The sequence below is a fragment of the Netta rufina genome (assembly GCF_964035555.1).
Source record: "Netta rufina genome assembly, chromosome: 26".
Lineage (NCBI taxonomy): Eukaryota > Metazoa > Chordata > Aves > Anseriformes > Anatidae > Netta > Netta rufina.
In genome coordinates, this window is record NC_140150.1 from 1,522,992 (window position 1) to 1,806,839 (window position 283,848).

Below are 283,848 nucleotides of genomic sequence, written 5' to 3' on the forward strand. Positions count from 1 at the left end.
GTGTGCAGCTTCCCTTTACAGTGCTGTGTTAAAAACCAGAGCGGCTGTGCCAGAGCATCCACAGCCTGGTGCTGTTTGCCCTGGTGGCTTCTTGTGGCCGGCTTCTTGTACCTGGTCATTTTCTCACCACACCAGTGCTGAGCTCTGGCTGTATGGAAGAATTGCTCACTTCTCTGCTTCCTTTTCAAACCAAAGCGCACCTCAGAAGTTTGGAGTTTCAAACGCATTACCCTTAAAGGCTTCATACCTAAGGTAATCTAATGGTATTCTGGGATGCGATGTGTGCCATGGGAATGTTGGGGCTGTGTTGTAGGGCACACAGGAGGTACTGGATCAATGGGGGCACTGCAGGGATGGTGTGGTGCCAGTGCAGGGGCTCAGCGGCCTACCCACCGCCAGGGCTCCACAGGGCTGAGCCTTCTGCAGCCTTTGCCAAGTAGACATCTAAACACCACGGAGATAACTGCGTGGTGCCACCAAAAATCGCTCGCTGAGTATCTCTGGTGTAGCAGTGATTCCTAACAGCCGAGCTCCCAGTGCAGTCCCTGTAAATTGGGGGCAGAGCTGGGCCTTGGCCTCAGACCTGTGCAGCCTCCCGGGCATCGCCCATTGCCCCTCAACACCCGCTCCCCAAAATCGCCGCTCCCGCGCTCACCAGTGGCAGTCACCGAGTGAGCAATACTCCTGTGGCAGCTGTTCAGCTGCCAGCCACCATTTTGAAATAAATTCATTAGGCATGATTAGGGCAGAGAGAGTCACAATATTACTTTTTAATTATTTTTAATTTGCTTTCTTTGAGGCTGAAAAAAAAACATCCTTTTGAGAGAGACGCTGAGGTCTGCAAGGTGTCTGGCCAGTCGGCTATTCTGAGGCAACCTTTTTAGAATAACTTTGTCTCTAGGAGTTTCCCATTAAATAGAAATTGGGCTTGTTGGGGCCTCTTACAGCTTCTTGGGAATGCAGAGGAGAGGGAGGCTGAAGGAGGAGCTGCTGGCGGGGCTCTCTTTCCCTCTGGGCAGAGGACAAGGGCAGGACGGAGCTGTCTTGCAAAAGAGCTGTGTAAATGAAGCCAAAACAAAGGTCTCTGCCCTTGCATCAGAGAGTTAATCTGTTCTGCTGGAAGCAGAATGGTTGATTGACAGAAAAAAAAAAAGCACAACCTGAAATAAACTTGTAAAATATCTTTATTAGGTCACTATAAGATCGGAAGTACAAAAGCTTTCAGGTAAACTGCTGTCAAATGAAAAAGACGCACAGGAAAAATGGTCAGAAGGTTGCTTACAAACTGCAAGCATCCATTGATAAGTCACATGTCATTCAGCTGGGCAAGAGCTCCTTCCTGGTGCCCCGTGTTGCCTCACCACACCTGAAACCAGCTCCCACCAGATGAGGAAACTCCTCTCCAGCAGCCTGGCCCTGGGCGCAACCCCAAAGGTGGCACGGGGCAATCTCGACCAGCACCATCTGAACTGCTCGGAGACGACTAGGTAAAAACACAGAATTCTTGAGGGTGCCACAGAACATAACCTGCACGGGAGTTGGTTTGTCGTACAAGTAATAAAATGCAGGAATATTCCTACAAACGCATGTGAAACCAGTCCCTCCCAGGTCACTGCCACTGCAGCCCTTCCAGGTATTTCAGGGAATAGCAAACCCTTAAAGTTGTTTAAAAAAAAAAAAAAAAAAAAAAAAAAAAAAAAAAAAGAAAGGCACCATTCTCTGTTTTTAATGCTTTAAAACAAAGGAAAGCTGCTGCATTCACTACTCTTCTTTTTCTAGCGATAGATGTTTTTATCTTATAATATCACTAATAATTACTAATATGATAACAAATCACAGAATGAGTGACCAAAACCACTGGTCTCACTTGCTCTGGGGGAAAGCATTGAGGATGCTCTGGAAATGTGTATGGAAAGGGAAGGTTCAGATCTGCTTTCTAGGCCTCGTACATTCAAATGCTGCCCTGCTCTTAGAGGGGATGCTCACCTCTGCAGAGCTCAGGGCTCTGCAGGGAGATGCTCCCTGTTGTACCGCACCATGTCTGCGCCCTGGAGAGGTCCCTATGCAGGAGCAGACCCCTCGTGCCAGCTGAGCTCTGCGTGTCCAGACGCACACGTTATGTGGATGTTGGTGTTGGCCACTAGCTCGGTGTAAGTTTTGTCTGCTCTCTTGTTAGTTTAATGCACTGCATGCTCTGGCTCTCCCTCCCCAGGGAGGGGAGGCTCTGCACGACTACGCAGCAGCAACATTCAGAGGCACCTGAACAGCGGCGGGTGCTGGTGGCCCCACAGTGGCTGTGTGTTTCCAGCAACCAGCCCGTCCTGCTGCGGGGTGAGCACGGCTGTGCTCAGGAAGGGATGGCCCAGTCGGTGCCCGGCGTGCCCTGTGTCCTGCCCAGCCCTCTGCCACAGGAGCGATGCCTTCGAGGGGACGCCGGTCCTGTGCTAGCGGGATGCTCTAACGCCTCGTCACGCTGGTGCTGGGCCGCTCCCCACAGTCACAACCTGTTTTGTTTCAATAATGTGAGAAGGGGGGAGAAAAGATGGAGGGAAGGTGTCCTGGAGCCTACTGGGCATCCTCCTCTGCCTCCTCCGAGGCGTGTGGGTTCTTCCCATCGTTCTGGATCAACTTGACGATGTGCGTCAGGTCCAGGCTGCGGGTGAGGATGTCTAGCAGCACTTCGTCCTTCTGTACACCCTCCATGAACTCCTCCAGCGAGAGCTCACCTGCAAAAACACGGTCAGAAAAGGCTCATCAGGCCCTGCAGCCTCTAAGCCAGTCCAGAGGAGCTACAGGCACAGGACGAAAAATGAGGCCCTCCCTGGGTACCATATGGCCCAAACCCCCCGCAACTAAACCCTGCCCAGCACAGATGGTGACGTGGAAGGGGAGTGGGAGCTAAACCTTGGCAGAGAGCCCAATGTCCTGCTATTTGGGGACATCCAGCTTCTAGAACTTGCGGGGAAGGAGGAAGGTGAGGGCAGTACTTGGCGTTGCATAAGGAAGTTCCTCACCATCTCCATTTATATCGATTTTATCGAACACCATGTTTGTGAATTCCTCAGCTGTCATCGTATCGTTGCAGCGGTTGATAGCTCGGATGGCCTGCAGGGAGAGGAGGACACACGGAACAAGTAATGAACATTATGCATATTTATATATCTATCAGTAAAAGTGGCTAAGTGGTCTGACAGGAGAGACCAAACTTTTTTCAGTCTTTTATGTTCTGAAAGGAATAAATCAGTCCTTTCTAAAAAAGCTGGAGATTAAAATCACTTTAAAATGCAATCAATGCATTAAAAGATTAAGTGGGCACACTGGGATAAGCTAGGAGCTGTTCACCTCTGAAAAGCCTTAGATTAAATTTAGATGCTTATCTCAGCCTGGGTTTCAGTGGATGTGGTGGAACAACAACCTGCCACCAGAAGGCAAGGGCTCGCTGCGTGCCGGGGCGTGCAGGTGCCGCGGGGAGGTGCGGGGCAGTGAGGCCAAGACAGGTCCAGCGAGGGCGGCCGGTCTGCTGGGGAACCGGCAGAGGACAAGCAGGGGTTTGGCCAGTGCCTACTAATTTACCAGGGAGGTGTCTTTTGGGTTGGAATATTCCTTTTACAGCCTTTCTGTCTACCAGTGTCTAATAACCATCGTCTGGGGAAGAAAGGGAAAAGCTGAGCCCACTCACTTTGATGATGTTCAGCAATTCTCCTCGGTCAATGCAGCCATTCCCATCTACATCGTAGAGCTTGAAATACCATCGCAGCTTCTGATCCACCTTCCCTTTCAGGACCAAGCTCAGGGCTGCCACATACTCCATAAAGTCTATGTAGCCGTCCTGAAAGCAGAAGGTGAGAAGCTGGGTGAGATTCAGAGCTGGGCAGGGATGTTGCCGGTCACTTCTGGCAGACCCCACTGACAATGCCACTTCCCCATATTGGGAGGGCTCTGTTTTAACCCACAAACAGCCATTCGTTGTGTGCTAATAATGAACGAACACAACAAACTCCACTCAATGTGTGCTCCTGGGTTGGGGACTAACAACCTGGAAAGCCACCCTGTGCTAAAGGAGTCTCCTTGTGCAAAGCAGCGGTAATTCAGAGGTCAAAGAAGAACATGTCTATGCAGATGAGCCCTGATGGATTACCTAATGTTTCACACTTCAGTTCTTTTTTGCTGTAAAGGGGCTTGCAAACCTCTGTGAGAAAAGTGAACCCGGGAAGCAACTGACACCCTGCTGACGTCTTGGCACAGGAAGGCCCTGCTCCTTCCCTGGGCCATTTGTGCATCTGGTTCACTCTTGATCATGTCAAAAGCACGAAGTTTTATCTCTGACTTTCTCTGAGGAGAGTTTGCCCACCAGCAGCTCACTCCGTGGTGATGGGAATGTCCAGGAGGGTCTCTAGCCCAGGTTGCAGTACCAGTGCAAGGCTGGCCTGGGGCGAGCTCCTGTGCCACCAGCCTGCTTCCACGTGCTGCCCAGTGACATTCACCACTTCTAGGAAGTTTGCTGAAATGCCTGGTGCTGGCACTGCAGAGCGATTCGGTAGCACGTACTGTTGATTTTGGTACCACACACTTTGCACTGAAAGCACTTCAGTGGAAAACGGTACCTGCCACAAAACCATGGGAAGACTTCTGGAGAGGATAAGGCAGCGTCTTGTCAATGAACAAAGCCACGGACTGCCCCCTGGGGCCAATTCCAGAGGAAATCTGCTCTGCTCCACTGCTGCAAGATCGGGATTAGGAGCAAATCACTGCTGAGCCCCTTCCCAGCCAGGATTTCCTGAGCATCAATTCCTTTTCCAGGCACACATTCAAACACCAGGCAGCGAGCAAGGCAAAGCCCTAGGCACAAGTAAAATCACCTGAAGGATTTACAGCCTAAATTGTATTATTTTCAGTGGGATTAAGTCCATGAAGCCATCAGACATACTCCTCATCTCACAGGAGATCCCGCACCGCTTGGGCACTCTGGCAGCCCTGCATGCAAACCTCTGCTGGGAATGGCAGCACACAAAGTCAATGAAACTGCAATCCATTTGTAATTTAAAACAATAGGAAAACAAATCCAGTCTGTTCTGCACACCATAGCCCATGCCGTGCTGGGTGGCTCAGGAGCTGGTTGTTTCTGCAGGAGGACAGCCCATGTTCTCATATGCCTCTCACTTTTTGGTTCCTCTCTGCCACAACATTAGGTATTTAGGGATTTATTTATTTATATATTTAAGGGCACTTCATTTTAAAGGGATCACAGCCTGCCAGGTAAAACCCCACAATTCTGATCAATTAAAATTAAAAAGGAAATAATCTGTGGAGAGTCTCTTCTTCCAGAACAGTCAGCAGGTGAGGAATTTCTGTTAACGGGTATCTTATACCCATTTTTTCACATTACTGAGCTTATTTTACAATTTATGAGGCAGCAGAGAATCAGACCACACACTTTTAGAGGCACATTTATACCTGCTAACACCCAAATACTACACATGCGATCTCACACACAGAGCAGAGCACAGCCAATCTGCAGCAGGTCGAGTGGGAAGGACAATATTTACCTTATTAAAGTCAAACGTCTCAAACATTTGCTCAACGTATTTGTTCGCTGATGGACTCAGGTTTTTCAAGCCAAAAAACTGCTTGAACTCGTAGAGGGTGAGCTGGCCCGAAGGACACTCCGTCATGAACTTCTTGTACCACTGGTGGCACTCGGTAGCGCTCAGCTCCTCCACGGCTTTCCCGTCCATGTTCCCCATCTCCACACCAAGCGCCAGTCACTTTGCAGCCCAAATGGAAAATCTGTGGATGTTTGCTGAAGTTCTGGAGGCTTTCCTTTAAATTTTGCTTCTTGCCTTTAAAGTCCAAGTGTCCCCAGCGTTGCAGGGATCACAGTGTCGGAAAAAAGAATTGCCTTGTGCACTGACTGCTGCGATTCAGTGCTGGCGGTGATGCACACAGGGGTCCTCTCTCTGCCCAAGCAAATTTAAAAGCACAAAAAGAGCACAGAAAAGCAGACCGGGGGGTGACATTTAAGTACCCAGCAAATCCTTCCTTGGCCAATGGGGAGCAGGGTGGGGATGGGCACCTACTGGGAGCATTAGGCGTTCGAGGTTAAAATAGAAAGGAGGTAAAATGGGAAAGTCTTGCAGATTACAGGCCCAGCAGAAGATTAGGAGGGCGGAATTTGCTCCTTGAGAGTGTAATCTGCTAATCTACTTCATTTACAATTTTGTGTGAGCTCACGTGAGCAACAACTTTTGCACCAAAATCAATGTAAGAAGAAACTCAGAGGTCCCTGTGCTGTTACTGTCTTCTTGGTCTCCCTTAGTCCTACTCTGCTGGAGGATTTCCAGGTGAGAAATCAATGTGAAATTCAGGGAGGGGAGAAGTGTCACTTCACTAAAGCACATCAGTCAGGGGAGGACTGGGAGATAAAAAAGCGTATCCTAACAAAGTAACAGGGGCCAGACCCTCCACGAGTACAGAAATCAGTGTAACTAATGAATTTCTACCTGCAGAGAGCCCATCCTGTAGCACTTTTATTTTAGACCTGACATGCTTCAGACAAAAGCCCAACTTGCATGTGTTGCAGAGCATGGTATCGCTTCTGCTCTGAAGTAAATTAGGAATAACTCTGCTAAAGTAGGTGGCATTACATAAGCATAAAAGAGTTATGAAAAAGGAATTAGATGAGGAGCGCTAATTGGATGTACTAATCCTGCAGTCGACGGTGGCGGCCGGCTCAGCTCCCCGCTGCACACAGAGGCTGCGAGCAGTGGGAGGCCCCGGCAGCGCCCCGGGCCGATCCGGAAACACGGGGAGCTCCTAATGTTTGGGTGCTCGTTAATAGCAGAAAGAGGGCGTGTGAAGGGTGGATATGAGCTCGCCAAGTGTTCCCAGTGCACCCAGTTCTTCCATTTGGGAGCGGGGACGCCTCACGCTGCCTCCTGCAGAGAGCTGCAGCGGTGCCCGGCTGGATTTCTGCTCCTGGGGCATCTCCTGTCTGAGCAGCACAAATGAAGTGTGCCTTCCCCGTCACTAAGAGCAATGCTTTGCCTGTGTCCAGGAAGCCTCACAACGAAGGCATCCTGTCAGAGGAGGAGCAGAATTGAGGCTCGATCAGAGAAGCGGTGAAACTACCCCAGGTTTCGCAGCCTGTGCTAAGGCCAGGACGGAGGCAGATGAGCCTGGCTGGGTGGTGACTCCTGCAGAGCCATGCACTGTTGACACCCCGTGCCTCTGTTTAAATAGTTGGCAATAAATGACAAGACAAGTTGGACCGGGTGTTAGGACAAAATCTGTGCTGTGTGGGGAGCGAAGCCGTGACCTCGCCGCCTGGCCCCTGACTCAGTGGTCACTGCGGGGCGGGCTCAGGTGGGAAGCTGGAGCCACACCGATTTCTGCTTTCATTGCGTGGCTTTATTGCTTTGGACTATGGCTTTGTGTTGAGGACAGGTCTCCATTTCACAATGTTGGCACTCGAGACGTCTGTCACCTTCTTGGTGTGATCGGTGTCGTGGCGATAGTGGTACCCGCAGGTCGGCCGCTGTGCGGTGTAGAAGGGGCTGTACGAGTTGGAGCAGTTTGGTGTGTAGAAGAGAAACTTGAAGGAGTCAGGCTCACGGCCCCCAAAATGGGCAACAAAGGGAACAAAGCGAGAGGCCAGCGGCTGGTCCTTGTGGTGACCTGCTGGGGACAGCTGCCTCTTTGGGGTGGGAGGGGTACCACGGGCATCCTGCGCCACTTTGGTCGTCTCCATCTCCTCTGGTCTCTTGTGGTCTTTGCCAGGGGCTGCTTGTTTTTCAGTCATCTGTGGAGAAGAAATGTCAGACAAACACACTGTCTGCCCCTGCACTGCCTTCCTCCTGCAGTGCTTAGCACCCCAACACGAGAGCTGTGCCCCAGTGGCCAAAAGTCTTACTGAAAATAAACCAAAGCCTGCTGAGCGGCTTGGGCTCATCCTCCCAGTGCTTTGGGGGGATGCTGTTTTTTCCTTCAATGTTTGGCACAGCAGAGCTCTGGTCCCAGATCGGGGTCTCATTTATAAATAATGGTAATACATGCTTCTTCTATAGCCACGTACAATGTTCCCCAAACAGCAGCCGTGGCAAACCAGCCATGAAATGGTTTCACCAGCCTGCAGCAGGAGATGCACTGGGGCGTGTGAGCGATGGCAGCCGGCAGCGCCATCCTTTGTGGGGCAGCCCCTAAATGCCTCCCTGCCTCCTGCTTCTGTGCTGACTGCTCTGGGCATACCTCTAAGTGTCGTTTTTCACCACAAAAGTGAAGGGAAAAACATGATTTTTGAAGCTAGTGAGGCAAGCTTGTCCTTGCAGTCAGCTGGGCCACATTTCTGAAGCCCTGGAGCAAGATGAGCATCAACACGGGTGTGCACAGTGTGGGGGGGCAAGAGCTGCAGAAACAGCCTGGTTTGGTTTTGTGCTTGCAAGAACCCTTTGCTAGAGGACGTGGTGTGGTCATGTGCCCAAAAACATGCAGCCCTGCCTTGTGCCCCTTGGCTACTCCCAGGCTGTGCTCGGCTGCAGGAGTATTTTTGCTCTGGTTATTTAACCGTGACTCAGTTATCTTGTTTCCATTGATGACACCTCTGTGCCAATGGAAACTGGCTCTTCCCCCAGCAATTATCCTATTTACTCCTGGGTGTCCTAAATAAACCCTTTGCTGACTGGCTTTATTTTTAACCGTGTAAAGAGGTTTCCTATTTTCCGTGATGCCATGGCTTACTCGGTGCTCTATTTTGGTTCTGGGTAGCTGGCTCTGAACAGCAGCTGCTAAACCTATTACGAGGGGGACACCAGTGAATCATTTATAGAAATCTCCTTAACAGCCTCGGAGGGAAATGATGAGATCCCCCAGGTTTATCACCTCTTTTTGTCTCTCATTTCCCAGAGGCAGCCACCTGCACAGTGCTGCAAGGAAAGGCCGGGGCTCCCAGCACTGCCCACGGAGGGCAAAATGCTGGGGGCCGAGTCCCGAGGGCAGACCTCGCACCACTACCTCCATGTCAGCATGGTTTGTGAATCCCTGCTCTCAGCACACGTTGGTTTGCTTCAGAGCCGATTCTACCTGCATGATTACAGGCTGTTGCTTCGCCCGCTTTGACAGATAAGAGGCAAGTACGCACACGACCGTGCTGCTGCAACTGCATCCGCCCAGCAGGGAGGCATTCACGTTATTAAGGTAGTGCATCTGGGGTGTGTAGGTGAGGCCCTGCTTGCTTTGCAAACCTAACTGCTAAGTCACGTAGATGCCTTCGGACGTGTGAGCCTTGCCCGTGCTCTGTGGGGCAGAGGCAGGAGGAGCGAAGTGCTGGGTGGGACGAGCTTTGGGCTTTGCTCTTGCCCCGGGGTTCTCCTGCCCGGGGCTTCCCACTCACCCCGTGGGGCACCGAAGTTGGCAGGATCCCTGCGTGAGGGCACCTGCTTACGTGGTCCTTGTTGAGGGGAAACACCAGCTCGACGTCCACATCCCTATTTATGGCACTGGGAGCTGGGATTAAGAGTCCCGTGTAATCCTATTGAATTCAGCCATGCCTTTAGGTCTCTAATCCCTCCCAAATTGCCCGCCGTCTCCCAGAGAAGATCCGCACAGGTGGGGTCACAGGGGCCAGGCTGACTTCAGTCGCCAGGGGAGCGGGGAGGGCTCAGACCCAGCTGAGCCAGGGTTCCCCTGGGGGCTGCCCCATTGCTCCCCCTCCCTGCTCTCCCCACCCTTTAGCCCCATCTCCAGCAGCTCGACACCATCCCACACAGGGACTGCAGCGAGCTCGTTCCTGGTGCCTCCCTGCGAGCCCTCAGTGCCTGCAGGATGAAACCGTCCAAGCACGGTGCAGCACCCGGGCACCACCAGCTCCTGCCAGCAAAACCCTCCCAGGGCTGTGCTCTGGGGTGACACCGTGCCTGCTGCCCAGGCCATGCTCCCACTGGCACCGCTCCCTCCTCGACATGCAGGGACAAATCCCACCCCACCAGGGCAGTCTCCTGTCACCCCAGCCCCTGGGCATTGCCACAATGGGGCCACCAACCCAGCCATCCCCCCTCAGCACCCCTTTTGCCCCAGCCACCCTCAGGACGAGGGCTTCCCACCCCCGTGTCCCATAGGAAGGGGACACCGTGCATCCCTCCTGCAAACCACGAGCTGGAGCTGCCACCTGCGAGGACGTCTTCCCAGGGGGGACCCCGGTGTGCGGGGACATCTGGGACAGAGGCTGGAGGTGGTGGAGCTGCTGAGGACTGTGCCGGCCACAAGGGCCTCCGGGGCCACCGGGGCCATTGTGACCACTGTGGTGTCACCGGGGTGGTGGCTCCCGGGCGAGGGGTGCCCAGGCTGAGCAGGGTGCGGAGGAGCGGAGGATCACGGGGGCTCAGCCATGGGATTTGGGATGGTGCCTGCTGCAGCTGCTCCCATCCAGCCACAGGCTGCTCTGCTGGCCCTTAAACGTGCTCTGCTGCCACCGAAACGTGGCCCTGGTGGCACGGACCTGCTCTCCCTAGAGACACGAGCTGTTTCTCCGCGTGTGCTTCTCCTCCCACCTCCTCCCTCCCTCCTTCGGGGCCCAGCGGGGGAGCCTGGCTGCACCAGCACCTCGCGCCCCTGCGAAGGCGGCACGGGGAGATCTGCATCTGCAGGGCGCAGCTCCGCACGCTGATGCCAAGGCAGATTGTTCTGGGCTGTTTGCCTGTGCGAGGATCAAAGACAGCCCCACGCTGCGGGGTGTTACGTCACAGCAGCGCTCACAAGGCTGTTTCTGTGCCACAAAATCAGCTGGAAAGGGCAAACGCCGTGGAAGTGGCTGAGCAGGAGCGCAGCTGTGTGCAGGGAGCGTGGAGTGAACGCTGAGGCGTTCTGCAGGAGGGTGAAGCACACAAAGGGGGCGGTCTGTGTTTATTAGCGGCAGGCCGAGGATAAAGAGCAAAATTTTCCACCTGGAACAAGTACAAGGGAGTGTGCATGAGCGCTCACAGACTTGTTCAGCTGCTTGTGTTCACTGGGATAATAAATGCACCTCAAAGCGCACATCCCTTCATGTTGCAAGGAACATGTTTTGTGATGGTCCCCACCCAGGTGAGGCACACGTAGGGTCACTGCCCCGACCTCACAGGTGCTGCTCTGGAGCCCCCTCCTCTGCTCTGCTCTGCAGCAATGAAGAAGTACCAGAGACCAGTGCCGGGCTCAAATGTTGCCGTTTGACTTCCTCAGCACTTGCACCTTTTGCTCTCCCGCTTTAGTATTCACGTGGCCCCCGTCTCTGGGGTGCAGGAATGCCCTGGTAGGGAGCTGAACCATCCTTTCCCACTGCCGCACAGCCCCTTTGAAGCCCCTGCAGTGCAGCAACATTTTGTGGAACAGCTTTGTGCAGAGGCCCAGGCTTTCTCATTCCACACAACTTTATTGGCTTCTCTTCTCAGAACAGTTCCTCTTCCCCTTCCCCTTTTCCTTGACTTTCTTTGTCTCTCTGTATACCCTGCGCAGTTTGTTCAGTCAAGCATTGTAAATATCAGCCAGCACGTGTGCCCTGCGTATCTTGCAGAGATATTGTGTCCTTCGCTCTTAACATACAAGCTTTTCTTTTTGCCCATCAGCAGGTGGAATGAAACTGCTCTTTCCGGTACTGCGTGGCTCCTTCGTCCCATCTGGTTTCTGCTTTCAAGAGGTGCCAGGGAATCTGCTTTAAATGTCTGGGGCTCATGTGACGGGGCTCCTGCGGAGAGCTGGCCGGGCTCTCTCCAGCACCGCGCTCCCAGGAGGAAAGTTTCGCAGTCTCCATCCCTCTACCGCCTGTACCTGCGGGCAGGGCTGTGCTTTTTGCTGGGATGCTGGCTAAAACACGACTGCAGGGCCCCCGGCCTCGCTGCGGTGCTCGGGGCGTGCAGGAGCTGCGCTCACATGGATGTTTGCAGGTTGTTTCCGTTCCCTGCCCCAGCCTAAGCAGCAGTTAGGCTAACTGTCAGCGAGGGCGCGAGCCCCACTAATTATAGGCGAGTCCCAGCCCGGAGCCGTCCCAGCAGCAGCACCAGCAGGGAGGGCGCAGACTGCCCCCAGCTCCCAGCATCGCCGGTCTGGCTGGGTCTCGGCAAGACCTTTGGGGAGGCATCACCCCGAGCTGCAGCCAAAGGGCCCACGAGGTTCCAGCTCCCTTTCCCTTCCCTGTTTGCCCATCAAGTTGATTTGCTTCACTCGGGTGCTGCCTGTCCATGGCAGTCGGGGTTGGTTCCCTTTTACAGCAGTACGTGCCTGTTGGCGTTCCCGGGCGCCTCGTGGCTGGAGAAGATTGTGAGAAGCGTGATTTCAAAATGTGATTAAATGAGAAATGCTTCTCACTGGAAAAGAAACTACAGCATTTTGACCCTCAAAATGCAGTGGAAGTAGAAATAAACGTAAGGCAGGAGGACCTTACCCTAAAGCCATGCTTCAGAGTTAACGTTTTGATGGCTGTTGGGGGTTTAAAGTTCCCGAAAATCCCAGCATTTGTTATTAACCGAGGTTACTCATTAACTCTCGGTTTTTATTTGTGTGACAGGAAATTGGTGACACTTCCTTTTGTACCTGACACAAAAAAAAAAAAAAAAAAAAAAAACTGGGGTCAAGTCCCCGTCTTTAGGCTTTGGTACCAGGAAAGGAGGCTCGCAGTGTGGAGGCCGGGGGCTTTACTGCCTGGCAGGGCACCTCCGAACAGCTCTGTGCCGTTTGCTTTCCAGCATGCAGCAGAGCAAAGGGATCGCACTGCTGCTGCCCCAACCCTGGCCATCATCTCCTTGTACCGCCTGCAGGGCCCAGACAGGGGTTTGTGGTCCCAATGCCACACAAAGGGGCAGGTGGAAAGGTTTGGGGCTGGAGAGCCCAGCCCTTGGGGCACGACTGCCGCAGCGGGCGGATGACCAAATCCAGGAGGCAGCAGGAGAAAGATGGGAAACCACCACCTGTAAAGGCTCAGTGCTCCACCAACTTGCAAAGTCCCGATTTTTTTTTGCCATCAGACTTTCATCACACCTTGTTGAGGCATCAGACTTTGGGCAGCCTCCCCCCGGGGAGGTGGAGGTCACCTCTCGGTGATGCTCCCCGGGAACCTCCGGACCCCTCGGCGCTCCCGAGAGGAAAGCTCCGGCCGGGCCCGGGCTGCCCGGGGGAGGCTGCTCGGGGGAGGCTGCTCGGGGGAGGCCACGGAGCCTCCGGCCGGGGTGCGCCCGGTGCTGCGGAGGCACCTGGGCAGAAGGAGGGGCCGGAGGTGGGGCCAGGTGGGCCCGGCCCGCTCCGCTCCGCTCCGCTCCTGCCGCCCCGCTGCCTCCCTCGCAGCGGCGCGGCCCCGGAGCCGCTCGGTGGCCGTCCCTTCGCCATGAAGAAGCACCACTCCGTGCAGGGCACCTTCAGCCGCCTCTTCGGCAAGAAGCACGGCGCCGCCGCCGCCACCACCACCTCGCTCTTCGCCACCAACCCGCCCTGGATCTTCACCCAGGAGGTCACCTCCGACAGCGCGGGCGGCACCGGTCAGTGCCCGTGGAGGGGAGAGCTGGGGAAGGGGGAAGATGCGGGGGGCACGGGGGGACGGCGGCGGCCCCGGCCCTTCGAGCTTCGTCCCTCGGGGAGGCTGCGGGAGGCGCCGGCACGGCCGCTGGGGGCCGCCCCCGCGCCCCGACGGTGCGGAGCGGGGAGGTGCGGAGCGGGGCAGGGGGTGCGGAGCGGGGTGCAGGGGGTGCGGAAAGGTGCGGAGCTCGTTGTTGGCTCCCGAGCTGCCCCTCGGAGGGCTCCAGGCGAGGCGAGCGGAGGCCGGCGTGCTGCCGGGGTTTATTTGCGCTCTCCGTGGGTTTGAGTGCAATGCCGTGCCCTGCAGGCTCGTGTAGGAGGGAGCCGAGTTAGCAGCCAGGTAGATAAGGGAGAGCCGTCTGTGGACCAAGCTGGGTGGCTGCGAGGTTCCAGCAGGAGCTGCCAAGGCTCCAAAGTGGGAGCGAGTGTGGGGCAAAGCGGCGTCCCGCTGCCATCGAGGGGTGGGGACACCCCAAAGGGCGGCTGGAGGAGCTGAGGTTCAGTGAGAACACGATGGGGGAGTCCCACACAACTCTTGCACACAGAAAAAAAACCTGCTGGTTTCTAACTGTCGTAAACCTGAGAAGAACTCCAGCTTCCCTCTGATGTGGTTTGGATTAGAAAAAAAAAAAAAAAAAAGGAAAGAAAAAGTCGCTGTGTCTGCTTATTACAAGATTGATTTCCGTGTCTGCAATTGCAGTACAAAGGCATTCCTTTCAGGTGTAGGGAGCTGCTGTGGGGATCAACTTGCAAAGTAAAAGCCAGGAGTCTTTGAAATCAAGTGTAAATAAGGGCCACTGAATCACTCCTTAACATCCTCTTGGCGTTTATGCCATTAATTTCATTTATATGGGGTAGTGTGACACACGCGGGCTGAGTGACCACGCTCAGCGCAGCGTGTGCTGAGGTGCGTGCTCATGGTGAGGAGTGGCGTGCCCACAGCCCGGCGGGCCCAGGGGCAGGTTTTAGGGCATCCTCAACTCTTCCGTCGTACCCACTGAAGTCCCATCCCAGGCCCTGTCTCTTGAATATTTGCCGCATAGTTTCATGCCATTGTTGCTGCCAAAAGGAGTCCACTGGCTGTGCTAATCCCCACCTTAGTTTTTCATACAGAGTAAACAGAAGTTAGGCAACGTGCGATGGGTGTAGGTTTGCATGTCACTGACTCAGAGATTCCTGAATATAGTGACTGATGCCGCCTCCTCGCTGCGAGCCGTGGATACCCCGGTGTCAGACGGGCTGCGCCTACTCCAGGTGATGCAACCCTGGAGCAGGAAGGAGTTCCACTGCATGTGCTGCAAATTGCTTATTTTATTTCCCATGACCGAGAGGACACAAATATCTTCAGAACAGGCTGAACACCAGAAAGCAGCCAAAGCACAGTCAGGGCCAGCCGCTTCCGACAGCCTGCGAAGGAAGGTGCGTTTGTTTCCTGAGCCTCCTTCCAGGAAAGGAAGCTGGCGGAGCAAGGTCTTGCTGGTGACAGGCTCTCAGCAGGCAAGTCCTGTTTATCTAGCAAAGAAAACACAACTACAAGCACTTCATTTTACTTTAATTAAATGCATTCAGGTTAGAGATGCTTAGTAATCTAGGATCAAAGACCTTGTGATCTTTAATCCAGTTTCTCACTGAGTTTACTTACTCAGTGACTTATTTAATAGAAAATTCTTGTTATTTCAAGTGTCTGAACTCTGCCTCTGCTCAACGAAGCTGTCTGAATCCAAATTCTCATGTTGCATTGGCCTTATTTCTTGCTGGCTACTTGCTGAATGTGGGGTCACCCAAGGGGTTATGCAAAACTAGCAATAATAATTATTTGCTGGCATCTCAGGGATCCGGGCAGCTTCTCCTCTGTCACTTGGGCCCCTTACAGGCCGGGAGGTTGTAAGCTGTTGGTAGGACTACTATCACCAAAGCACCACAGGTTAGTGTTTTTTCAGGTGAAGAAAATGCCCCTGTTGTAAAGATGCCCTTGTGAGAGAGGTTTTGGATCATGACTGACCGCAAGGACAGCGGCAGGATGATGGACGCTGCTGGAATTCTGCCAGGGTAACTTGTGGTGTACTGGATGGGAGAAAGGAAAAGCTCGCATGCTTGCTAGGCTAGGTGTTATGTCTCAAGGCTATTTTGGATTCATTCACCCCTCCGGAGCCTGGGGTAGCTCATGTCCAGCCCTAGCATGGTCAAGTTCCTCATTGCAGGTGTTTGTACAAGTGCTTTTCTTCTGCAGGGATGCACATAAACGTTTGCCCTTCCCTTTTGCCATTAAACTAAGGGCAAAGCTTCATTTCCTTGGAAGCTTCTTGCCTGATCTCTGCTGGTCCGCAGAGGGCAGAGACTTAGAGAGAGCTTCTTGTAGTCTGATGAGAGGAAGACCAAGGGGCTCTGTAACATCTGTTTGAGGCGTTTGAGTTTGTTTTAGCTGGAGAGGTGCTCGTGTAATGATCTCTGCATTGTCGTGTGAGACCACATGTCATCCATCCGAACCCCAGTTGGATCTGCTTTGATTAATTTATTATTATTTTAGAGAAAAGCTGCTGTGCCTTCTGGCCTCCTCTACCTGTCTGCAATGCCTGTTCTCTCCATCTTGCTTGCTTTAAGGTTATCACATCCGAGCAGGGGGTGGCAGCACGGGGGGGACTCAGGCTGGGCAGGGGGTTCAGGCGGCTGTTGGGACCATCTCGGTCACCGAGGCAGGCAGGGCAGGTGGCTCCTCTTGCGCGAGCACTGCCTGGAGATTTGGGAGGCTTGGGTGATGGTGATGAGCCTGTGCGGGGCTTATGCAACCCTCGCTCTTCTGCTCCTCAGCCTTCAACCTCCGTACAGGACTTGACAGAAACCATTTCTGCGCTTCACACCTTGGCACGGGAGTTTGAGCACTGCGCTTCCAAATTGCTTAAGGAGGGAAAAAAAATGTGTTTACTTCTCAGAGTCAGTGTCTTGGAGTGGAGGGGTTGGCTGTCTGCTGCCTCCTCTCTCTGAAACAGCTATTGAAATCTGCTAGGTGGGAACGCTGCGGCTGAGTTTTCTCCCTGCTCACAGCCGTTTTGCATGCTTTCCCCCTCCTTTCTCAAACCCTTGTGCTGTAATTTGGTCTCCTTAGCTGCGAATTATTTGTGTATCTCCTTCCAGCCAAGGTGGGGTTTACATGCTTCAGTGCTTCTGCTTGTTAATTCATGCTGTTAATCAGACACAAAGAACGTAATTAAAGTAATTTTATGAGCTTTATTCACCGTCAGAAATAAACCAGCCCAAAAGGCGTGGCTGAAGGTAAAAGCACAGGGCTGGGAACCTGGAGGACCTGATAGCTTCCCCTGCTCGTGACGCCAGGGCTCTGCGACAGCCTTTCTGCCGCAGTTTCTCCATTCGTGGTGGCATTTAATGGAAAGACGCTCCCAGCCTTTCTTTGTAGGGCAGGAGTCTGAAAGTGTTATGGCAAGCATGATCTGTCCTCCAGTGCCAGTCGCATCGGAGGCCAGACGAACTGCTCCAGCATGCAGAAGGATGCTGTGGGCGATGTGATGTCCCCCGCATCTCCCTGCCACTGCCCTCAGCACCCGTCCTGCTGGCAGAAAAACACACAAGGGGCAGAAAGAAAACTTTCTGGGGGAGCCCATGTCCATCTCTGTGTCCCAGAGATGTCCCAGCAAGACGTTGTCATCCACCTGAGTCCCAAGGGACTGTGCTGCTGCCAGCGGGCAGCCAGGCTCGGGCTCATGCCCGCTGTCCCTCCCTGCTGTGCAGGTGTCGGGGTCGTGCTGTCGTGATGGGGCCAAGAAAAGAACCCGTAATTAGCTCTGTGCTTTGATGCAGCTGCTCTGTCCACAGGCAGCAGCTCCTGGTTTGGTGTGGGCTCCTGGCTTCGGCCTCCCCCCAGTACCAGCTGCTGACAAATGAGACAAAATAAATTAAATAAAATCCTGCCCGTATTTAGAGGCTGTTGTGTCATCTCTGGACAGCCACGGTCCTGGGGGCTGGAGCCTCACCATCATGTAAAGAGCTGATCTGTTTGCTCCTAAAGTGTTTTCCTTCCCCAAACCTAACCTGGGTGGGGAGTGAATTGAATGCTTGTGCTGACTTCTGACTCTCCTGAGGTAAATTTAATTTAGTTGCTATTAGAAATAAGCCTTTCAGAGGGACTTGGCCTGCCCCGTGCTATTTCAAGCCCAGCATTGGGAGCTCCGGGAAGGTTCTTGCTGTTGCAGGGTGTCAGGGCTGCCCAGCTGGGTCCTGCTTCCTGAAACGAGTGTTGTCCAGCACTTTTCCCGATTGCCTTGAACACAGTGCTGCTGCTGACAGCCTTCTCTTCCCCTCAGGTGATGTGATCGAAGTGTATTATGGCGATAATCGCTTCGGGACGATGACCGACTCTGGAACAGCAACACTCAAGCCTCGTCCGAGAGTCCGGCCGCTGCTGACTTTCTTACCTCTGGTGAGTACCAGGCTCACTGCTGAGGTTGGCTACAGCAGAGCTCGTAGCTGGTGCCCAGAGCCTGCTGGTTTGGCTGCTTCTCTCACCCTCTACTTGGGGGAAGAAAACAAATGAAAAGCCAAACCACTCTATAATGATGGTGGATACAAGGGATTAACAGGTGATCCAAGTTCAGGATTTGTGTTGGATGTAGGTGAGGTACTTGGGTGAGAAACGTGTTATCAAACTTGTATTTTCAATTAAAAATATCGCTGAGCACGTAGGTGATAGAACTGGCTCACGCTGCATTTTTTGTAAGCACTATTGGCAGCCTTTCTCTGGATCAGGCATGCTGCTGGATGGAGCAGATAGCAGAGCTGTCACGTTTTTGGCATAGGAGCGAGGAGGCGATGCAGCAGGTGTCTGTGCAGAGGCTGATTGCCCGCACCAGCTCCAGATACACTTCATTCTGGTGGGAGACCAGGGAGCGTTAAATGTAAGCAACTCTCTGGCTCTGTTGCAATTCCTCTGAACAACAGGGAGACCAAAACCCCTGACACAATGACTCCTAACTGCCTGCTCCTTTCTAGGACCCTCAAAATGTAAGTTCTCCCTTAATAAACTTTACAGGAAATCTTGTCCAACACACGGAACACCCTCCTGTGAGTCTCCTCTGTCTCATAACAAACAGTAGGCATGAATGTCAAATATCACAAGCTCAGCAACCATGCGAACTGGGGAGTGGGTGAGGTTGCATTTTTTCCTTACTCTGTAAGAAGCTCAGCTTCTGCAGAGACCCTGTCGCTCCCTCTGTGACTCTCCAGAGGCCGACAGGGAGGAAAGATCTGCAAGTCCTTGCCAGATGGAGTTAACCCCAAGACAACATCTTCGTGTGTGGCTTGTTGAGCTTGCAGTGGTTGAGGTCGCGTACCTGATGAGCTCTGACGGCGAGCATCAAAGCACCACGAGCGTGCGCCAGGAGGCGAAGGCAGCCGCTGGCAGCGAGCAGGCGATGCGGAGCTCCACCGAGGGCGAGGCTGGGAGTGGGAGCAGGATGGGGGTTTGCTGCCGTGGTTTCTAGGTTTCGCTCTCTGCATCAGAGCAGCTGTGGGCGGCTGTCACACCTGTGTTATCAGGACATGCTGGTGAACCTTTACGTGGTTGTTGGACTGTTTTTCCCAGTCTCTGGGTGGGCGAAACAGCTCTGAGCAGAGCTACCAGTGCTCCAGCAGCAGCTGGACGTGGAGACCACAGCAGTGAGCACCAACACAGCTGGACCTGGAGCTGTCTTTAACCCAGCTGAGATCCCCCCCCGCTGTCTCCAAAAGCCACAGGTGCTTGCTGCTGGCTTCGATGCTCTGCTGCCAAGCTTTTCTCCAGTGGAACTCACCTTTCTGAAGGTTTTATCTCATGAAGACCACAGGGAAGTGCATGACTGCTCAGAGGTGTTCTGGAAAGGGCAACAGCTAAACCTGAAGTGATGCACGCAGGTCACTGAAGACAGTAAAACACTTAAAATCCCTTTGTCTTGACAAGTAAATCCTCTCTGAGCAGGGGATGTTTTCCTTGTACATCCTCATCCTTTTAGAGCCGTCATCACCTACAGCAGCACATGGGCTGGTCTGCTGTCAGCCAGCTACAATTAGCAGTTCGTGGGGTTGTGCAGGTGTCATTTGGAGGACAATTGTGGGGGTTATACATCAATTTGAGTGCATAATTAGCAAGTTACAAAGGTTATGGGCACAAAGGGGTTGTGCCTTCTGTGATGCCTTCCAAAAGACCACAGCAGGTGAAAGAAATCTTGTGTGAGCTGGGTTGAGTAGGAGTGGTGCTTGAGAAACTCCTGGTATTGCTGACTTCAGTGTGTGACCGTGCTGGGACTGGGTTTTTGCAGAGCACAGCTGGGCTCTGGCATCTTCTCAGAGCTTCCAAATGTTTTACTAGTGGAAATGAATGTGTTTCTGGACCTAACAGCACACATGGAGTAAGTACTCAGGGCCGTCACCCTGGCAGTGGTGTTTGCCTGCAGCCTTCAAAGGCACAGCTGGCGCTGGGGGGGTTCCCCACAATGGCCCTTCTGAGGGTCCCTCTCACCCTGCTCCTTTTCCAAGAGTACCATGTTTAACTGAGGAAATCAGTAGGTGTAAGCCACGTTTTTTAAGGACCAGTCCGTGTTGGACATTTGCATTATTTTGATTAGGTTTGATTCTGATTTGTCTTGGCACAGACGCTTCTGCTGCCACATCCGTCTTGGCGCTGGGCTGTAGTGCAGCCACCAGGCTGTTCTCCTGCCTTAACCCCTTCTTTCCATCCCACCTCTCCGTGTTCCCCAGCGAGGGGCAGCTGTGGCACATTCATGGGGGGTGCGAGCCAGGGCGATGCGGTGCCTCGGCCATGGGCACCTGGCAGCTCTTCTGCTGCCTGCCCCCAGCAGCGAGCTGCCCTGCGGGGCACTGGCTGTCCCTCAGGACAGTGTCCCCTTCCCCTGGGCACAGGACAGCGTCCCCTTTCCCTTTCCCCATTCCCTGTGGCTTCCTGGGAGCTGCAGGTGAGGGCAGAGCTTTAGCAGCCTGCGGGACTAAATTCCTTTGGTTAACCACCAGATGTCCCAGGCTCTGCTTCAAAACAAAGAGTTTGGAGGTAGCTGTCCACGTTTGGGGAAATGCTTGGCCTTTTTAAGATGCCCAAGATGTAAGGCAGTTATATTTTGGTGCCTTTTTAAGGAATGGCCTCAAACCCTAGCTCATGTAATATATGGGGAGCGTGGGCTTCCAGGGGAAGTCCATGGGAAGGACTGGGGACGGTAAGGACAGGCAATCTCTTTCACTGAGGGCAAGGGATATCTGTTTCAGGGATTCCTGGTCATCCCAGTGAAAGCTCACCCCAGCGGGATCCTCAGCACACCCAAATCCAATCTGAGCACCGCTGACTGGAAATGCAGGTTCCTGCTGCACCACCCACCAGAGGCAGCAGCCAGCTCTGAATCAGCTGGAGCTTTGCTGAGCTGGTCGCGCCCCTAGCAAACACAAGAGGAAAATAATCTTTCTGGTCATCTCTCAAGGCTGGCAGCGTACTGGAGATGCTTTCCATTTTAGAAGCCAGCTTATGACATGGAGATGGGTGGTTTTTTTTTTTTGAGATGCTGAGCTTTAGCAACTGCAACAGAAATTTTTAGTGTGAAACAGGCTCGCCCGGTTTGTAGGACCTGCTGAAATGACATGTCCAAAACTACTCATCTATGACGTGTGGACTTTGTTTCCTCCAATTTTGCATAGAACTCTTCCGTCTGCTGTTCCTTTTCTACTCCCATCCAAATGTATGATGCATACATTGATTTTAATTCAGGTCAAATGAGTGCTCAGACGTTTTTGTTTCTCTCTAAATGAGCAGGTATCCTCAGGGTGCTCCCAAGACTGGCAGCAATGAATTTTCACAGCAAATGGAAACTGCTGGGCTTTTTTTGTGTGGCTTTTGGTATCTCATTGCACTGGACAATTTCATCCTCAGATCTTGAAGTGCCTCTGTTGCCCTTTATCTTCCCTCCGGCTTTCAGATGAACCTAAGGATCTCTCCCCTGCGTCGTTCTGTGTGTTTAGGAACAGTAAGGAGGTCTTAGATGAGGTTGTAAGGCTCACCTCGTTTATTTTGCCACTAACTGATCAGTCTTTATGCTTTAGCAGACCTTGGCTTCTCCACCAACGTGAAGTTGCCTGATCAGTTGTGCAATCCCGTGAGCTGTGCATTCCCATTCACTCTCTCCAGGCTGATCTATAACTGGCTCACTCACTTGTGGTTATAGAGGATCTTTGGTAATCTGCAAGGTGCAAGGCTTTGCAAGCAAAGCATGTGTATTTTCTTCTTATTTTATGGTAGTGGGTAGGGGGGTCCCAGGGCCCTTCTGAAGGAACTCTGGCTGCTGCTGCTGCTAAAGTCAGCCCTGCCCCAGCAGCTCTCACGTTCCTGAACTCCTTACACCCAGTGCGGTGTGTAATGTTAACGTGCTGGTTACACTGAGCTTAACCTTTGATCAAGGAGACTTTGGAATCCTACAGCAATCTCCTGTAAAAATAGTGCTAATACCAGTGAAAGGCAAAGGGCACCGGCTTGATTATTATCTAGGCTTTTGTGTACAGAAAACCAGCGCACAGCCGTGGTGCAGACTGACTGTAGGATGTTTCCTTTGCACAACGGGCTGTTAACAGCTAATGCAAACAGCTGCCTGGGGTGAGGAGCAGTGTAACAGGGCTGGCCCTGCGAGGACGGAGCCAATGCTGAACGGTGTGTCCCTGACTGCTGCCCAGGGGCCTGGGAGCTCCTCATATTTCCTCACTCTGGTCTCTCCCATCGCTGGTATGTGAAAGCCCAGTCAACTGCTTCGGTCACTTACGTCTGCACTGACAGCCTGATTCAGCATCAGTTTGTGTTTTGGACGTGGGCGCGTTAGTGTACGTTTCGTGAGCAGCTCCAATCCCTCTGCGGAGCAGTCTCAGCAGTGAGTCACTGGAGGAAAGAGGAGAGGCTTTCTGCTTTTGGCAGGTGTATGAGGCAGGAGCCCTGGTCAGCACTCTAGGTGAGTCAACATGCCTTGAATATCTCACAGTGGGTGGTTATAATTATCTAAACTGCCCTAGCTGTAAGCATCCTCACAAATGTGTAGGCTGCTAAATTGCATGGTCCTCTACCAGCTAAATGCACTGCTGAATTTTCAGCCTGAATGCTAAGGGAGTAATTGAGAGTGAAACAAACCACACAAGTAGCAGTTTTCCCCAGACTGTTCAGATATGCTGGTGCCAGAGTTTCCCAAAAACCTGGAAGCCTTTCTGCAACTTCAGTGACTGTGGTGTGTACGTGACTGTGGCAGAGGCTGTCAGCGCTTGCTGGAGAGTAATACCCACAAAACCAGTGGGAGCTATTAAAATTGGCTTGGTCTGTGAATGGTGAGAAACTAATCCTGCTGATCCCACGCTGTGGAGCTCTAGGCTTGGATGTGAAACAGCCATCCTCCTGTACAGCCTGTCTGTACCTGACTAGCGTGGGGAATTGTGTCCCTGTGGTTTGTGTAACCTTTATTGCTTTCCTTGTCCCCTTGAACAGTGTCAACAGCAGCCATTGCAGTACCTCGTGTCCAGGAAATGGCACTGCATCCCGTCAGGCTCCTGTTTGCTGAGATGAATTACCAGCCACGCATCCTACTGCCCTTTGTTCTAATACCCTGGGCACCAAACTAACAGCTCTGTTTTCTCAACTATCGCAGAATGCCCAGGAATCCCACGGGGTGGCTGTGCCAACGCCGTCAGTGCCAGAAGACTTTGAAGAAAAAGCAGCTCTTGGTAAGGGATCTTCTCTGTTAAGAGAAGATATGTTCAGCAGTGCCCTGCCCTTGGGCTCAGGGGATCCTGTAAAGGAAGCGTGCATGTACCACTCTCTGGAGCAGACAGTCTGGTCATGAGATTTTTAATGCTAAAATCAAGCCTGCTATTAATAACTTTTTGAAGTTCTTGAAAATGAATTCATTTCTATGGGGTGAGGCATAGTGGCTGTTACAGTTGAGCAAGCTTCAGACAGCTGTTGAGAAAAATAAACCGGCTTCCTAGGAGGGTGGCTGGCCAGAGGCAATTCTGGGCTTCGTGGTGCTGATGGAGAAGGTGTTCATGCCACCGTGCTCTTGCTCTTCCTTGCAGGCCCTGGCTCCCAGATCAATGGGAACTACCGAATGTACAGCTCGGTGGGGGACCTGCGCCCACAGGCTCTTGACGGGGATGAGCTGGATGAAGACATCCCTCCACCACCATCAGTACCCCCTCCGCCTCCACCAACAGCACGGGCCCCCTCGCCACCGCTTCCAGCCTCACCAGCCCTACAGCCTCCTGAAATGCGGCCGCCTTCACCACCGCTGCCACCGCCTGAGACGGTGCCGCCACCTCCTGCCATGGCACCTCCACCACCCCCAGCCTCCACCCTGTCCTCCCCTGGCATGCTGTCCCCTCCAGACTTCATCCCACCGGCCCCACCACTCTCCAAGGCCCCCGTGCCCTTCACCAATGGCATCTCCAAGTGGAAGTCTGAGACTGTGCTGAACACGAGGCAGGCGGACGCCGAGGGACCACTCCACACCACTGAGGCCCAGGTGCCGGCTGCCCCCAGCCCGAAGGAGAGCCTGCAGCCCCCCAAGCAGTGCCCCGAGCCTCATCTCACCTTCCCCAGGTCCTTCAAGGTGCCTCCTCCAGCCCCGGCACGGTCCTCCTCCATCCCCGTGCAGGAGAACCGGCCCGCCCGTCAGGAGCCCTTCTCCAGGCAGCCCCATGCCCGGCCTCCCCTCCCGCCATGCTTCACCATAAGACCTGCAGCCAAGGCTCACGCAGGAGAAGCCAAGGAAAGAAATCCCCCTCTGAGACAGCCCCTCACCAAGATGGCTGTGCCGACCCCTCCACCGCTGAGCCCCAAGCCGGGTCCAGAGATCATCGGCCGGTCCCCGCTGCCCAGCTCAGAGTCAGAGAAGAGTCCCCAGCCAAAAACCGCCAACAAAGACTCTCCTCCGAAACCCGAAGTTCTGACTGCGAATGACCTGGAGCTGCCTCCTCCGGATTACCCGACCTCTGAGGACAGCTGGAAGGATGCCGGCAACCTGAGCAGGCTGCAGCACGAGCTCTCGGCCCTGCTGCGCTCCCCCAGGAGGGAGGAGAGGCAGACGGAGGTGCCAGCAGCTCCCCGGCCCGCAGGCGGCAGCACCAACCATGCTGGCAACCATGTGCCTGGCCCCAATGGGCCCCACCTCACTGAGCCTCCCAGGAAGATCTTGCCATTACCCACGGGAGGGGAGAAGGAGAGGAAGGAGGGGCCTGGCAGCCCCCCCAGTGCCATGGGCAGCCCCCCCAGTGAGGCACAACCAGCTCCCGAGAGCAACCCAGCCGTGCAGCCCCGCAGTGTGATGAAAATCAGGAACGAGCTGGAAGCCGTGTTCTCCCTGAAGAAAGAAAGAAAGCCTGCTCTGGGGCTTGCTGGTCAGAAGCAGGGCCCTGAGGATGGGGGCAGCACCCCGCATTTGCGGCTGAGCCCCCCTGACCCGGGTGATGCAGTGCTGCCAAAACCAGCCCCAAGCCTGCTCCCAGCACCGAGCCTGCTCCCAGCACCGGTGGTGGCTGCTGCCGAGGAGCTGACAAGGCAGGAGGAACATCCCGTTCCTGTCACCCCTGCTGCTGACAAGGCCACGGAGAGCTCGACCACTGCTCCCAAGTCCCCTGACAGCAGCGTGAGTGCCCCAGAGCCGCCTCAGAAGCCAGAGGAGGAGCCCCCCGCTCCCACTCCCCCATCGCCCCCCATCTCCCCAGCCCCGCAGCCTGGTGCTGCCATCTTCCAGTACAAAGTGCACCGGGCTGGGGCTGGCTCGGCCGAGCCTCCCTGCCCCAAAAACTCATCCAGCAGCCCCCCAGGAGCCTCGGGCCCGGGGGAGGAGGAGGTGCTGATCCACCCCGTGACGGGTGAGCGGGTGGAGCGGGGCTCCCCCATGGCGCTGCTGCTGGCAGCCCGGCAGCGTGCGCAGCGGGGGCGGCTGGGCAGCGAGGCGGGGGGCCCACCGCGGGCAAAGCCACCCCCCAAACTCGGCAGTGCCGCGTCAGACACCACCTCCACCACCAGCTTCTACCGCCATGAGTCCAGGCCCTACTCCTTCACTGTGGTGCCCCGGCCCCTGTCAGGGACAGGACAGAGCAAGCCGCCCTCCTTCTCCAGCTCCTCGGAGCAGGGACGGGTGGTGGGCGAGGGGCAGCCCCCCGGGCACCAGAGGGCCACTGCCTCCAGCCTGCTGCGGGGCCTCCTGGAGTCGGGTCAGCCGAAACGCCCCGAGCCTCCCCGCTCTGCCATGCCCAGGGACGACGAGGAGGAGGAGAAGAACGGGGAGATGACGCTGGACTACGCCATCATCCCGCCACCCCCTGAGTTCAGCAACGAGGCGGATGAGGCTGACGGGATCCCCCAGAGCCGGGAGGGGAACCGCAAGTGCCCCAGCTTCCCCGACTGCAGCCGGGGCTCAGAGGCACCACGGTACTTCAGGTGGCCCGGCTACGGCCGTGGCTACAACTACGGGAACAGACAGGAGCCTGTGGAGCAGAGCAGGAGGAACAGCGACCTGACGCCCCACTATCCAGATTACAGTGGCTCTGCTGGCTACTTTGGCCGTGGTCCAAACAGCCGCCCGCTCATCAAAAAGCGGCTCTACGTCTCGGAGCCTGAACGCTCCTACCCCAGGGCAGCTGCCCGGGGTGCGGGCGCACTCTCATCCTACGGCCCTGGGGCATACAGCTCCTCGGCTGGGGAGGGGCCTCGCCGCCTGGGCTCTGCCCACCGGAATGGCCCCACCAGCACGCAGGGCAGGCGGACATCCATCGATTCGGCTGGGAAAGCCGGGCCGTACGGCGGTGCTGACACCAAGTACAAGGCGCAGAATGGGGATTTCTCGGCAGCCGGCAGGTAGGTGCCTCCCTGAGCTGGCCTCCCATTGGTGCTTGGAGGGCTTGTGTGGTGTGGCTGGGCAGTGTGGGTTGTTCTAACAGCCCTGGACCAGGACCAAAGGATGGCTTTGGTCTTGCTCCATGGCTGTTATAAAGACCCTAGGGAAACTGGCATGAAAGCACCACTTTGGGTCACCCACCACAAGCAGTGGAGAAAAGAGCTTTGCAAGTGGCTTTTGCTCCACCAGCTCTGCGGTGGGGATGTAATGGCATCACGGTGGCCATGCTGATCACAAGCAAACACAGACGTGGGTGAGGGGCTATTGGGGGCCTGCTTGCAGAGGAGAATGAAAGTTTTCCTGCTCTGATACAAAAGCACAGTTATTTGGAATAAAGATGCGGGATTTCCTTGGCTTTCAGTGACTTTCCCTGTTGTCTTCCCTCCAGACCTGCCCACGGCAGCTCACAGTACAGCGGACCCACCAACACCTTCACGGTCAGACCCGGGACACGGCAGCCTATCTCCTACGCCTACCAGAGTGGTCACCGGTAGGCTTGTCCGTGGGGCTGCTCTGCCACCTTCATCCTTCAGCTGGCAAGAGCTGAAGAGGTGCCTCAGTGGCTCACCTCCCTGGGCACCAGGGACAGTCCCAACCCAGCCAGCAAATGAATGCACTGCTTGAAACTACAGAGGGTGAAGGCAGAGAGCAAATCTGGGACTTGAACTCTTCTCAAAAGACTGTCATGGAGAGTAGTTACTACAGAGGACCGGCTGCTGTTTGTGAGCAAACGTGTTTTTCCTTCTCTTCCTATTCTCCCGGTATTATTTTCAAAATTGCAGTTTGTTAGGTCTTCTAAGAAAGTGAAAGGGCCTAAAGAGTCTTAGTTCTCTTTAAAGAGCATCACCACTGGAGAGACTGTTTTCAGTTTTGTTTTTTTAATTGGTTTAAATGCAATGTGCTTGGGAGTGGGGAGAAAACAACTGGGAGATATACATAATGGAAGCAAGCTGCTGTATATCTAAATCTAGGGGAATTAAAATAAGAATGTGAGGTCAATTGGATAGAAATAGTTTAGGATGACTAGATCACCACCTCCCTCAATAGCCTTAAGCAAATCAGTTATACCGGTGCCTTAAAAACAGCTTGGTGCCTTAAAAACAGCTCGTGGCTCTCTGTGCCTATCCCCAGGAGCTGGGCTCAGCAGCTCCACAAAGGTCTGAGCCCCCTTCCCCTGGGTGTGACCACAGGGGTCAGCAGCTTTGGGAGCGTGGGGCCTTGCTTTCCTGTTCCTTTTGGTCACTGCAAATGCTTCTGTTGCTAATTAGTCATCGTGGAAGGCTGAGGCTGGACTGGATGGCTGTAAAGCACTCCGGCAATACAAGACATTCAGCAATTCTTTTCCTTTGTCAGAGGTGGTGGGTATTAGTGACTCAACAGAATGGTACCGATGGGGCTTTCTTCCAGGATTACTTTGCCGCGTAATACCCACATAAACCCCACCTCTACAAGCTAAGCCACTTAGTTCTTATAAACTTTTTGTTTTTGGCTTTGTTTGATTTCGGGGACTGATAAGCTAAATTTGGGTAGTTGTAAAGTATTTGACACTCCTGGGTGTGAAATGTCTCCAGTGACATACCTGAGGGACCTGTCTCCAGCTATTCCCATCAGCACATTGTGAACACTTGTCTGGGTGTTGAGTGTGCGTGCAAGCCTGTCTGCTTCTGCGGATCTGTCTGAAGGAGCTAGCGATGGCCATGCTGTGCCATGGGATAGAATAATCTGAAAAGGTATCTCATGCTTCAGAGAGCAATGTGCTCTCACTGTAACTGACCAGGTTTTGAATAGCTAACCTCCGGAACTTAGGAACAAATACAATCTTCCTCATAGGTAAACTTGCTGAAAATCACTGTAAGATAGGTGTAAAAAACTTGTAGAGAGTATTTTCTAATCACTGATAAACTAAAAGCACTTTGAGACATTAGTCTACTTTTATTGAAAGCACTTTCTATTCTCAACATTACACAGTATCATTAGTTCCACTCAAGCTTACCTTGCATTGTGTTGCAAGCAGATTTTGCTCTACAATTTGACTCAAAACTCAGTGATATATTTTTCCCTCAGTGCAATTTTCAAAACAGTTATCTTCATTAATGTCACTTTGTTGACATTTGTTTTATATTATTCCCAACTCTACCTAATAATTTAACAGCTGTTTCAAATATTGCAGAGGCTTCAAAGTATTCTGAACTTTACTTTGCTGTGAATAAAATGAGAACACAAATACCATAATCAGTCTAATAGCTAATTCATAGGATGTTGTTATGCCAGTAAGTCACAGTGACTAGGAGTATTTCCAGACGTGCTCACTCCAGCTGGTACTGAAATAACACGGTTTAAATAACTGGATGTTCACTTGTGAAGAAAAGGAACTATGAAGTAGCCACCTGGGTGTTTAAGTGTACCAGTGTCATGCAGAATAGCCATTTGCCCTCCTCCCCCCTTCCCGGTGAGGAAGTTTCCCATGTGAGGAGCATCTTGAGAATTCTTCTTTATCTATGGAAGTAGAGCTGTGATCATGTTTGCGTAGCTTCAGGGCTGTGTTTTACTATCGGATGGAATTTCACCACTTTCACCTAAAACAAAGCTTCGCTGATAATACTGCAACCTGATCTAGAGGTTTGCACAACGAGGAGTTACAACTGCAAAATTAATTCCTAAAATTAGTTTAAATGTAAACAGTTGTTGGGAGACTTTGGTCTATATTAAATTCACACAAACAGTCTCTGGACAATCTTCCCCCTCTTACAAACTTTCCTAAATCTGAACATAGCCCCAGCAAAAGTTTCTCTTTTTTTTTTTTTTTTTTTTCCAGAGCAAAATGTGAAACTCCAACGTTGGCACTTAACTTTGAATTTCATGTTTACTATTTCACCCACACATACAATTCCTATGTAGTTGTAATAGGCACGGTGTTACACAGTGTGGAATGTCTTGTTTCTGGTAGCTGTGTATTTGTTTATATTAAATAGTAGAAGCCTGAGAATGTAAGTCAGTTTTATGTACTAGCCATTATTCATTCAAAGAACACCCATTCTGGGAATGCATGGTAGGCTAAGCTGTAATGAAATCAGGCAGGACTGTTCACAGTTGTAAAACTGGTTAACCAGAATGTCTGAAGCAGTGAAACTATTCTATTCTTCAGACACTTTGGGCTATCCCTGCTGCTTTTGAGTGCATTAGGAAAATACTAGAGTTTCAGTAACAACTAGACAGGCCAAGGCCACTGGGAACTGTTCACGTTACAAAGAAATCACTGTCAGGGCTGTTGACAGCCAAAGAAGTGTAAGAGTTAAATCTGTAACTCTGCCAGAACGGGGAAGAGCTCCCTCTTGCTTGCCCAGGTGATCTATGTGCTGTACCAAGTACCATTCCTGTTTCTCCTCCTTCTCCCCCAGCTGTTTCACTATGAAAACTTAGCAATAGAGGAGGAGGGAACTGAGGGGTATTAACAGAGCAAAGCAACCTACCTTACAGACCAGCCGTAGCACTAGAAGTTATCTTGACACCTGACAATGGAGTTCTTAACACTTCAACTCTCTCCTGAATTTGGTCATTCAAGTCTTGATACCACATAAATCATCCCCTACAGCCGTCTTCTCCTCAAAGTACCTGCTAATGTAGCATAACTGATAGCTTTACTTGTAAAGCCTTTGAACAAAGTCTCTTATTTATGAGTGCCATTGAAAACTAACCTTCTTGCATTAAATATGTCTGGATGTATTGTTTTATTACATGCAGTCTGACTCTTTTTAGTATACTATTGTCCATCTACTATTGAGATTTTTGCGTGTAGACTTAACAGGACAGGAAGAAGTCTCAAATTGGCCTCGGTAACAGTCTGAATTTCACCTTACCTAGGGCTTTGTCCAATTCCTACTTAGCAGCTGATACAAGACACTGTGGCAATTTAAGTGTTTCCAGAAGCCAGATCGAGGAAGGAACAGGCAGCTAGCCCTAGCTGCCCCTTTGCTTTGGAAACACCCCTCGCATCCAGCTGGTTAGGCAGGCTGAGAGCTTTTACACTTCAACCTGTGCTTCTATAAATAGCATCCTTGGTTTTGAACTTTTCATTAGTAACGCAACTTGCATATTTATTTGCAAGTCCTAACTAGAACGTTGTACTTAAAATTGAAAATGCAGCGTGAGTAATGCAAGCAACAACATAAAAGGCAGGCTTGCCTTCATAGTGGCTGACTCTCTCCACTCCTCCAAATTGTTTATTTGCATTCTCATCTCTTTAATCCAGGCCTGGCTACAGAACAAGGTTCTTCATTAGGGAAGCGTGCGATGTATCTTGAAGCTTTTACTGTGGCCACGAAGTATTAGTGTCCCTAAACCTGAACAGCGTGTAAAGTGGCCTGGGCAGTGTTAGCATACCACAAAACCCACAGAATTCTCCAATTCCTTTGCAGATAGTTTACAAGTCAACAAGCATTGATGTGGTGGTGTCAGTGTTTCTGCTGTGCTGCCTGCATGCTGGTGGGACTATTTAACATGGCCTTGCTGGCTCCTCGTGATTATAGCCTTGCTAAGCTAACACAGCAGGTTAGTGACTGCTAGATAAACTGTTGCTCTTCCGTGCTTCTCTTAACGTGGTGAAAAAGACAAGTGGTAAAATGGGTAATGCTCTAAAGGAAGGTGCAAACTTTTGACTACTGTCACGCTGGCAGCTGCTGCCCTCCCGTGGCAGAACACAAAGCTTCACCCAGATTTGCAGGATGCTGAAGCATTTTGTGCTACCACTCTGACAAAGTCTTTAAGCAGTTGTACCAGAACAGGATTAAGCAATAACCTTTTGTCCGTATGGTTTTCACCTTGAACCACTATGCTTATTTTTGCCATGGACAGTAGTGGTGTACCCACTGCATGACAATTCGAGGAACTCATGTGGTTTAACACTTGATACTGGGAACTTGTTTCTTTTAGCCATGGTGTTTCCACCATGGAAACACTACTTGCATTAAATAGCAACGTGGTGCATGTTTATTTAAGAACCGTTGCAGCTTCAGGGCTGAAATCACTTCAGCTGTATCAGTGAGCTCAGCTAGCTCTTTAATATTATGGAAGTGGCCCAGTGAAACTTATAGCCAGTTATTAATGAACACTATGATTTATTTTAAAACTCTTCCATTGTTCTCAAAGACACCTTTTTCACAACCAGCACAAGACCTGTTTCAGTTTTTAATACACAATCAGAGATCTGTAACAGGTGTAACTTTTTCTTGTTAACTTTGCTTAGCTTGTTTAAGGGATAGTTTTGAGGGAACTTGTCAGTTTTCATAACCATTTATCTTTTCCTTACAATACACTGCTCTAGATCAGAAAGTTTGCTCTGTAACAGTTATGACAGTGGAACTCAATAAGGAGCAAAGTAAGCTTAAAAGAAGAAAAAGTACAGAGACTGAGAAAGCTTATTTGGCCTAAAAGTTAAGTTAGTTTGGCATGATTTGGATCAACAAAAGTAAAGGTTTATGGAGAGATGAGCCCATTTACAGTTTAGTGTCACTATCATTCTAAAGTAGCATTATTGTAACAGTATTTGTTATTTCATTAGCCAAGACCCACTTTTGTCTGCCTAGCAAGTATTAGTCTGGAGCAAGCCACAGCTAGAACAGTAGCAATGTGTGTAGAGCAAAGCGATTTATTTTCAGTTAAATATGTTCCAGGGAAACAGTTTAGTTTGGAAGATGAGTTATATTACCAAAAAAAAACAAAAAAAAAAAACACCTCTAAGGATTATGTGGAGTCCATCTCAGGGGATTACAGGAATGTTTCATCCTCTCAAGTCTCCAGCAAAAAAAAGTCACTAACTGCAAGTGCATGAGGAGTCTCGTTTATCACCAAATTTGATTACAGGAGCAAGCAAATGAAGACTGAACTCCTTAGTCCAGTTTTCCCCCTTAGGTAACTTTTTGTTCACAAGTCTTATCTTTGACTATGTTGCATTCAGCAGAGGAGCTGAAACATGGTGTCAAGCTACTAACTTCTCTTGGCTTTCAGCCCCTCTGGGCTGGCCTCAGCTTCAAGCCAATGGTTGAGCATTTACAGGTCCTGGTATTTCAGCATGTCATGCACCATCACAAAGCTGTTTAATTATAGGGCTGCAGCTGGGATCCTTGTCATACAGCGTACGCGACTCGTCACACCAAGCACTGGTATTCTGATACTAATGGAGAAGTACACAAATAGTGCTCACCATGGGATTATTCACAATAGTAGATAGCAAAAGCCAGCCTTCTGTGCTGCGTGCTGCACTAAGGACAACAGGGGAACCTTTCTGGCCTTAAATGCCAACACGTCTTCCTGCTCAGTTGGAAGGAAGTATTTACGCAGCAAACAGTTTGCTCAGGTAAGGCTTCTGCATCTACCTTAGTAAAGAGGTGTGGGTTTGTGTTTTGTTTTGTTTTGTTTTTTAAACCTCCCCAAATAATTTGTTTTTATTAGTCCAGTGGGTAGCTTGAAGAACCAAGGGAGGAATCAAGTCTTTTTGATTTAATTTTATTATACCTAATCCTATCTCCAAAACTCCTCTGTGCCTGAAGTCACTATTTTTTTCTGGGTAAAATACTGAAGTCTTATCACAGGTGAAGCCAACTCCTGAGGAGAGGGTAAAGGCTGGTTTGTAACTAAGTTATGCCTAATTCAAAATTACTACAAAAACCTTCTTAGTCACAAGCTTCAAGGCAGACACCAGTTCGTAACCAATCCAGTTCACAAACACCTTTGACTTCAGGGGAATCAAAGTAATGTCAGGAAGGAATTTAGACCGATGAGTTTATAAAACTATTCTTTTACACAGTTGACTCCAGAAGCTTCACCAGTTGGTATGGGGACAGTGTGATGTAAAACCTGATGATCCCATCCAACTGTAGTGAGCAAGGCATTATCTGAAGGAGACCACGATAAGCCTTTTACAAAGTCTCGATGAGAACGGTTTCTGAACCTGGAAAACACGAACACTCTATTAGCCATAAAGCACTGTCACTAAGAATTTATGGGCTTGTGCATTTCCTAACTGCTAGTTTGTTAGGATGATGCTCCCCAGTTTAAGGACTCTTTTCATCTTCCCTTCAGCATATAAACAATTAACTTAATGAGAAATCAGCATGACAAACAACCACGGTGAATACGCCCCTTTGGGTACTTACACCTCTGAAAGGTCTGAGTCCAGAACAGCTACTGAACAATCTTCACTAATTGAAGCCAGTAAGGGTGAACTAGAGGATAGAGATGAGACACAGTCAGAACAATCAAATACAAGAAACCTGTAAGGAAAGATGTGTCAGAAGTACATGTCTTAGCAAGCCAGACCCAGGTAAATTGAATTAAAAGACACCAAATCCTACGAATTTTTTTTTGTCAGGCTGTCAGTACACTATGCCAACAATGTGCTATTAGCATCAGAAAGCAAGCAAGCTCCTCAAGGTGAGGTGAGTGGAGGAAGAGAAATCCCTACGGTGAATTGGCCAATTCCAAATGCTACAAAAATGTTGTATGTTCACACATCTCCAAAACCAGACGTTATTCAGCTTACTCTGTTCTTCACTACTAATCCTCCTCTATAAAATGACCAAATCTAATAACCCCCTATGTTTTACTCTAAAAACCAATATGGCTTTCAAGGGTATGTAGTCACACGCTCTACACCAGTATCTCAGCCCGTACCTATGTGTAGAAAATGCAAACCCCGTGATACGTCGGGCATGCACAGTGGAGCTGAGGGCAGAATCAGGATTCTTTGTGTCTACTAGTGCAACTGTTCCATTTTCATCACCTTTAAAAGAGAAAGGGAGAATGAGGTTATTAGCAAAGCTGTCGTGAAAAAGAAGACCTTGATTTGTCTGGTGAAAGTTTAAGATCACTTCTTACCCAAAGCAAAGATGTCACTTTTCTGTGGATGCCACAGGACTGAGGTAGGGAGGTAATTACAGGCACTGCAAACTGTAAGTTAAGGAGGGTAAGTGTAAAGAGAGCAGTCAATACAAAGACATTCCTATCCTATCCCAGTTCGGGCTGCTACTGCACTAAGAAGTATTTAGAAGCTGATTTTACTCCTGTGATAGTGTCAGATTTCCTTAGGCCTTAATAGGCTTATGTGACCCAAGTAGTCAGGTCACTAGATTGAAGTTCGGCGGAGAACTTAGGCATAAAATAATTTATTTCTTCACAAAAAAACAAACAAACAAAACTAACAAACATACACAAGCAGTGACTGCATTCAGAAACATACCAATTCGAGTAGCTGGTTTGGGGCATCTGGTGTCCCAGAGTAACGTTCTGCCATCCTATAAATTCAAAGCAAGTAAGGTTTTTACAATGGTTTTGCAGCACGGGGTAGGCATAAACCCAGATTCATTGCAGTACTGCTACTGAGCCACACCCAAACCCACACTGTCTCTTCCCACGTTTAAAACGATGCTGACATTAACATCAAGTTAGCTCCTTCAGTCATCCCCAGGACAGAGCTAGGAACGCCCACATTTTAATACAAACCTGTACAGATCCGCTCGGTGCAACCACTGGAACATTTAAACAACACACGGAAATAGCTTAGAACACAACAGGTGGTTTTTCAATCAGTGCATTTGACTGCAAATAATTTAAAGTTAAATCTCATTTTTATCAGGTAGATTCATGCAGAGTTAGCTTTACCTCAGCACAGGACAGGAACACAGTGTCCTTACCAGGACAGGAAGCCACACATGTCACTGCATCGGAGTGAGCTACCAAAAGCACAGAAGGATAAAGAGCCTCAAAGACTGTACCCAGACTTCCCACACATTCCCAGCGCCCCATCACAGAACACAGACAAGGGAATGAGGCTCTCTGAAGGCACAGTGGTGTAATGGTTTATGCCCAGATCCAGGATAACTTCTAGTCAGTGATATCCTGAGTTACTGAGCATCCCAAGTTACTCCCTAGCAAACCGATGAGCTGCCAAACCCAACCACAGCCACCGCAGTTCCATCCCCGTGACAGGAACAAGTTTGAAGCCTCTCCAGACAAGAGGCCAGTTACAAATGGTTGGGGGGAGGAGGCCAAATGAACAAAACACAGCATCCACTGGCACCGGAGGTCACAGTATGACACCTCCAGAGATCTGTATTCTCTGGCGAGCTGGAGTTCAAAACAACACGGCTTTAATCACGCAAGCAGGTGCAAGAAGGAGATTTCAGTATAGAAGAGAGATTCTAGAACACACTTGGAGATGCAGACAAACGAGTCTCACAGCACAGCTTTGGCAGGGAGAAAAGAACAAGAGAAGGCAATATGCCCGTGCTGGGAACTCCACAGCCTGCTTCACCCGAGGTGACGGCACCAAGCGTGGCTTGGCCCCGGGGACGGGACCACGAGGAGCAGGCACTCACCTCTGTAGGAGTGCAGCACCGCCTGCTGCGGGAGGTCCCAGACTTTCACACTGCGGACGAGAGCAGCGGTCAGAGCCCAGCACCGCCGCCCGCTGAGGGGCAGGGAGGGGGCTGCGGGGGGGCACTCACCAGAAATCCTGCCCGCCGCTGACCGCCTGGGTGCTGCCGGCGAGCACGGCCACCGTCGTCACCATGTCGTCGTGCTCGTACTTGCAGAACTTGTTGACGATGAGGGTCTCGTTCTCGTCCAGCTCCCACAGCTCCACGGCACCTGGGGGGCACAGGGGGGACACAGGGGGGTACAAGGGGCAGCCCCCAACTCAATGGGGGACACCGGCGGGGTAAAGGGGAGGAAAAGGGGGGATGCCCCCAGGGTCTTACCGGAGTCGGAGGCCACCAGGATGCCCCTGTCGGCCACCCAGCACAGGTCGGCGACCCCCGCCTCAGTCTGGACGCCGGCGGTGCAGAAACCCTCGCTGGGGGCCCGCCGGGGGTCGGCGAACACCCAGAGGGAGCCGGCCCAGCAGCGGCCGCTCAGCCCCGAGGCTCCCAGCAGCAGGGCTCCGTCTGCGGGAGAAGCGGCTTCAGCACCCCCCGGCCCTATTCCCGATCCCATTCCCATCCCCGACCCCATTCCCGGTCCCGATCCCATTCCCGGTTTCCCCCCCACCCCCCCGCCGCCCACCTGCCCGGTAGTGCGCGCCGTCCAGGTGCCGCTCCATGCATGCGGGCGCGTTGGGCGGGATGTTCCACTCGGGGCCGGCCGCCTCCTGCTCCCCCTGCTGCTCCCCCTGCTGCTGCTCCCCGCCCGCGGGGGGCTCCGGGGGCGGCCCCTGCCCGGCCGGGCCCCGCTCCGGCCCCGGCCCCGGCTCCGCCATGGCCCCGCCGCCCCCACGTGTTCCCGCGCCCCGCGCGCGCGCCGCTGCTGCCGCCGCCGCCTCCTCCTCTCGCGAGAGGAACCCGCCTCGGTATCGCGAGAGCTCCGCGCCGCCATCTTGGGGGCTGAGGCGGCCGCCGGTCACCGGGACGGAGCGGTCGTCGGCCCGCCGCCATGTTGTCCCGCCTCGTCCTCAGCGCCGGTGAGTGAGGGGTAACGGGGGGTAACAGAGGGATAAAGTGGGTCCTGAGGGGTTCCCGTGTGCTGATGAACGCTCTCCTTTCTCCCCCTGCAGCCCCAGCCCTGCTGAGGAGCCTGCGGCCCGCCGCCTCCGTGGGGTGAGTACCGGGGGCTGGGGGCGGCCCGGCACGGGGCTGGGGGTCTGGGGTCGCCGCCCGGGTTGAGGCAGCGCAGCGCGGTTCTGTTCTTGTGTCTGTGAGCAAGGCCGCAAGGGTAGGGAAGGGCAAAGGCCGCGAGGAGCCGCAGGGGGTTGTCGCGATCCTGAGACCTTTCCTCAAAGCAAACGTAGCTCGGTTGTGTCTGGCTTTGTAACTGGAAATGCGTTTCGCGGTGGTTTTTGCGAAGTAAGAAGCTTAACAGGAGCTGTTGTTATTTATAGAGTGCTGCATGTTGCGAGGCCGATTCATACCAGTCAGCAGCGTTCGGCTCCGGTGCCTCCTTTGCCTGAGAAGGGAGGAGAAGTACGGCATGGCTTGATCCCTGAGGAGTTCTTCCAGTTCCTTTATCCTAAAACAGGAGTCACAGGTAAATACACACGTGTGTGTCTTATCAGTGTGCATTTGGTTACGCTTCTTTAGTTGTGTCCACAGTTGTGGCTGGTAAAAAGGTAAGATACCAAGGCAAACACGGGATTTTCATTGGTGAATATCCTGGATGTGTTCACAGCACAGTGTTTTACCCTGGGAGGAGAGGAACGATTTTTCTGTTCTGTTAAATATTGATTCTGCAATGTCAGTTCCTTAAGGGGATCGGAATCTTTGAATTTTGTTCTTTAGACATGAGACAGGGGTTATAATAACGTGAAAGCCTGTGTGGTAGTTCTCAGACTAAAGTGCCTTAGAAGAGCCCGGTCAACTCAATGGCCTGCACCAGACGCTTTTGTGTATGTAGAAAAGGATTGTGAAGAATGAGCCAGCACAGTGCTTCTTGACTTTAAACTTCAGCATCTGCACTCTAAAGAAGTGCTAAAATTATGTCATGAGCATGATCTTGCAGAAAGATTGAATGATGGCCGGCCCTCAAAGCCAGTAAACATTGATGTTTTTGAATGAGCAGAGGCTGCAGGTCCTGTAGAAGGTGCGACTTGCTTTGCACTTGTGGCGAGCACCTTCCTGCAACCTCCCTCTTGGTGGTGTTGGGTGTCTGTGGGAATGCTGTGTGTGGTTCTGGGTGCCACGATGTCAAAGAAACATAAAGCTATTAGAGAGCATCCAAAGGAAACCAACAAAGATGGTGCAAAGTCAGGAAGTGTTTGGACAGCTTTCTGTCAGACATGGTCTGATTTTCAGGTGGTCCTGTGCAGAGTCACAAGGTAGAACTGGTGATCCTTGTGGGTCCCTTCCAACGTGGGATATTCTGTGATTGTGTGTTTCTGTTCTTGGTCATGGTACAAGAGAACGTTTCCTGATCTTAAACTATTTACATTTTATGTGTTTGACTTCAGTAATCCACTTCATATTTTGTTCAAATAATGCTGCTTTATTTTTTCTTTAGGGCCTTACATGTTGGGAACTGGACTCCTGCTTTACTTTCTCTCTAAGGAAATCTATGTAGTTAACCATGAGACAGTTGCAGCTGCCTGCATATTGTCGGTCATCATTTACGGCATTAAAAAATATGGGGCTGATGTAGCAGCTTTTGCTGACAAACTTAATGAGGTAAAAAAAAAAGTCATAATCCAACTTTGCAGTATCTAAAAACTTCTAATTAACCTGCTTAAATATGTCCTGGCTGTAATAAAATCTGAGCCCAGTATCTTCGTATGTTTAAGTAAGGTATGTTTTAGATCTTCTGTCTGTGTTGTTACATGGGCCTTCCAAAAAAAGAGAAAGCATACCACCTTATTCAAGAACAAATATTTAATGTAATTATTTTTTTTAAGTATGGTTAATTATGAACACTAATTCTTCTGTCTTGCCATCCTTTAATCTCAAACCTGACACAGTCCATCCTGATGCAGACATTTCTCAATTTATAATGCAAAACATCAGAAGATAATTGCAAATCACTTGTTTTCTTTGCATCTTATTTTTATTCTGAAGCATATTTTTTTGTTTCTTCTTCCAGGAGAAAATTGCTAAAGTTACAGATATTAAAAATAATGCAATTAAAGATCTCGAGGCTGCTATTGAGCAGGAGAAAAAGGAGCAATGGAGAGTTGAAGGCCGCAGTTACCTCTTCGATGCTAAGCGGGTACGCAGTTTCAGCTCTACTGTTCACTTTTAACTGCTGCCTCCACGACAAAATCCAGGTGCCTCTTGGACTGCTAACAAGTAACAATAAGTCACTTACAATCTCTGTGTTGCAGACAGGGGCAGTTCCACCACCTGATCTGATGACTTTGTGAAACTGTGCTCTGCTTTTCTGTATTTTTGCCGAGTGTTAATCCGTTGATTTCATCTTCTGTGCCTAGAATAACATTGCGATGCTGCTGGAAGCCAATTACCGAGAGAGATTATTAACGGTGTACAATGAAGTAAAGAAAAGGCTGGACTATCAAGTGGCCATGCAGAATCTAAAGCATCAAAAAGAACAAGATCACATGATTCAGTGGGTGGAGAAGAACGTTGTGCAGAGCATCACACCCCAACAGGTACTTTTTTTGTTGTTTTTTTCATCTGTTTTATGTTCTAGACTATAAACATAGGTGCTGTACAGTGCTTCTGTCTTTAGTCAGAAAATGCTAGATCATCTCTGGGTGACTTCCAAGCATGGCTGCAGTGCGTTCCTACTGTTGCCTAGAAGGTAACAAGCCCAGACATCGGATAAAAGATGCTCACGTTGCTGGTGAATTGAGCTAGACATTTGTGGTATTTGTTCTTGCACCGTAGAGCTCAGCTTGTGATAAAACGTAGCTAACAGGTCAGGGAATTTAGTTCTAAAATTCTCCATGTAAGACCATGGAATCTTAAGATCTACAGATGGACTCTGGATGTCCTTTCTTCTAAGGAATGAACCCGTTAACAACAAATCATTCTCTTAGTTCTGCTTGTAGGTGCTCTAATGCACATCATTACTGGAATCTGAATGTGCTTTCATGAGCTGTAGCAATATCCCTTCTAATCTGAAACTCATTTTGTGTGTCTAAAGAGAAAATCTAAAAAGCATTAGAATACCTGTTTTGCTTGTTTAATTGTCCTTCAAAAAGTCGTTCTCCTGAAAGCTTTTTTCTTTTCTTTTTGCAGCAGAAGGAGAGTATTGCAAAGTGCATTTCGGACCTGAAAGCGTTATCAAAGAGTGCACAGGTGGCAGTGTAACCCTGTAGCAGCTGATTGCACTGACATGTCTTCTGACTTTTTGTTGGAAACTCTATGATTCTAAAATGTCATTAAAACAAACCCACAAAAAACTTTCCTGTCTGACTGCCAGTAGTAACAGTGATTTCCTTTTTTGTCTTTGTAGTAGCTTGATCAGTAACGTAAACAAACCACTGAAATGAGATTGTAGTGGCGGGTTACTTTCGACCACAATTTGTGCAGCTCGGCATGGTTCCTGTATGGTTCTGTATGGTCCTGATGGAGATGCAGAATTTGGCTGCTGTGGTGCTAATACACTCATCAGTTTTTGGTTTCGAATCATCTATGATAATGCCCTACAGTTAATTTTCCATAACTGTTAACAAGTTTTAAAATCAAAATGGCTGTTAGTGCTCCCATTCACCTTGTCTGAACTGTCCAAGGTTTGGAGATGGGTGGAATTGATGTTTTCATTTTGTAGACAAACCACAAAACATGTAACAAAGCATTAAATAATGACACAAGTACCTTCCTGTCCTGTGGAAAAGAGGATGTGGCTGGCAGGAAGCGTATCAGAAGCCACTCTAAAACTTAGCTTCCATTCCATTAGCCAGTATAAAGATTAAAACAGTGAATGGATGAGTTTTCTCTAGAAGATTTTATCCTGAAATTTCATAGGAAAAAAAGTTGCTCTCTTTATTATGTGTAACAACGAAAATACTTTGGTTATTATAATAATATATAGTGTAAGATTTTAATTTTCCAGGAAAGTTTTTTTTGCCCAGGGGTGGTGGTGTATGTCTAATCTGTGTCTCAGCAGAGCACGTACCTATGTATAATCTCATCCTTTTTACGTTGGAAAGTGATTTATTCAGAAATAAACTTAAGTAAACAGACTAGAATGTGCTGATGCACCTTTTTTAATATAAATTGTTACTACAATAAGGAAACGTTTTTAGTGGGGTTAGTAAAATTCCAGAACTTTCTTCGGTTTTTCCCTTTCAATACAACACATCAGCAAAAAAAAAACAAACCCACATGATATTATTTAGAGGTAGCGTACTCCTAACGGCAAAAGCAAGCTAATTTAAGCTAAAGGTGATTTTTTTCTTCAGTTCAACAGTTCTTTAAAATAAAGGTGTTTTTCATATTGTTTCCTGCTCAGGGAAAAAAAAAAAAAAAGTGAAGTTGCTCAACTTCCTCAATGGTGCAACCGTAAATTTGAATGACACTCAAGTTTTTGCTAGTTTGGCATAGATTCTTTTCACGAAGCAAGTACTGTGGTGCAAGTGGTGCTAATACTTCGGGATCTTTGTAAGGCGTGAGGTAAGGTGGAGCTGTATCATCATCAATGTTTCTATTGCTGCTAGCACAATGCGCTTCTAGACTTGGCAGAGGATACGTGGAGGTTTTATTTATGGAACGTGGGCATATGGTGGGTGTGTAATAGAAAAAGGTGACAGCAACAGAGAATGGGGTTTGCTTTCATGTTGCCAGCAATACATGGATGTTATTTGCAACGTGCAGTTTGCAAGCCACGCGATGAGAAATGGGGCAAGGTTTTCCTAGTAGAGACTGCTATTTCCGTCTTGAAGCTTGCAGCCCCCAAATTTTAGAAGAATATTTTAATTCTTATTTTGTTGAAAAAATCTCGAGAAAGGAAAAACTTAAAGGGATATTTTATCAATTTTGTCTGATTGTGGAAATTTTCATGGAGTTCACTGCATTCTAGCTGCTGCAAAAATAATGCTGTGGGAGCTTTTTTTAGTTTAACATGAAATATACTCCAGCCTTTTTAGAGAAGATGGCTTGTTCATCAAAGTGTAGTGAGCAAGTGTGAACTCCTGCATTGGAAGACGTTGGGAAGTAGGATTTGTGCCGAGTAATCTCTAGGTTGCTTGCTTGGCTTTGTGCCACTTTGTGCAAGATGCCTGAAACACTGATAAAGACTATTAATAAAGTCTGTGCAATAGATGAGGATGTCAGGTTTGTTTTGTGTGTGTGTGTGTGCATATGTATAAACAAAGTTTTTTCTCTTTAGCTTCTCTTGCTGTTCGTTAGTGTTTGGAGAGAATGGGAGGAGGTTATTCCTCAAAAGTAAAACCAGGTATTTTTCTTTATTAAAGGAGTTTTCTTAGATCCAGCATTCTGGACTAAATTGACATTTTATTGACTCAGAAAGGGCTGTTGTGGGGGCAGCCTTGCAGATGCATGCATTTGGGAAAGAACTGCATTACTCCCAAAGACTGCCATGGAACAGTAATAATGTGAATAGTTTATTTCTACATAGTAATTTTCAATTTCGGCCCTCTGATAAGTAAATGTTATACTTAGAATATTTATTTGCATTATATGTCAGTAATTCCTGAGTAGGCACACTCTTCTACATCGTACTTGTTGCTTGTAATTGTACAGGAAATATAAACACATTTTTAAAACTTTTTTTTTCGTACACAGTTCCAGTTACAGCAGCACCCATTTCCACTACTGTCACTGTACATACCACTGTATACACCTCCACTGCTGCCTTACAAGATTCAGAAGGCAAATCCTTCATTGATAAGTAAATACTTCACTTTTATTTCCTGACTTTAAGCTCCAAGTTCCCTGAAACTGCAAACCTCTCCTGCAAGGGGGGAGTTGGATGTAATGTAATTTATGTCTCAGGGTCTTACAAGTTTGCTTAGAATTTTTCTAGTCTGGGCTCTAGATATTTAATTCGTAGTGGTACTTACTGCAGATACGCACCTTTTAATCTCATGGGACTTGGCATAAATGAGATATAAGCTTTGCAGAATTTGAGAATGGTTCTTTAACAGTTCCTTAAAAACTGGTGATTCTGACACGGTTTTCTGTACATTGGCAGCCGCGACGTACTCTACTTAGCCTTAGCCTTTGTCTCTGGGATCCTGTCAACTGTTACAGTTTTCGCAGTCATCTACCTCCTGAGGAAAAGTAAGTGACACCGCAGAGGAAACGACAGCATCCTGATGATTCAGCCCTGGCAGCAGGGAAGTGGTTAACATGTCATGCTCTACATCTGAATATGGGTGGTGCTAGGTTTCCATGCTCTTCAGGCTGCCTCTTCAAGCAGGAGAGTTTTAAAGCAACTTCTGTAGCAGTGTCCTTTTAGAAACAGGCTCAGATTGTGTCCCCTTCTATAGTTCATTAAAGTTTTGATGAACAGGTCACTCCTGGCAGTAGCTATTAATCATCCCAAGAGCTCTTTCCACAGAAGAATTAACTTGAACACAGACAAGGGCTGTTTTATTTATTTATTTATTTTATTTATTTATTTATGTTGGTTTCTAGCCCTGGCTGCAGTGTCAGCTGTGTTCGTGCCCATCTAGCCACTTGCAGCAGTTGGGCTGGGGCTTGGGCTACCAAACTGCTCACTTTTCAGTGAAGATCTGCAACAGATTTCAGGACTTGTTGCCTTGCTGTGAGGAAGGAACTGTGGAGCTAACGGGCAGGGCATCACAGGTGATTCCTCTTTCTGTGCTGAAAAGGACAACCAGAGAAACCTCAGTGCCCCTGCACCAGAAGAGGAAGAGAGAAATGAACTGTCCTGTGCCCAGGACAGACTAACTCACTGGGTGCTAATTATTCCTCAGTCCTGTAATTAAAACATCCTAACTTCTGAGAAAGAGCAGGGATTCTGCTGTTTTGCCTTTAAAATGATTGTCACAGGGAGTGTGGACTAAGAATTTGCTATCTTTTAAATGAGTAACTAGAGAAAGGTGATGAGAATAAGTTGCCCTTCCACCCAGCTGATGCCAATTCACAGCATTCCTTCTTCCCCTCCCCTCCCTTCCCCACCTTACCAGCCACATTTGAGCTGTGCACCCTGGGGTCACTCTGATGCCTGGCTCATGCGCCTCGTGCTGTTCTCTCCAAGCATGGGACAGGCAGCAGAAACTTTTATTCTCCTTTCCAGAGTGTAAGAGATCCCAGGAAAACTTACAAGAGCAAGTTCCCTCCCAGGTACCACGTGAGGAATCTGCTAAAAATGTCCAGGTAAAGGTCAAAACTATTATTCCTATTATTTTATGCAGACTTTAAGTTCTTGATAGAGTTGTAAATGCTAATTTTGGGAGAGAGAAGAGGTTTGCTCTTGCAGACTCAAGTATTAGAGGACTAAGACTAAGGAAAAGGGATTCATCTTGTGCATCCGAGGCTGTTTGTAGTAGTTCTGGGAGCCACTTAGGTGCCTAGGCAGGAGGAGGAAAGCTAACCCTTCTCTGTTATCGTGGGGCTTGAGTGCTGCACTCCACGTGTATTCCAGGGACTCTGGGGTTCAACCAAAGCACTAATTAGGGAGCTTAGGAGAAAATCTTCTTAAGGGGCAAGCATTTCTGCAGTTCTCCTTCATGATGTCAATTCTCTGGAAGCCCCAAATGCTGAGACCTAATCCAGGATCCCGAGCTGGGCTCACCACCCTGATCCAGCACCACACTTGGTGGCTTTCCCACGTGCAGGGGCAGGCTGTGACTGACCACGGACCTTAGCATTGAGGACAAATTAAAAAAAAAAAAAAAAGAAGAAATCTGTGCTGAAATGTAACGCTTGCACTTTCTCCAATACCTGTAACTTCTTTCGCATCCCCAGGATGAGGTTTCCTACGCCACTGTGGTCATCCAGCCCAGGCCGAAAGTGAGGCCTGTGTGATGATGAAACTTCTGGTGAAACGAAGACCTCGGCTTTTCCCGCACATCAAACACTGCCTCCAGCATTGCATCAAGGCCCGTAGAGCTCTACGCAATGACAATACTGACATCTGTAATATCTGCTGATTTTATGGCTGTGAGGGGAAAATAATGTCTCCTGTTCCTGCCTCCTTGCCAACAGCTGTAGACAAATTGCTTTTTGCACTGAGCTTCCTCACCTGTAGACATCTCAGTGGCTCCTTGTAGAGTTGTAAAGTTTCTGTAGGGTTGTAAAGAAACTTGTGAAGTTTCCGTGTGTTTTGGCTGCTGCTTTGAATGGCGGAAGAGAACTAAAAAATGGGAATGTTTCTCTGCATCTGTTCACGTCCGAGCCCTTATTTCTTTGCTCAGTCACTGACCAGAGCATTTTTCTTGCCTTTTGCACTGCCAGCTGCTCTGATTAGCTAATAACCGGACTAAGGAGTGACAATGCAAATGCCTGCTTCCCCCTTGGTTCACTTCTGACATGCCCGTTCACCCTGACAGTCTAAAGCTATGGAAACAGAGGCAATAACAGCTCGGGTGCTGCTGCCCGGAGCATCCCTGCGGGGAGCGGGTCCCCGGGCTCGGGCAGCCTCCGTGCGGCGGGGCCGTGCCGCTTGGGGGCAGCAGGAGCCCGCGGCGGAGCTCGGGGCTCCCCGACCTGCAGGGATTTTTATTTTTTTTGTTTGCTTTCCCCTCTGCCAGCTGGGGTTCCCCGGGGATGCTCGCCTGCCTTCCTCGCAGCCTTCCTCCCGTGGGCTTCCCCCGCTCCCAGCCCTCTGGGCTTTCTCCTTCTCCACCTGCGGTGCCTGGGATGTTCCCTGGTTTTGCACTTTGTAAGAAATGCAGGAGCGAAGTTGGCCTTGCACTATTCGTAGCTTTCTGCTGCTCGTTTGGGGCCTCTCTTTCTGCTGAAAGCAATCGGTTCCATCTACCGATAAAGAGAGATTGTGTAGCAAAATTCTGATGTACTTATGTACTTCCTTCACTGGCTTGTTTATTAATAGAGTGAAACTGTGTAACAGGGCAGTTTTGGTCTGTGACAAGGATTACATCAGATATAAACCGAGATGTCTGATCTTAGCTAGAGGAACAGACACCAACGTTTTTCCTTTCAGCTTACTGAACCGAGTAACACAGAACGGTGCAATGCTTTTTTATTATTTTTTTTTTTAAATGACCACTTTTGGTATTTAAAGATAGATAAAAAATAGCCTTGCCTCCAAAGATCTATTTTCAGCCTGACCCATGTTCCCTAAAAGCAGGCTGTGCAAACTATGGTGTAATATTTACTGCAATTTCTGAGCTGTCCCAGGCAGGACTCGTACCAAAGCAGTGCAGGGATTTTGTGCAGGCTTTTTTTTTAGGTTGTCAGGGAGAAGAGCAGGTTGAGTTCATATTAAATCCATATAATATTTATTGTCCTTCGTGAAAATGTGGCACGGTGACAGCAGCACAAGTTGACCAGACTTGAATTTATCATCTAGTTGTACAGAAGACAAAGGGGGTAAGAGTCGTCAGTGACAACATGCCTGCATTGCGAGCTGCTGTGTTACCAACAACAAAAACCACATTTATCCTATTTTCAGGAGACCCAGCCAATCCTTGCGGGGAAAAAATGGACAAAATTTGTCTGAAGTCTTTTCTGTATTTTGAAATTATACAATAAATACATATATAGACATATTTACATACACCTTCAGATTCAGTTCAGAATAAGTCTTCAGATCTGTAACAGGCTGCAAAAAGCAACTGTTCAGAGCAACTGGTTTGCAAAGGAGATTTGCAACAAACTGCATTTATGTCAGGTGTTAAGAAAACAGTTTCTGGTGGTAGGGAGAACAGATCATGGGAATATGCTGTGCAGGAAAATCGCCAAAATGGATGCTTTTCAGTAACAAGAAAATGCAGACTTGATGGTATAGGAATAGTTGATTCTATCCTTGGTAAGGGAGCTGGGGGAGGAGGGAATAACCTAAAGATATCATTAGTTTATTTTTTTTTTTGTCAGCTACTTCCCCCTGGCATGCTCCCCTATCCACAGCACATCTCATAACTCAATAGCTTAAGTGTGCTCTTGCACCAGCTCCTGCCTGGTGCCCTGTGTCTGAGGTCCATTTTTCAGGTTTCTGGGATGAGCACTATCTTGATTTCCAAATAATGAAAGACTCCCATGACAGGATCTTCCCCCAAAGAAGAGTCACCAAAGGCAGTTCAGCTTCTGTCCTTTCAGCTGAGATGGTCAGCAGTGGGACCCATGGTGAGGATGGTTTCGTGATGCAGTCTTTCATCCACAGGTGGAGGTGTTGCACAAGGTGCTATAGCCTTATTGAACACATGCTGCTGGAACAAAACGTCGGGGGCAAGCGTGGTTGTGTGCAAGTAAAGGGCCTATAACTGGACAAAAAGATTTAAAACTATAAATTAACAAGAATTGTGTTTACCAGCTGGCCATAAATTTGACCTAGGGAACTAGGAGGAAAAAATCTGCCTTGTTAACAGTGCTTTGGGCCACTGGTCTGACAAATAATGCTCAAGCCAATAAGTAAAAACTAGAAGGTGCTCTTAAATGAAGATGCTTATCTGAAAGATCTGGGCTTGGTGTACAGCTACAGTCGAGCAGAATTTGCTGGGGTATAATAATGCAGAAGATTGTGGATGATCCTTTTAGTCTTAATGTCAAATGTACATCAGATAGAGTAGAAGGGGGTTGCCCTTATCATAAAACAGTTTGTGTAAGACTGTAGGTAAAATTCCCATGGGTTTTTTAAAGCATTTTATCAGTGGTCTGGTATACACTGATGAGCCAACATTCATTCTATATTTATGACTATTGAGGTGTTTGTTCTGTAAGGACTGGGTCTGGTGTTGTTGGGCTTTTTTTGCATAGGATATAGGTCCTTAAAATTAAAAGGTAAGTGGTTTTGAACTTTTTTATCCTGCAAGCGTAGACAATGGGGTTCATGGCAGAATTGGCATGGGACAGCAAGATTCCCAGGTAAATCCAGTGCTTGGGGATATTACATTCAGGGTAAAAATAGAAGATGCAGTTTATAATGCACAGAGGAAACCAGGATACTGCAAATAGGAAGAGAACAAGTGCTAGAGATTTGGCTGTCTTGAACTCCTGTCCATAAAATGTTCCTGCCCCTCTCACGCTGTTTACACCTTGGCTTAGCTTCATCCTGATGATGTAAAAGATTTCAACATACAGAGCACACATGATGGTCAGAGGGACAAGGGTCCATGTCACAAACCCAAAATATACCATATAATCCATCCTCATCACAGAGACAAATTCGCATGTTCGAGAGTCAGTGTTCCTTTCTTTTTGCCTGTTCCATCCAAACATTGGGATTAATCCTGCCAGCAGGGAGAGAGACCAGCACAAACCCAGTGCCCACCAAATTCTTCTTTCTGTAGTGATTATTTTATATCTGTTGAGGAAGAAAACCCAGCTCATGTTAAACAGAAGTGCTTAAAATAGTTAAGGATGGTTTCAAGAACTCGTGTTCAATTACTACAAGTTCATTATGACAAACTGCAGTACTGAGTTCCTTTTCTTTGGAGGGAAAACCTTATCTTGAGATAAGCTGTTGCTCTTCATTTGCAACAGTTACTTTGCAGCACTTGAACAAGACGCACTATGCTTAACTTCCCCTCTTTATAATTCTATCAGTTTTCAGGTATTTTATTTCTTGTTTCATTAAGATCTCAGGGTTCCTCTTACCTGGTTATTTCCCTACACATTGATTTTATATATATAGTATATAATATATATTTCCACTATTAGCAGTCCTATCTTTTCTCAACTTTCTTGGATGCCTCCTGGTCTCTGTATTTGGTTTATACTATTTGTAAGACCAAACTGCTTTTTCACTCTTGTAGGTCCTTTCCCCACAAAAATATGGCCTTTTTCATGCTTGAAATTATGATTTACATCTCTAGCTTACATGCTTTTTCCCTTCAAATATAGAAAGTGAAAGACTTTGTAAATCAGCCCTTCATAAGCCTTTGTTACTTCTTTTGTATATTCAGCCAACAGTACAAGAAACTGTATTTAGGAGACTATCCTCATAAACCCGAAGAAATTTACAGTACTTTCAGCATCCTGCACAATTACAAAACACCCGAAGAAGTGAACTGTTTGACCATAGACTCAGCCTGTGGCTGAATTCTGACCAGCAACAGCACCAAGCTACCCGTGTTGCATGGACCCCCTTGGGGTCTGCCTGTGCTGCATTAACTGCTGAGCGTGGGTCCTGCCCCAGACAGCTCGCCTCAGGCAGGCTGGTAGCAGCTGCTTTCTCTATCCACAAGCATGCATCTACAATAAAAACATGTTTGGAAAGGGGCAGGGGCTGAGTGTGGGATGGAGCGGGTGAGAGGAGGTGCCTGGGATGAGGCAGCACTCACCTGATGGGCAGCTTCACGCGCAGGTACCTGTCGACCGCGATGGCCAGGAGGGAGAGGATGGATGCGTTAGTGAAAATCACGATCAGGCAGCACATGAACAGGCAGGAGTAGAAGTCCATGCTGACCTTCAGGCTCACCACGATGGCCAGGGGGATGACGAGGACCCCCACGGCGATATCAGCCAGCGCCAGGGAGACGATGAAGTACATGGTGGTGTTCTGAAAGGCCGAGTTCAGTTTCACCACCCAGATGACCAGGATATTACCCAAAGCAGCGAGCAAAGCCACCAGGCACTCGGCCCCGATGTAAACGGCATCCGTGCTGTTCAGCACCTGGCTCAGCACCTGGCTGATGTTGGTCGGCACGTCGCCGGAGCTGCGGAGGGCGGACATGGGCACCAGCGGCCTCCTGCAGGGTCTGCCCGCGGTGCCTACCGCTCGCTTCTTCCAGTGACGTTCCGGCGGGCAAACCCCCAGAATTTCACATCCTCAGCACTCGGGCAGCAACTCAGCTCTTTCCATTCCACGAGGCTGCAGATATCTCAGCATCCAGGAAAGATTTTCCCCTTCGGACGTGTCTCCTGATGCTCACAGTACCCCTTCGGCAGCCTGCTAGCTGTAAAGTAATTTGGAAAGCTACTTTGAAAAGGCAAAAAATGAAAAGTTCTCTCAAGACTGCTTGCCAGCAACCTGCAAACAAATAATTGAACTGCTTCCTCTTCCTAGCCACGGGTTTAGAAGTGGGAGAGCTGTAACCAGAATTGACCGTGCAAAGCTGCCACTTATCAGCTTAGATAATCTCTCTGTAGTCACTGTAGGAAATGAGGCTGTTTGGGGGACGCTAGAAGGGCATTAAGCTAAATTCCAATACTTCATTCGGGGTGTATTAGATCAGTTAAGGCCCCAAGACGGCTGAGTTCCCTTACTCAGACCTTTCCCAGTGTGACAAGATCGTTGCCATAATGCCGGTGACGTTTTTTTCAGTGGAAGTGCCAGCACGCTGGCCACCCTTGCCACATTCAGAGGGGCATGCTTTCCCTTGCTCTGCCCTGTCTTTAGAGCAACAGGTATGGAGAGGCCTCCTCGCAATGAAAGAGTGAAAGAAAGGCCAGGGTTAGTTTATGGAGTGCAGAGAAACGAAGGCAAGGTGTGGGATGTGACGGGAAGCGGGGGGAACGTGGGAAAGCAGTGATTGCAGACGTGGTGGGAGCTGCAGATCCCTCGAGACAGAGCCAAGGAGGAGCAAACACGGGCTGGGGGCAGCCTGAGCCCCAGGGTAACCCATCTCGGGCAAGTGGCAGTGAGTGCACTCCAAGAACAAGCCAGCAGCGGGTGGGTGATGAGGCGGTGTGGCACCATGTTGGTGCAGCAGGGCCCCATATAAGAGCGGAAGATGGGGAAAACATGCTGTTTCCCAGACACAGCGTCCTCCCATCTCTGCCACCCAGCCTTCTGGCAGAACTGAGACTGGGGAAGTGAAATTAACCCTGGGAGAAGACAGAGACAGAAATAAACGACACTTCATTCTCTGCCCTGAAGAGGGTTGGCCAAATTCTGCTTCCCTGAAACCCACGTACAGCCTTGGTGCCCCCCCGACTGGGAGCCATTCTGGTGCAATTGCTGCTGGGGAAATGGTGAAGAAGAACCTGCCCATGGGCAGCCCAGGTCTGCAAGCAAACTGGGAGGTGTTGGTTTTCTAAGAAAAGTGGACACGGGGTAGCCCTGGGTGCAGGAGATGAATGCCAGCAGAGGTGTGTGCGAGGTCACAGCTGGGATGTGTGCTAGGTTTTGCAAGCCGAGTGAGCTGCTTCTCTGAGAAGTCCCTGAGCAGGGGCAGGCAGCTGATACTGCAGTTTTGAACAGGTGTGGAAAAAGTCTGTGTCCTCCTGGCTGCTGGGGGTGTCTGGGCAAAGTTCCCCACTTCCTGCACTTGTGCATTTCCCCTTCTAACTTCAGCTGCTAATTTTTTTTCTTTGTCACCTACCCCTTGTGACATTCGTTGTGGCTGGGTGCCTGTTGCGATGCTGATGTCAGAGCTATAGGGACCTTAACAAGGGCCACTCACCTCTGGTGCCTGCTATGAACAGCTGAGAAAAAACCAGCTCTGCATGGGACCTTAGGGGAGCAGCTTGTGTGACCAGGTCAGGTCAAAGAAAGGTATTTACCTTTCCATTTGCCTTCACTCATCCCAAATCCAGACTTCCTATTTGCCCTCTCAGTGCCTTCTTTGTGGCAGAGGAATGGTCTAGATCAGCCGAGATCCCTTGGCCCTATTTTCTCTGATGCTCCATCTACGCGGCAGGCAATAGAGAATGAGCAAACTTTAGAGAAACGTAGAGACAGGAGCACACTAACTGCAGCAGGGTGTAGCTGTGCTTTGGTTAATTCACCCATCGAGCCCAGGTGGGGAAGGGAGGTTCTGTTAGTGGTTAAAACAGATGAGCAGAATTATATGCAGAAGTAGCACCTGTGGTTTGTTAATATTGTGATGATGCCACTGTTTTACCTTGACCCTTCCAGAGGAGCACGCATAAATGTGCGAAAGCCTCAGGAAGACAGAAAGAAAGCTGCTAGAAATTGAGATGCAAGACATGATATATGCTTCTTTATGAACAGTTTGCTCTGCTCATCCTGAAACGGTGAGTTTTGTACACACATCAGACAGGGCAAAGTTCTGACCAGGGGACTTAATTCAGGGCAGATCAGAGAGGAGCTGGGTTTTGACCTAGCTGTGAGGAGTGGGTGAAAAAAAAAAAAAAAAAACAGCCAAAAAACAACAGTTGACCACATCATTTTCTTCAGTGTGGACGCAGTCTCAGATGTCTACAATGACATTAGACAGCCTGGATGTGATCTATATCATGGTGGAGGCTGTTACTGGGATATGTGCGGTGGTGGGCAATGCCTTGGTGATCTGGGCAGTGAAGCTGAACCCGGCTCTTCAGAAGACCACCTTCTTCTACATCATTTCCCTGGCACTCACTGACATTGCCATGGGGATCCTTGTCATACCGCTGGCCATCACGGTGATCCTAGGAGTTGTCATGCACTTCTACTCCTGCTTGTTCATATGCTGCCTGTTGATGATCTTCCCCCACGCCTCGATCCTGTCTCTCCTGGCCATCACCATCGACAGGTACCTGCGAGTGAAGCTGCCTACCAGGTGAGCCTCAGCAAAGGTCCCATCTCAGCATCTTTTCCCTTATTTCTGTCCTCCTGTGTGTTTTCCTTCTCCCTTGCTTGCAGCATTGCAGGGCTTTCCTCAGCACCTTCGTTTCTCCAGAGCTACTCGTGCAAGTGCAGATATTCCCACAGTGCAGGCAATGGAACACCAGCGGTCTGGGCACTCCTGGGAATTTGGCAGTGCCTGAAAATAAATCTTCAGCTATGGAGAGTTAGGAAAAGGTTTCTGAGAAATGTATATGTGCCTGAGATCTGGCTGAGGTGGTGGGTTTTAGGCTTTGCCCTGGGAGGCAGCCATGCAGCTCTGCTGAGATGAGTGAAAATGAAGTGGTGTAGGTGAGGAAGGGGCTTGGGGTTCTCATTTACAAAGGATCGCTGGTCGTGTGGATGTTTCTCTGTAGTTTCAAAATGCATTTTGAATATCAGAAGCTGCTAAGGACCGGCTGCACAGCACTGTGCTTAACCCTAATTAGGCCAACCAGAAAGGAGTGCTTAAAAGCACAAACTCATGAATGTTGTAGTTCCTTTTTTTCTGAAGAATCCCATGTAACTCCTGCTTCCTACTCACCCAGGTACAAGGCAACCATCACAAAGAAAAGAGTCCGTGTGATTCTGGGACTCTGCTGGCTTGTGTCTGTGCTGGTGGGGCTGGTTCCCCTGCTGGGGTGGAACCAGCACACGGATGGCTCCAGCTACACTGAGTGCCACTTTCTGGCTGTGATGAGAAAGGATTACGTGGTGTACTTCAGCTTCTTCACCTGGATCCTCCTCCCCTCGTTTATCATGTGTACCCTCTACGCCAAGATTTTCTATATCATGCGGACAAAATTAAGCCAAAACTCAGCAAGGCTTCCAGATGGAGGAACAGTTTATCCGAAGGCGTACAAAACAGCCAAATACATGGCCCTCCTTCTCTTCCTCTTCGCAGTGTCTTGGTTGCCTCTGGGCATCTTGAACTGCATTTTGTACTTCTGCCCCTCCTGCACCATCCCACGGATCCTGGTGTACCTGAGCATCCTGCTGTCTCACGCCAACTCCGCCATGAACCCCGCTGTCTATGCCTTCAAGATAAAGAAGTTCAAAGAAACATGCACTTTCATTCTGAGGACTTGCTTCCTGTTCCAGAAGTCAGAGTTGGTCATTTCTAGCGCGGAGCACACGACAGAGCAAACGGGAGTGAGCGTGATCTGAGCAAGTGCTGCGCCGGGGCTGTGTCCGGGCTGCGTGCGACCGAAACGGCCGGGGAGCAGCAAGCAAGGGGATGTGGCACAGGCACCGGGGCGTATTTATCAGCTTCTGCCTTCTGGAACTGTAATTGTGCTTGCATTTTGCTGTTAAGCTAACTGAGCAGTGAGGTGATTAGTTCAGAATCCTAATTAATAATAAAATAAAAATAAAAATAATTAAAAAAAAAAACAACAACCTTTGCATTTCTGAAGCAAAAGGGTTTTGAAGTTTGGAAAAGAGTGGTAGCTCAACAGGTGTGGATGAAGAATTGATCCTGTTCATGTTTATAGATGCTTTGCTCTGTTAATAAAAAGCATGGTGCCAGGTGAGTGGTTTCTGGGGGATCCTGCGAACCTTGCCAGGCGATGCCCAAGGCTCCCGGGCCTGAGCACGATGCTCCTGCCTTCCCGGGGCTCCCTGCACTCCATGACAGCAGTGCTGGGGCTGGGGGGGCTGCCTGCTGGGGCTGGGGTCCCTCCATCTCCGGGGTAAGACGTGTCCTGGGGCAGGAGACACCTCTGGGGACCTTCAGGCTGACCCTGAGATACAGCACAAGGCACTGACAGCCCCCAAACAGACACAATCAGCTACAGCCGGGGAGAGCAGGAACTGCTACTCCTGAACGGTCCCCAAAATACCCAAATCCACCCTTTTGTCTGCTGTAACCCTGTGTCAAGCTCCTGCAGCGTGCCGTGGTTGAATCCAGCAGGTTGGCAGGAGAGCTGACGTTAACCTTTTGCACTAATTTTGCCCCTGCTAACAGTTCTTCCTTTAAAAGTATTTGCTTCGTCTTTTGAGATCTATTTATGGAAAGTGTCTTTCAAACTGGTGAAGCTACAAAGAAATGCTCTGGCATGATGCCACAGAGCAAATGTCCCTGGAAATGCCGGGGTAGTGTAGGACGTAACAAGAAGCCAGCTCCTGGCTGCCAGATTTCTGGTTGCACAAAAAGCAGAACAACAAAATGAGGACCCAGCCTCAGGTAGGGGCTCAGCAGGGGTTGCACAGCCTGAAAATACCACGACCCAGCTCCACGGGGCAGCAGCCCCCGCTTGTGGAAAGCTGAGCAGGAAGGAAAATGAGCAGCCTTTACGAAGTTTTGCTTAGAGCAGCCCGTAAATGTTAACAGCAGTAGATCTTTTTACACCTTTTTCTTAGAAGGCATTTGCTTTCCAAAGGGAACACCATCCCTGCCTAAAACCAGGTAACCCTGTTCGTCCCAGCAGCATGCAGGCTGTTGTCTGTCCTTCTGTCTGTCCTTCCAGCAGCTGAGGACTGGAGACGTGCTGCAGAAAACGCCTGTAAACTGGTGTCCGTGCTGTCTGTGTGGCTGTGTCTGGCTGCACACCCAGCCCGTGAGACACACACAGCCCACATTTCCCAGGCCGTAGGCGGGGTGAGAAAAGCTTCATCATCTCAGGACCCTCAGGGCAGGCTGCACAAGAGGCTTCTGCAGGCGTTACTGTGAGATTAGCGAGCTGTCACGTTCCCTACAGGTACATAACTAACCTGGGCTTTCCTTGTGCTCAGAACTTTCTCCTTTTCCCTGCGACTTGTTTGTTCATAGCAGGGGCTGTGAGGGGATAGGGCAGCATGCTGGGCACGGCAGCAAACTGAGACTTTGCAGGGCTGTGCAGCTGTTTGAGGTGCACGCTGGGGAGCTGTGGGATGCTTTGTGCAGCGGGGAGATCGGCAGCGCCGCTGCCTGTTCAGTGATCATGCTGAATAACCGTGTCAAATTCCGAGCCCAAAAGCGAAAGGCCAGGAGTGTTCTGTGCCGCGCAGTCCCACGGCAGGAGGCAGAGCACAGATCTGCTCCTTCCCCCCCAGAACATCCCCCAGGGAGGCACAGCCGGGGGACCTTTGGTCAGCGGAGCGAGGCGAGAGCACGCGTGGTGAGCACCAGCCCCTGCGCTTCTAAGGGAACATAAACAAATCCAGAGGGAAAAATCCCTTTGGGATTTCCCATCCCAACTAATTCGGCCAAGGACGATGCCGTCAAATGCAGCTGAACTGCACCTGCCCCAACCGGGGCCGGACCGGGGCGTTTCCGCCCCGCGCACCCCCTGTTCCCACCGCGTCTCTGCCAGGGAGGCACAAGGCGTGCTTATTTTCTTCAGATGCTTCCTCCACCAGGCAGCATCTGTTTCCTGTCCTAAACACAAAGCAACCAGGTTGCCAGGCTGTTGCAACTCCTCTGTCACTAAGGGAGGACGAGTCCCTGCCGTGGCCCCGCGCGAGCACCGAGCGCCCTGCCCAGCCCCGGGTGCTGCGGCCCCGCAGGTTCTCGGCTCCTCTCCCGCTGCCCCCCTGCAGCCCCCGCACCAGGAAACGCGGGGCTGGAGGTTTGTACAGCTTGCAAAGTGATTAAACACTCCCCAAACAGAGGAGCCAAATGGGGCTGGCTCCAGTGCTGGGTTGGGGACTGCTGTGGCGTGGAAGCCACCTCTTCATCTCCATCTCACCATTTCCTTGCACGTGTCCGACCCCGGCCACCGACCCGCAGGCTCCCTCATTCACTTCTGCCCCAAATTGTGCTCCCGTGAGCACAAGCTGTGCTGCTGCCGAGGGGCTGGGCCATGCGAAGGACGGCAGCTCACTGCTGCTGGCTTGGAGAAGCGCACGGCTGAGCTCCGGCAGCAAAGCTCTGTACAGCAGGGCTGACAGCCCTCTGCTGATGTCTAGACTGTGTGTACATATAAATATATACTGCCGTGGGGTATAATCCTTCTGCTGATGTGCTTGGAGTATTTGGACCCCTTTGCTGCCAAACACGGCATATTGCGTTTCATAAAAATAGTTGTGATTTGAAGCAGGCCTTTTTGCATGCGATGATGAAGCTGGCGGCAGGAGGAGCTGTGTGTAAAAAATGTTTGGCCTGGCTGCACAGAGGTACAGGATTCATTCATTGCCCCCTCTTTGTTTCCCCATCACCTTGTAATCCCAATCCAGCCGGCCTTGCGGTGCAGGGTGCGGGTGCAGGATGCAGGGCGCAGGCTGAGCTCCCGCAGAGTTGGGGCGAGGAATTCAGCCGGGGATTTGCTGCCGCTCCAAATCACCCGCCTGTAAGCGGGCTGCAGCTGGAATAAGTTTGTGAGCCAGCAATTTAAGGCTTTGTTCGAGATTAGGATTCAAAGGTGTATTTTTAGATCCTGCTATTTAGCTGGCTCCCTGGTGCCTGCAGCGCTCCGAGAGCCGCACAGCGCACACGCTGGTGCCAGGGTGGGCACCGGGGAGCGATCCAGCGTGGCACAGTCCAGGGGTGTCGTAGTTCAGCGGGGTTAAACGCTTCGGGTCCTGGTCCCCAAGAGCTTGATGGATTTGCCATTTAAAGGCTGTAGTCAGCTTGCTGTTTCTTGGATGGCTCCAGCGAAAGGCTTCCAGCTATTCCCCCAGGATCCTCCTACATCCTGGTGAGATAAGGATCAGGAAGGGAATGGTCTATCTGCAATCTCAGCAGGGCTCTGAGCACAGATTCTCTTTTCACATTGGGGGTGGAGGAGAGAACAGATTTTATAGAAAAAAATACATATATTTCTAAGCGATACACGTGCAAAAAAAATATATATCCTGTAACAATGATCTTATCGTGTGACTCAACAGCAGCAACAGTCTGCCTTTGTTCTGGCAGGGATGTAGAACACTTGCAGGGACAGAAAGCAGCCTCCTGGCAGGCAGCACTGCCCGGGCACCCTGTGCTGGGCTCACTCCTGCCCAGTGCCCAGCGCCTGAGCTCGCGTGCGGAGTCATTGCCCTGTGTGTGCCTGGGCCTCGGGACATGAGGGACGCCCAGAGTTACCTGCCTGCCTCTCGCACCCTTCTGCCTCGCAGGAGGGGTGCAGCCATCCCTCTCCGTCCCTCTGCCAGGGGACACGTGCCCCCTGGTCCCCAAAGCCATGTCCGGCACTGGACACCCAGAGAGTGTTACCTGCTCCTCATCAGCCGGGGCTGTTGGCTGCAGACCTCAGCTCTGAAATGGGAAAGGTCCAGGGTTTCCTGGCATTACCCCGGCTGTCAGCGTGCTGTCCCCAGCATGTGTGACACTTGGGCTGGGCATGCAGGAGGGACCCCTGATACCAGCCCAGCCCCGAGCCCTGTGCCAGGGCCCAGCAGGGGTTTGGCTACGGCACGGCGACCTCTCACCCATGGCCACGCTCTGTGCGCACGCAGTGGGGACGTGGCCGCGTCCCTGAGCACAGCACCCACCCCTGGGCTGGGAAAGGTGGGGGGATTTTTTTCTGGGACTCTGAAATTTAATGTTTACCTGGAAAGAAAAAAAAAAAAAAAGAAAAAGGAAAAAAAATAAAGAAAAGATGATAAATTGAGACCCAGAGACTGGAGACGGATGCCCCTCCTGGCTGTTCCTTGCCTTTAAAGGAAGTGAAAGCAAAGCAGAGAGAGGATGTGAATGTGAAGCAGGGTCACATCTGGTTTAACAGAGAGTGATTGTGGCTGGGTGAATAATGAGCTGAAACGAGATTCCAGAGCCTGGCATTAGTGCCTGAGGACAAGTCACGTCACTGCTCCGTGCCTCAGTTTCCCTGTCCTTGAGGAGAGGATGGGGATCAGACCTTGCTGGGGCTCTGTGGGCTGCAGGGAGCTGGACAGGAGCAGCGACGTCTTGCTCCCCAGGCACTGCTGAAAATTCCCCCTGGGGCCTCGTTCCACCTGCCCCCTGGGTACAGAGCAGTTATGGTGGAGAAACGCAGTCAGTATCTCTCACAGATGGGAAAAGCTGGGGGAAATGCTTCCCCCGGTCTGTGCACAGCCTTACTGAAAGAAAATTCATTACTCCTAGAATCCAGATTTTGTTCCAAAAATGGTTTCAACCACTATCAAAAGAAAATTGTCAGTAGAGAATCAGATCTGGAAAACTCCTCACTGCAGACTGCTTTTTATGGAAAATACATGGGGTTTCTCTGTCTCTCTCTCCTTTTTTTTTTTTTTTTATTTTTTTATTTTTTTATTTTTTTTAAATAAATGCACTCTGTAGGAAATAGGTGCCAAAGAACAGCCAGAAAAGAGAATCAGAATTTGTCCATACTCATCTGAGGATGTCTGGCATGGTGACAGCCTGTTTATTTTGCAGAACAAACACAACCGAGGCGGCTTCTTCTGCTCTTTCAAGCTGTTTTGCAATCCTCAGGAAATAAATACAACTTTTTGAAATATTTCGTTCCCAGAGGTGATTTCTCCGACTTGTTGCGCAGCGATGCACAGACTTCACCCGTCGAGCAATAACAGTTTTGAGCAGTCGTCTCCTTTATACCATTAGAGGAAATTACTCTCAATTTCTCTGTAAAAGTGTCACTGTTATCATACACCTGACAGGTGGCAGCAAACACGCGATGCTGCCCGGGCTCAGCAGTCCCCGCGCTGTGCCGCACGCGTCCTCGCCAGACAGAACTTTCCGTTCGCTCTCTTCGTTAGAGATTGTTTGAAAATCCCATTAAAATAACGTAAAATAAATCACGGAGAGATGAAAGGGAGGTTCGAGCCGGCAGAAGACTCTTTAAAGAAGCACTATTTATACAAATCGCCCAGCTGACATGATAGGAACTGTTTTGACATTTTATAAACCGTTCTGCTGATAATTTTGCATCTAAGCCTGGCAAGACTGCAGGAAACAGAATGGGGGGGAAACACCGGGGCCAGGAGCCAAGGGCCTGAGCTCTGTCCCCAGCTCTTACTTCTGACCCTCAGGGAATTATTTTGCTGTGGCTGGCATCTGAGAGCATGCAGAAAGATGAAATTCAGCAGCTTCTCCTTACGGCTCAGCTCAGCAAGGGCTGAATGGACCCTGCCCAAAACGTGCGGCTCGAACACCAACCACAGTCAATAAATGCGCTGGTTATGGGGTCACCGAATGCTTCTTGGTTTTGACTGCATCTCAGCGTGAGTATTAAGGTGCACATCGAGACTGCAACCGCACTGTAAAAAGCCCTCCAGAAACAAGCTGTATGCATGGATTAAGCAGGGATTTACTGGCATTTGCTCGCTTTTGAACAGTACATGCTTGCCTCTTGTCTCCCAGAGCAAAAATCCAAAACTTAGACAAATTATTGAAGATATAGGCTCTTCGATCCAGCAAAGAAACCGAAGGCACGGCCATTTCTTGTCATTTAAAACCCCATTAACACTTTCCGAAGAGCAGCGCTGGCTCCATTGCCCTGGCTGCCGTTCAAGCCAGACAATTATTTTCAGCCTCTCCAAACTCTGCGCGTACTTGACCGGATTTCACCTTCCCATCCGGCCCCCGCCCGCAGCTGCCTCCCTCCCGGGCTCTGGGTTTGGTCCGGCCCCGCAGGGTGCCTGTGCCAGCGCTCCTCCTGCAGCTGCTGGGTGCTGCGGGTGCGTGCAGGGCCTATAGCAGAGGGGAGCAAGCCTGTGCCTGCTGCTGGGTGCCGGTGGGTCCGGCAGGTGACAGCACCGTGTCCCCAGCCCCCCTCTGCCCTGCCTCAGGTGCATTGTAAACCACACGGTGAGGAGACCGAGGAGGAACGGGCGGCCCCACAGCGATGGCACCCAGGGACTCGCCTGCCTCCTCCAGCAGGTTTCTGCTCTGCTTTTGCTTCCTACTCCAGCCTGTCTCCCACAGTTGCTTCCTCATTTTTTCCTTTCGTCTCCACCTCCGTCCTTTCTCCCCAGCTCCTGTTCGTGCTGCTGATGCTCGGCTCCCCCCTGCCCCCAGGGAGATGCTCGCTCTGACACCTTCTCAAGGGCTTTTGCCCCAGCGAGCAGATCTGCACCAGGCCACTCTGTTTCTGCCTCCCCTCTGCCCTCGTCCACTTTCCCAGCTTCTACACAGATATTTTGCTGTTCCTGGTGGCTACAGTCACAGCTTCCAGCCTGCCCAGCTGCTGCATCCACCCGCTCCACCTGGTGATCAGTGCACATGGGCGAAGTTTGTTGGTCACAGCACCAAAAGCCCCGGCTTGGCTTAAGCCAAAGCAGCTTTTTTTTTATTATTATTTTCTTGGGTTTGGGACTGGATGAAAAATCTGCAAAATTCTGTTTTGCTGGTGAGCTTGGCCCAGCGATTTTCTGCACATCTCTTGCTGTGTTTCCGCTGAGCACGCAGCGAGTCGCGGCCCCGTGCTGCAGCAGACCCGAGCGCAGCGGCAGCAGCACGAGAGGTGCAGAGCTCGGCTCCCCCTCGGCCGCCCCCGGCCGTGCCACATCCTGCCCTCCCCTTCCCCAGGACTGGCTTCTCACCTGCCCTAGTGCACAGGGTGAGTGCTCCGGGACAGGGAATACCTTTGTGAGGTTTATTTATGAAGCATGACTCGGTCACAGGCTGGCATTCAGGGACTCATTCAGCAGCAGCAGCAGCACAACTACTCACGGGTGGCGGGGAGGGGGGAGTTCATGTTTTCCTTGTATAGCTTGTAAGTGCTTTTTTCCTGCCTTAAGTTCTCTAATCGAGCCAAAGTTTTATTTATAGTATGGCCATTTATACCTGGTGAGCCCAGAGCGGCCCCAGTGGCTTGGAAGGATCGGCTCTGGACACCCATGGGTGCAGCAAGCAGCGGGACCTGGTCCTGCAGCCACAGCAGGCCTGTCGCAGGTGGAAGCACTGACCCCCTGCTGCTTTTGGACAGATTTTGGAGCCGATTGCTTCATGACACGGGCACAGTGGCCCTGGTGCCGGGGTGGCCATGAGGCCGGGCTGCCCAGGACCCCCGGGACCCCCACCACAAGGGGGTCTGCTCGGGGATCGAGGCCTTCGTGATGCGCCAAGGTGCGGCTCGCAGCAGGAAGGGGCTGTCGACTCACCGCAGCGAGTGAAGGACAGACACAAACGGAGGTGCCTGGGAGGAAGGAAAGGCTGCCGGCGTGTATTTGACCAGGGGAGCTGCCAAAACCAACGCCTTTCCCGGGGGCAGCTCCTGCGTGGGCACAAAGCCCCCGGCGCCTCGGTGGCTCCCGGCACCTCGGCGGCCGGGCGGCGGGGCTGGATGCAGCCCGGAGCTGGGCAGCGGCCAGCGGCCGCGGGGGGCTCTGCAGGAAGGAAGCACTGTTTGTATCTCTTTATTTTTAATTCATTTGTATTTGGATCCAGCCCTTTCCATGATGTATGGCAGCAGTCGAGGGCTCTTTTGTTCTGCGATTAACTCGGAGAGGCTGCTTGGGAAAAAAAACAGGATTCGTTTTTCCTTACTGCCTACTCGCAGCGAAATGCACACAGATCTCTCAATAAGGTGGAAAATTTGGCTTTCCTGATCACCCATTGCCACAATTGCTGCCCTGATTTTTAGGGAAATAAATAGTTTTTAAACACTAGCCTGAGCACACAGGCTCTGAGTCTCAGAACATCAGGAGTTTGCCTCTAAGTTGGGCTGGCGCTGGAGAAATTGTGATGTGCTTATTCTACAGTGAAAGGGAACTTAAACTGAGCGTGCTGCTGGCTAAATAATAATGAAACATTTGTTACTGGGCTGACAATGAGATTCAGGGCCTGTTTTGCGCAGCTTTACAGCACCTCAGAGCCCAGTAAGGAGCCGCAAGGTAGTGGGACGGCTGCGTTATGCGAGATTTGGTGGTGCAACCATCACATTTCTCGCTGAAGAAGAAAGATGGGACGTGTGCGCCTGGAAGCACGGTGAGATAAAGCAGCAGTGTTTCCATCTCCTCAGCCCCTCGCAGTTTCCGCTGCGCTTCGAAGGCACGGGGCGGGGGTGGGAGGGAGCTGCTGAGCTCAGCTTTGTTCACTTTTGAGGCAGGAAATGCAAATGGTGCTCGCTGGGCTTTCTGCGCCACCGGAGGGAGGGGGCCGGCAGCGCAGCCGCCCCTGCGCCCCGGACCTGGGGGGCACTGCCACCCCAGCCCCTCCGTGAAGCTGCTTGCTGCGCCCCAGCCAGTGTTTGGTTTCCTTATCTCGTGGAAGTTTAATTTGCAGAGGAAATCCTGCGGCTGGCATCGGCGCAGCCTCGTGCCACGCTCGCAGCCGTGCAGGCAGGAAGGGTCTCCAGGGCACCGCGTTACCGGCGCTCGCTGAGGCTCCACGCAGATAACACGGGCGAGGGTAAATCACAGCCTTTCAGGTTACTTGGCTACCCAAGGCAAACACTTTAATCGGCTCTCAAAATAGAACGGCTCTGACAAATGGGCCGTTTATTGCCACCCTGAGCGCTCTGCGGGAGCGGGGGGGCTGCAGGTGCCATCCGGTACCTCCGGTGAGGCACCTGCAGAGCCCAGCACCCGCACCCAGCCCCGTGGTGTGGTGGGGATAGAGGGGGTCAGTTGGATTTTGTGTTTTAAAGAGTGGAGAAACCATGGCTCACACAAGCAGCCACCCCAAGAGGTGCTTACCCTCACTGTCAAAGGGTTGCATCTTGCTTTTGGCTCTTGGGGCCGCTGGAAGACCGCTGGCCGGTTCCTCCTGTGTTTTCTCACCCCGTGTGAGGTGTGGACCAGAGCTGCCATGGCCAGGGCTGGGCTTGAGTGGCCTGTGCAGAGCCACAGCCAGCTCCCTGTTCCTCCGACCTCAAAGCAAATAACATAGAAATAGGAAGAGATGAGTCTGAGGGAGCGGCACTCACGTTGCTCCAGGGTCACAAAGTTGCTGCTGGCACCACTCACCCGCTCGCAGTCCAAGGAAAACATCCCTCCCAGCCCGCCTGGCAGAGCGGGGGTCCTCCAGCACAGCTCATCCCATCCCGGCCCCATCCATCCCCCTCTCCCTGCCTCGGGCTCACCAGTGCTGTCAGCTCCTGTCCCCATCGCCGCAGCAGGGGACACGGGGACAGGAGCATGGGCTGTGCCACGGTGCTGGGGGCAGAACTGGCCGGGGTGTGGAGGAGAGGCAGCTCCCAGCCAGGGGCTCCAGACCCCAAATCCATTGCCCCTTATAACTGCTACTGCACAGTGGGGAAGCATCACAGCATCAGCAGGGCGATGGCGGGCGACAGGGAGGCTCGTGCTGCGGGGACTTAGAGGTCACAGCACCAAGTCAGAGAGCAGACGTGGTGACACTGGAAGAACCACACGGAGGACATTTCTTAGCAATTGAAATAGCGATATTAGTCATTCTGTTTCTGCATCGAGCTTCAATGGAAAAAAACAGCATGCGAGCCAGGACACCTGCTAGTTGTGAAGGCTCCTGGTAAAGCAGCAGAAAGCGACCAAGCGCCAGCACAGCCGGCGTCCCAGAGCTGCTGCTCGCTGACCTGGGTCCCAGTAGTGACACTGGTGTGCATGGAAGTTCCCAGTGGGGGTGACAGAGGGACACGTCCCCACTTCCCACCCTTATGGCAGCCGGGTGGGATCTGGAGCAGGGGCAGCGTGCGGGGCCGGTGATGGAGCCGGGGCCGGGAGCCCTGCCTGTGCCCGCCGGTGGCAGCGGCTGTCAGCGAGAAGCAGCCCGCCTGGAACACAGCCCTGCACCACAAACAGATCACAGGCAGTGAAACAGCTGATGGGACAGGCTGATATCTTTGTGGTTTCTGTAACTTTAGAAATCCAGGTGGAGTTTTCTGGTTTTATGGGAGCACTGAGAACTGGCCCCAGTTACCCCATGAACTTGGCAAATATTACAGCACCTTCAGACGTGGGCATGTCCAATGGGACAGCAGCTCCTGGGAGACTTCCTGGCTGTTTTGAATAAATGTGAGATTTATGGGAAGATAAATACCCTCATCCATGGCAGGCTTGTTCCTTGAGAAAACAGCCTCGGGACTGCGGTTTCGTTCCCGTCCTCCCCACGATGCAGGCACAGCGATGCAGGCACAGCGTGACTCGCCGCACGCTGGTGCTGCCTGTGGCTCGCTCTGATGTCCAACCACCCACTGCAGTGTGGTGGGAAGCAGGAGACCAGGGGGGCCAAAACCCCAGTGTTTGCCCCAGCTGCTCACACTTAGGGTCCTTGCATTCCTGGCATCTGCAACCGAAGGCGAGGGCTGGCTCCAGCCGGCAGCTCTTCGGGGCTGTGGCTCTGAGGCAGAAAGAAAACATCCCTGTGGTCTGTGGGTGAGGCATGAGGGGAGGGAGCTGAATTTTAGCTCATGAGACCTTAACCTCCCCCCCCATCGGTCCTGCACTGGTACTGTCACTATGTCCACATACAAGAGTTTGTCATAACCAAGTGGGCACACCCTTGGAAAGCAAGAGGCATCAGTGATGGGTACAAAGAGGGAAACAAAGCACGGCGCAGGAGACCGAGCTGGCTGCATTTGCTTTGAAGGTTTGTGAGTTGAAGGGAAAGCTCTTGAAGCTTTTGCACGTGGATGCAGGGAGAGGAGCCAAAGTTGCTCATTATTGCCAAACCAAGCAGGCAAGCACCCGAAAAGCTGCTGACCCCTTTCTGTCCAAGGAAGCTGGAGCAGCCCTGTGCGCTGCAGGCACCGGCGGCACCGAGCGGCACCGGCAGCTTCTGCCGCCACGAGGCGCAGCCTGGCCTCCTTCTCCGTGCTCCCCATCTGCTGTGTTTCTCACATCATATGCAACTGTTTTATCTTTGCTCATTTCTATTGCTAAACACTGGCTGGGAGACGAGCTATTTTCAAATGCATCTGCTGTTATTTATACAAACACTTTCCTTTCAAAGGGCAAGCAGAGGGAAGTGCTGAGAGCCAAAGCACCCCCAAATGTTTCTGGGATGTAATTGGGCTTCTCTTCTGCTGGCGATGCAGACGCGCGTGCTGCTTGCTACTGACAGATCCGGCAGCTGAACTTTTGGTTATTTTGCCTCTTTCCACGCTGTTTAGGCAGGATGGGCAGCTCATCCCGCAGCGCAGCGCAGCGGTGCCCGGGCACGGGGGTGACCCCTCGGCACGGTGCCCAGCTCTTGCCAGCCACCAGAGCTGCCCCGCAGGGGCTCTGTGGGAGGGGAAACCCCCGGGGATGGAGAACCTCGCGCCAGACGTCCAGTCCTTGCTCAGGCAAAATTTCCAGTCAACTGAGTCATAAGTGCGGGGGAAATTACTCAGTAATCTGGTGAGGAGGCAACAGCTGATTTCAGTGAGGAGCCGTGTTTTCGCTGCTGGTTTGGTGGTGGCTGTGATGTGCTGCTCCTGTTCAAAAGGACCCCGGAGTCTTCCCTGTGGGGTGAAACATTTATTTCCTTGCCAGAATAGGCTGTGAGGAGGCACAGGTGCTCCGTGCTGCCTCTTATTCAATGTTTGCCATACTGTTAATGAAAAGTAATGGCCTTTCTGTAGGAAAACACCTACTCTTTCCTGAGCGAGGAGTATAAAGCTGGCATTATTAGCCTACGTTCAGGAAACAATCAGAAAATGGAGAATGCTATCATAAGACTAAGTGTTACTGCGATTGTAATCACAACAGAAGGGGCTGAGAAGCAGCCTCTCCTGCAGCAGCCATCCCACAACAAGCTCCTGCTGACACTGATGGCAGGAGCACTGGGACATTGCTGGGGCATGCCAGAGGGGCTCTGAGGCCCTGAGATGTCCTAGGACAGCACAGCAGCACTAGTTGGGAACACACCACTCTTACCAGGCACAGGTGAGCTTGTTATTAGCTCACTGATGCCCTTATAAACCCTGCCCTGAGCCCTGGGTCTGCTCTGGCTGCTGGGGGTGCTGCTGGCCTGGGGGCTCTGGGACAGCTGGAAGGGGTGAGGGCTGCCCAAGGGCTGTCTGAAGGCATCGGGGTTCCTGTACCTCTGACCCCTGAGTGCTGGCATCCCCTGGCACTGATCCTAGAAGGGACCAGCTCTCAGCTGGGAGGAATCAATGATTGGTAAGGAGGAAATAATCTCCTACATCTCTAGGGGGTTCCTGCAGCTTGCAGGCAGGTGGTTGGGTTGCTGCTTCTAGTGGCTTGCCTAAAGTTGCCCCCAGGCTATGCTGCAGTCATTATGCAATGCTGTTGGAGCAAAGAAGGTACTGAAAACCCATGAAGGAAGCATGGGAGAAAGTACTTGTTGAATTAGGCTTCCTACCATTTCAGGATACGCAATATTTAATCCCAGTGCACTGTGTGGGGGTGCCAATGCACCTGCAAAGTCATAGGAGAGTCCCTGGCTTTGTCTAGTACTTAAAACCTCAAAACTTAACTTTTCTTTTTACTTTTTGTTATTCTTCCTTTCCCCTCTCTGTGCTGCCTGATTCATTTTTCACTTTTACAAAATGGTGACAGAAAAATGGCAACTGCCCCGGGAGCAGGCAGCAGCTGTTGTGCAGGATGAGCCCTGGTACCTGGGTGGCACGTGGAGGCCCCACCTCGTTGTGTGGGGTGAGCGGGTGCTTGGAGCTCAAGGACTGTACAGGAAGAAGCAGGGGCGATAGCAGGGTAATAGCAGAAAACATGTGGTTGCAGCTGTATTCGAGCAGCGAGCGCAGTTTCAGCTGCAGGAGCGATGCTTGCTCGCTTTGAACTCTGCTGTCTCAGCCTCTGTGCTCGAGGTGTTTCCTCTCCTGGCCTCTCCTGCGAGGTCACTGAGAGCTTCAGTCTCCTCACCTGGCTCCTTGCGATGCAAATCCTGCGGGTCGGATCAGGCCACTCTCAGATTGTGCGTGGGATCGGTGAGGTCAGGCCTCTGGCTGACACACAAAGGTACGAGGAACACAAACCGTGGATTTCGGCATGGACACCGGCCCAAAGTGCCACGCACTTGTCAGAGTTTGTGGTGTCTCCTACAAATGCACGTGTTACACTCTCACCTTTGTGTGACTGCATCCCGGAGCACGCTGTGAACCCTGCCTGGGGTAAGCATCCTTCCCTTTCACGGGGGAGGGAAATGTTTTTGTTGTTTTCCCTTTCAGTGGCCGGCACAAGGAAGAGGCAGGGCTGGCTTTCTGCTTGGCAGCTTGGCGAGGCCGCTTGGGTGTTTCCCCTTTGCTGATACCCATGTTTACAGCTGGGCTGGGGGGAGGAATGAAACTTTAATAACTGCAGAAGAGTTCCCTGATAAAGCAGTTGCAGGCATTATCTCTTCAAGTTTGTGAAAGTGCCTGCCATTAGAAAGCAAGGAAGGGGTACACAGGCTGAGGTCTTATATTCAGCTCCTGTTTTAGCTCTCTCCAAGCCACTTCCTTGCTAGCAGCCTTCTTGCCTAGTAAATGCTAGGCTTCTATGATTTTGGACAAGTAAATTCTTGCTTGTAGAAAGCAAATAGTAAAATCAGCCCATTATGTTGTCATTAGACAGAAAACTGAGAAATGCTGTGTATGGTAATAAGCAGCTCCCTGCTGTACCTGAGCAGCAGGAAGTGTGATCTGTGCTTCCTTCCCCAGCGAGTTTCACAGCCTCCTATGGTATTTATTTATAAAAACCCCAAACCAGAAACCTGCACTGGTCTCTGCCTTTCTCCCTACTCTGCAGAACTGCAAAGAGCAAACACCAGGCTGACACCAGGCTCTTCTGGTGTGCTTGCAAGCTGAGATGATGCTCAGGAAGCTGCATGAAAAGTCTGCGTCCTATCTCTCTGTTCAGAGAGATCAGCAAGAGCCCTGGAGGAGGAAGCCCTGGGCTCCCTCGTCCTGTCGATGCAGGGAGCCTCATTCTTGCTGCAGTCCCTGTGGGGTTCAACCTTTGTTTTCAGGCAACCTCACTGATCCTGGTTGAGCCGGCAGAAGAGAAGGGCAGCAGCATCAGTTGTCCTAGGATGGAGCCCTTGGAAGAGCCAGGCTTTCCTTTTGGAAGCCCCCAGACCTCTCATGGAGCACCACGGTGGGACCAGCCCGGGGAGCAAGCAGCATTTTGTGTCAGGCTGGCACAGGGGGCTCTTTTCCAGGGCCTTGCTAAGCATGATGGTGTCATTTATTGCCATCCTCCGTGTCCCAAACGAGGCTGTGGCACCTGGTGAGCGCTGTGGGATGGTGTGGGATGGAGCATGGCTTGGGGACCCCTCTGGCCACACCGCCAGCCAAGGGAGCCGCTGGCAGCGCGGTGTCGGTGGCTGCTGGCATGCACTGCTTGGAGCATAATTGGCTCATTAGGGCTAATGATATGCTGCAGTCTCTACTGTAAAGAAAATATTATGTTTGCACTTCAAAAGCTCATGCTGAGCTCTTTGTAATGAGTATTTTTTTCTGAATCTTTCATGACTATTTTTTTAAATAAGTTTAGAGGGGACCAGTTCCTCTTTGTGCAGTTAGTAAATTCAAGTGTTCAGAACACAGCCATCAGAAAGTCAGGGTCTTTTAACAACAGGAGTGATGATAATGTACTAGTAGTCTGTGAAGTGACAGATGCACTTTCGTTTAAATGCACTGCTGATGTGTTTTACTGAGCTGACTTCTCTCTAGTTCTGTGATTCTATCAGCTAGGAATCCAGGCTCATTATGTGATTGCAAGTCGTTTCTGGATTTCATTAAATCAGCAAATGGGCATTAGTTAGATATTTACATCAGCTCAACTTGTGATAATTTATCCAATTGGACAATTGTTCTTTTACAAAAAAAAAAAAATGTCCTGAGGGATCATGATTCATTTTCATCTGCCTGGATAAGTGTCGGCACAACCCCTGCAGCTCAGCTGCATGACCGAGGAATTGCAGCCCTGCTGCAGGTGCTGGTGATCGCCCTGCTGTCCATTCAGGCTTTCACCCCTGCCACGTGGGAAAGGGGGAGTGAAATGCTGGTGCAGCTTAATATCAATGGATTTAGATTGGGGAATTAAAAATAATAATTTGTGACAACTCACCTTTTATTTAAATAGAATGGTCAAGTTTTTGAATAAAACTACAGTGTTAAGAACCACTGAACACCTTGGGCTGTGTCCAGGACACAACAGGTTGTATCCTGCATGTGGCAGGACATAGGTTTAATTCTCTTTCTGCTGTGACCTTGTGTTGTTGCTGAGGTGGTGTGCAGTAGGAATCTGCAGCTTTGGGATGTTGGCAGATTGCACCCCCTCCCAGCAGGTGCAGATGATGACTTCAGTCACCACGCAGCAACCTACAGAGAGGTCCCCGAAATAATAGGGTTTGCTATAAACTGGAAATGCTCTGAGGGAGAAACAAGGTGTGGAAGGTGCGGATGTGGGATTTAACACCACGTGTTGACAGCCTGAATTTGCTGACGAGCAAGCACCCGTTGCACAAGAGATAAGGTGCGGGAGCGCAGAGGTGAACCCGGCCTGGTGATGGTTCTGCCTGTGGGACCGTACCTGTTCTGCTCACAGAAAGGGCAGGCTGTGGGGCTGGGGGAAACGAGCACCTGGATTTATTCGCTGTTGAAGTCAGTAGGAAAAGTCCCTCTGAAGGCACCTGAGCTTGGACTGCTTTTTCCTTCTTTCCTAATCCTCTCATAACCAGTTTCATATTCATCCAGATTTAATTTCATGTACTTGCGGAGTCTGACTCAGCAAGAAATATTATCAGCTTCCATTCAAACCTGCAGAAAACTTTGGGGGGGGGGAAAAGTCAACCTTCCCAGAACAGACATTAAATAAGCCCTTCATTTTGCTGAATCAGGCCCTGAGTGTGCCTGGACCCTTATTGTTTTGAAACTTAAGCTGACCCACAACCTAAGAACTAGATAAAAGCACACGATTCATTGGATCTAACAAAATTCCTCAGGCAGTAGTGCTGAGTGGGAAAAGCTGCAGATGTATTGATATTTGGGGTAAAGTTTACTAAAAATTTAGCTTTAAAGGAAATCTAAGTAAAATATGTTCCTCTGGTAAAGCCTTGCAGAATGCTCTTAACACCTCCAAGTATACCAAGCCTCTAAAGGCTGTGAGCAGTGTCTCCTCCTACAGCATCTATCCCTGGGAATGATTTTTCTTTTTCCTGACTTTGCAGCTTTTAAAAAAAGCAGTTACTACGGATATTTTCTTCCTGCCTGTTTTCCAGATACAGCCTTGTATTTTTAACAACATGCAGCTAGTAACTTCCTAAGTTTACAGATTGCACGATGAAATACTTGAGTTCAGAGGAAGCTGCAAGTCGTACAGCCATCGGTGTCAAGCACTCTTAAAGGCGGGGATGATCCACCCACACCAGCGGCCCCACTGCAAGAGGAGGGACTGGTAGCGCTGCTGCTGAGGTTGGCAAGTCTGAGTCCTGCAGAGAAAGAGAATGTGGAAATCCCGCTGAGACTGCCCTGCCTCCAGCTATACAAATTGAGACAGCGATTCACCTGCTCGCTTCCAGCGCGGTGGTCCCTAGAGAAGGAGATACCTCTCTAGGACCTGAGCCATAAAGAAGAGGGATTTATAGATCAGTATCAGCAGACATGAGTAATACCTGGAAGCAAAATTCTCTGTGTTGTACTTCTATTGCAAGCACAGACTGCAAGCAGAGCTAAAGCACCTTCTTTTTTCTGCTTTGATTAGAGTGGAGGACGGGAGTGGGGACTCTGAGCTGCATTCATCTCCAGGCCACTGACTTGCTAGGGATTCTGGATAAGTCATTTAATCTCCGTCTTAGTTTCCTCATCTGTAAAGCCTGGGGAATAAAATTTTGCTTTTTGGCTGGAGCTCAGGCTGAAAGGAAGTGTAACTGCAAGAACACTGCTCCATGCTCAGACTTCAATAGCTTTGCTTGCGCCCTGAAGTTGTGCAAGTGAAGGGAGCGGGGGGCTCAGGGAGGGCACCGGTGCTGTGCCCCTGCTGCTGTAGCTCTCGTCCTTTGTGCCTCACCTTGAGCATCCCCAGGGACGGCTGCAGTCCTTGCTGTGTCCCCGCTTATGTAAGGAGGCGATGCTGTGCTTGCAGGCGTGCACCAGCTCTGCATTGTGGCTCTCACAGAGCTATACAGCCAAACCATGCCGTTACAGCTCTTCATAGGGCACTTAGACATCTCTACCAGCAGTAACATTTTTATTTCCAGTTTATTGAAATTAATTGTTGCCATTAGCTTTAAGTGTACATACACTATACATGTACAGCTGAATTACGGTTTGTGCTAGGAGCAGGAAAAGGCCCCAGTTGGTCGCAGAACACAGGGCCCTGTGCAGTGAATGTGGTGAACTTCTGACCCTTCAGGCATAGCCGCTGCCACTCACAGTCCCGGTGACAGATAAATGACCTCGCAGTGTGCATTCTGCATTTCACATTCTCCTTGAAATACAACTCTATAACATATCCAGGTCAGTATTACAGCTCTTCATCCTTTACGGCTGCATTAATAAAACAACTACATTGCTCAAGCAATGCTTCAGAAAGCATTTTTTTGGCTGAAAACCTGCCGGGATGACGGCAGCTCCGCTGGGGGAGCTCCCAGCCCCACACACCCCACAGGGGCAGCGCTCCCCACCCCACCCTGCGCTGCTGTCAGCACGCCTGCCCCCATAAAGCCTGCATTCAAAACCACTCTCGGCCTCATTATCCGCTCGCTCCCTGCCTGTTTTCACCATCGCTGTCCCCTCTGCCCACCCTGAGCCCCCTCCCCGCGCTGTGGCGGTGTCCGGGCGAGGCTCGGGGGGCTCCCCACAACCCTGAGGGGTCGCGGTGGGACCGGAGCAGGGGGTGCAGAGGCAGCAGCGGGGTGCGAGGCCCAGGCCCGGTGCTAGGGGAGGCTCCTCGGGGCCGCCTCCCGCAACTTTTCCGGGGCCTCCCCGCTGCCGGCCCCGGCCCGTTCCCTCCCCGCTGGCTCCTCCCCAGGCCGCGGCCGGTGAAGGGCGGAGCGGAGGCGCCGCCGCCGCCGCGCACAGCAGCCGAGCCCGGAGCCGAGCGGCGGCGGTGAGCGGCGGGGGAAGGGGACGGGAAGAAACCGGGAGGGTGTTGGGGGGGGTCTCGGGGTGTCCCCCCCGTGCTCAGCGCTGCGGCCGGGGGGGGGTTAGCGGAGGCTGCGCGGCCCCTGCCCCGCTTGGGGCGGGTGCCCGGGGGCTGCCCGGCCATCATCCATCTTGGGCCGGCCCCGGCGGTGCCACGGGGCGAGGGAGGCAGCGAGGGGAGCTCCAGGAGGACAACGGGGCCGAGAGGGGGAGAAGGGGCCCGGGAGGGGGTAGGGGGGGGGGGCTCGGTCAGGGCCCGGTGGCTCCGCTCCTCGCCCTGGCCGAGGCTCCCCCACCCCCGCCCGGCCCAGGCCGCTCCCTCCCGGCGGCGGCCTCCGGGCCTTGGGTGCGGGGCTCCCTTGGGTGCGGGGCTCCCTTGGGTGCCGTGTCCCAACCGGAGGACTTCGGCCTGGCCCCGAGGAGCTGAGGGCGGCTCTCGGGACTTTGCTTCGCTGGCAGCCCAGGAAGGGCACGCCACGGGAGCTGCTTCTGCTTCTGCCTTCCTTTGAGACTTGACAAGGGCGACGGCGCTGCTGAAAGCACTCGTTTTGGTTTGGAAGCACCCGGCCGCCTTCAGAGCGTCGTGTCGGCGCTTCTTGGCGTTGCTGGCGCTTCTGCGATGTAGTTGGAGCAGCAGGATTGTTCGAAATAGAAAGCTCGTTCCCTTATTGCGTGGAGGGAACCGGCTGCTTAACTGGGAGGCGCTGCCTGTGCTATGAAATGTTCCCCGGTTGGGTTTTGGTTGGTGTGTTTGTGCCTGAAACAATCTGTCAGGCGTTCTCACTGGTGCTAGCACGGCCCTCGGGGTCAGCCAGACATTTAATGCGGCTTCCTGAGGCTCTGGGACAGTTGCGGACGCAGCCAGGGAGAAACAGAAAGCAATGCGTTACCAGTCAGAGGCGTGTGCCTGCCTGAGGAGTTATCAGAAATGAGGCAATGCAGAGGGAAGTTTTAAATGCAACACCCATGCCTGTGTGGTATCCGCGACGTTATTATTTCACAGAAGCGGTGTGGGTCGCCATGCCCGAAGTATGAAATACTTTCTCATTTTTCTGACATCATTATCACGTTGCTATAGTGATTTCATTACGCTGGGAATGCCGTGCTCGCGTCGTGTTGCTATGGGAAAGATCAGCGTTATAAATAAAAATATTTAAGGTTCTGTTCATTGTCCAAAAAAAAAAAAGTCACCAGTCTGTTGACACGATTGCCCGAAGCCTGACCCCCTGAAGTTTTTAATGCGGGGCTGGAGATGGGGAATCGCCCGTCCTGGCCCAGCAGAGCGTCCCTTCAGTGTGGAGATGGGCCACGAGCACGCCCGTCGTTCGCCCAGGCAGAGTCGTCAGGAAGCGCTGTGCTCCCTTGGACGGCTCTAAAAATAATCTGTTTTCATGTGCAGGACTTGCACCCGATCACGCAGCGGGCAGAGAGGAGTAGTTGTGTTCTCTCAGGCCGAGATGTCGCAGGGAAGTGAGTTGTGCTTCTTACAAACAGATGTTGCCCACAGCCCCGCTCTCGCAGGGCAACGCGTCCAGCAGGGCGCAGTTGGCCGGGCTGGGGGCTGCACGTGGGGCACAAGACATTTTGGGAGGTGCTGGGAGGCCCAGGAGGGCTGGAGGAGCCGGGAGGTGCCGTCCGCAGCCTCAGCGAAGCGTGGAGCCGGGGCTGTCGTCATGCGTCTTGGCTCTGGGCTGGCGGTTTGTAGGGTAAGTAGCTTTGCTGAAGATTTTGAGGACCGCGTGCCAAACAGGGACTAAATTACTAGCGCAGTGTAATGCCAGTGACACGTTAATGCTTTTATTTAGAGACTAATGTTTACGCAATTTATCAACATAGTTTATATTTGAAACCATAAGCTGCAAGAATACAGACACAAACTATCTGTGATCCATTTCGCCTCTGCACATCCAGTCTGAGGGCACTGTCTGTTCTTAAGAGAAATTGAAATGTAATTAAATGACACCAGCGAAACATGTGGACCTACTCTAATGTCAAAGTTTTAATTTTATATTGAATCACAATCTCGAGGCATAAACAACTCTAAGCATTTGTTTGTACTACTACGTTGCAGTATTTTGTCTTGTGCCATGTGTGTGCACAGTGTACTTGGTGGCACATGAAAACTTTTCAGGATATTAATGCGGGAGACTTCCTATTTTGTTGCTTTTCGTTTCTGATGTGCCAGGGTAATGTTAAACATCAAGCACTTCTAGTAACTGGGTGTGTTTCGTTCTGCAGAAGCAGATTCGAGAGAGACCTGACTTCTAAAACCCAGCCAAATCCTGGGGTTGTGTTTGGATTTTTTTTTGCATTGACTTTTTTTTTTTTTCCCCGAGAGCAGTTAGTGGGTGTGGGGGTTAGAGTACAGCCTGAATTCACATTATGCTGAGCTCTGTAGTAGTTATTGATTTGCTTTTACTCAGATTAAAGGGCTTGTTGTTTATTCTGTAGCAGCAGAAGTTCACCTAACAATTCAGCTGCAGTTGTGCATGATCCTAATGTCCAGCAGTTATGCTCAGTTCGCTGATCTTTTTCGTACGTTAATTGAACGGTTTCTTATATTTAGTAGATGATAGGTTATTAAGCAGAACTGTAATGAAAACGTCCTGTTAAAAGGGTGCTCATAAACCCCAGGGTCCATTTTTTAATTGTGCATTTGTGTTTTGTTTGCACTTCGCAAAAGCTACTGATCCTGCAAAGGTGACTCCTAATGGCTGAGATAAGTAAGGATGTTAGGAAGTTGGAAAGGAAACTTCCTCTTGCTGAGCTCTCTTGTTTGATCCAGCCTGTCTTGCTGAGGTGCTGAAACCGATGTGAGGTGCTTGGTTTTATTTGTTAGTACCGAAGTGTGGTGACAGCAAGGATTTGAGATCATTCCAGTTCCTGGACTGCTTTCTGGGTGCAAGTTAATGTCACAAAAGTGCACCTCGCAACCAGTGTTTTCGGTGGGTTATATCCTGGCATCACGAGTGCAGAAGGAGTAAAGGAGGACCTGGCTTTTTGTTCATAAAGGCCCAGATTGGAACACGAGTACAGCTCTGAGCTCTCTGATGTTAGTAGAAAATACAGCATGCTCCAGTACGCTCTCCACTGCTGGTGTTGCAAATATAATCAGGTTCAGTCTATTTTATTTCATAAAAATGGCGAAATAGATTTATTTCAGTCCTAGGTATACAAGAGATAAATTTCATTAGGTAGCCCAGTAGGGGAGAGACGGTTTTCATGGGTAAAGCATTTCCCAGAATGCTTGACTTTTTTTTTTTTTTTCTAAGGCTGTACAGTTAGAAGCAGTAGTTGGTGTTTTCACCCTTTGCAGTTGGGTATGAGATTAGAGCTCTGAGGCAAGTCACAGATTTAACTCCTTTGCTTTCCCATCATCAGTTTTTTTTATCGTTGAGCTGCCAGGAGCACTTGGAAGCAGGAAGCAGTTAGGAGACCAACTGATCCATTTTAGTGTCCCCAACACTGACTAATACTAGTGACAAAAATCCATGTTGGAGCAATGTGAGCTGTCTGTGGGTAGACTTTTATATAAATATATTGACGTAGAAATAACTTTTGATTAGCCTGCATATTTACTTAAAACTCACATGCTGTAAAAGTAGAATCGAGCCACATATGACATTATTTCTGTGCATCAGTGCTTAGCTTTCTTCACTACAAGCCCCCTACCCCCTAGGAAAGTTAGTGCAAGGGTGATAACGTACTTGAGTATTCTTTGACAGCCCAGGCCTGATGCAGTTCAGATTTGTGTGTGTGACAGCTCTATGCTCTGACTTGACCTGAGGCTGTCGTGCCCCGCTCTCAGCCGTGTGGCTTGTGAGGTTTTGCTGTGTTTGTGTCCGGGTGCCCGGCAGGTCCCAGGTGGCAGCTTTGGGCCAGGTCACAGCACTGAGACCAGCAAAGGGACTGACTGTTTGTCCTTAAACAGGCTCTCCAGAATGAATGGCTTCCTTGGATTTATAAAACAGACAAAATTTTTACAGTACGTGCTGTTTTTTCTTGCTACATGGCTGAGGTTTTTTTAATAATACGCTTTTTAGGCTGCTATTTAGCTAGAAAACCTGGCATTTGACTTAGCATTTGTTAATGGGAGATTTTTAGGAGAAACCTGGTTATAGTGCATGAAACAGGATGTTACGTTTCATAAAGTATCACCAGGACTGAAAGCAACTGCGAGATCAAAAAGCATTCAAGCAGGCGTTGAGGCTCCAGCCTTCAGGGTTAATTTGCTTTTCCTCCTGTGTCAGAGCTGGCCATGGAAAAGCATCGTCCCGGGTCAGAGTGGATTTGCTGTGGGTGACAGCCCTGAGGGGCAGAGGAGGTAACTTGTATTTTGTAGGCAGCGTCTTCCACATGCAAAAAATGATTTTTCCAATGATGGTACACAAAGTGGAGGTTTTTAATGCCTGTGCTGCCCGGTTTACCCCGTAGTGTTAGCAACAAAGGAAAATGCGAATATTTGACAAACGCTGCTGTGCAGATGAGCAGGGTAGGTCCCGAGGTGCGCTGAACACATCTCTTGGCAGGAGCAGCCCAGGTTGCAGCGAGGGAGATGCCAGAGGAAGGCAAGGGCAGGCGGCTCCGTGGGAACAGGGGTCGGGGCAGGGGCCTTGGGAGAGATGCTGTGGTGCAGGGCTTCGGGCTGGGTTTTGTGGTCGCCGCATGCAGCTCGCATGTGTCGTGCACCCCGGCGTTTCCCATGCTCTGCCACTCGTGCTCTTCGCTGTTGGGGTAACTCAAGGAGCTGAGCTAGCTGAAAGCCGAGCCTGCCCAAGAAATATAGGGGTAGTTTTCAGCCAGATCGCTTCTTACTCTGACTCACTGAGTGGTTGTGCAAGCACCACTGCTGGTGGAGGGAAGGAGCTGCAGAGAGCACAGGAATACCCCTTTCGGCAGCAGCTGGCACTTAAATTGACTTAAAATGGTCAAAAGCTGCTTGTGACTACGTGTGACTTCGGCAGCATCTTTCTGTCAGTCCTGCAGTCCAGGTAACACGGTGACTGCTTTCCCTGCCATGTCTGGAAGCACACAACCTGCGGGTTACTGTGGCTGGTGGGTGAGGATTTGCTGCCGGCCCCCAGCAGTAACAGGCTGAGGTCTGCAAGGAGCAGCGTGTGTTTTGGGCGAGTTGGTACCATTCTGTGGGAACAACCTCAGGGGCCTTGCTGCTTGTGTTGGTGACCCTTCAGAGATCACCTGTGTATTGGTTTGACACGTCTGCTGGCTGCCTGACACCTCTCAGAGGGATAAATGGCTCATTATGAGAAATGTGCTTTCCTGTGGCAGAGATAATTCTGCTAATTACTGCCTGTGTTCTGAGCTCCCCTCTTCTGGAGAGAGGGGAGTGCGGGGAGGTTGTGGGGACCCGAGCAGCAGTGGGGCATCTACAGGGCACGGTGCCTGCCCGGTGTTTGTGCTGCACTTCCCTGCAGTGCTAGGCCTACTGATGCTATTTCACTTCCAGGCTTGGTGTGCAACGAGTTGTGATTTCTACAGCTCTGAACGGGGCAGAAACTGGTTACTGAGATCACTTCTCCCTTTGCAAATGCTGCAGTAATTAAGGTTGTCTCAGGCAGTCCACTTAATGGTATTGAAATTGGGGAGGCTGTGGGAAGATGGGTGGTGTTCAAGGAGGAGGCGCTGCCCGAGTGTTACATTCCTAATCAGAAACCGTGTGTTTAAACCTAGGCTGCATTCATCTCTTGTGGGAAGAGCCTTTGAGGTGTGTGTGGGAAGAAATGGGGCACTGGAAACATTCCTTCATTTTGATCGCCGATCGTTTGGGGTTTTACGACTTTTATATCTGCAGGTTACGCTCAGACCGCCGTAGCAGGCAGTACCTCTAATTAAAGGGGAGATTTGAAGCTGTTTGTGTTGTTTCTGCTTCTATTTGTGGCAGCAGCCCACTGGGCACGACGGCGTGCGCTTTTCTCACAGTGTCAAGTGATCGTAGCAGGGAGGAGAGATCTGCATGAATCTGGATGTGGCCACATGAAGACAATGTTTTGATCTTCGCTGCTGCTCCTGCTGCAAGTGGTCCAGCAGGTACTGGGTGCTGGGTGTTGGGAAATACCTGCTATACCTGAACAGGCGCCGCCTCGCTGCGTTTGTAGTGGCTTGACCTGAACCTGGGTGAAGGCGCATATTTAATTCCTCCGATTGAGAAATCCAGATGCTGACAAAAGCAGGCCTGGCTGTGTTTTGAAAACTCCTGTTTGTTTGTTTACCTTCACCGAACAAACCCCTTTGTTGGAGGGAAGCTCTGACCCTCCGCGGGTTTTTGTAAGGAGGGAGGGATGGGCAGCAGAGGGCAGGCAGCGGAGCTGGAAGGTGCAGGGCTGCTCGCAGTAACTTGGCTTTCCTCATCCCTTTGGTTGTGTTTGACTGAAAATATGGGGAGCTGGGCAATAGCAGGCCTGCTGAGCAGGTGGCCTGAGGCACGGTTTGTTATTTATTTTGAATATTGATAAGATTGAAAGGGTTTACATCCATCTGGGCACTGAAGCAGGAGGTCTGAGCGTGTCCCCAGCAGTGGCTGTGTTGTGACCGAAACATCTTTATTAACGCCCGCTGCCGTGGTGCTTCAGGCGCTCCTGTAAGGACCAGGACGAGCCTTTCTGCAGTGGGTAATCATCACCCTGCCCTGCCAGAAGACTGCTTTTTGCAGACACGCTGCACTGGCAGCACGTCGCTGGCAGGTTTGTCAATCGGTTGCGTTGTGTAACGCTGCTCCTGGAGCAGAGCCGGAGAGCAGGCCGCTTGTGTTTTGCTTTTGAGTGGCTAGAACTGCAAACTCAAGGCTTGCTGGGTCGTTTGGGAGTTCAGTTGGGTCCAAAGTTGTGTTCTGGAGTGCTCTAATACTGAGAAAAAGTTGTATTTGTCATATTTAGATGAGGGTATTGTGTGTGAACTTAGAGCTGCTCTTCGGAGGAGCTGCACATCCGCAGCTCTGGCCGGCTGCAGAGAAGGGAGCTGCTGAGCTTCCCGAAATAAGGCCGCTGCCAGCGTTGGTCCAAGCAAATGTGCCCTATGGAATTGGATCTCACAAAATTTTAACACGTTAGTTGCAAGTAGACCCTCACTCTGGAAAGCACTAAGTGTGTGGGAAGAGCAGCTGGGCTGGCTGTGTTGGTTGCCCTGCCTTTTATGTTGCTTCTCATGTAATATCCTTCTCTCTAATGCAAATAAACTTAAAGTCGTAGGGAGGGGCTGCTGAGAAGTGAAAAAAACTTTCATTACAGACCGCTGACATGCAGAATAACGCCTTTTATATGTCACCTATCACATGATGGTTGGAAGTAAACCATAGTTCATTGGGTAGGGTTATTTCTGGTGCAATTCTCCCTTCTGCAGAAGCAGTCCCATCACAGCACGTCATGCTGTGCCCTGGGATTTGATGTGTTCGTCCTGTTACCGGGCTGGAGAACAGAAATCCGATGGATTTATGGAACAAATGCAGGTGAAGATGGCACAGACATAGCCAATTGTTGCTTTCACATGCTCTGGATTATAACACTAATTGTAGATGAAAATAACATTAAGATTAAAGTTAGAGACTGAAACCGTTCCAAACAGCCTTTCTCATGAAATATTCATGCATTTAGGGCTTTTAACTCATCAGATTACTTACAATAATATTGTAATCAGTATGACTTTCTGCCTTTGTGTTTTTTTCATGAATACACTGCATTGGCATATTGATCACCAGAATGCACTCAAATTTAGAATAAAGCTTTTTCAGGAATCTCATTTAAAATGATCAAAGAGATGTTTTAATGCTCCAGGGCATTTTCCTCAATGGTGTGCGTTCTGAGAAAGCATCTCTTTCCCTTCATTCTGTGATTTCAGTGCTCTGCAGCCTTTCTCTGCTATGCGAACTGCTTGCTCGAAACCCTCACCGTGAGCACAGCGTTGAGCGCGAGGCGATTCAGCACTAAGGCAGGTCTGAGCAGCGCAGCGGGGTGACTGAGCATGCTGGTAGCAGGTGTCAGGGCCCCGGTGCTGTAAAACCAAGGAATCTCCATGGAACTGTGAGGCTGAAACTTTTTTTTTTTATCGGTACTTTGGTGCCAAGTTCATATGAACCGTATCTGTACAGCCAAAAGTTTGTTTAAATAATTATCTTCTGAAGTCAGCGGCTGTAGTGGCCCTGCGTTTGTATGGCTGATTTTGCATTTTTGAGTTGCTTGAGAAAAAAACAGGGAAATGGGGGGTTTGACTTTGATGAAAAGGTGTCCTAACCAAAACGGAAAGCGCAGGAATTGCAGATAACAGCAATTAACATTCAGCGTGAGTGCGGCGTGTTCTAAGGTCTCGATCAGAGTACAGAACTGACTGTCTCCCGGCCATATGTTTAACACATTTGCATACTAATATGGGAGAGAATTTTTTTTTTCCTATTGCCTTATGTCTTATCATTTCAAAGACTAAAAAGAGAGTGACTTTTGTTCCTGTTCGTGAGGTGGAGGGGAGGAACTGGCTGATGGCAGCGACGCTCCTCCTGCTCGCTGGTTAGCTGCTGTAGGATGTCTCCTCCCCTGCGAGTTAAACATAGCTTCTCTGCTTCTGGAGCAGGAGTCCAACTGCCCATGGCTTTTTTCTTTTTTTTTTAAGACAGCTGTATAATAATCTATTTTGGTTGTATTCAAGCTTGACCTATAAATACTAAAATGGCTCATATAAAAATGTTTAAATCACTTGGAGCTATTTCCTTCATGGGTTAGTGTCACCTCTTTCCTTCTATATGGGATGTTCCAGGAGGAATTGACAAAGCTGTTTTGCTCTTTCAAGCCTTGCAGGTTCAGAAGAATTAAGAAACATAAGAGTGCAGAGCCATGAGAGTCCCCATGCAGATCTGTCTGCAGGTTAGCTCTGGACCTTTCTGGCCAAAAAGTTCTCACTGATGCCCTTCAGGTGCCAGCCCTGAACCGTTCATAAAATTTTGAATCTTTCTTTGGTTAAAATCCTCACATAGTAGAGAATTTCACTTTTGCTGTAAAAGAAAATGTCTGTCCCCCTATGTCCTGAGGTTCCAGGAAGCAGCATTACAGGGCTGAGTTAAAAGCTAAGGGATTAGGAACACATTAAATAACTTCATTTTAGTGCAGAAAGTAAAGAAAGCTTGGTGGTGTGTGTGTTTGTTTGTTTGTATTTAAGTTAATTCTGTACACCAACTTGCTGCTATTCAGGTCCCCATTGAGCCTGAAAATTTGCCATCAAAACATCTCAAGAGTTACACTTCTCCTTGGTGGTGTTAAAATGCATCCATCGCTGACTCTGCTTAGGTACATTACAAGGGTGCTCATCGGTGCTTGGCAGTTCATACACACCTCCAGCGACAAGTGGTGAGTGGGCCCTTTCCTCCTGAAGTACCCGTGGCACAGCAGATGTTCAGGGGCTGCAGTTGTGCAGGAGAGGTGCACTGGTTGCTCGTGGCTGACGTACAAGACCGTATTTTTAGGCAGTGAAAATCTCTAGACTGCATATGCAAACCTGACCTTTAGATCAGTCTGGAAGCTTGGTGTGCACGCACATGCTGATTTCTCAAAGCTTTGCTGGTAAGGTCTGAAGGGCAGCAATGTTTTTGGGACCTGTAAGTCATCCTGCTCTGCTGAATGGCAGTGTCTGTGCAGGATGGGGAGAGCTGCTGCATGAAACCGAGTGGCTGGTGGCAATCCAGGCTGCTGGATCTGCTCGCTGCTGCTGCTGCTGCGAGTGAGTTCCCTGCCACAGCCACATCCTTGTCTGTTGGTGCAGCCTCAAGTTATTTTCCTGTTCTCATCAGTTCCAAGCACTTTCTACAGTGCAGGACTTCTAAGAATGCTCGGAAGGAATGTTAAAATATTCCTTCCTAAGTTGCATCTCAGTTTCAAGTTTAATCTCAGAAAGCATTTACCAAATCATGGTGTGGCCTTGCAAGCGAACGTTGGTTAAAGAAAGGAAGCGAGCTTTCGGTCTTGCTTGTGCTGGGCGCAGACACGTGGCCCACGGCAATGCTGCTCGGAGGATGTTCACCAAACAAGGCGCTCTGAAGTGCTTTGAGTCGTTTTCTTTGCTGGTTAAGAAAGTGTTTTCTTTGATAAAGAAAACTTCTAAATCCTTCTGAACGTGAAATAAATTTATTGGGCTTATCTGACAAAAATGGAGGTTAATAAAAAAATAAAATCAGCCCCCGAACTCCAACTCTATACAGTCGTTTGTATGAAAAATACCCCCTTGGGCCTGCTGGCGTTTTTTGAACAGAAAAAAAGGCAGGGATTTAGCGGTGTCTGGTCGTTATTACTGCTGAAATAAAATAATTACTTAAAGTGCAGGCTAAAATCTCCCTACCTCATGTCACTTATTTACCCTAATTATAAAAACCAGGAAGAACATGGTTAAGAATGTTGCCAAGCTACTATCAGCACAACAAATTCTTCTTACCAAGTACAATATAGTTCGTGTTTTGCTACGATCGAGCCTCCTAGATTCTGTCTGGAATTTAATCCTTATTCAGAAAGGTCAGAACATTTTTTCCAAGCGGGAGGGAAGGAAAATCAGTGGCAAGGGGTGGGCGTGGTAGACAACAGATGGGAGGAAGTCCCATAAACTGATTCCGTACCTGGTGTGCGTGCCCTTTAATGTTTGCATGTTTTGCTGATGGGGAAGAGGGCGAGGAAGGACTTTTCTTCCGGAGGAGGGCTGTGTCCAGGGCTGCCGTGTGCTGTGGCCGTGCCCTCTGCCGAGCTCGCTGGAGCAGCCTGGAGGAACGGCCGAGCGCAGCCGCGCTGTGCCGCGGGACCTCTGCCCCTGCACCCACTGCTTGGGTCTGATCTGGGCCCCAGCAGCTGGCAGCACAGCGCTTCTGAGCGCTTTATATGTATTTAATTGAGAAAAGTCAGTTTATTCCCTCAATCTGCCCGGTGTGCGTGGATGTCCTCCGTCCCGTTGCGGCTCAGTGCTGCTTGGTGGCAGCGCTGCAGCCCCTCGGGGGAGGCTGCCGGGGGTGACGTGGTGGCTTCTAACTCAGGGCTGCTGCGTGTGCTGCTCGTTGGGTTTTGCTTCTGGCTTCCCTTTCGCTGCTTTTGTCTGCCTGGCGCATGTCCCTAGTGACTTTCTGCAAATGCAGACCAACAGGACAAAAAATAAATTAGCCGTTCGAGCACGGCAGGCTTTAGCTGCCCAGAGTACTTGTTCCTTGCCTGAAGTGCTCCCATGGCAAAGCAATTTGAAGTGAGTAAGCAGGCAGCCGCTTCCATAGAAGTAAACATTTTGATATTTAAAACTGCAAGTTCAGCATGAAGCTGCCTGCAGAAAAGGTTACGGATCGAGGCAGATCGTTCTCAAGATGTTTGTGCCCAAAATCGCTTTTTCACACCGCAGCTCGACTGCTCACAAAGAAGGTCGTCTCTCTGACCTGGTTGTGTGCGCTGCAGTTAATTTGTCCAGAGCTCCGGTTCAGCAGAGCACTGAAGTCAGGAAGGATTGCTCTGCTGCGAGAGGACTTTACTCTCAGCTGAGGCTTTTATGGCTTTGGCCCTGAATCAGTAATCTTCACAGCACGCCGCAGAAGATGTGAAATTATGCAGAAACTGGCGATTTGGACGTGGTTCAGGAGGAGCAGACGGCCGGGACTTTAAATTTTAAGAATGGATGTGTGCAAGATTGGAAGGTCGGTCTCCTACCTTCTCCAGTTAAATACTGCACGTAGTATCTCGGAGCAGTGTAGGTTTCTCTTGCCTTCTTCAAATACCTGTTTGTTCGTTTGGCTCGTCGTTAGCTGAATTCTTGGCACGTGCTTCTGTCCGTGAGCTGTTGGTTGTTGTTTTTTTTTGTTTGTTTTACTGTCAAAACCAAAACAAAGCATGCCTTCTTAGTATTAAATTACTGAATCGTGAGTGCCTCTCAGTTGGGCAAGGTATGTAATTAAGGTGCTGCTGCCTTCTCTTGGGTAAATGTATGAATTCTTGGTGAAAGTTCTCTTTCAGAAATATGATAACATTGAAACACTTTTCACTATTAACAGTGAATTCAATTTATACTTTTATTTTATACTGGCTCATGGTCAGGTTCAATTCCCAATCCTTACTGTAGGGAATCCACCCAAGGGTACTGAGGGAACTGGCAGAGGAGCTGGCCAAGCCACTTTCCATCATTTATCAACAGTCCTGGCTATCAGGGGAGGTTCCAATCGACTGGCGGCTAGCAAACGTGACGCCCATCTACAAGAAGGGCCGGAGGGCAGACCCGGGAAACTACAGGCCTGTCAGTTTGACCTCAGTGCCAGGAAAGCTCATGGAGCAGATCCTCCTGAGAGTCATCATGCAGCAATTGCAGGGGAAGCAGGCGATCAGGCCCAGTCAGCATGGCTTTATGAAAGGCAGGTCATGCCTGACGAACCTGATCTCCTTCTATGACAGAGTGACGCGCTGGGTGGATGAGGGAAAGGCTGTGGATGTGGTCTACCTTGACTTCAGCAAGGCTTTTGACACCGTCTCCCACAGCATTCTCCTCAAGAAACTGGCTGCTCTTGGCTTGGACTGGCGCACGCTTCGCTGGGTTAGAAACTGGCTGGATAGCCGGGCCCAAAGAGTCGTGGTGAATGGAGTCAAGTCCAGTTGGAGGCCAGTCACTAGTGGCGTCCCCCAGGGCTCGGTGCTGGGGCCGGTCCTCTTTAATATCTTCATCGATGATCTGGACGAGGGCATCGAGTGCACCCTCAGTAAGTTCGCAGATGACACCAAGTTAGGTGCGTGTGTCGATCTGCTCGAGGGTAGGAAAGCTCTGCAGGAGGATCTGGATAGGCTGCACCGATGGGCTGAGGTCAACTGCATGAAGTTCAACAAAGCCAAGTGCCGGGTCCTGCACCTGGGGCGCAATAACCCCAAGCAGAGCTACAGACTGGGAGAGGAATGGTTGGAGAGCTGCCAGGCAGAGAAGGACCTGGGAGTGATGGTGGATAGTCAGCTGAATATGAGCCAGCAGTGTGCTCAGGTGGCCAAGAAGGCCAACGGCATCCTGGCTTGTATGAGGAACAGCGTGACCAGCAGGGCGAGGGAGGTGATCATCCCCCTGTACTCAGCTCTGGTGAGGCCGCACCTCGAGTACTGTGTTCAGTTTTGGGCCCCTCGCTACAAGAAGGACATGGAGGTGCTTGAGCGGGTGCAGAGAAGGGCGACGAAGCTGGTGAGGGGCCTGGAGAACAAGTCCTACGAGGAGCGGCTGAGGGAGCTGGGCTTGTTCAGTCTGGAGAAGAGGAGGCTCAGGGGTGACCTTATCGCTCTTTTTAGGTACCTCAAGGGAGGCTGTAGCGAGGTGGGGGTTGGCCTGTTCTCCCATGTGCCTGGTGACAGGACGAGGGGGAATGGGCTTAAGTTGAGCCAGGGGAGTTTTAGGTTAGATGTTAGGAAGAACTTCTTCACTGAAAGGGTTGTGAGGCACTGGAACAGGCTGCCCAGGGAAGTGGTGGAGTCACCATCCCTAGAAGTCTTCAAAAGACGTTTAGATGTAGAGCTTAGGGATATGGTTTAGTGGAGGGCTGTTAGCGTTAGGTTGGAGGTTGGACTCGATGACCTTGAGGTCTCTTCCAACCTAGAAATTCTGTGATTCTGTGATTCTGTGAATCACATCTCATTCGTGGCTTTTTCAGTTCCTGGGTGTGCTCGTACTTCCAAGGGGGGTCCGAGTGTCCGGAATGCCCTGTTCTCTAGTGGCAAAGTTACCGAAGCTAACAGCTTAATTTGGCAACGTAAGCTCTTCCCTGGAACTGAAACGTGGTCCTTGTTTTTAACAGAAATAATCTAGGCTTTGGCCTGAGTTAAATTTGGGAGAACAAAGCTTATAAAGCTGAAGGGGCTGGATGTGCACAGCCGTTGTGCGGTGACATGTACCGCTAGCTGTGTGCTTGGTACGCTGATTTATATTTGATTTGGTGCTGAACGCAGTCAGTGGAAATGGTAATAATTTCCTGTTAAATTCATAAAACTGAGAGTGCGATTTTTGTCGTAATGTATCAGATAATCCTCCCGTTGGATTATTTAGTGGTAGTGCATCTGTTTACCTGGGTGTTGGATGCTGCAGTAACGAGCAATGAAGTCAAGTCAGGCTCTGAAGATTGTGCGGATGGAAGTTTGTCAAACTGTGCATGAAAATCACATTGAAGCCCTGCTTTCTGCTTGGTCTTGTCTTTTTTCCCCCTCTCATTTTTCTGACGTTGACAGCGTCAGGACAGGCGGGGGAGGTTTTCAGCGCACCTTAAAGGCAGGGAGATTGACTGCCTTGGTGCAGTGACTTGGCAAGTGCGTCCATGGCAGCAATTTCTGATGTTGTAAGGAAATGCTGTGCTAAGGAGCAGGGTAAGTCCGTGGTAATGTTTTTCTGGGAGAGCCCTCTGCTAATTAATTGTGTGATTTGCAGGCACCCTTTCATTTGTGATCCTCCATCCCTCATCCCATCACGTTTCCATAGCTTACGTGCCACCGTTGCATAATTGTTGACAGCTTTGATTAATATTAGGGAAGTATTTAATGTACTTTCGGCTTGATTGAGTAATTTAATATCCAAGAACACGGTGTGTAACAGATTCCTGCTGCAAGGAGGTGGCGAGTGGAGCCGTCAGGCGGCCGGGGGCTGCCCTGGCTCTGATGCCGCAGGATTTTGGAGTGATGAGTAATGTTTAGGAGACATTTACCAAAAAAAAAAAATAAATAAAAGAAACTAAAAAACCTCAGTTTTTCATGGCCTAGTTGGTAGTATTTAAAAGAAACTGGCATGAGGAACACTTCCAAGCTCAAAATGAAACAGGTTTGTTTATAGTAGCCGTGATTCAGCGCTGAGCTGCCAGGGTAAAAATAACCACGGTGGCTGCAGCACCGGGAACCTGCCCCGCGCTGGCACGGTGGCGGCAGCGATCCTGGGGCCATCGATGTGCTTCTGTCCCCAGCCTGACCACTAAATAAGACGCTGACAGCACGCGTCCCCCTGAGGACGTCAGACGCCTTGGTTTCCGTGTGTGCAGGACGGAGGTGAGGACGCCGAGCGAGCCGGGTCAGAGGAGGAGGTCGATGTCCTTGAGTCCCCGTCTTGGCCACCCCACCGGGAATCTCTCCTGGGAACGGAGCAAAACACCGAACGGCCAGGGGTGCACGTTGCTGAGCTGCACGTGGAGAGGCCATTTCGTTGTGTCTCTAGGAACTGATGCCTCTGCCTGTGGTTTTGTCTGTGCTTGCTCAGTGCCTCGTTTTTCTCTGTTCCTTCTCTCCCTCCCCCCCTGCCTTTTTTTTTTAACCTAGGGCTGTGTGTTGCTGATCTCAAGTGCAAATGCAGCCGGCGTTCTTGGTTTGTCATCTGTCTTCAGTCCCGTAGCTGAGCCTGTGTCAACACTTTGAATGAAATTCCCTATTTTCAGGTGTCTGCAAATTGGATCCGAGTGGGTGCTTGCAGCAAGAGCTGCCTGAGCAAACTGCTTGGCTGCAGACTCGCTTCCTATTGTGTTTGGAAAAGTATTGAAGAAGGATTTTGAAAACTTTGTTTTGTGTTTCTAAAGCATTTTGATTTCTATGGTTTCAAGGGGGCACTTGCCCGTGGCTCTGCAGTTTTGGGTGCAGAGCTGCTAAAATATTTTGAAAAAACACGAATTACTAGGCTGTCGTTTAAGCTTCCTGTGATTTTTAGCACTGAAGGGGGGAACAAGCGGTTCTTTTCTCCCGTGGGAGCTTTCAGAAATGCTCTTAGGGAGAGCCAGCAGCCACGTGAGGCCAGGCCACCTCCTCTGGGGTTTAAGGACCGGGGGGACACATCTTGGTGGCCTGGCTCGCCGATGCTCCTCAGGAGGCATCCTGGGGTGCCACCAGCGCTGACCCCGCTGCATCCCACCACGGGCTGGGGCTGTGCAGGTGCTGGGGAGGAGGCAGAGGTGCAGGATCCGTTTTGGGGGCCCCCAATAGCATCAGTGCCTGTTGCCTGGCTTCCTGTGCCTGCCAGCAGCGCATGGCACCGCGCTGGGGGCAGAAGAGAGAAACGTGGCTCTGTAGAAGAGCTGTGCTTTGTAGGGGATGCAACACTCGTTGGATTTCACCCTGGCAGTGCGGTTAAGCGGCAGTTGCTCCCCTTCGAGGTTGCTCTGGGTAGCTGAGCTGCTAGAGGCTGCTTTTCCTGCGGTCTCGGTACAGGAAATTTTCATCTCCTAAAACGCATTGCAAAGTTGGTCCAGCCTCAGGCAGGTTTTGGCTGACTTGAGCTTGTCTTGTAAGTGAAGTTGTGCAGGTTTTGTGCAGTCTCGGGAAGAAAAAGCCCGTCAGAAAGCTGGGGATGAAACTGGAGCAGCACGCATCTCCTGCAGAACGAAGGTGTCTTTTTGTTTGGGATAAAACAAAGTGCAGGAGAGGAATACTGAGCTGCTGCTGGCTTTTAATGGGAATCAGTCACTGAACTGTTCTTTGAAATTCCCATCCCTTGGGCAGTTGAGCAATGAATGGGCAGAAGCAGAGGGAGGATGACACGGAAATATTTGGGGGTGAGATTATTTGGGGGTGAGATCCGTGGTATCGAGGTAGAAGGCAGTGCTAGGGAAACAGTAAAAAGCGTGAGATTGGAAACAGGAGTGAGCGTCCTGTAATTGTAGTTGTCAAATTACAGGTTCAGGGATTGTGGACAGAAGTGGCAACAGCACAAAGCCAATAAAAATTGATGTAAGGCAAGCTGACAAGCTTTTTAGACACTGATTTTAAAAAACAGTGCGTAGAGGAGAAGTACTTTTCCCTTTGGCAACGTTTTCCTACTGTGTCTTCAGACTGTATTTCACTGCTGTCAGATCTGGTAGCCAAAAACCAGGAGCTTGAAATTTTCGTTTAAAAAAAAACACAAAAATAAGCCATGATATTAAGCCATGCTCCTGAATGAAATCTGAGGCTAAAGAGGTGGCAGTGCGTGGAGCAGCTGGAGCTGCTGGCGTCTGTATTGAGCACAAGTGGCAGCTTTGCTTGATCTTTGCTTTCTAACCGAATAGGTTCAATTTTGGTTCCTTCCCACGGTTTACCTTAGCTGCAAGTCGAGTTTGTAAAGCATTTTTTAATGATGTTATCAAGCTGAAATTCTGTTTTGCCATTGGTTTTCTCCTGACCCTGCAACGTTTCACTTACCAGAAGCAGGGTTAAATTGCGCTGGAGGCTTTGTTTTTAAGAGAATTTGATTCTGGTGTTCAGAGATTGTGTAGAGCTCCCTTGATTAAAGCAAAGAGCAAATTTTATAACAGGCATATTTTACTTTCAAACTGTGAAGAGTAGATTTGATGCTTACATACACTATCATCTGAAAAATATGTTCTGAGGAATTAATTTTTCTTTTTCTTTTTTTTTTTTCAGTCCCTTGCAGGGAGCCTGGAAAAAACTTCAGTAGTGCTGTTAACACTGATGAGAGATCTTTTATGCCAAGGTACGAGTATTTAATGTTCTCATTTGAGAATTGATAAATGTATAAGGCAGCATTTGAGGTTAAGTTAAAAGCTGTCTGAACCTTGTTTCTTGTCGTGGAAAAACGCCACTCTGAAGCAGTGTGCTCTGTCTTTCCTGGTGTTATTTTGCTGTTGTACAAAATACAAACATATAATAATAGTTCACAGGTTTTCTTTCCGAGGCTGAGCCAAGAATGTGTCTACTTTAATTTCTTTTTTGTTGTTGTTCATTTAAGTCTTTTGTTATCGTCTTACTGGGGCTTATATCATCAGTTATGCCCAACGTTTCATGAAGTTATGCAAAACCATCAAGCCACGTGCCTTTACCACTGTCTTCCTCCCGCTGAGCGGTGCATCTACCTCACACCAGTGGCCCTATCAGTGTTCAGAGAAGGAAGGAGCAAGCAGCAATGCAAGCTGCCTTCTTTGGGTGTGTGAAATTGAACTCAGGCATCCGCATCGCATAAGGTGCACATCACGTTTCGGGTTAGCGCAAGGTTCTTGCACCCAGCCTTTTCCAGAGTTGCACTTGTGTTTATTCTTTGCTTGCATTTCTCTACCCAGCTACCCAATTTTATTTTTCAAGGTCCCTTCCAATCCCTAGCATTCTGTGAAATTACAGGCTTCTTGATGAGCTGGTGAGGCTTTTGTATGAGGAACAGCTAATTTGTCGTTTGGGTTGTGAATGAGACTGACCCTGGCCCATGTTCCCACACAGTTCTCTTGCAGTGGGATTGCTTCATCGGTGCCCAAAGCATCTGAGCAGCTGCAGATAAACAGCACTAGAGAGGTGTTTCTCTTGGATATGTAGACATTTAGAGATGCATATGGCTTGTTCTTCTCGTGGTGGACACCATGTGAAGGTTACCCAGGCCAGGTGTTTTGGGCAAGCTGCTGGAGATCTTTGCTCTTCCTTTGGGAGGGGGCTGATGCTGGCAGCCTGGGCACTGTCGTGACAGCACAAAGAGGTGCTCCTGTTAAACAAGGAAGAGATTAATCATGAGATGTCAGGTGCTTTGCAGTGTGGAAGCAAAGTTTGTTCATTATTGTAGCTGCAATCTGGACCCTACTGATTTATTACTGCTGTATTTTAAAGGGGCTGTGCAGGTGCTTGGTAGCCTGGTCTGACACTTAGGGTGGAGCAAGCCTGCTGCTCAGAGCAGTGCCAGGGCATTTAACATGAAATTTGTTCTTTGCCCCCTGCCTGTCCTGCTGTACCTCGCTAGCTGTGTGTGAAGGAGGAAGGGGAGCACGAGCAAGATGACACACTTGGTTTTTGCTTTCTTTTTGCACCTTGCCCTTCAGAGCTAATGAGACCAGTTTCGCAACATGTGAAACAACAAAAAGTTTTTTTTTTTACACTTCTTAGTGATCATAGGCTTTTCTCAAATCAAAAGAAACACTAAACATCCGTAATTTCATGCCATTTTGAAATGCTGCTGTTGCTTCACAGCATGCTCCTCTACTGCACAGAGCTCGGGGTGGAAATGAATGCTACTGTGTCTTGCTGTATTTAGGTGGGCATAAACAGTTTGCCAAACGAAAAGTTGGCTAGGATGCGGCATAGTAATTTCTGGAGCACTCCATTCATGTTGTATAAACAGATAACATTAACATACTTGTGAAAGAGCTACAAGATAATTAAGGCGTGTGGAGTTTACAGTAATAAGGCTCATGCGTTTCAGGATCTTGGTTTCCTGTTGCACCTGAAAAAAAAAATCAGCAAATATTGCAGAGAAGAAATGAGAAGTTAGTCTTGTGCTACTCCCAGCTGAAAGTTTCCCACAAGTATTTTTACTATAAATAAGAAGTGAAAGAGTTCACAGCTAAATTTAACCCTTAGATTGATTTACTTTCAGGGGCTTTCGTGGGTGGAGCAGTCTGTGGAACCATAGAAGATGCAGATAGACTAGATCAATAGATTGCATTTACACTTTATAAAAAAGTCATTCCCTTTTAATTTCTAAGGATTATCAAAGGAAAAAGCATTGCTAATTGGAATTCCCCTCTCTTTCCCAACCAAAATCATGATCTTAGAAAAAAAAGGAAGTGAATGTTACTTCTCAGGGAAACTTTCAAGCAGAAGAACTTGCAGCTGACAGTATCTTAACCAAGAACGTTGTCAGTGTACTGCAGTGCATAGACACGGCTTGCTCTGTTTTTAGACATTTGAATTTAGCATTCTGGAAAATCCCTTTCGGTTCAACTTAGTTTCACAATTTCTATGAAGTTAAGCAACCAAAGCTCATAGCGGCCTGCAGGGTTGAAGAAAAACAGCTCGAAGGTGCCTGAAAGTATGAGCTGCTGCTGCTGACTTCTGCTTTCTTCTCCCTCTAACGTCTGGGCGAGGGAAGAGCAGCTCGGCCACGTGAGAGCCTCAGCATAGGCAGGCGAGCCCCCAGTTCCTGTCCTTCGGATGTAAAAGTGAGCTTAAAGCTGCGTTAAACTGGCCACAGGATTTGGGTGCCTCTTCCTCTGCGACTGCACGTGGGCTTTATTTATTAATTTTTTAACCCGTGTGTGTCCCATTTAGACCACAGGACGCAGTGTGGGTGAGGGGTGAGGGTTGGAAGCAGGGTGCTGTGGACAGGCCGCGTGCAGGGCTGTGCCTGGGGAGCGTGTGGCAGGTGGCCCTTGGGAGTTCAAATGACAGGAAAAAAAAAGATAAAATTCCCAATTTCACGGTTATATAAACCACGACACAGGTTGTCAGGTAGCTGTCTGCCGTGGCAAAGAGGCAGCAGCAGGGCTAAAGATGCGATCCCCGTTCTTCGCGGATGGTTGTTCACAGCAGCAAGGTGATGCATCTCTGCAGGGAACTATGAGGAACACGTCTTTATTTCTAACCCAGTCCTCAGATGTAGCCAGCGAGCCCATAAATCCTGTGCAACGTTAGTTTGAAATGCCTGTGAGAAATGAAACTTCCCCAGCCTCATAGCGTTCGTGTTTCTGAATCCTTACTTGGGAAGAAAGCGCTATCTCGCCGGGAAGGAGCAGGGGATGGTTCGCGGCTGAGGTCATTGTTTGCCTCAGCGCCCTTGATAGGGACAGCCCAGCCTGGCCTGTAATGTAAACAGAGTGTAAAATGTTTATCGCCAGCTTTGTCACTTGCCTTATTTGTCAGGGAATCGCGATGAGAATGAGAGGTTTTGTGGTGCTGCGCAGCGCGTTCGGGGAGCTGGAAGATTTCCTTAAAAAGGCACAGGCCTTGCTGGGCGAGCAGCAAGGCTCTGCCTTGGCAGCCGCGAGCTCGGGCTGACCTTTCCAGAGAGAAAATACTGACCTAAATCCTGCCCTGCTGCGGGAGAAATAAACCTCCCTGCTTGCATCTTACTAACCTGATTTTCTTGTCTCGTACTCGCGGCTTTATGCTGTAAAACGTTGGGAATGCAGGGGCAAGGTGGCACTCGCGGGGTGTGTGGCGGGGAGGGGGCTGTGTGCCCGGGCACTGCTTGTGATCGTGTTTATCCTCGTCGTTTCCAAACAGCAGAAGGTTGGCAGGTCCGGGTCTGGGCATCCCGAAACCTGGGAGGCAGCGAGTTCCAGGGCAAAGTTTGAAATCATTAAAATGCTTTATGGCAAGGTCAAAGGAAGCATTGCGTTGGCTGGTTCACTGAAGAAGCATGGGGCTGCGTGCAGTTTGCACATTTGAATATTTGAATATATTGGAGGGGGAATCTATAGTTTGGTCATTATTCTGTTTGGTTTAAACTGGAGCTGTCAGCAATTCACACAGAAAACAACAGTCTTAGCTGTTCCTATAGAGATTTTTGTTCACAGCAGCATCTGGAGAACAGGAGCACAAGGCCACTTTCAGAAGACTGTGTTGTGAAGGTGTGTGTACAGGTACATTTGTAACCATTTGCTTTTTTTTTTTTTTTTTTTTCCTGCCTTCTAGATCGTCGGTATCTGAACAGACCACACCATGCGTGAGTACAAGCTAGTGGTCCTTGGTTCAGGAGGTGTGGGGAAGTCCGCCTTGGTGAGTCGCTGAGGAAGTGGTCCTGAAACCACTGCGTGAGCTTCCAGGCTGGCCTGTCTCACTGCAGGCATTGCTCATTGAACGAACTGGGATGTTTGTATTACTTCTAATATGGGCATTATTAAATTATCATTATTAAATTATGGGCATATTAATCCTTTTAATATGGGCAGTGACTTCCAGGTAGCCATTGTTAGGTGGCTGAAGGATCTGTGAGTTTGTGTCAGTTTTTGGAGACGAAACGGGTGATTCATCCCTGTTAGAACAGTTAGCATTTCGTGTTTGCTTTCTGCGGATGTGTAATACTGTCAATAACTGAATGTCCCTAAGTACGAAAAGTCTAGCCTAGGCTAGAAGAATGAATCAAGACTTGCCCTGCGTGGTGGCGAAGGCTGCAGGTGAGGAACACACCTGGAACGTGGTTCGTTTTCCATCACGGACAGAGCCTGAAGGAGCTGTCTGGCCTGAAACCCCAGGGCGGAATAGCAAGCTGCCTCCAGGCAGAGCAGAGGGACAAGCAGACTGATGACACTTTGCACTCCTTAAGTGCTTGTGTTGTTTCTAGTAAGAGGTTTACATAGCAGAGTTGATAGTAAAGCATTGTAAGAGAGGTTTCTGTCACCCATTTATCACAAATCAGTCAAGCAGCTCGCCCCAACAAGAAAGGCAAAGAACTGGTCAAGTGTAAAGTTATGTAAGACAAGGAAACACACCATGTTCCTTTCCACAGAGGGTGATAGCTGACCAGCCATTCATTTCGTAGATAGTTACTTCTTTCACTGTTTTTTATTCTGCTGATAGGGGCTGCTAATAGTCTTGTCAAATCACCTGCAGAATCTAGTTGAATGAGAGGAAAGATTGTTCAATTACATATCACGTTTGAGGTATTCTTTCAGGATCCCTTCCTAATATTTACAGGATGTAGGAGTACAAATTTTTGATGCGCTGTTCTTCCGCAGCAACTTAAGTGATCCGCATTGCTTTTTCCGTGAGCATTCTCCGTGATTATCTTGGCTTTATTATGTACTATTGAAGGATTCGCTAGGTAAAATTGGGCGCTTCTGAATACACCGTGCGTAAAAACTATTCAGCGTGTGAAGTACTTTGAATTCCCTCATTTCTGATGTAAAGTTCTGTGTCCCCATTCATCACTTTTTAAAAGTTGAAATGTGAATACTTAATTTTTCTAAATTCTTACTATAGTATATTTTTTTTTCCAAAATTTATTCTCAAAAAGTTCTGGAGATTGTATTTTCCTTTATTGTATATGATGAGCTTGTGTACTCCCACCTGTACAGATACAAATTGGGTTAAATCACTGAGGACCCTAACTTTTGTATGTATGTACTGCTGGTGGGTTGATTATGAAAAGTCTGGTAAACTAAAGTTAAGGTCTAGGTGCTAAGTAAGTACGCATGGTAATTCATATGCAGCGTTGGTCCATTATGGTTACGGCAGGACACAGTAAGTGCCAATTAGTAGCTGAGGGAGAATCATATTTATCTTACCAGATGACCAACTTACTGGTATTGGCAGGGTGGGACTTAAAATAATACAGAGGTCGCTTTAAAATTTCTTTCTTCAAACTGCGTAAGCTAAGTACCCAACAAAGAGCACGGTGTTTGTTTTCAATCCAGTGTTTTCACTGGGAGTGCAGATTACAAAATGCTCTTGTTTCACTACGAATCCTCCTGTTTTAACTCCTGTGGGTTAAGTTAGTTTTATTTCTGAGCAGTACTGTGTTTGTGGATATGAAATAAGACTGAGTTTTAGCAGAACGACAAAATGTCGTGAGTGGTTTGTCACATTCTCTTGCTGGAGGCTGCTTCACAAACAGGAAAAAAGTTCACAGGGTGCAGCTGTACAGCTCTGACCAGCTTCAGTGTCCAAATGTTAACCTCCTAGCAAACAGCAATCTTCTTTGGACTCTGTTCGGTTGGTAACTGTGCTGAACATCCTACAATACAGTCTGTAATCTGAAATTGTTAGTTGCCATTATTGGTATAACATTGTAAACCCCCTAATAATGGTTCAGGCTTATTAATACAGGATTATTTAGTGAAATAGGATGGCTTTTGAGTGAGGTAGTACTAGATTTTATTTATTTATTTATGTTAAAAGAAGGAGCGTAATAAGGAAATGCTCAGAAATGCTCAGTTTTCAGCACATAGAGAGGCTTTCTGCATGCATCTGGTATGTGCCACTCTTTGAAAGTCCTTGTGTGGCAAAAGTGAACCCCGTTGCAGAAAAATCTCAGCCTTTTGTCCAAACAAAACACAACTTCTTGAAACAGGTAGCAACTTGGCAGAATTTGTACTAGAGATTCATGGAAAGCTCTGTTGGCAAAGATGGTTGCTGTGTTTGTTGATATTTAAAGAGATAAAATTAAGTGCTGTGATCTTGGCACTTGGCTTTACCAACATCAGCCAAACCTCTGGACCCACCCGTGCTGCACCCGAGGTGAGAGCACGGCGCTGCGCCCGGCCAGAGATGGGGAGAGCCTGGGGCTCTGCAGCCATGGGTCACTGAGCTGGGGAGTGCTCGGAGCAGCAGTCACTGCATGGGAATAAATTGCAAAGAACTAACACTATCGCTAGTGTTACAAAGATAAACTATTCCAATTTACCAAACTGGTACCGGTACAGATCTGTCTGGTTGCACCTGGGAGTTGCTGATTCCCAGCACTGCGCCAGAGGAGGACAGACGACTGTTTAGATGCAGGGAATACATGCAGGGTTGCCAATAAGAGGAGACACCAAAGAGAAAAATGCTCTTCCTATTTATGAAGAGAAGGTACTGAAAGGAAAAACAAACTGTGTCTTCCAGAGGACAAGTGAAACCACAGACCAGCAGGAGCCAAAGTATGCCACGTACAGAGCTTGAGTGTCCAGAGATGGGGCGCATCCAAATGACAGCTTGATGGGAAATGTTTAGAGTAGATTCACTTGGAATAATTATATAGGAGAAGAAAGATTTCCTCTTTGAAATGAATGATGTCTCCTTCTTTAGTGATTTAATACAAACTGAGTATCTGGAGCCTCTCCAGATTCAGCTTGCTACTCTGAAATATGTCTGTGCTCTGCGTGTAATCCAGAGTAGTTCCACTGTAACTCTAACACAATTGAAATCTGCATTTTCCACAGCACACACATTGCCAGTTCCTCTGATCAAATTTCACATCTTCCATATTTGGTGCTTTTTTTATTCTTCTGAAGTCACAGACACTAAAATAAAGGCATTTTAGAGAATGCCTTTATTTTTGAGATGCCTTCATCTTTTATGAAGAAATGAGCAAACAGTTTGTCTCACATAGTTTTAAAATGTGCTTGAGTAGTGGCTCATAAAACAACAGAAACTATGCAGATTTCTTTTTAAATAATTGAAAATGTGTGTATTTTTCCCTTCTCCCCACTTGAAGTTTATCAGCAGTGTTGAGTGTTTTTTCTGTTATTACTTGTTCAGAAAGTGTTTCTTGGTTAAGTGTTACTGTCACAGTTACTTCACTTTTTTTTTTCCCTCTCTCCCCAGACTGTACAGTTCGTTCAGGGAATTTTTGTTGAAAAATATGACCCAACAATAGAAGATTCATACAGAAAGGTAAAATAACATCACTTCTATTCTTTTCAAGTCTCACGGAGCTTGCTTGTTTTTAATAATGCAACGAAAGCTTATCAAAATGAGCAAGGTTTTTTCATGAGAATGTTATGGATGCATAAAAGCATAGCAAGAAATGATGCATAAAAAAGCATCGGTCTAGGAAGTGCATTCATGTAGATGTTTGGCTGTTCTTATTTCTATTTAATAGAAGAATTAAAGCTCTGTTACTTTGTATAACTAGGAGCTTTCGCTTTAAATCTCTGATGACTTCAGTTGAGGCTTTAGCTTTCTGCTCTTGGACTGTTTCTTTGTAAGAGGTTAGAGCACCTGACCAGAGATCTCTCTCTGTGTTTTCCCAAACCATCGCTGACTTTTTAGCTCTTGTATGGGGGTACGAGCTGTGGCTCTTGGCAGCCTGGCATACTGCTCATCCCGGTGCCAGTGCTGTTGATGGGTGCCTGGGCAACGTATTAAAGCACCAAAGACTGTTACTCATATCTCTTTGCTGTAATTTGATGAATGATTATTATTTCAAAGCATAAATATATCAATATTTGTTGCTAACATACGATCTGAAAAGGTATATATCTACACACACCATTTATCTCAGTAGGTTTTGTTACTGTAGCACAGCGATTGCATTTTGTTGTTTTCTGCTAGGAATGATTGTTTTACTATTTAGTTTAAATACGTTCTGCTTGGTTTGAAGGCGCATAAAAAATTCTTCACAGCTGTTTTGGATGCAGGCTTGTAATTGCTGAGCAGAAATACTTGTCAGGATCCCTGACTCTGGTGTTACACAGCTCTATCAACAGAGCTGCTTTCTTCTGGGGATTGATGTCAAGTAACCCATTGTTTTGCAGACTAGCATAATTGTTGCCATAATTAAAGACACCAAACAGAAAACAAAAACTTGTAGCATTTGTGCCTGTGATAATTCAATGTAAATTCTGTTACGAGTTCTGCTGTTAAATTTATTCATTTTTCCTGGAATTGCCCTTAGTGGATCTGAGACGGTTCTTAGCTTCCAAAAGACTTGTTAAGCCTTAGTGTGACGTTTATTAAATATTGTGCTTTTTCTTTTCTTCCTCACTCCCTCCTCAACAGAAAAAAAAAAAAAAACAACTGAAGTTCAAGGTCCTTTTGATTTGTAGGAATGGATTTTATCTGACTTGAGAGGCTCATTGTAAATATCTCAACTTATTTAGGCCTTTATAATCAAAAGAGTCCTGGATCACTAGTGAGCTGCCCCAAATGCCAGCTTAAGGTGTAATTACTCTTCTAATAGCAGAGCCTCTCTTAGTGCTGGGAAAGTGCAGGTGGCTGGCTCACTTACAGAGGTCTTTGCTTCAGAAGTAAAGAAATGAAGGTGAGATTTCCCTCGCCTTAATTTCAGAGGTTTTAGTTTTAACTGTATTTCTCTCTTCCCTTTTTTATGCAGCAAGTGGAAGTAGACTGTCAACAGTGTATGCTTGAAATCCTCGATACAGCAGGGACAGTAAGTATGATTTCTTTTCCTAATCTGTACAGAGTTTCTTTATCAAGAACAAAACAAGATGATAAGCGTAGAACTTAATATAATAATCCTGCCCGAGGAAGAAGCAATAGATCAGGCACAACAATTAAAATAGAACAGTTCTGTTTAATAACCCAGAAGCAGATTGCCATATCAACATTCTGATACAGGGTAGGTTTGCATGTTAACTTTGCAAGTGGCCAGAAAACATAGCCCAAAAAGTTCTTAAGCAGCAGGCTCTGAAGGGCACTGCCCTCCCACGTGGCCGTGTTCGTGACAGTGCCACACTGTGCGTGAGACGTGGGCCTGTCTGCAGCTAGAGAACTTGAAGTGATAGCCCAGATCTGTCATCTGAGGAACTGGCCTGATAGCAGGCTCCTGCTCAACGCTCTATCAGGAAATAAATGGAAGATGAGTAAAGAACATGTCGACCAAATGCTAATGGCTTGTGTTACGCTTTGGGGCATACCCCGGTATACCTGTGGATGTGTTTTTATTGGTTCTATTGCACCTTTTCCTGGTTTTGGAAGGAGCCTTGCTCTTCTTAATAGAGGAAGGGAAAAAGCAAAGGAAAAGAGATGTGTTAATGCTTTTATTAGATTTTCATGCTGCAGTGGATCTCTGTGAGGGATAAATACGTAAATCTGACCCGTGCTGTACTACGTTCTTGTCTCCATTACAATAGAAGTATTCCTTTGTAAATGTTCTTTAGTGTCATTCACTACCTAACTACTTTTTGAAATATTTGTTTGCAGGAGCAATTCACAGCAATGAGGGATCTCTATATGAAGAATGGTCAAGGGTTTGCACTAGTATATTCAATAACAGCACAGTCCACGTTTAACGACTTACAGGACCTGCGGGAACAGATTTTACGGGTTAAGGACACTGAAGATGTAAGTCAAATTTTTTTTTTTTAATTTTGAAAATGATTAAAATGATTTTTGGAACTAAGCATACAGGAATTTATAATTTCTGTCTAGGAATATTCTTTGTTGTATAGCAAAGTTTTGTGTTGAAATGAATTTCCTTAGCATTATTTGTTATTTTCAGTGTTACGTTTCAAGTTTGCTGGAAAGCTGACAGTCTTCATGGGAAGTGATAGAAAGATGGTGGGAGTTTATTGAAGAAAACCTTTTTTTTTTCCCTTTCATTTTATTTATTTTCCAGTATTTGCGTTTTCCTCATACTGTGCTTCAGCAGTACTTTATTTTCCTCAAAATTATGGAAAAATTATATCTGAACGAGCCAGTAATGATATTCTTAATAGATCTCCAGCTGTCTTGCCATGGAGACTGATGTTGTTTTTCCCAAATTTGAGAGGCGGAAATTGAAGTACAGAGAGACGTGGCAAGTCCTGAGGGTCAGCTGCCAAACCTCAAGTCCCAGCCCACAGCGGGGCTGAGCTGTGCCCCCCGTGTCCCCCGTGCCTACCAGAGCAGTCCAAGTTGATGATTTTGAACTGTAAATAGAAAGGACGTGTTCAGCTCACTGACCGGACTCCTGCTCCGTAATTTAAGGGTCGCTAGTATTAATAGACTTTTTTATTTTTATTTTTCAATGTTCTTTTGACTTTGCTCTCGTGTCATGGTGTGAGCAGGCAGTGTGGGACAGGGCAGCAGGAGCTGGGGCTGCCCCAGCGAGCAGGGCAGTGCCCCTGCAGGGCTCCATCCTTGGTCGAGGGGCACAGAGCAGATTGCCTTGCTGTATCTGTGCCCATTTGGTTTGCCCGGTCTCTTGGTCATCTCTGTTTCATTCAAACCCATGCTCCATGAGGACCAGCGGTGCATTCAGGGTTTGAATGCTGATGTGATGGCTCTCGGTGGGCACAGATCACTTGTGTGGCTCTTGCAATGGGGGCTAAATCCAAGAGCAGCCTTGTGTCTGCCGTCCTTTGCGTGCAACTCGTGTGCAGTGGTCACACGCAGAGCCAGGACACATTTATCCATCTGCGTTGGGTTTACGTCGCCCTGCAGGGCAGTGAGGTTCAAACAAGGCGTCCCGCTCCTGTGCTCAGAGGGAGCAGGCAGTCCCCTCGCGTTTCTTCTTCCTCCCACCTCCTCCCTGATCCTTATCCTGACTACCTCGGAATGGCTTCGGAGCCCTCCTTGGCTTTACTGCAAGAGCATTTTTGAATTTTGTGCTGGGGGATGTTACTCCTTGAATCCAAGGCTGAGAACCTTTTGAATTGTTAAGATAAGTTTCTAAAAAAAAAAAAAAAAAAAAAAAAAAAAAAAAGGCACTCCTTCCTGTATTTAGTTTCAGAATGTCTTTTAAAATCCCAGTAGTTAAGCCATGAAGCTATCTCCAGCAAAGTTTAAATTCCAGCCTCCTACATGACATAGGAAACGGTCAAGCAAGTTCTTCTTCCAACTTCATTTTCTGCTCTGGGTTAAGAAATCGCAGCCTTTTGAAATAACCAAGCAGAGTTACACGTCTTTCAAATCTACGCTGTTCAACTGAGTATCGCTTTTTTCCTACTATGTTACATCCTAATTTTCCCATTTTTCCCCTCGTGTTCACCATGTTTCATCATGTTCACAACACATTTTAATGTTTCGGAGTTCTTTTAAATATCTAGAAAACTGCAAAGAATGGACTAGACTAATGTAGTTGTAAATATCCTGTTACTCTCTGGGAAATAAACTTGTTTGGGGGTTGCCTCATCTGTTCTGCGACTTCAGCTTTGTGATGTAACAAGTAAAACTTGCTTCTCAAAAATAAAAGTCATTTTTTTAATCAGTATGCCTGTGAGTTTTAAATACAAAAATTAATTTTGTCTAGGTGAATCTGGAAGAGACTACAAATATTAACGTTGGAGTAGATTAGAAAATGTGCAGTGCATTGTAAATCATCAAAGGAAGTGGATCGTGATTTATTTTCCAGCTGGAAAGTACTCATTTTCTGCTCAAAGAATTAAATGCTTCAGGAAATAGAACAGGGTACACACCCATTATCAGCAGTTCTTTTGGTTGTTGGTTCTTTTTTTTCTACTTTTACATAGCATGAGGGAAACAGGATGCTGTGGCTGCCGGGTGCTTGTGAAGCACCGCAGGAGGGACTGCAGATCTCGCTGCCATCTCAGCTTTCAGAGTCCTCAAAGCGCCTGGCACCTGAGCTCTGGCTGTATTGTCCCCCAAGGCCCACGTGAGATGCAGGTTTTTGGTGTTTGGGATGGTTTTGATGTTTGCTTGTTGAAGGTTGTTTCAGCTTGCCATTTGTAACATCTTTCGGTGGGCTGCAGCCACGGTAGAGGCTGTGACTGAGAAACAGGGAAAGCCTTCTGAAAGTGTGTATCTCAGGGCATTACTTCCAAGGTGCCTTAGTAGTGTTTTCTGTAGGGAATGCCACAAGGAATGCGGCTTCCCCAAGGCACCGTCCTTCTGAAGGAGTGGGACGCTGACTCACCCAGCCGCTTCAGAAAGCCAGCAGCTGCAGGAGAAGGGTCGATCCCCTTTCATCATTCATTTCATTCATCTCGAGCAGCTGATGTGCTCGTATTTGCGTCGTGGGCGTAGGAGGAATATTTTGAACATGTACCAAATGTTTATTCTGATACGGCATGAGGTTATTTATTGGAAGCGACGTCCTTTCAGGAGCTGAGCCGATGAGTGGCCGTTCGTTGGAAACTTCAATTACTCTGAACTAGTTAATATCAATCTCAGAGTTTGCGCCTTTTGTAGTGAACATCCTCGTCTCTGTACGTAAAGTTTGTCAGTAGTACGATATTGTGTTGTGATGAGAAAGGCAGATGGTGATGTGCACGGGGCTGGGGGAATGCTTAGCCACACAGAATCGCTCCTCCTTCCTCCGTGATCAGGGCAGCTCTCTTCTAAGGTGCTTCCACTTGTTGGCTTGACAGCAGATTGACAAGAGAGGTAAAAAGGTCAGAAACGTATAATGTATTTCTTAAAACATGTGCTGTATGTGCCATTGTCTAAAAGAGGTTAAGCTGATGGGCAGTTCAGCCTCATGTCACATAAACGTCCTGAAATGCATTTTAGTAAGCTGTGCGTTTGACTGTAGAATGGTGTTGGATGTAAATACTGAAAAACAAATCTTTACTGGAAAACTTACTAAAATCCAGCCTTAAAAGTGAGCTCTGCCAAACTTCTAACTTTTTTTTTTTTTTTTAATACATGGCTATGTTATTTTGTTTGTTTTATTTACTTCCCTCGTGTGCCTTTGCGAGCTATTGCATCACTTGGGCAGTGCGTGTTGTATGTTAATTTGCTGACATCTCTTGGTTTTGCTCCCTCTCTCTCCAGGTTCCAATGATTCTGGTTGGCAATAAATGTGACCTGGAGGAAGAACGCGTAGTCGGCAAAGAACAGGGTCAAAACTTAGCGAGACAGTGGTGTAACTGTGCCTTTCTAGAATCGTCTGCAAAGTCTAAAATCAATGTTAATGAGGTAAGTATCAGCTGTTCCTTGCCTGTGTTACATTAACAGGAATACTGCAGTAGACCAGCTTGCAGTCCTTCTTACACTCCTTCTTCAGTTAGATTCAGGGTGGTTCTGAAGTCTCAGTCTAAGAACGGCTTAGATGAATCTCTTTAATTACTGTTGTTTTTTTTTTGTTTAAAGAAATCTGCTCGTTTTTTAATTAAGGGGTGCGTGACATCCCCAGGCAAATGCTTTCTGTGGTCTGTGTTAGAGGGCATAGATGGCAGAGGGTCATCAGTAAGCCCAGTTAACTGGATGACTCTTACCTTAGGTAAAACTTTACCTGGAAAACAGACTTTATTAAGACAGCAACTGCTGCTATTCAGGACGTGAGTTACGCCCCATTGTATTACTTGTCGTGTTGCTTAGTGTTGGTTGTTGGTTTTGAAAGTATTTGCTTTTCACATTCCTGCTACATCTGGCTGCTCAAGCAGACACCCCATCACAGTCCTCCTCTGGTAAGCCGCTAATTTACTGAGACCATGTCCAAACATCTCTCTGTGTACCCCATTCCCGTGTTTAAACAAGAAACACCTTCGGAAGTCGGTGTGCATGTCGCTGCTACCTGAGGCCGTGTGGCACTGCTTGCCATCCGGCAGCAAGGTTTTGTTTTGTGCTGGGAGTTATCTGACAGTGGCAGGGGCCGGTTTTCCAGTCACAAACACTAAGGTGACCCCATTGAGCAGAGCTGGTTTGGTGCCAGGAGATAACTGGGACCATTTAGGAGACAGTGATAAGGAGAAGCAGGAGGATTTTGGACTAGACCCAGAGCGCTCTTGGCAGCCAGCGTGACATGCCCAGCACCACATCCGTCGGGTGGAGAGGGACGGGAGCTCCAGGCTGCTGTGCTTGGGATTAGCCTGGCTGCGGTGCTCGCTAATCCAGCCTGGTAAATATAGCTCGCTGCCAGACAGGGCTTTGTGTGTGTCTCTGAGCTGTAGTAAAGCTGGGACAGCTAACAAAGAAATGAGTGGCTCAGTCATCAAACAGGTACCGTGGAGTATACCAAGTCCTGCTTTATTTGTATTTCCACTGAGACTGACCTCTCAGTAGCCAGAGGTGATTTAAAGTTCTCCAAAGAACTGGGCTGGGACAAATACACACCTGCAGTCAGGCTTGATCATACCCAGGAAAATGAGTATCTGGAAGATTAGTTTCTGTTTTTATTGTGGTCTTACTTTTGTGTGTTTCTGCTAGTTCACATTGTCCTGTTATAAAAAGCATAAAAACTAAGGAAATCAAGAAGGAACACGATGAATCAAGCCACTCACTGTGCTTGGTTATTTGTTCTGCTGGCTCATGGAGTGGGGAGGAGTTTACATTACTCTTTGGTTTTGTTTTTGTAAAGCTACATTTGCAGTTCCTAACTTTGTTGAAGTCTAGGCTAAAGGCTGGTAAATTTCTGCTTGCATTTGCTGGAAGTTAAACCTTTCCTACAGATAGGATGTTTTTAATACAGGTATGAGTTGACCTCAGTAGGAGTGCTTCAGGTTTCTTCCTGGTGACCTGTGTGGTGGTCTTGCAGTGCACTGACATCTAGGGATAGTGGCGTTCCTGAAACCTTGCTGCAGACTTCACTTCCGTAGTCACTGTCAATACGAACACTTAAATGACAGAATTTCAGATTTTTCAATTTTTTTCCCCTACCCTAGCCCTGGGAAGTAGGGAGGAATGAGGGGTCTACCCAAAGCAGTCAAGAACCTCATCTGCCAGAGAGAGGTGGTTGGGGCCTTCACAGATTCAGGCTCCTTCAGCACATCTTAATCACTTTGGAATAACCTTGGCCCTTGTTTATAAAGGCTTAAATATTGAAAGGTGGTTTGCATCAGCAGAGAAGGAGAATTGGTTTCTCCTGCAGAAACCTTTTCTTTGTATGTCATCTGCACACTTTTTAAGATCTTGGTTGTGTCTGTTGAAGAGTCCAAACTGCTGCTTTTGCCCGGGGCTGACAGAAAGCTGCAGCAATAAGCTTAGGGGAGGAGATGTGTGAGCAACTATCAGATGCTGTTAAAATATTTTACATCAGAGCTTGATAAAAGGCACTGTATGTTCATTTTGTTTGGAGCTATTTAACAGGGCACGAGTGCTGTCACATATGTAATAGCCAGAAAATCTTAGATTTCCAGTAGCTGAAATTTGTTATAACCTATTTCTTTGTCTGCTGAATTTCCTTTGAATCAACAAGAGTTTGTGAGCAATCAGCCACTCTGGGAAGGAAAAAAGTAAACAAGGAGAAGGGTGGAGCTTTCTGGAGCTCTAAATATTTCTGCTCAGTACCATGACCCAGCTCCAAGCATTTTTGCAAAGCTCATTTTGCTATAAATGGGTTATTACTGGGAAAACAACTCACAGCAAAAGCGCTCACAAGAAATTTCTGAAGCTGAAAGAGGCCCCTGTAGTCATCCTCTTCTGGAAAAGTCTGAGTTCAGGGCAGACAATTTGTTTTTCCTCACTGATTGTATTAATAAATTCAAAAGATCAGATCAAGGACAAAGGCAAATTAGATCAGAAGTGAGCGAACAGCAGCTCTGACCTGTATGGCAAAGAGGAGAACTAGGAGGGTATGAACGCAGCAGGTGAGCAAAGACCACTTGTGAAAGTGAAAGCCAGGGAGAAGGGCTGCCTGGAAGGACACCGTGCTCTGCAGAGACACCAGGGAGCACTAGGGAGAAAGTGGTCCTTTAGGGTATTATGCCTGTCCTTTTACAAACAAAACCCAAAAGCTGTTGTCCTTTCCCAGTTTTCTTCTGGGTGCCCAAAGCAAGGGATTCTTTGCCGTTCCATTGCCTTACCCTTCTGAAGCCTTTGGTCATGTGTAACCTGAAGGGGGAAGCCTGTATGTGGCAGGGCAGGAGCTTACAGCTCCCCTATATTCCTCATGCTGATGTGAGCTCTGCTCTCTTGTTTCTTAAGCAGCTGCTCGAGAAACACATTCAGGTAAACACAAGCAGATTGATGGAATTTGTAAGACTGCAGCCACCAGGAAAGAGTATCTGTCATTTTGCCAACGTGTCTAATTATTGACACTTATAACACTTTATTGTTTTGATACTCAGTTTGTGTTCTTCATTTTCAGATCTTTTATGACCTGGTCAGACAGATAAATAGGAAAACACCAGTGGAAAAGAAGAAGCCTAAAAAGAAATCATGTCTGCTGCTTTAGGCTCCCATCGTGCAGCAGCTCTGAGCCAGGTAAGAGGTGTCTGAACTGCACCTGCAGCCCAGGTAATCTGACCCTGGGCTGTTCCAAAATATGTAATTCCTTCCCTGTCTGCTGCATTTGTGGGACTTTGAAAACCAGTTCCACTGACTGACTTAGCAGAGAAATACCTGCCTTGCTCCCTTTCTCCTTTTGCTTGCGTTGATGAATGCACCAGGTAGAGCAGGAACTGATGGAGATGGGTGAGGTGTTGCCTTCTTGCTCTTACAAGTTCTCCCTCTGTCTTGTGACACCATGGCTGGAGCCATCCTGGGTCAGTTTTGCTTCCTTTTTATTCTCTACTGAAGTTCAGTGGCATTCGGGTGACTTGCAGTGTATTTGCAGCTGCTGTCCAGCCCTAGCTGATAAAAGGACAATTGCAAGTTGGTTTGGGTGGGACGTGGATTTCAACGGCAGAAAAATGAAAAGCTGACCACCAGGGGGGAAAAAAACAACAAAAACCAAGGTTGGACATACGCTATAAATAACCTTCCTGTGTATCTTGGCAGGGCACTCTGTGTGCTTACAGCTGTTCTGTCGCACTCCTGGAAGCAAGCAGCGTTTCTGTAGCTTCAAGTTTCGGACAGAAACACCAGCATCTTAGCACACACGTGTGCTGCGTGGCGGTGCCGACACAGAGGTGTGCAGGGGAAGTGGCCCTGCTCAGCACTGGGAAGCAGGAAATGATCAGAGAGCAGACAAATCACCTCAGCTGGTGTCAGCTGTGCAAAGAGCATTGGCTGGAATTGCAGAGGGCAGATTTGCAGCCCAAGCAAGCCCTGCAGGCTGGGTTGAGACGGGTTAATTCGCTGTGTTGGCTGTCGATGTTCCATACGTGCCCATGCTGCCAGCCTCCGGTCATTGCTGTGACCCACCAGAAGCCGTTCTCTTAGGTACGGCAGCTGGCAAAGCAGCACAAGTGCCCTTATCCTGCAGCATTTAAAACAAACTTCTGGTTAGGTAGGAAGAATTTCAAGGATGAATTCCTGGAATCGGTGGTTAACTGCCTTTCTGCCAGACCTGAAGGGCACGCTGTGGGCGGACGTTTCTTTAGCCTGGCTGTGATTGAGCAGGACAAGTGCTGCTATGCAGTTAACCTGGCTGCTGATGATTTGTGCTTTATTTATTGATCGAGTCTCTTATCCTGAGCTCTGAATGTCATAAAATAATAGCTCAGTCCTGTGGGGAAACAATGGTTTAAGGAAAAGAAATTGAAGAGTGTATCTCAAGTGGCTTTTCCTGTTCCTCGGGCGATATATCTGGATTTAGCTAGCGCGGCGTCAGCCAGGATGGCTTCTTGGAGCCAGGCACCCCCAGCCCTGGGGACGTGCTGTCTGCCAGGCTGGCTGAGCTGAGCAGGGTTGTGCTGGGCTGTGTTGAGCTGAGCTGAGCTGTGCTGCGGCGCCTGCTTGGCCTCGGTGCGGTGCTGAAGGGCTCTGCAGCTGCCAGCAGCTCACCTGGAGCCCTTGTGTTCAGTTAGTTGCTGACGGGGCTCCTGTAGCACTGGCTGCTTCTGCCTGTGCCCCCAGAGCTGCTCCAGATGATTGAAATACGGCTCAACATCACCCCTGGTGTTTGTAAATCTCTTCCTAACCAGTTGCCTCCTTGTTACGGCTGGAACAAGGCTCAGGGTGGTCTCCAACTTGTTATACTTGGGCAGCGTCTCAGAGAAATAAAAGGTGAAATTGCTCTCCCTTAAATTGTTCTGCTGTTGCTGAATTCAATACACGTGAGCCAGATGCAGCCTGGAGCAGAGGCTCCCTGCCTCATAAGGCACTGTTGTTAGGACAGCGGGATGGGGAGGCAGCTCTCTGTTGCTGCTGCCGTGTTGGTGACAAAACAAACACGTGTTTCTGAAATGGTTCTGCTTTCCGAAGGCTTTTCTCTCTCTGTAGCTGAGAGTTCAAAGGACAGTAAGAGCAAACCACAACAGCGAGGGAAGATAACCTCTTCCTGCTGAAATCTGTGTGTTTTTACAGACGTGTACGGGCAGTTGTGTGGGGAAACGCTCAGGCCTTCGTCTGAGGTTGCTGTTCAGTAGGATGAGAAACGTTCCCACCATCACCTTGTTTTTCGCTTTTTCTAGATTGCAGGAATGAAGAACTGTTGCCTAAATGGAAAGTGCCAGCATTCCCGACGTCAAAACCTTATGGAAATTAGCAACATATCTGAAGAAGCTTCTCCTGTTTTTATATACCATGAGAAGAATTTAGATCTTAAAATGGTTTGCACACAGTCCCTGGAAAAACAAATTGCTCTGTGTATATCTCTTGGAAATTTAAGACAATAGTATTTCTCCTTTGCAATAGCAGTTAACAGATGTGAAAATAAATATAATTGACTCTAGTGTATGATTATACAAAGGAGCATGGATGCATTTCAAATGTTAGATATTGCTACTATAATTAAAATTTCATATTGACCCTTTTACCATAATTTCTCCCCATCAAGCACTAAAAATGTTCCACCATTATATATTATATCTATAACTATAGATATATATTACCTAAAATTTCCCTTTGAACTCACAGCAGCAAATAACTTTTTGAGTCGTCGACTTCATTTTATATTTAAAGGTTACAGAATATCATTATTTTCATTCTGCCATTATATTCTAATTAAAAATGTTTGTGCATAATGCTTTGGAAAAATGGGTCTTTTATAGGAAAAAACTGGGATAACTGATTTCTATGGCTTTAAAAGCAAAAATATATAATATACTAAACCAACTCTAATATTGCTTCTTGTGTTTTACTGTCACAGATTAAATTACAGCTTTTATGAATGATTAAATTTTAGTACATTTTCATTTTGTTTCTGTGTTTTTGTTATGGTTTCCAGACTTTGGTTTTTATCAACGTTTTGTGAACTCTTTTTCCATTCTGGTAGATCATTGTTGCAACAGATTCCAACAGTTTGTCATTACGCCAATGCGATGTCTTCACGCACCCTCCTTGTTGGATGTACTTAATCATATTACACACTAAAGTACAGAAGGCTACTTTTAATTAGCTTTGTATGTTCTTTTGAATATTTAAAGATTGTATTCTGCTGAAAATATTTCCTCTGTACAATTATTTTTATATGTACAAATTTGGTTTAATACTGTACCAAGGTCTGACTTCACTGTCGTCTTCAGTTTCACACAGCTGTGTACTTCACCAGTAGAATCCTTCCTTTAGCAGCGTCGTCCTGCCGGGCAGGAGCCCACGGGGATGTTACATACGGTCAGCATCTCGAGACGAAACTGGGGAGTTGTGTGTTGGTTCTGACTAAACACGATTTCAACAAAACAAACAGCTGCTTTGCGTTTTTAGGTAAAATCTGGCTAACGTTACCTGATCTGCAGTCAGATGAAGGGTTGTTTGTTTTTCTTTTTTCCATTTTGAATTGTTCAGTTTGTTTTTAAATACTTGTTGGTTTCATCAAGTTTAAAAGAGCAGGGTATGAAGAGACCGCTGGGTGCTCAGCCTCGATCCTCCTGTGCATATGCAAGTAAAAGAACTGCCTTTGGGGCCCGTTGGACCCAAATCACATCTTCAGTTTGATGCTGCTGAAATTCCCTCAGTGTTGGAGGATTTGCTCCCGCTTCACTTCTGAGTAAGTGAGAAGAGAAATGTATCTTCACAGTGGAGAAAACTCGGGACGGACTCTGTCCTGATTGTTTAAATGGGAAATCAAGATGTAATAGCTGGTGAACATTTGTTCCTGGAGTTGTATAGTTTTATTGGAAACCCGGGGTGACAAATTTCTATAAATGTGTTTTTTCTAAAACTGTTACTGATGCAGCTGTTGAATTATACAGAGATCCCAGTTTCTAAATGCAGCCCAAACAAGACTGGATGAGAATATTCGGATGACAATAATGTGAAAACATCTGCCTCCTTACAAGTTGCTAGGACAAACTTAGTTACGTAGCTGATTGTCTTCAACCTACCGCTGCGCTTCCTTTTTCAGGAGGAGCAGAAGCATGGTATTTGCAGGTTGGTTATCTTTACTAAATGTAAAAATATTTTAGTAATAAAGTAATTTTAATGTACTTCTTGATTGCTAGATGTCTCTTCTATGAAAAATGGAAACCTTAATGTTCTAGAGATAGCGCGAGAAATTGGTTCACCTTCTGTAAATGCCAGGTGCTTTGGTTGTAAAACCCGGAGCAGCCCAGGCTGCAAGGGCAGGGCTGTGTTCCCCTGGGGGCTGTGCCTCCCTCTCGGGCTGTTCCCCTCGCCCTTTTTGCTCCTTTTTGCTCCTTTTTGCCCCTTTTCTCGGTCCCGGGGTCTCGGCTCCGCTCGGTGCCCACCAGGGGGCGGCCTCGGCCCGTGCCCGGCTGCAGCCGCCGGGGCTCGGGGGGGGCTCCGGGGCCTTGGCCAGGAGAACCGTGAAGAAAGTGAAAAATTAAAATCTGCGAGGGGCCTTGAGCCTCTCTGGTTTTGGCACCACCCGAGGGAGGCAGCGCGTTGACAGGCCCCAAGCCCCGGCCTCATCCAGCACCCTCGCTTCGAGCTGAGCCTCGCACAAACTCCCCCAGAGCCGTTCACTGCTGCCTGCTGTCCAAAAGGCCGTGCTTTCATCCCTCTGGTCTGTGTTTGTCTTCCTCATTTCTGTGTTTCCAAAGGTTGCTCTGAAACTCGTTTCCCACCTCAAGGCGGTAGGACCGGAGGGCAGCTCACCGGTGCCGTGAGCCCCGTGTGCTGGGGAGCTGAAATGGCCGGGTTTGAGCTGGATCCGAAGGCAGGGCTGAGGAAGGAGCTGGGCAGGCGATGCTGGGTCATGGAGCCTGCAGGGATCTGTGCTGCTGCCGTGCTCTGCTCCCAGCCCCTGAGCTGCACGGACGTGCCTGCTGCTGGGGAGCACACCCAGCAGCAGTGTGAGACACCTCATCAACATAATGTGAGCTTCAGAGCTGGCCTTTGCAAAAGTCACCCAAACTAACGAGTGTTTTATCTGTTTTGCCAGGGCTGGACACTGAAGAAGCAAAATTCATTTCTGCTATGGGCCGGTTGCCATTCAGCGAAGAGCCAGGAGTTTGTTTTATCTGTCCTGGGACCCAGAGCAGGGCGAAGGCTTTCAGCTGCCGTGCAGCCGCCCATCCCGTGCCATGGAGAGACCCCCAAATTACCAAGAGAGCTCTCCGCAGCCCCTGTGTGGGATGAGGGAGAGGAGCTGCCTTGGAGGCCCTCAGGCAACATCACGAAGCTGCAGCAGAAAATTGCCAGGAGTCCTGGGCTGCTGCGCCTCTTCACAGCCACATTTCTCAGGGGATGCTAAAGGAAGTTTGGTCCTTCTCATCCCGGTGACGTCCCTGTGAGGCTTCACGGGGCGCTGCAGCCGGCGGCTTCCTGCACCTCACGTGGCCTTGGTGCTCGGGTCAGCATCCTCAAACAGCTGGGGAAGCAGCTGGGCGATCTCACGGGGATTTGTGCACGCTCAGGGGCAAGTCATGGGAAAACGTGCTCTGGGATTGTCTCGCACACCCACGTGGGCTTCTCCGGGGTCTCCTGGGGCACACGCTGCCTGTTCTCAGTGTTTTCCCATGCTGCTCGTGTTGGGCTGTCACAGCTGCTTCAGGAGGAACTGGGGTCTGGGCCTGCACCCGTGTTGCAGCTGGCAATCTGAGGGATGTGTGTGGCAGCCCTTCCACCACCGCCTGTGTCACGTTGTCCAGAAGAGCCCGGGACCACTTGCAGAGACCAACGGACCTGGGAGAAGCTGAAACAAACTGGTCCTGAGGCCTGTTACTGGGACATTCACTGAGACCTGAGGAGAGAAGATGGCCCAGCAGTAAAAGCAGCGCTCAGCTGAGTTTGGTGCCATTGGGGTTTCCCAGACTTTGCATTTGTGTTAGCTACTGGTGGAGGCATTCAGCAGGCAGCGGTTTGTGATGGTTTCACACCAGGATCACCTGCAAAACCAGCTCCCCTTCCAGAGCCTGTGGTGCTGAGCGGGACCAGGAGCTGCCTGGGGTAGTGCCTGGAGGCAGCATCAGAAGCTGCCTTAATTAGAGGCCATGCCAGGGCTAATTAGCCATGCTTCAGAAAGAGTAGAGGAAGAGTAAATGATTTGTCAAAGGTGCGTGAGCCCGAGGTGTCCATCCCGCTGCCTTGGCCCTGCCAGCCCCTGGCTCGATGCTGAATTTGCACACTGGCGGCATTTTCTTTGTGTGCAAGGGACGTGTAAGGCCAAAAGCCCCGATGGCGGGGGGGGGAGGAAGGGAATAAGGAGCCCGTTGTGCTGCGGGGAGAGCAGGGCGGCAGCAGGGCCGCAGCCGGCAGCTGCTCACGGGGCTGCGGCTGGAGGCTGAGCCACAAAGGACAAATTCACGGGGCCGAGCGTGGCTCTGCGGCCCAGCACACTGCGAGCATTATGGGGCCGGGTGGGCAGCCTCCCACCCGCTCCCCATCAAAGTACTGCTTTGAGCCAAGCCCTGGCTCAGAAAGGGAGGAGGAGGAGGCACTGGGAAGTGTTTCCAAAGTTTCTCTGCCAAGGAGCAGGCTAGGGGAGCAGCGCAGCAGGGGACGGGCACCCGGTGCTGCCAGGGCCCAGCACTGCTCGCAGGGTGCCAACGGAGCCTCCTGGATTCATTTCCGTGGTGCCCTCCCTGCTTTGCAGCCCAGGAACCTGAAAAGCCCTGGGTGTCACTCAGGATGGCCACACAGAGAGCAATAGGTGCCTCGATCCGAGCTCCTCTCAGCAGAGCGAAGCTGACAGTAATTTTGCTTCTCTCCCCAAGTGTTTTACATATAAATCAGGCTTCTTGTATCCCATTTGGAGTGAACGGTGGTGGAGCTGAGTGGAAGCAAGCAGCGCTGTGGCTCTGCTGCCCTTTGCTACCCGGGTTGTTACAAATCATCAGACAAATTAACTTCAGCTGGGCTATGCCTTCACTCCACCTTCCCCACGGCCAGTGTGTGGATGTAACATTTTCGGGGCCGTAGATAACCAGTACCCTACTACAGGTTTTCATTTAGCTTTGGAAATAAGCAGTGTCAAGCTGCCGTGTCAGTGTGGCTTAAATTCACAGCAGAAGTCATTTGGTTGGAAGCACTGTACGTTATTAAATATGACTGCACAGGAGCCCCTGTGGGATAATCCTTTATGATAAATGATGTTGGAAACGAGGGAGACCCGATATTGGCCATCTCGCATACCAGTCACAGTTAATCTGCAGGAACGGTAAAAGACACGGCATAATCACGGATATGTGGAGCAAAGGGCAAAGGCTGGGCTTTGACAAAGCGACAGCTAAATCTGAGATGCAGTCAGCCCTGAGTGCACTGCAAACAGACGGAGCGGGAGCATCCTCCTTCAGCACAGGAAAGGCAGCACGTGCATGCCCACAGGTTTCTCTCCAGTAACGTGCACCTTGCTCAGCTGACTCTTGGTATTGTCTAGTGCCAAAGAACCAGAAATCTGCAGAAATAAAGAGATTAAAAGGCGAACAGAAGCCTCTTGCTTTCTGAAGTCCCATTAGAAATGTCCATGAATGTCAATGGGAACAACAGCCAGCATCCCTCTTCTGCAGGACTCTAACGCGGGGAGATATTTATTTGTCCTGTCAGGGAATCAGACGCTGTAATTGAGCAAACGATAATACATGTTTGACTGGCCTCGGAGTGAAGTTTTCTGCTCTAAATGCATCGATTTGGGGCTGACATAAAAAGCCATTAAGGCCCTGATGCACGGCGAGGACAAGCGAGCCTGGCAGCTCCCGGCCATGAGTTTGCAGCCCTGGAAAGAAAGAGCATGGCGTGGACTGTCCCTCTGCAGCTCTCAGCTGTTGTGGGACCGGGCACAGGGCGCTGCCCTTTGTTCTGTGCCCAACGCGTTGCCATTGTCTGGTGAGCAGATCACAGGCGGCTTTGGCCCTCTCCCTCTGAAACAATCGCATTTAGGGCTTGACCGAGAAGCATTCGGCATGAGATTAGCTTCCCGGCGCGGGGGCAGGACTGGAGCAATAATTGAATAAGCGCGAGGCAGCGCCTGAGGCACGCAGGGATGAGTCAGGGCAGCTGGCAGCGGAGCCGCTGCCCATGGGCAGCAGGGAAAAGCTCCCGGGGGCTCCTCCCGGCCCCCCCGCTGCCCTCCTGGAGCCTCTGGGCACAGCCCTGTGCCCACAGCCCCTGTCACAGCCCTGCACCACCCCAAACTCCCCGCTCAGCATCAGGCGCCCATCTGGGGCTGCGCTGCGCCCTGCCCGTGTGTTCTCCCCCGGAAAATGCTAATTGGCATGCTGCTGTTGTGCTGAGTGGCACGTTCCTAATAGGATTCGGGATCTGCTGCTGCTTTCTCGCTCCGCGTCTGTTGGATTTCCCGCTTCCTTTAATATTTTTTTTTCACTCCGTTTGGTTGCTGCTTTCAGTGCAGGCTGCTCTGTGGAAAATAGAAGAAATCAAGGGTTTATTTTTAGAAGCTGCAAAAGGAATTCAACCCAAGGCAAATGCAATTACTTCAGGTTGCTAGCAGGCTTCTGAGAAGCAAGAAAAATCTTCTCAAGAGCAACTGGCCTAAAATGCCATGAAGGCATCACGCAAGGAGAGCTTCACTTAACCATTTGAGGAGTGCATTTAGTTGCACGGGGCCAAGCAGCGAGGGACGTGGTGCTGCCTGCTCCCGGCACTCCAGCACAGCACAGAGCTGTGCCCACAGCACGCCCCGGCCATGCCCCCACCTCCTGGATGCTATTCCTGGACCACTTTTAGGGCATTTGTTGCCCAAAGCGGCTGCTGGGTTGTTTCTGGAGACCTCACGGCTGGAGAAGGAGGAGAAGGGGTGGGAGAGCGATTCCTCATTTGAGAGCTTTCACTCTATAATTAAGCTGAACAAGAGACTCTGAGCTAAATCTCTGTTCCTCTCGCTCTGCCTGAGCAAACACAAAGAGGAGAAAAGGACTGAACCAGACAATTAAAACAAGAAATAAAATTGCACAGAGGGGTCTGTGGAATGATTTTTCCTTGACACGCTCGCCCCCAACAAGTGCCACATGCCCTGTGCATAAATAGCAGCTGCCCAGACTTGCTTAATCATCCCATTGTTGCTTTATAATATTAATTAAACATTCCTCTGGGATTGTTCGCATCCTAATTAAATCACGAACTTACAAAAGCGGGTGAAGAAACCAGACAAGTGTATGCTGGGGGATGCACAGCCCGATTTCGCTAAACTGCATGCAATCATCTTTCAAAAAACCACACTGACGGAGGGCGGGCGGTTGGAAGCATTTCTCGCGGGGCTGGGGGCTCTGATTAGCGGTCGGGGGCTCTGATAACAGCCGGGGGCTCTGATTAATGGCCCTCGGGGCTCAGCAGTGGCCGCTTGCTGCGGAGCACTCAGAGCGGGAGCCCGGGGGGTGCAGGCAGGGGCGAGCTCCCCGCCGGCGAGGCACGAGCGTCGTCCTTGGCCGATATCAAAGGGACAATTAATGCGCAGCTGCTCGGCGAGGGGCGGGGGAGGCGAGGGGCTGCGCTCAGCACCCCGCAGGCAGCAGCTGGGCTGCACGACCCCAGCCCTGGGTACAGGCGAGGAATCCCCCAAACCCCACTCGGGCTGCAGGGACGGCTGGCAACGTGCGAGCATGGAGATGCACAGAAGTGGAGCCGCATCGAGACACGCGGGGGATAACGTCTGATCTTAGGCTGATCCCAGCCTCGCTGGTGTGTCCTGCACCAGCACAGGAGCAGCACCAAGTCCCAGCCTCCCACGGAGGGCCCCGTGCCCCCTCTGCGCTCGCGCCGTGCTCGGCCTCCCCAGCTTCTGCTTTCATGTCGGAGGAAGAGTTGAGCACATTGTTCCCAGCCAAGACTCATGCGCCCTGCAGGGATGTGCTGTGAATAACGTCCCAAATTATATGAGTAATTAAAATCAATGAGAGGGTATCCTGTTAAATAATGTAATTAGATGAGCATGGCGAGCAAGACGAGTGTAAGAGCGTTTTTGTTCTCCTCCTGCTGATAGCTTCCAACTCCTTCCCTGTTGTCTCCTCCCCTGGAAATGCAGCGGGCATCACGCGTGGCCGTGCCTGGCTGCACGTTCCCCTTGCAGAGGCTCTTGTGGGGTCTCCACAGCCCCATCCTGCTCCCTCTCGTGCTGCCGCCACACACGGGGTGATCTCTGCCCTCAGCCTCCATCCTGGACAGGACCACAGGGGCGAGCAGACTCTGTCCTGGAGCCATGCAACCTGCATCGGGTACCAGGCTGGGCACGGTTACACTGCAGGTCTGAATGGGAAACCCGGTCCTGAGCAGAGGTGCTGCGTGAGCGTGGCTTGGTTGCTGTGCTGAGATCAGGATTTACCCCTGATTTATCTCCCCGGTGCTGTGGTTAACCATTCCCACGCTGTGATATTTTCTGTAGCCCCTTTGTTGCTTGAAACACAGAGGTGACTTGCTTTCATCTCTCCTGCTTGAGAGGGATTTATTAGTAGCTAGGAAGTAAAAACATTTCTTATGAAAATGCAATCGACTATCCACGTTAATTTCAGACAGAAGCAAACGAAAATACATCTCATGCAACAGCTCCAACAACTGAAGTGTAAATGAAGAGCCCCACAGGGTGGAAACAAGAATTAATTTCTATGTGCATAATGAATTGTCTCAGCATTTCAACCCCGCCACTGTGGATGAGGTACAGCCGTAAGCAAACATCTCGAATTCCGGGCGTTTTTCCCCTTCTTGAAGCAAAGATTTGGGGCAGGAGGGGTGCGAGGGGCAGTGCGAGCTCGGAGCCCACCCGGGCACCCAGCAGTGCCCAGGGGCTGGGGCTGCAGAGGCCTGGTTTGCCCTCACCACACTCGGATTTCCAGCTCCCCAAGAACTTTGAGGATCCCGCACTCCCCTCCCTGTTGCAGCCCCATCCCCTTGCACCGTTCCCATCCCTGTCCCCGTCCCCATTCCTGCCAGGGGACCCCCTCCCTGCCTCAGTAGAGCCCCGCTCCCAGCCCCAGTGCTCAGAGAGGGGCTGGGGCCGCCAATTAATGGGAGTGCCGAGATTAATTAGTGTTGGTGTAACGCTCTGGAACCAAAGGGCTCAGTAAACATATGCCTACACTTACAAAGCCGCTGTAGGTTTAATTTGTTCTCTTAATTTCAGAGGACACTAAATTAGGAATCCAAGTGCTGAGGGTCCTTTTTGTTCCGTTTCTGCTTGTTCCAGGGCAGGGACCGAAGGCTCAGTCCATTAAGAGATGCACGTGGACAGATCTTTCTGCGTGGTGTGCTGTTAACTCCAAGGGACTCTGGTCAGGGTAGAGGCATCTGGCCAGATGGCTCTCATTGCAGGGCTGGGATCTAAATTATTAATTTATAGTATCGTGTTCATGACTTTGCGTATCCCAAAGGAAGCACTGAAAAGTCCTTAAGTTGGTGCTTATTTTTTCCAGCTGCAGCATGCAGGGAGCTGCGAGTCTGTGCATTCTGTTTTATTTTAAGCTTGTTTGTGATTTTCCAAGGTAGTGAAATGTTGCAAAGACGTGTCACATCTAATTGCACTTGTCACATTAAATCATATTATGGCAAAAAACCTGAACCCCTGCTGGGAACATAATCCCCTCTGGTAGGGATACGGGGAAATTTACCTTTGACACGCTGCAGGAGTGACAGGTTGTTCCAGACCCGATTTAGACTCACACATGAGGGGCATGCGTACAGCACCAGGCCCGCCCTGCAGCACTTTGTGGTGCTGGGAATGCATTTGCAGCCCAGGCCTGCAAAGTGTGCAAGGCAAGGAGCTTGGCACTGAGCTGGCCGATTGATGCTCATCTGCCTGGCAAGTGCCACCCATGGGTCTGGCAAGGTAGAGCGGAGTTTACCATGAAATCTGGGCACGTAGGGCTGCCTGGCACCGGTAAGGCTTGCTGCTTCACGGGCAGGGTGAGGGAGTTTTGTCCTGTTCATTTCAGGGTAATTTAGAGGGCCCATAAAAGCCCTGCAGAAGGAAAAGTTTTGCTTGACTTCTCCTGGCAATATCTCTTATCTCCAGTGAATTTCCTGAGTCCGTTTCCAGCTGCAGGTGGAGTGTTTGTTCCCGTTCATCTTAGGAGACACCTTAAAAAGGCAAACAAGATACCTGTTCTGTGGAAAGCTCAGCAAATCCCAGTAACGGCATCACCAACATTGAGTGATGAGTGTTTGAAAACCAGGTAAGCAGTAAGCAGAAAGATTCCCTCTTGAATCCTTTTCAGTCAGAGGACGTGATCAGTCCTTACAAGCACAGCTCGATTCAGGGAGCAGGAAGCTCGGTACAAAACCGACCGCGACTCGTTTCCACACAATTAGCATGAGTGCATTCAGACCAGGCAGCTGCACGCATAAATGCCTGGCGAGCTGCCTTTGGGTGCAAACTCTCAGTAATTGGTCTGGAACGGAATGAAAAAGGGAGAGCGGGGAGAGCCGGAGCAGGTAGCTGGGGAGAGCTGCAGCCGGGCAGCGCTCCCCTCGGCCTCCTGCCCTGGCTGCCACGAGAGCCCACAGCATGGCCTGGGTGAGTGGTGGCCGGGCACGGGGCTCAGGGCTCATCCCTTGCTGTGTTCCCACACTGCCAGCACACCCTGCTGCTGGAACCGCTGCCAGGACATCAAATTAATTGGGGTCTCTTCCTGCAGCCCTTCAGACGGGGCCTGGTGCTGCAACGCCCTCAGCCCAGGCCGGAGGTGACGGGCGCTGTGCAGCACTCCTGACACCCGACCAGTCCTCTCGGGAGATTTTTCAGTCCCAAAGGGTTGTTACAGACCAGAGAGGACACAAAACGCAGGAGAGACCCCTTGGTTATACTAACTAGGCAAGGAGAGTTGCTGTTTGCATATCCATTTAAGAATAAAGCAATTGCTTCTTGGGGCACCGGCTGATCTCAGGCCCGGTGTCGCCTCCTGGCACTCACCTCCGCTCGCGACGCCTTTGGAGGCTCAGCTCCAGGTTTCACCTCCACAGAGGCTGTCATGGGCAGAGCAAAGGGACTAATTAAACCTGACAGAATGTCACGTTCGTTATCTCCAGGTTCGAAATGTCACATCGCTAACGCCAGCCTGATGGTGCGAATGCAGCGAAGCCCTCTGGGATGGGTCCAGCCCGAATTGCTGGCTCAGTCCGCTAATGAGGGAGCAGATCTGCCCGCTAATTGCCCAGACGGTGGGACCCCCGCACCCCCAGCTCCCACAGCAGCATCTCCAGAGGTGGCACAGACAAACCAGAGCTGGGTGATGGAGCTGAAGCTACCCCTGGTGCCCAGCCCTGTGCCCTGCTCAGGAGCTCCTCTGTGCCTCGAGGCAGCAGTACCAGGGATGGGCAGCGGGACCTGGCTTGGCCCCACAGGAGGTGGCAGCCTGAGGGCATCAGCACCCAGCTACCGCTCTCCCCCCTGCTCCCTCACCAGGGCTGTGTCCTCATCCAGCCCCTTCCCCGTCCCCACCAGGACCATGTCCTGTCTCCTGTGCTGTGTAAAGCCTGCTTGAAAGTGCTTTTCCCATTTAGCCTCCAGACTGCCCAAGGTGAAGACCAGAGGAGAGTCAGGAGTTTCATCTTCCTGGGATATTGATTTCTCCCTTTCTCTTCCCTGCTTGGCGAAAACCAAGAAACTTGAGCCAGTTCAGAGGCTTTGCTCAGTGTGGCTATTATAGGAAATGCACCTGAAAAACATGCACCAAGACCTCGCTGGGGACTGCGAGCTCACAGCCGGGCAGCGAATGAAACCCCCAAGGCGAACGAGAAGGCTTGAGGAGCCACCTCCAGCAGGGAGGCTCGGGTAAAGCCATCTCTGGGGCAGCAGAGCAAAGCTGAGCTGGGCTAGCAGAGCTCCCAGCAGTGTCACAGCCCAGCTTCGGCTGACACAAATAATTGCAGAAAACTGTTTTTTGTTTATTCTGTAAAATCAGCATATGAGACTGCTTGCCAGCTGGAAGAGGGTACGATTTCTTGATTAGAAATGCCACGTGGATACAATTGGACTTGAACAAAAGGAAAGAGAAACATTCCCTCTTTCTGCAGAGACAAGGATGTTGAAGAGAGAGGCATGGTTTGGTTCTTGGAATGTTGCTCGAGGAAGTAGAAGAGGTTCTGCTGCTGATTAATAATATGACAAAGGTGATGGGGAAAATGTTGGAGTGAATAAACAGCAGTGGGCTTTGAACAAAATGGGTCTTATTTCAGCAATGATACGGCAATTGGCTTCTCTCCTGCCAGACTCAGTATGAGGGGAATTGAGGGCAAATTGTTAAATTTGCTCAGTTTCCAGTCAGAAGGCCTTTCCGGTTAGTTAGGCACATCAGCACGGATGGTTGGCAGTGGCAGGGGCGCAGCCACTGCGCAGCGCGGTCACGGAGCTGCCCCTGGGATGCAGGGGACGCAGAGGAGCTGGGCGATGGGAAGGGAACCAAACGGGCACTGCCAGCCTCTATTTGCCTTTCCTCTTGCCCAGCTTTAGCCCCATCCCATTGTCAGAAGCGTAAGCTGTGAAATGGTTTTAAAAATAAAAGCTTTTTAATTACTGGCACATTTGTGAGCCTTCTGGAGGCCATCTGGCTGGAGGAAGCACGCTGTGAGCATCAGTGCTGGATGAGATGGGAAAGCCCAGAGAGGCAGAGCGAGGAGCAGACCCTGGAAATCACTTCATTAATTGTAAGAGCCCGACCCTCTCTGCACATGAGGTGACCTGGGCCAGACGCAACGCTGATCCATGCCTGTTCAACGTGCGTGGGGCCAGGCAGTGCTGCCCCCAGCCCTTTGGCCCAGCACAAACCTGGGCAGAGCAGCACCTGGGGAGGGAAAGTCCACCAAGAGCCTCGGAGAAGCTCCCTGCTGGGCTCGCTGCTGCTGCCTCTTGTGCCCAAACCAGGGCTCCTGGTATCAGGCCAGCAGTGGGCAGCGCCAATCTCCTCCTGCATCCATCCCTCACTGCCATCTCATTAACCCCTGGTGTCTGAATGAACATTATTGGTGTCAAATTAACTCCAGCTTGATCCTCTCTGGGCTTCGCACAATCCAGGAATAGAGATTTCTAATAAATCTCAACGCCCAAGTTTCATTTGCCATCGCTGCCTTGCATGGGACAGGTTCACAGGGGAACGTCTCTCTGTAATTATTGCCGTGTTTGGTATTAACCACACCTATCAAAGATGCAGAACACAGCTAGGGCCTCATTAAAGACTGTCATCGTGCTAATTAGCTAGGTCTCATACTTAATAATGGGGAACTATTTCATGGCAGTTTCATGAAAAAAGAGGAGAAAAAGCCATTATCATTTCAGGAAAAGTCCCTGGAGAAGTGAAATGGTAATTCACAAATTCTACCCACATCTATTAGCAAATCCTGCTCTGGAGACAAAACAAGGTAGGACGACTGGCTTGCCTGATAGTCTTTATTGTTTGAATGCCTCTTAAAGAATATTAATTAAATATTTTTTCTCCCAAGAATGTGTAGATCCAGCCACATTTACTTGCAATTTTCAAGTGGCTGTCTGAAGCTTAGAGCACACTGAATTTGTCACTGTAAACACTTTGGAAAATCCTATTTCAGCGCAAGATATCCTTTGATGACACGTTTAGGAGGCAGAGGGAATATAAACACGTTTGAAGCTATGCTGGGTGCTTGGTGTGTGTGAAGCACCCCTGAGGGTCTCTGCTCCTTCGAGAGCAGGAGGAATGAAGCGAACGTGACCTCCCAGCTCCCCGGGCTGCCCTGCAGCCTGGCCCAGGGCTGATGTGATCCTGCTGGTGGCTGCAGGCAGGATCAGGGCACACAGCAGCAGGCACAGAGACCACCCCGAGCCCCTTGGCACTGACCTGCGGTAGCCAGTCCCACCCCGCTGCCAGGAATTCAGGGGGAGCGGGGTGCATGGTTTGGGTGGGAAAGGAACGCGTGGGCGGCTGCTGGGCCAAGAACGGCCCTGTCCACGCAGGCCTGGAAACAATAGCGTTTCCTCCAAGCAGGGAAAGAAAGGGCTGGTTTCAGAGCCGGGCTCTCCAAGGGCACGGGATGGGGGCTCGAGGGTGCCCGTGGCCGGTGCCATGCGGCCGGCACGAACGTGGGGCTGTGGCAGCTGCTGCAGTGTGGGGCCACAAGAGCTCGTTCCCAGGAGAAGCGTCCTGCTGGCTCCGTGTGAGACCGCATCGACGGGGAGCAGAGCTGCCAGCAGCTGCTGCTGGGGGTGGGTGTCAAATATTTGCAAGACAGCACATGTTTTGGCATAGCCGGTCATTTATAACCCCCGAGATGCCCAGCAGCTTGTTTGTTCTCTGAGCCCCAGCCACGGGGGAAGGAGGGGCTGCACGGAGGGAAATTGGGGCAAATCCCAGACATCGCTTTTCCCACCGAGCGGTTTCCAAATGCACGTTTTAGGCTCCAGCTCTCACTGCATCCCATGTAATTGCACCATTTTAAATCCCCCTGCGGCAGGTATTGCCTTAGCAAGGGAAAAGCCTTGCAGGGAGGAAAACAACGCCCTGAGTGCCCACAGCTGTGCAAACCCCCTGCCCTGCTGCCGTGCTCAGCTGGGGCTCCTCCTGTGCTCATCCCAGCTGAGGGCAATGCCCATGCCTGGCTTAAAAAGCCCCCAGCGGGGCACAATCAGCCTTTAGGACCCCCTACTCAGCACCTGTGCATGGGGCTTGGCTGCTGGAGCTGCAGGTATGGCAAGGGCTTGATCTGGGGGTGGGCAAGGCTGGCTGACTCCCCCCTGTGCTGTGGGGGCCCTGTGGTGCTGGGACCCTGGCTGGGGCAGTGCATGCTGTGGTGGGTCCCTTAGTGAGGGTGGAGGGAGCAGTTGCCCTCCTTAATGAAGGAAAAGGGGGCGAGGGGGGGGGGATTCAGCTGTCAGTGCAGGAAGGAGCTGCTGCTCTGTTGTGCTGCTGCTTATAGAAAGCTCTTTCTCCTCTTTGCTGATCCTACAGAAAGGGCTGGTGAGAGCTGGGAGGGTGCCTTTGTACCAAACAGGATGAAGTCCTGATAAAAGAGGAGGAAAACAGAGCGCCCCAAACAGCCTTTCAGCATTCAGAGAAATGGAGAGAAAGCAAAAGCACCCAGAGCTAGGGCCTGTGAGGAAGGAAAACAAAAGCTTGCTTCCAGCTCAGGTTCCTGAAAAAGTGCTGAGCATAGCTGTCAGATGCTGACCCACTCTTCTCTCCTTGTATGGGCAGAAACAGGGCTTGTCTTGTGCCTATATTTAATTTCGGGGGGGGGGGGGAATTCTCCCTTTATGCCTCTGCTCCACTGGCCTCTCTGTCCTGGGAAGCTAAAACATGACTAGAATTGCATGTTTAAAAAAACAATGCTGCTGCTCACACACGAGCCCTTCCTAAACTTGGAGTGATCAGAACAGGTTTTTGGGGCCCCAAGCCCCCACTGCTGGCCAGGACTGGGCTGAAGCACCCCTGTGGGCATCTGAGTGGCTCGATTTGGGTCCTTGGGGCAGTGCAAACCCAGAAGCTTCTGCAGGGGAGAAAAGGCTGATGTACACAGGGCTGGATGCCAGCACCAGGACACAAACTGCTCCACAGCACACGGGGATGATGCTGCTTTATTTGTAGCTCTTGGAGAGCTGGCTGCTGAAGAACTTGGTTCTTTCAGGACAGGGTTTGTACACAACAACAGGGGAAACAACAACAACAAACGTCTCTTGCAATTCTGTGTCACAGTGCAAAGTTAACAATAAACATCTGTGGCAATGCTGTATCTCAATGTGAGCCCGGGGGAGAAGGGCATGGAGAGAGGCAAAAGCGGCTGGAGTTTCCAAATGTCACAGATGTCCATGAAGGAGCCTCCGGCCCCGCTGGTTTAGCAGGAGGGGGAATTTGTGCTATGAGCACAGTGGAGATGCAGCTCAGGGGGATGAGAAACAGCTGAAATGCAACAGAGCTGGGATTCAACACCTGCAAGTAGCAATTGTTGAAATTTAGGTGGCAGCACTCATTTTTTTTTCCTAAAATTTAAATAACAAGTCCTTCAGGATCACTGCTAGAATTGCCAGGTTTACAACCCAGTCTTAAGTGCACACAAGCAGAATTTTTAAAAAACTATATATTTGCACACTCATACACACACACAGTGAATTTTGTGCTGCAGGTACTGTAACTGGAGATGACCTGAGGGGGCCTGAAGGTGCTGTCACGAGGCAGGCTCCAGGAGCTGCAATCGGTGGCACCGCTCACCCTAAAAGCTGCCAACAATTCTGATTATTTCTGCAAATACTGGTCCCCACGGGCTGCCTCAGTGTGTGGGGCTGAGCCAGCTGCAGCTCGATGGGAGATGCCACGTGCAGGGGATTGCAGCCACAGCATGGCACGCTTCAGAGACCTTTCGGTCCCAGCCGAGAGCTCGGGGGGCTCCTGAGAAGTGCACGGCCTCAGCTCCTCCCTGGTGCAAGAAATGCTTGGCAGAGCGGGGGACACAACAAATTCAGACCCAAACAGCTGTGTTGATATCAAACCCGGACTGGGTGTAGTCTATGGTATCGTGGACTTTCTTAGTGCCAGTTTTGGGTTTCTTGATGCTGCCTTCCCCCTTTGGGCACCTCTCCACTTTGCTGTGGTGGTTCTGGATGTTCCCATGGAGTGGGAAGTAAAATGTCCCCTTGAGTTTGTTCGTCTTTTTGGGTCTTTTGGAAATTTCGGGTTGTTTGTCTTCAGGCGGTAGCCAGCAAGGTTTCTCCTTGAGAAGCCTATCTCGGTCTGGCCGAACGCTCCTCAGGAACTTCTTGAAGATGTTGGCTGTGAGGGAGAACTTCTTGCAGAGCTCCTGGGACCTGCTGGCGGACAGGGAGGCCTCGCTCTTCTCCCCCTTCTTGTCCAGCTCTGGCAGATCCAACCAGTTCCCAACCAGGTCTGCGAAGATGTTATCCCCCAGGACCAGAGGCTGCCGGTTCCTGCTCTGGGACATCAGGGAGGACGTCCAGTCGTGGCTGTCCTCACACCCTGGGCACTCCTGGTGTGCCGGCCACCTCCCAGCCATGCTCTGGCTGCTGGGCTCGAATGTCCTTGGGTGGACGCGCTCTGCTCTGGCTGGGGCTGAGGAAGGTCCCTTTGTGTGGGAGGCATCCTTGCCGCAGGTGCTCCTAGAGGAGGAAGAAGAGGAAGAGGAGGAAGAGGTGTCCCCGAGGTGGCCGCTCTCTGGGAGCACAGTGGGATGGGACAAGCTGGCTGGCTGTGGCACCACGCAGGTGAGGGATGTGGGGCTGCAGCCCCCTGCTGCTGCCCGGCCCCGTGGCCCTGCTCCACTGCTCCGGCAGCACGGGTGCTGCTCCGCGCTGGTGCTTCGACTCCCTGAGATCTCCAGCTGCTCCAACGCCGTCTGGACCTGGAGCAGCTTCAGCTCCTGCAGCGCGCCCATCATGCAGTTCATCTGCTCGTGCAGCCCGTCTCCCACCTCCTTCATGGACAGCTGCGGGGGAAGAAGCAGGCAGCAGGTCAGTGTCTGGGGAGCAGAGAGGGCGAGGAGGCTTGGACCGGAGGGCAGGAGAGCTGGGCTTGCAGCTCGTCTGACATGTGGCCGCCCCCCTTATCGTGTCTGACATGCAGCATACCTCTACCACATCCATTTCATGGAACGGCAACCGGATATTTCTCAAATTCTCTAAGGGTTTTACATGGTTTAAAAATAATCTGGACCCTCTAGGAATAAGGCGAGCTGACAGAAGTAGTGGTTTTTTTTTTTTCTTTTTTTTGACCTGACAACAAAAATAGTTTGAGTTCCCATTAATTGCTTGGCAGAAACCCAAGGTGTATAACTCTGGTTTCAGCTGTCTCCAGTTTAAGTGTATTCCACTGCTTTTGTTCCCCTTGTCCTGAGTAACAAACTGAAACTGGGAGTCAGAATAATGAGGAGACCGTGCCTTCCACTGAGAACTGTTTCTTTACCTGAAGTGCTAAACTAAATTAAAAATCAACCCCAATAAGGATTACATTACTTGACAATGTATCTTCAGATCTAAATGCTCTCATTACAGGCATCTATCACTGGAGTATAATCAAAGAAATGTAAACGCACTTGCACTCTTGTACAGAACAACAAACTCTAAACTTATTTACAGCACAATAGTGATCTAAGACCAGCAGCAGCAGTCCTGCTTTATCCCTGAAATTTGCTATACAGATTTAACTTTCTATGTTAGACTTGAAAAACGCAAGGTATTTTCCAGAGCTGCTAAATTCCCCTCTTCTCTCTTGCTCGGTTGCTTTCCCTTTCTTATGTAGGATCTGGATCATATTCCCGAAGCAGCACCATAAAACAAGCGGGCTGTATGTCCCAACAGCTGCCACCCCTTGTGGGGAGGGGAAGGGGAAGGAGAGAGGGAAGAACAGCAGGGGATGGCAGGGCTGGAGGTGAAGGCGTTGCACTGATACAAGGTGGCTTGCAGGAGAGATTACCGCTGTCTAGGAACAGCTTTAGCCTATACTGTCAAAAACAGTTTAAAAGGCTCATGAGATTTTTTTGTACAGCAATAGATCTTTAAGTTTAGTATGAAAAAGGACAGATACATCTCTTGTTCAGCTTTACTTTATGAAGCTTTCATTTTTTTACTTCATTTTTGCTAAATTATTTTAGTTTGCTCTATTTCCATTTCTGTGCTCAGATCTGAGCAGTGCAGCAGAGCAGTCATCAAAAAACATGATTCTCTGTTACAGCCTAGCTCTGGAAGTGGAAAGCTTCACAACAGTTTCTGACCACAAAATCCTATCTCCGTTTCATAACCCCAAACCTAAAATGAGCAGGGAGATTCCACTGATTTTTCAGAGCTTCCCTCCCAAGAAACTCATTTACCACCCAGGACGAACTCGCTGGCTGTGGAGATTCAGAAAAATTCTGCCAACTTCCCAATTGCACTATCAACTGTCCCCAGCTATCTAATTTTTTAACATCAGCAAATAAACCTCTGCTTCTGCAGATATGCAAATAATGCCCCACTTCCAGACTACCACAGCTCTTGGGTTACCAGTACAAAAGCTGAGGCCATATGTTCTACAAGCTTCAGACAAAACTATCACCTTACCTCTCCAGATTTGCTGTAATGCTCCTCGTCCTAACCTTTCTCGCCTTATTAATGGAAGTCTGTTTTATCTGGGGCTTTGCAAAAAGCTGGATTTGGAGCTGGCTCGGCCCTTCATTGGCTGCTTCCCCTCAAATCCCCTGGCGGGCGCAGCGGTGTGGCCACGCTGAGCGGAGTGACACGGGTCCCCCTGCACCGCCTGGGCCGACTGCAACCCCAACATATGCTGGGCGGCTCTACTGTTCACCTCATTGATTCAATTAACTCCCCCCCGATGGGTGGTATCATTACAATGCATGCCTCATCCAGCAAGGCTCTATTAAGCATTAATATTTCATGGGCAGCATTTATCAGCCGCGTGCTCGTTTCTCGCAGACGGACCCAGCCTCCCCGCGGTGAGAGGTCTGAGCCCCGAACACCCGGATTCCAGCGCTCGCCTTGTGTTCAGAAGTGAACCTGGATGAATGAGCTGGTTCTGCTGGACCAGAGCCAGCACCAGGCTGGAGCCAAGGCACTGGAAAAGCAGCGGAGATGCTTTCCTGGGAGTGATGCTGAGGTTTGGGTGGTCCTCACCTGCTGCCCAGCAGCTCACCTCTGGCTGAGATGGCCTCGGTGTCCCTGGCAATGCAAATCCACTCCACCATCAGCAAAAGGGCTGGGAAGGTGTTGAAGCTTTTAGCTCTGCTTAATTACGCTGCTAAAGCTTCAGGTCGTGGAAGTTGAGAAAACAAACAAAAACCATTCCAAGAGAAACCTGCTTCATCTTTTGCTATTTGTGGCACTGGCTTGGTCTTTCATGGATTGAAGAGTGTGAACAAAACCCAGCCCCAAGTGAAGTCACTGACTGGTGACCAAACAGTCTGCAGGGGCTTGGATTTCATCCACTTGTAATTACTCTGTGGTAATTAAGAATACTTGCCATGGAGAGAAAGCTCTGGAAAAAGAAGTTTCTTCTTTTGTGTCTAACAGCCATTCTCTCCTGTTTGCCAAGAAGAAACCCTTCCTCCCAAGTTCATGCTGGCTTCTCTGAGACTCTCCGGGCTTTAACTGCTGACAAAAGGAACAAGCTCCCCTGGATCTGAGACCACCACCCTGGCCAAGATTCAAGATCAAGTTCTCTGGGCTGCTAGAAGGGAAGTTTCTGCAATTAATGCAGCAGATTGGGCTGGAAGTCAGACAGATGCTCTGGCTGGAAGGTGATGGGAACATGAGGCCGAGCAGAGAACCCCTGCAGCCCCGTGAGCTCTGCGGTCAGGCACTTGGTGTAGAAGGAGCTGGGATTTGTGAAGAACGAAAGCGCAATTTCAAACAGAGCGTGAATGTGAGATAAACCCCAGAGAGCCTTAATTTGGTGTGCAGAGAGACCCTGACTGTGCTTGCTGAGGTTATGCAAGTGACTTTACGTAACCCGGCCACCACAGGGCATCAGGAGATGTTCTGTCTTCTGTGCTTGCGAGCTGCGAATCCCAAACTGGTTGCCAAACCAGCCCCAGATGCTCAGCCCCCTTCTTGCAAAACTGGCAGAGTTCAAATATGTTCAGGATTTTTTTACATTGAAAATCATCCATTTTGGATGGCAAAGGCATCAATTAATTTGGAAGTTATACCTTTCTAATCATTTCTTTGAAATACTTATTCCTGGAGCAACAATCCCAACCAGTTTTCACAGCTTATAAATCAGTGATTCCCAAACCAATTAACACAGCAGGAGGACAACTTGCTCCAAGGAACATCCTCTAGCACTTACTGGCATTTTATCAAACTCAAAACCGTGTACCTGAGACATACAAATAAGGGAGATTTCACTTGCCATTTCACTCGTAAATCAAGAACTTTTTAAGCTCGCTCTGGGAACAAAGTTTTTCTTAATAGCATCTAAATTCACCAAGTTTTCAGAATTCAGTTCCGCTCAATCCCCTCGGGCCACAGCTGGTTTTGTTCCCAGCCCATCCGCACATCTGGCCTGCCCAGGACCACGGCAGCTTTCTGGTGCTGACCAGAGGAAAAAGAAAACCCAGTGAACGCATCACAGCTTGCAGCTGAGCACGGGGCTGGGAAGAAGAGCTCTGAGTGCACCCCTCATAGCGGGGAGGAAGACAGATGTCCAGCTCCTAGGTAAAGCAGTGCAACAAGAGGAAGTTATTGCTAAGGGGACAGGAAAGAGCAAAGGGCAACTAGCAGCTCTCAATAACAGGGCTGGTAGGCAACAGAACCAGGCACAAACAATTGGTATTTAAAGAGGATGACCTAATAGAGACCAAAATTATTTTAGAAATGCTGAGCTGATCATATTGTTTCTGTGTTTTCCTTTGGGTCACTAGGTAGATTAATCTTCAGCAAGCCTGCAACTGTGGCTGGGCACAGCTCTGCAGTGCTCGCAGGGAGCCTCCTGCTAGCTCCATGTCGTGCCCTTCCTCCCTTTCCCTGGATGCTATGGGCCTGCGATGGTTGTTCTGTCCTGGAATTTTATCACTAGGATTTCAAAAATTAAAAAAACAAAAAAACAAAAAAACAAAAAAAAAAAAAAAACTCTGTTTTCCCAGAATATTTTAGGAGTAAATTAGGATGTTAAGTGTGAGCTCACAATTTATCTGAAAGAGGAAGGATGCTGAAACTTTACTGAAGAATTTCCCAGTGGGATAAATGGCTCTCAAGCAGATGTTAACCGTGGAAGACGCAGTTCACATCACTCGATTAACTATCTTCCTTACTCTATTTCCTTCCTTTCAATTGTTGTTCTGTGCTTCCCAATCACACACATTTGAAGGCAAATCAGAAAATCAATTCTCTACAGCCAGTAAATAATCAAAAAAGAACTCTGGCCTTCAGACTCCTCAACACAGGGCTGAGGAAGACCGCAAGCCTCAGTGTACGGACAGTCTCTTGAAGACGATGGTTAAAAATGTCAGTTTTCAGCCAAGTGGCCTGCCTGCACTGGGGTATCTGGTCATAAAAATTCCTGAATGCGTGCAGCTGTAATTAAAAAAGAAAAAATCCACAGTTTTCATTTTCAGAAGTCTTCTCTGGAAATAAACAAATGGACAAGGCCTGTAATTGCTTTTTCTCTCCCCCACGTTGTGCGTAACAGGAATTCTGCTGCCAAGCTTCTGCTTTGTGCCCTCCCTCAAGGCAAATGCCAAGGAAAGATGTGTGATAACCACGCAAGCTTTCTGATGCCATCCCAGCAGTGATGGGAAAAGCCTCCCTGAAGGGGATCAATTCATCAACAGACACAAACGAAGCTGCATGTTTCCACCTGCTGCAGTTGTGAGCAGCGATGTCAGCCCTGGACTCTGCTGCTTGTGCCCTGTCTACTGCAGACCACAAGAGCTGCTCCTGAAATAGCACTAATGAAAGTACAGAGAATCCGTTTCCAGCATGACACAGTTACTGGAATAGGACCCACTGTGAGACAGTAAAAATAATTAGCTGCATTTTTCAGTCAGACCAAATGTTCTATTCCTGTAAGATATTCATAGCAAGAAACATTGTCTACCAGGACATAATACGAGAGGGGAGTCAGACTCTATCAAACCCGGTAATTTGATGTATTTATGATGAATGTGCAGGAGAACATTCAGAAGTTCAAGTTGGAGTGGTGTTTTTTGTTTTAAGTATCTACTTTTCCCCATCTAAAAGGACAAGTAGTAAAAGGCAGCGGAAAGCCCAGAAATGTCCTGGATACCTCAAGAAAAATCAAAGTGTTCAGAGTGAAGTCACAGCTCTGGCTGTCTTGACTGCGACCCCTCACCCCAAGAGCCGTGCAAAGCCCAAGTGCAAGGTAAATCTGCCCCATGAACTCACCAGCCCCTACCTAGATAAAGACAAGCGATTTATTCTTCTGGTAGACGAGCCTTGAAACCCCAATCCCATTGTGCTCTGCTGATGTTACTGTGTATAAATGCAAACAATCCCCGTGTCAGAAAGTTTACAGAGGTAATGCCATCTGCAGCATGAGATGCGGAAATGAAATTCCTCTCTCCTAATCCCCGAGCAAGACAATTCTTGTTAAATCTGATCTTTCAGCTGAGATAATATTCCGTAACTCAGAAAGCAGAGATAATATTTCTGTGCCTCAGAAGGATGTTTGCAGACTCGGAGTCCAGCTGATAGTGAAAAGGACTCAGCGCTGAGTTAACTGCGCTAAGGGAAGATGTGCGAGTGCTGCTGCACATCTCACAATCGCCGTATGAAGGACAGGTGACAACGAGAGGAGAAGCACAGTGTACTCTGTGCCAGGCCTACAAACCAGCCCTGCACATTCTCACATCCCTAAATCTCCAGGGGCTTTAGGAGGAGGTGGACAAGGTCTGTGTTTTATACGTCAAGAGACTGAGGAGCAGAGAGCAGACACGGCCAGTCCAGAGCTACCCAGACGGGGATGTCAGCACCAGGACAAGGACCCCAGCTTCAGAAACGGATCTGACCCTGTGCTGTGCTCGGGTCGCACGCCCGGCTGTGATGAATGGCTGTGTCAGCTGAGACTCTCCTGGCTTTAAAACATTTGCATGTGGAAGCTTCTGAATGAATTCCAATCAAAGGGACACCACACATGCCAGAAACTATCAGCTTACAATGGAAAACATGCAATGGGAATATGAGCGCTCTCATTGATTGAAATGGGCCAAATTTATCTCTGGGAGCCATCGTGAGAGGCCTGGCAGAGCCTTCCCAGAGGCTGACACGGAGGCTGGTGTAAGCATGCCCAGACCCACGCTCATCTGTGACTTGTCTGGCAAAGCCCGGCGTGATCTCAATGCAGAGGCTGTGTGTTGAAATGTCTGGGCACACCAGCAGCCTGAGCCAAGCACACAATTACTTAAATATGGTTTTAATACATAAAACAGGAACAAGAAAAATCAGAGCTGGAATCCTCGAATCCCACACTGATGGGGGATTGAGTTGCACTTGCAGATAACCTTTCCTTGTGAACTGGGAGCTGTGCCAACATCCGCTTGTTTCTTTTTCTTTTTTTTTAAAAAAAAAAAAAAAAAAAAAAAAAAGTCCTCAAAACCAGCCAAAGGCTGGAGTTGAAACTGAAGCAACCTAAACTTGTGCAGACCAGGTGGCTTCCAGCCTTTGCATTGTACTGACCAGAGCTGCACAGAAGGTAAATCTCTGTGTTTCTGCCCTCAGCGTGATGCCCTGGAGCTGGGCACAGGGCTCCCTTTTAGGTGCACAGGGGCAGCTTGTTGCCTCTGTCTGGCTGAGCAAACAGACCGAGTCCTTCCCACCATTCCTCCTGCATGATTCTTGGTTCTGGTGTGTTTAACATCTGGAGGCATGCCCTGCCAAGTAATGAAGAAAGTGGCAAGGAAGGCAGGGTCAAGAGGCTCGGTTCCCACTCGCCATTCAGGGCAGATGGCTGCAGCTGTCTCCTGTGCTGCTGGCTGGTCTTTAAAGAAACATTAATCTATTTTAATTCCAGACTATCTTGGCAGTATTGATTTTTAAAAGCTGTTATTGCCGAGGATATCGCTTATACTTATTGTAATTAATACAGACCTCCTGCCCTCAGTAAGTGCAATTGCAGCTCCCCGAGCTCCCAATGAAAGCCGTGCACTTGGAGCACGCTCTGAGCAACTCCAAAGCTGCACGCTGAAATCCTGAGAGCTTGTTGTTGAAATATGTTTCTAAGTAAGGGTAATTTGGAGGGGGGAGGCTGAGAGGAGGAAAGAACATGACTTTTTAAAACCAAGCATAGGAATATGGGGCTACTTTCAGTTAAGTCACGACTGGTCCTACTGAAGGTGATAAATGTCCCTTCCCAGTCTAAGCCAAGCATCTGCATAAATCTTTGCCAAGCTAATGCCCTGGTTTATTAATATCATAAAAATTGGCATTTTTACAGTTAAAAATATTCTGTTACTGCACTATAGAAGGGGCATGAATAAAAACAGAATTTTCTCATTTCTGGTATTTTTTGGTTTTCACGTTAAGTGTCAGGAATCTGTTTTCAAGTATATCCCAACCACCCAGATGTTGTGTTGTGCTCTGCAAAGCAGGCACGTTTCTGAATCGCAAGCCAAAGGTGCAACGTTTAGGCTTCTATACAAAATACTGCTCAGATAATGAGACTAATTTATTAGTAAGACAAAAAAACAGATTTAGTAACCTTATTCTAAGCACACTCTTCTGAGAGTGACTCATTTTATCCACCTCACCCTCCGACTCGTTCGGATTTTCAAGGCCTTCCAGGTTGCAACGTGCGCGTCTCGTGTCGCGATTTGCATTTCATTCATCGCACCCAGCACGCCCGTGCCTCTCGCTTTCTTTGTTTTAGTTTGTACTCCGGCCGCTCTCTTCGCTTGGGAAACGTCGCCAACGCCACCAGGTGAAGCGGCACCGGCTGCTGCCAGGTTTTTCGGAGCAAAGCCCACTGCCCACCTGCGAGCCTGCCTGCCTGCCCCGCTGGAGCCCGGGCACCGCCAGCTCCGACCCGGAGGTGACAAAGGCGAGCAGAGCCCCGTGTCGCAGCGGGAAGGGGACATCGCAGCAGGACGGGGACCCGGCAGGTAAGCCTGTCACCCAGCCCCGGTAGCACAAACACCGCCAGAAATCAGCGCCCTGCGAAGTGCTCAGCCTGGATGGGGGGGCTGCTCGCATCCCGAAGCCCCTCGGCCCGCTGGTGCCGTGCCCCGGCCCCTCCTTTTGTCCCCCCCGGTGTGTGTTTGTGGGGGTGATGGGGGGTCCCCGCCGTGCCCCCCCCTCGCAGCCGGGAGCGCTCCGAGAACCCCGGGGGCTGCCCCGGCGCTGCAGGGCGAGACGCTCCCCTCGCATCGTCGCCATCCCGCACCGGACTCCTGCCGGAGGCCACCGCAAACGTTTCTTTGGTCGCCGATCTTTGCGGACACCTGGGGGGGGTTGTTTTTTTTTGTTTGTTTTTTGTTTTTTTCCCTCCCCCCGGTTTAAACAGCTCCCTCGCACCGACGGCTGCCCGCACGGCCCCGGCCGCCGCTCCTCGCCAAGCACCGGGGGGGGACACAGCTTGGGGTCCCCCCCAGCCCCAACCCTTGCCCCGAGCCCTTACCAGCTCCTGCCTCAGCCGCCGCAGGTGCTGCTCCATGGCCCGGCGCAGCCCCGCCGGGAGAGCGCTCCGCCCGTGCAGCCGGGGCGGGGAGGGGAAGGAGGGACCGGAGAGGGGGGGCTCGCCCCGGCCCCCGCCCGCCCCCGCGGGGCGGCACCACCCGGAGGAGCTTTGGGGAGGGATGGGGAGGCTTGGCCGGGGCTGCGGGGTCCGCGTCCTGCGGGGTGCGCAGCGCGGCTGGGGTCCCTGGGGGTCCGCGGGGGTCCCCGGGCTCTGCTCTGGAGCCGCGCTGCGTTCGGAGCAGTTGGGGTTTTTCGGTGTTCCTCGGGTGCGCGCTGCTAGCCCGGTTGTGCTCGGTGCCGTGCGCTCTTTGGTGAGCAACGCCGAGCCCCCGGAACGGCTTAAAGGCTCGTCTGGGTTGTCGTGCAGTGGGAAGTGAGTCGGTAGAATGAGAAATGCAACTTTGTGTTCTCAGGTTTGGGGTGAAAGACCACTACTTGCCTTTTCTTGTAAGTTTGAGGATTGATAAAGACTTGCTGAAGCCTTTGCCTTTTCAGGTCTTTATTTTTTGAAGGAGAACACTTTTTGTAGTTGTTGGTGGGATTTCGTTTGTAGAACTCAGCCGTGGTGTTTTGAAAGCTGATCTTTATGTAAAAAATCCAACTTAAATGAGAAATTTGCACTCTGGACTTTCACATATGTTTGGGAAACGCTCTAAAGATAACATTTATCCATCCTTCCAGCATCTCTTTTACTATTGGCCATTTCCTGTCTATTCGTTGCAGGGTTTCCACATCCTATCGAGGAGGCAGGCAAGTTGCACCTCTCCAAGACTTCATGGAACGCGTGGCAGTAAACATATTAGCATGTTAAAGAAGTGGCCTTATCAAAAAGTTAATCGCTTCCAGCAGTACGCTGTGAAGTGAATGGGATACCTGCCAGTCTCGAGTCCTTAAAGCCCATGCCAACTGGCCCAGCTCTAAACTTTTCCTTGAAATCTGGCTGGCAAGGTTGGCCAGCTGGACGTTCCCCACGGCCCAGAGTCGGGGGAAGCATCTCCCTTGCCTGTTCAAGCATACCAAGTATCATATGGCAGTCTGAACAGCCAGTCAGTGGTAAAAAAATCAAAAAGATGGCATCATGTGGAGAATATGGGCTGGAACTCCTGCCTCTGCCGATTATTAATGCTACATCGCCAGAGCCATGTCTCCTTTCTCTGTTTGAACCACACAGGTCCATTTGCAGAAGAACCACTGCCTCAGATTTGAGGTTTCTGTCTTGCTTGAGTGGCTCTAGACCTTTGTTTCTCTTCTACCAGTAGCATATTTTTGTAATTTATTGAATTACCTCAGTGCCATAAAGTACTATCAGGCATTACACCTTCCTTGTGGCATGGCACCAACGCTAAAACGTGCTGGCATGTTCTCTTCACGTTTGTAATACGTAAGCCTAGGGTGAGCTGGTCTGAGCTGAAAAGTGATCAAGAGCTTAATTTATCCAAATCAGCTTTGAAACAATTGTGGTTTTAGGTATTTTTCAACGTTTGGTAGGGAATGGACTGAGAGCAGCCATCAGGAGGGAATGAATCTGTTCTCCTGGGTTACTGTGTCCGGGCCAGGTCAACTGCAGCCGAGCCCTGTGGTTTTGGCATCTTGCAAACCTGCGTGAAATCAGATCAGGGATTATCCTAGGCACAGGATGCTCTCCCCAGCATTGTTTTACGGTACTTTGTTTGTTTGTTTATTTATCTTGTTGTTCCTGAATTTGTGTTAACTGATGCTTTTCGCAGTGCTTGGAATATTCCAGTACAAAAAAGATACATGAGATTATTTGAAGCCTGAAGTCTTAGGTAAGCAATATTATATTTTCCAGCATCCAGGAGGCCAACTGCAAGTGTGTATGGCCAGCAGAAAACAGGGAAGAGGTTTTAGCCTCTGTTTGCTTTCTGTTCCAGGTTGTCGTTTTAGTTGTGTTTTTTTTTTTTTTAGCCTCCAGGATTGCTCGTGTCCAGTGAGGCTGATGAAGGAGTGCACGAGGACAGAAAAGACCGGAATGTTCATGTGCTCCAAGCTTCTGGGAACTCACAGGAGTACAGAAAAATGAAAAATATGTCCTCAGTAAGATTTCCCCACTGAGCAACATTTGTCTTTTCCATGTAGATGAGTGGCTCAAAGCAACGTGGACGCTGCATGCCGGGTCCTGCGCTCCCTTCCACTCCACAGTGGTGTAAGCAATGAGCAGATGGTGCAGTGCAGTGGAAAATCGGGTCTCCAAGAAAATACAAAGATGAGAACAAAACACCCTTAAGCAGAAAGCTACATGACTTATTTCAGTATAAAATGAAAAACTGAGATCCTTGGGCAAAAAATAGAAAATAGGAGTTGTGTATTCCACTTACGTGCAATGCCTCATTCCTTCTCATTTGAGAAAACATCCATCCCTTCACAGCTGAAGGCTTCCTTATCTCATTTGTTGTCTTTCAGTTCATTGATCTTCTTCCTCAGTGCTCTCACGTGACTGTTCTTTGTTGAACTAACAACCATGCTTATCTCTGAATTTTCTTTCATTTTTATTTTCTTGCTCACTGAAGGCGAATCTTTTAGAATCTCTTCTCACTGAGGCTGCAGCATGACCTGAATTGCATCCATCATTGTTTAACTGCACTGGGCCCTAAACAGCCAGCCAAGATAGGTAAGAACATAACGCAAAAACTTCAGTTCTAGTTTTATATTCGTGCATATAAAGGTAAATTACTCCTGAAAATGTGACCATTTGTTCCATCAAGTTATTTATTTGTGCAGTCTCCCATCAAGTTATTTATTTGTGCAGGCCCCCACCTCACTGTGCCTCCTTGCCAAAAGTAAAACTTTTAATGGCCCAGCCAGGTTCCAGCCCCCGACATTCCCCTGGTGCTTGAGTAAGGACCGGGGCAGGGAAACTCCTCCTGCACTCTGCGCTGTCTGGTGTTAAAGAACTATTGGATTACAGCTCAGCTGGCTGCGTTTTGGTGACCTAGATCATGTTCGTGCTAGCTGAAAAATAATTTAACAAACCTTGGTATAAAAGCTTAGCCATGATTAAAATGGGATGGCATTTATTTATTTGGAGCACAATGACCAGAGCAAACTATTGGCAGTCATGATAAGCCCCTTGTCACTGGTGTAGTTGGAATAGTTTCTCTGAGCTGGTATTTTGATGTCTGCTTTTTGTATCTCTTTAGCGTTATTATATTTAGAATGGAATTCTACATTATTACCCATCTTTCACTAACATTAAAATCAATTTTTTAATTTTTTTAAGACATAGAAGGGTCAATAGTTTTCATTTAATTTTCAGTCTTGGCAGTGACAAAGAGGTAATTTATATATCTGAGAATCAGGAACTTTCTTTATTAACTTTCTCCTCAGAAATATTCAGCTTTAAGAAAGGGTAACGCATGTGTTCCTGTATCCGTGTGTTAGCATGCCCTTTCCTCCTCAACTCCTTCAGTACCAAAACAGTAAAGATAAATAATGCAAGGCCTTTGCCTGGGAGAGCTTGCTATTTAATTCATGTGTGCTGTAGTGAAGGGTCAGAAAAAGACTGGAACTGGAATGTGGGAAGAATAAAACAGTAATGTCTTTGCCTGTAAGTCATGGTCATTAAAGGTTGCATGGGGCGATTTGTAGGAGTGACAAGTGCTGCTTACTTTCTGGCCCTCTGGCACTCTGCATTTTTTTGGCATTCAGTTCCAGATTACTGCTGAGAGTGCATATGAAGTTTTGTTTTGTTTTGTTTTTTAAATCTGGAAACAGCAGCATCTGTACCTGCTTCTGCAGTGACTCCCCTGTATAATTTGTGTTTTAACTGGAATTTGTAGAGTTCTTCTGGATCCTTCTGAAGGTCATGGCCAACTAGGAATCAAATCCATTCACCGCAGGGGCAGTGAAAGGAGTCTTAAACGGATGTAAGACCCTGTCATTATTATTAAATATTCCATAACATAGTATAACAATTATATTCTGTAATAATATTATATAATTCTATAATGTATCATTCTATGAGTCTGTAATATAATAACAACACTCCATACACCTGGCTTGCTAGAAAAAATCCAAAACTTTGCCAACTAAAGCAAGAAAGAAGACTTAGAAAGAAGTAGCTGCCTCAAAGACTTGCTACTCATTGGTAACTTGCCATCCATCCTGTTTTCAAAGGAAAAATGAATGTGCAGGGCGCTTGGAGTCAAATTTTGGTGGTGAATATGAAGTCACTGTCTATGCTAATTTCAATGGCCCTTTCACGGTGATGTGCCCTACTGTACAGAGAACAAACACAGTTACCATGGCAGTGTAAACACAAATACATACCACACTCAGAGCCATTCCCATGTGCTGCAGAGAACAGAGAAAGTTCATTGTCTTCATCTGAACACATCTGGGAAAGAAGGATGAGATTATCTCACTTTAAAAATATTTTTAAATATTATGGAAACCAAGACTCGTTCTGAATGACTCCATGTCCTGGCAGATACGAAACACGATCATCTGAAGCTAAAGGAATAAGAGAAGGTAGGTGCTTTTTTTACAGTAACAATGTTCAAATCTATAATGAATGTACTTTAAGAAGATATACACGCAGCCTGACAGCTCTGGAAGCCAGTATAAATTCTCTGGGAGCAGTTTACCCCGGTCTTCAAAAGAGTTAATAGAAGAATTTAGCTGTAGCGGATGAAGAAAAAGTTCCACAAAAAGAAGAGATTAATAAATCACTGGTGAGTACTTAGAACTGATACTCGAGATGTCAAGATGATGCTTTGCACTCTGCGTTAGCCTTCGGATGCATGCTGAATGCTGAACACGTGGTATGGACCTCTGCCTTGCTGCTGAAGGCGAGTGCTTTACAGTCTGAAATAGCAAGAACCTGACCTTGAATATCATCAGCATGCACCTCTCAGGTGCTTTATAAGGTCATGTATCCAAAGCTGATATATTAATATATAGATTCATGAGGAAAATTAATCTTGGATGGAAAATTGAATATGTAATATGCACCTCACAGAATCACAGAGCGGTCTGGGTTGGAAGAGAACTTAAAGATCACCTAGCTCCAGCCCCCCGCCACGGGCAGGGACACCTTCCTCTGGATCAAGTGGGACAAAGCATCAGGTGGGATCATAACACAGACAAAGCAGCAGTGAGCAGTGTTTTGAGGAAGTGTGCAGTCAGCAGTTATGGGAAAATTTAGTGAGGTGTGTTTTTTTTTTTTTTCCTAAGCCCCAGAAGATGCAGGTTGGTTTGTATCCTTTCCTAAAACGCAGTTATTTTTATTATATATTACAGCTCAGAAGGTCTTACCTACTTCTTTTACTAATCTAAATCCTTTACCAGGACCGATTCTGCCTGCAGAGTACTCAGATTAATTGTCGAGTTTTCTAAAGGCTGCTTTGAACATGATTACTTCCTCTGAATCTTACTGCAAGCAAAAGCAAAGCCATATCATGGCAAAACTGCGGATCTCTCTTGGCTGGACTGACATGTGAATATCTACAATGTGAATTCAGTACTTGAGAGTCACTGAGGTAAAACCAGTCCCCAAAGTTGAGGATTGCTATTTATTCCCCTGGACTCGGGCATGTGAGGCCACGTGAGGCTCTCCCCGGTGCTGTGTGCTAATGATCTGCAGGAATATCGCCAGCCATCCTGCTAACGATTTTCCTAGCAGCCACTCAGGCATTTGCAGTGGAGGAAAGGAGGCACTGCTGATGGACTCTGCTACACGCAGACTTCAATTTGCAGCAACGCAACACTGTTTTAACATTGATGAGAAATAGGTTGACATTTATGCAGCTAACTGGCTGTATAAATGCCACCAATTTCCAAGATCCATGCTTTATTTTTTCCTGTGCAGTGTGCATATCATTTCTACATATTGCAGTAGCATCATTCTGCACCCAAGCATCCCTGGTATCTCCCTTGAAAGAGAAATGAAAACCTGCTATGGTGTACTCTGCCTACACCCATCTGCACCCAGGATGGGAGAAATGCTTTGTGACTTTTTGGTTCCTTCATGCTACCTTACCCAGGGAGCAAACTATGTTTTATGCAATGGTTTGAATCAGTCGAAATAATTTGATAATGAGTATTTCACTGGGAGGCACATTGTGGGTTTTTTGAATCTGAAACCCAGAGGCAAAAGCACGTTTTTGACTCAAGGCAGAAGGCACACCATACAGAGACTTTAAAACAAAGTTAGTAGCAGTTGTGATCTTCTATGAGTGCAAGGTTTAAGGGAGTAGCAAAACCTTTCGTTAGATCAAATGATACACTTCAAGAGCAAAAGCTTTGAGGATCTGAGCATCTGCTTCATCAGACAGTCTAGTCTTGCCCTGAGTCATGCCTCTAACAGCAGCAGCTACCAGGGCTCCTGCTACGTGTGCAGGAAGAATTAAGCTCCTGATTGCACCTGACCAGGTAGACGAGCCCTGCAGACACTTCTGGAGCTGGAGCTTATGTAAAGCACCAGGTATTATGGACCTCACATGAAATGACTGGGGTGGCTGACTAGTGTGAGCTAGCAACCGTCTATGGATTTACTTTGGAAATCGTGCAAAATGAAGGCAGAGACAGAGCCTGTCCCACAGCTTGCAGGCAGAGACTGTGCATGCTGCAGGGAATGAGTGTGGCTGTAGAAGCGTGACCTGAATCTGACACAGCCTGGTCAGGAAGGGCCAAAGACAAAGGTAGAGGGATGAATCTGCCTGTCGTGGTGTCGTAGTGTTACTCAGCATACAGACATCAAGACGGTTTGGAAACCCTCTCAGAAGATTCCAGTGGAGATTGAGAAAATTGAATAAATGCCTACAAACTGCAGTGTCTTTCTGAATTAAGGTGATGTGTCTGAATGTCCCATTAACAGTATACAGCAGAGAACAATGATGTCTGTATCCAAATTGCTAAGTTGTACTGCAACATACCTGCTACCTCAGGAGAGGAAAAAAAAAAAAAAAACATGCAAGGAAGATGGAAAGGGGAAGCAGTTCATTGCTTATGGATGCTTTATCATTCCTCTGCCCTTCCCCCATGGGCACAGACACTTCCAACTGCTCTTTGTTGTCTGTTTAAATCACATCAATTTAAAAGGGTTATGAGAGGCTGTATTTAATCAAAGCATTTGTTATGTCCAGGTCTCCTTGTCTGTCTCCTTTTCCAGATGTATCCAGAGAATTATCTCATGTTGGAGGCTCATTTCCCCTTGAGGACCAAGGGGAATATCCACTTAAAAATTAAAAAATAATTGGAACTAACAGAATGTTTGTGGATAGCCTGTTGCCTCTGCTCTGTGGCACAGTTCTTGCCCCTACCATCTGGCCTGTCCCGACTTCGTAGAGGTAAGCTCTCCAAAGCAGAAACTGTCTTTGTGCTGTGGGGCCCCACTTGTCGTTGGTACTCAGATATTCATGAGAAGAGATCATCATAATAAAATATAACAAGTGAATAGAATTTGCCAGACTTTTCTTTTCTTTTTTTCTTTTTTTCATCCCATAAGGAATATAAACATGAAGAATTTCAAAAGCGTAACAGAGACTGTGGTACATCAAAAGCCATTACAATTCATTTAGGCTGCCTGGAAATGTAAGAATAATGACACAGTGTATGTGCTTATACAGTAGAAGTCACTGTTGAGATTTTTCAAATCCCATTGCAATGAATTGAAGCCGCATGTCCAGAGCCTCTAAACTGCTGCTATGACAATAAAAGCTGATATGCATAAAATCATCCATGATTTAAATTTAAAGTAAGTGATCTACAGGGTAGAGTAAGTAATGCATATACGAATATTAATACATTTGGCTTTTGCTGAAGTGAGTGCTATGCTTTTTTTTTTTTTTTTTTTTTTTTTTTTTTTTTTTTTTTTTAAATAGTACCCTAGCTTATAAACCCTGTTTCTACATGCAGTACAACCATATCCCAGACTCAGAGTGCTTAATGAGAAAGTTGAGGGCTGAATCTAGAGGGGTCAGAACGAACTTTCCCTGGTATTTCATTACAGTAGAACAGCTTAGAGATCAGCGGTGGCTGCTATCTCCCCAAACACATCTATATGTACTGTGGGCACCAGTTGCCAGGAAGCTTGTTGAGGCTGCTTTACCAACATGGTCAATTTTGTCCTCCTCTTTTGCAGCCTTCTCCATCATTCCTTTGCTGACCCATCAGCTCCATTCCTTGCACAAATCCCTTTCCCCCTCTGTTCTCACTCCTCTCTTCTGACCACTTCCCTGTTTTCTCCTCCTACGACTTCTGGCCTGGCGCTGCCTTTCCCTCTGTCCAGTGCTTAGGCTGTTCTCTGGTGTGTCTTGAGCCCGGCTTTCTCCCCAGGGTTCTGATTTATGCACTAATTAAAGCTCCTACTTGTGGAGCTTGTGGCAAGATCTCCAGTTCGTTTCATTTCCCTCTTGCAGTACAGTGGTTTTGTCCTCTCTGATATTTCTAAGTGTAAGCTTTTGTGCGGTTCCTAAAACAAATGGCTCAGGAAGGTATGAAAGGCTGTTTAGCTTTGAAGGTTTGTCTGTCTTGGTATAAAGGATTGCTGCCTCATAAACATAATCATTAACTGCCTCTATGTAGATAAATGCATCTATTGAGATTCACAGTGGGGAGCCGCAGCCTCACTTATTGCTGTAAACAGGAAATAATTGCTAATGTTGGTAGAAAAAATGCCAGGAAATTAGCTGAAAAGATGTGTTGTGTCGATTACCCCCCAAAGCACAGCCTGTGCCTTGACTCAACGTGCCGGCCCTGGCCCTGTGGCAAGCATGGGCAGGCGTGGATAGTGTGTCCCATGCCCTCATCTTGTTCAGAGGGGTGGCCTGCACCCCCTGATCTCCTGCAGATGGTCTTCGTTTCTGCCTGCGTTACCTCGTTCCTAATTAGGTCAGAGCTACCAGGTTTAAGACAAGCTGTAGGATGGGCGATCCTACGTGGTTTAGTAGGTTTAGTTGGTAGCAGGGTGATGGTTAGCCTGGGTGGTCTTGGAGGTTGCTTCCAATCTTGATGAGTCTATGATTCGAATACATGTGCAGATAAAGCCCCACTGAGTAGCAGTATTCCCCGCCAGAGTGTGAAATCAGATCACGGGCAGGGGGACCGTTTCCACTGACTGCAGAAAACCGGGAAGTCATCAGTTTACTGAAAACCCCGAGTAATTTGTAACTGAACGCAAAAATCCCAGGTCCGACTTCTGGGATCTACCAGCAACGAGCACCGCCACCTTCCACACTTCGAAGATGCGAGCTCCACCGGCTGCTTTTTACGAGGTTTACATAATTTCGTCAAGGTAACGCACACAAACGACGGGACAAGCCCCAACCCAGCCCGCTCTGCCCCTGAGGCTTGGGCTCGGCGCCGTCAGCCCCGGGGCGCCCCCTGGCGGCCATGTTTTGAGGACGCCTCTCGCGAGAGGCCGCGCGCCCGCTCCCCGCTCCCAAGATGGCGGCGCCCGCTGAGGCGGCGGGCGGGAGGGAGCGGATCCGCACGCGGGATGTGGCGGTGCCCGGGGGCCCGTCCGATTTCGGGTCTCTGCTGTTGTCGGAGCCGGTGCTGGCGGGGCTGGAGGCGGCTGGGTTCCACAGGCCTTCCCCGGTGCAGCTGAAGGCTATTCCGTTGGGGCGCTGCGGGCTGGGTGAGCGGCGGGCTGGGCGCGGGGTGGGGGGAGGCCGCGGGGCTGGAGGCCGCCGCCTGTCCCCCTGACTCCTGTGGCGGCTCCTTGCAGACCTCATCGTGCAGGCCAAGTCCGGCACCGGCAAAACCTGCGTCTTCTCCACCATCGCCCTGGACGCGCTGATGCTGGAGAGCCCGGCCACGCAGGTGAGCGCCGGGCCCTGCTGTGAGGTGGTGTGCCTCGGGCTGCGGGGGGGAATCGGTTGTTTCTGTTGGGAAAACAACGTTCTGGGCAGTGGGACTCGTGTTTTTGCCTGTGTTATTATGTGTAATTGTGTGGTATACCCCTATAAATAGCGTTCTCGTATCAAAAGTTCATTTCTGGTCATGAAGCGAATCATATGTAAACCGTAATATTTGAAGTTATCACAGCTTCTTGCTATGCTTTAAGGTTCTGAACCGTTTTGTGGCATTTGGATATAATTCTCTGATGCTTGCAGGCTCTTATTTTGGCTCCTACACGAGAGATTGCTGTGCAGATCCATGCGGTAATCACAACTATTGGAATAAAAATGGAAGGTTTGGAATGCCATGTCTTCATCGGAGGGACGCCTTTGAACCAGGACAAAGTCAGACTGAAGAAATGCCACATAGCAGTTGGTTCCCCAGGTGAGGATATGCAACGTTGTACTTCATTGGGTACTGCGTGATATTTCACAGTGCAAAAATGTTATGTTTGAAGTTTGATTTCCTTTTTTTATTAATAATAGACGAGGGTCCCAAAGGGCAGTGACAAAAATGCTTAGACCAAGATAGTATTTTTAGCAAGAGATTATACTAAATATACCTTTTTTGAAGGCTTATTAAAGTGAATTTTAAAAATTAAGTTCTGTTAAACTTATTTTCAGAACCTTTGAGTTAATATTTGTGAAGCTCAGTTTACTTTTTTTTCATACATAGGTCGAATAAAACAGCTCATAGAGTTGGACTACTTGAATACAGCTAGTATCCGTCTCTTCATTCTTGATGAAGCAGATAAGCTTCTAGAAGAAGGCAGCTTTCAGGAGCAAATCAAGTAAGAAAACCACATACCCTATGCATTTATCTGCAGATTAGATGCGTGTTTTTTAGTCATTCCCATTTTTTTTTCTCTCATAGTTGGATTTATTCTTCGCTGCCAGACAATAAACAGATGCTTGCTGTTTCAGCTACTTATCCTGAATCATTAGCTAATGCTTTGACCAGGTATATGAGAGAACCAACGTTTGTGAGGTTGAATCCTACTGATCTAAGTCTCATTGGTGAGCCATTTTTATTGATAATCTTATCAATAGATTTAGAAGAGTATCCTAAAACCAAAACATGCATCTTTAAAAAGTTTTAAATTCTTTGTGTTTCGTCTGTTTAAGGAAAACCTGTCTATTATATTCTTATTTGTCAACTGTGTTTATGTTTAAAAGTCTTCGTTTTAACTGCAGTGACATGTTGATAGCAGCACGGTGCTTTGCATGTTTTTTATGGAAACTTTCATCTGATGGTCTCCTTGGTTTCATGTTCAGGGTTGAAGCAGTATTATAAGATCGTGAATTCCCATCCACTTCCGCATAAAACATTTGAGGAAAAAACCCAGCACCTACAGGAGTTGTTCAGCAAGATTCCATTTAATCAAGCATTAGTCTTCTCAAATTTGCACAGCAGGTAATAAATCTGAAATAAAATCTGTTAAAAGCATGTTCAAAAGCAATGGTTATAATACCCACTCATGTGTAAACGTCTAGATCTTTTGCGGACTGCTTTGAGACCTTTATAAATTTCAGAAACACAGATCAGAAATACTGAAAGTAAAGCTTTAACACAGAAGTATCTTGTACATTAGAGTACAGTGGGACCTAATACGCTATTGCTTTTGTCCATCTGTCCATCTGACTGTCTGTAAGATGATGGTGACAATTTTGGAACGGAATCCTTGACTATTAAGAGTAGTCTCTTGTTAAGAAATGCACGTGGGCTGGTAGGTATGTAGTTTTATTTACTGTTTTCATTCTGTGTATTGTATCAGGGCTCAACATCTAGCTGAAATATTAACGTCCAGAGGCTTTCCCGCTGAGTGCATTTCAGGTAAGCCCATTCAAAACTTTGTGATTCTGTTGGTTGAAATTGTGCACAGCTGGGACCTATGATAGGAAAATTCATCCTAAAAGCTTGGTTTGTATGGCTTCTGTTTGAGTAGCTAAGAAGAGCATTTGAATCTTCATAGGTCTTTAAGACCTAAATATTAATTAAATTTTTACGTTGATGAACTTTACAGTCTTCTAATTTGTCTGAGAAACATGAGTATTTAGACAAGTGCACTATTTTATTTTTAAAGGGAAAGCTTAAATTTGTAGCTTGTAGCTTGGGAATGCAGATGTTGAATTTACATCTCTATTTCTAGCTTTGTTGTAAAAAGCTTCAAATGTTTATTAGAAATCTTCCTTTGAATTTTTACTTCAGCATTTTTTCTGGGATTGTAAAATAAAATTTGTCTAAAGCCAATGTTATTCAAATGGGTTAAGTATATATGTAATTGGTTTCTTTCTCAAAGGAGCAAAAGGAAATGCATTGCCAAAAAATAATTCTTAGTCTCAAGCTTGTTTTGCTTTTCTCCTGTGTACTCATTTAGAACTGATGTTTGAAGAAGTTTCTCTCAACCTTATTTCTCATATCAACTACAGTTTACAAAGCAGTGTCTTCCAGAATTTTAGGGGCATGAAACCGAAGAACATGAGCTATTCATTCTAACTTCTGTTTCTCTAGGCAGTATGAATCAAAATCAACGACTTGATGCTATGGCTAAATTAAAGCAATTCCATTGTAGAGTTCTGATTTCCACAGACTTGGTGAGTTAGTATTTCACAGCATGTGTGAGTGTTGCAAATAAAGCTGTTTGTTTGAGATAGATTTGTCTTGATGTTGAGTAGAACATACACGTACTGTTAAAATGTGTGACTTGAGTGCTGTTTGACTTTACACTGTGAAACTTCGAAATTGTCTACTGCTGATCATCTGTTCCAAAAATCAGTTTTAATTTAGCTGTTGGATGCTAGAAGTTTGTAGAGATTGCAGAGGAGCAGAGGTGTTAACTTTGGATAGGAGCTATGGGAAGAAGTTTTTATTTAGTGCAGTATACTCACAACAGTTATATCCCAAACAACTCCAGATTGAGCAGTGGTTATGTTTGAAGCACTCAGCTTTTTTTTTTTTTTTTTTTGGTGGTTAATGTGTTTCTTCTGTTGTTTACGTGGGGTTCTGTCATGGAAAAAAAAAAATCTGCGTGTTGTCATGTTGACTTTTTTAATGCTGGGAAGAAATATGCTTGTTTGTATTAGCTGTGCAGAAGGAATAAATAAAATGATCCCTAGTTTTCATTATCCCAGTGCAACGTGCCTGTTCCGTGTGTATTACTGTAAACTCACTGGAAATTCATAGATACTATATGGTGTGTTTTAACAACTAGAAGTTACTACATGAGCAGTTATTCCCAAATGTGTTGTTGTATTTCTTTAATTTTCTTTTCAGCATATTCAGTTATTTTTCCCCTTGTTTCCTTTTTTGTTTTCTCAAGACGTCTCGTGGAATTGATGCTGAAAAAGTGAATCTGGTTGTCAATCTGGATGTACCTGTAGATTGGGAAACATACATGCATCGTATTGGCAGAGCTGGGCGCTTTGGTAAAAGCACAGTTGTGGATTTCTTGACGTTGCACCGGCTTATGTAGGTCTGGTTAGGTAATTATACTTTTTGTTATGTATTGCAGGAACTTTAGGCTTATCTGTGACTTACTGCTGCCGCGGAGAGGAAGAAAACATGATGATGAAAATTGCTCAGAAATGTAACCTTCAGCTTCTGCCTTTACCAGGTATGCTCTCTCCTGTGAATGCAGCTACATATATATATATTTTTTTTTATTTATTTTTGGTTGCTTTTTGCTGCTCATTCAATGCTTCAGACATCAACACTGAACTGACATGCATCTTCTCTGCTATAGTGGCATTATTTTTGGTGCAGTTAGACTTCTCATCACCAGTGCTTTTGACCTCTTGTGTAACTGCTGCAGTTGTGGGAAGAAATAGGAAAAGAACTTAGTGCATGACTACAGATAGGGACAGGAACTCAGAATCCAGCTGTTGCATAAGCAAGTGCATAATTACTTGAATTTCCAGGAATTCAGTATTAAGCCTTTCTCAGGCTGTAAGAGACAGCAGAAGGGAAGAATAATTGAAACAAGATGATCTGCTGCCATGCTTTACCAGAAGCTGTTCTGCCAAAAATGTAGCACTTAACCTTCTTGCATAACTACTAATTTTTTACCTGATTAAATAAGATATGGAATATAGATGATGAGTAATGCAGTGCTTGTTGTATTAATCAACTTCTTGATGCCTTCCATGAAGAAAATGTTCTGGTTATTTGAGCTCTTTCAAGAAGTGAAGAGGTTGGTTTGCATCCTTAAAATGTCTTAACATCTTATCCATGCTTTTGCAAAGCTTTCCTTCAGTACTCATTTGAATTCCAGAAGGAAGGATGCACTTAATTGAGTGCCTGCTTGTTTCCCTTTTGTACAGAGCCTATACCTCCTGGAATGATGGATCAGTTTGAAGACTGGGAGGTTGAAGTCAAACCTGTTGTATGTACAGGTGCTTCTGTGAATTCTGACACTGTGTGTCTCAAATCAGAGGAACCAGTACTTCAGTCTGTTCAAAATAGTTTTGCGGAGGTACGTCAGCCTCATTCTGATCTTGCAGGCGAAAATTCTGTAGAGAGGCCAAAAAAGGCTCTGAAGCAAAAGCTGGTGAAGAAGTGCTCAAATTCCGCAAATGTGGAAAAAGGTAGCAGAAACCCCAAAACTTCCAGTTGCAACACAGAACAGAAGAAGCAAGTAGAAACTGTCTCCAGAATAGGTGTACAAAGTAATAACATGGAGGCTCCAGATGAAGAAGCATTGAAAAAAAATCTTCCCAGAATACCCTGCTTGTCATCTTTCAAAAAGCAGCAGAACAATCCCTGGAATTTCTCAGAGTTTGTTGAGGACTATGAATACTTCATTAAAGAAGGGTTGGAGAGAGACGTTGAAATTGTAAGAAACTATTCAGGCCCAGGAGAACAATGTGAACTCCCCAGAAATGGTGATGTAGAGTGGAAAGAGATGGAACATAATACAGAAACAGTAGCAAATGGTGTGTCTGGAGACAGTGATGGTTCGTACAGTTCAAGGGCTTCCTCCAACAGCAGTGAAAATAACTCGTGCTTTGAAGCATTTTCAGATACTCAGAAGAATGCTGTTCCTACCACGCATCAGGGTCTTACAGGCTTCTGTCCTACACCAGAGAAGTCAAAGGAGCTATCGCAAGTCCCGAAGCAAAATAAAGCAAAAAAGAAAATTCTGAAACAAAATTCTAAACAAAAGAAAAACCATTACCATCAGTGCCCTAATCCTTCCACAAGAAAAACTGAAGATGAGTGCTCCTGTGGCTCTTGGGATGATGCTGTTCCTGAGTTTCTGCAAGAGGCTTGGAGTTATAAAAACTACTGGAGATCTTACTATCAAGCATGGCAAAACTACTATGCTGCAATGTCTCACATGCACTACAGGAAAAGTTACAGACAGTTTAACTGGATGAATGCTTATCATGCCAACTCAGTCTACCTTCAGGAACTGCTGAAAAGTGATGATTAATATAATGCTTCTGCTGTTAAGGATGGGCTGGTTGGGACAGCAAATGGAAAATGTCTGTGAAAACGTAACTGTCTGTCTACAAGTACATTGTCAGATGTAAACAGATTGAAGAAAAGTATTGTCTTTTTCATATGCGAGCTGTGTCTAGGTAAATGTTTTACATGCATTCCAGTGGTGATGTTACAAGTTGTTAATAAAAGGAAATGAAAGACAGCTGGATATTCAGTTGCAATCTTTCAAATGCTAAGTAAATAAAAGACAAAAGTCAGTTGCTTCCATGTAAGAAAACTCAGCAAGGAGAAAATGCAAACAAACTCAATTTTCTCTGCCTGATTTCCTTGCTTGTAACTTTTGGGTGAGGATGAATTCATAATGAGACTACAAAAGTTGTTTATAGTCAGAGATCATTCCCCCTTTCTGTAATTCTCTTATTAAGCATCGGGCACTCATTATATACCAGTTACTAGTGACAGACTAAAGCCTGCATCTCAATGCTTGTATTGCTAATTTTAGTCCAGTTAATTAACACTGTATAAATAACATTTCTATAGAACAGGCACGCTGTGCAGTAGGGGATGGTTTAATTATGTACAAAATCTGCAGCTATTATAATTGGTCTGTCCCTCAGGGTGCAACAATATCAGACTTGCCACACTTAAAGGAAAGCTTTAATTAGAAATGAAATTACCTGTTAGTACTAACACTAATTGGTATTTCTTGTTTTGGTTGCACTGCCTTCTACATAGCTATCCTGAAGCAGGACGGGATGAAGTGGTGGCTGGTTTAGGCTATTGATGGCTGGGCTGATTCTTCACACTAATTTTGAAACTTCATGCTCTAGCTTTAGTATGTTTGGGAGCAGAGACAAAGTTCTGTGGCCAGTATTTTGGATTTATCAAAGTTCACCAGAGCACATTTAGTCTGTTGCTTTCTTTTTTTTCTTGATCAGGGTAAGGTTGGATTATCTTTAGTGAAGCACTGCTTCCTATCTGATGCCAACTGTACTTCCAAGGAGAACTTCAATTTGGAGAGATGGATGCCCTCAAGGCTACTCGGTTGCTCACTTTTTGCTATTTTCAAATCAATTTTGAGAAGTGTAATAGCCTTTCACTCAGCTTATATTAATAAATTGTTTGTGGGAGTTCTTAATGTTGCAATGTTCTTGTGGAAATCCTGTGGTGTCCCTGGCAGCACTTGTGCAGTTTCTTGTGTAGTTGTGGGTCTAAACTTTATGCCATGCAGTTCAGACTCTGCTGTGAAAAAGAACTTCAGGATTCTTGTAGTTTGAGTGGTGTAGAAAATTAGCACAGGATTAGCTGAGTGCTGTCCTGCACTGGGCTATCCTTGGTGGTTTTTTTTTTTTTTTTTTTTTCCCCTTTTTAGCTGGGGAAATGGTGTCCCCTAGTGGGTGTCGTGCTTCACTGCAAGAAATAAAAGTCACATTGTTCAGCCTTTACTGGGTGTTACCTCACGTTTCAATTTGATCAAATAATTTTGAAAATTTTAAAAAATGATTCTACGTGACACTTTCTGTTATGGTTCAGATGAGATCGGCTCTACTTGTTGAATCTGCAGTTGAAACAATCTGACCCTATCTGTGATAGTGCAAGCCTGTGGCCTAACAGGAGCTTCTAAGGCCAGGCTGCCTTTTAGAAGAATGTCATAATATGTGCTCTTTAAATTAAATATGCATTATTTTAGGAGTATCTTTCTTCCTGTTCTTCTCTTCCCTTACATTACTCCATTGTGTCACAACACATTACCACAGAGAGAGGGCTCTTCTACATTACGTCTGCATAATTTTAAGATTCTGTTCTGGTTTCCAGGATGAAGTTTGCTGCAACTCTTAACATGTAAAAGGAGGTTGCTGTGAAAGTTACACTTAGGTATCTGCTTTAATGCTCTTCTACAGCATCTCTGTTATCTTGCTGTTCTTGTCAATTATTGTTGAAGTAAGTGTTTTAGTATTTAAATGCAGCTCAAGTTGCTTAGGCTATCACCCAATGTTCTCCAAAAGAACCTCCCAAAATCTTTTTTAGAAGAAATCTACAGCATCATCTTGGTATTTGTGGCACATACTCTGTTTAATCCAGATTGGATACATCAGGTACAGCAGTGGCACAAGACTCAATACTGTAAATGATATACAAGTTTCAACATATGCACTACAATTCCAAAAGAAGACAACAAGAAACTTGGTTCTTCTAGAAAGTTGTTCTCAAATGAAGCTACCTGCAGTTGTATACAGTACATTTTGTATCTGTCCTCTGATGGTTGTAAGCAAAGCCCATTTATAGTACGAAAATAGAAAATAAGGTTGAGAGCTTCTCATAACATAAAACTCCTAAAGAAAACACCATTGGAATGCCTTACTAATTTATCAAAAATATACCATCACACGCGTTTTGAAAGATACTTCATTGGTCCGAGGAGCCTGTGGGAGCTCCCAGTCATAGTTGCCACAACTGAGAAGAACATTCGGCTTGGTTATTGACTTCTCACCCACACAGTTGTGTGACTCCCTGTGACTAGTACTAGTTTAAATCAAAACGAAAACACGTGCACACATATACACACGAAAGTAACAGACTATTGACTGAGATCGAAACTCAGGAAGGAATTTTCACAAGCTCTTTGTCACCTGGTCTTTTGAGTGATCCACCTGTAGTTTTTCTGGCACAGTTTTTGTGTTCTGAATGGAAGTAGCAGTACTATTCCGGTACGCTTTCTCTATGGTATCTTTGTCTGTGTTAATGAACTGAGCTTCGCTTTTTTTAAAAAGGAGTTATTAATTGCTATACAACTTGTATAATTGGCATAGAGAGGTGAAATGACTTCTTCTAGGTCACTTAGTGATTCATCAAGACAATTAGGAGTAGAACGTAGGTTCCTGATACTACCTCTAATCAATGTGCACACTGCATCGTGTTTGCTTTTAAGGTTTTAGAAGAACAAAACCATTATGAAGGGTGTTTATGGCATCCAGAAATGTGAAGCCTAAAAACTTGAGTTCTGAAATTGCATATCTAGTGCAGTTGCTTGAAGTGTTGGAGAAGTGACTTTTTTCAATCAAGGTGTATTTTATTGGTAAGTTATGTGGAAAATGGGTATTATTTGCCTAATTTTAAAAGCACAATATAGTCTTTAGTTCAAAGCTGCTGCTGTTTGTAAGCCATCCATGAATGCCGACTTTGTAGCTCTGACATCTGACGCTGATAAAATACTAAAACAGGATCCAAGGGATGTTGCAACCCATAAATTAAATGTGATTTTAATATACTGAATCTGTTCTATAATACACGTAAGATACAATGTTTGCAACCTCTTTACTTAAAAAAAAAAAAAAAAAAAAGGCAAAAAGCAAAATATTTGAAGAAACTTTGCTTCCTCTAGCTGGTATTTGAATTTCATGCACACCCTTAAGCTGTCTTAGCTAGAATGATGGTTTACAGCACAACTATGCTATCAACTGTTTCAGTTTAGGCAAACGGCATTGATTCAAATTTAGTATTTCTGGAAAATATGAAGAATGTATTTTTCTAATGTTTCCTTTTGAATTATATATTAATTTTATTCCACACTAAAGCCACGTGTGTTACTTAGTTTACCTTTTCCCCATTTTACTTTTACAATGATAACTTCATGCAAAAAAAAAAAAAAGGCAGCTTTCTTTCCACGTGGAAAGGAGAATAATTTGACAAGATGTGAAAGTATAATGACAACAGGGGAAGGGAAAATAAGGTAAAAATTATGGCTGAACAGCAGGGGAAAAATCCTTGACATTGAGATCTATTAGTCTGGAATAAGCTCTCCAGGGAAGCAGTGGGAGTCCTTTCTGTGGAGAATTTTAAATGTAATCTAGAGAAAGCAGTGTGATATATTGCAGTGAAGGATCTTGTGCTAGCAGGGCATGGATTACATTTTTATTCTTTAATTTTTTTGTACCAAGTTGTGTTGTCAGTAGCCTCTTCTTTATGGCTGTACCTAAGATGTTTAAGGAAAAGAAAAGTAAAAGTTGGATTTTTGAAAGAGTAGATGAAAGTTTAAGCCTGGATGGGAAAGGTATTTCTCGTCATTCTTTTACTAATTGGGTGTGTTTCCTTCCATTAGCAATGCAATGCCAGGTGAGAAGTGAGTGAATCGATGGCATAGGCTGAAAATCTGTGGAAATATTTTTCCCTCAAAAAAGAGTTCTGAAAAGAAGCAAAACGCTTGGATAAAGGTGTTGCTTCTCTAATATTTTTAGTATTGCTTTATGAAAGACTGGAAAACCAACCCCCTTCCACATGCTTTCTGTACCAACAATCTCTTTGTATCTTTTCTTTTCATGAAGAAGGAAAAGCTATCAAAACTTGCAAGGAATTAGAGGGAGGGGGAAGGTTTTTTGAGGTGAACTGCTGAGATGCTATTGAGGTTTTGCTGAGCAGTCTTGCTGATCAGGCTGTTTTGTACCCCCTGCCTTTCAGAAAGGGGTCAGGACTAGAAGCAGCCTGGGTTTCTGGATACTTCTCCTGGAGGCAGCCCACGCCTGAAGAATTCCCCTTCTCCATGCATCAGGAATGATGAGGACTGCAGGGTACGTGCTGGTTTTCGTATCCGTGGCAATGTCTGTGTTTGGCCCTGGGTGTGCTCGGTACTGGGGAAGGGGACAGGGAGACTGGTAAGGCAGGGCAGTACTGGGAACCACAGAAGAGAATGGCCCAAGGCCTTTGGCTAAAGTTCTGGTCTAGGAATTCTCAGGGTTGACTTGTCTCTATCTCAGAAATGGTTTGTAGGTTGCTATAAAGATTACGAAGAGCCTTGCAGTTCAGTAAAGGTAGTTGCTTTCCGTTATTGTGGGAAAAAGTGGCTGTGGTACTGTTCCTACGCTCTTGTGGGCAAATGTTTTTCCTTCTTTCATGCATCTCATTTGAAGGATGTTTTGTTCTGCCCTACCAACCGCTGATATGATGGCGATAGATTCTTGTCTGTGCTGTTTCAATGAATGCACAGTGCTCCCATAATGAGGATGTAGCTGTGTTGGGCAATCCATGAGAGGTTTTGTGCAAGCATATTTCAAGTGCTTTTGGAAACATTACTCACTCTACTTCAAATCAGCATATAAAAGGCGCTAATGCCTCCATTAAAAATATTTTTAGTCCTGTTCCTCTAGGCTCAGACTTCCTTAATTTTGTCTGTCTTTATCCCCTGAATGTCTGTGCTGAAGTACTGACTACATGGGGCTGCACACGCTAAGTTAATGGTAGAAGCCGAATATTTTTGGGCAAGGATAACACTGATTCCTCCTCCATGGAAAAGAACAAAGACGAGGGCTGCCGTAATATGAGACCAGGCAGCCATCCAGAAACCCCAAGGACTGGCTTTCCTCCTTGCTTATATTTTTGCCACTTAAAAACGTTGTGTTTTTTTTTCAGAAAGCATTTTGATCGATAACAATGAAATGTGCCAAACACGCTTTAGAAAGGGGTTGCTATGATTGCTATTTACAGATAAAGAAATAAATGCAGAGAGATGAAGTGGCTTGTTTACCACTCCACAGTAAATCAGGAGAAAGAAAGGCAGCCCTGAGAGTCCACGTTGAGTCCCTGGCTCTTTGCGATTGTTTACTCCTGTGCATTGGAAGGAACACTGTACCCTATCAGCATGGTAGCATTTAACCCTCATTCTGTGCCAGTGTAAATGAGGTTGCAAGGTGGAAAGTGGTGGAGAGCAAGGCCTCTGATCTACAAGGCTGAGGGCGTTCAGATGGGGAGCAGATATGATGACATAATGAAATTAAATAAAGCAAAAGAAGATTAAATTAAAACATCGGGAAAAACTCAATAATGGTAAGATTAACTGCAGTATAACCTCCTACAGGAAGCAGCAAAGGCAGAGCACTTTAATCATTTAAAACAGGACTAAACATAGTTTTCGGTAACATATTACAGCACTGGAATAAATGACTATAAGCTGGTGCAGCTACTGAAGGCTTAGCCATAGCCCTAATATTCCTAGAATGTTGTAGGTTTCTAAGGAGGGTATTGAGTTAACGCGTGAGCCATCTGAGTCCACTGTATAGACTAGTAGGTTAGGAGTGCTAACAAAGCAGGTTGCTACCTCATATGTTTAAGTCAGCATGTAGGTCTATTTATCTATCTATACATGTATGTGTCTGTGTATTTATTTATACGCGTATGTGTGTACATGTGTATATAAATATTACATCAGGATAGATTATGACAGATGTTAGAAAACAAAACAAAACATCCCTTTGCTGAATCAGCCTCAAACATGCTTTGAGTAGTTACCTGTAGTGTTGGTAAAATCGCTTTTCAGAAACAAGATACTTGAAATCTATTCTATTGCAAGCCATTGGGGGCTAGGTTTGTTGCCGTTTATGGGTGTGTGTAGGGTCTTGACGGGGCATTTGTGCATAACCACAAGAATGAGCCAGACAGTGTATGACAAGTGGAAGGCTCAGGAAGCGAGAGGTGGGTGACAGTTTCTCCCTCTGCCCTTCACGGATCACACCTGTTATGAAAAGGGGACTCGAGAAGGGCAGAATGGAAGAAAAAAGTTGTTATTCTTAGAGGGAAAAATCAGTTATGTTTTGGAACTATGTATTTCCTTACAATAACTCATTCCTAGGAAGATATTTGAAAGAGGGGGCTAGGACTGACCACACCTTAGTTAAGAGTATTAGCTTCCTGGCAGTACCAGTGTTACAGTTTTTGGTTGACTAGAAGTACATGAATTTTCTCAAACTGACTATAGAACTGCAAAAAGAAAAGGCTGTCTATACCACAATTTATCAAATGTTTTCTAAAATCCAGTACTGCTCCCCCTTCTCAGGTGGATGCATGCTGTATAGCCTGTGCTGGGACCGGATAACTAAAATCGCTAACCTAGTCTACCCCCAAAATCAGTGCAACCCAGAAGCCGTTGATGAGACAACTGGAGCCCCAAGACTGTGAAAAAGCCAAATACCTCTCTGTCCATGCAAGATATTTGGCTGTGGGGTTAATTATCATCAAGTATAGATCCAGACATTATTTGGCTACTATTTACAATGGGTTGTATGTTCAGTGCTAGCAAAGAAATTCATACATAGAAAACAAAACTAAAAAATCATGGGCATACATTACAAGAAACCTCTGTCAGACTTATGAACACTTGATGCAGTTGAGTTCAGTGCTTTCTCATTCTTTGCCATTTGTGTGTACAGTATTAAAAAAGAATCCTACATTTTTTTTTTCCTTTTTAAAAATACAGAACTGGTAGTCTAGTCACACTCTTACAAGTAAGTGATAACAAAAATAGAAAGCAGATACCCATGTGGGACTAAAACTCTACTGAAGCCTGTCTTTTTTTTTTTTTTCCACAAATATGTTTTCACAGACAATAATTAGCAGACAAACACACTGTTTGCAATTGCACTGTATTGACTTAAAAGGCGGATACAAAAGTGTCTAAATAAAGAATGCCATCCAGGGTGAAATAGGTGTGTGTGTGTGTGCACGTGTGCACATGTATGTGCTGACACATGCTTGTATTTTCCTACTGTGCACTGAATCATGAAAACATGCTCTGCTCTTTGAAATGCAGTGTGGCTCTGTGGTTCTGCTGCACACTCGCACGCACACACACAGAGGAATGGAAATAGGTTTCTGTGACAGGTGGCTTCTTTGTCTAAATCTTTTCCTATAAAAGAAAAAAAATGTGAAATTTTGGTTGGTTTAAAGGTTCTGCTCCATGAAGAAAAAAAATTCACAAAATCCATTGTTTTTCACCTTTTTCAGTCATTTCCTCATGAATAAATATTATCCATTAAAAACCTTTAAAAAGGTGCTGCGATACACAGTGTTATATTTCTGTTTTCTTTATTGACTCTCTTGTTGCCATGATGATTCCTTCCCTTCAGCCTTCACAGGTAATTTCTGCCCTGTACCATGGCACAATGTACTCTCCATGCAGATTTTACTTTTAACAAAACTCTTCCTCCCTTTCCTAATCCTTCCTCAGTCCAACGCATGAATGCAAGTCTGAAGAAAGCTGCCTCGTTAGGTCTCCATTGCTAATTCGATGACAAAATGTCAGGTTCGTCCATCCAGGCACAATTTGCAGCAAGAAGGGAACATGGAGGTGTGGAGGGAGAGGGGCACTGGTCTTCCAGCCTCCTTCTGTGCATGAGACATCTTACAAGGCAGAGACCTTGACTATGTTGCTCGTGGTGGTGGTAGAAATGTTCGTGGAGTGGCCCGGGCTGCTGGGTGGAGGTCTGCTCTCACCTTCTGGCGTGAGCGCCGGCGGCGTGGGGATGCTGATGATGGCTGTCGTTATCTGGGCAGCTTTGCAGTTCGGTCGTAGCCCATCATCTGATTTCATGTTGAGACTGGAACGACTGGAAAACAGAGTTAGTGGTGTGGCTTTTTTTAAAAGCAGACAGTAGAAAGGGTAGGAATGGGGTTTGTTCTTAAGTAGTGTCTTACTCCTCTGAACTAAAGGCACCGAAATACTCAGAAGAATCCACCTAAATGCTCCCCCCAGTTCCTGCAATGCACCGTTCATTTCTACCCAGTTCACAGTGCAGGTTTTAAATATTCCTCGTGGTTAGTCTATAGATTTTCACAGGGCAAATTGTTCCACGTTTCCACTTCATTCCTGCATAATTCTAGTGTAATTAAGAGGGTATCTAAATACACCATACTGTGTACTCCGTCTTTTTAGAGCACAGGTAGTTCTTTCTGAGAAAGAGATGTTGTTTTCCTTGCATTTCGAATGCCTCTTTCAAATTCACTGTCCCTTGATCTTTTCTATTTTTTTCATCTCTGCAGTAGTTTCAAGGATCTGGCAGCTGGGAGCATTCTTATTAGATCTGCATCAATTGCATCCTATAATTAATTACAGAGTGAAAATGATAGGTTGATTTCTGTGCATCTGCACAGCTACAGGAGTCTGCTATTACCAGCCCAACATGTTCATTTTAAACACAAGGCCTGTCCTTTTAAAATATAAAGCTCCCAGTTGGAAAGCTACTGCTGTTGTTATCTCAGAGTGACTCACCAAGAGGATGTTTTGTGATCTCTCAAGCATCCCAAGAACACCACAGAACCCATTCTGCTCCCTGGTTACCTCAGTCGCAAGCTGAGACTGGGGCATTCTTGGAGCCTGGGTGGTTCTGCCACAGGCACACAGCACGCCCAGCGAGCTGCATTCCACATAAAGTACAACTGAAAAGCTTTTTTTTCTCTCTCTATTCTTTCACAGTTTGGTAAGCAAGTAACATAGCTAACAGTGTTGACATTTAAGATATCATTGCTAGCATCTGATATAGCACACACTGGAAATAGGTTCATGTTCCCCTGAATTACTGTTTCAGGTGCTGGTTTAAACTACTGTCATCTTGAAACTGCAACAGCCTGAGACTTGTTTTGTGCTTATTCATTCATAATTCATCCTCTGAAATGCTGTTCTGACTTCTTCCTGGCACAAAGTAGCTGCTTTGCTGCCCTAAAGGCTGTTTTGTTTCAGTTTCCAGATCCCTTTGATAGGAGTGGGGAGGAGAAAAATGGTAGGTTCAGAAACAGCCCAGTGCTCAAGAAGCTTAATAGGCTGAGGAGGATTTAGAAAGTCATTTAATAACTGCAAGAAATACACAGCAAGGAAAGGATTTTTCAGTAAGTTTTGTGTGAAATGATGCTATCTCAAAATTTTCTATCAGAACAGTAATGTGTTACTGACGTCTCTCTAGGTGAAAGCTGTGAAGACACCATCGTGAAATTTCTCCTGGTTTGTTTCTCAGTGCTGCTTGTTGCTCACAGCTGTAATTCAGACTCGTATAATAAAAAACAGTGAGCTGAGTGTCACCGGTGGACCAGGGCAGTGTGTACAGCTCTCTGCCAGCTTTGTCTGGCAGCCTGTGATCAGCTGGCTGTCGCTGCCTGCTCCCATTAAGGGCTTGGAAGCACTGGGCTATCTGGGCTATATCCTTTTTCTATGTCCTGCCTGGTCAGAGAAGAGCTGCACTAGAGTCGAGCTTCCACCTGGTTCTCCCCCAGAACAGTTACAGAGAACAGCTAGGAGCAACTTTCCTCGGGTTGTCATTAGAGGGAGGAAAACAACGATGCTCTGAGCTCTAGACCCTTCTCCTTGGCTGCCAAATAGGCCTCTAAGAAGCTGCATCAAACATTGAGTTGGATGACGTACTGCAGGGCTTTGCATGCAGTAGTTAGCAGCGAGAGCCTACTTACTGTACCTGGTTGTGAGTGAGGGCTGCTCGCTGCACTGGATGTGGATGGTGCTGAGCTCCTGCATGCTACGGAGGCGAGTGGCTGGCACACTGGAGTTGGGAAGGTGAGTGGTCTTCTTGTTACGGCGAGAACAGCAAGAGGTGGTCAACCCGTGGTGACTCGACAAGGAGGGGCTCCGAGAAGACGGGTAGTTCTGCATCGAGCTCTCCATGCAGTTCTGCTCGAACAGCTGCTCATCAATGAACTCGTGGTTCTGGCAGGGAAAAGAAGAGTGCCGTTACTCCCTGGTAGCAGTACCGGCCGTGACCCAGCAGCAGGTTGTTTTCAGCACCACCTCGTGCTAGGCTGGTGGGCTGTGTCAGTACCTCGTCTGTGTAAGGTGCTTTGTGCCTGAAAATATTTGTACTAGGCAGATCTTAAGAAGTCACTCTGCCCTTCTGCTCTCTGCAACCAGGAGATTTTGCTGTCCCACATCCATAGGGGAATAAGAGAAACTGTTGCAGTGACAGAAGCATGGTATAGTCTGTTAATACTGCTCTATTTACGTAGCTGGAGCTGGTTAATATAGTGTCTGATTTTCCTCTCATTTTTGTGTCTGAATTCTGGAAGTGGCTTCAAAGTCTCTGCAATGCCACGTGGTTACTAAACCCCAGAGAGGAGGAGTTTCAGGAACTTTTCTATTTGTTCCTGGGGACAGGGTTGTGTTGTGTTTGGAGGACCTTCTGGACCTTTCATGGACTTGCAGGATGTTGCTTGTACTGGCTATTGGGTGCAGAACATACCTGCATTTCACTGGGTGCTTCTATTAACTGAACGGAAATAAACGTGGCAGCTGAGAGTGGGAAGCGGGTAGGGGAAGGAAATTCAGAAAGCTGTAAGGAGTTTTTGTGCTAAGGAACAAGAAATCCTGAAAGAAAGAACTCTTACGCACATACATGAACACCCAAATAATTCTAGTGTACATACTTATCCAGCCCCTGTCAGCATCAGAAAGGATGCGAAACAAAAGCAACTATGGTGAAGGCAGCCATCAGTTTTCACTGGAACAACTCACAACTCTCAAAGGAAACGAGCACTGGGTAGCAAAAAGAGGCACGTGCACAAACTCCCAAGGACAAGACCAGGAACGAGAAAGGAAGCAAACACTCTCCAGACACATCACAGAGATCATAGAGAAAGCAAATTGAATTAAAAAGGAAATACCTTGATGGTGGAAGTTCGTACAGATAACAGGGGATCATCCACAAGATAGGACAATCCCTACGGACAACATGCCAACAAAAGATAAAAACACAATTGATTGTCCATTCCGGCATTCAGAAATTTAGTCCCAGCATTGCATCTCTTGTCTCAGCATTCCGGCCGGCTCACTCAAGTTTGAATGGGCAACCAGACCTTCTCTTTTCCAAACCTTGCTTGAATCAGACCCGTTTGTTCATTCCTTCTCACCCTTGAGCTTTTTCTTGAAAATAGAACAAGGCTGGTTACAACTTTATTGCTTTGATCTTTTGAGAGCCACAGGCAAAGGAAAACACGGTTTCGGCTGCTGATTCACAAGTAATGAATTGGAATTGCATTGCCATTGGGTCACCAATGGATGTGAGTTTTGGTTATGGTCTGTGAGAACATAGAGGAAAGGTTTGGGTTGAAGGACTGGATTCAACGCACTCAGCATTTGGAGAAAGTGTGGCATGTGAATGTCCATATTCAATGCGGGAGTCAGGAGGAGTGGAAGAGCTCCTCTTCTTTGAACAAACTCCATCTGTTGTGTTAATATGACAAAGTAGCCTTTATTATGGCAGCCACACGTACTTTAGAGTCACTTTGTCATTTTATACACCAGATTTCTGAGCCATTCACAGCCATTCAATTATAAGACTGTATGCTCATGGCGACTGCAGGTACCGTGGCAATAAATAAAGGCACTTTTGGAATCTTTCTGCCTAGTTTGAGGAAAGGTGAATTGCCCATTGAAACAAGTGTGCAGCCATGGTACGTTCCTCATTCCATTCCTGCAACTTCATCACAAAATGACTCTGCAGTGTTTAAAAATTCTTTTTTTTTTTTTTACAATCTAAGGTTTTTGGGGGAGAAATGCCGCATAGTATTTTATGAGTTTCTTTGAAGCTTTAGAATTACAGCACAGGCTGATTGAACAATTTGGATTGGTAACTTGAGACCAGAATCCAACCTAGCTGTGTGATTTAATAAAAAAATCCATGGTAATAACTGGCTGAAATATGTGGGGGAAAAAGCATTAAATACGGTGCAGATTCTCCCTCTAGGTTTTCATTCAATTCCGAGTATCATTGTTATTGCCAGCCGTTGCTGAAAAAAGCAATGTTTGAAACGTTTTCAGCCACTGAGATTCACTGAGCAGGGTTGCGTGCTGGAGGCAGCGTGGCTTTGTTAATGTGGCAAGCCAATACATCCACAAATTAGGACTGGCTTTGTTACTTCCAGCACCCTAGCTGGCCTGTTGGTAATGGAGTGACTCACGTGGCTCCCAGAGATGCCCACGGTGCGGAGGTCAAAGCACCTATCAGCTTTTACAAGGTTGGGGCCTTACAAGAGCAGACCCTGGAGGCAGGGCTGCCAGCTTTTGTTTGCCTCAGCCAGTTTGGTAAAGTTTTCAAATGGAAGTATTCATGTGAAATATGGGTCACGGCAGTAAAGCTTTTACGCATGAAGTTCTAAACCGAAGAGTCAGATTGTGAAATATCTGCTTGTTATGTAACATCCAAAACTGCTAGAGACAAAGGCAAGATGAGTCTTATAAAATGGATTCAATAGTCATTGATACAGGAAGAATCAGTTCACTGTCCTTAGAAAGGTGACCTTCTTAGCTCATTGTGATAAAGCAGCTGTGCTCACAGGTCACTGTAATTAACCAGTCTTCTTCTTCCAGTGTATCGCTGAAGCCTAAGTGATGTTATTCCAGCATAAGCCAAACTATGGAAGTGAAGGTGATTTGTCTAAAAGAAAGCTCTTGCAAGTCAGAAATCAAAAGTACATTTGATGATGGATGCAGATAGAAAAAGTCATGAATATTTCAAATGTTAACCTCTCTTCATTCTTTCTAGAATGAATCATGGTATAGATAATATGTTCCTTTACTGCATAACCTTTTATATAAACCTGGAAGTAAAACATACGTATCAGATAAATATCTGAAATGTTCCAAGAGACTTCTGCGTACAGAGTAACTTAATAACGAAAAAATAAAATTCTTACACCAACACCTTGCACGACACAAACAGAAAAGTCATTGTCAGAGAAACTGCTTGGCTGGCTCTGAGATAAATTACCGTGTCTTGCGACCAGAAAAGATACGTGCAACCTTTAAACCCACTAAGAGAGTTCATCTGCTCTGCTCCATAAAAAGGGCTAAAGGTTGATTTTTCCAGCCTGGTCCCCGGTTGGCACAGACCAAGTTGGGGTTTGTACTCGCTGACAGCAGCTTCTTCCTCTTAAGACAGCAGAAGTGTCCAGTGGTACTGAGTGGCACAAGCAACGAGTACATACAAAGTGGGACTGACAGCACAAGACAAACGCAGTTTGTTTCTCTTTCAGAAGCACTGAAAAACTTAAACTCAGTATGCAGCTGGTCTATAGGATCTCCCTAACCCCTTGCTGAAAAGTTATTTGTATTCCAGTGAACTGAGCAACCTGCTATTGACTTTGTACTGGTGTAAGTGACTGGAGTAGCAGACGATCACACCCCTATCCCTTTGTACAGTGATTTTTTTAATTTTTTTTTTTAAAGACTAGATGAAATTGAAATACATTTATTCCATTGCAGGGTATTCTGGGGGAACGGGGGTGTCAGTCTGATCTGGCACAGCTTGGAGGTCCACCTGGGATGTGTGCCCACCCAAGTGGCAGTTCAGAGCATACTATGTGCACAACTTGTCCTTATGAAGCCTGGGACAGGCACAAAGACTTAGTAAGATGTAGAAAGGGTTGTGTTGCTACTTACGGTTGTTTTTTCCAGGCAGTGCAGCAGGTGGTGATGTTGGCTTTCAATTAAGGAGGTGCCTTTAGTCATATGCTGTTCATCTTCGGTGGATCCCTAGAGTCAGAAAAAGGGGAGGGAGGAACAAAAAACCCAAACCAGGTGTAAAACCATGAAAACAAACAACCAGCAGCTTTCACAGGGATAAAGATGATAATTTCAGCATTGTCATCTCTCAGGTTTTTCTCATGAATCTCATGAGAGTAAATCTTCTTTTTTTTATTTCCTTAATGATTTGGCTAGTAAACTCAGGTGCGAAAACGAGCTTTGATTCAAAACCAGTGTGTTTCTAGCCATTTTGTAGCTGTGGAGGAAACACTGCTGTTGTGTGGTGGAAAGGCTCTGGAACCAGAAGGTAAATAAAAAAAAAACCTCTGCTGTTTTATTTTTCCTAAAGCTGTTAAGACTTTTAAACTTGTCGCGACCTTTGAATGCCAACAGATGTGCCTTGAACTCTGCTGTCTCTCAGGAGACAAAGCATGTGCTGCCTTAGTTCTGCTGAGCTGCTGGCTCTGCTGGCACTGGCGTGTGTTGTGCTGGGACCTCCCGAGGCACAGTTCAGCGCCAGGTCAGAAAGTGTGAACGTGGGCTTGGTGTGTCAGACTTTGTAATGCTGCTCCTGGAGGCAGGACTCCTAGGTCTGTCTCTTCTCTATGTGAACATGGCCAACTGTTCTCCACACAGCAGTGGTGAAGGGTTTATGTCTATGTGAAACGCAGCAGCAGTTCCCTAGGAGGAGGGTCCGTCTCCGTTAGGTTCTCATTGAGCTGGGGCTTTCTCTCTGTAGAATGGGGTCCTGTGTTTGATGTCTCATTAACACGGTGCCCAGGAGCGCAGCAAACTGAGAGGGAACCCCCTGTGCATCACCTAGCACAAAATCCAAACAAGGCAAGCCTGCCCAAAGAGCTTCTGATCCAGATATTTGACTGGCTGTGCAGCAGGACCTGTGCAGTGAGGGACCGGCTTTCCCCCACTTCCCTGCGTGTTCAAATGGCTTAAATGTGGCTAACAAATTTGTGAGCTAATCCAGAGAGCGGGGTGTGTTCAGAGTCAAACAGGCAGATAGTATCTTTGGGGAAGGGATTGGGTACAAGTGAGAGTATTTATGTCAAAAACATGTTAAAAGGAGTGGTCCCTCCTAGGTAGGTGTGGGAAGAGCTGGGTTGGGTAAAGCTGCTTTTGGCATAGCGATTTGAGGAGTCAGCAAGACTTATTGGGGCACTCCTGTTGGTTTATTTATTTAGCTCATGCAGAAGGCCTGGCACAGAGCACTCATAAGGGTAGCAATAGGCCACCTTAGTCACCCTGAGCAGGGGGAGGGCACACAGCGCTCTGTGCTTCTGATCTCCGTGCTGCATCAGTGACTCAGGTGCTTGCGTTCCCCAAACTGCAGCATCTGTCACTTATGCTGGGATCTGGTGATCAGATACACCTCAGAAATGGAAGGAAAAGCAGTAATAGAGGTTTTTTAGAGAGTTTTTGGGATATTTAAGAGCCAGGGTTATTTTTCTCACTCTCTCTGTTCCGCAGTGGGAGGTTTAAAATCTGGGTTGTTTAGGACGTTTTTTCACTGCTCCTGTTTAAGGTCCTTGATCTTAAAATTCATTGCGGTTCCGTGACACATTAATCTGTGCATGTCTTTGGTAGCTAGCATTTCCAAAGACAATTACATGCATTAAAATGGCAATTAGGCATTGTGCAATGTTTCCCTGTGCTCCGTAGTAAAGGGTGCCTGGTGTCTTCTGTAATGCCTAAATCTGAATGTCAAAACTGGGTGTGCATGGCTTGAGTCTCTGCTTAGCCACAAACCAGCAGGATCTGACTGGTCAGGACAGAAAGTGGGTGGGATGGGAGATGCAGCAGAACCTCTTGGCAGAAGTGCCAAGACTTTGTTTGTTGCTCTAAAGGGGGTCAAATTCAGCTGTGCTTAAGGCGTTGCTTTTAGATACACCCATGTGGCACAATGATTCACTGCAAATGTGCCACTTCCTGGATGGCTGTGCAATCCTTAAGGCATAACTCTGTCTCTGACAGATGCCAAAACATCGCTGAATTGGTACACTTAGAAAGCTGACTTTCTGTACGCAGAATTAATAGATTCCTCTGGGAATGCTTCTTAAGCAGGTTATGGATTTTTTGTTGCTTTTGTTTTGGAAGGTTGAGCATTCCCAGAGGTATTTTTAAGAGTAGCCTAAAAAAAATAATCAGTTCCATTCTTCTTTTTAACAATCCTCCTGGTGAACTAACAGAGCAAGCAGATCCTGTTTCTACCCTACTGAGATTACTGACTCTGGTGAAGTCTGTGTTGGAATATTTCCCAAGGAGGTCCCTGCAAGCCTTAAAGCAAATATAAGACTGCACTAAAATGCTCTGGAAAAGGAGGGAGGAAGAACAGATATTGCAAAAAGTATCTTTATGAGAGGATTTGCTTGAGACAGAGACAAAGCTTCCCTACTTCTGGCAGAAGACCGAAGCCAAATGTCACATTTTGGCAGCATGATTCAGTCTCTTTCTCTGCCTTCCATTACAAGGCAAATGTTGCCACTGATGGAAATGGATCAAGGGATGGCAGTGACCAGGAATAAAGTGTAGCATCAGTGAGTATGATTCCTACCTTATCTTTTCACCTTTTTTCTTCAGCCAGATAGGTGTTTTCAGAACAAGAAGGCATGCAGCCTTTCAGAACATCCTAGCATGCAAATTAAGAGAGATCTGCAGGCACTGCACCTTGAACAGGAGAGTACCAACGCTGCACAAATGATTAGCATTTTGATAGTGCTGCTGAGGACTGTGTACCTACAGAGATTGCATTAGTGGTACCTGTGTTACTGCAGGCAAACAAAATCTGTGTCTTCATTAGAAAGTCTGGCTGTAAGGAAAAAAATGGTGGGGGGAGGACGGGGGCTGGCTTGCTGTTTGAGCTGGGTGCCAGTTTTGCAGGGTTTGATGCCAGCTCCCATTCAGTTTGTTCCTGGAAGGCGTTTGCTGAGCTGTTGGTTGCTTCGAGGGAGACTTAAACACACTGTGGCATTGGTTCTGAAGTCCAAAATGTTTCCACTACAGAGGTGTCCTGTACTTAGTGCTTCAGCGCACGAAATTGGACGTTGGTGAACTGAGACGAGCTGGTTCAGTGGTTAGACTGTCCCTCGCCGTGAGAATGGCTATAATGCTTATCTATGGCTAAGCAGATTCTGCTTGTGAAAAGGGACAGGACCTCACAACCTACTGTTCCTAGGATATATGCTGCCTAGCATTTTAGCTAAAAGGGAATTTCGGCTAGCTGTACAAGGAGATTACCACTAAGAGGATATGTAGGCTGCTGCCATGGGAAGAAGCTCACCATCTCTTGAGTGCTTGTGACATAAAGCCCACTAAAAAGCTCTCTAAATGAGAAGAAAAAGCTCTGAGTACTTGGTGTGTAGATGGCAAATGCAAAATGCTACAAATCCACGTCTCTAAAGTCTGTGTTCTTGCTAGGAACAGAACTTCTTCCTGCTGCTGTCCTTGGATCAATCCTTTCCTTCATGTGTTCTTTACTCTGATGCAGGGCTACAGGCTGAAGACATGCTGTTCCCTCGAAAGACGCCGTTAGTGTGTTCGTTCTGGTGCTAATGAAAGGAAATTCTGGCACATGTTCCGGAATCTTGAGCAGCCCTTCTCTCCCCGTTTATTAGTCTGACTGCAGCGTCGGAGCTGGGGGATGTTCTGGAGCAGATTTTTTTTTTTTTTTTCCCCCCTCAGTTAAGCCCTCAGGGTGTCAGACTGATGGGCAATCTGCTGGATGCTTGTAAAACAATTATACATTGATCACAGTACTGTGTGATTGCTAATGATGAAACTGATAATATCTCATCATGGCCACATCATAATTGCACTTGGAATTGCTGCTGGGTACCAAAGAAGCCCAATGGCAATCTGGCCACGTGAAGTCCGTTCAAGTTAGCATGAGTCCTGGGCAAGGTATCAAAACGGGATGTGCACCTGACCAATGAAGCAGTTTGATACTAATTTGACTGAGGGATGTACACAGTATGTGGATAATACTTTTTTCCCTACTATAGCAACTGTACAAGTCACATTCCTTCCTTCACTTTTTTTTTTCCAGCCTAAAAATTTGGCTGGCTAGACTGTGCTGTCATTCACATCTTGTACTCTCTTAAGAATAGTTTGTTCTGCTGCCATAAAATGAAAGGACACAAAATCTTGCCTTGTGGAATTTAAGTGGTTGTGTATACCTTTCTGACAAGGGGTGCCCTGCAGATCTGTAGTGATTTATTGCCCCTGTCCCTGGGTGGAGAGATGTCTTGGTTCTTGATTCAGGAGCTAGGGTAGCCACAGATCATTTCCTGGCAGTGGTGCAGATACCAGCCATGGCTTTGGCAGGTGTCTTGTTCTAGTCCATGATATTCCTGTGTGGCACAGGCAGATGGCAGTTCTGTCTGCCTTCCCCTTAGCCTTTGATTTTGGCTGTTTCATCTGGAAGTTCCGTGGGGTGGGGATATTTTCTTACTGTGTAATGATAAAAATGTATATAACATTTGGTGCTTTCCCAAGCAGAGTTCATGGATCTTACTGGGCTGTGGGGAAGTTGTGTTAACGTTTAGAGCTGTAGGCCCACCAGAAAGCAATTTGCACCCAGGAAAGCTTGGGAAGGCCTGCTCTAGGCACTAATCTATATCTAACTTTTTAACGGGTAGGAGAAATCCTTTAGAGACTCTTCAGAAATGTTTTTGTTATCTTTTCTGTGTGTGCAACAGCTTGCTAGCCAACAAAAAGACCCTTCTTCCAATTATTTTTTGGGCAGGTGCCAGAAAATGAACCCATTCAGCCAAATATTTCTCTCAACCTCGTACATTTTGGATTTAAGCATTGGTGTGTCAGCTGCTCTCCTGTGAGCGCTCTTGGCAGGGAGTTTTGGTTGATGAGAGATGTGAGGAGATTCATGTCGGGATGACAGGCTGGAAGATCAAGTGAAAACTGTGTCCATGCTAAGCTCCTCTGGCTTCTTTTTTTCTTTTTATAGAAATTTAAAGCAAAAGTCTAAATTATAGCCAATTTTTGGACTGTTCCTGAGTAACGACACAGTAGACTCAGCTGTGGTGGTGTCCCACTCCTGAGCCTTTCCTTGGTGGGGATTAATCTCTGGACTACCTGTGACCAGTCTTCATGGTCTCAATATTTTCTTGCTATAGAAACTTTTCTCGAGCTGCTGAAGAGCAGCATGTGGTTCAAGAACCACAGATTTTCCAAGTGTCACTGCTGTTTGTTGAGCAGGGACGTTATTTGTGTAGTTATTTGTGTAGATGATCAAACTTGCTTTGGAGGGGAGCACAGAAACTGATCCAGGCATCCTGCCTTCCCAATCCATATTTCACGTAAAGTATGTTTGAAAGCTACTCCAGTTACAAAAGACCAGACTCCCTTATCTAGGTCTGCACCGAGAAACATCCTACCTCTAAAACCAGGTGATGCACACCCTGCTTCTGGGTGCTGGACCTGCTGATCTTGGGTAGGAATGGGCTCGGGTCCTAGCGAGCAGCTTGTAACACCATGAGCTTGAAAGGGGTTTTCAGCTTTGATTTTACAAATGCAAACATCCTGGCAGGGATGTATGCCAGGGAAAATAGACAGTTGAAGGATTAGAGCCCCAAGTAGGGATGCACGAACAAGTGCAAGGCGGCTCTGGTGGCTCAATTAGGCATTCTTCGTGTCATTCTTTGCTCCCCACCTGCACGAAAGGCTGCTTTATTTGAAATGGAATCCATGAAATGTGCTAATACCTGCTCTGGTGTTGATCAGGCTTAAAGTAATAACCTGCTCTCGTTTTCACTGATTCTGCTGAGCAATCTGACGCGCTTCCATTTCTTCTTCTCATGAATAGCTAATATTAGCCTCCAGATGCCTTTCTATTAAAAATAAACCCACCACCAAACTGTCTGAAACAGGAGCTAGGGAATATTTTCCTGTCCTGTTAGGCAGATAGTCCATGTTAGGGAGAGACTTCTAAAAATAAATAACTATATGTTGAACGACTGTGGATATTTATAGCCCAGGCAGACGCTGGGTGGTCCAAAGCGGCACAGCTCCCACAGCTTCATCACACTGAGGTTTGAACAAGCTGTGAACCTGGCCTCTGCTGGAAGGCCAGATCCTTTCCCAGCTCAAGAATGAGCCCAAGGAAGTATTTTTTCCCCTGCTCCAGTCCTGCAGCTGGACTCAGCACACACAGTAGTGCAGGTACAGCCCTCCAGGGAGGCTGCTGTGCCGCAGAGCCAGTGATGCGGGTGGCAATGGGGAGGGAAGGGGAAGGAGCCCAGGGATGGGTGGGAGCAGGGAGCTGCCCAAACTCATGGATGGAGGCGTTTTGTCTGCACTCACCGTCAGCTCGAGGGCTTCGTTCAGGAGGCCGTTGCGCTTGCTGTGCAGGTAGGCGTTGGAGCTGCCCGTTTTGGCCACTCGAATCCTCGCGAGCCGGGCTTTCTGTGAAGGAGACAAATAAGCTGGATTTATACTTTGGCACACCAAGCGGTCAGGCCTGTGCTGTCTGTACCAGGACAAAGGCAATGTCAGGGTCTCACTGTACCTGAAAAAACCTGGGGATGAAACGCAGGGGGTGTGTGGGCAGGACAAGGCTGCTGGAGAGAACAGCAAGCACAGGGCTGTCTCCAGGGCCCAGATGAGCACGTAGATCTGAAGAACATAGCTGACACAGTGTTAGTGGTTTTTCCAGAGATAAGAAACAAGTTCCTGCAGCAAACACACTGACACCTGGTACCCGGTGGTGGTGGAGATGCTGCTGAGAGGCGTTCTGAGGGAGCGGAGCTGGGAGATGTTTGGTAACATGCTCACTTACCAGTCAAGTAGCAAAGATCCTTGGTTCATCAGGAAACACTAATGAAAAGTCTATGTTCCTCATCCTGAGGTAAACAAAGGCACCTTATTTGTTCCTTTTGTCCTCTGCGCTGGCAACGTTAGTTCATCACCTGTGGTGTCTGACAACATAGGACTGTTTGTCCCGAAACATGCATCTCTGTGGAGAATGACAGAAGTCATTCTGCATCAACACTCTTCTCATTTTTATTTATCCCTGACCTTCTTGACATCTAGAGGAACAAGTTAAATGATAAAAAGCAGCCTGGAACAAAGCAAGCAAGAAAAACTAATAAGGCCCTCTTCTCTTTTGATCACACAGGTTTTTTAGCTTTCCAGTTAGTCTTTTCAAATGTTGCCTGCTTCTCTGTCAAGTGCTGATTTGCCTTTTTCTTTTCTCCTGTTAATTTATGACTCAAACACCATTAAAAGTAAATACATGAAATAGCTGTGGCTATTAAAAATAATTACATTGTGCTGTATCTTAAAATGCTGCATAATCTTTTAAATAACATGGAACTCGTGATTTTCCTTTCTAATTAGAGGTGCTAATGGGTATACACTGTATGAACAGTAAAGCCAAGAGGCAAATATCTGCAGTGGGTCCAGAGAGTGTAATAATTCTAGGAGCTCTATTACTGCACATGCATGAGTGACTCTGGCCCTCAATATTTGAAAGATTTGTTTAACCTTAAAGAGCTTCCGCTTAAACAGGCAATTTCTTAGAAAACAACACGCACAGGATGGTGCTTTGCAGCTTTAATTAGGAGTCACAGACTATGAACAGCCTGAAAAATAGGCATGCTTTTTGGCACCCCAAAATGGGGGCATCCAAAATTGAATTTCTTTTCTAGATTTCACCTAGATTTCATTGTCCCATTTTAATGTTAATACTCCAAGTATATGAGCGTGAAATCTGATGAAAATTACTCTATACTGAAGATGCAACAAGAATATGAAACTTGATCTTCATTTTTTCTGAGGTCTTTGCAAACTTCTTTAGGACCTAAATAGGGACTGGTCTCAGACTGGAACCCAGAGCAAAAAAAAATCAGACTAGAAGCTAGGAGTTGCAGGTAACAGCCAAGTCTCAGCCTGTGCTCCATGATGTTTACTGACACTGGTGTAACTCCTGAGTGAACCTGCAGATGACTTAGGGGAGGGAGTGGGGATAAGGTATCAAAGACTGGTCCTTTTCTTAATTACATGGTACTTTCTCCCTGTTAGTTACATTGTCATGTGTGTCTGTTGCTATCCACAGTGATCTTCTCTCTTCTGTAATCAGGGCTGGATGGTGCTCCAGTGAGGCTCTGGCAACCACAGAAGACTTTTTCCTTCCTGTTCCTTTCTGTGCCTGACAGAACATCAGCTCCTTTTGCTGCAGGAAGTGTGCGAGTCCCTCAACCTACCCACCTCACATACAGCAGGAAAAGTTCAGTTGCTATCATCATCGGTTCAGTCAATTGTTAAAGTGGATTCAGTCTTAGGCTCTTGTAATGAACATTATTCCCTTTGCCTTCAGGCTAGCAGGAGATCAAATATTAATAGCTGTACTCCACATGGACTGGAGATGGTTCGTTTCTGAGGTCTGTTCTCTTTTCTCTTTTGAAACAGGGCCACTAGCTATCTTAATAATTAAACCCCATAGCTTTTGTAGTTTAGAACAGACGTTGTTATTTTAAAAAATGTCAGTGGGGCAGGGCAGAAATTAATCCTATTTTCCTTACACAAAAGACTGTCTAGGATAGTCACATCACCTAACTCTGTGCCCCCATCATGATTAAATTTGGTAGATATCTTGATTAAGTCAGCTAGAGAAGTTAATTAAAATAGGTGCCTAAAATTGGTTTGGCCCTCCAGATAATTTCCCAAGTTGGACTAGAAACAACTCTAAAGCTATGGTTCACGGTTTTTATGTGAAAATCTGTTTATGTGTAAATGTGCATTATTTACAAAGTATGTCTATCAAGTTGTGCGAGCTTCACAAGATGTCTAGGTAGGTGTTTTGTGTTTCTGCAGGATGCAGTGCTTTAATCACACCTGAGAGCAGCACCGCAGCTCTCCCCTGGCATTGCAGTGGAGGTTGGACACCGGTCTGGGTGACTGAGCTGAGTGGATTGTGGGTGAGAAGGGCACCTGGCAGCACACTTACAATTTGGGTTACAGACAAAGAAGGTCAAAGCTGGCTGTTTCAGCAGAGTTTTGTGTTACCTGCTGGGATCTATCAGTCTGGATGGGGCAGGCCAGCAAAGATATGCTTGGACAGATAGGGGAAGAGTAATGTGCAGGAGCCGAAGCCTTGCACTTAGGGTGCCCCTCACAGACTTTGAAGGAGCAGTGTTTTGTAGAGGACCCTACACTATGTACTGGCACATATTTAACTGTCCGAGAATTAGGCTGATGGGGTCTTCCAAATTCTGCCAGTTTGTAACGCTTGTGGGGATGCTTTTGTTATTTCAGCTCTGTTTGCATGCCTCAGTACTTCTGCTCTGCAGGACAGGAGAAAGCCAAAGACCATGGGTTTTTGACCATCTGCAGCAAATGTCTTTGGAGGGGATAGCTGTCTTCTGCATCTCATCCCACAAACGTGGCAGACTAAAGGTCATTAGGGCCAGGCCTGAGATCACTGTTACTGAATATAACCCCTGCATAGAGTGTCTAAAAAAGGAAAGAAAACGGCACACTGTGTCTGCATGTGGAGTGGTAAGAGGAGTTGCTAGGAAACCACAGGATCTCAAAATGCATATGACCTAATCTGGAAGATAATTTATATGATGAAAATAATAATACTAATGACAGCCACTTACAGGTTGGAATGATTAATTTGGTTATCTTAGTGCCCACGTGTTTCTGAGAGCAGGGTGGAAGGCAGGGCTCAATAACTTCTGGCTCCTTGCTGCTTTTTAAGAAACTGGAGACTGAATAAGCAGAATGGCAGCAGAGCCCTGCACGTGTAGAGTGCTGAGATAGGTGGTGAGGATGATGTAAGGGGCCGACAGCATCCTGGGTACCTGCATTATCCAAAGGGGCTGGCAAAGGAGAAATAGAATAGCATGCCTTCACTGTTCAGCTGCGTTGGAGAAGGGAAAGAAGCAGGAGTTGCAGGCTAGGAAAAATGCTTACCAGATGGCAGGCCCAGGAAACAGCTAATTATTATTTATTAATGATTTTCATCTAGTTCTTATGGAGATAATGTTCGCTCTTGATTTATGTGGTATCATAAACTATTAAGTTACAATCTATGACATAATTTCATATTTGCCAGACATCTTCAGCTTCCCAGATCTTCTGTGCCTTTGCTCAAGGAGATGGGCTGGAGCACGTGTATGTCAGGTACTGGATGTGTGGGTCCTGTGCCCCCTCCTACTCCCTCTTTGGGCTGAAGCTGTTATTAGCATTACTCCTCCCATCCAACTTTATCTGCTAAAACCACATGAAGAGCATTTCTGGCAGAAAATGCAGCTACATTGGATATTTAATAGTGCCTCACATTTTATCTCCCAAGCAATTAGTTTGAATCTGAGCAGTCCTGTTGGTGACTGCTGCAGTGAGTCCAGGGGTGCAGTACGTGTACACCACTAGTCTTTTACTGCTGACATGAAGCTTCTCTCAAAAGTAATCAACGGAATACTTTTGATCCGATTTTTATTTCTAGGGTACAATATCAGAGCCATTCAGTAAATGCTCTTTTTTTTCTTCTTCTTCGTGCATTTGTCTGCATCGGATGCTAGTTTGAGTTTGCACTTGAAATGATCTTGTCTTTGAATTTTATAATAAAATTAGAGTCAAAAAAAAAAAAAGAATTCAGCAAAGACTTCAATTTGTACTCCTGAGTGGTAATTCAATACACGTGTATAACTTAGAAAAGGGATGAATTCAATCTTCATCTGGTGGAAAACAGCTTAGCTCCCCTGGTCTGTTGGGGTAGTTTTCCTTTGCAAGTGGAAAACAGAAAATTCTTCTTTTAAAAAATAAAAAAAAATAATAAAAAAAATACTGTCTAGAGCAGACAAGAAATTAAATGAATCTACTGCTTGTGGAGTGCTTTCCTCAATATAATCATGCGACACTCATCTGTCCTACTTATGGCTCCGAGAAGCTGATATGCCATCTTTAACAAAGCTTGGAAACAGGCTGGACTGCCAAATTAGGACTTGGGGTTATTACATGCGTTTGAACAGTGAGCGAAATAATAGCTGTTTAAAAAGCAAATGGCCCATATAATAAGTACTGGTTGTTATTCTGCTAACCCTGGCTCCATCTGGCTATTGCAATAGGCGATGGAGTTACAGCAGAATTAGAAAAGTCAGTTTCTGCAGATCATCTTTCTGTCATTTTAACCTTTCTGAGAAACGAAGTATGCACATTTGGACTTCCCTTCCTCTCAATTCTTTACATTAAGCAGCTTTTGAGCCAAGTTTAAATATTCTGTCGCTTTTGCTTTGGGGGAGATATTGTAGAGCTGCATATGAAAATTAGACTGTGTAGAACTCATTATATTCCTATATAATTTGATAGAACCACTTAGAGTCAGACCTTGATCTTATTTTGGGCCTCTTCATTACTTTCCAGAGATGAAAGATTCCCCTCCCCTCCTCTGTGGCTCTCCTTTTAATCGTACCTTACCCTTGGCACCATTAAAGCAACAGAACATCATTTCAAATGCACTATATCGTTTAATCTTTTCCAACACTGAAGAACATGATGTTCAATCTATTTATAGAACAATGCACAGAATATGGAGTTTAATGGATCTCAACTTCTCTACTAGTCATAGATATCCTCGCTGATGAAACAGAACTTTGAAAAGAGTCATAATACACAAAACTCAAATTGGGAAATGCAAGACTGTCAGGAAGTCTCTGGAGCATCGAGGCCAGTTCTCACCTACTGCAAACCTAACAAGCTCTGCCTTAAAATTAGTGAAGCTCTTACTCCTGTTGGGCATCTACTTTAGAACCTCATTCTTCTGTTTAGAAAATAGCTTCTGATTTCCTGCCTGCATGTATTTATCTCCAGCTTTACTCAGTTGCCATTGTATTGACGTTTTCTTTTTACGTAGACCGTTCCCTTTCTGGTGTTTGCTGCTTATTCATTCTACTGCAAAGAACAGAATAAGCTTCATTTTTCCTGGAGTTTGATAATTCTCACTATTTCTTTGCTTGACACTTAAAAAGTAAGCTTTTTGCAAGGTCATTTCCTATTTCCATCCTCAATAGATGCCCTGCATATTTCTCTTGTTTTTCCCCAGCTACCCAGCCATCTACCCAGTGAGGGTTGTATTCAGACCCTGATCTCTGTAAGAACTGCTAGTCCAGTTGATGAAGTTAGCTCCCTTCACTTCTTAAGCTTTCCTATTAATATGGTAATTGAAAAGAAAAAAAAAAAAAAAACACACACAAACAACAACACTGCATATGCTTTTGTCTTCTTACCACTATAATAGATCTCGGAGCTCAAGTTAAAGTCACTCCAGGGATGCATGGTCAAAGAGGTGCAGTTGCAGTGTTCTGGGAATATGTTATAGTTCATTAGAGTTGGAAGTGAAATGTCATGGGGTTTAAGCTAGGGTGTTGGAATTTGTTTAGAAACATTAATAAGCGTCTTCTCAAGAAAAAAGCCTCATGTTTTCCTGCATCATTGATGGAGAGCTTGCTGTTCTCTGTTGTTATAGAGGTTCTTGGTTTCAGAGAAAGCAAAGTATGATGAATATCTGCCTGGGATTTGTCTGTCTGTCTCCAGATCTCACTTGTTATAACATCCTTCACACAGCTCACACCCCTAATTAATAGCTATAAACTATTCAGGGGATGGAGAAATTAACAGAATTTAATCTAGTGTCAGATGCCAATTTACTAGGCCTGATATATGAACAGTAATTAATGGTGTGGAGGCTTGTGATTAGCTACAAAAAATGGAGGCCATCACTTCATGTAGTGCTTCTCACACCTTCCATGGGAAGACAGAGAAAACAGGAGGAGAAAAACAACCACAAACCTTCTTATGAAACTTGGGACAACTACCTAAACCTGTACAGCTCCCAGTGGAATGAAGCAGCAGGGGATGAGGAGGCAGCGGGGCTGTTTTCCTGCTTTGTTGCTGACTCATTAGCAACTAGAGCACTTGGCTCTGAAGTGCAGGTACCCATGGGCAGCAAGTGGAGTGGCGGGTGTTAGGCTTTCCTTGTGTGAGTTTGGGCAGCTCCAGCCTGGGTAAGGGCAGGAAATGTGCTCCGTGCCACTGCTCCGTACTTCAGGCTCTCAGCAGTAATTGAGAGAAGTGTTGCTGGCTGGCAAAGGAAAATGATTCCGAAGTCATCAGATGACAATAAAGTTGTGCAGTGCAATTGGCTTTCGTACTGAATCTGCTCTTAGTTGTTCCTCCTGTTTCTGAGGTCCCTGGGGACAAGCCTCTTGCAGCCGGCTTTTGGAAAAGAAAGGCCCGTCAGAACCCCGTCCCCTGGTCGTATTTGATGAGTGGAGGCTTAAAGAAGAATGTGTGTCACAGCTCGCATCTCTACGACAGCCACAAAACATTGGCTGCATGCCTCGCTTTGGCAAATATCGAGGGAGAAACCTGCTTCTCGTGCTATATCGGGTGCTGCAGTGCTCCCTGGGCTGTCAGCAGAAAGCTGTGGAGTTGTCATGGTTACTTGCTTCCCTGGCCTTGGTTTGCATTCCAGCATCGTTGCACGTTCCTGCTAGAATGGCTCCTAATTGTCCTGACTCAGTTGCTAACGAAGCTGATGTTTCATATGTGGACAGAAATGGGCTGGCTGGCGGCTGGGTGCTGGAGCTGGTGGACAATGTGTAGAATTGCTCCTTATTATTGTATTTGTTTGGAGTTAGTGCTGAGTTCGGGCTAAATGGCTGCGCTTACCCGGAGAACAGGTGGCTCAAATTGCCACCAGGCACCGGTCTGCATAGTAAACAGAAGAGTTCTGCTCGGCTGTGACAACGAGGAGAAAAACTATTTCCTCAGGAGCAATTTGTCTGGGAAATCGAACTCCTTTTTCTTCCTGCAGAGTACTTGCAGGCAGACTGTGATTTCCGCAAAAAGATATATTTTTTGAAAAATGTCAGTAAGCTGCACGCACGCTCTCTGTTCCCTGCTCTGGCAGCCCTCACCGCGCTGCTTCCCCATGGCTGGGCAGGGAACCGCGTGCTGCCGCTCTGCTGCCTTGCTCGGCGAGAAGGCAGGAATCACCAGTGTGACAGCTCAGAGATAGAAATGTAAAACCACGTATAAACAGTATTACCACAGGATGGTTTCAGTTTATAACCTTGTGCGTGAACTAACTCTACAAGAAGCCACTGAGCCAGGAAAGAAGCGGATTTATCCCAGTTTTATGCTTGAGAACACCTGAATCACAGAGAGGGGAGCACGGAAGGGTGACGGTGCTGCAACATCCGTGTTGGTCAGAACGACAGTGGCTGTAGGGGGGAGACAGGAGGGTGGCAGGCTCCTGTTTGTGCCTGGAGAGGGCCTGCCTTGTGCAGGTTTAGAGCTTGATCTGATGCTGAAGTTGTCCGCACGTACCGCTTGATTGGATTTTCCTGACCTCTGAACAACAAAGACGTGCTCTGAGTCAGACTTTGCAGACCACGGCTGCGGGGTGGAGTGGGAGGAGTGCAATAATGGGATTTGGGACTTTTCGCGTTGGGCCATGTGGGACGGTTGGGAATGGTTGCAGAGAATTTCTGCAGAGGCCCTTGGGCGATGTGCTAGGAGGCTGCAGGGTTTTCCCACCTGTCTGACACGTGTGGGGAGGGGACTGCCCTCCCAGCACCACCTCTATCAGGACAAATGCTGCTCCTCACTTGCTAATCACTGGCAGGGTACCAATCAGTTACAGCAGTAAGCTTTACTGCCACTTTTACCTGATTTAAGCAATGTTTTTCTCCTGACCCAGTGGATATAACCATGGTGCTTAATCCGGACGTAACCACGCGTTGTAGGTGCACTGGCACAAGGCTGTGGTGTTCAGCACACGGACTGGGAGCTGCACAGAAGCTGAACAGCACCAGCCCAATTGGTTCTGCATTGCTGAGGCACAGTGGCAAAATAACTGGTTAGCAGAGGTAACAGCAAAGAGTCTGATCTCTAGAAGCCTGTTCCAAAGTGGGACGGAGCTTCCCAAGGCTTTTGGCAGAATGTTTTGAATGCAGGTCTCCTAGATGAGGCAATTTCAGATAGCATTTATTTAGACATCTGGGATGAAGCCGGCAACATCAGCCACTACAAATCCTACCAACTGTGCTACGTAACGAGCCATCTGGACACAGCCCCCAGCCTGGCCTTCCAGCAGGTGGGGAGAGGAGGCACCACAGTCCTGGAGCAGCCACGGAGCCCTCTGGGGGGGGGAGATCAGGTTCTTAAGCACTACGGGCACTACCTGGTCAGGACTGGGGCGTGATGGACTGCAGACATCTGGTAGTTTGATGTAGTTTGGGAGCCAGGGACTTTGAGCTAGCTGAACTGGTGGAGGATGCCACTTGCTTTTGTGAGTGGTATGAAGGAGAAGAGGACAGATCCCTGGTTGGTTGGTTGTTTTTTTTTTTTTTTTTTTTTTTTTCCCTGATTTGTATTATGGAATGTGGCAAACAGGACAAAAAGGAGGAAGAGGTACCTACCCCAGAAAAAGTGAAGTTTCTTCTTTAAAAATAAAAGTAAAAAATCTCTTCTCCCTGTCAGAAACTGTTAACTATCAACAACAACAAAAACATATTCCACCCAGATTCATTGTGGTTGAAAAAAACATGTTTTTTAAATGTCAGCCAGCTCCAGTTTTAACCTTATTGTTTCTCTCTCTCCTCAAGTTCCCAACCCCATCCCCTGCTGGGAACTGAGTCATGTTCTGTCGCTGAGCTCTCCTTAGACAGCTCAGCTCTGCTCGAGTCACTTTTTCTGGCCGTTCTGTTCCACGCTTTGAAGTTCGCTAACCCACCTCCAAAATTTAGGGTGTCAGCTGAAAAACAGAACATTTCAAAGCTGACTCCCCTGCTCTGTAGAAAATCAATTATTATAATGGCCTTGTTATTGACAGGTGTGTGGGCCGCCTTTCTCATGGGTAAGACGATGACATAAATCCAGCATTAAGCATTCTCTTCGTCACCATCTTCCCTCTCCAGCAGCTCTGCTGACTGCAGTCCTGTTTTCCATGCCTCTGGGAGTGACGGCTGGGTCTGGAACAGGCTGTTTCTAGCATGCCTCTTATGGAACAATCAGAAAGATATTTGCGTCCTTACTCTTCCTTTTGGCTTAAGCCCCTTTTCAGCATCTCCATAGTTACCTCTTCGTCCGCCCGCAGTCACAGCTGCCTGTGTGCAGCCACCTCGCCAGCAGTCCTTGTGGTCTGGAATAACCTTCCTCCATCTATTTCCTCTCGGTGACTTCCATCTGAAGATGTGGCTTCTCCCTCCCCGCCTCGTTGCTGTCTCCTGCTGTTAGCAGCTCTGTGATTGAGTGCTTTAATTCACCCGCCTGGCAACGGGTCCGCTGCTCTGCTCCACCTAGGCTGTGCCATCCACTCCTTGATAGCCTACGTTGCACTTTTCAGTCCTGCACTGTGGTTTTATGTGATAGCTGCTATGCAAAAACATTTGTCCTGGGTGGACCTTTCCTATCCTAAATGTGGGTGGTTGGCTCTTCCCTGGGAGAGTGCAGATCGTCCCAATAAACCATGGGAGAGCAGCGTGCTTTTCTGGGACCTGGCTGCACCAAGCTCCAAGGCTGTGTCTATTGCATTATCTGGTGGCCTCAGCCGTGCATTTCTCTACTACCTCACTCAGGTGGGAACAGCATTGTGGCTTGAGGTCGTGTTTGCAGTGGCTAACTTGTAAACAACAAAGTGTTTTGCTGTCAAAGGAGCAGCTCAGCAGCTGCTCCTCGCTGCCTCTGCTCCTCCTTCCTAGGGCTGCAAAGTGGGAGCTGTGCTCAAGCCAGCTCTGATACTTGTCTGCTTCTTCATGTTGCATCTGAACTGCAGGCTGAGCGGCAAGAGGGACTCCAGCAATACGTGAATTACAAAGTCATTCAATTGTCAAGCCTTTTAAGCGTCAAGTTCTCCTTTAAACCCAGAGACTGTGACATTCAGTAAAGAACAGCATCGTTTCAATGTCAGGAAGGTCTATTCTTAGCACATCAGTCAAAAAGAAAAAAATCTTTGGGGGGTGGAGGGGAGCAACCAAAAAACAATTTTGCCAAAATGAGCCATGTCAGAAATGATCAATTCATCCTCCATTCAGAGTGACCTGGTCCTTGCTGTGTGCCAGAGGACAAAATCTGATGACACAGCACAATAAATTAAGATTACCAGATCTTCTTGTAATTAATTCTCTTGCACTGCAGGTTTGGCAAGGAATAATTTATCTCTGAGGTGATTAAAGCACCAGTGGTGGTTTTTTTTTTTCTTTTTTCTTTCCTTGTTGTTCTCCCCTTTTTTCCCCCTCCCTCTCTTTCTTTTAGGAACACTTTTCCTCAGTTAGTAGAAGAATAGGTGCTGGTGGTAACAACCCCCCTTGTATTTTACTCATGCTATTTAAATGCCTTTTCCTCAGTATGAGTTATGAACAAAATAATAAACCTGATCCATAACCTACTCTTCAAATGTACCTGATGTTGTAACAGGTACGATTCTTGGAAGAAACTGAAGTTCTAAAGCACTCATCATAACACCCGAAAATTATTTACTCCTCAACTGAAAGAGAAAAAGAATTTATTTAGCACCCTAGAACCTTAGGAAGATGTCTGTGTTATTTCTTCCAAGCGGCGTCTCCTAACTCTGCTCACAGAGATGCTGTTGGTGGGTGTATTCAAGGGCTGAGAAGGTGCAAAGAGCTTTCTCCAGCCTTCTCGAAAAAGCCACGTAAATGTCTTTGTATCTTTAATTAGATGGGAACAGAGTTCTATTACTAAAATTTTCTTATGGCTGAAGAAGAAACTGAGTCCTCTGGAGGGTGATGGTGGTAATGGACTTGTTCCAACACAGACTCTGTCTGTGCCCATCCTGACCATCTCCAGAGAGACATCGCGGCATCACTGTCATCAGTGTGCTTCTGTCTCTCTTGCTCTCCTTAGTATTCATGCAGTGATGATCATGTGCAAATTACTCACACTTTTGACTTGAGAAAACTTTCTTAGCCCAGAAATTCATCCAATATCAAGGGAATTAGAAATTCAAATGGGGAGAAATCATACACTATGTGTCAATACAGCAGACCTTATAAAAGCTGCAGTCAATCATATTGGCATCAAAGGTGGCGGTGGCACGTTTCCTTGCCACCAGGTGCACTGCAGTCTAACAATAAAGGAAAAAATGAATCAGAACAAAAACCTTTGGTATGCTGCCTGCCCGGGACAGCGTCAGCCACAAGCATTGATCTGGAGTCAGCTCTGGAGCTTCTTTGTATTGTCATCCGTGGCTACGCACAAGTCCTGTTTGGTTATTTGTCTTGCCCGTTTATCTGCCTGGGCTGTACTCTAAAGCAAGTTCTGTGTCTCAGCATATTTACGTACTGGTTCAGTAGAACAAGTGCTTTCTCTTAGTCTTCACTTATGTAACTGGGCTATTGTGCACTGGCCCCTTAATGAACTTCTATGTGCATGTTTCTTTTTAGAAACGCTTCTTTTAGGCAATATTTAAGAGTTTTGAATGGGAGCAATTGGGGTCTATTTTTTTGTTGTTTGTTTTTCTTTTATATATATATAAACTTATACGTTTGAAAACACAAAATGTGTTGCTAACTGCCGAGGAGCATTTGTCCTTATAGCTGCTTAGCAGTTACTGCATTGACCTGTTAGTTCACCATACAAAGAAATCAGTTGTTAATGGGCTGAGGTTTTGTTGCTGGTTGTGTTGTTCTCTAAGGTTCTGGATTTATACTTTTAAATACAGACGGAATGGAGAGTTCACCTGTCGTCCAGTGATGCAAAGCTAAATTAGCTGTTAACACTGAAGTAGTAAAAGGTTGTTGTAATGCTCGTAATGCTGTCCTGTTTGTTACCTGCCAGGTTACATTTCTGCAGCCAACATCCCGATAAAGGGTGCTGTCTGCGTGCACGCTGTTCGGTGAAAAAGACTTTGTTTAATTTAAAGTGGATGTAAGTGCTGCTGAAAGGTAGGAGGCTGACGCAGCTGGAGAGTGGAAGCTCAGAAGCTACGACCCAGGAAGCAGCTTTACAAATTCACAGAGCATTTCTCTGTGCATGAGGGAGAGCAGACAGTGTGATGAAACCTCTGGTGGTCCCCAACAGAAAGGACTCAGGGCAGAGATGGAAGCTTCCAAACACACTCCCCAGTGTGGCTTTGCCCTGATCTGGAGTTTGGATTTCTTCCTCTTCTAAGTGATAATGTCAAACCTAATGCAGATATAAATGTAAATCCCAGCACCGATTTACGGAGCCTGTAATTCATTCCTGTGCGATTCTGCCTCTGTGTTACTCTGCTTATGTGCTTTGCCTGCCAGATGTTGTGGTTTTGTAGGTCTTGTATCTCAGCGCTCTGCTGTCAGCTCCCTGAGATGCGAGCAGTAGGCAGGACCCAGCTGCTTGCCCCCAGCAGAAATGGCACATCTTGCTGCTACTGTTCGCCAGCAGATCCCCTGGGTCTTGAATTTCTGGCAGACAGAATTCCATCGGGAGAACTAAACCAAACCTTTAGCGTACAGTTATTGTAAAAACCTGATTCTGGTTTTGTTGTAATTTAGCAGGCTGAAATGGAGTCATAATAATCTGTCATACTTTGAGTGAATCAGTAGGTTTATACTGGTAAAAACAGACTATCCGGTAATCCCCTAGCATTTCCAGGTTGTTGGGTTTTGTTTGCTTGTTTTTTTTTTGTATTCTCAGTGTATTTTTTCTATGTTAGGGGTGTGTGTAGCTGATAACTATGTGTTTCTGGGTGTGTGTCTTCAAACCTCCAGGGCAGAGAGGCAGCAGGAACCAGACAGCCAGAAATATCAACAGCTCCCTTTAGTGACTTAGGGGGCACTTAGGGTGCCTCTATATGTACGTATTTGTTTCTCACGTCTGTGACAGAGCAAGCAATAAAAGCCGTATTGCTTCTGACAACAAGAGTCCAGGGTTCAAGTCCCTGTTCAGGTGGTGATAATTTATTTTTTATACTTTAGTGGGTGATATTGGTGGGAGGGGGATGCTTGGATCAGATATCTTGGTCTATAAACCACCCTTTATGGCCCTACGACGTGTAGCATGTCCAGTACCCAGCTTGTGCTGGGGTGTGGGTTTTGGCTTACCTTCTGCGCTCTCCTCTTGTCGGCCCGCTGGTTCTGGTGGTAAATTCGGCTGAAGTTGGAGACAATGACCGGAACGGGCAGAGCAATGACCAGCACCCCGCTCAGGGAGCAAATGGAGCCAAATATCTTCCCGGCAATTGTCTTGGGCACCATGTCACCATAACTAGAGGGGAAAGAACAAAAAAGGGGAAGCCCCTCCTTCAGACAAGTGCGGTGGCACCAAAAGCCTGTTCAGGTTCTCTGAGCAAGCAGCAGCGTGGGTGTCCAGGTGAGACAATAAAACAGAAACCTGCCATACAAGCAACACGTCCTGTGGATTTACACCACGTTCTGGCAATGGATTGAGCTACACCGAAGAAGGGTGCCCCGGCTGCAGAATGCCTGTGCCAGCCCAGGCAGTGGCTCAGCATGTTAAATTCATGCCCTCACTCATTCAGCACCTACCTCTCCATGTCAATGAGCTCTAACAAAGTTTGTCTGCGTGTATGTCTGCTTGTGACCAGTTCATGTATTTTCATTCCCTTGTATCGAGGTGCAAACGAGGACTGACTGACGCTTGTGTTTAAAGACGCGGCAGTTTCCTTGCCATCTACGCATTCAGAAATACGGGGTGCAATAAAGTCTGCATTCGGTAATGAATGAATTCTCAGGAACGAGTCCAGCTGAAAAATGTTAAGACAAACTTCTGCACTGAGGCTGACCCAGCAATCTTTTCATTAACTATTGTAATATGTATGTTAAATAATACCGGCAGAATCGGAGATGAAATAATCCATTTTCTGCAGATGGGAGATCCTGCTGGCTTAGGTTTTTTAGGTTGCACATGATAAATCACTGCTCTGAGTGCTTTTTTGCTGTCTGTATTTTTACTCTGCAAATTGCAAAAGCTTTTTGTAGTGGTTTTATACTTAAGCTTTAACATTTCCTTCTGTAAAGGCAACCGATGTGCTTATGGCCACTCAGCAGTGCAATAGGAGCAAGTGTGGCACTTGTTCCATAATGCTGTGTTACAGTGAAGGTAACTGGGATTTTGCATTTTGATTTACAGTTTGGCCTGACACAATCCCCGTGTTTTATGCCAGGTGATGGGACCTCTTAATTCTAACCAACCGCGCCGTTGCTGACAGCTCTCCCGTCTCGCAGCACAGCCTCTGATACCCAGTCGGGCAGCAGCTGCTGGCAGTGCAAACGTTGCTGCCCTGCCTTCAGCAGATGCAGAGGAAACCTCTGCAGGAGGCTCGTCCTCCCCTGCCGTTTACCCTCTTGAAGCGACTTCAATGCTTTCTTCTGCACATGGTTGATAGGCAAATAAAAACCCATCCAGAAAGCTGGAGGTGGGCTGCGCTGCGTTCTGATCGTGTAACAAAGAGCTCGTTTGTAGCTAATGCCCTCAGAGTATGGTAGGAGCACGACTAGCGCGGCCGCTGCCTGAATTTCCAGGAATTGTTTCAGGGAGCCAGTTATTGCGTGCTTGTGTGCAAGGGTGTATTAACATCCGAATTCAGGGAAGTGATTTTCAGCTGGAGGAAAGGGAAAAGCAAATGGCCAAATACCAGGCTTTTTGTTTGTTTTTGTGCGTATGTCTGTGTGTTTTTTAGAGGGGTTGACACCAAACTGGCTGTGTGCAAGCCTCTGGAGTACAGGAATTCCCAAAGCACCTTTGGGGCTCAGGAGGTCAGGCACAATCCCACTGCAAGCAGGTTTGTCTGATCTGGTCACAGCCAGGAGTGGAAGGGAGGACCTAGGCACTGCAGCCTGCTGAAATGTTGTAGAGGACAGGGAAATGATGCTGAAGTCTGGGCCTGAGGAAGATGTCCCTTGTTTCAGGGAGCTTGAGATCTGGAAGGCTTCTGGTTGCTATCAGATGGCGTTTGGGATTTCCATGCTTTTCTTTGGGGTATTCTGGTGTTTGATGGAGCAAATACCGAAAATTAAAGTGATTTATAGCTGAGGTTTTATTTTTCAGACATCACTAGCTAATGCTTAATTATTCCAAGCAGAATCCTTCTCCTGTGCTCACCTGCCCTGCGCGCACTCGCGTTCGGAGTGCCGCGAATCGATGCCGTGCTATTTACGTCTGTTAACTTCCCAGCTGCTGCTGCTTTATGCAAAGATAGTTTAAAAGCTCTTGCTAAGTGACAAGGTCTTCTGCCTCATTTAACACTGTTCTAAAAAAATCTTTCTCACTTTTTTTTTTGCTACTGCCCCTTAACACGATAGGGCTGACAAATTAATCATATGCCTCAAACATGATCTCAGTGACCTGGAGTATGGAGAGAAAGCCCTTCTGTGCATTTGGAGGAAGTATAATAAGAAGCGTCTGCCTCTTGGTCTGCCTTGTTGAGTTTTGTTCTTACACACAGACTGAGAGTTACCTCATTACTTGGGACTTCAGAGAAGTTGCTTTAAAACAGGCAGGATCTCGGAGTGTGGAGACTGATTTTTCTGGGGAGGTGCAGGACTTTATTTGCAAAACTGTTGGGAAAGAGACAGTGATGGGAAATTTTGCACTGGCTGGAGTAGGCTGTGCAGGAACGAGGCCTAGAATTTCTCCGCTCTGACGCTGACTCCTCTGGATCTACTGCAGAATTACCTGCGGAGAGGATGTGCTGGGCTGGGCACTGGGGGCTGCATGGCACGGCACGTGTTCACAGCCATGGTTCTGCCTTTCCTGGGCTACTGACCTGCAGTGCAAGTGTCAGTGGTACTTGGAAGTGTCCTGGCTTTGTGCTCAGAGTAAAATCCAGCTATGCTTCTGGGGAACTTGGGCTATTTTTAGATGACCTATTCTTAAAAAGAAAAATCCATTCAGACTTCTAAGGATCAGGGTTACCTCCAGGTGTGTTCCCCTGGGGTATGTGGGTCAGTGCAGAGCATGGGCATTACTCAGAAAGCTGCAGGACAGATTGTTCTGTGTACCCCTGCCTCCTGGATGTCTTACAATAAGCAAGAAGAACAGGGAGGAATACAAAACTGGCAATGTTCAGACCTGAATCGCATTTTAGCAGTGGGGAAGGAGCACAGTGCAGGATGGCTCCAGGCACAGTGGCTTGGGGAGCTTGGAGCAGTGGCTGCTGCAGTGTTAAATGCTGGGGTGACAATTTATTTTTGTCCTGAATGCTACAACAAGTGCTAATGGCCACGTGGCATATTTATAACAGATATAGTGCCAAATAATCTCAAATATTGTATTTCAGTTAGTACTAATTGAGCATTTTAAAACCAACGTTTTTTAAAATGGAATGAGAGAACACAGCTTGCCTATTAATTTGTTTAGTACAAGGCAACTTGTCACCTAAAAAATTTCTGCTACAGAAGGTGCATTTTAAGCAATTCATCAATAAGCTCATTAGAGCAGTAAGAAGATAAAAGAGTTAGGAAATGATTAACATTCAGAGGGCCTAACGGGATGTTAGAGCCTGTGATACAAACAACGGGGGCTGCAAATTCAGTACATTTTCCTGTGACCTTTAGGAAGTCATTTCAGCTTTTGGGACCTCAGCTCCCCCTTGATGAAATGGCACTTGGTTATTTACTCCTCGCCTGCTTGGTTAGATGAGGCATCAAGTTCCTCAGAGCCCTAACTGCCCCACATGCTGAATGTCCCCAGCACCCAGCAGTGCCGCTCCGTTACAAATTTTACTAATGCGAGGTGGTTGTACAGAGAGCTGGAGTAAACAGCCTGCCTGTGGCTCCAGGCATGCCCAGGGATAAATGCAGAGAATTGGCTAGGTTAGATGCGGAACATGCCTAGAGATAAACATATTTCTTATTTATTTTGCCAGGAATCCAGTTAGATGGCAACAGATTTGAGCGGTTTTCAGTTGCTGGATTTGTTGTTCTGCTTGCTGCCCGCTCTAGGGGAGCTGCCCCTGCTGGGGTGCATGAGGGTGAGGGACCTTTCGGAGGGGCTGCCCTTGCTGTCGTGGTACCCCCAGTGCTCGGTGCACTGAGAGTGATTCTGCAGTTCCTACACATTTATCCCATGCTTAAAATGACCTGGCTGCTATTTCTCCTGTTTTCTTCTCCCAATGTCCCTTCAAAGCCACGTTTCCTTCCAAGGAAGCTCTGTGATCACTGAGGCTCTTACCCACTGTACACATCATGTAAAGTGCAAGTAAAGCCTTAAACAAAGCATTGGGAAATTACCTTCAAATGGTCACTATAGACTGGAAAAGACTGTGAATGTAGAGTTTTCTTATTTTATTTATTTGTATTGGACCTTCTTTGTACTTTGGATATAAAAGGGGTCGTATGTCATTCACCCTAATTAGTAGCTATTAGCCTTGACAACTTAATGTGCTGTTGTTTTTCTCCCTGTCAGTACAGAAAATAGAGGTCACTGCTTCTGAGTTCTGGTTTTAGCAGTAGAGGTGTCTGGACACTGCTTAGCTCCTCCAGCTGGAGACAGCAATAAATAAGGTGCTGAACAGCTCATCAAATGACTCACTCTAAAAATAGACTCCCAGCAGCATCTCTGATGATCCTTTCTCTGTGCAGCGTTCACAGCCCTACAAACAGGGAATTGTCAAAAAGCTGGAAGATTGTGTAGTACGGGGACGTTAGAAGGAGCTACAGCAGTAACGGCTCTGCGGGGACGGTGAAAGAACTTTGCAGAGGATGCTCTTTTCCAGCAGCCTGTTTTATTTGCCAGCTTTTCAGGCAGTGTGTGTATAAAGCATGCACCTGGGGAGGGGCTTAACGTTCATAAAATTCTGTTATTGCGTGGTTATTGTTTCCTCTGGTTCTTCTGGATGCAGGGGAGGTAAGATGGCAGTTGCTGACTGATAAACCTGTATCCCAGCACCTTCCCTCTTACTAAAAGACATATTCTGGGGCAGAGGGAGGCCACAAAGAGTAAGCAGAGTTTTTTTTTAAAGTGTTTTGTGGACATAGACTGAGTGTCAATAAGGGTAGTTTGGAGCATTGTCAGCTTTTCAAATACTCTAAGCCTAGGAAGGCCACGATGCGCCGGTGAATGCCCGAGGAGCCTGATGTGAGACTTGTGCCTCCTGAAAGAGCGTGCTGTAAACAGATCCACGACGGCTTTGGAGCAAGCAAATCTATAAACAGGCTGTCAAATGACAGACTTGAACAGCAAATCAGCTGTGTCTGGGGAAGTACAGAGCCTATTTCATGCTAGGTTTCTTTTACATTAAATACCCTTATTTTCTGCCTTGTTTTGAGGTGGGCAGCTCCCCAGGTGGGTATTCAACTTCTGTAAGGTTTGGCTTGGTTTTGTACCGGTATTTTCTTTTTCCCTGGCATGTTTTATTTCTTAATGTCTACATGGATGCTCTCATCCTCCCTAGATATTCTGCTGGATTTACAACCAACAGCCGAGCTGCGAGGGGATGAGTTCTGTGGATGTGTGTCCATGCTAGCAATGGGTGCTTATTAGCTTCAGTGCTTAGATTAGTTGGGATTTTTTGGAAAGTTGTTGGCAGTTACCTAGTAGGAGGGGTTGAGGTAATGTTGAGGAATGATTTCTCTGAGGAGATGCAAGTTCTGCTGCTTCTCTACCTGCGAGCATCAGAAAGGAAGGCAGATTTTCCTCATGGCTTGCTCAGGGAGGAATTCTCCTGGGCAGCCCATCCCAACCCTCCTCAAAGCCATGTGAAGGGGTCAGGCTGACCTGGGGACAGTTATAGCTTGCTTGTTCCTGTCCTTGCACGAGAAAGGTGACTGAACTGGGAAGGTCTCTGATAGCAACTGGTAGCGTAAATGTTCCTTACAGCAGCAGCAGAGGCTGCCTAAAGAAATGGGAATGTTTATGTAGACTCGGGAATAAACCCGGTACGTTATTTAAGACACTGAGGGTTGAGAATACTCGATGTATGCACACGCTGGTTCCGTTTATTCTTTCTGGCTTGGATCAACTTCTCAGCCTGTAGGCTGTTAAAACAGATGGTCTGAATTCGGGTAACATTCAGACCTTGAGTTGAAGCTAAAAATGGAATTTCATTGGCAAGGAAAGTAGGTCAGAAAGCTAAAGCCCCTAGTCCTAAAATGATGAAAGGCTTCTAATCAAGAGTCCTCTATTACCATTCATTAAAAGGAGCAGGGGAGGAATCACTGTTAGGGACCACGGTGAGAGCACAAGCCCCCTGCATCCTGCAAGGAGCCCAGCAGCTCTGCAGCTGTGCTGGTGCCGGAGATGTGTGACCGCTGCCCCGGGGCTCCTTGCTGCAGGGGGACACGAGCGGCTTCGTCTGCATCAGCCGCAGGGAGGAGAGCTGCTCTGCACATCTTCTGTTAATACCTTCCACACTAATAATCCTTTCCACACTGATTCTGTCATCCACCTGACTCAGGTTCTGTGACTTCATCGCCCCTGCAGGCTGTGACTCCGCCGCACCCGAGGCTGCCAGGCAGAGATTTCTTTGCTCATTGGGTGCCAACACTTGGAAATCTCCCCTCCTTGTAGCCAGTGGGGCTTATTCAGAGCAAATGGGGAATTTCTTCCCTTTAACACAACAGTCCCAGCTCAGCACATTGCTTCAGCCCTTGCTTTGTGTTAAGCACATGCTTAATTCCTGTTCAATTAAAAGATGGCAACGTACTTGTTCATATATTCTTTAAATGTTACTGAGATGCATTTGTTCTTTATGTTTTGCAAACCCAAGCTAAAGTACCGTCATTACTCCTCGCCCTTTCCCCCCAGCCTACTGCTAGGAATTAAATTTCTCTGAATTGAGAATTGCTTGCATTACAGCTCTGCCAGCAAATGCGTTTTTAGAGAGAGTGTCAGAGACCTCCTGTTTCCTCTCCCTGAACGTTGACGTGGAGCATCTGCCTTGGTCTCCGGCTGTCATTGTCACAGTGGCAGGTAGCAAAAGTAGGGAGTGAAATCTGAACCATCCCACTGATCTGTTCAACTCAGAAATCATGCAGGGTAATTGTCTACTGCTTACCAGAAATAGCAATTTACACCGTCATTAAATCTCATTAAAGAAAAATAGATGTTTTCTTTTTTATGGTATCTCATGTTTCTACATGACCATCTAATAAAGCACTAGCTAATTTTTCCATGAGAAGGAAAACTTAAACTGTTGATTTAACAATTATTTAGAGAAAAAGGGGAATTGAATTTTATGTAGAATCAATATAAGAAAAACTGAATTTCACTTTGCAGCAAATACCTCCAGTCTTAACCTCCACGCTGTACCATCTGTAATGTATATTCATTCAGCTCTTCAGGGGAAGCTTTATTCTTTCTAGTTCTCACAAAGCTGATGTATCTAGCAAAAAGTGAACTCAGTTTTCTTTTTCCTCATGCATCGCCAAGCAGCTAAGCTGTCATCTAAGTTTTTGATCCTCAAATCTCAGTTTCGATACTGATAGATGCATCAGAAAAAGCTCTTTGATTTTTTTCTTCATTTTTTTTGGTCAGCCTGCTGAACTTACAGCCTTTTTTGTTAGACAAATCTTTCTCTATTTGCCAGAGCTAATTTGGATTTGAAATGTATCGAGAAGACAACAGGCAACACCAAAAATTTTGTTTGAGTGGTGATTTTTCAGAGCTGATGTCCCAGCTCCTGCCCAAGCCCCAGCAGGACGGCTGTGCTGGCGGTGCTGAGATGTGCTGCTGCCATGGGTAGTCCAGAAGTCCCTGGGTCAAGAGAAGAACACATATATGTTCACAGCAAGTGGCTGTTTAGCCTTTCAACTCACTATTATTGGTCAAGGAAAAGCTCGCTGGTTTGCTGTATCAGTGGGAGTTTTTGTTGTACATGAACAAAAAGAATCCATTTGATTCCTTCTGACAAAAAGCCCACCCCTTGCTGTGTATCTTCAGATTGTAGGTTTTTTTTTTTTCCTGAAGGTGAAAGTATGATGTTACTTTCACAGATTCCTGTTTCCTTGGTAATTCAGGCTTTTCACCCTGAAACTGACAGCAAGTTCTTCCTTGGTCAATATTTAATTTAATTTAAATTCTAACGTGGGCACTCAGACTTAAATCCAGTAATAAGAATCGCCACCACAGGTTCCCTTTGGCCCTTAAGCCATATGGCTGCTGCACACGAGGCTGTGATGAGGCACCTTGCTTTGATCTTTTTATTTATTTATTAATTTTATTTCAATTAACCTCAGCTCTGCTGCTGCTCCTGCACGTGCAGGCAAGGGGACGGCTGCGGTGCCAGCCCCGATGCTCAGAGGTGCTGCTACAACCAGCTTGTGCCTACAGCACGCTGCAAGGAGGTACTGCACACACGGTCACTAATTAGCTTACAGTTGAGCATTGTTATCATTTTACTACGATGTCACTCATTTATAATTTGTCCTTAAACAAACGAGGGTGTATTTTATCCAATAGAGAGAGCACACTAACTGAATTAAGGCCAATTACATAAAGTGGAACGACAGCTTTGCAGCCACCCACTACTGAATGAGCCCTTTGTCTTGGGCTTTCTTCTTGTGACCCAAAGCAGTATTTCCAACCTTTGTGTTTTCTACAGCTATCAAGCATAAGTGATACTCAGGAAATCTGAGGAGACTGAGTATCTTCTTGTATCAGAAGTCCTGAGTCTAGTTGCCTATCTGACCGTCATCCTGTGTGTTAGCGACTCAGTGCTTCTCAAAAACACTTTTAAAAAAGCATTTATTTGTTTTCATGGAAGATAAAATGTCCTGTATTGAGGTATTATTTATTTCTGCCCGTATAAACTTAAGGGCCTTTTAAATTACTTCATTCATTATTAATTCAAGATGAATCCTCATATTATTCAGAGTGAAAACCTTATACAATTACCTGATAGTAGAGTCAATTATTTTTTAGCACCTTAAAGACCCCTGCAAAAGAAATCTCTCTGGAAAACATGCAGGTTGGAGAGAGCGGTGCGTGCTCTGAGCAATTAGACTTTTCCCCTACTAGCAGGGCTGAAGGCTCCCCGCTCTGTCTTAATTTCTTAACTGTGGTGTCAACTTATAAGAAATGTTGGGTTTTTGCTTTCATTTTATCCTCATCTGTTTCTTCTCTGTCTTTTTAAGCAGCTTGAGCATCCATGCTGAGCCATGTCACATTCCGAATGATACACATACTGTGCATTTTAATGAGCTGCTAACACTGATTATACAAAAAGCCATCTCAGAAATATTTACTGAGTCAAAAGGGAAGGGGAAAAAAAAAAAGCCTATGGGGAATTAATTAGCTTTTTAAGAATTAGCTTTCTGAAAGCCTCGGATTCTGGAAAAGTTGAACTTGGAACTGGAAGTAGTTTCAAAGGAGCTCAGAAGTGAGCAGAAGGAACAGGAGTGCGTTGTAGTGGAGTGTTGCATATCACAGGCATCGCTGTGCGGCTCAGCAGACACACCATACGTATACATACACACAGACAGGGGCTCCTGCTGCAGGTTGCTCCGGGCTGTGCAGGTTGGATTTTTACCATCCCCATGGGTGGAGGCTCCACAGCCTCTGTGGGCAAGGTCCGTCACTGTTCAGTCACCCTTGCAGTAAAAAATGTGGGGAACACTCCAGATCTGGAGCAGCTCTCTTTGTGCAGTGCTTTTCCTGCTATGGTATTTGAAGTTTTGATTCCACGTGGAGATAGCTGCTGGGTTTATACTGCGTAAAATAGCAGACAGATGCATAATTGAACTGATTCTCACAGCTCTTTTTGACTCTTTTTGAAGGAGTAAAGCTGTTTTAATTTTGATCATCTCCTTAGAAATTTGATTCCTTTAATTATATTTAAGCACCTAAGCTCCTTTTTAAATAATGGTTTGAAATATTTTATATTTAAGAATAGCTATAATACTGTAAATTTGCACAGAGTTACCCTTCGATCACAAGTTCTATTTCAACAGTCCAGCAATTATGATCAAATAGCGAAGTGTATGAAGCATGTCAGGTTTATCGGAAGGAGAGACGTGCCGCAAGTGAGAAGTATATTTCAGATCTAAAAAAAACCTGAGCTGTAACTTTTCTACGCATCCAGTTATCTGTATCTATAAAATATAGACCCACCTAATAAGTACAAGTCAACAACTACGTATTTTTTTAGTGGTATCAGAAATTCAGTTAATTCTAGCCTATGGATAGCTTCGTAAAAATTCCCTTGGTTCTAGACCAATCTCACCAACGATGATGTAAAATGGGGTGGGAAGGCAGCCCAGATTTCCAGACCCTTTAGAGGACCTGACCTCGGCTGCTGAGAACTGGGAGGGAAGGTGAGCAGAGTGCACTTGTCTTGGACTTCACCTCTGGGCAAAGCAGAATCGGGAGGAACTGAGGACTTGTGGAAATGCATTTTGGTGCTTTCATGTGTAGCAAACACAGTGCTTGAGTGTGTCCCCTTGGACTTGGATTGCCTGGCTGCTGATGTGTTTGTTCTTATCCATAGGCTCAGCTGACTTGTAAGCAAAATGAGATCTGACTTAGGGTTAGATCTACATAGTTAATTGGGCTCCTAAGAGGGATCACTGCAGCACTGGTGCAGGCTGAACGCTATTTGCCTCTTGACACAACTAAATAACGCAGTAAATCTGGCCACAGATACTACACGTGGCTCTGACATCCACTCTGATTTTAGACTGTGGCATGCAACCTAGCCACTAGGAAGAGGTTTACTCTGCAGCAGAGGCACATCCTGAACATTATATACCACGAAAAGCTGGGAGATCATACCCAGGACCTGCACCTCGCTCTGCTAGCCAGAGCTGGGGTGTTGCCTCTGCATTGCAGAAGACTCTTTTGGCGTGGGCGTGCTTTGTTCTACCTTGGTGTAGATACTTAATGATTTCTTCTCCACCCCTCCGCTTTTTTAATGGCCTTGTTTAAATAAATATTAATGCCTAGTCTTTGAGCAGGTGCAAACCTGTGCTCCAGAAAGACTGTATTATGGTTGCAGAACCATTCTGCCATCCCTATCAATCACTCTCTCATTTGCTCCTGGGATGTAAAGAGCACCTGTAGCTAGTTAGCTATAGACTTTATTACAAGCTGGATGACTTCAGTGTTCCTTGCTCGTGACTGTTCCTTCTGCTTTCTTTTCTATGAATAAATTTTGATTCTTTGGAAGCCTTGACATATTTTCCCCTCATTTTGTGACTCTGTGTAGCAGAAAATAAAAATAAGTAATAAAACCCCAAGAAATATGGGTGCCTTCTGTGAACCTGCTTAGCACAGGATAGCAAAAGTTTGTCGCAAAAGACAGTGAAAACAAAAAGCTTTTTCTATGCCAGCCAGACTTTTATCTTGAGCAAATTAGTGTCTTATTAAAAGAAAATCAGTAAGCTTTAAATGCCAAACCACAATACAAAATTTAGTTTGTTGGTGCACGATGGACAAATCAGAGGAAGAATCTTTATTACTTTATTTTTTTCAAATGGAAGACAAGAGCTGGGAACCTGTTCTGAGGGATGCTCCACTTTTTTTTTTTTTGTTTCCTTTGAGAACAGCCACCGTGGAGGCACAACAGACAGGGGTTTATTCTTCCAGCACTGTGTGCACACATGTAAATGTGGTGTGAGGAAATGCAGCGACCTTCCAGCGATGGCTGGCAGCCAGGAGTGTCGGTCTGAGTGGTGTCCTGGAAGTCCCAGCCTGTCTCCCTGACACCTTTCCTTTTCCCTGTCCCTCATGGGTTGGCCATCTGTGCATGGAGTACCAGCAGTTCGGGCTGTAGGATCCATCTTCAGCTGCATTTTAGAATATCTTATACATTTGTTCCTCTAAGCATGTGTTAATATTAATAACACAGATAATTTTTCTGAGTAAGAAATCAAATTCACCTACATGCTGCCAGATCTACGCCTCCAGGGAAGTGTTCTTAGTCTAGAGCTGGTTGAATAATTCTGTTCTATTTCAGACTCCTCTTTCTTCAAAGACAGACTAAAGGACCTGCTCACAAATACCAGTTTCTCTTGAAATGTTTCAGATTTGTTAGGAAAAAAAAAATCAAACTATAAACTTTTAGGTGAAAGCAACAACAGCCAATTGAAAATGTAGGCTTATTTGTGGATGCTTCAATTTTCTTTGTATTTGATTAAAATGCTGCAGATTTAATATGATTTTTTTTCTTCTAAATAGAAAGAAAAAGAAGAAAAATAGCCCTGCATGCAGCTTCCTGTTATTTTCTTCACCGGTGGAGTATTTTATCATTCCAAGCAAAAATTAACTGGAGTTGTCCAAGTTTTCCAGTGATTGATAGTGTCACTGTAAATGTTACCAGTCAAAACTTGTTTTCTCCTTTTTCACTCCTCCAGAGCTCAGGTAGGCAGTTTGCCAAAGTCTAACACTCCCTGGTGTGCAGTTTGAGAAGCCAGCAGCACCAGCCCTGTTGCTGCTCTGAACACCCCATCGGGCTGGAGAGCAGGGTCAAATCTCCCAGCCTCAGCAGTGCTGGAACCAAGCAAAGTGTGCTGCCCCACAGCAGCCCCAAAGACGGGCTGTGGGGATGGATGTGTGCGCACTGCATAGCTCGAATTCTCTTACTTGCTTTAGCTTTGGCCATCAGAATTGGGTTCTAATGTATTTTCTGCCAGCTTATCCAGCATGCACAGTATTCTCCTTCTCTAGTAATGCTCAGAAAGTTGATTTTGAACTTCTGGCCTTATAAACATTTTCCTCCCAGCTGAGAAAGCAGAAGGCTAGCAATGAAAATTAACTTGCTAATAAAAGTAATTAGCACACAAAGGGACAATCACCAAAATCAAACCCTGCTTTGTCTCACTAAGAGTGTTCAAGTATTGCATGAATGGAAATAGATTATAAGAATAAATCATTCGTGGTCTGCATCTTGGGACAGAGCTGAAGGATGGTTCTTGTCTCTGTAGATACCCTGAGTCTTTTACTCACATTTTATGCATTTGACCAGCCACATCTTTATGCACATTCATGAGTATTTCAGGAAAAACAAAAGACTGGGTCGTCTGGTCTGTTTTCTGGCATCAACACCACGCAGTGAAATTACTATTTTATGGTTTCCACCAGTAAATCTTTTGTCTAGACCTAAATTTAGGACTAAATCTAAATTCTCTGTCTAGTCCTTCCCATCGCTACTTGCAGACTTGGTAAATTCACAGCTTCCCTGCCGGCAAATATTATCTTCTAATTTCCTTTGTCTTAGAAGATCTTTCTCCATTATTTGCACAATCTGAGATTTAAACCATCATCTGTTACTTCATTCCCATGTCTGCTGTGAAGAATTCTCTTTCCTTTCCTTTCTAGATTAGTAGAGGTAGCGTCAGCCTCATCATATTTTCCTCTGTTTCTATTTTCTCTAAGATATTACAGGATGATGCCCAGAGAAAAGCTTGCATTTTTGAATTGGCTACTAGTGATATCTTCTCCTTCTTGTTGCTACATGTGCACCCCTAGAAGTTGAGCTTTTCCCTGTAGATATGACACTGAATATTGGATCTGAGTTGATGCCTTCATAAAAACACTTGACTAGGAATTCATTCTTTTTGCAATTACTGATTCACCGTCCTTCCTCCAGCTACAAACTATTGCAGATAACATTATTTGAATTTATCTTTGCGAGTGTTACGCAGCAGGCTCATTTCCCAAGGTGATTTTTGGAATAAACAAACAAGCCAAAACAAAACATAAAAGCCCTAAAACAAACAACCAGGAGCACGGATCTGCAGCGTGCATTTTTATTCTCGTCTCTCCCATAGAAAAAGGAGAGATGTCAGAACTCAAATGTCTCGCAGTATGTTCTGCAAAAGCCGTGCAGCATGCCATTTGGATCTGTCAACATTTTATATTGTGACTGGCAATGAAGCTGCTGTACCTTTTCCCTGCAGATTAGTACGACAGCTGTAACAGCCATGCGAAGTGACACAAGTTACAAACAGTTCTTACAGATTGGCCAAGGAATCAGGTAGGGAAAACGACATGCCATCGGCTTGTGTCTTTGTTGGTTTTTTGTTTGGTTGGTTCTGTGGATTTTTTCTTTTTCCTGTAGATCTCACATACATGGGAAACAAACCGGATTTTTAACTCATCCTGATTTAGGAAAATCTCTGGCTGACCTTTAAGCTGACTGGATTCAGTACAGGGATTTCCTTTGACTTCTGCACATTTTAAGCTATGTTTTGCTCCTTTTGTATTCACCAAGCAGATAAGCCCTGAAAGTCTAAACCAGCAGCAGTGAGCTTTCAGCCCTCTTCAGTCCAGTGCTTGGTCAAAAATACCATCTAAAAATATCTGAAATTTGAGCGTTTCTTTGGGGTACAGACTTCTGGTTTCTTCTGAGGAAGACAGGCAAGAGGAATGGAAGGCACCGTTCCTCAAAGTGCTGAGCTACTGACATCATTCAGAATGCAGATACTGAATAGCTTGAACAGGAAACGTGGATTTTAGTATTCCTTTAAATCCAGTGAAGCAAACTGAAAAGCGATGCAGCTGAAGCTGTGCAATTATGGTACAGCTGTACAAGTGTGGCTGAGTGGAGACGTGGCTATAATAAGCCTAGTAAGTAGTAAATTTGGGTATAAATCTGAGTGAAACTATTTAAGTTGTGAATTTTTCACTGTGGACTGCCACAGACCCTATCACCACATGGAAAATAAACCATAATTCTTTGAATCTGCAGAGCTTTTGTTTTCATCCTAGCGGGGCTTTCAATCTTTTCAGTCTTTCTCTCTGGGCTCTGGGTTTGGTCTCTGCTCCAGCAGCACAGCCCCAGCTGCGCCCAGGTCCTCAGCCAGGGCCTCTTCCTGAGTACCCTGCCTGGGGGTATGCTGGCAGGTTGGTCGTGGTGTTGGTGGGTTTTGTTTTTTTAATAATGGACTGATTTCATTTTGGAAGCAAACAGATGTTTTTGGATTTCAGTGGAGTCAGATTTTTTCCCAGTAAAATGAGCCTGGTTCCCATCATTACACTTAACAAGTGTAGTTCAGGTAATAACATCGCTGGAAACAGGGGTAGAACTTCCCTCACCAGAAGTGAGAGTGTCATGGGCTTCAGATTACCTGATTTTAAAACTCTGACTGAATTTCCAGAGCTCACTTACATCCTCATAGGGATGACAGTGCTTGGTTCAGCCTTGTTTGGATTTATGCGTATGAGCCAGTAAGGTTTTGGGATACATATTTTATTTATTTAGTATAATTGTTGTCTTTTGAACAGGAAAACATCCCGGTCCTTGTCTTTTCTCTGTCCCATCTAAATCTCATCTCTGATATCTGAACAAAGTTCCTTGCATTCCTAATGAAACAGGCTGCTTAAGCACTAAGCCCTGGTAATCCAGTTTATGTTTTCATAACAGCAAATACAATATGAAGATATGCACAGCTTGTGCTTGATGTAAGCAATGAGATCATTACAGTGTTCCTAAATCCTTTTATTTTAAGATTTATTTAGTTGATAAATTTTACGTGTTTGTCCTTTATTTGTCATTTGTAGCATGGGCTTTTCCCCAAAGCCAGCTTCCCATATCTTCCACCACTCGGGTTTAAGCTTTTTGCCTGAAGATTTACTGGTACAGGAGACATAGAGATGTCATCTACAGTATGTTAAAGCTCTAGGCAGATGCTCTAAGGGATGTGACTTTTGGCTTTTTGTGTGACCTTGGACAGCTTAAGTAAACCCTTTCCTCCTCAGTTCCTCTGCCTAACACTGAGGAGATATTATTTCCTTCCCTCTAATCCTTAATGTTTTCTCTTGTTCTTTATATAAGGGACTTTGCTCTTTGCACTGACACGGTGTCCAGTATGTAATTTCATAATCATTATTTACACTTTGTTTAAACATTCATATTATTCAGTAGTTGACATTAATAATATCAAAATGTCATTTTATACAATATTTAAGATCAGAATTTCCTATTGGAAATCAATGAGAACATCTTCCTAAGAATCAATGACCTCAATGTCCCTTGTTATGTAAGACGCATCTATATTTATCAGTGCTGATAAAAGATGTTGCACTGATCTTTCTGCTTGTGGCTTATACAGAACTCTGTAATACTCCTCTCAGAGACAACCAGTTAGCTCTCAGGAGTGGGTGACTTTCAGTCTGCACCAATATTGCTCAGATTTAAAGCAGAATTTTGGAGACAAAAGGCTCCATCTCCCATTAGCAGACCTCTCCCATGGGTTACTTTGTCATCAGATTTCAGCCCTTACACAAGACATGCCATTAACTAGGAAGGATTGTTCCTTGTCAAGTCCTACATGGCTCAAGGTGACTGAGCAATTCCCTGCTGGAGTGGATCTGTTCAGAATATAACTTTATCTGTTAGCCAGAGCTGGGTCAGGGAGAGAACCTCAATTCTATTCCTAGTCCTGCGATGACTTACCCTGCTGGAAGTTATTTAATACCTCTGCACCTCAGTTTATCCCAGACAAATTTGGAGACAGACCTAGTACATCAAGTGATCGGTGGCACTGGATACAAGGGTCTATGTGCGAATCTCTTTGTTCTGTAATAAAACTGCATACATTGCATCCGATACATAGCATTTGTACTTTCAAGTTGCAGAGGGATTAGGGCTTTGTTTGATGAGTGTAAAATTTTGTGTTTGTCTTCAAGTTTTTATACATATATATAGAAAGATAGATATCCTGTACCTAATTTAGCCTGGGGTGTAATCAGTGAAAAATTACAGGCTAACCTCATCACCTGTGAGCATTTTGGTGGGAAAATATGCAGCACCAGCAGGAATTCAGATTAAAGATGTTAAAAAAATATCCTTTCATCTATACTTTCTTCCTCATTAAATGTGGAGTTTGCTCATAAGTATTTGCCAAATAAAAAAGGAGAAATAGGTAAAAGTTAATACTATACAATTAAGTTCCCTTGAATTTTCCCAGATGGTTCACCTCAGCTTAATTTAATATCCCCTCAGTTCTCCCAAGCCATCTGTTTGGCTGAGATGCAAAACAAACGTGTACAGTTAGATGTGTTTATCATGCAAGCCTTGGAGATGACAAAAACTTGTAGGAAAGAGGTTTGCTCGCTGACCCAGTAGGGCAGTTGTTTCTTCAAGAAGTGCAGCACTATATAACAAAAGGCTGTTACTGTCTGTCCTGGGAGGCACTTTGAGGAATCCAGTGAAGCAGGTAAAGCCACTGGTAAATGATGAGCACATCAACAGTGTAGTTGATGTGGGGAGCTGGACTCAGCACCTGTGGAAATCAGGGGAGAAGCTGACCCGAACACCCAAATGGATTGGGACCCTGGGCTCTGTATATGAAGCACATTGTGGACCATTTCCCCCTGAGCTAGAGAGGGACAGCTGCTGATGTGAACAGCATGTGAACATATGACAAAGTTAGAACTGTTACCCTCTGTCCTGTGCTTGGTTGTGAATTAGGGATTTACGATCCTGGCAGAGGAGCCGTTGTCCTACTTCATTGTGGTTTGCAATAGTTATTAATAAAACATAATGCTGTCTATGTCTTGATGCAGAGAGGTCTTAGTACATGTCCTTCCTATTTATTATTTATACAGGCATTTAACAACTCTGACATATTTTAGCAGAAATGATAGGCAATTGTTTGCAAATCAGAATTAGCAACAAATAATATTTGATACTTCTAAAATTTCAAGTGTTGGTTTATACGTGTGTAGAAATGATGTTGTCTGTGTTCTTTCTTGCTTATCATCAATGGTTTTACTTCTTGCTTTTTCTTCCCTAAGTTAGAAATGCCATTTAAATCAGATAGCATTTGTATATGTGTGTGGGTATGGATGGACGCCGATTTAATATATACAGCAGGGGCTGGGTAAGAGGCGAAGAAATTAATTCTGCTTTCTTACTAGCATACCAGAGAAGGTGATTGCCTTCTCTTTTCCTGATGGGTGAGTGCTCACATGAATGCTGAGGATTCTGCCTCCTTTTGTAGGAGGACCACTTGGGCTCTTCCTGAAGCTGAGTACTGATGCAAGTTCAGCTAAATTTAATACTGGCTTACCAAAGTGAGAAGTTAACCAGCAGAGAGTGGCCCAGACTCTCCTGAATAAAGATGCGGGCAAACGAGGAGGGCTTATTGTAGAAGATGTAGAAACAATGAGAAAAGGTGACAGCTTCAAGAAGTCAGATACGTGGAGACTTTTGACTTCTTCTCTGGTACCCTTGAAAACAATGACAAATCTTGTTTTTGTCCATGTAATAAGTAAAAATAAATACAGTAAGATCCCAAGTTCCAGGAACAAAGACAGGAAGCTCTATCAAATATCTAAAGCAAAAAGCATTGGTCCTGTTCCCGTGAAATAAAGGAATTTTCATGGTTGACTTTGAGGGAAAAAAAAAAAAACAAGTCTTTGAACTAGATTACTTCTAATTTTCATAGCACTAATTTTCATTTTCCAGCTCCTATGAAAGTAAGTTAGTATTATCTCCACTCGCAGGGAACTGAGGCTTGGGGAGTGTGTCTTTCCAAAAGTCAAATGGGAAATCTGTCAGAGTTGAGAACCAGACCTAAATTGCCTCAAACTTCAAGGCAGTGAGAGGACTCTCAGCCCCACGCACTTGAAGGCAAACCGAATTTTTGTTGCATATTCTGGACATAAAAATTCATACGATGAGTCTGAACCTCCTTTTCCAACTTTTTTCTGGTGGTGTAGGTTAAAAACTTGGAAGTAGGTCACAAAGGACTCGAGTGCTGAAGAACAGATATTCCTCTGGTGACTCGCTTGGCGGCCTAGTTCTTGGGCAGCAAAGTCAGAGGAGACAGAAAGTTGCAAACTGCACTAAACAAATGCTGGAGGCACTTTTGAGGCGAGATTCAGGGAGAGGCACAAAGAAAAGTGGAAAGCCATGGTTAGTTCCTCAGGAGTCGCTGGTTCGGCTGAGCAGGCCCTCAAGGAGCGGGGCTGAGGGCGCATGGCAGGCTGGGCCCTGGGGGCCGCGCTTGAGGCCTCCCAACGTGCTCTTTCTCCATCACCTTCTACTCTAAAATATCTTGCTGATGCCCCTGGGATCATTCAGTTCTTTAAGTTCATCATGAACTTTGATGAACATTCAATTAGAAATTGCATCTAATTCTGGATTGAACGGGGTGGGGGGAACTCTCTGCTGTTAAATGTTGTCTTTGGTCGCTAGATATCAGTTTTTAAGGTGCGAAGGCTGGCTGTCCTTGAAATGCACTTTCCTGGGTTACTCACAGCCACAGAAGCCTACTTTGTATAGGGCGAGAGAAAGAATGCATGATCGTGTATATAAAGATTTTTATGGGACACGAAATAATTTTGCTGGTTAAAAGCTAAACTTTATAGTGTTGCTATTTTTAATTAAATATTAATTGCAGAAGATGGCTCTGGAAATGACTGCTCAGATCGTTTAATCCATATAGATGACCTTTACGTTGAATTTATTCTCTCATGCTTACACTGCCCTTCAACCCCATCTGGGGACTGACCTCGTCTGGCAGGCTGTTCCACTCTTAATTAGAAAGATGCCTAGCTTACTTGCCTTTTTAATGTTTATTAATGTGCCTTTGCTGAGGATACTGTGGGATGGAGAGCTGGTGATTATGGTGCTATAAAGTTTCCCTGTCAGTTGCTCACATGGAAGCAGCCCAGTTATTCTTATACGGCTTTTGAGAGTTGGATGCACTTCAAAGGGACAAGGAAACGGAGAATAGCTTCTCCTGAAGTTGAAAAGCAAGCCCACCTTATGTGTTTGTGTAGCATAATATAAGCGTTATTTCAAAAATTGTGTTTTTTCCCCCTCTCCCAACCATCTTAATTCATTTCTTTTGATACTGATAAGCAGCTTTGTGTAGCATGAAATTTGCTACCATGATTCTGAGTTGCCTGACAATTCAGGTATGAAAATGAAGCATCAGCCAGCAAAAGTGTGTTCATGTGGTGGAACTTTTAAAAGGATTAGATTCATTTGCAAAATACTTTTCCACTAAGGGATGTGATTCTACTTCTTTCATTAATGCACAATGTCAGAGGCACTGCTTTGGTTGAAGACTGCAATGTTAATTAAAATGGAAAGTTGTGGGGGCGGCAGGCAGGTGTAAACCAGTCTTTTCCACTTGACTGTCCATAGGACGTGTGAGAATAGAGACTTGCACCAAAGGCCAGACTTTATCTTTGCACTTCAAACTACTTTGAGTTACACAGTGAGCTCCTAGCCCTACTGATCTGCCTGTGGTGTACGCTGAAGCACACAACCGTCTCTGCAAACAGCAGAACCAGACAGTTCAGAGGACCAAGAGGCTCCTCTGGAGCCTCTGGGACTGGGAGCTTTGAAATGCCCTGGCTGCCGGGCTGCGTGTGCTGGCCTCCTGGAGAGGGCTCTCATTTCCAGTGCTTGGTTTGGGTGCACGTGCCTCTGTGACCCCAGGTGGTCCCAGGAGACCACTGCTGTACCATGCTCCTGTGCTCAAAGAGCCAAAGATCATGAGGCTTCTGATGCTGGATGCTGTCAGACTTGTTACGGAGAGCAGAGGAGGGTGCACAAAGGGAGGGGGGACTTAACAGACTTTCTAAGAACAGCTTTTTTTATTCCTCTGGTGTGACAGTAACCACCTTCCATGCTGTTTAGGATAACTTCATTGCAGCTGAGACCTATCAGTAAGTTGCTTCAACAGAAGGATTTGACACATGGATAAAGTCCCTTAAGCCTGCTCCTGAGGATTTGGAGATTTTTGTAAAGCTCAAGTGCATAAAGCAGCCTCTGAGCTGTGGCTGCTAGATGGATCAGTGAAACTGCATTTAACTCTCAAGCAAAATCCTCCATGTTTCTTTTCTTTCGTCCTCTCCTGGAATTCCTATTTAATATTTATGTTGTTCCTCTTGCTGTTGTTTTCAAACAACAGACTCCATAAAGCAGGCAAAAATGTCTAAGATAAAAAAAAAAAAAAAAAAAAAAAAGCAATGAGCTGCTTAAGCATATTTCCTAGGCCTCTTCCTATCTCTGCCCTCCAGTCATAGCAACTCCATTGTAATTCAAATCTAAACATAAAACAGCCAAAACTCTTCAGCTGGAAAGTTAGAAATTTCTATGCTAATAAGCTTTAACAGAAGGACTGCGGAAGCAACTGATTCAAAGTGACCTGTTAATTCCCCCCATCTCCTAGATTTACAGCCCCATTAACTTTTGTTCCAAAATATCATCTGGCTCTCAAGTGCTGTATGAGTTTGCTTTCCCCCAAATCACTGTTCTTTCTTAACAAGCAAACCAAAAATAAAAAACACAGGAACACCCCAGTCAAAGGAGCCCCACCGTGCGTGCTTTAGCTCATCGCTCAGCTCTGGACCCTGGCTCTCCTGTACCCTCTGTCCCTACCAACTAGAAACATCAAGCCAAACAGCTTGTTTGTCTGTTCTGAGCACAGGAATGGCAGTGGAAGATCTGAATGTTATTGATCTGGTTTGAATGCTGTCTAGACGTGTCAACACCTTCTCCTTTGGGGGCTGGCTATAACATTCGGAGACCTCAGTGTCTTGGCATTTATTATCACTGCATTGGCATCTAGCGCACTGCACAAGGAAACTGTAAACAGACATTTTCTGCTAAGATTTTTTATTCCACTTGCTGAAGAACATGGCCAGACCTCGAGGTAATGCTCTGGACTCCCCCTGAGGCACAGCTGGCATTGTGCAGGTCTGAGCTAAGGGCGTGTGGAACTGCTCCTTCCCACAGCCTTTTGTACATGGACTGCTTTATGATTTGCCTGCCTCTTCTGTGTATGAAAACACAACACAGCAGTTATGACACGTAGTATTGCTGGACCCCAGTATTAAGAGGCCTAAAAATCCAGCTTACTTGAGAAAATACGTATACAGATCAACTTCATTGGGAATCATAGCTCATAACGTCTTTCAAATCAATGCCATTTGCCAAAATATTTGTCAGGTGCCAATTGCCACCTGATACCTGTTCACCAGCCTGCCTGAAATAATTGTCAGTCTTGGTTCGGCTCCTAGCAGGCAGTTGCCATCGCTGGCAAGGGATCAGACGCGCTGTTTTGAGGCATGTGGGCTCGAAGTGAAGTGTAGCGTGAGAGTGGCTTGAGCTGCTGTGCCATGCCCTTTGTGCTCTCCAGGTAATTGGAGATCCTCGCTTTCCTACATGCAGATCTTAACCAGCTTATAAAATTATATTGATGACTTAATGAATGGATAAAAAAAGTAAATTTGATTATTTCTCAGCCATGCGTTGCTGTCTATAATTGCATAGATTTGGACTTTAATTAGTCAGATTACTTCCTCAGTTCAGAGTCGGATGAGACAATAGCATTCACATAAAAAGCTAGATGTTCCCTTTTTATCAAACCCAAACCACAGCTGTGGACCCAGAGTATTCCAGACTCTTGAAATGTGATTGAAGTCGGAATTAGATACTGGATCTAAACGTTGCAATTGGGTCACATTTAATTCACGTGTTTGCATTCTGGATCTGTTCTGTTTGTGTGGTCTTGGTGTATCTGTATGCAAGATGGTTTTGTACAGAAAAAAAAGTTACTGGAAGGATACTTGACTGAAATGCACAAGTGGCATTTGCACTCAAGCTTCTAAATCTATTTAAAAAAAAATTGTACAGGCATATGTGATCTTTGAACAATAGGTGCTTCATAACCTGGTACTAAATACCAATGAGCACATTGGAAATTTAATTTTACAGTGCATAGTGGAAAAAATCGCAGAAAGCTTAAAAAAAAAAAAAAAAAAGAAAGAAAGAAAAAAGTCTGATGCATATGAGTATATCAGCAAGTCACCCTTCAGTAATCTTTGTACCTTAAAACCAGTACCTGGATGAAATGCTCAGCAGGCTGTTTTAACCTCTGTCTGCCAAGCTGACATTCTGACTGCACGCATGTCACCACTGAAGTACTCGTGCTATTCAGGTTTGGTTCATAGCTGAATAAATTCCCTGTGCAAAGTAGTGCTGGGCTCCTTGACTGAGTACTTCCAACCAACTAAATCTTGGGGTAATTATTTTAATAAATATGAATTGTGGGACTCCTGCCTAGATGTGTAATAGAAATCTAATCTATAATACACACGGAAAGTAGTGCAGCTGCACTGTGTTAATTAAGTATACACCAAACATATGGCAATACACCTCCAGACCAACAGGCACAGAACTCTCTTGGATGCAATTAGCTCTTGTGCATGCATAAAGAATCAGTCAAACTCAAAAAATGCATAAGTCATAACCTCTGACTGATGAGATTACTAATGGTGAACTACTTCACTTACTCTGCAGAAATGTTTATCTGGTCATTGGAATGCTGGTGAGGCTTGATTTTATTTATTTATTAAGAGACAAAGATATATATTTTTCTTCTGTTTCTGATCCCCTTTGCTATACATTTCCCACACTTGAGTTTCCCTCTGAGAAATGAGAGGAGTGGCTTAGAGAAATACAACCCAGAGGCAATGATATTCCATTGCCCCGTAACTCATGTAGTTATTCATACAGATTTATAATAGAAAATCTTTCCTTCCAGTATGGTCTCAGTCACATTCTTGGTGCATTTTTGCATTGATGCATAAGGTTCTGAACAACAAAATTTTGACCCAATCAGTAAATAATATAACCAAATAACACCAGCTACTAGGGCACATAACATTACATCATTCACTGTTATTTGCGCTAGAGCATCTTGGATGCCCTGGCTCTCTTCTGATAGACACTGTGCAAAACTGCATGTGATGAAAAGCTGCCTCTGCCTGATGTAAGTGACAAATCACCCCTGACTTCGATGACACTGGGATTTCACTCATATGGCAGCTATAAATGCAGCCTCAAAGCGTTTACAATTGCAGTTCAAGACAAAAGACAACAGGTGAATACAACCTGAGAAGCAAGGAATAACACCAGGGCAGTTTTGATTAAAAGATGGCTTAGGGGAAGTCTGAGCCAGTTTTCCACAAATGGAGGAATTCTACTGATTGCCAGTAAAATCTCACTGGGCTGTTCTCAGGTCTGCAGCAGTGATGGGCAGTGGTCTCTCCTCTTCCTAGTACTTATTCTCAAGTTTCAAAGCCGTGGATTAATACAATCTTTGCTTCTTTTAAGGAGAGTGAGGGAAATACACTTTGCTTTGAATTGTAAATTTGAGGTTTTCATTACTTTTAAAGTCAGACAAATCAGGCTGGCTTTCACTTGCACAAGTGAAGAAGAATTATTAGGAGAATATTGATTCTTCCCAAGCAAGGAAACTTGGCTGGTCTCTTCTTTGATTTTTAAAAAGAAATGAGATTTTTCTTACTGCACACACACTGTGCCTTGATGCCTTTGTTTGCTGCTCTTTGCACTGGCCGTGCAATGCAGCTCTGCTTTCCCATAGCGCCTCTTGCCCGAGTCAGCTTTCTGCAGAACCTGGGTCTGCAAACAGGTGACTCAGAAACGGAGACTTCGAGAAGAGTCAAGTTTATCCAAGTGCAATCCGTCTGGACAGCGTTCACGTGGAGGGACAGAGATTCAGGTCAGGTACTTAAGACCCAAACACGTTCCACTGTTTCTTGTTCCTTTTCCCGTAAAGATAGATATCACCCTTAGAGCAGGCACTTAACACTGGCTTTTCTTATTCCCAGCCTGATGCTGCAGCCTATAATTACTTTTCGCACCTTGGCTATGTTTAACTCCCCCCTGTCTCATCTGTTAATCCGCTAACAAGCAGCAAACGTGTTTTAGAGTCAGTTCTAAATGGGAGGTCAGGACTTCAGTGGCTCACCTTCTGAGGAAGCTGTTCAGAGGGCACAAGTCTTAAATAACTTTTGAATATCTTTAATTCATTATTTTAGTCTGGACAAAAGTGAGAGCATACATTTAAAAAGTAATATTAATGCAGAAAATTGTAAATGGACTAAAAGCTGACCGTGTAAAATCATTTTTAATTTCCTTTTGGTGTTAGTGAAATGATTTAGTGTAAGTGAAGGGCACCAGATTTATGGCCTGGAAGTGTGCAGCTGTCCACGCTCAGCACGGGCTGGATGTTCCTGCTGGTGCAGAAGTCAGCTTCTGCCCCTTCAGCGTGGTTGCTCCAAAAGAGACCGATTGGTGGGGACGTCAGGAGTGGGGGAAAATGGTGATAATGGATCTCCTTGGTTAGGGTTTTTTTTCTTCCTGAGCTTCTTGCATTGTATGGAACCAGTGACCTTTTTATGAAAATCTGCTTTAAATTCTGAATCCTTAAAATTCAAAAGATGAACATCCCAGGACAGGCAAGCTGATTGCACCAGATTGTACACGTTTTGAATTTTGTATGTCTTTTCTTCTGAATCAACGTTTGAAACAATAAAATGCATGAGCTGTGAAAAATGTTAAGCAGATCTTCCAGCATTTCTCTTTCTTGATTGTTTCTCATCTTGGCTCTGGGGGAGTGAAGGCACCGCTCTTCCAAATGAGCGGTTGTGTACCGTCAGGAGCCCAAGGACAGGGTGTCTTTGGCTCAGGAACTGCTGTGACTGAATGCAAAGTGTGGCACTGGGTGGAGGGGGGCAGTAGTTTCTCTCTCCTTTGAGAAAAGAGGAGAAGAAATCCTGTTTTGGTGTGAATGAAATTATGCCTTTTTTTTTTTCTAGTGCAACTTTTGATTGAGGAACAAGTGGGCAGCCAGATGTGTAAAAAGTTTCGGGGACTGAATGTGGACGTTGGTGTTCAGCCCCTCTTGGTGGCTCTGGAGCTGTGCTGCTGCCTCCGTCTTTCTCAGCCAGTGCAGGAGGTGGAGTGGGGATCTTCCCTCACTCCAAAACTTCTCAGACAAAAAATAGTGTGCGCTGTGAATCCCAGCTGCTTTGGCTTCCCCGAAACAGCATAGCGGTGTAGGCACTATCAGAGCTAAAGCTATGGGAAGGATTCTCTTACCCGGTGCATAAATATCCTGAGGAGCCTATTGCTGCAGGAGCTGGAGGTGCACAGACATAGAAATTTGTGTAAAAAGAAATTCCTGGGTCACTGGTATGTTAAATACATATCAGGGAGCTCCTGGCCTGCTGTGTGCTAGAGACTGGGAGGGTTTGCTCGTGGAAGAATCTCTCTGCAACTACCCTGTTTCTTGGAAATATCAGAACATCTATGGTTTTTTGTTTTGATTTTCATTGGTGCTCATTGTTAGAGCAGTCCCTGCTTCCCTGTTATGCACTCAAGTATAGAATTTGGACTTGATCTAAATCATAAGCAGGAGGATAACGTCTGCCTGTCGTGTTCGTGCTGACTGTCATTCACAAGCTCACACCAGCATGCGATGCTCATGTCAGTGAGAAATGGTTTCTTTGCGTCAGTCTGTGAGCCTGATTTTTATTCATTTGTTCATTTATTTATCTATCCATCATTCCCTCAAATTGTTTGCCTAAGAATAGAGATTAAAACTTCTGCCATAATAGCTGGAGCTGAAATTGGATTCTAAGCTTCCCGGGCCCCAGGATGATTAGAGTTGTCAGAGCATGTTCCCAGAGAACTCCCTCTCGTTAGTGGCTCTGATGTCCTGTCCGGGCTATACCCAGCTTTCGCCACAGATTAAAGGAAGATTGTTCTTTCATTTTCATATTCTGTATCTCTCATCTGCAGAAGTAAATAAATTGAAGCCGCTTGTGCCATTTGCCCTAAGTCTCTTTTCCAAAGAGCAGCCACTGATTATCTAGTGGTTTTTTTTTTTTTCCTTCCCTATTTTCTATTGTTAATCCTCTCTCCTTCCTTCAGTGGTCTGTTCATTTACTAATCCCCTCTGTCATGTACGTAGATGTTAAGAGATGGAAATCTAATCTCAATGCGGTTTTCATTCTGTCTAATGTATTTATATAGATTCACAGGATATAAGCTCTGTTGTTCTGGGTTCTTAGTGAAGCAGGATGCCTAAATGGCCATCACTACCTGGCCTCCCAAAGAGAACCCAGGCATATATGGATTTGCAGGGGCTTTATTCAAAATCAGGCCAGGCTTTGTTTTGTTTTTTATTGTTATGCATTGTGCTCTTATCCTTCCTGATAATTTCACAGAGACAGAAGTGGTCTGTTAAGAGGTTTGGAGCCTTTCCCAACCAACAAACTTCTTTAAATAGGATGCAGGCAGACCCCAGTGCTCCAAAGCTGGATGATGGAGCTGGGCTGATCACTGCAGGCTGCCTGCTGATGTTACCTCCAGGGCCTGCGATGCTACTTGCTGCATCCGACTGCATCCTTCCCTAGCTTTGGCCCCCTTGGAGTCACCTGTGCGGATTCATTCCCACCCAGAGGAGTGTATGGGGGTGGGAATGCTGGGGTGCTGCTGGACACCTCGCATGAACCCTTGCACGGCTTGGATTTTTGTGTCTCAGGGTGCCATCTCTGCAAGCTTTGGTCTCAGGCTGCAGGCACTGACTGCTTCTCAAGCACTGGCTCTTGGTGGCAGGATCCGAAGCTGGAGAGCTGCTGCCTTTCCCAAGCAAATGCTGCGCCGGCCTCGAGAAGCTGGCACGGGCCTGTCACTGAGCAAAGGCTTTGAGAGGTGGGGAGGACTGACGAGTTCAACGTCACAGGCGTGTTTCCAAACGAATCTGTTGTGATAGGTATTAGTACTAAGTACAAACTGCGGGGAGATTTGCATTTTATTCTCTTTATCCTCCTTCAATCCTGAGCAGCCCCTTCTGCCCACCCCAGTGTAGCATATTAAGGGGGTTTGTGGCATTTTTAGTAATTAAAGGTCCTGGAGAACAGTGAGCTCATTTGAACACAACGATGCATGTGCACACTCAGAGCTGTGTTCTCCTTGCACGGGCACACCCTGTGCTGGGCATGCATGCATGAGCGGTGCTGGTGTGGTGTGCTGGGTGCATCAGCCCTTGGGAACCTCTGGTGCTCAGCTCCCATCTGCACCCGTGCCTGCTGTCTGTGGCTGGGGGCTTCTTCTCTCCCTTCTAGATTTTTTCAGGGTTCTCTGCTCCTGCGTGTGCGCAGAGCCTCGCACGCTGCCCGTGGAGGAGAGGAGCACCACATTTTGGCTGAGTGTGGCAGTCATTCTGCAGAGCTGCTTGTACATCTTGCACAGCGTGACTCCCCTGCTGATGGGCTGGATTTATCTGGTATCTGTCATACACGAGTCTCATTGCGTTTTATGACCTTTAATTAATTAAGCTTCATAAAATCCTAATCATGCAGGAATTATTAATCCTGTTTTAAATTAACTGGCCAAAGAGAGGTGAAACATCTTGCTTTGAGGATACCTGACTTGAACCCTGCTGTAAGCCAGCAGGAAAACTTTTTTTTTTTAACAGTGCTTCAGGTGAAGTCTTTAGATATAACATTTCTGCCCCAAATTCTCCCTGTTGCAAGTAGATGCAATTATTTTTACCCTAATCAAGTTATGTGTATCTTGTACTGGGTCTGAATCACAGCTCTTTCTTTTGAAATAGACGTTCTCGGTAGAAAGCAGAAGTGAGAATTCTCTCTCCTGGTTGCTAGGCTGAAAACTTTCATATGACTCCTTAGCTCCTTCCACACAATGCAGAAGACAGTCTATTTTATCAGTCTGAGCCTGGGATTTCTTGGCATTAACCGACTTGTAATTTTCTTTGCAAGGAAAGTTTGTAAGTGGTTATTTAAAGCTCTGTTGCACCTCCCTTGCGAGGTGTACCACATCGCTGTCCTTCCCAAGAAGGAATTCTGATGAGAATGTGTGTTCTGGCTACATTTCACTGAATTTTTAGCCAGGCAGGAGACTGGTACTACTGGTAGATGTTGTAAACACTGTAGTGTGTGTGTGTGTATGTGTGTTCGCACTCTTCTAATCTTTGCTGCAATTTTCTAAGTCAAATTCTGCATTTATCACATTCTTCCATGATGAGCTTTAGACATGAGGAAAATAAATATATTTCATTCTGTGATGAAGGAAATCATTATTTATGCTCTGTGTAAAAGCAGCCCTGACAGCGACTGGAGAGAGTGGGATTGGTGCCCGTGTTTCTTGCATGTAATTTGAAGCTCTAATTGGTGCATGACCCTGGGCACACGAGTTGTTCCTTTAGCACCGTATCTTCCCCCCAAGCAGAGGGCAGAGCCAGAGGGACCTGCTTGTGGCAGTGGTGCCACCCGTGTTCACAGCACAGGGTGGAGTTGAGGGGCCTGCAGGTGCAGCCACGGGCAGGAGGTGTTCTTGCTCCCAGCACACCTCTGCTTGCTGCAAGAGGAGTTATTTGCCTGTGGACGCTGTCACAGCTCCAGCATTGACCCTGCTGATGCCATACTTGTCACCTCGCCGTCTCTGAGCCCTTGACGTGATTCAGGAGCTTGCCTCGGTCGGGCTGTGAAGCGACCCGTGCTGCTGGCCTCGCTAGTTTTTGCTGCTAGCTCGTGTGATGTGCCCTTCCCTTTGAGGACATGGGGAGCTGTCGAGTGCTCTACTCAAGTGATATGTAGCCCTCTTGCTGGTTAGGAACTGATGCTGAGACACTAACACCCCATAAAGACAACAGCAGCATAATACTGCACATCCGCTGTGCGATGGCTTGGTTTCATGCTTATTATAATCCACATGAGTCTGTGGAATTAATCATAACGCTAGCGCTTCCATCCAGCTGCCTCCGAGCTCTTTTCAGACATTAGTCACATTAGCCTCATTGTCCCTGTCTGAGGTGAGAAAATGCTGGCTGTTAGCAGCTTCATTTGGCCGAGAAGGGTGCTGGGTGGAGGGGAATACATGAAAACACACCGGGGTCCCAAGCAGGGGCTGGGGTCAAGTTGCTGCTGCCCCTTTCCTTGCCCTGTGCTTTGGCTGCCCCAGGGCAAGCCTCTGGCCCCACCGCCTCCGCTCTGCCTCCAGGATGAGGGCTGCTGGTGAGCTCTGGGGTTGCAGAAGAGCTGGGGGCTGCTGACATCTCACTGCTTCCAGCTTGGTTCCTGCCTCGCCTGGCAGGCACTGCAAATTGCTGACATGGTGGAGAAAGAAACGGGAATCTGGATCTTGCCAGTTCGTGCTAAGAGGTGTGAAATCCTCTCTTGGGTTTTCTTCAGTTCCCTTCCCTTCCCAAGGTGATGTCTGTGCAATGAGGATGTGTCTGTGCTCTGTCATGACAAAACATGAGGTAGCAAACCAGTCTTGTTGGACTCTGGACCATCGTGCAAGTCCTCCGTGGCCCCACAACATGCCACGCGATCACCAGTGTCTGACGACTTGCTGTAAACTCAGAGAAAATCATCCCCATAGTTCCAAGTAAAATGTTCCTTGCCTTTTCTGCGCTGAAAGTAGGGCACTTGGGGCAGCTCTTGGTATGTGCAGCATTTGCTGACAAATATTTTTGTGGGGTCACGTCAGCTTGAAGTGTGCTTTAATACACAGGGCTGCTCACCCAGCACCGCTTTGCTTGGGAGCCAGGCGCTGAGCATTCGTCTTGCGGCACTGCTGAGATCTGGATCTGCTGGACGCTGTTTATAAGATTACGGGGATATTATGAGTAACAAGTTCTGTTTAGCTCTTTGATGCTATTTCTGTGCCAAAACATTTAAAGTGGAGAGAAACAGGTCATAAAAGACTGCAGAAACCAAGCAGTTGAAACAAATTGTTGACAGAAAGTCCCTGTGGGTTGTACAGGACAGAGCATCCCCAGCTGAGATGGGGGCACTGACGCTGGTGCGTTGGAGCTGGTGATGTTTGTAGCAGGGAGGGCCTGGGGGCTGGTGACACGACTGTTCTTTTCTGCAAGACCTCTGTGTAGGCTTGGAAAATATTTGTGATATGAAAAAACAGTGCTGCTGTGTACTTTTCCCTTCTCTTTCCCTTTCTCCATACCTCACCTTCTGCCCGCACAAATGTTTCACGTCACGCTGGCTCAGCGAAGGGCAGGAGGAGTTGTTGCAGCTGGTGCTGGCTGTGCTCAGGAGAAGCTGCTAGATCATACTGATAGCCTTGGATTTGATTTGAAAAAGTGAGATTAACATGCTGATCACAAGGAGTAATTGCTACAACATTTCTCACGGCACTGAGGCCTACTGCTAGGATCCTCGGTCTGACACTGGTGAATATCCTGCTATTTTATCATGTGCTGAGTTACAACATGAAATTCTGTTAAAGATTAAAAGTAACAGTGGTTTTCACTTAAAATAATAATAATAAAAGAGGACATTGCTCAAACTACCTGGGCATTGCTGTAACGAGGCCCTTGAGTGCAGCGGAGACGGGCCTGGCCGCTAACCAGCACGTCAGAGGAGCGCTGTTACTTCCCTTATAAACTCTTTAACCTTCATCGCAGTAAGGACTTATCTAGTACTTGATAAAAAATGTCCCAAATTCTCCAGTAAAAGGAAAAAACTGTGTTAAAGTTAAGGAAGTTGCTGACAAAGTGGGTCATCAATAATGTTCTGAGGCCTCTGTACAGAGGATAAATCGTCAGTCAGTCTCAAGTTTGTAATTTCCTGTTTTTTGTCATCTTACTACAGATCCCTAACCTCAACGATTTTGTTTGTGAAACACATAGTTAAGTTTAGTTATCTGCTTTTCTTTTATAAGTCTGATCTGATAATTGAACTTTTAGAGGCAAAATCACTTTATTGAAGTATATTTTTCTCTACCTTTCCATTTTTTCATGAATGCGAAAGGAGGGCGCTGAGCTTGCTGAAGGGCCAGGGCCACGTCTAACCACTGGCACAGACTGAGGGTGTTCTCCGGGGGAGCAGCATTTATTTTTTCCCCATCGGTGTCCATCCTCCTTGTTCCCAGCTCCCTCAGACCGATGCTATAATATAAATATAACGAGATCCAAAGGCTGGAAAGCATGGCTAGACACGCACAGGCTAGAGAAAGGGCTGTAATTAGAGTAAGGGTAATTAACCATTGGAAAAACTTACTGAGTGGTTGGTAAAGACTATCACATGCAGTCTCTGAGGCAAGACCCATTAAACTGCTGCCCTGCTCACAGCCCTGAGCAGTGCAGCATGCTGCTCGCAGGAGTCTGTTCCCCTTTCTGAGGCTTTGCCATGTCTCCCCGGAGGATTGCGGCCACCCTGCTGTTGGCACAGGGCAGTTCCCTATGCAAAAAAAGTTGTCAGCCTGTCTCGTTCACTCTCAAGCCTCCAAGTCCATCTCTAATTGTTGCAATGAATGCAGGTAATGAAGACCCAGTACCCCTACAGGCAGTTACTATTTCTCTGCATACCCGGCCACCTCCCTAAACTTCGTGCTGTGTGTTTGCATAGGCACTGGTTTCCTATAAAGTGCAGAACTGAAGCAACAATCTCCAATTAATCACAGATGCAACTGAACATCAACACTCTCTAAATCGACATCATTTAGAAGGTGGAACACAGAAACCATGCTGAGTGTTCAGAATAAGTCTAGGACATCTATCTATTTCGGTACAATTACTGTCATCAAATGCACGCCGCCCCCAGGTCTTTGGTTTGACAATGCATGCAAAAAATACAACTTTCTCAATACATGTCCTCTGACATCAAGGCATAACTATCCATTAATGCAATGCCTGTTTTCTTTGAACGTTAATTTAGTCTCCTAACATTTTAATGCAACTCCCTCTTCCCTCCCAGCAGTGGTTCTCACATTTGGGAGCTGGGGGTCCCAGTGTCTGAGAGGTCGTCCAATGTGCCTTGGATGCTTGAGCTTCTGGTCGTTGTCCTCCCAACATGATCTTTCCCTCTCTGCTTGCAACCGTTTCTGCATAAGCCTTAATAGCATCTAAACATTTTGAATAGGTAATGCTATTTATATGGCCATAACTCTAATTATCTTGAGGCTATTTTCTGCCATGTAGGCACGTTAACGAGTTGCCTAGTCCTACAGCAGTTACTACTGCAGGAAATGGCTCTTAATACCTGGAGTGTGTCTCAAAAATTGTTCTGACATAAGATGTCTTTCAATTACAACTATAAATCTCTATTATAACAGTTCGTTTTCTTTATTACGAAATGATAATCACAGTGCTTTTAATGAGAATGGCAGTCAGTCCCTACACTTCAGTATTTCAGACCTTGGAAGAATTGCATGAGTCAAACTAAAGGCAAGCAGGTTTTACACTTAACACAATGTCTTAACTGCAATAAAATACGTGACTATTTTACACAGACTTTTACGTGAAGCATGCCATGCCAAATGGTTAAGCAGAAAGCAATTACGAAGTGAAATTAGTCTGTGTGGAGGCCCCAAAGCTGTTAATACACCAAGCCCAGAGGATGTTGGATGTTATCTGGTGGCTGGGGCAGGGGGTTGAGACTCCCCAGTTCCTGCCCCCATTACCAGGCTAAAGCTGCAGGCTTTCCTGTCCCAGTGTCTCCAAACTCCCCCAATAGATGTACCCTGTGAAGCAGGGAAATGAGCTCACATGGGCTTGGGCTTCCCCAGCTACACGGAGCAACCTAAATCGAGTGCAGGTCTTCCTGCATTTCCCTGCTGTCCACAGGGTAGGCGTGCTCTGCGGTGTGGTAGGACCCATAAAAACATTGTGGTGTGGTGTAAAGGAAGGAGAGGCAAAGTGCCATCAGTTCGCTCGCATATTCTTCACATAGTGCACCGAGGACTGCCCAAACAGTCTTTCTGCAAACAGCCCTTGTCTTCTCTCTTGAGAAGAAAAGGGAGTGCAAGCTCCCTGCTTCTTCTGTTCTGACAACTGGCGATTTTCTGTTCAGCTCTTTTCTAAGACGTTATAAATCCCACCTTCTGGCTTTTCAAATAAAATCCCCTTTTTACCTCTAAGGAAAGCCATTTGAAATGCACTTAGCAACCATTGGAGTCTATTTTTAGCTTCTATCAGGGTATAATGTACAAAATGTAATAATCTCATGCTTGCAGCTTTTTTTCCTTCTTCTCAGAGACATGAAATTACTGCAGCTCAATAGGAGTGAAAGAGCCTGTGTCTCAGCTTTGCCCAGAACTCAGAAATTCTCTCTATCAGTCTACGTATCTCAACTCCTTCATGCTCACCTTTTGCAGTATGGTTATTTATGGGCAGGTCCAGCTACTGTAAATGTGCTGAACAAGGTAAACCGAGTGTACGTTTCTAGGTTCTTCTCTGACCGTGGGACTTGTTGTCAAGGATATTTGTAGGGCAGAGAACCAAAGACAGTTTAGAAGGAGAAGTAATAATCACCTGCATGATATCAAGAAAGATGGAGGAATAAAGGGGCTGTTTAGCAAATGAAGCAACTTCAACCCGAGATAGAAGTGCCCTTCTCACCTAATGAGGAAAATTGGGCTGTCAGTATTATCCTTGGTCCTAAGATACACCTTCCATTTTCTACAAATGTGCTGCGGTCCCTCAAATCCTGGGAATTGGGTGCTTGGTGGAGACATAAGGTCTGCAGAGGCTTTTGGGGTGTGTGTGGGGGAGATGCATCTTCCATTAATCTTTCTGTTCTCTGCAAAATGAAGTAGGAAGCATGATCTCATAACTGTGGAACTGTGTTGGAACACAAATGTTCCCAAATGACTGCTGCAGTATACTGCGCGAGACCTTGGTGAAGTCATTAAAGTCATTCGCCTTCAAGTGATTTAGGTCGGTACCTTCGGCTCATATTCCTAGCCTCTCCCCAGCTCTTAGATACGGCTGTAAGAAAGACAAGGCTTGCCCATCGCAGTGTGCGTGGGCTTGGGGGTACCTCCTGGGGCTCAGAGGCTTTGTTGGATAGCATCGTCCTCTCCAGCAGTCAGTATTGTCTTACTAAAATGAGTTTTAGGACAAGTTTGTTACCACTTAATGCAATCACTCTGTACGTCTGAAACGCCTCATCCAGCCTGCTGTTATTTGTTTGTAGAAGGCTTAGAAAACGACAGTTTGTGCCTGAAAGGTCTTTCTGGTGCAGAAGATGGCCTGTTTGATTTCTGGGGAAGTGGTAGGTCCCTTTTATTGCAGCCCAGGAGGTGCACATGAATTCAGTGCGCTCGAGGTGCAATAAATAACCAGGCAAACCATGTCTTCTGCTGGTGTCTGCTACGTTTCCTGTGAAACAGAAGCAGCTCTATCCCCCTCAGACAGAGCAATCGGTGTCACTACAGAAGGCTGGTGTAGTGCTCGGAGGAAGAGCAGGCCCTTGCTGTGAGGGAGATGCAGCTCAGAGGAACGGGTGGAGGCTGCCCGGTAATTCTGCCCCGTGCCACAGGATGATTGTTCTGGGCCGTGCATTTCCTATCGCTGTGTTCGTTCCAGTTTTGAATGACAGAAGTGATGGGGCTCCCATTGCTTCCTTCAGGAGATCAAGTGAACTCCTGTGCCGGATCAGAAATAGACTTTAAATAATTCATTGAATAAAGTCTAGGACTTTTGTAAATGTCTGTCTGATTCTTCTTGCTCCCTATTATTCCTGGCTTTCCTACCAGCCCACAGAGCACACAGTCACATCCCCCCTATCATCACATCTACATGGGCTCCTTTCGCTCACAGCTCATCGCGTTTCTTTGAGCACTGGTTGAATTTTTCCTTTTTCTGTTGATTGAGGGAATTATTTTGCCTGATAAGACTTTGATACCCCATTTGAGTGTGCTTTGCTCCTGATCTGAAAGGAGACGTGAACATTAACTTCCTCCTCTTGGAACTCGCTTTATATTTATATAGCATGTTAAAGCATTTTGCACGGTACTGTAAACATATAGAATCGAGTTCTGTTCTCGTTTGTATCCATGCAGTCATGCTGAGTAAAATTCAGCCTGTAGAGCTTAGATATGCGCTTTTAATCCTATGCATTTTGTAAGACTAATAAGCCGCTTGGAGGCTTGAGGGCACACAGCCTAATTGGGCAGGATCATGTAGGGTGGCAAAGCACGAGGTAGAGTTCTGAAGCGTAATTCTAGATGGGAGAAAAATACAGGGAGTTTGTTAATATTCCTTAATTCCAAGCACTCCTGCAATCACATCCTCATTACTGAAAGGGATGAATTTGTTTATACTGCTTAGCTTCAGGCTGGAACTCAACATAAGATATATTTCCTTGCAAAGATGCATTTCTATTTTATTTGATGGTCTGAAATTAAATCAGAAGGGATGTTACTTAATCAGCGAGAAAAAAGAAAGAAGGAATAAACAGGTATCCAGTGAATTCAAGGTGGTAGTTATGTGACGTGTGAGGCCCCCTGGGAACTTAACAGTCTGGGGAACATCGGGCTCAGATTCTTTTCCTGCGTGGCACAGGTTTCAACACCTGAGACAGAAGAATTCCTGACTGGCTTCTCATGTAGGATCCGTGCCTCAGGGAGGTGCAAAACTAAATCTCAGCTATCTACTCCCAACACAATCCTCTCCTACTGCCTGTGTCAACTGAAGTAGGGTCAGGCGAGATTTACAAGTGGGTAAATAGGAGTAAAATGTAGCTTCCTTTAAGCATCCACAAAGCCTGGCGTGAACTCCAGTTCTCTCCACTGGATGAAATAGTTCCTCTGGGATGCTGTGGTGAATTTGCAAGTCATTAGTTGTTACAAGCTTTTTAAGTTTCTCTTTATTGTGGAAATTAAAACCAAAGAGATGCATGAACTGATAAATAACGAAGTCCTGGTGGTGGTACCTGCTAGAATGTTTCTTATTCTGTGGCTGCAACAAACTTGACTTTTCTTTTTACAATAACATTTTTTTTGGTAATATAACCTTACTAGTGTGGGTGTGGATTATAACATTCCTGGGGTGTGTGTATATATGGGAGAAAGAGAAGCTGGAGTCAAACCCAGAGCCCCTTAAGTAACAAAACAAAAACAGCAACACAAATGTAGAATTGCATTGTAGCTCATTTAAGCCTCACTGAAATTTCCATTGTGCAAACATTTAAATGTTGTAGTTACTGTGGCACATCTCATTTTACTTTATTCCCTGGTGGATGTTTCCCTGAGAATTTGGTACAGATGCTGAACAATAAAGCCTGTTGCAAATTGCTTTCCAACTGCTAGGTAATTACAGCAGATTTTATGCTAAATGTAAAGAATGTACTGCTATTTTTTAATAAAGGGAGCATCTTTTCTAATCTGTTACTTTAATACTGTCTCATTTGTCTTATTTTCCAGCTGAAGGATAACTTGCAGTTATTCACACCCGGGCTGAGCTGCTGGCATGCCAGCCTTTCCATGTACTTCCCCAGAATCTGCATGTTACAACAACCAGCTGGAAGTTCAGACCCTCTGTGTATTTAGTAAGTAACTTTAAATATTTAATATTACTACGCTGAGGCCACAGAGTGTGTGTCTATCCGTACTTGTTAGCAAATTGGACAGAATGTTTAGTTTCAGCAGGCTTCAAGGATTAACTCCACATTTTGTCCCATTTGTCAGTGTTTACTAACACGTCCAGCGATGTTATAATCTCCCATAGACCAGGGAGGATAAATATGAAACTCCTCAGCTCTTGAAGAAAGGCTTCTTTCACTGCGTCTGTGCACAAACGTGGGTCTTGTGCCGTAGGAAGTGTTGGTGATTCCTCTGTGTCACAAAGTGGTTGAGCTGGGAAGGGTGGGACTCGTTTCATGGGGATAGGCCATCAGCAGAGCCAGGGAACGCATGAGCATTCATGGCATATTGAGAAGTTCAGCATCAACAGGTTTGTGGCAGAGGGGCACCACAGCCATCAAGAGCATGGTGATGAACATCCCACCGACCCTGGCAGAGCTCATTGCCCCTGGTGTCAAGTTCAAGGTCTGTGACTCGAGTGTCTTGGAGCTGGCTGTGATGGTTTGGAGGTGCAGTGACACTGCAGGGAGCCAGGAGGGCTCAGGGCGCGTGCGTCAGCTGAAGGGCGTGCAAGGCAAGGCCGTGCGTGGGCCTGGGCTTACTGCGTTAATCTGAGCAAGGGAAGAGCAGCACGAACAAGCTCTGGGATGTGCTGCTGGATATAATTCCTTCTCCAGGGTCTGCTAGTCAAAATCTGCTTCCACTTGTAGTACTCCTGTAGTGAGCGCCTCTGTTTTGTCACAGCGCAGATGACAAAATGTTACCGCGCTTGGCACAAGGCCAGGGAGGGATGCTGCTGCTGGCTCGTGCTAGATGGGCAGCTCTACAGCCTCATCTTGTGTCACCCTCAGAATAACAATTCTCCCTTGGTTTCACCGGCCCCGTTGGTGGCTATGTCTGGCACAGCTCCCCGGGCTGGGGAAAGGACAGGGAGCGTTAATAGGTTGATGTTTAAATGCTTTGAGGGCAGTGGAACATGGTAGCTCAAGAAAAGCTATTATTAAGCCATGGCAAACAGCATTGCTGCCCTGCTGTGGGTTATTTACTAAAGACATAGCTGTGTGCTCAGCCCAGGGCTGCTGGAGGGACTGGGGGGGCTGCAGCTCCGTCGGGGTGCAGGAGGCTCCCCCTGCGCCCACCAGCAGCAGAGGGCACCGGCAGCATGGCTGTGGGCACCCGCTCCTCAGCATCCCTATTGCAAATGGCAAGTGTTTGGGGCTGCAGTCATCCGCACTGGCAAATCGCACCTGGGATCTATTGTAAGCATGCAACTGAAATGTGTTTTAAAAATGTGTCAGTCATTAGAATCTAAAAATTGATCTGAGCCCACACAAGGAGCAAGCGCATAAGAGTGAATCAGAGTAACACGCTGATGAAATGTAGTATCTGAGGGTGCAGGTACTGCATTTGAGACAATTACACGCCATGAAATGATGGAAAAAGAATATAAATGTCAATCTAAACTTCTAGGAACCTGCATTTGTAAACTGCATTGGGAACCAGTTAACCTTAAAGATGTTTTCCAAGAAAAGGTGCGAGTGCGAAACTAAATATTTAGCATTTCTGTGAAGGAGTAAAATAGGCATGGAGAGGCCATCAAGATAATTGTATAAAAAGATGTTTGCACTTTTCAGAAGGGTGGAGGAAGGAAAACAAATTTAAACAAATTAGCCTAGCCAGTAAGCCAGAATTTGGTGCTTAATTCTGTGCAATTACTTTGACATGTGGTGTTATAATGGAGAAAGATTATAAGAATATGAAAACGTAGAAGTAGTCAAGGGTAAAATTAGTAGAGCATTCATGCATTTCTGTGTGCAGAAGTAGTAAAACCTGAAGCTGTACTGGAAAATGGAACTTTTATCAAAGTCTGTAAATGCCATTGAAATGTCCTGTGGACAGCAGGGCAACGGGAGCGACGGGTCAGGCACTGCCGCACCTCACTGGTGCTCGGCTGGGATGTTTCACGTTGCCCAGAGCTTTCTGAGGCTGCTATTAGCCACGTGCTGCAAGTACCTTTCCAGTGTTTTCCTGATGAAAGGTGTGATGGTGCATGGGATTTGTTTAATAACTGGCTAGCTATTTCTGGGGAGAGCTGCGTGCAGCAGTAGCAGTCCTCGGTGGCAGGACGTGTCCAAGGTAAAAGCTCGTGCACTAGGGCTGGGTGAAAACTGCTCTCAGGTCTCTGCAGATGCTGTAGTGAGTTTAAAATGGAATCTACTGCTATTTATGACTTGATCTGTTTCCCATTAACTTTTATATGACTGACTGATGTGAATGCAGAAGCAAAGAGGTGCAAGCACCACAGTGTGATTAGTGCAGAGGTTTCAAGCTCATGTTAATCTGCTACCCAGGCAGATTACTCATCTGCTGCACCACAGGGTTACTTATTGGGGCGATTCTCCTGGAGATCAGTGGGGGTCCTACAGCAGACCTCCTACTGTCTGAGTACCAGGCCCACTGGTATGCCTGCTGCTGGCAATGGTGCCAGCAGAGATGCAGTGAGATAAGACAGGAGATGCAGAGGGCACCCATGGAGGCGTGCACTCCCACCATGTGCCATTGCATTCAAAGCAAAAACCCACGTGGCTCAGGAGGCAACAGAACCCCATCCAGACACTTTTCTGACTTCCAGTAACGCTGCTGAGTAGTTGAAATGTGCAATTTAACATATGGCTAATAAACTACTAATTAAAACAAATAGGAAACAGTCAACTAATCAAATCTCCTTGTTGCCATATGGCAAAAATCCCTGGCAGCCTCCTAGACAGGAGTCACCCAGCCCAGGGTATCAACAGGGACCCAGTGACTCAGCTGGGGATCAGGGCGAAGCAGGGAATTGGGGATGATTACTCATCCAGTCGTCAAACACAGTGATCTTTTACAGCCCCGGGGCAAGGCTCAGCCCCTGCTCGCAGCGGAGAAGGGCGAGAGCAGCAGATGAAACACCTGACGCACTGCGGTGGCAGCTGAGATGTTCTCCTCGATTGTGTCATCTTTTGAGGTGCTTTCACCTGCATCCAGGCTACTGAGATGAGTGCCTGCAAAAACTGGGAGTCTCATAACGCATCTGTAAACCCCTCTGAGCAGTCAGTCCAGAACAGAGTGTTTGGAGCCCCTGCAAGCAGAGCCCTTCCCTGGTGGCTGGGGGTGCCATGCGTCTCACCTGAGTCACAGGCTTAGGAATAAGAGGAATATTACCGGGACAGAACCTGACGACAATTCACGGGCTAGGATTTGCCTGCTGGATGTCTCGGTTGAGATGCTGCGTGCTAATGCTTGTGGCAGGGAAGCAGCTGGGCTGAGAGTAATTTACAAGCAGCAAAAAGCCTCCGAGTGATTCAGCAAGAATCAGCTCCGTGCCACGCACAGCCTCAGTAACGTGCATTAGTGAGAAAGACAGCAGCTCTGGAGCTGAGAGGGTATTCAAGTCTCTAGGCCCTGTTGCATCTCTGGCATTTCCATGGAGGCTGCCAGCGGGAGGTACGGTTATCAGGGTGATGCTGTGATACAAGTTTTTAATATAAAGAACTGTATTTAGTGACCCTGTAGTGCTTTACGTATGGTAAGTGATGGCAGTCAGCCCATCCTATAGGGAGGGAAGGGTGGTTAATTAAGCTACATCTTAGCCAATTACATGAACCAAGAACAAAACAGGATGTTTGCCCTGTCTCTCTTATTAACTTACTTCATCGGTATAAGTGCAGCAGCTGGATGACTCACAACCCTTAGTGGTGAACTGAGGCACAAAGATGCTGTGGTCACGTAGGCTCAGGAGCAAAAGATCACCTTGCACGACATAGCCAAGCACCAGGTTCAGTACCGTAGTCAGTGGATCGTTTTCCTGCATGTTCATACCCCAGAAATTTAATTTGAAACCATTTGCAGCAGATGAGCTTTAAGCTGTCGTGATAAAAGGCAATATAGATAGTAAATCCTCCTATGAGTCATGAAAGCTGTGTGTCCCTCTGTAAATTTATGCATTCCTATAGAAGGTATCTTTTATCCTCTCTTGAGTCGTTCTTTCTATTTCTTAAATGGAATCATCAATTATAAAGAAGCTAAATCTGGATTTTTTTTCCCCCCACACCTTTTACCCTTGCCTTGGTTCAGATTTAAGTCATGTCATGGGGGGTGTGAATGTAATGTAGAACTCAGCGTTAACAGATCAGAGCCATGAGATGTGGGAAAGGTCATTTTCTGTGGACAGATAAAGTGAAAGGTGTCCAAAACGTGGATGGTGGGTAAGGGTTCTGCAGTGAGAACTCATTACAGAGTTTTATTAGACTTCTCTTTGCAGATGGCTAGTAAGAGACAAGGCTTAATATTCTCCTTGAAGTGACAGAAATATGGCAAGATGTAACAAAAGGGATTTAACTACCACAGGGAGAAGCTGGGCTGAACCCACCAAGACCTTCGGTGTCCCAGCCGTCATCCAGCAAAGCACTTAAGCGCCTGCTTTACTGTAAGCACTGTTTAAATCAATGCTGGGTCTGGAACAGAGGTCGGTATATATAGTTTGGGAGTCAGTCTGTGTGCTCCTGTTCTTCATCTGCACAGTGGGTCCCCTCCACTTTTAAATCACCTCCTCTTGAATTGTGAGGCTTCTGGAACTGAGAATATCTTTAGCAGCTCTTGGTAACTCCCCTAGCAGGCTGGTACTAGAATAAACCAAGTCACCTAATAAAAAATGGTAGCAAAATGAGGTTACAGAGCTTGATAGAAAGCACTAGTATATTGCAGAATTAAGCAAATCAGTTGTGAGCCGTGACTTGTCTGCAAGTAGAAGGGTTTTTCCTGCCTTTGGACATTGAACAGCCAATACTCGGGATGAGCATAATGTTCCCTTCTTCCCTTAAAAGCTGTTAATGAATCCCTGGTCTTCAGCGTCCCATCCTGTGCTTATTTACCAGTGCATTCTGCCCTGCTTCTCCCACTGGGCATTTTAGTGTCTAGAGTCTAGCAAGACTTCAGAAATGAGTAACTTTCTGTTACGTACAGTTATAAAGGACACTGCTGAGTGATGGTTTATACAGGAAAAGGAAAAATCTGACCCCAGCTCGCCCTGCCCTGTGTCCAGCAGTATTACAGGCTTTATGAAAGCACTGTGCAATCCTACACATACATACAGGTATATATCACACTGTTCCTCCTGGTGCCAGGCCCATGCCCCCAGCTCACTTGTACCCCCGGTGCAGGACGGGCTCTGCGCCACTTCCACCGCTCTACCTGACTTTGGAGCGGGTCCCAGATCCCTGCTAATGCTCCCTGAGCATCTGGAAGGAAAGTGGTGTGACTCAGGCTGATCAGGGGCTGACAGTGTGAACAAGCACTGTTTTTGCCAGGGATCCGCTGCCTGCGGCCACCCTGTGCTGTGCCTGCCCTCCCTGCAGCGCTCCGCCTGGGGTTCGGGACACACCTTCTGCTTTAGGGCTTTGCTTTTTCCTTTGAAGGGATCCCCCACATGTTAATTTCTCACCAGGGTTCAGAGTGCTTGCAGTCATCCCTCTGAGATTAATTGGAGACCAACAAAGCTTCAATCGTGCGTAAGGCATTACAGAAGCAAGTCCTCCATTGGGGTCTCAGCACCTCTCACTTAGTCCTGCCCCAAAGTGCTGATAATTTGGGTTATCTGGGAACTACCTGTAGCAACACGATGCTTTGTGTTGTTTAGCTCCTTGGGTTTGTAGCTAAGACTCTGGAAGATTTGCACGCGGGGCTAAAACCATTTGCCTCATTGCTCTCCTTCCCCATGCAAGTTACATGAGAAGGAGCCTGGGTGGGTGTTCAGGGGCTCTGCTGACACATTCGCTTTTCTTTTCAACCACATGAAAAATAGTTGTGAGTGAAAAGATGTTGGAGAATGTGAAAGCGTGTGGCCACAGCAGTCTAGATTCATCTGGTGCTCTTTTGCAAGCTTCGCTGTGCTGCGAGGCTTGAAGGGAAGATTTGAAGAATGACAATGAGGTCATTTTTTTCAGATATTCACAGACTGCTCTTCAATGTTTGATGAGCAGTATGGGGCTCTTGATGGAAAATGACTCTGGAGTTTTTACAGGGTTTTCTTGCTTTTCTTTAATTTTTATTTATTTCACACTCATAAGGAGAGCTGCTTGGCTTTCTGAAAGCCCGTCTCCACAAAAGCAAGGCTGAATGGTTCAAGTCTTGCTTGAATGGTTGCTTTACTCTTCCTGCTGATGTCTGAAATGGGGTCCTGAGGGCGACAGGGTTCCCAGTAGCGCTGCAAATGTGGTCAGATGCCTCTAGCATCTCCAGTGGAGAGCTTGTCTGATGTTTTGCCCGTGATTCAGTAGAAATGCCATTGCATGAAACAGTTGAGAAATATGAATGAAGATTCAGGTCCCCAAATATCAGGCTACATAAACGTGCATTTACCAGCAATGTGGAGTGCTCTGTTGTGCAGGAAATCTGCGTGTAAGGGGCACGAGGGGCTGCTGGAGGCCAGGCACAGAGAGAGGCTGGGAGAGACTTCAGCGTGCACAGTGACTGCAGGAAACCATTGTGCCGTGTGGCTGTGGGAAATTCCTCTGCCTGTTATCCCAAGTTCTCTGGGTTTCTTTCATTATACCTGTGTTTTATTCCAGTTGGCAAACACCAGTTTCACACAAAGTGGCATTCATTCCAGAGTCTTAACCTGATCCCTGCTGGGTTCAAAATTGACAAAACTCTACCTGACTATTAGCAAGGTACATAATACAGCGGCTAAAAATAGAACTGACAAAGGCTCCCCCTGAAATAGTAGCAGCATGGGGATAAAATCAATGTCATTTCTTACACAGCTCCGTGACAGGCATTTGCTAGAAGAGTCTTATCTGCACCTGTCAGTGGTTCTCAGGTACTTCTTGAGTCCTGCCACATGGCACGGAGCAATCAGTGCCTAATGCAGAGACCAATTGAGTCTCTGTTCTGAACCGTCCCTTCTGTCCCTTCAGCGTTTTAATCTGTGCTCTCCTACATGAGATCATGGTATTGAGATCTGTAGTGGTGCATTTCAGGTTGGTTTTGTTTCTTAAATTACGCTGTTTCCTTGTGTACTCTTCACTAAAGGTATTTGCTTCTAGCTGGTAAGGCGCAGCATCCTTTTGGCATTTCAGAAGAGGTGGGCAGGATGAATTATTCATTTTAAAAGTATGTGACATTATGATGGAGCTTCAGCAGAGTACATTTAAACATTAAAAAATAGGATGAATCAGTTTAAACTCATCTGAGCTTATCATATATCAGATAAAATGACTGATATAAAGGCTAAAAAGGGAGAACAAAGCTCTTCTCAAACCATTTCTAAATCAGACTCCAAAACCACACCAAATATGAAAGAGGGTTTATTTTCAGATCTTCTAATGCCAAGAGGCTTAGGGAAAATTGACGAAAATACAGGGTTAAGCCCCTCTTTGGTAAAAAGTGCTATAACTATTGGAACTGTACTGATTTGCAACCCTGAAAGGCACAGCTGGGGAAGGTGGGGACAGCCCATTGGGACTGCTGGATTCCCGAGGACCTGAGGACACCAGTTCCTCAGGGGATCTCATACTGAGGAGAAAAGAAAAGGCTCTGGCCAAAGCCTAAGAAATAAGGTAGTGAAAGGCAGCAGTAGGGATCTCACGGAGGTATTTCAGGATTCTCCTTAGACTTGTTTACTTTGTCTCCTTTATCTTGAAGTGGCACGGCTTTTTTTCCTGAAAACACAAATTGTGTGTTTTCCTAAATCCTTCCACAAAGTCTTTCTCTACATGCTTCAAATGAGGTGAATCCCTTAGCCTGCAAAATGGATTTCATGAAGTATAAAATCTTTGAGAATAGGATGCTTAAACTCGTAATTTATTACTGTTCTCGGTATTTTGATGAAAGTTCTGTCTTAAATACTGGGGGGAAATCCTCTCTAAATAGTACGTTAAGAAGAGTTTCTACTTATCTTTATGGTTTAGATATGGCACTTTTGGTAATCATCTGTGTGCCCCAGGACTGTTACCATAGAAAGTCCCAGCTGTGCACTCACAGGAGGCTCCTTGTTGAGGCTCTGCTGGGACCAGGCAGTTGTGCGTTCGGCATCCTGATTCCTCTGTTTCAGGGAGGCTGTAATTCAGCTGGAGCCTTCCTGCACATTCTTTCATTTTGATTTCCCTTAACACTAAAGTATCAAGGCGCTTGTCAAACCGCTCCATCATCTAGACTGCACTGTTCATACCAGATGAAAAATCACAGCTCAAAAGCCAAGGAGCTGTTGTGCTGCGTTCAGGAGGAGCCCTCCTGCACCCTTCCTTCCTTTCTCTGTGCTGGTTTAGAGCCTATCCAAATATTTAGGCTGTGCCTTTTTTCTTTTTTTCTTTTTACTATCCAAACAACCAGGGTCTTTCTAGCATGGAACTGAACTTGAAATCCTCTTCACAGCAATAGGCTTAATGCAGAAATAACACAGATGCTGCAGCAAGTGCCAAAACATGTGCTTTCTGTTTCCCACACAATTAATGTAGCTGTTCTGCTTTACCAAAATCCCCTGAAAGACTCTCTTAAAGCTCCATGATAAGACATAAAACCAAGGGTCTGACCCCTTGCGATCATTAGGATGTGAGGGAATATAAAAAGCACAGGCAGTGTTGTGAGCAGTCACTCCAGAAACCAGTTGTGTTCAGCATCCTGTCATTCACTGTGACAAATGCGAATTGCTTCTGAAAAAAGAGCCCCTGAGCAGGCAGTGATGGAAAACCTACCACCAAGGACACTCCTCTCTTAATTCAAAAGAATTATAACCTTTTCTAAATTCATATTGTGTTATTTTGCCCATCAATTCCGGGTTTTGATTGAAATGTCTGGTCTGTCTGAAAAGGAAGCCGAACTCTTACTCTAAATGCTGTGCTGTGACAATGAATTCCAGAGGTTAATTATGTGAAGATGTATCCATTGATCAGTTTTCTAAAATTTGTCACTTTAATTCAAAGGCTTGCAGACCTCACCCCTCTTTCTTCTTGCTTTAAGGCTAATGGGAAACCCACGCTCCTCATCTATTGCTCTCTACCACTCTGTACAGATGCACTTTTTAAGAATATAGAAATACAGCGATCCAATCAGACTTAAACTTCTGTAATTGCATTCTGGCAAGCTAAATTTCCTTGCAATTTCAATTGGATGCAGTGTTATTCATTAGGTGAGGTTCTAATCTGCTGCACCGTGTTGCTGTGCAACAACTGCTACTATTAATCCCCTGGGTCGGGAAACTGATACAGTCCTCCAGTATATTTGTAATTTGTAAAGCAGTAATGGGTCTTTTTGCAAAGAATGTTACTTAATATTTAATAGCTGTAACAGTAATGGACTCTGCATTTTCGACAATTAAACACTTGGAAGAGTAGATTGTAAACTCTGAATCCAGCTATTGAAGTACGAACATTTCTGAGAGACTTTTCAGGACCTGAAGAGAAAAGTAGGGTAATGTGATTCCTATGAAATTATGCTTTGCGTCCACATACTGCAGCTGCTAAAAGCATTTATCGTAATTAATGTAACCACACTGATTATCAAAGGATGTTTGTATAATGATTGATTTGTCACTTGTTGTAAGGCTGCGCAGGACATGAGAGCACAAATTATGCCCATTTGCTGTACCGGTGCGTGCTCTCAAGTGAGTCTGTTCCTCCGGGGGATCTGGGGCTCTGCCTCTCTTTGCTTGCTCTCTAGGTCCCTCAGAATCATTTCTATTTCATTAAAATAGAATTAGGAGAGCTACTGCTAATAATAGGTTTGAATGAAGGGACAGTGCTGCCAGAGATGCTTCGCATCTTACCAGAAAACAAAATCTTTCATCTCCTCAGAGTGGAAGAAGAGAGGCAGCAATTGCATTCAGCCAGCACAAGGCCTCCAGAAAAGGTCTGGAGTCCCCAGGCAGCTTTCCACTCTCACCTTCCATTATTAACTTTCCTATTTTTAGTTGAATTTCCAGGTTTTCCCAAGCTGATTCTTTTCAGCCATTCAACATTTCTACTGTGTAAGAGGAAAGGGTTGCTTTATGTCGTGTTGCCGTGGAAACACCCGCTGCCACCCCGGGATGTGGGGCTGGCGATGGGAACAGGGTGAGAAGGGGAACGACGAGAGGCAGAGGCACGGGAGCTCCTCCGAGATCCTTTCCTGTGCGGGGCAGCCTGCAGCAGGGAACCACGATTTTTCTGGATTTATTTGCACAGCTCAGAACTTTGTGCCAGGACCGGAACACAGAATTTGGCACACTCTCGCACAGACACTGAGGGAAAAGGGATGAACCTTATCCCTGGTAATCCCATGGGGGTATTTCCACGGCTCCCTGCCTGCTCACCCCCTGCCCCTCTTAGGCCTGGCCTGCAGGGCCCCATCCCCGTTGTCCTGGCAACACCTGCCCGGAGCTGGCAGCCATTTCCCGGAGCAGCACTTGGCTCCCAGAGCTGCTGAAAGGCCTTTGAGAGGGGAAGGCAATGAGGGGAAGAACTAACATCAGGCATTGCAGTGACTGTGCAGGGGTGCGGGAGCACCCCTGTCATTTTGTGTGTGCACATTTCACGTACTGACTCCATGCTGTTGTCCAGTTCCTCCCTCTGACAGCCCGAGCCAGGGCTCACTCGAGGCTCCAGGAGCCTTTCTGTCTTCTTCTGACATCTCTGGCTCCATAAAGCTTTCGGATCACAGCACATCATGCAGAGTCAGGCAGGTATCGAGAGCATCTGTTGTGTTGAGTCACAGAGCCTGTGCCGTGCGTTACACCACTTGTGTAAGCTCTCAGCTTGCTGCTGTGTATATACCCCTTCAAATTAAGCTTCACGTCTGTATCTTTACTTCTCAGCAGAGGGAGAAGTACTACCTGCACTTAGGCTTCACCAGCATTGTGGGCTTCACACAGATTGTGCGAGTGGAAGTCCTGAGAGTTATCCCGAAGACATTAAATCCTTCTGGGAGAACTGGGTTTGGAAACTGACTCTTTGTCACCATTACGAATCATCTGCTAAGTGTTAAAAGAAGTATTGCAAGAAGTTGAGCGCTGAGTCTACATTTCATGACTTTTTTCTGAATTTTCTGGTCATCTGTTATCCTGCTTTGATCGCTTCTGGTGTTACATTTTCCCCATCACTAGGTTTGCCTCTCTGCTGGGAACCTGAAATTGCATGCTCAACTATAGGGTTCAATTTGCCTTTTATGCCTCCTGCAAATCTTATTAAGTCCTGTTTTATTAAATGGGAGAAGCATGCAGTTAAGTTTGTGGCTTTCAAAATGCATTAGACTTCTTTTCAAGTATGCAAAGTGTAAATGGATTTTATGCTTTGGGAATGTAGCAGTGTGTTTACAATTCTGGTTAGATAAAAGGATGCTGAGATGGCCTTTAACATTGATTCGGTGTTACATATTTCTCAGCTTTAATATAGCCTTAGAGGTTCTTTTAGCGTTTTAGTTTACAGAATAAATCAGAAAATGAGTTTTATTTTATTTATCAGTCAGTAATGTGTTTTCCTTTCTGTTCTTCCTTAGTGTGGTTAGCCCTGAAAATAGTAGACTGGGTAATCTCATTAGGTCAGGCTTTCTTCTTGCAAGGTTCCTAATGTACAATAGTTTGAAACACAAGACAAAAGAGACTTCTCGTGCTGCTTTTTTCTTTTTTTCTTCTTGTGAATCCAACTCAAACCAAGCAGTTTAGCAAACCATGAAAATTACGTGTTAAAGTTAAGCCTTTCTGAACCTGAAAATAAAGCTTTCCGACTAATGTAGCTTAGGTACCGGGAAGGTTTGGGTTCTCTCTCTGGGTTGGTCACACCACTGTGGTACAGACCCTGGCAGCTCACTTAATCTTCCAATGCTGCAATGCCCTCAGCTGTAAAAGCAGAGGCTAATGGTATTTATTCATCTTGCAGAGGTAGCTGTAAGGTTGTGTTTTTTTATAGAAGCTCATAAATAAACTGAAATTTTCCAATGAAAGTTGCTGTGAAAGTGCTACACTTAACCATCCGTTCAGATGAATACAGAGTCAGGGGACTGCTCCTTGCAGGAAAGAGGGCCCACGTTGGTGGAGGGGCCACAGAAACAGGCCTGGAGTTTTTCACTTTTCAAGCACCTTCATTACTGAGATCTAAATTTAATTCCAGTTATGATTACTTTGAGAGTGATGCTAAGTCCTATATTACTTGACCTACTTCAAAACTATATGGAGAAATGTATCCACTAAACTGACCTTCTTTTTGTCGTTTCGCATCTCAGGTGCCACTGTAGGAAACTTGCCATTAATTTTTCAACAGGGAGAAGAGAGGGGTTGGGGTGGATGTAGTAACTTGGAGGTAACAGGATGTGTATCCACACTGATGAACAAAAGGGCATATCGTGCTTGAGGGACACAGTCTCCTGTTTGTCCTGTCGTCTGTCTGTCCATTGATCCCATGGAGAAGGTCCTTGAAAAACTGCTGTCTTTATGCTTTATCATTTACAGATGTTAAAGACCGCTGCAGTGAACTTGCAGTGCAGAGATCCCTAAGCAGGCTTGGTGCTTATCTTTTGACTTCAGGGGGAAAAAAATGGAAAAAAAGGATGCTATCTGGAAAAAAAAAAAAAAAGGCAAATTTCCAATATTTTTATCATTTTTTTCAATAATATCGATAGGATAGTGACATTCTGTCACAGCAAAGGACATTTTGACCTCATGTTTGTAACGTTCTCTCAGACCAAATCTGAAATCCTCTCTCTGTGTCTGAAGCACCAGTAACCAGCTCAGCTGATCAGCCCAATCAGAGGGGAAAATGCTAAATCTCAAGCAGCTCTCAGCTTCTCCAGCCAGGAAAATATCCATGTTTTATTCATAGAAGAAAAACAGTCAACATCCTGCGGTTCCCTGGATACAACCGGGAGCCTATAAATAGCCGAGCAGTGACACAGCAGCCTGGCGGCGGGCGCCGAGGGCTCCCTGCCTCGTCCCACCGGCACAGGTCCGAGCCCCACTGTGCTCCTCGCCTGCTGCGTGCTGCGGATTTCGTTTGCACGCCTGGAGCAGCTGTGTCTGCTCAGGAGGACAGAGCTCGGATGGCTGTGGGAGTGGGCGCAGTCGGGAAATGGAAAACAAAGTGTGCTGCACTCCTTGATGATGTTTGGCCTGATGCATGCTCGGTAATAGCTCTCTGTAGCTACCACGGGCTAGATCCTAATGAACTGTCAACTTAGGTGGGTTGAGTAGAGCTGTAATAACTTACTGCAGACAGGGATGAAGGCCTGTGAGACTTGCCTAGGGTTTCACACAAGTCTCTCAATCACATTTTAGTATCGCTTTACCAGTTCAACAGGCATAGCTGGCATAACAAATTAATCACACATCTACATGATTTATATACCTATGTTGATGTATATCCTTGCTCTCCTTAGTTTTCAGTGCATTTATCATTCTCATGTGGGCATTCCTTTCCACTCTGCGATTCTTACTGATTTCCTGGTTTTTTGGTTGCTTCTGAGAATTTCTTGGGATCTCTAGCATGAACAGAAGAGCATTCAGACTCCTTCCTCCCTGGGTGGATAGTGCAGGGTTCAGCTACAGAGTGGTACGGAGCAATACACGGAAGATTTTACGAAGCGCTATTAATGCATTGCTTGATTTCAGCATGAATAAAAAGAGATCTTTGTTTTGTATTCGTACTCCTGGGACTCTTCATGAGCTTCTTCCCTGACTTTAATATTTATTGGACCAGAATAACATAAGATTTAGGATTCTCTGGTAATTCAGTTAGCCAGGAGCCAACCTACAATGCAGAGTGATGCTGCTTCTAGCTCCAGACATAAACAGCTCTTTACAATGTTAAATGTTCTTGCAGCAATAAAGAAATGCCACGTGCAGAAAGAACAGGTCCCTGCAGCGCAGCCAGCGCCTGTGCATTTGCCTTGGCCTTGGGAGCCTGGCACCAGGGACCGCTGGGGACCCTCTGCGGGAGGCAGGGATCGGGCTGGGCACCGGTAGCAGCTGAGCACAGCCCCAGCACCACCAGAGCCGTGCCATGGGGTGCAGGGGTTCAGTACCCAGAGATGGAAGCTTTGCCAAGGGAGAGCTGAGCTCGGCGCGAGTCCTGTGTGCGCCGCAGGCAGGGTACCTGCCTCTTTGGTAACTGCTGGGATGCACGCGGAGTGCTAGGAAGTTGTGCGGGTTATTTTTAAATTGTGGAGGAAGTTATGTAAGGTGGATCATGCTAAGGTTTTATTTTATTTTTAATGACTATATTTAAAAATGCATGTAGAAGTATAGAGAGACTTTTTAATAACTAAATTTAAACTTTCGAGTGACACTTAAGTGAAGAAAAAAGTTTTTGTTTTTCTTTAAATCCTCCTTTTCTTTGCAAAGCAAATGTAGGAGCAGACTGCAAGGTTATCTGGAGATAAGATAGTTCATGCCAAGCTGAAGCTTTGAAAAACCACAGTCCTATTTCACAATATCTTATACTTCACCGGTACTGCAAGCATCTTTCATTCTCCATCGCAGAAGCTAGCTCTAACATGACCTCTTTAATTTCCTTGGGGAGTGCACAATATTATTTTCTGCAACTTTCTCTGTCCAGCTCTCGAAAAAGGCAGCAGGCTGTCTTAGGCAGCTTACCAGCAAAGGGCTAAGCCACAGACCAGAGCACAGCAAAGCTGATGCTGAACCCAGTCTGCATGGCAACCTGCTTAGATACCTGCTTTGCTTAAGGCAATAGGATTTGAACACCTGCCTAAATGAAATAGCTGCCTAAGTGCTTTGCTGATCCAGGATGGTGTGCTGAACTGGCATGGCATTCTCATGAGCAAAGCAATTGTAGCTTTCATAAATACATGTTTCCCTCAAAAAGAACAACTCTCCTATCTCCCCAAAAGAAATTTTAGGGCCAGTGAAGAAGCAGACATTAAAATATTATTTAATTTCAGTTTGACTTCATGGTCCCACTAGGTCTTAGGGTTTTGATCAGAGGTGGGAATGAAGAGAAAAATCTTTTCTTAGGGGAAACATTTAGGGAATGTAATCATCTAGGAGCCAGTGAGATGTTTGGAGATTTGGTGGAGTTCTTAACATCAGTCACAACCCCTAGAGGTAACAGTAAGTTCATAGCTCTGTCCTCAAGTCAGTGAAGAACACACTGAAGATTTTTTATTCAATGTAGAATTTTAAACCAGTCTGAACTCATGTACATGCTTCAAATTAAATGCGAGTCAGATGCCTGGCTAAATAGGAGTGGATTATGTTAAAAAAACAAACAAAAACATTAACATGTCATGGGTTTTTGAGGCATATCCATTTTTCTGTATGCCTTCTAGAGACAGGATTACAAATGTTTTAATGAGGATTCGCTTTAAATCCTCTGGCCATTTTGAAATGTTTAGGAGGAAACATGTTTCTTTTCTGTGCCAAAAGTAACACCAGAGGAAAACATATTTATACAGAAATAAACACATCATCGGCTCAGTTTTTGTGTTCGCTCTCTAATGCTGTAAAGCATCTTTGTGAATCCACAATGCACAAAGCACGTTCTTTATATTCCACTAGCCTATTGTTTATCTTATTGACTACCAGAGAGAAAGGCAAGAAAAAGTGCATTTTAATGGGAGTCGTGAGAACTTCATTAGAACTGGAGGTCAAGCTTCAGCTTGGCTGGGTTGTGTTTGCAGAATGAATCTGCTTTGGGGATGGGTTTGTCCTTTGGTCGGGGTTGTTCTTGACACCTTCCTGCTGTACTTCTGTGCTGTGCTGAAAGCCAGCTATGGCCTTACACAGGAACGTGTTGGATCTCCTTTCCCTCTGCCCGTATGATATGAGTGAAGGCGATTCCTTTTCCCAGATCACTTTCCACATGGGGTCTTGAGCCGCTCTGCAAAGAGTACCGGTGCCTCGCAGCACCTGCCCTCATGAGCAGGCAGAGGGCACTCCAGTTTGTCCAAATTACTGCCTATGCAGGGGTCCTTCTCCATCACTTTGGTGGTAAAAAATTTGTGAAACATGCTGATAGGGACCTGTAGGAGAGCATAAAGCCATGACCAATCCAAATGCCTTGCCAGATCTATCTTTTCACCATCAGGCTGTTCTTCCTTGCTATGAGACTTGGAACTGCAGCCAGCAGCGAGGGCTCACCCAGCACCTCTTCTGCCCCTGAAGTCTCCTCACAACAAAGGCAATTTGCGTAGACATTTTGCAAGGCTAATGGGTGATACCGTGAAAATCTCAGTTTTCCTTTAAATCAAAAAAGCGTTATTGTTGTTTTTTAATCCAAAAAGATATATTTTTTTTCCATTTAATTCTAATAAACATTGTTCCATGGTGATGAAAAATAAATCTGGCAGTTGGAATTGGGTAGCAGACGATAAGGGAGGCTGCAGGAAGGGACCAGTAAGTGCAGCCCTCCCCAGGGCAGCGCCCTGTGCCTGGTCTGATGCCTTGGGCTGGCGGTCAGAGCTGAGCCCCTGAGGCTGCCTGGCTTAGGAAGAGCTCTGCCACTGTTGTGTGCCTCAGTTTCTTTATTTACGAAGTGAGGGTAATGGCATTGACATCCTTAGCACTACTCTTTGAATTCTGTGGATGAAGTGCGAGGATGAACTGTTATTTGAGAAAGAAGTAGCCTAAATACACCCAGAATATTAGCATCCCCTTCTTCAGCTTGTGCCTTTGTTGTGTTCAAGTGACAGCCTGAAGGGAGCACAGAAATTTTACGAGTCTCTGAGCTTGTGTTGCCTAAAGGGAACAAAAAAAATTCTCCCACCTAGTTTTATTGAATATAACCAATCAGGTACAATTGATTGCTCTGAAGTATTCCCAAACCTCAAGCTTCCCTGAATGGGAGGCTTCAGAGACGATAATTGAAGTAATTCAAATCCTCCGTAAGAAACAACCTTATTGTCTCCTGCTGTGGATGTCTTTGTAATTATGAAGATGGAATTGGTTATCTTTCTGCCTGTGGACTCTAATGAAAGAGGTGGCTGTACAGTTAAATGGGCCAAGAACTGACGTTCAACCTGCACAACACGACTCAGATGAATTCCTGCACTGACAACAGAAAGTATTCCAATTAGAGGCATGCAAAGACCTTTGTGGGGTTTTCTGAAGGCAGTTGAGAGCCCCCAGCAACACAGGCATGGTTTCCTGTCCTGCTGCCTAACGAATGACAGCGAAGGGATTGGGAAAATGTCTCATCACAGCTTTTTACCCCGTTTTTCTCTGAGCTAATAGTCCCTTCATCTATGCTTCCTGCTTCGTGTCTTTAGTCTCCAGTTGCTCTGAGCAATTTAAATTCTCTCTGAAACCAAGGAACCAGCCCCGAGATGCTCCTGTTCCCAGGGGCTGAGACAGCACAGCCGCTGTGCCCGAGGTGTTCAGGGTGCTCCAAGGGGAGAGTACTGTTGAAGAGCACCCATTGAGTGCCCATCTACTATGCCTTGGCACAACTCAGGTAACCCCTCGGTCTCCACTCCCTCGTGCTATAGCCTTAGGGAAGTTTTTGGCAGCCCCTTTTGGCCCTGGGGAAGGGCACGCAGCCGTTTTCCCTGTCAGGTGGTGGATCTGGCAGAGCGCAGGGGTTTTGCTCCACTCATGCAAAGCAATTTAACTGCCCCAAATCCATGCAGATCTTCCTAAATTCGGATTGAATGCAAGTTAGGAAAATCAGTGGGAACTGCTTCCAGCACTTGTGCTTGCCCTGCTTAAACCGCGTGGAAACTGCGAGATGAGTCCAAGCGTGTCTAGTCTGACACGTCTTACAAAATGATGAAGCTGAAGTATAAAGAAACCCAGTTTCTTCCACCTCTTTTTGCATAAAGTGCTCATTGTTAATTTAGTTCTGAGAGATACTTGATGGATGGTAGCAGGTAGGTTTCTCCATTATTCTTTCTAATCTGCTTGATATACAATTTAAGAGAGCCGAGGAAAAAATAAGAAGGCTGAGGAAATTCAAATCAGAATTCATTTATGCCACAATTCCAGCATCCATTAAAAATAACCCATTAAATATTGTCCTCTGCTAAATTTAGTAAATGCTCAGGTGTGTCTGCTCTTGAGCTGCACAGAAAGTTTTAATACAGATTTAATCATACCGAGTGTTAGGGGAAAGAGCTAATTAGATCGACAAATTTAGAAGGAGGTAGTATATTACATGGGAAGAAATGGGTGATGAGATATTATTCACTGTAAAAGTGACTGGCCCTGGGGAATATCTTTAAGAATATTACATGACATAATCCCAGTTTAAAAATGGAGAGAGTACAAGTTCACGTCATCCTCAGAATTGTTCCCTGTCTCAGAAGTGTTTTCCCCACAGTGGTCCCAGCACTGCTGGAAGCCGTGGCACATCGCTGGCCAAAGAGCTTTGTGAGGGTTCACAGCTCGGGGCTGTGTTGCTCGTGGTGTGTAACAGCACAGATGTGGCACCGTCCTTCCCCCTGTGCACTCCCAGCACCTCTCGGGCAGTGACAGCACCTTCCCGGCAGCTCCGGCACCATAAGTACGCACACGCACATAGATGTCAATTTTCCAGCTGATCTCTTATCAGAGGAAATGTCACTGGAATAATGGCAAACTTATGTTACTGGAAACCTCTTGATTTTAATGTCCATCTATCTATACGAGCATCTACTGGTTACATATAGCATGAAACCAACTTATTTATGCTCGTCTCTGCATCTGACAGACAGACTGAGGTAACATGGGCTTATGGGTGATTTTCAATTATCCATCGGTCCCATCATATTCCTAATAAATATGATGGAAGAAAGTAAACTCATAGTGATCAAATAGTAAAAATGGGCTTTGATGTATTGCCTTCGTGAACCTGTGTAGTTTCTGTAAATAATGGCCTTCATTTATCCCTGTAAGATGTATTTTTTTTATAGTATTCATAAAATTGTTGATCAGCCATATACAAATGGCCCCTTCTCAGCATTTTTTCAGAATTACAGTTCCCATATGCAAGCAGATTTAGAAGGGGAAAAGGGATTGTTTTCTTTAAACAAGCAAGAAAACGTATTTTTTAGCATTTACAATGAAGCCGACTCAGTATTAATAACTTTGCTGAGATTTAATCACCACAGAAGATAAATGCATCATGTTGGGAGTTCAGGCCCATGGAAAGCAGCAGGAAGCTTTGTTTCTCCAGGAGCCATTCCTCCTGTGATGCTTCCCAGAGCTGCTCACAGCAGGCTGTGTGTTTGGGGGTGATGCCCCCGAGCTGGGAGCTGCAATCCTGGCCGGCAGCAGCCCTCTCAGAGCCCCTGTCCTGGTGTGTCCCGGGCTGCCTGGGCAAGGCGTCCCTTCCTCTGGTCCACCCGTAAGAGAGATTCACAGCTGCCTTTAGCAACTTGTTCCATCTCCTAAGGTCATTTTATATTGTTCAGAGAGAGGTATAAAATGTGTCAAGAAATCTGCTTACTCTACAGCCCCAGTACAGAGGTGATTGATATAATATGTCATTGCTAAATTGCTCAAATAAAAAATGATTCATTTAAGTTCCCTTAGACTTGCCCTTCCATTATCCAGTATTGTGTTAGTATGGATACAAACCTGGGTATTTACAGAAAGCATTTCAACTCGTCTTACAAACAAAGGGGAAAATTAGTTTACTTAGAAACACTATGGCTGGTTTAAAAATGGCAATAATAATAATAGAAGCACCGAAACGTGGCGTATGTTGGTGGCTGTGCTGCCACAGTCACCAGGTACGGTACTGCCTACAACGGAGCGGTGCTGCTTTAGGCTGACGGGGTGCTTTGTGCCGTATATGTTAACTACTATAGGAAAAATAAATCACGAGCTAGTTTTGTGCTAAAGCACACATTATTTTTCTCCTTTCTAAAGCAAATTTCTGTTTCATCCTTCTGAAGAGGTCCATTTAATAGCGTGTGAAATGAAATGTCAACACGAATTAGAACAAATGGCACCGCAGTGCCCACGGGACAGCCAGCCTCTGCCGAGGGACGCCTGCAGCCAGCCCGGTGCGGGGAGGACTGGGGCAGGGTCTCAGGTGCTGCTCGCAGCCCCTCAGGGAGGCTCACGGGGCGGCTGCTTCAGGACCACCCCAGGGAGCTGGGCTCTCCTGGAGGCTGGGACAACCTTAGCCTTAAAACCTGGACTAAAACCTGCCTGGGTGCACAGGGCACGTGGCAGAGCTGGGGTTTGTCCCAGCTGCTCCCCTCATGGTGTGCTTTGTGGCCTCATCCTGCGGGTTCTGTGCATTGTAGGAAGGGACAGGGGAGCTCCTGGAGAGGTGCAGGGCATCCCGCAGGGCCGGGCCCTCGAGTGCTGCTGCCCAGGTGCAGGCTGTGCACGTGCACCAAAGCCATAAACCAAGCCACTGCCCTCGGGGTTGCCACTTTTATTAGCCGCAAAATCCATTGCTTATGGGAAGTTCAGAAATGACATGAAAACATAAATGTGAGGTATGCAAATAAATCTTTCTGACAAAGTTGTTCGCTAGACTCATTATTATGGAAATAAATTTAAAATGTGACTTTTCAGAGCTGTTGAAAGCCATCACTTTCCAGAGCTATTGTGTGCCTCTCTGATGAGTCAATGCCAAAATCGGTGGTGTGTGGGGAATGCTTTTCAGATGTTTCTTGTTTTGAAAGTAAATCCAGTGAAACAAAGGCCACTGAATGATTAGGAACTCTCTATTGTGCTGGATGAGTCCATCAGCTCCCGCAGCGGCGGGCGGCCTGGCATGCTCAGGTGCTCTCCCCTGATTGTAGCCCATTTGCATTCTGCGCAGAGGTTGCAGACCTATTATTGTGATGTTGCTCGCTGCATAAAGCCCAATTAATGAAAGGTTAGGATGCAATTAAAATGTTTAAAGAATCCTGTATTTTAAAGTGAAGTTTATACTGCGGTATGAATTCCTGGAACGCTGTACAGCATCGGTTCCAAAGGCTGAGGCATCTAACATCTGTTTTCCTTGACCCCTGTAGAATTTTGTGGGTTTCTCTTAAGAGGCAGAAACAATGTGCCAGTCTCAGTAGAGTGTTTGTAGCTTCCTAATCATTTGTGCCTCTGCTTTGCAAAGTGTCTTGAGTGTGGGAGTACTGAGCAGAACTGGGATGTGGAGAGTAACGCTAGGTATTAAAATTCCCTGTATTGTCAGAAGAATTTTCGTCAGCAGTGACATTGCAGCGGTTAGCAGGACAGCTACAGGTGGCAAAGTGCTGGGCTGACTGACTTAACAAATGGCAGAGCTTCGCACCCCATTCCCTGTCCAACTGCTCACCTCCAGCGGGAGTCAGGGTCTTTAAATAAATAAAATAACTTGACCACAGCTGCCTTCCAATCCCTACACCACAGCTGTCCTGGCGCAGGTGATAGTCTGAGTGCTTGCATGGGTTCTCCTGCTCTGCTGCTGCCCCAGAGCAGGAGCGGGGAATTCTTTACTGTGTGATTTGTGTGGAAGTGGTCTGCTGGCTTGGATTCTACAGCTGTGAAATGGAGATGTCAATGTTTATTTAGGAAGGTGGTGAACTTTAATAAATGTTTGGAGCATATTCTGACAGTCCTAGCGAGGCTGCAGAAATGTCATTAAAACTCGCTTCAGTTCAGTTATCTATTGCTTTTTGTTATTAGTCCAGTGACAACACGGGGAGGTTTCTTTGCTGCCGTAAGAAACCTCCTGCTGCTACATTCAATGCCAAAGGCAGGAGGAGTGTGCAACGGAGTTCCATTTGCTGAGCATGCTGAGCAGCTCTGCAAATGGCACGTGTGTGTCTAACATCTGTAATTAAACTGATTGACCTTTCCATGCACAGGCTGGAGGGGAGAAAAGAAAGTACTAGCTAAGATGGATTGAGAAGTGAATGAGATGCCAAAGTAAATCTCATTTACCCATCCCATGTGTCAATAGCGAGCTGGGAGAACATTAGTCTCTGGAATCATTTCACGTCACTGGGCTCAGACACCAGCTGCTCGCTCTGCGGAGCCGTCGCGGGGTTGCAGACTCGGCAGCGCTACAACTGCCGTAGCAGCCGAGTCGCGAGACATCTTAGCACTCAGGTCACCTACCGGGGCTGCAGCACAGCCCCTCTCTTTCGAAAAGTCACTAAATAGAAGCAGAAAATTGCTGTTCTGGTAAGGCAGAGAAAAGCAGTACATGGCTCAGATGGAAGAGAAAAAGGACGTTTTAGGAGGATGCTTAATGTGAAGAAAGGCAACAGGAGAAGCAGTAGAAATAATTGCTTTTCTTCCCTGGGTCCCCAAGAAAGAGTCTTTTAGTCTTAGCAGTTAACCCCCCCAAGCTTGCCCTAGCTCTAGGAGCCATCTAAGTGGGAGAGACCATTGTGTCTGAGCTGTGCTTCTCCTGCTCCTCGCTGTGCATGGCTCACTTTTCGTGCTGGGGATGGGATGTCTTCATGCTAAGGAACGAGGACTACACGTGGTAGGCGTTGTGGCTGTAGTAGAAGGCTTTGGGGAAGGCAATGAGCAATTTATCTTTGAGAGCCACACCACTGGTGCTGGGGCTGGAGCTCAATGCCTCTGGGAGCCCCAGCTAAGGCCGTATCTTGTAACGGGTCACCTGTGGCCCACAGACAGCCCCGAGCAGCGCTGGGCTCTCAAATAGATCACTCTTGACAAAGCCCATTATTCACAGTGGGCATAAAGCCAATATCCCTTAAATTCACAGAATTTTCCTCGCAATCTTCTGTCAGATGCGGCATTTTCAGCAGGTACTCTGTGACCACGGGGGGCACTTGTGGAGAAGGAAGAGGACTTTTACTGACAGCTGCATACAATCTCTTCATCAACCTAATCTCTGAAATTTTAGACCTCATTTCCTACCACTCTCCTTGTGATGCTTGACATGTTTCGTGTGTGCAATTAGACCAGAATTCAGACTGTTCATTTGCACATAGGCTGATATACAACCTAGAAAAGCTTTGCTCAGCATACAAATCTCATAAAGGGTGGTGAACTCTTCTTGCTTACGCTGACTAGTCTTGTGTGTGCTTCACCTGTGTCAGCACACAAAAAGAATTTTTTTTGTCATGTCTGTGAACCAAACCATTATGATAGTTTTATTGTGAAGTACAGGTTTGACACTTTTGGAATATAACTTAGATGAAGAATAGGTGTAAAACAGATGTAAAACGTGTTGTATCTTTGCCTGTGGGTGCCCAACCTCCACTGCAATGCTTCAGACACCACTCTGTCTAGCAGCACGTACTGAACTGCTCTTAAATCATGCAAAAGTTTGAGCACCTATAAAGAAAAATGATCTGGTTTGCTAGATGGAAGACAAACTGAGGCTTCTGCCACATCTTTCCTCAGGGCTGCCTTTTGTTTAATGGGTTTTGTTTTCTACTACTTGGAACTTTTATTTTATTTTATTTTTTTATTTATTTTTTTTTTTTTGCAAGAGGGATATGATTTTATACCATATCCGAATGGTAACATTTTAAAATCATTTTGTACCAGTATAGATAACTGTTCGGTGACTCAGGCCTTCAGTCTTTTATTTTATGGTTATCTTCTATCATATATAGTGGTATGATTGCTTTTCATATCTTACACATAATCCTCAAGACTCTTTTTCATGCCTGCTGAATCTGATTTACTCCTGGCTGGATGCATGGAGGGTTGTGGTGAAGGTCACATTTATCGTATTCTTGGGACTTGAGAACTGCATAGGGCAGATTTTAAGATGCCCTTTGAGCCTGCTGTGTATGCATCAGGCTGTGGACAGTGACTTCTGCTCACTTGATTTCTTTTGTTCAACTTGTTTCCATAGAAAGGTCATGAAATTCACCTATGATTTCTGCGCCATAAAAGTGTTTGTGGCATTGTCTCCAACTATTTCATTACACATCTTGCATGTAATTGCTTAAAATTGACAGTCATCTTGTGGTGTTTTATGAACCAGTGATAGATCTGTCCAAGGGAAAAATACACAATGAATAATGATTAGGCAGAGTGATTGTTTTTTAATTCCAAGGCTGGAAGGACTCTGTCCACTTGTCCACTGACTAAGCCGATGATTTGTTGCCTTTGCTGTTATTACCTCTGACTCTGAGAGCAGCACAGCCCAGACACACTGTCAGCTGGAAAGCCGGCGTGTCCATAAGATGCACGAGCATCTTACAGGAGAAGTCTTTAGAATCAATCAGAGATTTGTGGTGTGTTTTTTTTTTTTTTTTTTTCCTCCTGTACTTAATGGTGTCTTCAGTGAGCTGCACAACTGTTCTTACAAGTCCATATTAATCATATTTTTAAATGAGTGTTCTCTCCATGTTCTCTCCATGCCTGGGATTGGAAACATCTCGCTGTGTTTATGTGAAGTCTGTTTTACAGCTGGGTGAGAGACGTGGTCTATTTTGTGAAAGATCACACTATTTGAGAAACCACGAAACTCTTCTAAGATGGATGATGAGCCAATTAAAAACACTTGAAATCACTGTTCTGTATTTGGAAATGTGATCACTCTTGATTAAGTGATTTTCCTCTGTGGACAAGACAGCCTGACAAATCTTGGAAGTGCTGGAAGTCAGGGTCTCATGTCAGTGGCTTTCATGCTCTTGTGTGCGATGCCTTGTGCCCTAGACCAGCAGCAGCGTAGATGCAGACAGTCAAAGGTCTTCATGATGACGTGAAACCTGATTTGGGTTTGTCACTTCTACAGCTACTGACCAGAATGGACATTAGTCGTTTGCCACAATATATAATATTATAATGCTATTTTTATTTTATTGATTTAACCTGGTCTTCAAGGGAATGGAATAGAAAATTGCATTTAAAACATGAGTGGAAAAATAGATATACAGAATGCATTGCATCTTAGATGGCAAACTGACCCCTATGATTACATTTTGTTATGCTATGTATTTGGACTGTGTTTCATAGGCCACGTTTTGCTAAAAACAAACAAACAAACAAAAAAAAACAAAAACAGTTTTACCATAGAAGAGTATACACAAGAATAACTTGAAAAGGATTATATAGTAAAAGTTCAAAACCTTACATTATATTGCAATTCAAGTGGACTGATTTTGCTGCTATTTAACATTTTGTATACTGTGTCACAGTATTTGGCACAAAGTGCATATATTCCATTTTGGTAAGCTTCTGGGTAAAATTTTTGAGAATGCCCAACTGCCTGAGACACTGACATCCAATTTTTCTAATTCCAAGTATTGTGTGGTAGACAGGTGAATTGTTTTTTCTCCTGTCCGAATGCATTACAGCTATCATCTATTAAAAGTGATAAATTGTAGATAAACTCTAATGCGAGGAGAGGCCAGTACAGTAACAGAAATACTTCCATACACAGGATAGATAAAGCAGATGTGGAAGAGACGTAACCGCTTCATTAAGTCACTGACAGTGAGCGAAACAGCCCATCTGCAGTCTCATCTGAAGGACAACCTTTTGCCAAAGCCTGGGGAGATGCCTATCTATTTTTTTTTAACATACATACGTTTCTTGGCTTGATGATGTTGTAGATTCATTATTTACAGTATTTTATTATTAATACTAACTCAGCTTCTGGGAAGGCAGCAACTTCTGCTATCATTTTGCTAAATCATTTTTGGTCTTTCCCTATGAAGCAGGAAAACAAACCTGTAGAACATCTTTTATTCTATCATCTATAATTCTGTGTGATTTTTTTTTTTTCTTTTTAACCATTCTCTCCTTTTATCTGTGAGAAGAGGTTGAGTTCTTTGATATTTTATTTAGATTGCATTGCATGTCTGGAAGTGAGCCATTTGAGCCGACCACTGATGTGGGTGCTGTAGGACCACTGCCGTGACCCCTCTCTCTGGCCCACGGGTCTTTCAGCTGTGTGGTGGGACCAGTGCCTGTCCTGCAGCAGAACTGTGACTGGAACGGTCTGAGTTTGGGCTGGGAGGGATAGCTGACCATGCGTGTCTACCTAACCAAACTCCAGGAAGCTGGGGATTCATCTTTTTCAGAGTTTTTCCCTCTATAAAGTTCGTAGCCCGAGCAGTTAGTAACTCATGAAGTCTAGGGCGTCATTTTTGGTGTGCATAAATTCCTGTTTGATTGCTGAGGTCGCCAAAGCTTCTAGTGGAGCTGGGGGAGCAGCTGCCCCCCGTGGGCTCCCTTGGGGCAGTGAAGGCAGCTGCCTGCTGTGGGAGCCTGGAAGAGCCGGGCACAGAGCCTTGCAGCTCTGTCATTTCACAGCCAGGGGCAGAATTTAAATCTCACTTCTCCCTGAGAATCCCGCCACAGACATTCACACAGCTAATTGACAAATGGTCATCAGGCCCTTCCCAAACACCTGCTGAAAGTTGCTGTGGGAAACATGGAGTTGGCATCATTTTGCCTTGCTCACATGAAGCTTTTTGTCTTGAGTTACAGTGGTGGCTTGCACAAAAGCAAAGACACTGTTGTGTTTTCATTTATATCTTCCCCTGCTGATAAGACTGGGTGAGAATAATCACAGCCATTTGAAAATCCCCTCTTCAGTGTCCCTCAGCAATCATATATAGCCTTCAGAACCCCATTACCCTAAGCCACCGTGACAGCCGATGAGAGAGAACATTGGCCAGAAATGCAGGACACGAGGCAGCCTACTTCTACACCGTGTTTTATGGCATTCCGCATCAGCTCTGATGATGACCTTTAGAGAAAGAGGCGGCTCGCAGTGCAGTCCAGCCACGAGGCCGAGGGCCAGCTAAGACTCATCGATCAACAGGACACATCAAGGCTCCGGGAGGCCGTCTGCCCGCTCCCCCCTGCTCGGCCATGCTGACAGATAACTCCTGCTACCCTGCTGTGCTGCACGAATACGGTTGGCATGCGTTCGTGTTAAGCTGCCTGGTGGTGTACACCATGCTCAGCAGAGGCCCTGCTCCTGCCCAGCGGCCGTACCACAAGCTGTGTGCCCGAGGCTCCGTTTGGCTGCCCCCCGCACACCCTCTGAAGGCGCTGCTCTGAGGGGAGGGCGCATTTCAAAATGCACGTATGTGCGCATCTCAGCATCCCACAAGTCCTGGTCTGACGTGGCTTTATTCACCAACGTTTTCCATCATAAGCAGATGAAAGCATTCAGTAAGCACACGTGCTCGGGTAAACACCTTTTCTCTGTTTGCAATGATTTAACAGGTGGATTTAATTTACTGTACAGACAAGAGCTACAGGTAGTAGAAGCGCTGCCTGCCCACGCTGTTTTGATATTGCCAGGAGAGCAGTTATTAATGGCTACACACAAAGTCTATCCAACGGTTTTCTTAAATGCCTTATCTACCTAACACTGAGCGCTAGAAATCTCCGCTCTTCCCAGGATAACCAAAGCAAGTGCTGGTAAAACAAGGACGATGAGACGCAGCGCTGTGGAGGGCCCAGAGCTCGAAGGCACCTCTCGCCACAATGGCCTTCCCATGAAGGTAGCACGGAACGTCTCCCAAATCACTCCCCTACCTATTCATATCCACAGAGCCTGTTCTACTGTCACTGACATTCATTTTCCCTGGTGTAAATCACTGAGCGTGACGAAGTTCCTCCTGACACCCTTTGTGATCGGAGCGTGCAGCTGCGGCCTGGTCCGAGCAGGCCTTATGTGCAGCAGCAGTGAACGAACCTCACTGGACACAGCTAACGAGGAAGCTACAGACGCCTCATTTGTTTCTGACAAAAAATGAATCATAAAAGCTGCTGACATTCATTTTCAGTTCACAGTACATTTGGTGCCAGACTTTCATGCTGCAATCATGCGAATATATACTGACACGTACAAGTGAGCTGTGCGCCTGTTTGTTTACCCTGTGATGTGCACTTGAGGGCATGCATGCATAGCTTTAAATACATATTTTTAAAGACTGAACACCTGTTTTCTCCTCAAAATTCTCTATCTCCCACCAAGTTAGCTTTTTTTTTTTTTTTTTTCCCATGAAGTTCAGACATGTTCCTCCCCTTTTGCTCTTCAAACATATTCCAGCTCTGCTCAGATGAGAACAGGCAAGGGATGGACAGAGGCAGTGTCTGAGTGGCACAACTGTAGGAGCTAAACAGTTCTAACAACTCTTCAGTATCTGCTGAAAATCTTCTGCTGGCTAAGAAAAGATGGTAAAAATAAGTACAAGTGTTACTACGCAGAAGACAAAATTAAGATTTAAAGATTTTTCTTTCAGCATTTGTAGATCTAGCCTCTTCTGAAATCTCATTTTCTCCTTTTTCCGATCTGACAGGACTGAAAATTATGTTAAGCAGTGTGTGGATACACAATGGACTATTCCTTACAGACTAGATATTTGAAGATTCCTGCCTAGTGAAAAATTGCCCACAAGATCTGTGACAGGACAGTGAGATGTGAGATTTCCTGATGTGTCTTCTCAGGTCACAAAAGTAAGCTTGGGATTTAAGTGGAGATCCATGGAAATAGGCCATTTCAGCAGCATTTGTTCATAGAATCATGGAATGTTTGTGGTTGGAGGGGACCTCTGGGGGTTACCCAGTCCAGCTCTGTGATGTCTCCATGGATGGCAGAACAGTCCTTTGGTAACCGCAGAGGAAAGGTGTTGGGATGTGTGTTTTAATGAGTCACATTAGCGTGCATCCTTGTTGGCATCTGAATTTGTAAAGGATGGTCAAACCTGGAAAGCAGCATCTACCATTTGTTGCTCTTCTGATCCGTGAACTGATGCTATTTTTTTTTTTTTTTCCCCACCACAAGGTAAGAAACAAAGCATTGCAGTCTTGTCATCTGTGCTCTCAAGAAAGTATCTGGCAATGACAGTGACTTTGCTCTTGAGCTACAGATACATTTTCTGTCTGTAAACCGAGGTAGCTGTTTACCTACATTTTATCTATTCAGAAGGCTTCCCCTAGACTGGAAATCAAGCTTGTTCAATAGAGCTCATTAGGTAATGAGCTTATTCACTAAGCTCATTAGTGGTGGAATTCATCCTGCTCAGCCCTCTGCAGCCCAAATCTTGTGTACCTTTGGCCCTGCTTACTACTTGTTTTTACCCTTAGCAAGAGAGGTGACTTTCACCTAATTTGATCTGTTTTGCATGTTTTCATTCAACAACTGTCTTGCTGAATGAATGTTTCTATTATTTAATCTGTCCTGCTATTTCTCTGTAGCAGAAAAATATCTAAAAGGGCTGAAGTCTTTGCATACAGCATGCCAAGGCTAGGATATCATGCCAACTCATTTCGTGAACTGAAGCCGAGTGTCTGACTCAGTAGGACTCATCCTATTACATGATGGATGCTCCCTGGATTGATGAACAGACGGTTAGGCAGATGTAAGTAGGCAGGAAAACGAAAGAGGCACCAAGTAAAAGTTGTGATTGCCTCCTGTGAGCTGACCGTGATTGCCCATCTGTACACAATCTAGTGGTCTTGCAGGAAGTATTAAAGCACGCACACACACAGCAGAAGCTAAGGATTTCATATTTTGGTTAATTATGCAAAGATCAGAAAGTGAGTTCGATAAAAAGGATATCTCACAGGTGCAAAGCTGGGTGGGAGACAGGCTTTTAAATCTTTCTGAACCAACGGCACAACTGAAATGTGTGACAGCGAAGGATGTGTGTTGGCAATAATGCTTCATTGATTCATGCTCAAAGTGGTAAATTTAAGTCCTGTTTCCACTCATTTCAGACACTGATTACTAGAAAAAGACTCTCATACAGTAGAGTAACGGAGGTGTCAGATTCTGTTAAATCGACAACAGCCTACTTCTATCTTCCCTCTGAAGAGGCAGAAAGAAACCATTGGAGTTCTCGTTCATTTAATACTGATGACAAAGGACCACGAAAATTTTGAAAACTCAAAAGATGCTAAAACAGGGATATAACTGAAAATGAGCTCTGAAATCAAATGCAGGGAAAGAGTAAATTTGTATCTGCATTAGCAGGTTGTGGGACTCACCAGGAGCTGAGCTCTGGAGTGGAAGGACCCAGCATCCCCCCCGTACGCACCTCGGGGAGGGTTAATTTTAGACTAGTGCTAGTCTGGTTCACGGCCTGAGCACCCATTAGCAGTAAGAGCACATTAGGCACATTCCTTCAGCGCGTCTCTCAGCCATATTCCATCCGGCAGGGATGCTGTTGGCGTGCTCTGCAACCTCTTTGCACTGAGCCAAGCTGCAGGAAAGACAGGATGATTGAGAGTTTGCTTTCAAAGGGTGCTCCTGATCCAAACTGAGACTCTAATGTGGATGGACTCTAGGAGAAAGCAGCTCAGAACAGCTCTCTCTCATTTTAGCTTTCCTTTTGAAGATAGCTTACTTCTGCCAAGCATTAGGCTGCAAGAATAGCTGGCTTGTATTATCCTTTTCAATTGAAAAATAATGTGTTATTTTTGTTCTCATCATGGTGACTGTAATTAATATTTAAGGAGGATGACTCCCTTGTGCTGCAGCTCATACAAATGTAGAAAAATCGCGTGTACTGCTGAAGATGTGTTGTCTTCAAATTATAGGCCAAAAGTGCACGTAGACTGTACTGACAAGGGACTGAGGATTGTGGCAACTGGGCGAGAAAACAGGCAGAACAAAATAATAGTAAGAAGCGTTTTGCTTAGCACAGAGAAGAAGCAAAGGGACTGTTGAGTTGTGGGGTGAAATCCTGTGATCTTCAAGCTGTGCAATTATATATTAAAGGCTGAAAGTGAATGAAGAGTTTATCTTCTGTTGTTTTCACATCTGATGTGAAACCCTGCATCTACAGGCAAGATGAGAAAAACAGCAGCAATTTGGGTCTTTTAGGTGGCAAAGGGGAATCACGTGTACAGACAGAATAAAGCAGTTAGTATACGAAAAATAATTACCTGTAACAAAAAGCTAAGGGTACTTCAAAACGTTGAGGACGTGTTGTTTGGTTAACGGGAGCTGGTAAAAAGTGAACGCAACAGCTCTCGTGCTGCCGGGTGCCGGGCGGGCCAGGCGAGCTCTGCCTGTGCTGATCACTGCAGCGCTGCCACCACCGCATTCGGTGCACCCTGTGTATCCACGTTGTAATCTGCGGCTGCCGTCCACACGGCAGGACACATCGCTTGAGTTGTTTGACCTTGTTATTAGGAGGCTTCCCGGCACCGTTGCACCGAGCCCTCTGCATCTCAGCGCTTAAGTGTCGGTTCCAGGGGCACGTAGCCCAGTTCTGCAGGGCTACTCTCTTCAGAAGCAAACAATCCTTCTCAAGGGCTTTCTGGGGACATACATCAGCCAAATTTTGCAAAGTCCTGAAGGCAAAAAGCTAAAGCTGATCTGTGTTTTAATTTTGCTGCAGATGGCAGGGCAAGATGAAAGCAGCAGGCTTCCCCAGGCGATCGGCTCAATGGCTCTCTTGAATCCTCGCGGTGAAGAGCCTGCTCATGAAATGACTTTGAGTGGCTGCCCACTTTGGTTTTGTTGTTGTTGCAGATGCTTTTATAGGTGAGAGAGAATTCATACGCCAAGTGCTGGCCTCCATCAGGAAGAGCGACAGAACTGGCGGCGATGCTGCAGTGTTTGTCCCCAGACCCAAACCCATGCAGAAAGTAAGGAGAAGTCCGTGAAGGAGAGCCAGAACAAAAGAATGAAATCACTAAAGAATGAGAGAAAGAAAGAGCCAGATGCTCCAGCACCATTTCTCAGGCTGCAAACCAAAACGAAAAGCCAGTAAAGATTTGCACCTTTTAAAGAAGTAATGAATTGTTTCCTCCTCTGGCAGGCAGTGATTTGACTTGCCACATGCCTCCTAGTAATTTCCCAGCAGGTTTTAATGTTGGAACAATGGCATTCTGCTAGATATTGATTTTAAAATAACTCTTCCACACTTACTTGTAACCTTAAGAGGTGAATTACAGCCCTTGAATGCGCTCTAATGTAGCACTGGTAAATAGTTAAACAGACACGATCTGTTTCTGTGGGCAGTGCCCGTCCAGGAGCACGACCCACAGGGAGGACAGGCACCCCTTCCGTGGGGTGTTTGGGGCACAACCGGGGACAGTGGCACCTGGAGCGGTGGCTGGGGGCTCCCGCTGGGCCACATCGCAGGTGGCAGCCCCGTCGGGCTGGGGTTTGGTGTGTCTGGGAGCGCCTGGCTGCGCTTCTGCGGGAAGGCAGGATGCCACCGCTGGCTCTACGGGAAACACGAGAGCAGTATTTTGCTGTAGGATTGTACGAAAGCTCTTAGGGAGTGGCACAAAGCTGAGAAAACATGCGGCAGGCTGCCTGCCCAACGGAAAATATTAACAAGCTTACAGTGGATGTGGTAGAGTTTGACAGAAAAAAAAAAAAATCTGTGCTGGATGTCGAAGCGGTGAGAGTAGGAGGGCGATAGATAAATGACCTAATGGGGACTCTTTTCTTCGTCACAGCCCCGGGGCTGCCAGACCCTGCTGCAGGCCTGGAGAGGAGCCGAGGCTGGGTCCTCCTGCACCCGGGGTCATGCCCAGGCGCATCTTCTCAGAGCACTTCCCCGGGTGATGCGGGAACCAACAGCTAGGATCGGAGATCTCCATTTCTGAGGCTTGTGCTGCATTAAAAATAAATAAACCTGCTCTGTCCTCTGATAACACGCTGTGGCAGCTCCGTCCCTGTGCACTTCTGCATGGGTGGGTATGAAGGGCAGGAAGACACAGCCTGCATTAAATGCCAGCTGTACCCAGCCTCCCCCAAGCCCCGCAGAGCCGCACAGGTAACAGCGGAGCTGTTCATTTAGGAGCCCTGGTACAGCCGAGGCTCTCTGCTGGAGACTCAAACCCAGCTGTAAGCGTGGTGGGTGCCACGGAAGATTGCTGTTGACACTAAGCTGAGAAAAGTTTCTCCAATTATCTTACAGCTTTCTGTAGCTTTCTGCTGGTTTTTTTTTTTTTTTTTTTTTTTTTTTTCTTTTAATGAGGTGGCCCCACCTGAGTGCCCAGGGTGCTCCTCTAGAAATAAGCTGCCACGGGTCACAGGTGTTCTCACCTTCTGTCTTCAGCTGCCCTGAGGGTAGGGATCCATTTAAATTAGCAACAAAAGCTGCCTCGTATCATTTCCTTAACATGAAAGGGGGCCAGGAGTTCCGTGCCATGTCCTGCACCCCACACCAGGCCCATGGATGCTGGCACTGGGGGGGCTTCGCATTGGCTGCGATGTGAGCACCGGGCTGGAGGCACTCCGAAATCCCCTCGGCAGTGCCAGGGAAGCCGTGCCTCTGCCCGCACTTCATGCTGAAAGCTGATTTCGAGTGCACGGGCTGCAGTCAGCCAAGAGACGTAATCAGTTCGGGCTAATTCGTTGCAGGGCCTTTAGCTTCCCCTCCCCTTGTGCTGCTCTCCTACTGGCAGTGGCTACTCTGTCCCCTATTTTCAGCTGATCGATGTAAACTAATTACTTTTACTGGGTCAGCGCTATTATGAAATTATCATTTTATGAGACTAAAAATAACTCCGATCCAAGTCAGCAAGCCAATCACTTCCCTTCATCTCGGGCAAAAATACAATGTTATCTTAATCTGCGTTTCTCAGGCACTCACTATGATGCAGGCTGGAAAGGGGAAAAAAAAGAAAGAGGAGCTAAGAAAAAATTCTTAATTCAGTTGCTAAAGATGCGTCTCTGCCAAGGCTCCCGTTGGTAAATTTAGTAGACATGTTATAATTTTAGACAGTACCATTACTCGACATTATTCAAATAATTTACTTCTCACACAATGACTTTACCTTAAAGGAAAGTTATTTTGTCTTGCCTATTAAAAATGGGATATTTGCACATATGTGCAATTGTTACAAATATCCAAAGCCACAAAAAATCTAAGGACAAATAAATTCCCTCTTTTTTTTTTTTTTTTAAGAAGGAGAAAAATCCCGTGAATTCTACTTGCCATGAGAATGAGTAAAGGTATTTTAATACTTCTGGGGTTCTGGTGAATACAAATAGCTCAAAAATGAGATGCTTGCCTGAGATTTACGTCAAGATAGCGAAGGAAAAAGGTTCCATCTGTAGTTTCTGATACAAAGACATTTCACACACAATATCTGTAAATCCATTAGGGGAAGAAAATTGATACACATTTCATATAAGATGAAGCTGGAGTCAAGAGAATGAAAGCTCAGGAAAATGGCTTCTTTGTGTAGCTCCATCAATTCATTGTTTGATTGGACTTTCTGTATATTAAATTCAAGCTATTCTCTGGCCTGTGGATATACGAATTGTTGACTGGGTAGGAAGTGGTAAGAGTGATGAAATTTTAGCGCCTTGCTTTACAAAGGAACTATCCCACATCTCATCTGTCTTTCCACTGATGATGGTAAATATGCAAAGTAGCATTTCTATTAAAGCAATTTTTCTGATTCGGTTTAATGGCAGTTACCGAAGTAGTGACACGCAAAATGTGATTACGGGGCCAAGCTGCAATCTTTCCGGAGAACCCGGCGTGGCAGCGCTCCAGAGATGATTTATTGTTTTTCTTACTTTGCAAACTCCTCTGAGTTTGCACGAAGGAGGGTGAATGAAGGTTATTATCAGCCCGAGTGGTTTCAGCACTTTGCACGGGAGGAGTAACTGCAAAGAGATCTCCTCGCACGGCGCTGGCAGCCCCTGCAAGCGATGCGGTCGGCACGCCGGGAGCCTGCTCTCGCCCAGCTGTCAGCGCTTGGCAGTAAGCGCCTCGCGTCCCGTTTCACTGCTTCAATTTCATCCCGTTCCTTCTCCAGGGTAGAATACCAATAAAATAGCCCAAGAAATCAACACAGCTAATATCGTTTCTTTCAGAAACTCTTGATCAAGTGTCAGTTCTGCCTTGCTGTTTCGCTCCCCGCTTTCCACCCGCGGGGCGCCAGCCAGAACGATGTGAATAAACCTGAACAGGCCCCTGCCCCCAAACACCAGCTCCCTAAGCACCCCGATAATGACAACTGCAAGGAATTCCCAGTCCCACCCCAGGTCAGGCTGTTGACATAGCTAGGCCGGCACATGTTTTAGTGACTCCCTAGTGTTAACCTGGTTCCTTGAATATAAGCTATAGATGCATCTGCGTTGTCCAGGCACACGCTGTGTATGTTCCAACTCGGTGCTCAGTGCAGCTGAATCTGAAAGCTGGGTGCTGATCCCAAAACCGTGCTGTTCTTGCAAATCGTGAGGCCAGGGAGAAGACAGATTCTCCTAGGACCACCGTGAGGGTGGTGAGCGGTGGGAGCTCAGCCTTCCTTACGCAACAGAAAATCATGCAGCACGGCCTTAAACTCCAACCCAAACAAAACCCATCACAAATCTCTGCTCTTTGGTTGCTCAAACTACTAGATTAATGACACGAACAACCCTGAGATCTCCTTGACAGCTCCCTCAGGCCATGACACAGGTGTTTCACCCTCCTGTGGTTGCAGCACGCTCTAAAATGCCATCAGAGACGCTATCTAAAATGCCTGCTTTAGGGCCACCAGCTCTGGGGCTGGGGTGGGCTTGGGCACCCCCGGCCAGGGCCCGGCTGCGGTGCCCCGGTGTCCCTCAGGACGCGGCAGGGCGCGGGCAGAGGCAGACGTGGTGCTGCAGATCTCACCGCTGGGATTTGGAGCCCACGGTGCAGGTCGCAGATGCTGCCTGAGAGCCTGAAACATACTGCTGTTGTCAGGTGAAATGAAAACAGCTATAAAAAGCTTAGAAAAATACGCGCTCTGGGCAAAACTGGTTTGGGCTTTAGCAGCAGGAGAGAGGCGTAGCGCCGCAGCCTTGTTTGCAATGCGTGGCGGTGGGCGAGGACGCGTGAGGCTGGCCCATCCAAATCAAACTCCATTTAAAAGTAAATAAAAACAACAGGCTGGGAACAAAGTAACACCATTTATGATAATTAAACTGTCTCAATATAGATGTAAAACTGATGGCTACTGCATATCGAGTTAGTTAAAAGCAAGAGGGGGGCGGAAATGCTGCTGATGGGGACTGGCAGCGTGCTCCTGGGGCTGGGGAGGCCAGGGCCTCCTGCAGAAGGAGGGGGGTGGCAAACCAAACATTTATTTGACTGGTGCTTGAACCAAGGGCAGGAGAGAAGGTGGGTGGCTGCTGGCCTCTCGAGGAGAATGTTTCTGCATGAATTGGATAGCTGGTTTTGAATTAATTTTGAATAGTTGTTTCGGTAATTCAGATTGATTTAAGATGCACCCAAGAATAATGCTTTCATTATAAAACCTCCTGAGCAAAATTTAAATCGTGCTAAATTAAAAACAGCCTCTGTTAAACCAGGGCTGATGAGCACAGTAGAGGGATCAGAGACGCAGGGTCAGTATAATTTAATTCCTTTGCTTTGTTTCCCATTCCCAAAAAGCTGTTGTACCTTTCTCCTTGGGCCGTTAGCTACCTAAGGAGCTGGCAAGTTGTCCGTCATTTCTCAGAGCTCGGCTCCCCGATCCGCAGAGCAGTGCCACCACAAGCTGCACGTACTCTATTACACGCGGTGCTTCACCCTCCAGAAGAAATGCATTTTCTTGCTTTTACTTTATGGGTCAATCTGGGAATCGAGTTGTGTCTGTAGGAACCTGGCAGAGCAGCGCCTGCCTCGCGGCACAGCAGGAGAGTTTGTGGGGCTGTGCGCGCCCAGGTCCAGCCCTATTTGTGGTGGTAATGGGACAACCGTGCTCGTGTGTGCTTCAGGAAGACAGGCAGCTTGATCAGGAGCCCAGGAAATCACGGTGTATATATATTTAATATGAATCATGACTCAGATGCTCGGTAACACGGCCACTTAGCTCTGGCTGAGAAGCAGCAGGGTAAGGCCCTGTTCTGCGGGGGGCTGGGGAAAGCAGAGCTCGCTGCTGCACCACAGCCACGTCCCTCAGGCTTCTGAACAGCCCTGCCCTGAACGTGCCTCTGCAGGGAGTGAGGCAAAGCCTCCGGCCCTGGAGAACGAGCGGGGCTCCACCAAAATGAACAGGCTTGCACCGAAACAAAGCTGATGCGAAACTGCAAGGAGCCAGGACAGTCAGAGCGATAGTTATCTTGGGAGGATGGGAGAGAACACCTCAGAGCAAAATTCTGAGCTACAGAAGCAAAAATAAAATTAAAAAAAAATGAAGGATTTTCATTTTTAGTGTTGTTTCTGTGCCTTTTGCTCAGAGGAAGAACCCTTTTGGAAAATTCTATATTACTATCGTGTACTAGGCTATGGCACAGAGGCTAGCTCAGACGAACTACCACAGCTTCCTTGGTTTCAACTGAATGAATTTAATTTACAGCAGCAAATATCTGGCTTGGATTTTTTATTTTAATTATTAACATTAGTCAACTGGAACATCTGTTAATGCTTTCCTAATGATAGCCTTGTTTTCTCATAGTAAGTAAACTTTTCCCTTTTATATAAATTGAGCTAATTTTTTAATGTCTCGGTAACACGGGAAAAGTTATCCTACACGTTACAAATCGCTTTTATAAAGCACTCTGTCACAGAAAGAAATTACAGTGTCAGGAAAATGCTCAATTATCTGGATTTAAATGTTTCAGGGTTCAAAACAAAAATATTTATGTATATACAGGTGTGCATGCATTTGAGTTAAAAACCCTTGCACTTTATAATTTCTTGTTTTAAATACCGGCTACATTTTAAAGACAAATAGCAGATAATATTTAAGATATTTATAAAAGCTCTGAGCATGGCTGAAATGGAAGCTGCTAATGGGCACCTGCTAAAGAGGCAAAGTCTGATGGAGCAGGGAGCATGGGGGGGACTCTGGCTGCGGTTTTGGCAGCCTCCGCGAGACGGGCATTGCCAGCGCTCTCATTAGGAACAAGATCCTTCCAAACACACTTAAACGATTTCTGAAGAGAGAAGCAGATGAAATATTGGGTGAAAATGCCAATTTGAAAAAGCGGAAAGGTTTTATGGGCAGATGAAGGGGAGCAGGGGGTGTTAACCGCCCACACCACAGGGTGCAAGGCAGGAAGATGGGGATGCCCCAGGGCCAGGAGGTTTCATCGCTGCCGCTCATTCATTTTGGTGCCGTGGAGCTCAGCCGGGGATGAGCTGGTGCTGGGGGTGCATGGCTGCACCGCTGCCACCCCAGTGTGCCTCTTGGAGGGACACAAGGAGCAGGAATCAGGGGCTGATAGATCAGAGGAGCAACTCCTCTGTCTAGCGAGGGTTTGGGGCAAGCCAGCAGAGAGTGCTTGGCCTCTGGTCCTCAGTGAGGAAGGTGCTCGGTGCCCAACGAACGCGGTCAGAGGCAGGCAGAGGCTGTCGGAGAGCACAGGCTCTCCTCAGGGGCTGGTATCGCCCAGGTCTCTGTACGTCTCGTAAGTCTGTGAGAACGACGCAGTCTGAGCTGACAGAGTGTGTGCCGGAGACACCTCTTTTAGTGAAAATCCTGCAACAAAGCGCCCCAAATCAGTAAGACCACAAGTTTAAGTTTAAGGCTCGGATAGCTCCTCATACGTCCCTTTCCAATGAACTCTTACAAAGCTCTGTTTAAACGTCTGTTGTTTTTTTTTTTTAATTCTTGTCAACTCATTAAAGCACTTGTTCATGTATAATTTCAGTGATTGCAGTATACTGAGGACACTTCAAGTCCTCAGGAGCACTCAGTTTTCTCTACCCGCGTGTTCAGAAAGGAAGGGAAAGAGAACAAGACCAAATCATCACTGACGGGAACAGGGACTTAATCGCACTCTAGAGCACATTCTGCATGTATTTTACAACTAAGTTTTGTTCCCAAGCAACCCTGAATGTTTCCTTGACCCTAACTTCCTTGTGGCAAAGGTATAACAATGTACACGTGTGTGTTGGCAGAAAGATAGGTGCAGTCGTTGTTAAACAGAAACCAGAAAATCTTCCAGTGACTATGACAAACATCCACATTTTCTTTTAATGAAGAAATTCAGACTTGCAGTTGTCACATGCTCAGATTCTGTGCCTTTCTGACAGCTGAATTATGATTTTAATAATTTAAAAGTGCTACTGTGAGCCTGTCCATGCCTAATAGGCACAGAGAAGTGTTTAAAATCAAAAGCAGCTTAGAGAAGAAGTGGTCATTCCTGTCACCATATTACAGGGATGAGAATTGTCTACATCTGAGTGCTGAACTGTGTGAACTCCCCAGTGGGAAAACTCTTTGCAAAGTAGCTATAAAGTTTGGGCATTGCCTACTTTCTTTTACGTAACCCTGTCAGGGTGAGGGGTTGGCCATTCCGACAAAGGTTTTCAAAGCACAAATCTATAATTTCAGTAGAAATATCTGTGAGACAGAAATGAAATAGAAAAAAACAGTGCCCTACAGGCTACATATCTGTTGCTTTGACTATATCATTACCTCTGTACCTGTCCGTAGGAGTGTTTGAAATTCTAGTGCAACTGCTATAGCATACTCCTATTAGTGTTTAAACTCAGCACTTAGCACAGACAAGAAGCCTGTTCGTTGCTAAATTAAGTAAAATATATATATTTTTAATATATATATATGTCCTGGAGACCACTGAGCATCTTCAGGAGCATAGCAACCCAAAACAGCCATTTGAATTCAGCAACCTGTAATTCCTGGCATGTCAAGCAAAGAAACTGTGACTGACATTGTGAGAAGAGACAAAACATACATCAGCAATTTTGTGTAAAACCTACGGCTCAAATGAATGTCTGAAAAATAAACCCACAAGCTCCAGTTGCCAACTGCCTTCCACTCGTGTTATCTTTGCTTCAAAAGGAGTGCAAAACAGGACCTACTGTTCACAGCCCTGCTTCTCCTGCATCCATCTACCATTGTGCCAAGCATTTGTCAAGTGGGTTTAAGTACCTTTTCTGTTTTATTCAGGTTTTCAAAAGCATGAAATCCAGAAGTTGTCAGGCAAAGAACAAACAAGTCCTTAACAATTCCATTCCCTTTTGGAACATGCACCCAGAAAAATGCTTAGGAGTAACTGAAGTCAAGCTCCCAGTACATGCTTGCCTGCTGCTCAGTAAGAAAAAAGTAATACTCACCCAAGTGTTGTCATGGTTACAATAGTGTACCAAAAGGAAGCAGGAATACTGGTGAATTTGCTTGCTGAGGACCCTTTCTCTGCATAAAACATCACAGTTGCAAAGATGATAATTGCCATAGTGAGGGAAAAGAGGAGAAAGCCAAGCTCGGAGGCACAGCTCTTCAAAGTGTAGCCCAAGATTCTTAAGCCTTGGGAATGGCGAGAGAACTTGAAAATCCTGAAAACCCTAAAAACCCTTAGTGTCACAAAGGCTCCACTGACATCCTCGTTGTTGGTCATCACCAAGCCAATGTAGTATGGCATGATGGCCACCACGTCGATGATGCTCATCACGCTTCTGATGAACCTGTAGCGACTTGGGGCCGCAAAGAGTCTCAACAGATACTCTACTGTGAAAATCATCACACAAGCCGTGTCCAAGCAAAAGAAAGCCACAGCGTATCTCTCCCCACATGGAAGCTCCTTGTTTCCAGGCACCGTGCCACAAGGGACAGTTTCCACGACATTAGTGATCACAGAGACAGCAATAAAGAAACCGGTGACGTAGTAAAAGACTAAGGCTAAGGTGCTGGTGTGGGGGTTCTCAAAGGCTCGCCACATGGTCTGCCGGAAGCTCAGGGATGGCATGGACCCTTCTTGGTTGTTTTCTGAGTCATTGTCATCCATCAGCCGCTCTGCATTCTCCCGCTTTCTGTCCTTGTACTCTTCGTAGCAGCAGTCCCCGATGATTTCAGGGAGGATCCCATAGAAGGCAAGCTCTTCATCGTAGGCAGAGATGCACTCGTACCTGGGATAGTGCAGCTTGCCAGTTCTATAAAAATTTAAGATGCACCTGAAGACCTCAGGGTCCCGGTCAAAGAAGTACTCCTTAGTGTCTTCGTTGAAGAAGAACTCCTTCTCGGTGCTGCCCAGCAGAGTGTCCGGGTATCTCTCAAGTGTAGTCCTCCAGGTCTGGAACCGCCTGCCACTCACATTGAGAATGATCAGCTCGTCCTGCCTCTTGTTTTTCTCTGTGGGAGCCAGTGGCATGGGACAGTTGGCCACTGGCATCCATCCTATGGCAGCTGCCCTGGCAAAGGGCAGCCACGCTGCCACCCCTGCTGCCATGCTGACCCCAGGCCTTGCTACTGGAGAAGACACTTCGGCTGCTTCGGAGACCTGTCCCAAGTCAGATCAGTTCCATCTGCAACACAGAACAAAACCAAACACAACACAAAGTCAGGCAGGGTGTCTTGCTCTGTTGTGCTAGAGTTGTAGATCAGCACATTCACAAGAATTTAAAACAACCGGCTTGCCCTCGTCTCCTGTTTGAAGAATGATGTTAAACAAGGCACATGATAATCAGCTCAGCGAGGTTATGGCATTATTATGGATTGAAATTTTGAATAGCAAATGATTCCTCATTAAAAGCATTTTAAAAGTAGCATAAACACAGTAATTTATATTTGCTTCCTTACAAACAAGACTAATCCGTGATTCCCCAGGTGTAAGTCTCGTGTGCTCATCCATTTAACTACAGCTGTCAAGAAAGAGCTGGGAGCTCCACTGAAATCAGCCTGCAGTTCACCCAGCGAAATCATGTCATGAAAAGCCACCATTGGCCTGAGCTGGGCTTCCAGTCTTAACAAAGTTCGATATGTAATGAACCTGAACATTGTCAGTTGAAAGAAGCACAAAATCTTCTCTGGTTTTCATTAATTTTCTTCCACCTTTAATTAAAGACCTGGGCTCAGCAGCAGTATTTTGCTGCTCTCTTGGATTTAGGGATGTGTTTTAGTGTTGTGAAATCTTGCACCCTCCACTGGCCCAGGGGAAAATGGCTTTTGCAGGAATGGTGCTCAGAATATCTGAGCATCAGTAGGCTGAATCCCACATGTGCAAGTTTATGGACCTTCCAGCAGGGTCATGTGTCAGTGAAGGATGTGCACGCTGGATTATGCTACCAGCTGAGTACCAAGAAAATCAGAATGGGGAAGCCTCCAAACTTGGACAGGTTTCTTCCAGCAGGAAGATACCTTGGCTGTTGCCTAGCAGGCAGAGACAGAAGTCCTTCAGGCTAAGAACTGAAGGACTATTAGGCTGAAGTGAAATATGTTCAATGCACTCTTGATTTTTAGATGAAAAATATCCCAAGTTGTCCAGATCCTCAGCCACTTGGAATCAACGTTCTCTTGAAATTATAGCATTTATTTGTGGTTCTGATCTGGCCATGAATTTTCTTTTTCTTTTTGGTCTTTGGTGATGGTTCTTAGAATATTTAACTTGTGTTTTAACTCATATTTACTCTTACTTCCCTAATGTTTTTCAAACTCCACCATAAAATTGTCTGGAGAAAGGTACCATTATCATATAAGATGCATTAGGGGCCCTATCAAAAGTCAATTTATCAATGGAGATTCCATTGATTCCACTGACTCAGGCCCTCAAAGCCTAATTATATCCTCTACATGATAGCCTTCTATGCGATTTTACTCTGAACTTTTTTAATTATATGAAAGCTGCCATTCCAGCCAGTAAGGCTGCAGCATTATTGATTTCAACAGCCATCAAAATACTGAATAAAAAATGATGGAATCAATCTGTGGTGAAAATGACTGAACTGCTCCCAGAAATGCTCTTCCTCCTCAGGACACATTAACATTCATCACCTTAATGTGGAGCATCTTTCTGTGCAATTTTACTATCTAAAGGACAACTGAAATCCCTCGTGCAAGCATCTTACTGCTGCTGGAAGAGGTTTTGTAATTATGAAGCATACAATAATCCATAGTGATGCTTATCCCAAGGAGACACTTTTCTTATACACCAAGCCAATATCCCACAACATTTTGCTATAAAGGATTGTTCAATATTACTATGCACTATTTTTTCTCCTTCTCCTAAAGAGTGAATTTGTTGCATCAATCGTGCCAGACTGACAGCCCTGGAGACCAGAATCCTTTTTCCATGGAAGAGCCAGAGCACAGCACTGCAAACTTTCTCTGCACTACTTTGAAAATATGCCCGAGTCTTTCGCTGGAAGGCAATCTCCAGGGGCTTAGACAGCAGAGCTGCCGATTTCTTTTAGCAGCAGTGGTGGATTTTTAACTTTTATGAAACACTGCGTTAAGAACAGGACTGCAAAACAGGAGGCAGCGAAGTGACGACCATCCCATTCATTAAACACTGAATATACACAGGCAAACAGCGAAGAGACAAAGATAATGCATCCTGTCCCTAATTTCCCTGCTGGTAAACTGTCTTCTGTGCTTTTTAATTTCAATTAGTGACACTAGCACAGCCATTCTACCAGGACTGATTGGCGATGTACAGTGACCTGAGCAGCTACAAGACACTGGATCCTCATCTTCCCTGATTTCTCTGGGGAACCTTATTAGAAATCTCTTCTGTACTTATAACTTTGGTTGTAAATTCCAGGTTACCTACATTAGCTGCTGAGGCACTATAAATACTTCACATATAATTGTTCTAATAAAGCACTGGTAACTCATAAGTGACTTACACATTTTTAAATCATTTTTTAAAGATAAAATGGGTCTTTCTATGCTAGCAGTATGTGTGGGGAAGCTATAAATATCTTAGCCATGAAATGGACAGGAGACTGAAACAAAAGAGAAGGGTATTCTTCATAGAAGTTTAGATCCCATTTCTCTGTGACAAAGAAATGCAGCTGGTTAAGAAAACTTAGTGCTTCATTTTCAAAGTTGCATTAATCTGCCCCTTTTGATCCTCAAAATGCTCAAAAATACATGTTTTTTCCAGCTGTAAACTGGGTGTCTGTAAGGAAGGACTGAGAGGGAGAAGAATAATCAAATCTCTTATAACAAAGGTTTTGTGTTTTCTTATCCATGAATCTTTGAAACTCCACCCTGCCCCGAAATGAGACAAAATTAAAAGAGGTAGGACTGGATTTGGAATTCAGAGCTACATGAACCATGCTAGGTACAAACAAGGAAACAAACAGCAACAACAAAGAGTTAAATAATTTATCCATAAAATATGGAAAGAAGCCTCCTTTTCTGCACACCAAGCCTGGGTTTCGGTAACTGCTACCCATTCTCTTTAGGTTGGAGAGCAATTGCCTGGGCTCAAAATATACCGTACAGTTGACTGAGTCTCTTCAGCTCGCGTAGGAAACAGACACGCTTCAGTTCTAACAAGCATGTATTTGCCTACACACACATTTTGAATTTTAATTACTGTAATTTCAACATGTAATTTGGAAGGAACTAGTTAACAAAAGATCGGTTGCCTGTTGATGCCATTTAGAAGACCTGGTACACAAAATAATTTGCTTCCTTCTGACTTAAAGTCAGCATCTGTGAAGAAAATGATCCTTTTACTACGGATACTTTGACAGAAAAGCTGTGCCCTGACCCCTCCGGCTCCCCAGGACTCCGACCCCGGCTGCTGCCTCCCGACCACCTCTGGCTGTCGCAGCGCCAGCTGGCTTCGCTGCCACCGTGGTTTGATCCCAGTTTCAAAACAAAAACCTGGCATGCACTGCTAGATCAATACAGCTCTGGAGGAAAACTTTAGAGAACAGTCATTTCTATTTACCTAAAGGGTCAAGAAATAAGCAATGGGTTCTTACCACATTAACTTCCACTGGCAATGCCATACTTAATAAGTGCCTCTTCAGAAGCTCACAAAACCAGAAGCAAAATAAAAATCTCATCGTGTCTCCCTTTCTGGAAGCAGACTGGGATGATTTAAAATGACTGATAAGCATGTGAGTTTGTCGATGAGACGCAATGCTAAGGGGGGCGAGGAGCCTTCAGACCGTTCGTTCTCTCCTTTTCTATCCTTTGTTGGGTCAGGCTCAGACAGCAAAGATGCTCTTGCTTAAAAGCAAAATATGTCAGAGCTTCAATATCCTCTTTCGGTCACATATTCCTTTCCCTTCCCAGCCACATCAGATAATAAAACTTTCTGCAAAGCATTGGCTCCCTCAGCCAGCTGGAGAGATCTGGGGGCAAAAGCAACAGGCTTAGGATGAAGGCACGCGAACTTCTCCCCGCAGCCGGCTCGCAGGACGCCTTACCTGGCCGGGAGGATGCTCGGAGCCCCGGAGCGGGGCTGAGCCTGGGCAGCCGGAGGAAGGGGAGGAAGAGGGGGAGCAGTCGCTCCTCCGGCTAAAAAGGTGAGCTGCTCTGCCTGCCTCTCGGCTCCCTCTCTAAACGCAGTCAGAAGCGATCAGAAAACGCGATCATCATCGTGGAAGTATATATAGAGAGATGACTAAACAGCTGCTCTCTCACCGCAGCCGAGCCCCAGCCTCTCCAGCCGCCGCTGCTCCCCACCCCCCCCCCCCCCCCCGAGCCGCCCCCGGCCGCCCCCTGCCCTCGGAGCGGCCCCGGGGGCAGGGCAGGGGCAGGGGGCGAGGCGCAGCCGGACCCCGACAGCCCCAGCCCGGCTGCACCGGGGCCGGGCAGCACCGAGGATGGGAGCCGCTCCCCGGCCCCGGGATGCCACGGCAGCCCTCGGCGGGGGCTGGAGCACCAGCAGCGGGTCCTCGCCCTCGCTGCTTTCCCCCCGCCCGTCCCCCCGTGCGTCCCCCCGCTGCCTCTCGCCCCGCTCCGCTCTCACCGCTCCTCGCCGCCTCGGCACCTCTCAGCCGCGGCCAGGAGTCGGGCTCCCGGCGCTCGGTGCCGGCATCCTCGCCCGGCTCCCCGGCTACCGGCGGGGCTCCCCGCACCAAATCCGGGAGCGGAGCGGCCGAGCCCCGCCGTGCCGGGCAGCGCGGGGCAGGGACCGCGGCACCGAGCGCACCCCGGGCACGGGCACCGGGAGGAGGGGAGGGGATGGGGGCGCGGCGGGGGCAGAGCCGCTCCTACCCCGAGCCCCCCACCCACCCCCCGGCCCCGCCTGCAGCCGAGCCGTCCCCTCCATCATCCCGGTGTCCCCCCCAACCTCACCTCCTCCGCTCGGCGCCGCGCCTCGCCCCGCCGCTGCCGGCCGCGGCCGCTCGCCGAGCGCCGCCGCTGCCATGCGGCTGCCGGGAGCGCGGAGCCGCGGGGGCGGGCGCGGAGGGGGAACGGGGCGGGGGGCGCGGGGCGGGGCGGGGGGGGCGGCATCAGCACCGCGGGCGGCGGACAGCTCCGGGGGGGGGGACAGAGCCGGGGGTGCCGGGGTGCGCTGGGGGGAGCTCGGAGCCGGGAGGGTTCAGAGCCGGGGGGCTCAGGGCCGGGGGGGTTCAGAGCCGGGGGTCTCCTCGCCCCGTGTCTCCCCCCCCCGGCCGGTCCCCGCGGCCGGGGGTGTCCGCGGGGTCCCGGCGGGGTGGTGGTAGCCGGGTGGGCTGTGGGGGGGTCCGTGCAGGAGCCCCCGGGAACGGGGCCGTGCGGTGGCGGCAGCGAGCGGGGGCAGCTTCCCGGGGATTTCGTGCGGCGGTGCTGTAACAGGCTCCTAAAACGGGCCCGAATTCCGTTTAAAACTCGCACACACGCACCAAACACACCAAAAGAAACCAAAACAAACGCAGCCAACCCACCAAGCGACCAACAGATCCTCACACACCTCGGCTCTCCGACTGACTAGCTGGGAAATACAACCTGGAAGCTGAGAGCAGCGCCCCGATCCATCGGTCCTCTGCCTCAGCATCCCCTAATCCCCGATAAGTCACTGCCAGTATTATTAAAGACCAAACAGTTTTCTGGATGGCAGGTCACGGGTGGTTCTCCCCCAAAACAATTCCCCGCAGCGATGTTTGTGTTTCAGTCCCTTCGGGCCAGGTGATGAGGTCAGGCAGAAGCTGTGCACTATAACTGTTAGAGTACAGGCACTATAACTGCACATGCAGAGCTGCGTACAAAGTGAGTCCTAAAACTTCCATGGGAAACTTTGGGTGGCTGGATGCATTTAGGCACATCAAAGGGCCCGAAATCCGTCTTTGCTAAACGGCTTCAGAACTTTACCCTTAAAAATGCTTCCCGTATCTCCACTTGCTCTTTGCCTCTTGCAGATGCACAGAAGAAAGTAAAACCAGAAATGTCATTTGGCTTTAGCTGGTATAAAAGATTTTTCTGTGATTTCCAATGTCATTGCTTCATAAAGCTGCCTCTCTGCTCTCGCCCAGGCGTGCTCTGGCCTCCCTCTCTGCGAGCTCTGGCCTGGCTGTGATCCTGAATAGCTTTTCCCCCATGACTCGGCCCCCTTTTAACTTTCGATCTCTATTAAAAAGCTAATTTGGGAACTCTTTTTTAATGCTCCCAATTTTGTATTTTTAAATAGAGTCTGAAAGTCAAAAGCAAGCTAACTGCAAATAGTCTGATGTGAAAATATTCCTTCTCCTCTCTCTTTCCTTCTCTTTTTCTTTGCTTCTTTTGCTTGCATCTTCTCTCTCTCTGTCTCTTTCACTCTTTTTCTGCCTTTCCCTTTCTCTCTTGCTTTCTAGGAATATCTCTTTAGGTTCTAATGAACCAATTAAGCATTTTATTAAAACTTTTTGAAAAACTTTTTATCATTCTGTTACTGAAAAGTCGAACCTGCTAGCATTAAAAAAAGCCACATATGCAGAGAAGCCACTGGAATGAGCTATGCGGATTAAATATCAATTTTAAATATAGTTTGCATCTTCTTTTTGCTCTGCCATTTTCTTCTGTATTTATATCCTGTGCTTCTCCAGTGTGTTTTATTTATTGTGTTTGTTCTTTACGCTGGGCGCTATCCTGCATTAATTCTGCATCTAAATATCTCATTGACTTCATGGCCATGCTGTATAAGCATTCTGTAATGACAGTGGCAGTAATAAAGCTAGCTTGGCTGCTTGAAATTACAGCTTGCCGTAACATTGTAGCTTTGTAGTCTCATTATGTCCTATAGATTGTGCCAGCAGTTTCCTTGCTTTGGATCCAAGCTTGTGAAAATGCCTGCGTAGATTAAAGAAAGATCATTAATAAGATTATGCTAAAGGGTCAGTCTTGGTAACCTTAAAATTATATATGTGCTGTGCTGGTTGAAAGAACCTGGAAAACACAGCTGCTTGGATCTCACCACTTCTCTCAAAACTCTTTCAGACCTTGGCTAACTCTCTTCAGCCCTGCCTTCCCAGCTCCCAGCTCGAGAAGGAATGTGATAACATTTGCTGCGAAGTGCTTTATCAGGCTGTGCAAGTATTTATAAAGCGCTATAAATTCCTGAAGGAAATCACTTTTATAAAAGTGTACCAGTGATTTAGTTTGTCTGTCTGTCTATCCATCACTCCAGCGCTTCTCCAGAACTCCAGCCAGCCACCTCCCCGCCTGTCCGCCCTCCAGGATTAATAGCGGGCTTCTCGCCGCAGCACCTAAGTGCACAAAATACGTAGTCAGAGGTGAATAAATGAGGGAAGGCGCGAGGCGCTTCCTATCTCATCCGATCAATCCAGTACAAAATATCTGTCATTTTCTTTAAGAAGCCTTTGTGTTGCAGGCGTGGCAGGGGAAGGAGCTCAAGGATCTCGCTCAGGAGTTGCCGCTGCCAAGGCAGTGCTGGGGGCTGGACCCTTCCCTGCAGCCCCCTCCTGAACCCCCCCCAGCCTCTGCTGGCCCCACCTGGGCTCCCTCCTCGGCCACATCGCCACCCGTTTGATGCAGCAGATATAAATTTGCTCCATGTTTTCGGCTGTGTTGACTATCATTTACCAGTTACGGTGTGCCTATACTCCAGGAAGAGCTGTTTCCGTGCTGTCATAGCTGAGACAGGCTATAAAATGAAAGGGGTTATATATGTTAAAGTAAATAAATTTAAAAACATCCATAAATTTGAAATTCCTGAGAGACCACGGAGTTGCTTGAAGTTTGTACAGATTGAAAAAAAAAGTGCTGTTTTCTACTTTAGAGGCAGAAATGTTCTTCATTACGGGTAATCTAAATTGTTTTTATCATCACACTTCCAGTGAAAATTTTAGTTTGATATAGGAAAAGCTGCCTTGTTTTTAGCCTAGGAAAGCCCTGAAGGAAAACGTGAGTAACTTTCAAGCACCTTTTAGACAAAGTTCAGTGTTGGGAGTTCTTAAGGGTTGGGGGACTAGTTTAGGATGACTGGAGCCTGCGTTAGCTGCACTTTGGGGAGCACTGCAGAGTTTCCAAGGGTGCTGTTTGCATCCTCGTGGGGTCCTCGGAGCCCCTCATCACAGCGGCGTCGCTGTGATGGACAGACCCTGTCCTTGTCTCGGCTGCAGTTTGTCACTGCCCGCGGGTGCTGGGAACCCGTGGGGTTTGGTTCAAGGCCATCTCTGATTTACAGCGTTCTCAGTTTTTTTCCCCTCTGTGTTTGGAGATTTTCCAGCCTGAAATAAAGCCTCATAGGCAGCTGCATTCTGCCGCTTCTTTCCAAAAGGAAAGAGGAAAGAGCCGTGGATGCTGTCCAGCAGTGCTGCTATCTAGCCAGCAGCTGCAAAATTTTCTGCTCAGCAGACCTTAATGAATCAAGAAAAAATCACACATGGTAGTAGAGGGAACAGACCCTTGAAGGACAGCGGTGATACTGGATTGGGTTCAGTTTATTGTGCAGCGTTCCTTTCCCCACCCCGTGCGTACCGCCTCGCACGGTAAGGCAAAAATGCCGGTTTGTGATGCTGCTCCCTGCAGCAGCTCGTCAGGGACTGCGCTTAATTGGCCATATTCCACGTTATCAACATGCAGACACCTAAGTAACGAGAGTCTAGCATTCACATTCCCGATTAGGGATGAGGCCAGCCGGGTGCACGAGGGCGAGCTGGCCAGCAACGCTGCGGTGAGCGCGGGGCTGCCTGGAGCCGGCAGGTGCGGTAGCGGCAGCAAGCGGTGCTGCGGGAGCAGGGAGCAGAGAAATGAATTCGTGTGCCTGCGTATATCAGCGGCTGCGTGTGAGACAGTGCTGCACGTGATTCGCCTTTGTTTGTGCCTTCAGGAGAACAGAGGCAGAGCTGTTCAGCTGCACCGCCTGCAACCTGCAGCATGTTTTGCCTCTGTCGGTTCTTGCGGTGGCGGTGGGAGCTGGTGCCGGTGCTCAGGCTGTGCCTCGTGCTTGTGCTGAGCAACTGAGCAGCACGTTCACTGCTGGCAAGGGTGCGAGGGAAATGAGGACAGTGGGCTCACAGCGAGGAGCTCTGTGCAAGCAGATGGATTCCTTGCTGCTCTGCTGCATGCTCTCTGCTGTGTGCTGCAGCCCAGGCAGGTTCCTGCACCTTGTGCTGTGCCTGGTGCTCTGCAGCAAGTTCTTTCCACTTCCAGCCAGTTGGGAATTCTTGCAATTATGAGTCAACCAAGGCTAAAACGCTCTGAACTGAGCAAAGCACAAGCCAACTGCACGCCTTTGATCTCACTCACGTTGGGTTAAACAGTCACCATCAAAGCAATTGTCGTTATCCCCTGGAAGTTGAGGGACCAATTAAAGAAAAGAAAAGGAAAGAAAACAAAACAACAACAAAAAAAAACTAACAACCAACCTGAAATAAATGATTAATCTAAAACGATCAGGTTTTTCATGGTTTCCAAAGCTACAGTGTTGCTGAGGTTTTTGCTGCTAGAGTCAACAATACAATAAACTGCAATTGCAATTCTTTGGTGGCTCATAACCAGTAAATCAGATCTGTGGAACTATACATTTACTGCAAATTTAAGGAGTTGTTCTTTCATTTTTAAGAGTGCATTTTAAATCAAGTCAACAGCCATAAAGCAATATACAGCCTGCCTCACTATTGTCTGGGGAATGAATCCTGCACTATCATGATTCCTTTTTATTATTAGTAGGTATGGGGGCAGGGAGGAGAAATCTGGCAGGGAGGCCATCGCGGCTCAGCTGACCACTGCTCAGAGCCTGCAGCTGCATCGAAGGATGCGAGGGCTGCTCCACCCAGGGCCTGCACCTCGGTCACTCATTTTTTGTGCAAATGGGGATTGAAAACTGCTGCTCTCAGTTGTTAGGATTTGACACAGGTGCATAACAGAGCATGGCAGGGATGGCCATCAAAAGCCAAGAGCCTTGCGTTATTTTTTTTAGTCCCACCTGCCTTCTCTGAGCCATTCACCAGGTGAGATCGTTGTGTTACAGCATCAGCTGGTGCAGCCTGGGCTGGGAGGGAGATGATAAAAGGCCCAGGCTGGCAGCTTTGCCCCACAAGCTCTGTGGCTGCTGTTTCTGTGCCTGTGGCCAGGCAGGGCCATTCCTTACGAGTGTGATTTTGCTGCTCCCCTCCTAGCCCAGCTGGGCTCTGCTGGGCCTGTGTCTGCTTTGTGCTGTGCTGTGCCCACCTCCCTCCATCCCTGCTTCGTGTCCATCCCCTGTTGTGCTGCCATGCGTGAGGTTAGTTCCAACCCCACTTGTCTCACCAAACCCCTTGGTGTACAGGAAACTGCTGGTAGGCAGAAATAGATTTATTCTTATCTTGGAACAGATTAAGCGTAATGTTACCTGCAGACAAATTCTGTACCTAGTATGCATGCTTAATCGGATTTTTTTTTTGAATTATTGAATACAGTAAGATCATTATTTCTGCCTTGCTCTTAGTGGGATGTAGCCTGCTGGCTGAAGGGAAGGCTTTCGGTGTGCATGTGTGTGTCATTAAGGGCTAACCTGGAATTCAGATCTAAATCCTCGGTGCGGACCTTTGATATCAAAGAGGGCTTTTATTGCTGCATTATCTCAAACTTGCTCAGAGCAGAAGAAAGAGCTGATAGCCTGAAGGTAAATTAAGTTAGTATTTTTGGATAGCCCAGTGTTAAATGAAGTTCTTCAGGAATGGGAGATCTTTCCTCTAAGCTCCTTAGGCAGCTCAAAAAGAATATTTGTGTGAACATGTTTTGGAGCAGGGAGTTTTTGTGACCTCTATTGGATCCTATGTGCGTGATGGAGATCTCACTTCCTAGCAGGCTGGAAGATCAGTTTATTAAGGGGATTTTTTGGATATTCAGATGTTTTCCTGGCATACAGCTTAGGGATGCTTGCTTGTTTGTAAGATCCTCAGTTTCTGAAAGAAAAGTGAAAAGCAGACTTTGTTCTTATTTCTTTTTTTTTCCTGGCTAACTACCAACACAAGTTTTTAGAGGGGGTATTTTTAACTGAGTCCTACAACTCCATCCCAGCAGGCAACATACCACAGCCTGTGGGGATGCTCCTGGAGTTGGCTGTTAGAGGTCTTCTCCAGCTGGAGGTCAGAACCGGGAAGGAGCGGTGCTTTCCCTGGCTCTAACCACAGAGCAAGTTCCACTCACTTGACTTGTCAAAGTGATAAACTGTCTGAAGATGGTGCGGATGGTGAAAACACAATTCCTCTTGCTTGTGTAACAAGTGAACTGTTGGGCTTTCATCTCTGCTGGGAAAATGTGCGGTATCATCAAATATGCTAACTTCAGTGTAGTGGAGTTGAACACAATTTTATTTCTGTTACAGGCAGGAATAAGGTTAACCAAGACACATCTTTTAAATATGACCAGCTTTGCTCACAGCAAGATCCAGGGTCAAACAGATCAGTAATTCTGGTTTTGTAGTGGGTGACAGACTAGCAAGTGAAAAAAGAGTTTTTTCACTTCTAAAAATCACTGCTCATATTTTTCTGACCAAGAAGCCTTTTAGCATGGAAATTCTTACTGCTCACCTGGGAATGAAGTTACACAAACTCATTTTTAAATTAGTTGGAAAGATGAGCATTCAGCTACCATAATAAATGTTAGATAATGCATTTTTAGCTGTACTATTTCTCTGTTTGAGAAATAATGTGCAAAAAGTAGCACAACCTGGAATGATGTAGTAGGGGATAATACAAGCCAGTATAAATAGGAACATAGGAAATGTTTAAATGGCAAGCAATAAATCCATGTAATAGCATTCAAATAGAGTTCAATCAAATGATGGGTTTGGTATTGATGAAACCTCACAATTTTATAGCACTTCTTATTTGGATAACTCTGAGTTTGCAGACATTGCCCAGTTTCTCAGAACACACAGCTGAGAGGGAAACAGCTCTTTGTATTTCTGCCAATGGCAGAAAAGGGGGGGGCATACAAAATTCTTTTTTTCTCCATATTCAAAATATTGAAGTTTTTCTGTGTTTTGTTCTTATTGTGTGAATCTTCTGCCAGAGATATTACCTTCATCTGCACAAAGCTGGCTGAGGAATAAACTGCTCTGGGTTAGAAGTGATGCAGACAACCAAAATTTTTGACCTGACAATTTTTTTGCTACTACAATGGCCAGCTGAATATTGATCACGTGTTAATGTTTTTCAATGTTTGCAAAATATTGAAAAGCCATTTTCAAAAGTAATATTTTAGAGAAGCCAAATTAACACTTTCACATTGTTTTGGCTGTGTTGCTGCCTTTGTTAGGAGCTGGAAGCGGGCAGTGGGGTGCAAAGGCACCTGGCTTGTCTGAGATCAGACCTTCAGAGGTAAAGCTTAAGAAGCAGCAAGGCAAATATTCATGAAAGTGTCTGCATTTCCTGTGACCTCCTTTCCACCTCAGCTTTGATCCAGGCTGCTGATCCGAAGAATGGATTCTGATTTCCATTTGATAAGGCTTACATTTTTGGCAAAGGGAGGCTCAAAAATAATCCTTTTCTGAGCAGATAAATCATCTAAAGCGCTCAAACATGCAGGAAAGGACCTGGTAAATCTGCTAGCTGAACTCCTGTGATTGCTTATTTCCAGGAGCCCCTGCTGGCAGCCGCTCCCAGGGGCATGGTGGGGGGCTGGGGGCTGCCTGGTGTGGTGCAGCCCCTTTGGGTGCGCAGGGTCTGGTGTGCAGAGCCCCAGCCTGTGCTGAGCACTCACCCTGCAAGGTGCTGGTGCTTGGCACTGTGCTGGCACCCCTTCAGAAGTGTTTCAGTGAGAAGTGTTTCAGTATGTGCTTAAAATCAAAATCCCAAAGGCCCAGTGAAGTCAAGGGTCCGCTGATGTGTGTAAGGGGAAACACCCGCTAAGTGCTTTGCTGGGCTGTAGCCAGGGGGCTAACTCGGTAGGATCCCAGCCCCGATTAAAGCGTGGATTTCAGACCCAGTTGCTGACAGAAGTCATCACGTGGCACTTGAACTTGCTGCTGGGTGCTGAGCTTTTCTGCTGCAGGGCTTTTCAGGCAACCATTTTGAAGCAGTGATAGCCCTCTAATCACAGAAGAACAACAGCGAGGAGAGGAGAATGCTTATGATTATTTACTAATTAATCCAGTACTGATAGACATATGAATAGATGCTCATTTAAAATTCCTGCTGGTTCACAGGGGGAACGCGAGTCCAGAACATCGCGTGCCGCCGAGGCGCTTTTCTTGGCTTCAGTCTGAGGGACCCTGCAGGGGACTCAGGTCTGAAAAAACACGGTCTGCTGTTAGAAAAACAGCCCTTCGCGGTTCTAAACAAGAAAATGAAATAAAAGCAGCAGCACTCCAGGTTTTAATTAGCGCTGGAGAGATGTCAAAGCAATGGAAACCAATGTGGGTATTACTCATCTGAGCCCCTGGTAGGGACTGCTCAAAGGGCTGGGCAGGTCTGGGCATCATGGTCCTGTGCCATGTCTCTTAGTGCACACAGTCACAATAAACCTGGAAAGCCACTTGTGGGTAACTTGGAGAGCAGATAAACGATACTGAAGAAGGACAAACATTGCTGCTGATAATCACTTGCGTTATCACTGTCAACACAAGTAGCAGCGATAAGAACAAATACAGTAAGTGTGTTGTCTGCTGGCCACTCGGTGTGGTGCTTGGAAGTTCCCAGCAAGTTCCCAGCTGCTGTTAAAACTTTTCTTGCCCTCATAAAGTTAAGGGGAAGCTTAGAAACGTGAGTGGCTTTATGTCTGCATGAGTCTGAAGCACAAAACCAGAGTGGCTCCGTGCCCTGTCCGTCCCAGCTCTGCAGGTGGCTGTGGCTGAGCCCCTGCTGGCTGCATGGAGCTGTTCTGTGGTGCTCTGTGCTGGTGCATGTAGGAAATGGTTTTACAAAAATAACATTTTACAGGGAGGACTACTCATGGTACAGGCTCAGCTCTCTGCATTGGACCAGCTTGTGCCTTAACTGACTCCCGTGCAAATTCGAAACCACCGCGGTAGCAGCTACTGCAGAGGGAGATCGAAGCAGCTGAGAAGTAAACTTGGCCCCGGGGCCAGGCAGCGTTGCAGGCATCTGCAGCCATCGGTTCTGCCAAACACTCTGTCTCTGCACAGAGTTAAATCCTGTGATTTGGTGGTTGCTTTTCAGAAGTGCTGTAATAATAAGTATTATTAATAATAAATAATTACAGTTAGCGCTTCCTGACTTTTTATCATAGCCTCTATTCACGAGCAAAAACAGGATGGGTAATTCTCAATTGACCTTCAGACAGAAAGATAAGATGCACCGCTGAAAAAACCCATGGCATGCAGCGCTCAGGATAATTTCACATAATCCTGACAACACAGCGCTATCCCTCAGAGGGAGATGATGACATTCAGTGCGTGAGCTGTTGCTAAGCTTTTGAAAAACATTTATTCTTTGGCCACAAGCTACTTCTGGTCTTTGTCATTAGCAGAGAAATTTATATCAGGAAACATTGTTTCTTTTAAAATTTTCAGTGATAAAAGGCACTTGGTAGATGCCCAGCATGAGCCTTAAATTAAAACTAAACTGGGTCTGTGCTGAAGGAGCTGCTGACTCCTCCATGGCACTGATTTCATTTCAGCAGTGCCGGCCCTTCCGTACCAGATTATCTCTGCAGTTTGGGGTATAAAGAAGGCCAGAGTCAAATTAATTTTCTGACAAGACACACTATTGGCTCAAAACACTTCCCTCCCGCTGTCTTAGCATCAATGTCTTGTCTACTTAAATGCTGGTAAACAAGCGTAAACTCTAACAGGCCACAAATTAGCTATTGACACCTCTGCTGGCTGCCTCCTGATTCTAGAAATGTTGCTTTCTGAAGGGTGACGAGGAGACGCCGGGTCTCTGGAGTTAGACCCAAATCTAACGTAATTTCTCAAAACTGTGATTCTTTACTTATTCCCTTACTTTCAGGAAGCCTTTCAGTTCATGCATTTTGTTCAGTGACACTCAGTGCCAGCTAGAAGGAGGAGCTCCAATTCATTAGCTTTTACAGAATTAAAGCAGCTTTTTGCTATTTCGGTCTATCTTGTAATTATTTTTCTTAACTTCTTTCTACCAATTTATGAAATTTATATATTTTTTCCTAAACCTGAAAGGCAAGCAGTTGTCTGAATTCCATTTGCACTGTAGGATTAAATCTGAGTCTGAAGAGAGGGGTGGGGGGGGAAAAAAAGGGATCAGTTCAGAAAAGTGCTGAGAGGTCAGAATAACCCGGGCTGTGCCACCGATGTGGTCAGATGAGGACCCTGTGCCTGACCTCCCCGCTGCAGCGACACAAAAGTGCCAGCTCCCCTCGCTGCCCTCATCTCCTGTGCTCAAAGAGAGCAGGGAAAATGTGGCAAAGATTGCGCTTCCTGCGAAGGGCAGTGCCTGGTAATTATTAGTACAGAAGCTGAGCGTGTTCAGTTTTGAAATAATAAAAATCTATTTAGGAAATCAAAGAAGCCGCAATGCAGTTGATGGTTGGACTTGATTCTCTTGAAGGTCTTTTCCAACCTAGATGGTTCTGATTCTATTTTTGAAGCAGATCGCCTGTTTTTATCTGTGTTGGGTAGAAAACAAACATACAATAAGAGATATTCAACCTTCTCACGTGGGCAATCTTTAGCATCATGTAAAAGCAATGCATTTAACCTTTCCATGATTTAAAGATAACATTTGTTTATTAGATGCTGATAATTAGTCATCAGATGCAGAACAGAGCATGTAGCAAAATGAACCCACAATTATTTCACTCCAGTGAATTGATCTCTACTTTTATGAGCTAATCACCCAGACAGCTTTGTAACGTGGCCAGCACGTCACCAGTTCCCTCAGCATTCTTTAGCAGCATTGCAAAAAAACTTCTGTAATGAAGCAAAAATTGGTGTTCTGCATCACCCCTCTCTGTTGCTGGACCCCGTGCACAGCCTCTGCATCTGAACCACCTGTGCATCTGCCACTATTACAGCTTACAAATGGAGAAATAATTGAGGAGAGAACAAAACAGGGTAGGCTCATCCCAGATGTAGTCAGTCTTCATTTGAAATGTAAATATTGGCTCTGTGATAGATGTTTACTGCTGTGATAAGGGGAAGGGAGGCAGTAAATGAAATGGGGAGACGCAGGCACTGCTGCAGTGCTCAGCAAATGCCAGTTACCCAGATTTTCCAGTGTGGAAAGAGCAAAGGGGAAATATGGTGGGAACTGCTCTGGCTTTGTGTGTTTTTGTTGTTGTTTAATGACCAAGGAGAGGTGTTGAACTGAGTAGGAAGCCAGACCCTGCTCCTCTCATCTGTGCTGGGCAGTTACTGGCACTTTGGGGCTCTGGCACCCTTTTTCCTTCACACAGGCACAGCCTGGCAGCGAGCCCCCAGTGCCCTGTGCCTCCCAGCTGCAGGTATGCAGGGCTGGGGAGGGCTGGGGGGGCTTCCCAGCCCTATTCCTGGTGCCCCCTGCGCAGCTCTTCCCTTCACAGCTATTTCATCTGAAGAGTTTTCTGAATGAGAAACACAAAATTCACCAATTTGTGAAATCCCTTTGTAGTTGGTACAAAAAAAGCCCTGTAATTGTTTCGGGTAGTGTGCCAGGGAACAGGGAAGGCTGGAGAGGATTGGAATGAGAGCAGCAAACGGGGCTGGGGCTGTCCCCTTGCTGGCTGGTGGCCCGGGGCTGAGCATGGGCTGGGGCTGTGCTCTGGCTTCAGCCCTCCAGCTGTGGGTTCTGCTGTGGGGCTGAGCTCTGCAGCCTCCTGGAGAGAGACCAGGGCACGGGGACCCATGGGGGAGCCCATCCTGCAGAGCCTGATGCAGAAAAATCCTTCACCTCACCGGCATGTGCAAACTGACATCCTGAGGAACCCTCTCCGTTATTAGCTTTTGTGGTGTGACTTAAATTCATTTTGGTTTGGTACAACACCAATCTTCGCAGTCCTGAAAAGGCACCAAGCTGATACATCAGCGCAGGACAGCGTGCTGTAATGCGATAATCCTGGTGTGCTACAGCAGCTGGGCAGCACGGTATTGATCAGTGCAGCCTCCGAGAGGATGCCGAGCAGAAGTGTGTTCCTGGAACTGCCGTGGGCTTTTTTTAACAAAAGTTCAATTTTAGGTGTATTTTTAAACTTTGTAATGACCATCAGTGGTCTTGTGTCTGACACTGCCTCATACAATAGCGGTCTCAAGTTTCTTTTTCTTTGGGGATATTTTAGGACATCTTCCCTGGCCATGCTGCTTGTCAGCCTGTCTCCAGCCTGGAGATGCGAGGCTCTGAATATACCCATCGCTTGGTCAGAATAAATTACAGAGGTCTCTAATCGTCAAGCAGGAGAAACAAACCACAGCTCGGAGATGTTTGTCCCGTTGAGTAACCCCAGAAACTGGCCCTGTCCATTAACCGGCCCTGTCGGTCTGGGTTTGGAAGGTGAAACAAGTGCTGAGTGTGCTGCTCACAAAAATGAGGGTGCTTCACTGGCTGGTGACCTTGCAGCACACCAAGACGATAAATCACGGCCCGTTGCTGGCAGCCTCCTTTCCTGGTGGCTGATGCTCTCAGCGAGGTGCCCGTAGCAGCCCCCAGCCCAGGCAGGTGCCGGCAGCCAGGCAGGGGCTCAGGATCGGGCCCTGAGCAGCCCCGTGTGGTTTTCTCTGTGGATGAGCAGGACAAAGCTGCATTATTCTGGGCTTGGCTTGATTGCAGTGGGAGCTGCTGAAGGCAATTCCTCACCGGCAGGAGGGTCTGTGCCTGAGCCAGCGCGGTGACACCGCTTCCAGTGTTTGAACCCGGCCCCCCCAGCGGCTGGGCTGGCACTCCAGTGGTTCTCCAGACTCGCTATCAAATCGCTGGTGTAACTGGGATTTAAAAGGCAGTTTACTCCTCGTTCTGCTGGAACTAAAGCCACATTGTGTGCGCTGTGCAGCAATGCCACAGCTGTGCGCCAGGTTAGCCTGAAACATGACAGTGAATAAAATGAAATATGAGCTTTATTGATCTTGTCTGCACCGCGTTATTATTCACACAGAGTGCAATTCACCCTTAGGCACAGGACAAACATTAGAGTTGGGCAAAACATTTCAAATGAATGTTTTATTTGTTGAAAAAAAATGTGGTTTTGAGTCAGCTGAAAGCACTTGTGAATTCATGTTGCATTTGTCAAAGTGTTTCAGCGTTTTAAAGAAAACAAAACGTTTTTCAGGAAGTCAAAACATTTACTATTAATGTTTATTAAATATAACATTTACATTTTTTAGATCTGAAATAATACTTCTGTTGAGGTATTACTGAGATTTACTTTAAAATGATGCTAACACCTGAAAAATGAACCCATATTTTCCTTAGTTCATAGATCAATGATATTTAAAAATTGGAAATAACTGAGCATCCCCCAACATTTTTCAGAGAAGACACATTTTTCAGGTTAATTCAAAATGTTTTCTCTGCTTTTCCCCTGCAGCAGCTCCATCTCCACCAACTGCCATGTCCCACGGGACTTTGCCTGCCAGGGTTGGAGTGCAGCAAACCCAGGTACGTGAGCTGGGAGGATGCAGTGCAAACAGACCCCCAAAAAAAGAAAAGGTAAAAAAATAAAATGTAATCCTAAAGGAAAGAAACAAGTGTGGTGATAAACCAAGACAGCTAGGGATTTATTCTACAAAATCCATCCCATTTGTCTGGGATCTGCTGAACAGGAGTCTAATCAGCTGTTAGAAATTATTTTTCCAGCACTTCCTCTATCATCTACTTTGTTCATTTTTTCCTGTCAACCATATATGGCCTCCATGTCAAAACATCATTTCACCATTATTGTCTATTTCCAGAATGTCTTTTATTATCCTGATCTCATTTTGCAGCCCTGAAGCTGGTGCGGGGCTGGCTACGTTCCCTCAGACCCGTGAGAGGCTGCAGCAAGGGGAGCAGCCTTCCTCCTGCTGCTCACCCCTGCAAACCAAGGCACTCCACCAAAACGCCGGGGATCTCCACATCGGCCTGGCATCTTCTGTGGCTGGACACTGTCCGACATGCACAGAACAAAGGTAATGCTGTGAAAAAATACAAATAATGAATCACAAGTAAGGAAGATACCATGAGACGAGCTTGTGGTAGTAATTACAGAAGTGCGTACGTTTTTTAGTAAAAGAATGACGTTTCTGGGTGGAGTGCCAGCACAACTTGAGAACATTTAATATGCAAGAGGTCTTTTCTCCTTCTTACTGCAGCAATGGAGCAGGAGGGCTCATGGTGTGGCCGTGCAATGCCCTGCAGCAGAGCCAGCCCCCATCCTGCAGGAGGCCCTTGCCCGTTTAGGCTGTGAGGATGAAAACAGGCTAAGCCAAACAGAAGGGGAGGGGAACGCTTGGAGGATATTCTGACTTACAAATCTTTTCAAAATGTTGGTGGAAAGCCTGGTTAATGTGCCTCTGCTTTGCTATATGTATGCTTATTTAGGTTTTAATCTATCAAAGAGATGCAGTTCTTAGGTTCAGGCCAGCTAATTCTCTGCCCTGGAATTTACACATCATAATAATAAATAAAACCCACCAAAAAAAACCACAACACTTAAGCCCTTGGGAATTGATTTGAGCTACTTCAATTGCTGAATAATTAAAGGTGACCCTTGTCAAAGACATGGTGTATGCTATATATCACTGGATTACCTGTCTGGTTGGCAGCATTTTGCAGGCATTTTAGGGCTCTTATTATATGTTGTTTTTCATTTAGATGCAATTTCTTTTGTAATGAGGCAGAACTTATTTTCCAGCCCCTACAGGTGGCTTTGTCAGCTCTCCAAATTGTGCATGAAGAGGCAGGTTCCCAATTGATCTCTCAATTAGAGCTCTGTTGATACTGGATAAATGAGGGTTCACCTGGTTTGGACACAGCCTTGTCTGTTCATGAGCCAAGGCTTTCAAGTGAAAAGCAACACATTAAAAAAAAAAAAAAAACCTCTTTGGTGTTGCTTTTTTCCCTTGATTACACAGGGCCAAACACGTGGACTGTTGATTTGTGACTGAAGCCATTAATGCATGAATGCAAAAGCAAAGATTGAGGCATATACCTAGAGCAAATCATGTCACAAGCTAGCACACCAGTAATCAGACATTACGTAGCTTATCAGCAAGGAGGAGTAGAACTGAAAAAAGCCCAAGTCAGGTCCCTAAAGTTGTTGGGACACCTTTCTCTGCCCCCTTCCTGCTTTGGATGCTGGTGCACTGAAGGTTTTAGATGTTGTTGTGCACCCAGAGCGCTTCTCTCATGCATGGCGAGGTTGTTCCAGAGGCATGGAGCCACATGGTTCCTCTGTCTGCAGGGGCAAGTGCTGTGGGATCTTTCCTGGGGCTGTGAAACCTGAAGTGCACACAGGGCACGGAGCTCCCAGCAGGCTGTCCCTGGGGGCTCCTTCCCCCCGACAGCAGGAGGAGGGAGAAGCAATGTTTCCAGAACAGATGAGTGACCGGTTTGCACAGCACCGTGATCTGTTTTAAGCAGGTAATTAACTCAAGCTCATTGACCACAGCCCCAAAGCCTAATGGAAGTAGTCTGGAAACTGCTCAAAAAATTATTTCCTGCTAAATCAAAAGCTAGCTCTTGCCGAGATGAAAGAGAGGTTAATTTACAAAGATGGTCAGAAAGTTTAATAGCAATTTAATTTTTTTGAAATATCTATGTGTTACTATAGCCTGACATTGTGGAGGAAATTGCAACAGTCCTGGAATAGACCTGCTGTCTAATTTTACTCCATCGGGTGTATGGTTGGGTTTTATGTGCAACAATTCATTTGATGGCAGACTCCAAGTATTAGATTTACAGTAAAAATCAATGTGAGGTTACAGGCACAGCCGGGATTTATGTCACTTTGACACCGCATGTGTCTGCCTCTGCCACCACCAGTGCCTGGATGGGAGCACCTTGGGTGGGTGAGATGGGGCTGGGGGCTGCTGCCCCTCTCAATCCCCCCCTAACCCACCCAGGCCAGCAGCAAAAACCCCGTTTGCTCGCAAAAATGCCACCTGCGGCCACAGCTTCAGCCCCCAGAGGTTTTCCACCTCCTCCAAGAGCCAGCAGCTGCCAGGCGGCAGCACGGGGCTGCTCCAGCCCTCATGGAGAAGTTCTCCTGTCCGAGCAGTGCGCCGGCTGCAGAGAAATTAAATCTGAGTAATCACGTGGAAAGTACGGGAACAGTGAGCTCATCACTATCTTTCAGATAAGATCTCCCTCTTCTTTGGTACTGCACGACGAGCAACGCTTCCTTAATTTGTCGTGCCATTCCTCGGTATTAAAATCTTTAGTATTAATTTCACTGCTCTACATAAAGGCTGTGCTTATTACTGTTCTAGGGTTGTTACTGGGGCTCTGTGAAGCAATGGTTTCAAAGGACAATTACTGCTGCACCACATCTGTGCAGCTGCCGTTGCTCCCAGTGACAACGAGTAACTGCGAGAGTTTTTGGAGGTACGCTGCTTAACATCAAAATGTGTGAATTAGCTTATTACACGATAAAGCCAATGGAATGGCATACCAATTAATAACATTACGAGCTTTCCTAGGGAGCTGTAACCTCTTTGGTATACATGAATTCAGTAATAACTGTAATTATTACGAAGTTAAAATAAAACATGATCTCTCACTCTGCCAATTCAAGGGCACTAAGTGTGAGCAGCAGCCGTTCCCCTGACTGCTCGCTGCTTGCTCCAAGTGCTCCTCAGCTCCGAGGGAGGCTGCAGCCCCCTCCTCAGCCCTGGGTGATGCTCCCTTAGGTCCCCCCAAGATTCCCAGCCCAGGGGGCTCCTCTTGGCCCCACACAGGTGCGGTCCTGGCTGGTTCCACAGCCCAGGCACAGTTTGGGAACCCAGGGCA

General features: G+C 47.0%; 10 protein-coding genes across 12 annotated transcripts; 5 read left to right on the forward strand and 5 right to left on the reverse strand.

Moving 5' to 3' along the window:
• Positions 1-2,565: 2,565 nt before the first annotated feature.
• LOC311218873 (guanylyl cyclase-activating protein 1) lies at positions 2,566-5,744 on the reverse strand (the record flags this gene model as incomplete). The annotated part of the gene is made up of 4 exons (XM_084301750.1): positions 2,566-2,726; positions 3,015-3,105; positions 3,680-3,829; positions 5,547-5,744. 4 exons carry the CDS (start codon positions 5,742-5,744, stop codon positions 2,566-2,568), a joined length of 600 nt encoding a protein of 199 aa, XP_084157876.1.
• Positions 5,745-13,342: 7,598 nt separating this feature from the next.
• Positions 13,343-26,941, forward strand: LOC311218926 (uncharacterized protein C6orf132; the record flags this gene model as incomplete). The annotated part of the gene is made up of 5 exons (XM_084301830.1): positions 13,343-13,493; positions 17,847-17,962; positions 23,196-23,271; positions 23,623-26,407; positions 26,836-26,941. 5 exons carry the CDS (start codon positions 13,343-13,345, stop codon positions 26,939-26,941), a joined length of 3,234 nt encoding a protein of 1,077 aa, XP_084157956.1.
• A 5,132-nt stretch (positions 26,942-32,073) lies between these two features.
• Positions 32,074-36,714, reverse strand: WDR77 (WD repeat domain 77). Its single transcript, XM_084301897.1, has 10 exons — positions 36,504-36,714; positions 36,200-36,385; positions 35,948-36,089; positions 35,819-35,868; positions 35,103-35,173; positions 34,681-34,735; positions 34,320-34,391; positions 34,116-34,224; positions 33,599-33,667; positions 32,074-33,393 (listed from the first exon to the last, which is right to left on the reverse strand). Exons 1-10 carry the CDS (start codon positions 36,694-36,696, stop codon positions 33,234-33,236), a joined length of 1,107 nt encoding a protein of 368 aa, XP_084158023.1. The 5' UTR covers positions 36,697-36,714; the 3' UTR covers positions 32,074-33,233.
• A 63-nt stretch (positions 36,715-36,777) lies between these two features.
• Positions 36,778-41,067, forward strand: ATP5PB (ATP synthase peripheral stalk-membrane subunit b). The gene is made up of 7 exons (XM_084302067.1): positions 36,778-36,897; positions 36,991-37,033; positions 37,315-37,460; positions 38,430-38,593; positions 39,003-39,128; positions 39,349-39,528; positions 40,121-41,067. The coding sequence occupies exons 1-7, from the start codon at positions 36,870-36,872 to the stop codon at positions 40,190-40,192; spliced, it is 759 nt and encodes a 252-aa protein (XP_084158193.1). The 5' UTR covers positions 36,778-36,869; the 3' UTR covers positions 40,193-41,067.
• A 6,622-nt stretch (positions 41,068-47,689) lies between these two features.
• ADORA3 (adenosine A3 receptor) lies at positions 47,690-49,667 on the reverse strand (the record flags this gene model as incomplete). The annotated part of the gene is made up of 2 exons (XM_084301931.1): positions 47,690-48,296; positions 49,276-49,667. The coding sequence occupies 2 exons, from the start codon at positions 49,665-49,667 to the stop codon at positions 47,690-47,692; spliced, it is 999 nt and encodes a 332-aa protein (XP_084158057.1).
• A 2,435-nt stretch (positions 49,668-52,102) lies between these two features.
• LOC311218987 (adenosine receptor A3-like) lies at positions 52,103-53,648 on the forward strand (the record flags this gene model as incomplete). Its single annotated transcript, XM_084301932.1, has 2 exons — positions 52,103-52,437; positions 53,030-53,648. The coding sequence occupies 2 exons, from the start codon at positions 52,103-52,105 to the stop codon at positions 53,646-53,648; spliced, it is 954 nt and encodes a 317-aa protein (XP_084158058.1).
• An 18,540-nt stretch (positions 53,649-72,188) lies between these two features.
• Positions 72,189-110,516, forward strand: RAP1A (RAP1A, member of RAS oncogene family). Of its 2 annotated transcripts, none has more exons than XM_084302030.1 (9): positions 72,189-72,272; positions 89,650-89,719; positions 93,637-93,720; positions 97,249-97,317; positions 98,759-98,815; positions 99,589-99,729; positions 103,102-103,245; positions 106,355-106,470; positions 108,564-110,516. In XM_084302030.1, the coding sequence occupies exons 3-8, from the start codon at positions 93,664-93,666 to the stop codon at positions 106,439-106,441; spliced, it is 555 nt and encodes a 184-aa protein (XP_084158156.1). In that variant the 5' UTR covers positions 72,189-72,272; positions 89,650-89,719; positions 93,637-93,663; the 3' UTR covers positions 106,442-106,470; positions 108,564-110,516. The 2 variants fall into 2 exon arrangements, with proteins under 2 accessions (XP_084158156.1, XP_084158157.1); XM_084302031.1 differs by lacking the exon at positions 72,189-72,272 and adding an exon at positions 78,337-78,355.
• A 14,162-nt stretch (positions 110,517-124,678) lies between these two features.
• On the reverse strand, positions 124,679-134,541 carry INKA2 (inka box actin regulator 2). The gene is made up of 2 exons (XM_084301749.1): positions 134,472-134,541; positions 124,679-125,835 (listed from the first exon to the last, which is right to left on the reverse strand). The coding sequence occupies exons 1-2, from the start codon at positions 134,505-134,507 to the stop codon at positions 124,855-124,857; spliced, it is 1,017 nt and encodes a 338-aa protein (XP_084157875.1). The 5' UTR covers positions 134,508-134,541; the 3' UTR covers positions 124,679-124,854.
• A 9,394-nt stretch (positions 134,542-143,935) lies between these two features.
• DDX20 (DEAD-box helicase 20) lies at positions 143,936-150,021 on the forward strand (the record flags this gene model as incomplete). Its single annotated transcript, XM_084302112.1, has 11 exons — positions 143,936-144,128; positions 144,219-144,313; positions 144,607-144,775; positions 145,067-145,181; positions 145,265-145,407; positions 145,666-145,804; positions 146,166-146,224; positions 146,903-146,985; positions 147,711-147,816; positions 147,903-148,004; positions 148,711-150,021. 11 exons carry the CDS (start codon positions 143,936-143,938, stop codon positions 149,820-149,822), a joined length of 2,316 nt encoding a protein of 771 aa, XP_084158238.1. The 3' UTR covers positions 149,823-150,021.
• A 7,979-nt stretch (positions 150,022-158,000) lies between these two features.
• On the reverse strand, positions 158,001-262,094 carry KCND3 (potassium voltage-gated channel subfamily D member 3; the record flags this gene model as incomplete). Of its 2 annotated transcripts, XM_084301708.1 has the most annotated exons (7): positions 158,001-158,205; positions 160,060-160,307; positions 161,258-161,314; positions 164,034-164,126; positions 170,448-170,549; positions 184,196-184,358; positions 260,986-262,094. In XM_084301708.1, the coding sequence occupies 7 exons, from the start codon at positions 262,092-262,094 to the stop codon at positions 158,001-158,003; spliced, it is 1,977 nt and encodes a 658-aa protein (XP_084157834.1). The 2 variants fall into 2 exon arrangements, with proteins under 2 accessions (XP_084157834.1, XP_084157835.1); XM_084301709.1 differs by lacking the exon at positions 161,258-161,314.
• Between the last annotated feature and the right edge of the window lie 21,754 nt (positions 262,095-283,848).

Coding starts and splice junctions, on each gene's coding strand:
- WDR77 (XM_084301897.1), bottom strand. CDS start 36,696: ATGGCGGAGCCGGGGCCGGGGCCGGAGCGGGGCCCGGCCGGGCAGGGG. Junction 34,736..35,102: donor TGTTCCTGTCCTGTGCTGAG/GTAAAGCTAACT, acceptor TTGAATTTATAG/GATGGCAGAACGTTACTCTG. Junction 34,392..34,680: donor CAAACCAGCTACTCGAATTG/GTATGTTTCTGA, acceptor CTTAACTTACAG/TTTGCAGTGCCTGTAATTAC.
- ATP5PB (XM_084302067.1), top strand. CDS start 36,870: ATGTTGTCCCGCCTCGTCCTCAGCGCCG. Junction 37,034..37,314: donor CGGCCCGCCGCCTCCGTGGG/GTGAGTACCGGG, acceptor TGTTATTTATAG/AGTGCTGCATGTTGCGAGGC. Junction 37,461..38,429: donor TCCTAAAACAGGAGTCACAG/GTAAATACACAC, acceptor TTTTTTCTTTAG/GGCCTTACATGTTGGGAACT.
- RAP1A (XM_084302030.1), top strand. CDS start 93,664: ATGCGTGAGTACAAGCTAGTGGTCCTTGGTTCAGGAGGTGTGGGGAAG. Junction 97,318..98,758: donor TAGAAGATTCATACAGAAAG/GTAAAATAACAT, acceptor TTTTTTATGCAG/CAAGTGGAAGTAGACTGTCA. Junction 103,246..106,354: donor CTAAAATCAATGTTAATGAG/GTAAGTATCAGC, acceptor CTTCATTTTCAG/ATCTTTTATGACCTGGTCAG.
- INKA2 (XM_084301749.1), bottom strand. CDS start 134,507: ATGGAGCAGCACCTGCGGCGGCTGAGGCAGGAGCTG. Junction 125,836..134,471: donor GGCGGCTGAGGCAGGAGCTG/GTAAGGGCTCGG, acceptor CTTCCCCCGCAG/CTGTCCATGAAGGAGGTGGG.